This window comes from Hippoglossus stenolepis, chromosome 8, assembly GCF_022539355.2.
Source record: "Hippoglossus stenolepis isolate QCI-W04-F060 chromosome 8, HSTE1.2, whole genome shotgun sequence".
NCBI classification, from domain to species: domain Eukaryota; kingdom Metazoa; phylum Chordata; class Actinopteri; order Pleuronectiformes; family Pleuronectidae; genus Hippoglossus; species Hippoglossus stenolepis.
Window position 1 is genome coordinate 7765655 of NC_061490.1, and position 263944 is coordinate 8029598.

At 41.0% G+C, this 263944-nt stretch overlaps 6 protein-coding genes across 11 annotated transcripts; 3 read left to right on the forward strand and 3 right to left on the reverse strand.

The window, feature by feature from the left end:
* Positions 1-9394: 9394 nt before the first annotated feature.
* cndp1 (carnosine dipeptidase 1) lies at positions 9395-19368 on the forward strand. Of its 2 annotated transcripts, XM_047341042.1 has the most exons (13): positions 9410-9504; positions 9713-9760; positions 10267-10377; positions 12132-12275; positions 12725-12887; positions 13213-13301; positions 13950-14147; positions 14264-14348; positions 16238-16398; positions 16732-16896; positions 17019-17160; positions 18479-18626; positions 18996-19368. In XM_047341042.1, the coding sequence occupies exons 3-13, from the start codon at positions 10267-10269 to the stop codon at positions 19072-19074; spliced, it is 1485 nt and encodes a 494-aa protein (XP_047196998.1). In that variant the 5' UTR covers positions 9410-9504; positions 9713-9760; the 3' UTR covers positions 19075-19368. The 2 variants fall into 2 exon arrangements, with proteins under 2 accessions (XP_035020538.2, XP_047196998.1); XM_035164647.2 differs by lacking the exon at positions 9713-9760 and having other exon boundaries at positions 9395-9504.
* Positions 19369-93231: 73863 nt separating this feature from the next.
* On the reverse strand, positions 93232-104266 carry abhd5a (abhydrolase domain containing 5a). The gene is made up of 8 exons (XM_035162911.2): positions 104099-104266; positions 103441-103482; positions 101827-101912; positions 101309-101684; positions 97872-98026; positions 97415-97526; positions 97052-97238; positions 93232-96006 (listed from the first exon to the last, which is right to left on the reverse strand). The coding sequence occupies exons 1-8, from the start codon at positions 104128-104130 to the stop codon at positions 95917-95919; spliced, it is 1080 nt and encodes a 359-aa protein (XP_035018802.1). The 5' UTR covers positions 104131-104266; the 3' UTR covers positions 93232-95916.
* A 1-nt stretch (position 104267) lies between these two features.
* ano10a (anoctamin 10a) lies at positions 104268-129476 on the forward strand. 3 transcript variants are annotated; one of them, XM_047340738.1, is made up of 14 exons: positions 104268-104399; positions 106990-107145; positions 107217-107414; positions 108263-108397; positions 109757-109876; positions 110715-110899; positions 111095-111479; positions 112516-112571; positions 112676-112750; positions 112880-113068; positions 113203-113394; positions 113767-113895; positions 124501-124617; positions 128167-129476. In XM_047340738.1, the coding sequence occupies exons 2-14, from the start codon at positions 107007-107009 to the stop codon at positions 128206-128208; spliced, it is 1962 nt and encodes a 653-aa protein (XP_047196694.1). In that variant the 5' UTR covers positions 104268-104399; positions 106990-107006; the 3' UTR covers positions 128209-129476. The 3 variants fall into 3 exon arrangements, with proteins under 3 accessions (XP_047196694.1, XP_047196696.1, XP_047196695.1); XM_047340740.1 differs by lacking the exon at positions 128167-129476 and adding an exon at positions 125915-125950; XM_047340739.1 differs by lacking the exon at positions 104268-104399 and adding an exon at positions 104842-104865.
* A 1004-nt stretch (positions 129477-130480) lies between these two features.
* On the reverse strand, positions 130481-172248 carry snrka (SNF related kinase a). The gene is made up of 8 exons (XM_035163692.2): positions 171990-172248; positions 170457-171170; positions 148920-149061; positions 139600-139812; positions 136583-136717; positions 134838-135036; positions 134572-134675; positions 130481-134279 (listed from the first exon to the last, which is right to left on the reverse strand). The coding sequence occupies exons 2-8, from the start codon at positions 171043-171045 to the stop codon at positions 133115-133117; spliced, it is 2547 nt and encodes an 848-aa protein (XP_035019583.2). The 5' UTR covers positions 171046-171170; positions 171990-172248; the 3' UTR covers positions 130481-133114.
* A 3129-nt stretch (positions 172249-175377) lies between these two features.
* pomgnt2 (protein O-linked mannose N-acetylglucosaminyltransferase 2 (beta 1,4-)) lies at positions 175378-189882 on the forward strand. 2 transcript variants are annotated; one of them, XM_035164312.2, is made up of 2 exons: positions 175378-175691; positions 186311-189882. In XM_035164312.2, the coding sequence occupies exon 2, from the start codon at positions 186385-186387 to the stop codon at positions 188191-188193; it is 1809 nt and encodes a 602-aa protein (XP_035020203.1). In that variant the 5' UTR covers positions 175378-175691; positions 186311-186384; the 3' UTR covers positions 188194-189882. The 2 variants fall into 2 exon arrangements, with proteins under 2 accessions (XP_035020203.1, XP_035020202.1); XM_035164311.2 differs by having other exon boundaries at positions 186314-189882.
* Positions 189883-204319: 14437 nt separating this feature from the next.
* gask1a (golgi associated kinase 1A) lies at positions 204320-235814 on the reverse strand. Of its 2 annotated transcripts, none has more exons than XM_035164444.2 (6): positions 235536-235814; positions 216616-217722; positions 215167-215604; positions 208333-208455; positions 206419-206522; positions 204320-204983 (listed from the first exon to the last, which is right to left on the reverse strand). In XM_035164444.2, exons 1-6 carry the CDS (start codon positions 235536-235538, stop codon positions 204779-204781), a joined length of 1980 nt encoding a protein of 659 aa, XP_035020335.2. In that variant the 5' UTR covers positions 235539-235814; the 3' UTR covers positions 204320-204778. The 2 variants fall into 2 exon arrangements, with proteins under 2 accessions (XP_035020335.2, XP_035020334.2); XM_035164443.2 differs by having other exon boundaries at positions 216616-217737.
* Between the last annotated feature and the right edge of the window lie 28130 nt (positions 235815-263944).

Genomic DNA, 263944 nt, shown 5'->3' on the forward strand with positions numbered 1-263944 from the left:
CGTCGGGGTTCATCGCCAAGTAGATAAACACACAGAAGGAATTTGCTGTGGTGTATTAGTACAAGCATAAATATATAAAATCAATAAAAATAAAGATATTATACACACTACACACGTGATTGAACATATTTACAGTGTGCAGGTTATTGTCCATTTGAAGTTTGTCGTGTTCTTTTTTCCTTAGGTAGAGATGGTAGAGTCGGTCTGGTTCAAAAAAGTATTTATTTAGAAGCAATGAACAGCTACTACATAGCTATGGGCACTCAACGTACAACCCGCAAGCCGCCTAATACCGCCAGGGAAGTCAAGAGTCGCCCCGAGCGGACGGTGGGTGCAATATTTATAATAATAGGTAGAACTTCAGCAGGAGGGGGAGTCACGTGGCTAGTGCACAGGCTGGTCCCAGCCTCAAGGCACTGGAATTTGTCAATGATGAGGAGCCGCTCCAGTTTCGTCCCTCCTTTGACAGTAGCTGGGACAAATCTTCACATTCTGACAGTGTTTGGTTTGGTGTTTTAAAACAAGCCTTGAATCGGCTGACAGCTTGTGAGCTTTCAGTATGGCATGCGCATTTTCTAGACAAAACAACGCCTTTCCTATCTGTCCTTCAGACCCTAGTGGCAGCTGCTTGAATTCTTTCTAAGGGTATGTCACAGTTTTTTAAGAAAACAGTGCATTCATCTATGTGTGATTTTTGAAATAAAGCTAATGGAGTTTATGCTGTAATATAGTAAGTTAGGTATGAGAACAAGTTAAAGTACAGTTTATTGTCTGCCACAGATGTACAGTCTTCTCAAACAGGCATTATCAGACAGGTGCAAGACTGAACTGCGATGTGACGACACCACACCCCACACACAACAATCAACTTCAAGATTAAAACCAGCCAGCAACGGCTACTATGAGTCACTATCTGAAGGCCGCACATTTTCCCACATATTCAGCCCAAACTGCCCCTGCCCCCACCCCTGTCTAACATACTGCACTTGTTTAGAGTTCAGTTTCATTGCCATCTTCACAGACACATATTCAGAAAAACATAGATTTTAGTCTTAACAAATATTCAAAGGAATACATAGATTTTAGTCTTAACAAATATTCAAAGGAAAACATAGATTTTAGTCTTAACAAATAGTAAAAGGAAAACATAGATTTTAGTCTTAACAAATCCCTCCTTTCACACCATTTCATGGTGTGAACAACTTACTGGGGATTATCCACGAACTCCCCAACCTCCATCTCATCCAATGCAAACCCCTCATCATCATCATCACCACTCAACAAAAGCAACTGATAGGGTGGGGGAGGGGGCATGGTTTCCTTGGTCAGAGCCGTGGTGATGAGTCGGTTGAGCAAGGTCCTAAAGCAAGGGATGCAGCAGCAGCCACAGGTGACTAGGATAGCTGAAAAGATAGCTAGGGAGAGGAGGCAGGATGCAATCAGCCCTTTCCATTTGCCGAATGCAGTGTTCATCCAATTATGTAGGGGGTTGTTAATTCCAGAGTCTGCGGCCATGTCCTGTGCCATGGTGCGTAAGGCGGAGAGGGCCCTGGTCACCGAGCCATCAGGGGCGGTATTGTTGGGATAAATGTACAACAAGAACTCCCTATCATAGTGCACACCCCACCCTTTTCTGCCAGTAGGAGGTCTAGGGCCATTCGGTTCTGTGTGACCATAAGGGACGTAGGGGCGAGCTGTTCGGATAGGCCTGTTATGGCGTCTCGAGTAAGGTTGGTGAGGCGTTGGAAATTGAAATGGACGTAGTTAATGCGATCCACGTTTTTGTTGGGAGTTACCCATATCCAGATAGACACAAATCCCGCTGCAATTTGATCCACTAATTTATATTGGTCTGGAACACCCGAGGAAACCCTATGGTGTCTGTGGGTGAGTCCCTCTTTAAGTCAAAATGCGTTGTTCTTCGTCGACGGGTGCTAGTGGGTGTTTCTGGGCGGGGAGAGAGGGTAGTCAGGGGCATGGCCAATTGAACAAGTGTGCAGGAAACCTTCCAGTTTGAAGGAAGGCGGTTCCTCAAGCGTTTTCCTCCACAGTACCAGAAGAGGTCACTGCGGGCCCACTCCAGCTGTGTGGCGTTGTGCCAGTTGGTAACATTGATGTTTCTAGAACACCAGGAGGACGGTATCGAACCCATCTCTCTGTGAGATGAGTTACCTTTTTTAGTCAGACACGTGTAATTTCCCTTTACTGGAGTAAATATAGGGGGCAGCGTGTTGTTTGGCGCCGGGGGAAAGAGATGACTGAGAGTAGAACAGTTGGCGGGACTGGCTTCCATGTGTAAGCCATACATGCAATCAAAACCGGGTCGATCCGAGTCTATCAGTAGGGGGGCCGGGGCTGACTGCAGACTATACAATTAGTGAGGTTTTGGGAACGGGCGGTAAAGTGGACCCATTTTAGCCATATGTTTTCATCAGTGTATCCAGTCTCTATTTCTACCACATCTTCAATGGTACTGGCGTCGTAATATTGTACCGCAGGGGAGCTGGGTGGGGATGGTAGTGGTGAGGTGGATTCAGGGGGAGAGCTCGTAGAGTCATCAGACAGGGAAGGGGAAGGCTGAGTTCTAGGGGAGGAGGAACGGACGTTTATCCTAACGATGCCCATTGGGTCAGCTCCTGTCATGTCTACTCCTAAAACAAAATAATAAGGACTTGTTGGTGCGGCTTTTTTAGTCAATTTGTTATAGTGGAGATGTTTAAGAGTCTTTAAGAGACTATTGTCGGGGGAGCCGGCAGACGTGATCCTCCGGGTGATGGTGATGTTTCTTTGGAGCTGTCCTAAGGGGGTTTGTGCATTGTATCTGTGGGTGTAACTTTTGGGGCCTGTGTTCCACAAAACGTGTTATCAAAGGTTTATCATTTTGCATTCATCTCTAAACCATTGTTTTTTATATATGATATCAGGAACCATATGAACATGTGATGTACAATGCAGAAAAGTAATTTTTCATTTCTAAGCATGTGATTGCTTCTAATATCAATGTGTGTGTGGTGTGGGTGCGATACCATGTATCTCAGGCGTCGAATGAATCAGAGTTTCCACCGCTCTCTCCTGGCCCCCCCCTCATCAAATCTGCCTGAGCAGCTGCACCTCGTTCCTCCGGACACTCCCTCACCCAACGTCCCCTCTTTCCACACCTGTAGCAGGTGTCTGCTGTTCTGTTCGTGGAGGAATACAGGGCGGAGGTGAACGGCTGGGGCTGAAGCCACTTCAGGTCTCTGAAGAGGGGCACAGTCGAGATCGTGGTCCACTCTGACACACTGAGGCACTGTAGGATACAAAGAAAACTTTTTCTGTGCAGATTTATCTGTTCGTTCACATTCATTGGCCATTTTATCACATTCATTCCCTTGGGTAGCACACTGCATTTGTAATGACAAAGCAACAGTTGCAGGCGTATGCTTTTTATGTAGATGCAATGAAGAGATGTGTGTGTGTGTGAAGAGTTGAACTGTGTGAGTGTGTGTGTGTGTGTGTGAACTATGTGTTGTGAGAACTACGTGTGTGGACTGAGTGAATATTAAAATCCCAGGAGATAAGACACAGACACATGCTGAAGGCCTCTTCGAGGTCTTGTTGGGGGAGATGAGCACAGTCTCAGATTTGTGGCTCTGATGTCAATTTGGCAGTTTACACAAGCAGAAATAGTATGCATAAGCAGAGATAATATTTAGTGTGGTATAATGGTAAAATGTTTCCCTTACATTCCTCCCTTGTGATCATAAAATTATCACAACATCAGATACAAAATTTACTTGCAAAATGTCAGCACATATTATATCTAAGGGTGAAAATCTCAAGTAAAATTCTTAAGTAGTCTTTATCTTCCAATTCTAAAAACAAAGAAAATTAAATAAATAAAGAATTTCTGTGTGGAAATTGCTTCTTCACTCCAAATTCGATCTCTATTCAGTTAAGGATATATCATTTCACAGTACCAATTTTGCTTGGATCTGTGTAACAGTGCAAGGAACCCTCTAATTTTGTGCACTATAAAAATATTATGGTTGGCGGTCTCGATAGCAAATTTAGTTGGATTATATATTGTCATAACTCTAAAACCTTTTTAGGAAAAATTATATTATAACATAATCATGCAAGTTCACCTTTTCAAAGAGCAATGAACATTATTCAGTCTGACATTTGAATTTGAATTTTGAAATATTAAAATATCCTTGTTTGAATAAAACATAAAGAAAACAAATAAAACAAACATCTAATAAAACAATAAAAAACATAAAGAAAATAAACAACTCCAACTAAAATACCAGATAAGATGGACTCTCTAGTCCCATTAACGAAAATTGCTCTTGAATACATAAAAATATTTGACACAGGATATATGTTACCAGCTCAGTAACCTGCTTCTCTAATTGAATTGTTAAAATACAAAACATTCATATTGTACAATTAGAAATTGTTGAGACAATTACTAACTGAACTTTTTACCTTCACAACCTTGGGATAAGAACAGTTTAATAATCTTATCAAATAGGAGCACTAAAATTGATTAAACAAAAGATGTGCTCAAACATAAAGTTAAACTGGGAATTAAATATCTGAATTCATTACAAAGTATTATATAGAATTTGTCACAAAAAAGTCAACAGTCCTGTCTTAATTATCTATGGAGTTAGAGCAACAGAAACACATTTATTAGAATTATAAGAATTCACTGCCTGATTACTAGAAATCACACTTGTAACCGAAATCATGGAAAGCAGTAGGGATTTGTCTCAGGTAGGAAAAAAACAAAACATTGATGGCCTCACCCACAGGGGTGAAGTCCTGCTATCTCCATCGTCATTTACATTATCTGCGTGTTTCTCTTTGCTCATATGGAACTCAGAGGTGCGTAGCTGAGTTTAAAGTAGAGTATACAAGCTTATATTTGGAAATAATCAAGACAAGACATACAGATAGACCCTCCTTTTGTGGTCAACATATTACTTTAAGATTTTGAGGAGGAGTCGGCCAAATCAGTGGCTACTTCTCGTAAAGACCGAGAAGGTGGGTCAGTGGGTGCACAATGTGTGAGGTGGTGCCAAATTGCTCCTGTTTTCCTTTTACTCGGATCGCATGTGAGGTACACTCTGTTACCTCCCAAGGTCCTGTCCACCTAGGGTCGGGCACTTTCTCTTGTGAACTTTGACCCTCACCCAATCACCCGGTCTTACTGGAACAGGAGTCTCCGTGGGGGTCTTGTCAGAACATCCAGCAGCCGCCTGGACCTTTGCAGACAAAACTTCAGTAAGATTAGTTAAAGCTTTCATGTAGTCAGTCAATTTCTCCTGACATACATCCAACCCGGGTCCATAACCAGGGTCTCGAGGAGGCCCTGGCATGGGCCGTCCTGTGAGAAGCTCATGTGGGGATAGATGGGTGACACCATTGGATGAACTTCTTATTGACATGAGCGCCAAGGGCAGTGCTTCAACCCACGACGAGTGAGGTGTTGTGACATGCTAGTGCTGTGACATGTTGCTGTAATGTGTGTGTATCTGTGTGGGTCAGGGTTGGTCGTGTTGGTATGTCAGGGGTGTGTATCTCTAACTGTAAAAAGTTCCCGTCGTCATTTGTCTCTTAGTGGAAAAAATAAAAAATAAAAATAAAAATAAATAAAAAATAAAAACACAAGCCACTCCAATGATGTCAAACCAGTTGTAACCCGAGCTGTAATGTCCCTTGGTCTCCCACAGGTGGCGTCCTTGTTTTAACCCTAGCTGTAATACCCTTTATCAGCCCCCAGATGGCAGGCGTACACCGCTAGTTGTACGTTCTTTTATCCACCACCAGATGGCGTCCTCGCTCTATTTTTCTTATTTCGTTATTTATTCTGTCTCTGTCAGCCGGGTGACCTTCCTCTTGTTATCTCCTCCTAATTTGGTTCTCACTCGTTTTCCACACACACACTTTCATTCACATTTGTATCAAACTTAGTGCTGTGTCACCATAGTTCCTTTACATGAAGTTCATATTAGGACTACTCGGATCAGTTCCATTACCCACACATATTAGTTACCTTAAGTTCTTTAATCAATCTCCAAATCGCTATTGTTTAGTATTTAATAAATACCCACACATTCAGACCTCTTAAATCTTATATTTTTTATGTTGTCAGTTTTTTGGTCTCTGTCAGTCTTTTTATTCTAGTCAGTTACTTCATCTGTCAGTCCTCGTAACACGTTATGGTCCCAGCATCTTTTAATTTGTGCCCGATTCAAGCAACGGTGTGTCTGGCTAGTTAAGCTCCTCACTCGTCAGTGCCGGTAGCCCCTTCCTCCAGTTCACACCCTAATCCCAGATTAGGTTGCACGGATGCAATCTATTGCATGAATCGTCTGTCTTTTCTCCAATCTGAATTAGTTTTAAGGGTTCGTGCGTCACAGGGTGTGGCGCCCGTCCCGCGCAGGTCCTAGACCTCGCTTTTGATCTTGTTTCTTCTGAGCCAAGACAGGGTCCCGGACCCCACACAAGGTCCCTGACCTTTCACAGGGTCCCAGACCTCTGTTTATTTTACATAGCCCCTCATTGCTTCCATAAAACACAGAACGGTATAGTTTACCTCCTTTTCTCCTCTCCGCACACTCACAATCTATATCAATGCCTATATAACTAATGCAGAATTTGTTTTAACAGGTTTCTGCTTACCTTTTAGGTTGGCGCCTTGTGAGTATGTAGAGAATCGATCGGAGCGGCCTCGACTTTGGGTTCCGGCCTTTCTGGTCAAAAGTTCCCTACAGGATCACGTCGGGATCACCAAAAGTTGTCGTGTTCTTTTTTCCTTAGGTAGAGATGGTAGAGTCGGTCTGGTTCAAAAAAGTATTTATTTAGAAGCAATGAACAGCTACTACATAGCTATGGGCACTCAACGTACAACCGCGTGGCTAGTGCACAGGCTGGTCCCAGCCTCAAGGCACTGGAATTTGTCAATGATGAGGAGCCGCTCCAGTTTCGTCCCTCCTTTGACAGTAGCTGGGACAAATCTTCACATTCTGACAGTGTTTGGTTTGGTGTTTTAAAACAAGCCTTGAATCGGCTGACAGCTTGTGAGCTTTCAGTATGGCATGCGCATTTTCTAGACAAAACAACGCCTTTCCTATCTGTCCTTCAGACCCTAGTGGCAGCTGCTTGAATTCTTTCTAAGGGTATGTCACAGTTTTTTAAGAAAACAGTGCATTCATCTATGTGTGATTTTTGAAATAAAGCTAATGGAGTTTATGCTGTAATATAGTAAGTTAGGTATGAGAACAAGTTAAAGTACAGTTTATTGTCTGCCACAGATGTACAGTCTTCTCAAACAGGCATTATCAGACAGGTGCAAGACTGAACTGCGATGTGACGCACACACCCACACACAACAATCAACTTCAAGATTAAAACCAGCCAGCAACGGCTACTATGAGTCACTATCTGAAGGCCGCACATTTTCCCACATATTCAGCCCAAACTGCCCCTGCCCCCACCCCTGTCTAACATACTGCACTTGTTTAGAGTTCAGTTTCATTACCATCTTCACAGACACATATTCAGAAAAACATAGATTTTAGTCTTAACCAATATTCAAAGGAATACATAGCTTTTAGTCTTAACAAATATTCAAAGGAAAACATAGATTTTAGTCTTAACAAATATTCAAAGGAATACATAGATTTTAGTCTTAACAAATAGTAAAAGGAAAACATAGATTTTAGTCTTAACAAGTTCAAGTATGACAGTCACAGGTGAGATGAGCTTTATGTAGTGAAATGATTATCATACATGGTTTAACATGCACCTTTTATGATTCTTTGGATTGAGAGAGTGAATTAAAACGTTTCCTCTAGTAAAACATTCACGTTGTCCACAGGATATGAAACGTGTAGTAGAGTTACAGGGGGGCACCACTGGGACGGAATTCATCATTTCATATTTTATTGGCCAATAAGAAGAGGTTCGATATAATTTATTGGCTGAATGAATGGAATTCATTACTATTTCCATAAGGATTTAGTTGAGCTGCTTTAAGCAACCAGTACTCATAACCTGTCTATATTTATTACATCACAAAAAAAATTATATAGAATATTTACATACTTTTTATCGATTTTTTGGCAAACTAAAACCTACATAAAGAGCACTTGAGAAGGGACACATGTTTACTTCCCAAATTTAATTATCCAATCAACCAATCACGTGGCAATAGCACAGAGCATGTAACCATGCCACAGACCAGAAGCTCACATCAAACATCAGACTGTGGCATGAGATGTTGGTGTCAAGCAGGCTGGTTTGAGTTTTTCCACAAACACGTCTTTATAGTTTTTACTCAGTGTGGAGCCAAAAACAAAAAAGCAGCAGTTCTGTTGAAGAATGATTGGAACTGTCAGAAAGGCTTTGTTCACTCAGATAACCACTTTTGTCTATATTACAGATAATACTTACATAATTATGAAACAACCCAAAGCAGTTTTCATATTCAATTAAATAATTCTGTTCAAATGGCTCTATGTTCTCTTTAGCAAAAACACTTTATTTTATAAGTTTTCATTTTGCACCTTTAGTTCTTTATGTGCTCAGAATTTTTTCAACATGGGACATGTGCACCTAGAAGAAAGTAAGCAAGCAGAACTTCTGTGGGTTTGCCATTACTGCCCTGTCACATTCCACTTGGCTTATAATTTGGTTCACTCTTAATTTAAATATAAAAATATATTATTGATTAAAGCAAGGGAATGCAACAAACTAGATTCAATGTGACGTTTTTTAACTGCACCGAGTTACTTTTAGTCTCGACTTATCAACAAGCCATTGTTCCAACTGTTTTTTCTTAACTTTCAGATAAGGGAATATTTCAACCAGGTATTCTTTTTTTCTGTCCAATCACAGTATTCTGATTGATGATTAATTCAAATCTTTATGGAAAATGAAAATGTGAGTGTGACAAATCCTCAGGTTCTTGTCCTGTCTCCCACTGTGGAGGAAGGAAGTTTTACCGAGGACAATTTATCCAATGAGCATGAAGAGTTGATGGGATTAAATAGTTTCAGGGAAACTCAAGGTGATTATCTAATATTAGGAATGCTGACAAGTAGCTCAATGTTAAGTACAGCATGACGGGACACTTTCCTAATGTGGAACAAGAAAAGCCGCTCTGTTTTTTTATCAGGGTTCGCAAGGAGATTTTAAAACAGGAGGAATTTAGTTATTTCACCTTGCTGCTTTTGTTCCCTCTGAACTCCTGTGTGCTTTCCCGGAGAATTCAATCAATAGATTGAGTGTAACTCTTGTTCCTGTCAGCAAGAAAAATTTAATTTGTCAGCTGTCTTGGCAGAGAGTCAGGAAATGTTTGACTGTGTGACCCCTGGAGGCCCAGTGGGAATGAGATATGAGGGGAGGGTATATAAACGTCCAGGAAACAACAGAGGGCCACAGTCTGCCTGTCTGAGGGGACTGACACACACACACACACACACACACACACACACCTCAAGCAGAGAAAAGGTAAGACAAAAGGTCATCCAGTGAATGTAGTTTGTTGATGTTGTTTCTTTGAATTTGTGTGATTTGATGTGACTTTTTTAGGCAAATTATATTTTTCACTTCGAGGGGATTTACTGTAAACTGTATAATTTGTGAAGTTGGACGATTGATCAATAAAGAAATTGATGATTAATTAATCAAGTTAATTTTCTGTATATCTAATTTACAGAAAATATTTGAACACTGAATATTGGACAGGCAAAGGAGACTAAAAAAGGTAAAATATTAAGAGGATTTTACAGCTTCTTATATTGCTTAAATGGCTCCTAAATGGTGGAATGAGCTCCCCATTGACATCCGGACATCAGAAAGTTTACACATCTTCCGCCGCAAACTAAAAACACACCTCTTCCGACTATACCTTGAATAACATTTTTAAAACTAACAATTTAGTAGCACTTAAATGGCACTTACTTATAGCACTTTGTAGTTTTGCTTTTTTGAAGAAATTGTACTTTCTCTATTCTTGTTGTTCTGGGTTTGTACCCTCATGGTTGAATGCACTTATTGTAAGTCACTTTGGATAAAAGCGTCAGCTAAATGAAATGTAATGTAATGTAATGTAATGCTTACAAATCATTTATTTGGTGGCTGGTGGAATCTGAACTAATTTCCTTAATATTTCTATAGCTAGATCTGCAGCCCTGCATGTGCTTACTGTACTCAGGGAAGTTTCTTACATGCTCTGATGAATTCATGACTCTTTTCTGTCTCCGGCCACAGATGAATATTCCAGTTGTCTTCTCCGTCCTGCTCGTCATTTCTACCGTCCAGGCTTTCCAGTATACGGAGCTGGCACAGTACGTCGACAGCCATGAAGAAGATTACGTAGAGGTACAAAATATTTTTCCTCTTGTTGTGGTCACACTTTGAACAGTTCGAGCACTGAACTCAGTCTCTTAAGCACGTATAGGAAGTATTTCAATATTAATGTTCTTTAAAACTCTTTCACTATAAATCTCATCACTACGTTTCACTAGAGCTAAAAATAATCAAATATCTTCGTAGTGAAAATGTATTTAAATTTTACTTTTTTCATAATACAGGCCTTTTACATGGCAGTGTCTTATTCAGACTATTGCACACACCAGAGGCGACTTCAAGAGACATGTGCACACTCGAATGTGATTTTTTGAGCTGTTAACTCTTACAACACTTTAAATCCATGAGAGGTGCTGAATGTGATTTATTGTTTGATATATCGACACCACAGAGATAAGAAATAAGAAAGAGATAAGAAACTCTATGTTTTGATGGTATTACTCAGCAATACTTAGCATGTGAATGGATGAGTGATCGAGAAGTAATTAACTGATCAGGTAAACTCTAAAATGACTTCTAATTTCAGTGATTTAAAAGTAAATGTCACAAAATCCCAACACAGCCATTGTCTTTAAGCCATTGTGCTGATAATGTTGGAGAATGTCAAAGTTATAAAATCAAGGTTTTAGCAGAGCACAGCAGCTGCTTGGAAATGGCTTGAAAATGACTGGTATATATATATATATATATAAAAAACCCTGTGTGAGTGAGTCCATTTACACTGGGCTGTCACAAATAAGCATGCTGTAGCTATCATTTGAATACTGTCTTTATTGAGCACTCACACTTAAACACAGCCGTTTATTGTTTTACTCACACACTCACAACGGAATAAACATTTTCACTGTATCACATCTATAATAATACTAGCAAAAACAAATATTGTACAAATAAGAGAAACAATGTTAATAGAGTATCCAATGTAGCTGAGTGAAGATCTATAACTTTTCTGAAACAATAAGGAAATATGGTAATATATAAATGTATATATTTAGTATCAGAGTATATTTCACAGCTTAATTAAACAACATGAGCAAAGTTAACTCAATAAATCTGATTAAACCTCTGTGTAACGGTTGAATATATGTAATATGATAACCTTTCTGTCATGTGTGCATTGTAGGAAAATCGACATTTGTTATTCCCCTTACAAAGTTAAAAATATAAAAATATAACAAAAAGAGAGACAAAGCTGGATGATGTTATTGTGCTTCAAACAGAAACAGATCATCTTTATAATATTGCAGGTTTCATACACATCTGAAACTTGTATCCACCCTACGCACAACAGAAATGAATCCGCGCTGGTCACTAGGTGGCGCTGTTGCTTTACTGGCTTGAATTCTTCCTCAAAGTTGACAACCTCCACACCCTCTTTTTTCTGCTGGTCTCTTTTATGACTGGTATCATTTTGAAAATCTGAAGACACATTTAAATGCTGATTAGATTAAAGGGCATCGCACTAGAATTATGATAATTTTCTAACAAATTGTTGAGCAGAATCATTTGTCAAAGAGGGAGACACATGATTCCAAAATACTTCATGTTGGTTGCATATCTCCACTGCTCAGAGGAATAAAGGCAGCTTTAGCCGAAGGTGGCAGTGTGGCAGTATATTTCATGAAGAGTAAATCGAGGCATCTTTTGGTCACTGGACACCAGCAGCTTACAGTAGTCGTGCTATATCACATTACAAGATACTAGGAGGATTAGAAACAGATGATTGCATGTTCATGTTTTGTGTGTACTGTGTGTGTGTCTTTTAGGCTCTGCGGGATTGGGTTGCGATTGAAAGTGACTCCAGTAATGTCCTGAGGAGACCAGACCTGCACCGCATGATGGAGGTGACTGCTCAGAAGCTGAGGCTGATGGGAGGGGCCGTGGAGCTGGTGGACATCGGAGAACAAGAGGTCAGTGACAGAGCTGCCTCTCATATGCACTGTCTGAGATATCAGAGCTCTGGGTATAATCAATGATGAGGTTGGCTCGGCAGGGAGGATGACAGTGGAGTCGGGAATAAGTCGACCTCCTCATAAGCTGCTTCATGAAACATGAGGTGTTTCCAGTAATAGAGACCAAAACATGAAGTGTAGCAGATGATCTTTTGACACAAAGCACCTCTGCCCTCCTTAAAATCTGTCGTATACTCTTACTAACTGCCAAAGACTGAAATTCCTCAATATTTGAGAAATATGCACAAATTGAGATTGTATTGAGCTTTCCTGTGGAAACTAATACAATCAGAGCTACATGCTGCAGCACAGGTTTCCAAAATCAAAATGATTGAGGGATGGAAAGTTATTTATATGTATCAGTGCAGCAGTTCACGCTGATGTTAAGTCTCCTTTAATGTCTGCAGCTTCCCAATGGCCAGACATTGGCATTGCCGAAAGTGGTGACAGCTCAGTTTGGCAATGACTCCAACAAATACACAGTGTGTGTCTATGGCCACGTGGACGTCCAACCAGCGAAGCTAGAGGACGGCTGGGCAACGGATCCCTACAACCTGACTGACATCCGTGGTAAGTTCCTTAAAACTCCTCTGTCGTCTCTACCAGTTCAAACCGTGTAGCCAAACCCAGTTCATTTAATTCTAGTGGTTTCCCAGGATTATTAACTGATCAGGTTAACTTTAAAATGACTTCTGATTTCAGTGATTTAAAAGAAAACATCACAAAATCCCAACACAGCCATTGTCTTTAACTTATGAGTGTACTGATAATGTCGGAGAATGTCAAAGTTATAAAATCAAGATTCTAGCAGAGCACAGCAGCTGCTTGGAAATGGCTTGAAAATGACTGGTATGATTAATTTTTGCATCGGTCTTTTGTGTGATTGTGTCTTTAGGTAACCTGTATGGGAGAGGAGCATCAGACAACAAGGCCCCAGTTTTAGCCTGGATCCATGCTGTGGAGGCTTACCAGGCCCTCAACATGGTGAGTCAAAGCTCAAGTTCAACACCGCTCTTATATTGGTCTGTTCTTTAACACCACAGATTAACAGAATGAAAGGTGCGAGGGAGCCTTGGCGGCACTGTGACCTTAAGTGTGAGCAAAGGACAGATTAGAGCACATATTTGCAAATAATCTTTTTCTTGAAAACACTTGGACTATAAGGGATAAGGGAAACAGAGCGAGAGAGAGAGAGACGCCATAGGCAAGATAGACCCAGGAGATAACTCCCATATATTCAAGCAGAATGTTTTAGTCAAGTAAACTCCCCCAGAGATTTAGTGGGAACAAACAGAGCAGCCTCGGGCTAATAAGAGAGGACAGTCGAGCGTCAGCCAAACTAATTGCAAAGTCACTGCTGTTTCTGCAAAGTCACTGCAGCAGTCTGTTCCCACCATCCTCGTCTAGACATTGTCTTAGAAAACAACACGACTGAATATGCACATCAAAAGGCACCGGCCAGATGCTGGAAGCCTTTGTAGGTGTTGATAAAATGAATCTTCCAAAAATGTTGTTTCCAGATGAGTCTCTCCTCCAATATGTCACCCTCCAACCAAACTATACTGGCTGTCACAGTCAGTCAGAGCCAAACACATCTAATGGAATAGCACTGCTTTCATTCTCATCCACCAGGAGCTGCCGGTGAATGTGAAGTTTGTCATCGAGGGCATGGAGGAGACGGGCTCTAACGGCCTGGACGCAATGATCCTGGCCCAGAGAGACACCTTCTTGTCTGATGTGGATTACATTATCATCTCAGACTGTGGCTGGCTCAGCAGACGACCCGCCCTCACCTACGGCACCAGAGGCAACTGCTACTTCTTTGCTGAGGTTGGTTATTGTGAATATCTGACTTGAACAAACAGTTTCTAACTCTCAGCTCATAGACTCAGTCTGAACCTGTGTGCTGCGGCTTCATGGTGAAAGTTCCTCTGGTGTGTTTGCAGGTTGGAGGACCCAAACAGGATTTACATTCTGGAGTGTATGGAGGAGCTGTGATTGAACCAATGACTGACCTTATTGGCATTCTTGGTGAGTGTATTTTTAGTGTAGCATCTACAATAGATCACTGTATATTCTACTTTTATTTAGTGTTTATTTAACTAGCAAGTATATTGAGATACACTGTCCCAGTACCCACACAATATATGCAATAAGTTCTTATTTGTGTGACATATCTCTGCAAACACAGCACACAATGAAAACCACCCATTCATGCAGGTTGAGGTGTTTAGCGCTAACGTTGAAGTTGCACATATAAACATCCTAAATAATAATTTTGTGTTATGGATTCTTAGCAATTGAACCTAGATACAAATGAAAAGAATCACAGATACCCCAATAAGGCAAGCTAACTTTTTTATATTGTAATATTGACACTATAAATGTCACCATGACATCAATCCTACCATGTGATCATTAATTAAAAAAAAAAAAAGTAAGCTTTAGTTCATGTCTATAGTTCTAAAGGATGCAGAGAAGCTTGGAAAAAAATATTTTTGAACCATGCGCGACTTCTTAATGTCACTTATCATAAGGGTAATAATTTTCTGATCAATATAAGCATTATTTTATTTTTCTAGACATATTTCTGTCGACCTTGAACTTTGACGAATCAGCTCCAGAGTGAATCGTCTGGAGAAAAACTCTTAAGTAGCTAATATTCTGTCCATGCACACGCAGACACACAGACAGGGGTGGACACATCACCCTGCCTGTACAGCTATGCTGCAGGATAATAAACATTGTTAGACTCCTAGAAAATTAGCTGACTCTATTGTATCTGCTAAAATTGGATTTCATTTTAATTAGCAACTATTCTGTCAACAGTTTTTTGACATGTCTTTAGTTCTTTTCAGCAAGTGATGTTGTCATTTTAAGACATTCACAATATTTCTCACTCGGAATTAAAAGTGAGAGACAGAAATGTTTCTTGGCAGCTCATAATTACAGTTTAAACAACACAATGTGACTACAGCCATGTGGGGGTTTATCACAGCTCAGTGGGACACACTTGAATAATGAGGCCATCCTGTCACTATGTCTTGTTTATTTTCTTTTATTTATTATTTTTCTTTTTCCACATAATGAACAATTACATGGGATCAATCATACAGCATTATAGTTGCAATCACGATGACAGTCCCTGAATATGCAAACCCTCTATTCAGAGACAGAGTAATAATAAGTTAGTGATTTAATCAAGTCATCTAACAGCGTGCAAACCTAACGTTCATAATAGAGACAGAACATGGTATTGTTCTTGAAAAGGTTTCTGTGTGATAAAAGTTTAAAGTAAGAAACATGTTTCTCAAAATCACAGATAAAAGAACGTGATATTAATAATGTAATGAATGTGGATAATATCAGATACGCTCAAACAATTCTTATGAGTTTCCTTGGGAAGAAAAGAGGTTTCATGCTGTTGTGAACGTGTCTGTGCAGAAAACCCCCTGCTGCACTGTGCATGTGTGAAAGGCAAACTGCAGGTAAACTCTACGGATTTTACCCGGAGGTCGTGTCTGAAAACGAGCTTTAGTTCTGACACAGTAACAAAGTGTTTGGATATGAATGATAACATGTCATAAACTTACTGCTCTCAAATGTGTGCAAGACCACAATTAAAACAGAACTGGCCAGACAGCTGTTGAGGACATACAACCAAACCAAACATTTTTTATTTAATTTTACATTTTGGCTCCGGGTACCCAAACTTAGTCATATGTCATCTACTAATTTTGATGCAACCATGACGTTTTACATTTTTAAGCTTGAAAGCATCTTCCCTACTGATGTGTCTCTGAGCTGTGTACTGAAATCCTCCAGGCCCCTGCAAGTCAACCTGTTATATCACTGACCAAACACGCTGATGTTAATCATGTGTGAGGAGAGGTCCGTCATGTTGTTATTCTGCTCCACAGATACACTGATCAGCCCCAGTGGTAACATCCTGATTCCTGGGATCAGGGAGGCTGTGGCTCCCCTCTCTGATGAGGAGTGGAAGATGTACCAGGACATCCAGTTCGACATGGACAGCTACAAGAACAAGATCGGGGTCGACCAGCTCATGTACAGCAACAAGGTGAGACATCCGTTAAGAAAATGGACATCATTTATGATTGTGGCAACGTCCCTGGCCACCATGGGTTTCACAGCATCGGCCAGACGACAGCTGCTCACCGATGTCATTGTTTGTTATCAATATAAATCAAAACAACAAGCATAAATTCCATTAATCATCATAAATCAGCCTGACACACAACATCTTTCTGGGGGCAGCTCTGTCTCAGTCTTTCTCTGTGCGTGTCTCTCAGTCTCTCTTCTCTCTCCATGTGGTCGGATGAGCCACCTCCACAGAGATAAAACGAGATCAATGCAATAAGACAGCTGAATTTCTCTCCTGTGTTTCCTGCAGGTGGACTTACTGGCCCACATGTGGCGTTACCCCACCGTCACCATCCATGGCATTGAGGGGGCCTTCTCCGACCCCGGCACAAAGACAGTCATCCCAGCTAAGGTTACGGCCAAGTTCTCCATCAGACAGGTTCCCAACATGGAGCCCGCAATGGTCAAGAAACAGGTAAAACGGGACGTGAATGCTCTGCTGTCATAATGCCCACATTGATTTTTCTTTTTTGAAAACTAAGCAATTTAGTTTCTTCTCGTCCCTCTGCTCTTTATCTCCTTGTTTTGATGCTTTAGGTAACTGACTACCTTCACTCTGTGTTCGCCAAGAGGAAAAGTCCTAACAAGCTGAAAGTCACCATGGTGATTGGAGCAAAGCCTTGGCTGGTGGACACTCAGCACCCTCTCTACGAGGCTGGGAGGGCTGCTGTCAAGAGAGGTACAGCTCTTCACCAACATTCGGCCGCCGTCACTTTATCCAAGTCCTTCACACAGATAGTAGAGCTGAAGCAAACTGAAACGGAACTAAATAAAACTATAAAAAGATATAAAATGATACAAGCAGCAATAATATAAATACAGTATGTCGTTCTGTCTCCTCTTGTGAGCCAGACTCTGAGTTTTATTCTGTGGGTATATTCAAGTTGTATTTGTAGCTGTTACCAAATTCTGTGCTAATATTTTTTTCATGGATACTGAGAAAACTGATGTTTTAAAGACACACTATTTTTTACCAGCTTCTGCTGAGCCTATAATACTCTTTATATTTAGTGTAACTTCTTAATCTAATCTAATCAAATCGTTTTTTCAGCATAATATTGTCCTCTGTAATGTAGCATAGCAAGTAGCAATTTACCAGCACCCCTTACTTGAGTGAATGTACTTTACTGATCCCAACCAACAGGGTAGGATCTAATGGTAATACAAATATAATAATACAATATTATCCTCTTTATCAGCAGTGACACATGTTCCATGGCTCAGCTTTTGTCCCATTCTTGTTCTAGATTCACGTGACTGTCAACATATATTAACAAATCATATTGGTTTGTTCTCTTCTGACATTAAAGTATATTCTTCAATAAAACTTATGGACACGTCAAATTCTGCTTCACCACTGAATACACCCAAATTAGAAAGAGTTCTGCCCCCCATCATTGTATGACTCACCATTATGTGGGCCTCTAACTGCCATTGTAATGTACAGCCAGAGAAACAAATCACTTTAGCTTTTGCTTGTATAATTTCTTGTTAAGACATATTTGGCAGAATACAGAAAATACAGCTGACATTATTCCCCTAGTTTCCGAAATGACTTTATACATCTCAGGTTCCTCAAGTCGCATTATTGACCTTTTAACCTTGAGTTAACATTGTAGCCTGAGATGTTTGGCCTCGTTCATGCTGCTTTTTTAAGATGGTTGGATTAAATCTTTGACGCAGGGCTCTGAGGTTTGGAAGAACATGCCTGAGGAGGTTTGCTGGCTTCACACTAAACTTTTATGGAGGTGGTTTCATGGTGTTACTTTATATTACAGCTTTGGCCTCTTTTATGACTCTCACATTGCTCTTAAGGTTCTTTTTTCTTTATTTTTATCTTTTATTAAGTGTTTGGTATTAGTCTTTGAAATGGGATAAAGTGCTCAAGTAATATTTACTTAAATGACACATAATTCAAACAAATGTCTGTCTGTTTTATTCTGTGGTACCTGAGAATGCATGTCCTTTACTGATATAATATGTCCTCCCTTCTGCAGTGTTTGACATGGATCCTGATCTGATCCGTGAGGGCGGGACCATCCCCATTGCCAAGACCTTCCAGGAGGTGACGGGGAAAAGCATCATCATGATGCCCATCGGAGGCTTTGATGACGGGCTGCACTCGCAGAATGAGAAAATGAGCAGGTTTGACTCCATAGCTCATTTCTTCATGGTTCATTTAGGTTTTACAAGAAGCCTTTATTGGTGTGGAATCTGCACCTCCAGCAGTATTTTCCTCTCTTCATCTTCCACTATCCTTTAACCTTGTATGTGTGTGTGTGTTGTGTGTGTACACGTGTAGCCAGGAGACCTGGAGAATAAACAGAATAAATGGCTAAAAAGCTACAAGATCATACAAACTTTAATATCAGAATTAAAGATATATATATCAAATATACTGTAAAATAAAATATGTCAGTCAGCTTCCGTAGAGCTTTGTAAGTCTTAATTTATGCCACAGGGAAATTTAACAGAAATCTAGTTCAGTGTCTCATTCTTTTCTTCCTCTCCCAGGTACAACTACATCGAGGGAACCAAGTTATTCATCGCCTACCTGAATGAAGTATCCCAGATTAAGAGGACTAGTGTGTGATGTTGTGCAGCATTGTTAAGTGACGTCCTTAAAGGTACAATGAGTTCTCTCTGACGCCTTTCTATTTCCACTGCCTTTATCTCTGTGTTTTATTTATCTCCATCTCTGTCTCTCTACCTATCGTTTTCATTTGGCATCGTGAGTCAATGTAATGCTACATTCTGACTGTTTGTTAGTGTCCATGGATCATCACTCACTTTGCAAATGTGGAATGTGTTCATGTTCCTCCTAATGTCAGACAGCACTGTAAGTGTGTGTGCATGTGTGTCAAGTAGTAAAAGCTTTACAATGCAATGATGTGTGTATTTTTTATTATAGGTAGAAATATTTCCATTGAGTGTTGAGCTTTAATAATGAAACAAACACACACACGTATTGTTGCTTCAGTCATGAGACATTTATTTACAGGTAAAACATTCACTGAAATCACAGTCTCTTATTTCAGAGCCAAGACTAAAATCTATACAGACGCTGCACATACAAATACGTCCAGCCATTGTCTGAGCACTACACGCAAGACTAAGCCCCCTTCAGGCAAATTCATATGCTTTACAATGCATCTGAGAGTCAACAGTGTTCAATAAGAATATTGCAATACGTTTAAACAAGTGATTTACTCTCACATTTGGCATTTATGTGTTTTTTACATTTGAACACAAGAAAAAATAATATTTTAGGCTTCAAGAATTCTTTTAAAATCAGTATCTTATTGTAAAACAAAGCAGATAAACAAAGATAAAATATTTATTCATGTATTTCTTAATAGTTATTACTCTTCTTATGAAACATCTTTAATTGTTTTATTTATTGTGTCTAACATAGATGTTGTCATATATACATTTTTTATAATTATACACACAAACAGTTAGAAAGCATTTATATACGCATTTATAAATCATTCACAGTTTGGATTCTAGACGTGTTGAATACTCATGAAGACAAAATATAATTAGTAACCAATAGTTACAAATTGTGGTATTGGCTTGCAACAATAATGTCAATTGTTAATATGCCGCTGAATGGGGAGGCTTAAAACAGAGTTAGAATAGAAGTTATTGATGTAAAATAAGTGAAAATTCAAGAAGCCTGTGCAGTGGACTGAGATTTCTTACCTGCCACCAATACAAAACCATTTGTAGGCTCAGACCTGCTGAGCTGCTTAAGATATTTTGAAGTGACAATATAATTAACATCTGTGGCACATAATTCAAACGTGTTTTAAGAACAAAAAATAAGCTTGTTATAGTTTAAAGATACAGATGTTGGCAAGGAAATCAAACACAAAGCGTTTTACATTAAAATGGCAAATTGAAAATCTGTATTTAAGCAGCTCTGGACACATAAGAACTACTTATACAATTTACAGTTATTTCAGTTATGGATGAGGTGTCAGGTGTCGTCACAGCCTCCGTTTCTCCTGCAGCATTTATGGAACACACACACGGCGGCCATAAGCTAATCGACAGTCTTTGAGGAGAGATGGTATCCCAGCAGGAAGTGGTGAGGAGGAACCCTGGTGTTGGGAAGAAGCCGTGTCTGACATTTCAGCGGCCTGATTCACAACACCAGCTGACCCTCCGCACCTCACCACACACACACACTCTCTCACAGTACTGTTGTGCAGTGCAGAGGCGGTGTGAAGGCCGCAGTTTAGGAGTTTGTCTTCAGTGAGTCAGTGACAGGGACGAGCCACTGACGGGACAGCAGCCTGACTGTTCTGAGAGGGCAGCAGACACAGTGGAGCCTCAGAGGTAAATGGACTCTACCCACCTTTTATTCGAACCACTCAGACAGAGACCATCAGTCGCCCTCATTAGCATTAAAAGTAGTGGACTGAGAGCACTCACCTGTCCTCTGCAGTAAACCTATCTCCTCAGATGCTCCCATCACTGTACAGCTGTGGTAATGAAAGTAAGTGAAATCAGAAACACTGGAGGATGAAACTAAACTGGGAGGAAGGAGAATGACTAAAGTATGTGCTGTATCCATTGGAGGGCAGTTTGCATAAAGCAGCTTTCTGTGCTTTCGTCTTTTAACCTGCAACAAAGAAGACAGAGAAAGAAAAATGTGTCACAAAATGAAACATAGCATTTAAAAACAGCAGGATGGAGAACCTGAAAAATCACTAAAAGTGCAAATGTTGACCACAGTGATTATCCTCAACAAACCTACACAATCTCAGTGTGAATGCACAGTGAAACACGGAGCTGCCCTCAGATGTAACAGTGCTCCATTTGGTCGCCTATTTATAAAGTGCGGTGGTATTGAGGACAGGGCCGTGATGGAGCTGAGAATAACTTTGGTTTCACTGCAGCGAGCCTTAATCCACCTTGAAGCAGCCCGCTGTGGATGGAAGCTGAAATCATGTCACAGTAAAGTGGGTTTATAGTAGAAATGATCTGCAGATCTTCAGCCGGCGTTTCAGTATAACGTGAAGGTTAGAAAATAAAATCCCTATCAGGTCTGTTCTTGAAAGAATCAATAGAATTATCCAGGAACGGTTTGCATTCATTGGATGTAAGCGGGGGAGACATATAATGATATCAGCCACATGTCAAATAAAATCTTCTTCAAATAACATTTACATCACACAATTGAATTAAAGATCCTCTTTTCCCTAAGAGACAGACTTCAAACCAGTGTGCAGCAGAGGTGTAGGAGCTTGTGAGGTATTTTAAGTACCAATTATAAAACTGTAAGTATTGAATTAAAAACATTACTTTAATTTGACAGTTAGGGAATGTGTTCATATTTGACACCTTTTACATTATGCTAAGTCGCGGGATCTGTTTTGAAAATATTACAACTCAAATAAGTATACAGCTTAATTCCTCCACTAATATTAAATATTAAGTTAATCGTGAAGCTGGAAGCTCTGTGGGCTAAGCTCTGCTCCCACACAATGAGCAGCTTCATACAGTTGAGCTCCAGCCAGCTGTTGAGTGCTGTGTTGGACTGGGGGTGACTGAGGTAGTTTACTGTGCCACTTGTGCCGCCGAGTCACCTCTTCTTGTGAAATTGGGTTTTAAGTGTAGCCTTTGACCACTCCATTAATCATTGGGTTGTCCCTAAACCTGACCAACCCAGGCCCGGTCAGGCCTTTCCTGATTCCTCCACAAGCTGCCGTGTCACACTCAACATAATATCCCAGCAATACATTTCTTCTAATCCCTTTTTATCAGGTTCCCTGGCCTTTCTGGTCAATCTAATTGCAACAAAGCCCACATAAGGGCTTTTGTGCCAAAAGAAAGTTCTTTTATGGTTTCAATTAAATGGTTGGGATGGACCAGTGAAGCTCTTGGCTGAACGCCCGTGTCCTTCAGACAAAGAGTGTCACTGTGCATAATGGCCAGACACACTTCACTGAGGAAGAGGGAAAGGAGGTACACAATGTGAGAAAGGAAGAAAAACCCACCCAGGCACTAGCCTCACAGTTTAGCTCATGTCAGAGCCAACGGATTGGGATTTTTTTTTTCTGGGGAGAAGGAGCACCAGGATTTCAGTAACATTGAAAACCAGCCTGACAAATGATGAGCTAGAGAAGACGATGTGTGTGTGTTCCTGTATGTGTGTGTGTGTGTTTGCTTGTACCTTGTACAGATTGAGGGCATTTTGGCTGACTTTGGGTTATAGGTAAAGGTCTGGGGTAAGGTAGGTGAAGGGTAAGGTATTTAATTGTGAAGTTAATTTTATTTATCTTCCAGCAAAACACAACAGAAGTTATCTCAGAGCACTTTCAACCTAGTTCTTGAGTGTGTTACATTCCCCCATGAGCCAGTACTTGGTGACAGTGTCAAGGAAACACTGAGAGTGTCAAAGAAAGAAGAGACCTCGAGCAGAACGAGGCTCGGGGCGGGTGGCCATCTGCCTCAACCGGTTGGGTTGAGACAGAAAAGAGGAGAGGGGGGAAGAGAAAGAGTGGGAGAGAATTATAATAATTGTAGCAGCAGGTGATGAGTAGGAACTCTGGGACAGTAGGAGGCCAGCAATCACGGATCCAGCTCTGGAGGCAGAAATACCTGCAGGGAGCAACAGGAGGGGAGAAACGAGAAGGCATAAAACCACGGGAGAGAGGGAGAGGCGGCCTAGATGCTCATGTGCTCGAGGAAGCAAACTGAGTGAGAGTCTCGTCAGCAGCACAACACGGGTAACATATGCTGGTTATAACTGATTCATTGAGACTAAGACCGAAGGTAACCATGTTAGAGGAATTTTACAATTTGAAGGCCTTGGAGGAGTCCGACAGTCTGAGGTTGGCGAGAGATTCTGATTTTGAATTACACCCTTATACTCCAAGTTCCTGCTGGCCTGCTGCAGACATGTGTCTCCTCAGTTAACCAGGGTGTAGACGCCTTTGGCTTAGTGAGATGAGCAATAGGGGGTCTGTCACTGCGGCAAGAGGAACTAAGAGCAGCATGAAGCCCAAAAGTAAACTTTTAGACTTGTGAAAACTCAAAATAGTCAGACCTGGGAGTTGCATTTATGCTGCACGTCAGCATTTACAGCAAAGCCAGCACCAACACTCAGTGGAGGTTAGTGTGACCTTTAGGAAACCAAGCAGAAAATAAGCATGTGGAGGTCGGGGTGTTAGACTGGAGTCTGCATCCGGTCACCGACTTGCAATCAAAGTTTACCAAAATACATTTCTTTACTGCAAATGTCAGGTTATCTTTGATCAAACTGGTTCATATTGTCTCTTGTCAGGAGAGACGTACGAACCAAAGAGCACAGCACTTTTTGTACACATAAAACATTCTGTGAGTAGTTTGGTGGAGAATAAAGAGATAACTTCCTACTTTCTCACAGTCCAATCACTGGCTGTGAAGTGTCTGTGCTCGAGTGTCAGAAAGTTACAATCTAAAGTCAGAGCCTCCCATGTGCAGCGTTGGAAATGTGTGGGTGTTCTGCAGAATCCCGTTTGAACCTGCTATTTAAATGAGATCTGCATTCAAACACCTTAACTACATAATGAAAAGTACACGTTATCCGAGCACTCACACATACTCGTTGCTTAACATTTGACAGTGGGAGTACGTGACACTGTTGTCATAACAACAACCAATCACAGTTTCCTGCTCGGGACACACAACATAGCTTGTCTTAGTGGTAACCTCAGATACCAGACGTCCATGCAAAGCTAAAGAAAAGTATAGTTGTACACGCACCAGGCTCACAGCCTCTGCCTCCTCTCTCCAGGCGACAGTATGTTTCCTTATAAACACCTTCATAGTTGTAAATTAGGCTGTATAAATATAATAGGGTTATAGATAGTGAGTTGTTAGCTAGTGTTAAAATGTAAACCTTAGCTTTAACCAATCTGAGTTCAGATCATGTGCTTAGATTTTAGAATAAATTTGGATGAATTATTGTATTTTGTTCATTATTGACTTTGTTCTGGAAACTGAATTTGTGCAGCCTTTGGGAAACACAACAAATTGTAGCCAGAGAAGCTAAATTGTGCCTCGAATCATTTATTTCAATTCCATGATTTCATCTCTTTCAAATTAATTCATCATTTTATTATAAAAAATATTTAAAGGTATAAGAACTTGTTACAGTTAATCTTATTTTTTTTATAACTTTGGGACTATCTTCTGGCAAACCCCTTCTTATTCCTTAAATCCGTATTATCCAGACCAAAGATCCCTGTGCTGTGTCACACCCTGCTTTCTGTCTGTCTGTCTGCGACGGCCCCTGATTGAATCCACTTCGAGGGGGACAACCCACTCAGCCTCTGGCGGTCCTCATGCATGTTTCCTGTGACATGCCCAACAGCTCTCCTGCCGGTTTTGTCTGAATTCCATTTACCGCAATATTTTGCTTAGCAGACACCTTTGCTACGACGCCTCCCAAACACGAGACAACACAGCCACGTACACTCGGTGAATTCATTTAATGGAGGAAGTGAAGACCAATGAATTCTCAAGGTGAGGATGAGGCTTATCTTTATACTTTCAATAGGGTCATACAGAATACATAATTCATGTGTGTCTATTATATTTAAAAGTATATATTTAACAATGTTTCTACAGTTTTATATGTGGAGGTCCCATGTCTCATATATGCATCTTTTATGTTCTGACGTTGTGTGGAGACGGCCAGTGTCATTTCAGCACATTTAACCTGCTGCACTAAACAGTCTCATGAGGGCAGGTTGTCTGCTAGTATTTTCTTTTTCTGTACAGGGAATGACTGATATGACAATGAAAATTAGTTTAGGTAGTTTTTGTCATTCATCAGTGTCAGAGAGACACTGTTGAAATAAAATAATTTAGGTAATCTGGTTAAACTGTTGGCTTCACGTCCTCTCTGATCACTGCACTGCTTGTGTTTCTTGTTAAGTAATCACTAAAAGGTCAATTGGCTATTAAGCTTTTTGTTGTGTTTTCAGGAATTTAACCACTGCGTAATATTAAATATAAAAAATAAATCCTACCAAATCTTCATATTCAAATAATTAAGAAAAAGAGTTTAAAAAAACCCTGCCTGACTTTGATATTTCTAGTATCTTGGTCTCACATTTGAACTTCTCTTTTGTGGATCATGACTCACAGAATATGATCTGAGAGGGCAGATGTTGGGTTGATTTCACTCAGGAACAATTAAGTTCAATATTAGGTTTAATATTTAAAAATGTCATCCCGAATTTCTGACAAATTAAAATTACCTACTGGGAATTTCAAAGAGGGGCCATAAAACCATATTAATTCAGACAGACTGTTATCAAAAAGTCAAACAGTCAAGTACTGTACTTAATATAATTTTGGGATACTCATACTTTATTATTTTCATTATTTCTTCCTTTATACTCCTACTGTGGTGCTTAAATTGAAAAGCGAGACTGTACATACAAACTAAGTTCTAAATTTACTCAACAAATGATAGATTTAAATACCTAGTAGCAGTAACACACTGACAGGGGTCATTCTAATACTTTTAGATTTTATATATTAAGTACATTTATCTGCTAATATCTCTGAAGTTTCATTTTGACAAATATTTAGAATTCAGGATTTTTTCCTTACACTTTCACCTAAGATCTAATTACCTCTTCCCCGCCTGCCAAGTCATAATAAATGATCTTTTAAAATGTTCTTTATTTGCATAGAGCTTTTCTAGTCCACTCAAAGCTTTTTGCAGCACAGTTTCGCCGTTCACCCATTCACATTGAGGATCAGTATCTTGCCCGGGACACTTTGTATTTGTATGATAATTTTGTCCTCTTTACGATGCACAATCAAAAATGCATGTACAATGATTCATATTCATTTTGTGAAACTTAGTATTATCGGTTGTAATCTGGATAGTAAAATATGGAACACGTCTGTGTTTGCGCATCTCCTCTCATGTGACGTCTTTTCAGCAAATCATGCACGTTGTTATGTTGAACGTGAACAAGGACACCTACGTGTATATTTACACATCTTGATGATGCCATAACTCGCGACTCGTGAGCTTAACCCAAGTCCTTCCTGTCTCATGTTTCAGAATAAGAGCTTTGTGCCTTGAAACGGATCATTTCTTCACACTTAACCGCTTCTGAATCTTGCCACAGCTTCGAAAACCTTGGTATTGAGCATCCCATCCCTACTCGGGTCAAAATACAATGATTTTAAGCTTCTGGTATGATAATTCAACATTTCCCATCTGGCAACGCTGTTCGGCACACGGAATGGGGAGACTGGGATCAAACGGCCAACACTGTGGTTAGTGGACAACCCGCTATTCCTTCTGTGCCACAGCTGCCTGATGTGAAGTTTCAAACACCAACTGCTACTGTGTGTCCCGTAAGGCTCATCAGCCATTAACATTCCTTGACTAAGTAAAGGTACAAGGATGAAAAATCTGTGTAGCTGGCTTTGTTGCATTCGACAGTGTTTTGACTTTCTGCCAGATGCTCAGTGGCCAGATGCATCTTGGCCACAGATTCTGTCTGTGCAGCCAAAACAACCCCAACCACGCCACACCCAGTTAACACTGCTCTCCCCCAGGTCCACGTCTCCCTGCCTCTCCCCGCTCCTGCTGGAGCCGTCCATCCTTCACGCTGCTTTCAGACAGCTGTGCTTACTCTGCACTACGCGGACAGGGAGCGAGAGAAAGAGACGGAGAGAGAAACAGCGTCTGTCTGCTGCTGGATAAAAGCAAGCTTTTTGTTTCCTAACTGAGAGTTGGCCATTTTATTTAGATCAGTCATTCAGACGGCGCCTGACATTGGCATCATTGATTTAACATTATTCATTTTGTAAGGAGAAGGAGGAAAACAAGGAGATAAGGGTGGCTGACACTTCTGAGAAATGAGGGATGGTGCATGCATTCAGTCAATCATGAAGCATAAATATGTGAAATGAAAGTATGATCTATATAATCAGTGTGTTTTGATTTAAGCTCTTTTCAGTTCCTGTTTTAAGGATTTCTTCTAAATCAATTCCGACTCAGATTCCCATCATGCACAGCTTACTGTGTGACCCTGGTGACTGGGACAAGGCTGTAGAATTGAATATAAAGTTATTAAAAAGCCACAGAGTTAAAAATAATACTACAAATGCACTCAAAAAGAGAATTACAAACAAGCTTCGGCCCCAAACTGACTGACGGGGAGGAATATAGGCAGCAGATTGTGAAGAGACAGACAGAAAAGGCTGAGTGATGGGCTGACAGCCAGACTGAGTCCAGTGTTTTCAGCCCAGAATAAACTCTTAGCGTTATCACAGGAGGAGCAGCTGGCTGCAGAGCAGGACGGCTGACAGAGACGATGCTGACACACGCCCTACCTGCCAATCCAGCCTCTCTCTGGTGCGTGGGTGTGTGTGTGTGTGTGTTCCACTGGTAGACATTTGAAAGTAGCTGTAGAGTTAAGTGGTATAAAGTCACCATCAATTCACAGCTACTGTATATCAGCAGGAAATCCAGCTGTGTCAGAAATGGGTTGAGATTGTTATTTTTTAACTAGTACATTTACCCGAGGACTGTGGGGGATTGCATTTAATCTTCTATACGATATTATATTGAATATAACCTATTAGTTATGTTTTTAAGCAAAAAGTGGTTTCACCGTGATCACTGTGAAACGCTGCTGCCTCCCTTCACTTTGCTGCCTCCCTTCACTGCCTCCCTTCACACCAATGACATTTGATTTAATTGTGAAAAGAGGACTAAAATCCTAACATGAACGGAAATGGTGGTTGATGTAACTGTAATGCATCGCCTGAGGAGCATGTTGGAAACCGTGCAGGAGCAGCAGTGGAGTTTGCATCAGGATAACAAACTCTAACTCAAACATATATTTGACAAAGCTACAATTATTTTTATTTTTATCAAAAAGCCGGAATCTGGAGATAAATTTAGAGGATATGAATGAAGCAACATCAGTGGTTTCTTACATCACTGTAAACTGAATTTAAGGCGGGTTTTGGACAGTTGATGTAAACAAGACATTTGAAGATGACACCAGATGATTATAAATAAAAAAATGAGACATCTTTAAATTGGACATATCAAAGTATAACAATGAATTGAATTAGTTGATCAAATAATCTAAAAGTCCTCATCGGGGTTTGAGCAAAGAGCTGCCACTGACTTGTCAGTATCCAGGCTGTGTCTCCAGGCTCATTTTATCTCTACATCAGCATGGGATTGATCCACGTTTACTTTCCAAAGTGAAGATGACAGTATCTTCAGGTCCATCAGGACAGTGGCAGAGCAGTAGGAAGAATAATGAATGCCTATAAATAGAGACTTTTTCTTTCTGGTTTGGAAAACAGTCCAAACTTGAACACGTCTGAGCGCTATAGTCCAAATGCAAATAAAAGATAGGGATGAAATATTGCACACTATGTTTTTCTCGCCCCGTAGTTGTCTTTGAGCTCCATATAAATCTTGACTTTCTCGCTGAAGGAAGCAACTTTTAGTGCTTAATTAGTTCTTAAAATCATGTAGGGTGTGCCAGCCCTGAAGCTGGGTCCCCACGGCCGACCATCAACAGTCTGCTCATTAGAAGAAGCCACTGGTCTGTGTCTGGCGCTCTGCATGGGCTGTTATCAAAGTCTCTGTGGCTTAGAGGAAGCTCCGGCACACACATGCAACAAATATAGGTACATGTTGCCCAACACACACGCACACACACACACACACACACACACACACACACACACACACACACACACACACACACACACACACACACACACACACACACACACACACATAAACCATTTCATCCAAAGAAGAGGCTGTATCAAACAAAGATGTGATCTACTATGAAAAATGTGTGTCTTATTTGTCTGAGCCACAGAAGTCCATTGTGTCATAAAATTGTAATAAAGTAACATTGTTATAGTAATAATCTAAAAAAACGATACATCAAGGACCCATGTTTTAAGATTTAAATCTTACCTCAAATTACATAATTTTACATTCACACACCATACAGGCAAAACTAATTATAAATAAGGACAAACGATTTGACAGTGCTGTAGGAAGTAAAGCATAAGTAAATATATAATTGGAAATAATGGATATTGAATATTGGAGAAATCTCGGGAAATGTGGAGCAAAATATGATCAAATAAATGATAAGAAAAAAATATCATGTCTAGTATCTCTGGGAATTATGCCATATAAAGTGTAGTCATATTTTAAAGCAGAATAAAACAAAATGGAGTGCGACCTAATAGCAAGACGAGGATGCAGAGTCACAGATAATGTGGTGAAGGGGGAGCTATCGTATTGCAGCTGCAGAGACGGGAGAAGAGAAAGTGAAGCAGTGATCCTAGACTGGTTCGCCTTTTGACTGAATGTTTGGCAGGCGTGGCACACTGCAGCAGCACTGAACCAGCTGGCATCCACCGATAGACAGACAGGAAGAGAGAGAGCGAGGAGGAGGAGAGGAAGACGGGGAGCAGAGAGATGGCAGAGAAACAGATGAAGAGGTGGAGAAAGACTGAGGCAAGGTTAAGATGGAGCTATGTGGAAGAAAAGAGGGGAAGACAACGACACCCGCACACACACAAACTGTAAAATGGTTGAGAAATGTAATGTCTTGCTCTGACTGACAGGAGCAAACCTCACTCTGCATCTTCATCTGTCCTCCATTGCAGGTGATGCCATTTCTCAGTGTGTGTTCGAGAACCGACTGAGTCGTCCTCTGCAGATCCAGCGTTACCAAATTACCAGCAACTATGAAATTGTTGCTTTTCCTAATTAGCTTCACCGTGAACTTGGGGGCTCCACATCCCAAAAATGTGCATGTCACTTTTCTAATCCTTTCCTGTGGAATAATTCTTATCGGAGGTACCTGTGGGCATTGCTCTGGCTGGAGTCGTTTCCAGGCCACATTAAATGATAGCATCTGTAATAAGAGTGAAATATAGCTTAGCTGATTGAGCCAGGTGAAGGAGAGACCTCTTGTTATATTAATCCTAATGTGGAAATGATGGAAGAAAAATCAAGTCAAATAGCGATTGAAAGATTTGTCCTACGCGGAGATGGATGTGCAAATTGTGTGACTAAAATTATATTGATGCATTTATGCAATTATGTAATCTGCTAAATACTTTAAAAGGTGCAGAGGCAAATTGAATACAGTGAGTCATGGTTACTAAGCAGGTGCACAAAAGTGGAGGCAGGATTATCAGATTGGATCCAACCCAGAACTCAGAACTAATTAAAACAATGTTCAACACAAGAGGTTTGTGTCTTCGTCTTTATGAGCAAGTTTGTTGTGCGTTTAGAGAAGTTTCACTGATACAGTGAGAACTTTAAGGGATAAGAGTGAAAGGGCGGAATAATGCAGGGTGACAGAGGTTGCTATGGCTGTGCTGTGATGATGTGCCTGGAGAGATGGACAGTGTGGGCGACCACCTGCTTTATGCCTTTAGTTAACTGAGCAGGATGTCTGCCAGACTCCTGCGGGAGCGACTGTGTGACGGAGGAAGGAGGAGAGAAGCAGAGCAGTTCTAGAAGGGCAGGATCTGCTGAATGGACGGAGGGCAGCTGGAGACTTTCTCTGGACGGACTGTCACAGTGGACGCACCAGAGGACGCCCTGACATGCTCGGGCTTTACACCTCAGCTTGCTTTCAATTTTCATGTACAGCATATGAGGACTACAGAGAGACACCACTCTGCTATGTAGGTCGAAATTCTGGGTAAAAGTAGATCCTCGGAACATGTTCAGCACATTTGTTTGAAAATTATGTTTCGTAAGAGGTCACATATATCTGCATATATCAGGTCAAACAAACAGACATTTTAGTTTTAGGTTAATGGAATTTAAAAGACCTGGAGAGAAAATATACTTTTTTTTCGATTTGCTTAATCTGGTGCTCATGTTAACTGATATGCGTCATTTCTTTTTACTAAAACAAATATAAACATGTAAACCCCAAAACAGCTATTAGGTTAGTCGAAAAAATAGGAATTACAATATATTTTTGTAATTCTGTTACTGGCCATAAATAGTAACCAACTATTAATAAGTATAAATAAAATATAAAATATAAATCTGCTGTGAAGGTTAAATTTCAATTTCCAATTTGCCTTAGCAATAAAAGGTCATTGTTATTGCCGACCGTGCTTTTTTCAAGAAAAAAAAGGATTGGTTCTGGCACCTTTTAGGCACTGGAACCGTTATATAGAATCGATTTAGCCCCAGTATTGGAAAAAAAACCAAACGATACCCAACCCTAAAATTATTTTTAGTATTTTTTAAACTTTATTCTAAGATTTCCTTGTTTCCACAGAAATAACTATATTTGTTACCACTTCTGTCCTATACTAGAAGCCAATGTATCGATGCATGATGTATAAAACCATGGATGTACAATATATGTTCCAAATATGGTGAAAATATTTTACTGAAAGAATAAAAAAGGATCTGAATGAATTCTTTACAGGGCTTTTTTCAACAACAACAAAAATAATAATAATCATAATAATCATAATAATAATAATAATAATGAGGTTATTTCACGTTACTCAAGTCAATATAATTTTGTATCAATCCATTTGTCAGTCTGCTCAGTTTTTCATATTTCATGTATTAGTTATTATTGTTAATACCCTATAATGAGAGAGTGTACATTTACCTACAGTACCAAGAGCATACTCTCTCATTCTCCCTTTTAACTACATATCCAAAACACAGTACATAGCCCTTTATCTGTAATTGACTAAGAACAACCATTATTTTTAGGAAGAAAAATAATATAGACTCACTTATTTTTCTGTGAGTTTATATCCTAATCCTTGCTCTGTCTGAGTTCAGCCTAATCAGCTCCAACAGGATCGCTGAGTGTCCCTTGGGCTCCTTGTTAGTGTTACGTATTGACAATTCCAGACATCTGAGTAACCCTCGAATATTGTCCACACTTTGTTTCAGCTGAGTCGTATGAGTCTCCAGGGGGAGAAGTTTCCCCACTTTTTCCTCATCAGGCACAGACTGAACCAACAGGCAGATGATGTATATTTTTGTATATACTCTGTATGTATGTATATACTGGATTGAATTAGATTAAAATCAACATGCTCAAAGATAAATAAAGCTGACCTTTAACTGTCCAAGTAGAATGGCTTTAAAGAGTTCGCAGCACCTCGGGACCTCTCAGCTGACTCCAGGGCTGATGTGATGGCCGACCTGCAGGAAAAAGGCAAATGTCATGGTAATAAATTTGTTTTTCTTTGAGAATTAATAAATTAATAAAGGACTATTGGTGCGTGTTTCACAGGTTGGACCTGACCCCTCATAAAAACACACTCACACACATTGTAGCTTATTTAATTCAGTGTAATAAATCACCTGAGAGTGGTCCATCGTGTGTGTGTGTGTGTGTGTGTGTGTGTGTGTGTGTGTGTGTGTCGTCCCTATAGCCTCTCTGTGTGTGCTGCCTCCCTATTGACTGTGTCTCTTCCAGGCGTGTGGCTGTGATGAGGTCCGCTCTGCGTTGATAATAAGCTCATTAATCATGCAGCCTTACAGCCCGCAGCCCCTCGTCTATATCCCTGCTATGATTATCAGCATTGATTGGCCTGGGAGGAAGCGGCGGCTGCCTCTGCACCAATGGCGGCAGAGGTTGTTGGCGTATAACAGAGCAGATGACTATTGATTCGAGCATGAAAGGACACTAAATGTTTTGCCTTTGGGATGGGACAGTTATCAGAGGTGCTAGAGGGGGCATTAATCCTGACTGTGGTTTTGGTTCAGTTCACTGTTCAAAAATGTATAAGAATAATATTGTGGGTCGACATAATAATTGCAGATAAATGCAAATAATTCAAAAATTTCCCTCTGGACCAATAAAGTATCTATTAATCTATCTAAAACAAAAACAAAATATATGCAAACTGCCATTGGAGAGACTTGACAAGGACTTTACACGTCAAAAATTGCGAGGATCTATAAACACATATTACACACACACACACAAACTATTGTATTTATGAAAATAAATAAAAGATATACAGAGTTTACCTCATTTTATTCTGAAAATACTCAAACTAAATATACAGTTTCCTTCATCCAAACTACCCAAAAAAGAAAGAAAAAAAAGATTTGCTTTATTTTAGCCTCCTCCACAATCTAAGAGATTAACATTGTTAACATTGATGATCCACAGTTTTCAACTGAGCTCATTCCTACTGAAGAAATAGACAGATGTCTCAATATCCTGAGGCAAACAGAGGAACAAAAGTGAGTTAATCATTTGGGCTCCTTCAAATCTATAGGGAAAATCACTATAAGGTCGCTATATATAATGAGATTCAACATAAGGCACAATAAGGTGCCTTGCGTTCAGATGACAGATAGTTGTTGAAGTCATGCTGAGTGCTGTACTTTGTGTTACAGCAATTCCTCACCTCCACAAGAAATGAGGATATGGAATCAGGGCGGCCTAAAAAAAGCTCGTAATAGAAGGATGAGCACTGAGACTCCAGGGTCGGGTCAAAATTACCTCTCTGCTCCGCAAATGAAAGCAAATGTGTCCTCACAGCTCCACTAAAAGCAGCAGACAGAGGTTGCACACTAACACACGCATGCGTGCGCACACACACACACACCCCCACACACCCACCCCCACACACACACACACACACAGGCAACGCCTCGAATAGCACACTGTATTAGCTTTCAACTGCATCACTTTGAAGTGACAGGAACATGCGAGGATTGATTAACAAACTCGTCACTAGTCACATTCTACTACGAAGAATAGCTGAGAAGATTGATTTTTGTCCTATTTTCGGAGATGATTTGAAAAAGTGTGAGAATCTGAGGAATTCAACAGAAATCATTCGGGTCTTTGAAGAGTCACAAACAAGGGCTTTTACATCTTCTAAAGCCCCCGGGTGGCTTTTCAAAGCCCTCTGATTTCAAGTTCAGGATCATGAGGCTTTTCAGACAGCCAGGGCTGATGTTCTCCGTGTAGTCGTGCACCTGGTTCACCTCGCCTCACCCTCCAGCCCCCGGTGTCCCGATGTGACACACGGCCTGCGCCAACACGGCCGAAACCAGCGGAGACAGGCGGAATTAAAAAGACGGAAAGAGGAAGAGGAGGACTCGCTGAGGCCACATCCATAAATCCTTTCTTTCTCACAAATATGCCCGCACACACACACACACACACACACACACACACACACACAGGCTCTGATAAAGCCTCCTAAACTCTGTCACTCAACTGTCACTCAATTAATGTCTGGTTTTATCTGGTTTTAACATACCTGCCATCCTCAGCAGGAATTAGAGCCTCACCTCTTTCTCTCTCCCTCTCATCTACACACGTTTTCTCTCTCTAAGTAGCTCAGCACAGTGTGTGGGATTAAGCGCTGTGGTAATAACTTCCCTATGCTCACAAAGACCTCAGCTCTTATAAACAGAATTGCCTTATACTTCATATATAACTGCAGATTTAAACCATGTCTGTCTCTTTTTTGGGCGTTATTTTCACTTTCATCATGTTAAAATTCCAGCATGCTGGCTTTAATTTCTCTGCGGCAGAATTTTTTTGCGATTTGATGATGCCAAGAGGGGCTAATGCCCTGAACTGTCTTGTACAGTGTTTTCCACAGTGTTTTGCAGTTCAAATGGCAGATTGGAAACTGCTGACATTCCGGTGGCGGATATTGCTCTCTTGCCTGCCAGCGCCCTAAATCCCCTGTTGCAAGGAGTGTGGTGTGAAATCCATTTACCACAGATTCTTGCAGAGAGCTTGTCATCTCATTGAAAAGATCCCACTGAAATGTGGAAGAAGCTTTACTTTAGGTGTAAAAAAAAAAATATATATATAAAAAAAGAAATCAGGATATTCTTCTCTTGCCAAATGTTTCTTTGTCTGTGTCCAATTCACCTGTGTGAAAGAATTGTCTGCTCGCAGCGAACGAAGATGGCTGCTCTGTCACAGCGGGGTTAATGCTTCATAAAAGGTGTCGGGAGACTTTTACAGTTCTGGTTCCTGAGCTGCGGGAACACTAACATGTTATTCAAGCGTGAGTCGCTGCAGGTGCACTCATACCCTGGCAGTACACCCAACATAACCATATTAGTGATTTGATCTCCAATGCACACTGGTGCTTCAGTCACATTGCTTTGTTCCTGCATTTACTCTGAATACAAACATAGCAAACCTTTATCCTCCCACAGTGAATGGTCTGGCTCTGCTTTCTTGACACAAAACTAGAAACAAGAATTAAAACCGTGCATTCAACCTGACGACTTCTGGCGACGGTGGAGCCACGTGGCCTCAAGAGGAGCTGATGTGCTCTTTGGAATCATTATCATCTTTTTAGTCTGAGATTACAATACGCAACCTTTAGTTTAATGCTTAGTCTAAATTCCTCTGAACATGAAAAATGGCGACAAAGTTTAAACAAGAGCACATATTGATCGTTGCCGCATCAACACGAAGCACAGTTTGAGCCAATCAGAAGTGGTCCTGATGAGAGTGTGCCTTTGTGTGTGAGTGTGTGCGCACCATGCCTCCACTCTCCAGCCATAGTTCAGGTCTGGATGCCTTTGTGTGCAGCTGTGTGTCAAACAAAGGGCCGCTACGCCTGCCTGTCTGCCAGCCATCCATATGCCCATGCAGGCTTGGGGGGAGGGAGGACAGGGATGTGTTCTGGTCTGTGTGTGTGTGTGTGTGTGTGTGTGTGTGTGTGTGTGTGTGTGTGCCTGTGTTTTTTAGTTTGGAGTGGGGGGGTGGGGGTGCTGTCTGCAGGAAGCAACCAGCAGTGTGAAAGACTCCACACTGACTCTCCTTTCTCCTTCTCCCGCACTCCTTTGTGCTCTTTTCCTTCAAATGCACCGTCATTCTTCGCCGTTTTCACGTGTTCACCTCATCTCCGCGACCCTTTACCTTTCACCCCCTTCGCCTCTTTCCATCTTCTCCATCTAACCCTCCCTCCCCCCTCCTCTCCTCCCTCGGATGTCATCCAGCACACAGCCAGGAGCTAATATTAACCAGCAACAAATTCTAATGGAAAGTTTACCGCCCATTACAGCTCCTTTGGTGGGAGACAATCTTTGATATGGAAATGCTGCCGCCGCTGCGTGGGTTGCATACATGTGCACTACATCTGATTCTGCATGTGTGCACCATTCTCTGTGTGTGTGTGTGTGTAAACGGAGCGTGGGAAGACAATGAAAAATGGATGGTGCATCCTCAGGGAACCCTGTCGTAAACCGTTTTGACAAATTGGGACTGAGGCTGCGTTATCTCTAGGGTTTTCTGAGGGTTTGTTGCAACCCACAGCCAATTTACACACACATCAGACTGACACATGATAAATGGTAGGTGTGGATGATGGAGTTACTATGAGCCGATAAGCTCTTTAATGTTTTCAAACCCGCTTATCCACATTAAGTACCTAAGTGCTCAAAGTAGAGAAAGGTTAGCATGCACTACCAGTAACTCAGCCAATGGGAACAAAGAAACGTGAGCGTACAGTTAACATCCGCTGCCTTTATAGATAGAACAGAAATATTTCCAAGCATAAAAAGACAGTAAAGAAAATTTTAAAATAATAAATCCATGTCATGATCCAGCAACACAAAGACAAAGAAAAAAGACAAGGGCTTACCTTTCAGTTGTACAGCCACATGTGAGAGTCCTGCTCATCACGCACACACACGTACACACGTACACACGCACGCACGCACGCACGCTCCCACGCTCCCACGCGCTCAAAAACACTGTGTGCGAGGAGGCTGAGACGAGAACCCATCATTGTTCTCATAACCCCTCCCACACTGATGCGTAGCTCTGTCTGGATGGAAACATGTAGGAGTAGCACTCTCTCTATCACACACACACACACACACACACACACACACACTTTCTCACAGTGTCTGGCTAAAAAACATGCAGCATCAACAGTCTGCCTTGTTGCAGCTTCTGCTACTCCAAAGATTCCAATACACACACACACACACACACACACACACACATCCTCCACTCCTATATGCTTCCAGCAACCGGCACACAAAGACTCCTACTCACAGATCGTGTGATCATGTGATGTGGCGACGCACGCATGCATGTGGAAGCATGTGGTGTCTCTCCGCTGCCTCTTCCTTATCAGCTGTTTTGTGCGCTTTGTGTGCATTTGTGCGCCATGCATCTCACGATGTCTGGTGCATATTTTTTCATGCATGCACACTACAACAATGCAGCTCCGTGCTCATGCGTGTATATTCACACATAGGTTGTTTTTAGCCAGAAGGGTTTCGATGTTAGGTTAAACAAACAGGCACAACCCCTCGTTCTACTCAGCAAGTGAGTAGGAGACAGCTCTCACATCCGTTGTATTAGTCTCGAGGGGCAGTGTGGCTACATGTACTTACCCCCTCTGCATTATTGATGGGTGGTAATGGTGCCATTACCACAGGATAGGAAGCTGGTGGATGTTTTAACACGGTGCTGATGAGGACACGTGAGGAGTCAAAGGCCACTGGACCGGCCTTGGCCAGATTCTGCTCTTTAAAAGAGACTAAGAGCAAACTATAGTGGACTGGGCTGCTAACTACTGATCGTGCCATTACACAAGAATGAAAGCTAATAAATGTTTTAGTGCATTGCAATTTGGAAATATCACACTGTTGGATAAATGGTGCTGTTTCGAGCTATGCTGGTCTGAACCAAGGTTACTTTTTGCTGACTGCAGATTCTGCAGAGTCCAGCCAACTCGCCACTTTTCTAACTGAGGAGACTTTGCATAAATCTCACAGTGGCACAAACGTAAATCTTAAAAAACAGACACACTGCTACCTTTTAGAAAGAGTGTGTGATGGTTTGTGTGTGACAAAAATCGGGCTTCTCAGCTAGTGCAGAGGAGGAAAAGAGGAGCAGGAAAGGTTGCTCTTATATTGTTTTCAGTGTTTTGCTTATATCACAATTATAATATTTGTTAATCTAACATACATTTAACATTTGTTCCATATTTTGAAAATGCACCGACAGCAGCCTCTAACCCACATTATATCATTATAACAGTTGCACTGTTTTAATTCTATTTTTAATTGTAAGACTTAATTAATTATGTTTTAATCTGATATGTTTTCAAATTATATGTAATTAAATTAAACTAAAAAGTGCAAAGTAATCAGTTCACATTTGAAATCATTAACTACAATGATACTGAAATTTAAACCACTCTGCACCACACCTTTTTATTCAGAAGCACTTTGCTGAACAGAAGTCAGAGAACAGATGTCCTGAGGCCCTGTTACTGAGAAATAATTTCATTTGTTGGTAACTGTCTTTGTTATCAACTCTATGATGAAGAACAAAGGATTTCAACATTGAGTGACAGACACACAAACGCATGCGGCCCATTATATTTATTGCGCTCAACTGTAATTTCAGTACCAGGCATTAAATGTAGCAGGTTGTTAAAATAGTATTAACGACTGAATTCATCCTCACACTGCTGTTACCTTTACACTCCACCCTCATGTGTGGCTGTTTGTGTGTATCACAAAGAGCACGAAACATTTGTATTATTCCACAGTTACTTCAAACAAATTGGTGGGAAATAGATCAGCACGATTGTTTCAATTTAAACAATTTATACGTGAGTTTGTATATCATAATTTATAGTTTTTTGATACAATAAAGACATGAAATAATACGGATACATATATGTTTTTATCAAGTTGTATATATGGTGAAATAAATGTTTTTATTTATTTAGAAAATTGCCTGTTAGGGGTCGTGCTCATTTCCACCACTCATGAAGTCAATTCAGTTCCTTCAGTGTCTGTGTTCGTGGTTTCCACAGAAATGGTGATGTAACAGAGGTTAAATGAAGTACATGGCTAAATATGAGTGAGCTGTGACGACTAACATCCGAATGATTGAAAATTAACAGTATAAATTTGTGGACTCGATAAATGTTGAATGCTAACCCCATAAAGATGCTAACACGCTAACACATCACGTTTCCTTTCAGGGAAATGTGAGAAAAGGTCCTTTAAAACGAGAATCATTCGCACTTTTTTACTGATGTGAAACAGATAGGATGGAAATGACAATGCCAGTAATAATATATTTTTTAAAGTAATACAGATGACTGACATTGTTGATGTTTATTGTGTAATTCATGTTGAAATTATGAGATTAAATAAAATACCTTGAAACACATTGTTTAAAATAAATGATGTTTCCCTTTGTTGGAATAAAATGGCGGAAATCACGCTGAAGTATTTCAGTGCAGCAATGACAAGGATATGGTTTTAAACTAAATAAATTGTATTCATATAAAAGTTAGTTTGACTTAAGTTGTTTACAGATTGAAAAGAACCCAAGTAAAATGACTGATTCCTAAAGTGTTTCCCACAAACATATAACAGAAGTGACAGTAACACCTTCTAGTATTTATTATAAGGGATGTGGATATGAAATCCACAAAAAAAAGAAGAAGTTCATAAAAGTGTGTGAACCCATTTCATATTTTTCTCTCTGTGAGCAACCAAATATGTGCAACTACACCAAATATGATAAGAAAAAAATCAAGTGGCAAGGGGAGGATGCAGTAAAATCTTACAAAATTCTTACTTGGTGTCAAGGATGAAATACTGAATGTTACCATTTCACCGCATTCACACAGCTGCTGTTGTATAAGGATTTCTGGGTGAATGCCACACCCAGGGGCCCTGACTCAAACACGCACTCCGCTCTCACACAGCCACAGGGTCAGCGCCCAGTGCTGCCGTATGAAACACAAGAAGCAGCTTGGTGTGTGGCGACGATGCTGTAGCCTCACATTATACTCTGCAGAGACAAACCACAGCCCGCCTAACACTGCCGGCGCCTCACAGGCCCGGAGAAGGATGACCAAGCATTCAGCAAGAAAAACCAGATTGAATTACTTCTGCTCGATTTAAACACAGCAAATTGAACTGGGGCGTCTCTTTGTGGAGCAACTGCTGTGATGTGATATTATCTTGTGAAATAACAATTTGTGAGGGATTTTTTCCTTAATCTTTGCTTTCAAACACATGACTTTCAATGACTAAGCAGCGGAATACGATTATTTAATGACATCTATTTTCATATTTTCAGTTTGTGTGTTTGTTGTTGCATTACATGGTTGTAAACCGTAATTGCTTTGTGCATTTAGATATTCAAATGATTGCTTGGTTGCTGACATGTGAGAGCGCAGAGGCCTCAGGGCAGAAACAATGTCCAAACACATAAACCCGAATGATATCGCTGTCAATGCTCTGGGCTTAGCACACAAAGGAAGTTGTTAGATGAAGGAAGGGGAGAATTTCTACGATCAAGACGGGAAAAAAAAAAACACAAGAGAAGAGAGAAAATATGTCAGAATCTAAAAGACTCAGCCCACACAGAGGGGACCTGGTGGGTGAAGGTGATCTACGCTCTCTCCTGGCCTAATAGTGAGCCGCCCAACTGTGTGAAAAGGCAACTCACTCACAGACGTACACACACATACACGCTCACTCTGTGCTGTCGGTGCAAATAACGACATTCTGAGCACCAAATATATGAGATTTGTTGAAAATAGATTTCACTGTTTTTTCATTTTCCCTGATGCAAGTTAGCACAGCAAAACTATTCACAATCTGCTCACCCTCCTTGAAAGGGTTAAAACTGTCTTTCTGCTTCGGTCTGAATGCAGCTGTTACAGTGGTGCATGCATAAATGTCAGCATTATTTAGTTTAGTTATATGGACTAATTAATGAAAAGAAGAAACAGAGTCGTGTTAATATTTTGTTATGACCATCAACATCAGCAGAGTTAAAATCACAGTGACCCCACCTTTTTGAGCAGAATGGCTTTGTCTTGTTGAAGGTTGAATTCCTTTTTCCTTCTGTGCATCAGTCACATGAAAATGTGATGAACAAACTTAAGAACATAATTCCACAGAGGATGAAAAAAGGAAAAGGTGCTGCAGGGAGAAAATGAGCTTAATGATCTCTTCAGACCAGGTGAGCCCCGTCCACAGGGGTCCACATCAGCTCAGCATCATCACCACCACATCCACAATCTCCATGACAACCACTTAACATGATGACCCCCCTCACCATGACGACCTCTGTCCTCCTGGGGCCTGTAAGAGAGCTAATATGGCTGCTGTGGAGCAACCTGTGAGAGCCAGCTCCTCCGCCCGCTCCTGTCTTTCCCATAATTCCTCCACCTCAGGGGGGTTTAAGCAACTAAATCTGGGGAAGTGTCTCTCATTCACGCAATAAAACCCACTCTATCCAAATGGCTCCACCAAGTTATATAACCCTTCGCCTCCCGGCACAGGAATCAATTGGATCTACAGTGCTGCTAACCAACAATCTAACCTAACAGCTCCCTGGGACTGAGGCTTCTCTCTCTTGTAGCCTGGAGAAAACATCTCTCCTCTGGCTTCTTGCTGGAAACTTCCGTGAATCGCTGGTGAAACCCAGTTTAGGGGCAAATTGCTTGGTGATTTGGAAATTGAGCTGTTTCCGCCCACAAATGAGAGGACGATTGTGTGCTACAGGAATGTGTGCTGAAGTGCAAACAGACACACACACACACACACCAGCTTCTTAAAGCATTTTTTGTCTCCGGGGATTGCATAATGATTCCACAACAGCCTGTCAGACATCATATGAAATTGATTCCACGGAGCCAATGCACCTCTGCCTACGCCATTATCTGTATCTGCTGACGACTTCGGTCTTGATCAGTCGCTCTTATCTTTTGTTATGTTATAAAATGGCCCACCCTGCACTAGCCTGAGGAACAAAGAGAAAGCAAACAGACTCAAATAACAGATGATATAAAAGTGAAGAAAAAACACCATAAATGCATAGAAGTGTATAGTTATGAAGGTGATGCCTTCAAGGTCTTCCTCCTTTTAAAGTGCTATGGATCTTACAACTTCCACTGAACTGGAATGACAGTAATTACCATAAATACATATTTTCTTTAGATTATCCAAAGGTTGTAAATTCAAGTCAAGTCGTGAAAAGATTAGTTTCATTTAACTGTGCACGATGTGTGAAATTTTGCCCCTGGGCCTAGCAGAAAAGGCTGTATTAGACATACTGTACATTAAGATGCTGCTGTGTGTGTGTGTGTGTGTGTGTGTGTGTGTGTGTGTGTAGCACAGTAGTGTGTAACTTACCCCCGGCTGCCCCTCAGGGTTGAACATGCTCTGACAGCACTGATGCTTCTCATCGTCCTGCTCCCCTCAAAGCTTTCATCTAAAATATGTTCACTATCACTCAAAACTCCCCCCCCCCACTCCTTCCTAAACACACTCTCTTTTCTTTCCACCAATTCTGTCTTTCCAAATCGTCTTTCCTGTCTCTTTCTCTCTGCCTCTCTGTTTTGTCACCTCTCTGCCTCTTTGTTTCTTCTTTTCTCAATCTCTTACTTTTCTTTCACTTTCCTCATCCTTCTTTCTCCTCTATCGGTCTCTCTCTCTCTCTCTCTATCGGTCTCTCTCTCTCTCTCTCTCTCCCTCCCACCCTCTCTCATCCTTTTCTTCTCCTCCTCTCTGTAACCCTTGCCAGAGCTCCAGGAGCTTGGTAACGCTGTCTCTCAGCTGGCAAAGAGAATGGGCAGACACATGGGAGGGCTGTTTTGTAATCCAGCAGGTCATACCACCCTGGCACAGGAAAGGGGGGGTGCTGATGGGATGCAGGGAGGGGAGGCGGAGGGAGGCTTGAGCAGGCCTATACTGCTACCTTCCAACCTATACCTTTCTTGCATCCCTCCGTCTGTGGGCTGATGGTCTCTCCCTTTTTTCCCACCGACGACTGGAGGTCTAGCCTTGCATCCTACATCCTCCCTTTGCATTTAGGTTTTAGGAAGAAGCAGAGAAAAGGAGGGGGTGAGGAAACAAGGGAGGGAGGAAAGGAGAATGGGAGGAAGTGTGCGAAAAAAAAAGGATGGACGATCGAGAAAGCCGAGGAAAGGAAACGGTTGGGAATGAAAGGATAGATGAATAGAGGATGGGTATGGGAGGAGGGGTGATGCCCAGAAGGGTTGTAGACAGAATCAATGAAGCCTCTCAGCTCAGGAAGTATTTTTAAAGATAGAAATCAAATGTATGATAAAAAATGAACAAAGAGCCTGGTCATGAATTTGTGATGCTGTATTCTTTAGGTTGTAACCCGGCTGCACGGTTGGCGCCGCTGATTGTGCGTGAGAGTGTGATCGAGGGAAACTAGTGCGAGACAGTGACGGAGGAGGTGAGGTCGCAGGGTGACTGACTGGTTGTCTGCCTCAACGGGAGCTGTCATCTCACAGTTGATCAGACTCGTGTCCATTCACTCACTTTCACCTCAGGATGATGCTGTTCCCTCAACAGTCAGATTGGTGGATTTGCAAACTAGAGCTGTTTAGGCTCATGAGTTCGTGTTCATGATTCAGTCTTGTTTGTTCTACATTAATCGGATTATTTCGGACGGGTTGAATCGATTTGTGTCGTTCTTATGGTAATATTGTGTCAGATTCAGCAAATGCTTCTATCGTCAGAAAGGTGTGCAAATGACGTTGGTAAAAATGGAGAATGCCTCCTGTTTGTATTTGAGCAAAGGTGCACGAGGATAGTAAATTTGCCCAATTAGCGCACCAATGATACCATATAAGGCTACGTCCTGCCCCATATGTCAGAAATGTTGATTCATGAAAGTGACATCAAAGAGTAAAAAGAAGTTTGGAGATGAAGTCCTGCTTTCAGAGATCGAGACAGGGATTCGTTACGAAAATGATTGTGAACATTTTCCCTGTAACATTGTCACTAATGTTTTTTTTGCCAAAAAATTGGCTTTTTATGAATTTGGGCCCCCGCCCCTCTAACATCCACTGCACGTCCCTGTTGGCAGTTGGCTGCTTCTAAATGCTGCAGAAGGATATGCTAATGTGGTTATGTCAATGTGTGCATCTGTGTGTGTTTGGGAGGGTAAAGGTGGTGTGACTGAATGAATAACTACTGAACCATGAAGGAAGGTGAGTCAGAGGGGTACGTGTGTGTGTGTGTGTGTGTGTGTGTCTGCATTTTAGAGAGAGAGAGAGAGAGAGAGAGAGAGAGAGAGAGAGAGTCTTGAGCACTAGTCCAGCTTCTCTTCCGGTAGTTTGAACTGTTTGCCTGGTTCGATGTACATCTCTTCTAAATGATAAGCAGAAAAATGGCTGTATTGGTATGAGCATATTTATTAGGATATTTAAAAAGAAAGATATTTCTGTGACATAAGAACTTCAATTTGCCCCAAATATGAATTAAGAAAATTCTGTAGCAGATATGCTTTTTATGCATTTTGCTTTAAAATCAATTTTCAAATGTACTCGTTGCTAATCTCTTAATTACTAACAGTGGCCTACATGTGTGTTCATCATAGTTCAAATATTGTCTTTCGGACAGTTAAAGTTAAATCATAAGAGGTAACCGTGGATGACGTTGGGTACAGTATATTGCACGCACATAATGAAACTGTCTATAATGTTAGATGATGATGTAAGACTTGAATAGTGTCCACAGCTTCGTCCTCCATTTACATCTTAAACAAAAACAGAAGACTTTAGTTTGTCTTCAGTGATGTTTAGAACTGATGAGTGAAAATCTTTTCACTGCTTCTGCTGTTGAATCGAACCCCATTATAACAATGAGCAGAGCTATTATTATTGTCATTAAAACAACCAGACAGTGCTTAAACACAACAGGAACAAACCACTGCACCTTCAACCTGCAACTTATTCCCTCCTCTCTTTCTCTCTTTCCCCTCACTTCTCCCTTCTCCAGTTCTTTCACTTCAACCCTGCCAGTCAAGGCAGGGGCCTTTTTCTTAGGACAATTTGTCACTTTATAAATAAAGTTAAATTCAATTGTTATGTTACATTGGAGTTTATATCACTCGTCAAACCGTGTGCCATGTGAAGTGATGCAAATGCACAGCTGCCTTGGAGATGAGATATCGATTACCAATCCACCATGAGCCGTCACAGTGGAGTGTGAAATTAGTTCTGCCTATATCACCATGTTCAACGGACAGCCACTAGCTCTACATACTTAATTTCTCCTTTTTAATGGTAGAGAGAGATTCAGAACCTCTAAGTGCAACACATTGCAAGTGTTTAGTACTTTTTAATAAACAAAGTCTTCATTAATTCAATTTAATTGCTCGGGTGAGCACTGAAGCATCCTGGCTGCTACAGACTGAGGCTTCTGGGAGAATTCCCATGACATACTTTGCACTTCTTCCTTCTTCTCTCTTCGAAATAATTTTGTCTGTGGTTTGTGCTCTTTCTCTCTGTCCTTACTGAAAGTATCTCTGACTCCAGAGCTGCAGGGTCCAGAGTTATTATTATTATCATATTCAAATTAAACTATAACTTAATTTTCACTCATTGGACTAACTGATAAAATGTTTCAGCTTCATATTTTCATGTTACAATTTTAAACTGCTCAGAAATAGAAGATAAACAGAAAGTTTTCATTTTAAAATCTAAGTATTCATACCAAGTGGACGGATTAGATGCACTTCAGGACTTGACTCAACATACAAATGAGAACGCGTACGGCAGATTCCTTCAAGCCTCTAGCACCATACGGTGCAGCTAATGGGTACAAGGGCTCATATCGACAGGCTGTGTGATTGACAGATGCACGAAGAAGCCCCTGCAGTCTCGGTGCCACTTACACGACGCCATGTTTAGTAAGAGGCAGCTCGGAAACCAACTTTTATCTTTCCTCTTGTGTAACTAGTTGTATCATTAACCTGTTTTACCTTCATCAACAGCATATTAGTTATTAGCTCTGCTTGAAGAAAACAACACTGTTGGATGCTTTATTCTGTCAAGTGTTTTCCTAAAGACTCAGATTCCCTCACACAATATTCCTGTGGTTTCCTGCTGCAGCACCACAGCACAGACACAGTGTTCCTACGTGTCAGACTGTGCGTATTTTTTATCACACTTCTGAGGTGTGGGATTGTGCACATGAAGTCATTATTCATCTGCATCTGTGTCAAAAGTATATCAAGAGTGCGGTGGTGTCTCTTCTGCTGTTTTTCACGTTTTGTCATGTGATGTCATTTATCAACTCATATCAACTCCTGGACAGCTGACTCAATGTTCTATATGTTTCCAAGATGATTATCATGTGCACACAAGATGAAAGAATATCACCTTTCAACGGTATGGGCAGTGGGAGAGCAATGTTCATTGTTCTACTGTAATGAATTTGTGTACTTGTAGTTATGAAGTTATTGCAGCACATATTTACATTTTATTAATGCTAAATTCGTGATAAAACATACGGTGCCTGTCACACTAGAAATGCCTGTAGTTAAAGCTAGGGTTGGTAATCCTGGAAAAGTTAGTAACAGCAGGCTACACTTTGAAACAACGCAACCGATACACCCCACCCCCTCCCATCGGCCGTCTCATCAAAGCTACGCCCACATGAACATGTACCGCCTGACACCTGCTGCAAGCCGACTTTCCCTTTCCAACTTCTGTGATGTCTGTTTTAAAGCATGTGTTTGAGATCTAACCTCCTCTGATTTACTACCTTCCTTTTCAAAGGGGAGACAGTGTCAAGGGTTGCTTGCAATGAGGCTGCTGTACAGTTGACAAAGCCATCAACTAATGTAGGAGTGAAGTTTTGATAACTTTACTGTACCTTGCTGACATTTCACTGACAATTATTTCCTTAAATTTGTTTACACTATTATCTGAAAAGGTCAGATTATAATTGATGTTTTGATTATTGTAAAATAATATTATCCAAAAAGGTCAGACAAAAGAGGGTTTTGGGGAAATATTATTAAATATTCAACATCGATGCCATATGCCAGATAATTACTAAGTTTGAGATTAAAACAGTGAGTGGGGTTATTTGCATGAATAAAACCACTTAAGTCTACAAGTGAATTAAGGGCAAAACTAAGGCTGCCATTAGCAACATCTACATGAATGTTGAAATCACCTATTATAATGACCTTGTGCTAAGAACTAGCTCAGATAAAACGTCTGAGAATTCATATATAATACGATATATAATAACTACTTGAGCTGGTTTTTGTGATTTCCAGCTTGGATGTACGAGGCTGAGGATTACACTTGTGTGTAATGTTAGGAGACTCTTTTCACATTCACACTGGATTGCTGTAAGAGAACCTGGACAATCCGAAATAACAACTTTAAATCAATACTGATCATGGTGTTTTGTAGCTTGTGGAGTGGTGATTGTGTTTTGAGACCTCTGGAGAGAGAGCAGCTGAAGAGGCTGTGAGGATGGAGGGGGAGGAGAAGAAAGGTGTTATTTTTACACAAACCTATGATACATCTGCAGTATAGACACCACTCAACAGAGCATCTCTAGTGTTTTACCATCTCTGTCTGTCCATGTATGCGCACAGTGTGCAACCATTAACTGTAAAGGGCTTCTATAAATTCAACGAGATGATCTACAACTTATTATACGATTAATTATTTTGTGTAATGCCACATTGCTATTTCAGTACAGCTACAAAGCAATGGGCCTGTGTAAACAAATACATACATTTAACCGTGATATTTGAACAAAAAGCAAAATAAAACCCTTGACACAAAAACTGTGATTTTGGTTCAAGACATAGATTTTAATATTTTTCAACAGTTTTTGATTTGTGTCCTCTCAGAGCAGCATCAACTCAACAAAATACACGTAGCCACGTTAGCAAACCATCAAGTTGTTTGCATGAATATTCTTTCCTGTAGGTGCAGCACTAGTTTGTGCATGTACACACATTTCATCTCATTATTATTCTGGAAAATTACATTGATGAGGCCATTAGGAGACTGTGAACCCACTCCTCTGCCTGTGTTATGATTACACCAGCTAGCTGCTGTGAACTTACCCATTAGGAACATTGCTAACAGGGCAGAGAAAAGAGCAGCGCGAGTCGGAAAGATTCTGCTAACGCTGTAATGATGGACTGACTGATGTTGGACTGTTTGTGTCCCTTTCCCATATTTACCAAATGTGGCTTTTAAGTCAAAATAAGTGTGTTGTTAAATTGTTTACCTGGACTTTGCTGTTATGCAGTCTAAAAGCCTGTCTTTTATTGAAATGAGCTGTTTCTTGCATTAAAGTCCGTCAGGAGGTTGAATGTAGCTGTAGTGCAAACACAAAATATCTGCCTTTTAGAAGCCTGAAGGCTAAATTAGATAGTATCCGTTTTTTATTTATTCTGGGGCATTAACATTGTATTGTTTTACGGTTTCTGCCTGTACAGAAAAAATAGGCCCATGAGCTGCCTCAAATTTAACTGTTCTTTATATTTATCAAAACTAATTCAACCATTAATTCGACTACAATAATAAGAAAATTGTTCAATATTAAAATTGTTGTCTTCCCTTGACATTTAGTATGAACACAGTATCATAAACTGCAGTCTCTCCTGGTTGACCTAATTCTAATGCTACCTGGTTCAGTTAGTTGTACTGTTGTACAAGCAGGAATAATCGTCCACCTGGGCACGCTCGCATAATTAGCTAACATTCAAATTTTGGCATCACAGCCATGCTACTTCTGCCTAATTTAAAGTTTGGCTGTAGCCAGGGTCCAGTGGGTTCATTCAACATATGCTCGCTTATCTTTTCCTCTGCTCTAGTTTTTGTCAGTGTGATCACGATTAGGATAAATGGTGTCATTCTTTCTTTCTAAACAAATGCCTTTGTCAATGGACAGACTGTGATTGACAAGTCGAAGCATGCTGTGGTCAGCGATGTACAAAAATGTGTGATTAGTCGTTCCTGTTGGACTGTGTTGTAGGGATTTATTGATCACAGGTTTATCTTTATGAAGACAAAAGGTAGGGTATAGCCAAACCCCAATTTTTTTCACCCTAATTGAATGAGGGGGATTCATTTCACCTCGCATGCGCCATTTCTCAGGTGACTGTTGGGGGTACCTCATTTTAACATGCATATATATAGCAAGAAATGGGTCTGCTAGAAACACAAGAGCTGGTTAATAAACAAAAAGTCCTGTAAAATGTTTTAATATAAATTGTACAGCAAATCTGCTTCTATATTCACATGGATGTAAAGAGGTTGAGAAGAGTACGGGCAGGAATAAAACCTCATTACTGCTCTTCATCGAGGCTGGAGTATGAACCCATAAGAGGTTTTTCACAGACTGGCTGAGTCATACAGGACACACAGGAGGAAGACTTGTACAAGTTACAGTAGGGGGGGCTGAGGCCACTGGCATATCAATTAAAGAAGAGGGGAGATAATGTGGAGCAGCATGAAGAGGATGTCTTCATCTGTGTACTAAGTGATATCATCTCCTTATCCTTACAGCTACAGGCAGAGGGAAAACAAAAAGCCTCAATTACTTTGTGAGTTACATGAGGCGCTGGTGTATTTTGATGTATTTCCATTCACACCTATTTTTGAGTGAGGACACCAACAACAATGTCATCTGGGAATGATGTGAGCATGTATTCCACTGGTGTTTGGCCACATATGATATCCTCATTAACTTAGCTTAAAACAGTTAGTTTGTAATGGGTATTTGAAATGATTCATCTACATCACAAGCATGCAGTCTTAACTTTTGTTTGTATTTGTTGGTACATTGCTATTATGTTAGAATATTAAGGTCAGTCCGTGAAATTGTGTAAAATCATGGGTTGAACCATTTATTACATCACTTGTATTCTCATGAGCTTGATCTGACAATTAGTAAAATTCAAATGCAACAGCTTGATAGAGGTTCTGGAGATTAAAACCCCCACAGGATCACATTAATATTGGAATTCCTTTTTTTTTTTACCAAGTTCAAAGAATCTTCAAGAATCTTCTGATAACTCTAATGTGGAATGAAAATTGGGAAGAAGACAGAAATGGTTTTACCACAGAACTGCTTATGAATACAATCTGAACAGTATAAGACACTGGGGATCGTGGTTGCCTCAGGCCCAGTTAATGGTGGTGGGCAGGCATCATGAGACAGGATCTCTAAACAGGAGAATCCCCATTTTTCTTCAGTTGAAAGTAATCAAGTCACAAACACTATTCACTTATGTTGAAACTAAAACGTTGCCTCAGGGTCATTGCATTATTGCCAAATACATTTCAGATATCTGTTTGAACATGGACTTAATGGAAATACTATGATTTTCCATCTAGTTTGCATGAAACATTTTCATTAGAAACTGAAAATGTCCTTTAAATGTGTTTTATATTAATAACAGTTCAACAAATGGATTATAACTGCTGTTGAAGCCCTGTGTTGTATCTGCCCGAGTACAGTGTGAACACAGCAGTGTTATAATGTTGACAGTGAAACCCACAGTTGCATCACCGCAAGCGAAGCCACCACTTTTATTTTGCAAACATCCAAGAAGACCACAGGTGGTACTTTCTGTTGTGTCTCAGTCTCCTCTGCCTTTAATATGAGACACCAGCTGTCCACTTGTAAACTCCTTTACCTTCTCACCTAGTGGTGAGTCAGCCTCCCCCATTACCCTGAAGCACTTCCCCTCCCTCTTTCTCTCTTTCTCCCGGCACACCGACCTCTGTCTGTGCCTTATCAGTCACAGTGTGATCAGAAGTGAAGTGGTGATTAGTGCAACTGTCATAAGAAATATCAGCATTGTCACTATCATCAGCATCATTGCCAGTAAGAGAAACAGCATCATCTATGAGTCAGATCACTATGTCATCAGGCTGAAGAACACTGTATGATTCACTTTGGGTGATTCAATCTCAAACAACAGCAGATGCAAACCTTGTGCTTGTGAGCTCATTTCCACTCGTGTTTTATTTTAACATCTGTGTGTCTCCAGAGGTCAGTAAAGTACACTGTAACAAATTGCTGTAGTTTCTACATTAAAATTTTACAGTAACTTCTTGTTCTGTCGTTTTACGATGTTTACCTGTATATCGCAATGCATCATGGGACAAATATAATGACAGTAGCTAACAGCATTTTTCCACAATAACACATTGTAAAATTACAGGCAAGTTGTATTCTGACTGTAGATGGTGCATGTTACAGTTAAATACTGTTGATATCGATTGCGTTGCACGAGGCGGTTTGAAAGACGACCTTGACATGAGAGCATGGGAGCAGAGGAGCAACAGTTGAATGTTAATTGCCTACAAAATTAATATGGGCTTCAACTTTGTTGGGATGTCATTGTAAGAACATTGTTGAGATCTTAATTAAACCAATGCTATTGTTTTCAGTTACTAAAGTGACAACTTACTAAAGTGAATGACTTAAAGTGAATCAATGGCATTTGAAATTGAAAAGCTAGTATGCAACCCTACCAGGATGCTTTGTTATGAGAGGAGCAGTTAAGCTCAGTAACATCGCGCTAAAACTAGCATGCTAAAGCTAGCGCGCTAATGCTAGCATGCTAACGCTAGCGCGCTAGCTGGGTGAAATGGGATTGGGCCTAAATTGAACAGTCAGTGACTGCAGTTTCCCATTATTGTAGCTAAATCGTGTTTTGAACATAGGGACATTTGGCATTCATCTTGTCTACTTTATTGTGGGGAGGCAGTTGGCTGTGGAACTTGCTGATTTGGGTATTCACAGTCTAACAGAGGTAGTCCAGGGCTCAAACTACATGTGTGTTAAGCAAGAAGATCTCCTTGATTATTGTCCATTAATGGTGTACAAGCTGAATGGCACATCAGTGATTATATTTCACCACTCCCTCCCAGACATATACTGACATGTCAGTACTGGGGGAGGACATCAGACAAGCTGTGTTGGTGGTATTACCCAGCCTACCAGAGGACAAACTACAGTCCCAAGCATTGGAGTGGCATCCAGATCTGACCTGCAGTTCATCAAAGAGGAGGATCTCCCTGCCAACATCACACCTATCCAGTGTCGAGGCTTCTCAACGCTTGGCAAACCGAAGGTATGTCTTAGATTAATGTTTATAAAGCACTTAAAACAGAAAAGCTCATTTCATAAAATTAAAAGCTGTATATTGTGATCCACTATGCATGTTAATTTGCTAATTTATGTAGGCTAATGAATGCACAACAAATTATTTTACTGAAGGTTTTGGTTTTAATTTTTTGTAGTAGGGATGACCTGCTGTTTTTCCCCGCAGATCACTGATCATCTGTGAGCCAAATCGGCTGATACACTGCAATACCGTTTTTTTGTTTTGTTCTAGCAGGTATAACTTTTCAGGAAATCAGGAAATCTCCAACCAGAGGACCTGCTGCCTGAGGTTATGTTGATGCAACTATATCACTGCTGGTCAGCTCATGCAATCTTGTGAAGTTTTGCTTTTCATATTAAATGGGCAAATGATTATCTTGTCTTGAACAACCTGATGGATTCTGCTCCCTCTTTTAAAAAAAAGGAGCTGCCGGCGCAGATTTTTCATGAAGTTTCTTTTCGTGTGATTTGGTGATTTCAGATGTTTCATTGGAATCAATCCAACCAAAGGTACCAAGACGGCAAAGCTGGTCTGCCAAAGAAGTGGGAAGGTGCGTGAAAACAAGAACAACTCTGTCAGTCCTCACGTCTCTTCTCTCCTCAAGAGATTAATGGACTTTGAATGGTTTGGAGTGTAAGTCAAACGTAAAACATGAGGACTGTTCTCCTCCTCACTATGTGACTGGACATTGTTCTTCTCTTAACATTTTATTAGTATTTACATCTTTTGCTGATATATTAAGATTTCCAAACACACTGAAAAAAGGTCATCTTTTTTAGCTAGTTAGCTAAAAGTTAAATTATACATTTCTACCTCAGGTCCTGGTTTCAGATTGGGCCTTTAAGCCGAGTATGTTGTCAGTTTTAATAATGTTTGACTATGTTGAAACTCTGGTCAATGTAAATTCCACTGGGTGGCCGGTGTCCTGAGATGTATAATTTACGTTTAAGAGCTTTTCTGAAAAAAAGGACACCATGTTCTTAAAACGTTGTGAAACTGTATTGAGTGTCAATAAAAGTTTTATTTTGTTGCAGCTCTGGCTCCGTTTTTATTTAACAGGTGAAAAGACTTTAGTGCAATGTAGATGAATTTTGGATAAACAGTATGCCTGGTCTCATTCAAAATACCTCACAATATGCATAATTTAAACTGCTAATGTAAAAAAAATTTAAATAACTAAAACAATTGTACAACATCATATTGTATTGTGAAGTATTAACAGCTATTTATTGGCAACTGTAGTTGCCAGGTAACTTCTGTAATCTGAATAGAATACAAGGTAATGTTGTAAACTAGATTACAAGTAATTGCGGTTTTCTGTAAAAAAAAACAAACAAGAAACTGCTGTAATTTATATACAACAAAAAACTGTAAAACGTATCCTGTAATATACTGTAATTCTTCCATGACTGTCTCTTTCAGTAACAGTGAGAATACTCCCTATTCCAATAAATAAATGCTATTTCCAGATAGAAGTACAGCAGTAGATGGCGGTAATGCACCTTGATGTTCTTCTTCAGTTTATTGGCAGATAGAAACCAAAGTCAAGGTGCATTAACGCCATCAACTGTGTTGGTGCAACGTTCCTGGAGGTAATGCAATACCACGTTGATGCCATGACACAACATCAAAGTATTACCAACACTTTGATGTTGGTTACCACCAATAAACAGAACAAAGGACAAAGATAAAGGACATCATGACCACCAAGTAGTTTAATGAAGCTGGTTACCGACCTTAAAGGCATTCTGAACGCTCCGAACAGAATGCCTTTAAGGTTGGTTACCACCAATACAGAACAAAGGTCAAAGGACAAAGGCATCAAGGACCAAGTAGTTTAATGAAGCTGGTTACTGACCTTAAAGGCATTCTGAACTACAGAATGCCTTTAAGGTTGGTTACCACCAATAAACAGAACAAAGGTCAAAGGACAAAGGCATCAAGGACCACCAAGTAGTTTAAAGAAGCTGGTTACCAACCTTAAAGGCTTTCTGAACGCTCCAAACAGAGAAGAAGATCAGTAGCTAACAGATTTGAGAGACAAAAAGCATTGGACAATTGTTGACAAGAATCAACAGGTTACTATGGACAAACTCCAGGCTAAGAGTGTTGGTGAGATTAATACCGAGTTGGAGACTAAAGAGAACCAGACAATGTCAGACCAGGTTGGGAGTCTTGCAGACAAGCTGCAGAAGAAGCAGACATGGAGTGAAGAGCAGGGAGATCGCTTCATTGACCAGGTGATAGAAAAAAACAGTGGTGATATGCTGAAGGGTGACGTCTCACTGCAGGAACTGCAAGGCCTTCCCTCTAAGGCTGAGAGTCTCAGTGAGATCATCACAGAGCAGAGTCATCAGCTGGAAGATGCTTTCTTGGATGAGCTGATGGACGAGTATCAGGCGGGGGGGATGAAGGCTGACATCTTACTGCAGCAATTACAAGATCGTCTCTGTCAGGCTGACAGACTCATTGACCACACTACCGAGCTGGAGATGGAGCCTAAAGAGTATCAGTTTCTTTCAGACCTGGTTGCGTCTCTTATGGAAGAATCTGAGGCAGTAGCTTTGAAGACTGACATCTTACTGCAGGAAATGCAAGATCTTCCATCTAAGGCTGAGAGTCCCAGTGAGATCAATACCGAGCTGGAGATGGAGTCTGAAGAGAACCAGATCCCTTTAGATCAGGTTGGGAGTCTTGTAGACGAGCCGCCGAAGGAGCAGACCTTGAGTCAGGACCAGGAAGATCAGTTCATTGACCAGGTGATAGACGGAATCGAGGGGGATGTGTTGAAGGATGACGCCTCACTGCAGGAACTGCAAGATCTTCCCTCTCAGGCTGAGGGTCTCAGTGAGATCAATACCGATCAGAGTCATCAGCTGGACGATGCTTTCTTGGATGAGCTGATGGACGAGTATCAGGCGGGGGGGATGAAGGCTGACACCTTACTGCAGCAATTGCAAGATCGTCTCTGTCAGGCTGACAGACTCATTGACCACACTACCGAGCTGGAGATGGAGCCTAAAGAGTACCAGTTTCTTTCAGACCAGGTTGCGTCTCTTATGGAAGAATCTGAGGCAGTGGCTTTGAAGACTGACATCTTACTGCAGGAAATGCAAGATCTTCCATCCAAGGCTGAGAGTCCCAGTGAGATCAATACCGAGCTGGAGCTCGAGTCTGAAGAGAACCAGACCCCTTCAGATCAGGTTGGGAGTCTTGCAGACGAGCTGCAGAATGAGCCAACCTTGAGTCATGAGCAGGAAGATCAGTTCATTGACCAGGTGATAGACGGAATCGAGGGGGATGTGTTGAAGGATGACGCCTCACTGCAGGAACTGCAAGATCTTCCTTCTCAGACCGAGAGTCTCAGTGAGATCAATACCGAGCTGGAGACGGAGACTGAAGTGAACAATATTCAGTCAGGACTGATACAGGGTTTTAATAATGACCTGCAGAGAGAAAAGGAATTCCACGATGCAGTCAAACAATCCGACAATGAGAGAGAGGCTCTCCAATTGGACACTACAAAGCTCCCTCTCAGCCTTGAGGCTGTAACTGAAAAGAACTGGTCTCTGATTACACAGGGAGAGTCTCTAACCATTGTGATGCAGAGGGTGAAGATCTTGAGGTATGAGCTGAAACTCAGTTTGGATACAGAAAGTGACACCTATCATCATCACCTTGTGGCTCTCCAAAAGGAACTGGAGGACCAGAAAGCAACCAAAGATGAGACCCTCATCAAGATCCGTGCAAAGGCCGAGGCTATGGAGGTTCTCCGCAGAGAAACTGCAGAGCTCAGGGAAAAGCTGGAGCAGCATAAGAAGTCCAGAAGAAACCTAAAAAGCAGCTGTATCTGAGCGTCATCTCTGACTGGTAGACGAGTCAGAACTAAACATGGATAAGCAGCGTTCAGTTTTTATTTTCTACTCTGTATTGAAGTCCTTTTTTAACTTTTAATTTCTTTTTAAATGCTTGTTTTTCATATTGTCTTATGTTTCATTTACAATTAGTCATGATGCCTTTTATCACTTTGAATTATCTTGTTGTTGAAACGTGCTTTATAAATGAACTTGCCTTGCCTTGGTGGCATTACAAGATTATTTATAAATGTGGTCAGGAATTTGACATTATATAAACAAGAATACAAATAAAAAATAAAAACAAAACCAGGTGTGCAGTATCTCTTTAATAGCAGCAACGCAAAGTAGAAGATTACTAAATATGCGAAATTTCATTTGTACAGCCCATATTCACTAAGCTCTATTCTCCTAATGGTGTGAGGATGGTCAAAAATTCCTCAACACTACTAAAAAAAACATTTTGGTGTGGGAGGGATTGGATGGAAGTGGATTAGACTCTGAGCACGTCAGCAAAATAAGAATATTTACATTTGTGAGACAAGACGTTAGTGTCTAAAGTCTGACAGAGATAAAAGCATCTGCAATGACAAGCGTAACGATAGCAGTACAGCCAATGATGGTATCGTATATGTGAGCAGGCACATTGTATATCTAAGTAATCTCGTTGTAATCACAATCCACAAACAGCTTCCAATGTGGCCGCCGCCGCCGCCGCAGTCCTGGATCTGGGGAAGAAGTCAAGTCAGTAACATGTATTGATGAGACGTGGAGCTTTCACCAGCTCACCTTTAACTGGTTTCACCATCAGATGATGAAGCAGCCTGTCTCAGAGGGCAGCTGCTGGAAGGTGATGTGTGAGCTGGGCGGGAGAAGAACTGGAGAGATCAGCAACAGTTGCTACTGACACCGGTGCTCCTGGCTCCGGTCCTCCCTGTTATCCAGGGCCACTGTACAACAAGCCCAACATGTGCGAAGGATTAGAGCATCAGCGGATGATCAAAAAAGTTCCCGACACATTTGATGTGATGGATGCCTCTGCTGCCCTCTGCGCTCACGTCATCATTAGTAGTGGGTGCTCGGCGTCGTTGTAGCCAGTGCCGCAGCTGACTTTACCCCTTCACACCATTTCCCTTCTCGCTGAACCTTAGTTTATCTCCCGCCGTAAAAGTGTAGGATGTGCAAGTCACCACAAGACTCCTGACTAATGAGGGCAAGAGGAATGGTTTCGGTTTACCAGTATTCAGAGGGAAAAATACTATTTAAACCTATGTTCATATTTCATGCCCTCACAGGGTCCTGGTCAATTTGAACCCGGGCCAAGAATTCCCTCCTAATACGTCTCTACACTGAACTCCAGATCTATTTAGACTGTATAAGTAGCCTCTCTAATATCTGACATTAATAAATGGATGATTCATCCTAAATTAATGTTTCAGAGAACAGGGAGAGTGTATTTTTAGGTTTTTACACCAATCGTTGCTGGAGAAAAACATCAACTATCACACAATATCATGTTGTTTTACCTAAGACATGAAAACACAACGGCCATTTGAATATATTTTATTGAAAGTGAGAATGGCAAGAACATTCTGGAACTGTTTGGATTTATTTTAAAAACACGTATAACCATGATAACCATTAATACCGAGTCACTCCGATGACTTTCTGCGACTTATTGTGGAAGTGAGGACCAACTGATAGTATTGTTTTTTTTATATAAATGTCCCCCGTGCTTCCTGCTCCTCTCCCTCAGAGACATCTTCATCAGTGGGGCTGTAATCAGAGTTTTCCTCCATGTTGTCTTCCTCCTCCTCCAAATCACTATCTGCTTCCTCATCTTGGACGATCAGATCAAGGACCTCTTGCAGTTCGTCGTGCTGCCATAACCTCAGTCACTGAAATGCAGCTCAATCACCTTTATATCTTATGACCCCAGTAACATTTCAACTGTTGCTGTTATAAGCTGCACTGTAACAAATTGCTGTAGTTTCTACAGTAAAATTTTACAGTAAGTTCTTGTTCTGTCGTTTTACGATGTTTACCTGTATATCGCAATGCATCATGGGACAAATATAATGACAGTAGCTAACAGCATTTTTCCACAATAACACATTGTAAAATTACAGGCAAGTTGTATTCTGACTGTAGATGGTGCATGTTACAGTTAAATACTGTTGATATCGATTGCGTTGCACGAGGCGGTTTGAAATACGACCTTGACATGAGAGCATGGGAGCAGAGGAGCAACAGCCATGTCCAGCCACTACGTAATATGTAAGTTGAATGTTAATTCCCTACAAAATTAATATGGGCTTCAACTTTGTTGGGATGTCATTGTAAGAACATTGTTGAGATCTTAATTAAACCAATGCTATTGTTTTCAGTTACTAAAGTGACAACTTACTAAAGTGAATGACTTAAAGTGAATCAATGGCATTTGAAATTGAAAAGCTAGTATGCAACCCTACCAGGATGCTTTGTTATGAGAGGAGCAGTTAAGCTCAGTAACATCGCGCTAAAACTAGCATGCTAAAGCTAGCGCGCTAATGCTAGCATGCTAACGCTAGCGCGCTAGCTGGGTGAAATGGGATTGGGCCTAAATTGAACAGTCAGTGACTGCAGTTTCCCATTATAGTAGCTAAGTCGTGTTTTGAACATAGGGACATTTGGCATTCATCTTGTCTACTTTATTGTGGGGAGGCAGTTGGCTGTGGAACTTGCTGATATGGGTATTCACAGTCTAACAGAGGTAGTCCAGGGCTCAAACTACATGTGTGTTAAGCAAGAAGATCTCCTTGATTATTGTCCATTAATGGTGTACAAGCTGAATGGCACATCAGTGATTATATTTCACCACTCCCTCCCAGACATATACTGACATGTCAGTACTGGGGGAGGACATCAGACAAGCTGTGTTGGTGGTATTACCCAGCCTACCAGAGGACAAACTACAGTCCCAAGCATTGGAGTGGAATCCAGATCTGACCTGCAGTTCATCAAAGAGGAGGATCTCCCTGCCAACATCACACCTATCCAGTGTCGAGGCTTCTCAGCGCTTGGCAAACCGAAGGTATGTCTTAGATTAATGTTTATAAAGCACTTAAAACAGAAAAGCTCATTTCATAAAATTAAAAGCTGTATATTGTGATCCACTATGCATGTTAATTTGCTAATTTATGTAGGCTAATGAATGCACAGCTAATTATTTTACTGAAGGTTTTGGTTTTCATTTTTTGTAGTAGGGATGACCTGCTGTTTTTTCCCGCAGATCACTGATCATCTGTGAGCCAAATCGGCTGATACACTGCAATACCGTTTTTTTTGTTTTGTTCTAGCAGGTATAACTTTTCAGGAAATCAGGAAATCTCCAACCAGAGGACCTGCTGCCTGAGGTTATGTTGATGCAACTATATCACTGCTGGTCAGCTCATGCAATCTTGTGAAGTTTTGCTTTTCATATTAAATGGGCAAATGATTATCTTGTCAACTGTCAGTCCTCACGTCTCTTCTCTCAAGAGATTAATGGACTTTGAATGGTCTTGAGTGTAAGTCAAACGTAAAACATGAGGACTGTTCTCCTCCTCACTATGTGACTGGACATTGTTCTTCTCTTAACATTTTATTAGTATTTACATCTTTTGCTGATATATTAAGAACACACTGAAAAAAGGTCATCTTTTTTAGCTAGTTAGCTAAAAGTTAAATTATACCAAAAATTATGTGACCTTCTTCTTAATACATTTCTACCTCAGGTCCTGGTTTCAGATTGGGCCTTTAAGCCGAGTATGTTGTCAGTTTTAATAATGTTTGACTATGTTGAAACTCTGGTCAATGTGAATTCCACTGGGTGGCCGGTGTCCAAAGATGTATAATTTACGTTTAAGAGCTTTTCTGAAAAAAAGGACACTATGTTCTTAAAACGTTGTGAAACTGTATTGTTGTTTTTATTTAACAGGTGAAAAGACTTTAGTGCAATGTAGATGAATTTTGGATAAACAGTATGCCTGGTCTCATTCAAAATACCTCACAATATGCATAATTTAAACTGCTAATGTAAAAAAATAAAAATAACTAAAACAATTGTACAACATCATATTGTATTGTGAAGTATTAACAGCTATTTATTGGCAACTGTAGTTGCCAGGTAACTTCTGTAATCTGAATAGAATACAAGGTAATGTTGTAAACTAGATTACAAGTAATTGCGGTTTTCTGTAAAAGAAAAACAAACAAGAAATTGCTGTAATTTATATACAACAAAAAACTGTAAAACGTATCCTGTAATATACTGTAATTCTTTTTACAGTAATTAACAGTAATTTTACAGTACTTTATTGGCAACTTTTTTGCCAGGTATTTACTGTTAATTCTAGTCAATTCTTTACAGTGTAGACATGACACAAAACACGATGCAGCTGCAATCTTCAAACACAAAATAGGCTTCTTTCACAGCAGGCATGCACACTGGGAAAAGAACAGACGTAAATATGAATTAACACTTATAAAACACAAATATAATGAATGATGACTAAATTTCGTACCTCTTGCCACTCTGTTGGCTCATCAACCACCGCTAAGGTAGGGCGGCAGAATCTACGCTTACTTCTGGCTTTGCAGACTGGTTCTAGGTGCATGGAATGTCCCCTCTCTCATGGAGAAGGAGCCTGAGAAGGTGCAAGAAGTAAAGCGGTATAACCACATATAGTTGGGTTCACCTCTATGCTTAGCATGGGTTCTGGCAACAAACCAAACCCCTGGAGAGGGGCTGGACCCTCTAATTTTCTGGAGTTACCTATAGGGTGACAACCACTTGTGAGTGAGACTGGAGATACCAACCTCTATCAATTTAAGGAAGGCACGAGTAATGAGGATAAATTAACTTAACTGTTTGTGAGGTGATGTCATGGCTTTATGTTGGTGACCTCGTTCTACTGTCTCCCTCTGAAAGCGGACTGAAGCAAGAGCTAGACATGTCACAATTAGGCCTTTTAAAATACGTAAAATAAATAAAAGTTCACACAAGTTTAACCGAGTATGAGATTCACCTACCTTTGTAAAACAGCCACAGTAAGTTTCAAGTTGGCAATAAATGCACTAAAAGAAACCAACCAGTCACCTACTGACTGACGGAATGGCCGACCAACCAACCAACCAACCAACAAACCAATTAACTAACTATCCTGTCCATTGTGCTATGTGGTGGTGAAGTATAGGCTCCATAACATTTTATATGACAGAAAAAAATGAACAAATACCCTTTGAGCTAAATTAGGCAGGTACCCACAGATAATTAACATTCAAAGGAGAGCACTCAAGCTCCTGTTGTCAGTTGGTGCAGAGACTAATTGCCCTCTCTCAAACACACTGACCTGTCTCACTACAACACTACTTTCCAAACAGCAGTCAGAGTAAAGCGGATTATAACACAATGTAAAGAAACCAATTACAAACACTGGATAAAAGGCCAAAGTAGACTTATCATGTCTCTATGATTATTTCTTAACTGTCAGAGATGCAAAGCAGAGAAAGATCCCGGCCAGGTACAGGCTCAGCAACCACAAACTGGCAATAAAAGAAAGACACAAAATCTATTGGCAGCTATTGCTAGTCGACTGGTGAGATCGAGATAGAGATGCACTCCCTCTTAAAATGTAAATCAGTTAATTCAATTGGGAACATTTACTTTGATCAATTTAATGAGCTAAATTACATCTCAAAATAAAAATACTCCTAGGAGGAGACAGGGCATTTCTTACTGTCGAATATGTTTCATCCAATGAAACATGACAACTTGCAAAAAAGAGGTCAACGTACACGGCTCATCATTTTTTTTTCCAAAGATGGTTTCTGTCATTGTAAGTAGTTGTTATCACACTGATGTATTTTGAATGTATTTTTGGGAGAATCTGCAGAACCTCGAAACACACGCCTCTGATTCCATGTGATGTCATCGACTCAAGAAGGCAGCAGGATATTTTGGCTCTATTTTTGTACAGTGGGAGGAGACACATCTTTCCTCTTTATATACAGACATTATTATATACTTTCAGCCACGCTCCTATAATACATGTGTGCATAAACAAAAAATCTAATTTTCCAAAATGTATGGGAACTATATGATTACATTTTTTTTTTTTTTTAACAGCAACCAATGTGATTCAGCTACTTGAAATATTCTGCATTCCATGCCATAACTTGCAAGAAGAAACACCATGGAATCAATCAATCGAGTCCGGCAACACACAGGGCAGCAAATGATCCCACTGTGAAGCACACTGGGTTTGACTGCGTCTGTATTTTTCACCATCTAAACTGTCAGTTCATCTGAGAGAGACAACCTTGAGCTCATTTCTCTGCAGCATTTGTACTGAATTAAGCGTACAAAACATTAAGAATAAATCTGTTACATATCAGTTCATATTCTGAATATTATTCTACTCACAAATGGTCTTTGGGAGTCCAGAAACTTAATGGGCAGGGTCATTGCAGGCTGTGCGAATATAAAGCTCTATTGTTCTGTGGCATAAAATCATACATCATATTAAAGGTATACCTCCTTTGGTTCTGTGTTTTATCTGTTTGTAACTGCAAGGCTTCAGAGTGTAGGATCAGTGCGAGTCTGACTGGCACAGAGAAATGGCTGAATCACTGGAGCATATCTGTGGGCCAAACACGTGTTTGAACAACACACACACGCACACATACTCACACACTAACATTTTGCATATTATAATTTTTTTTTATCTCTTTTATCTATTGGTGTCAGGAGAAACTATCTAATTTGGGGATTTGGTTTCAAAGCTAAATATTACAATAATATACAGGATAGTCATCTCTAAATAAATTGCTTTAATTTTATGTTGGTATATTGTTGCCACCCCACCATGATAACAAAAAGTCAGTGTTTTTTACTAAGCTAGGTGAATGAGCTATTGGCTATAGTACGACATTTAACAAGTCCTTTCAGCGTATTTATATTCTATTTAGGTTTCTCCACGAAATCTGTCTGTGTTTTGGTCCCTTCCTGTGATGCTATGACGTAGCCTACGCGTAAATGTACACCTCCCTAAAAATGTAACTACACGTCGAGGCGACACAGACTGCAAGAGCTGTGATTGGTCCGCTTGGTAGCATCCGATGGAATTGAGTTGAAGGAACGAACACGGACGATGTCTTTTTTTTTCTTCGTTACAGTTCATTAAGTAAAAAGAATTGGTCTTCAACATCTATCAGCTCCAACTCCAACACGATCCGCTTAGTAAAACTCACCATCGTTCTGAAGTAATCAGAGACACCAGAGAATTTGTAAATAAGCAGAACAGAAAATAGAAGACACTCAACACCAGCATAGAAACTCTACCGCCACTAGCGTTTCGATAGAGTAATTATAGCGGGACTTACACATACCTACGCACAACTTTGAAGGCTCGGCTCCGTGCGTAGGCTGCATGCGCACCTATGGCGTAGCTTCAACGCAGAAGCATGAGTTGGGCTTTACACCATAAACCAACCGGCCATGGGCCCAGACAAATTTGAGGATGAACTGCATTGACATTTAGACAAAGAGAGGAATGAAATAGAAGCAAGTAAGAAGCACAACAAGGCTCCCATGAGTATGGTATCAAAGCATCCTTAAAGCCATGGATGAAATAAGCCTTACTTAGGACAGTCTCCCACTCTGCTAGCCACCATCCAGTCTCCCCGTGAGCTAACTTGCCTCTTCCTGTCCACGAGATTACCAGCTTCCATTTTGATCCTGAAGACATTGCGCAGTACTTCCTTCGCAGTAACCTTTCCTCACAGGCAGTGGTTGCCTACGATGCACAGTGCCATAGAGACCTAGCTGCCCAGTGACCCAGAGCCTTTGCTGCCCAGCCCCAACATCCTTCAAACCTCACGTGAATTTAACACCTGGTCCCCGCTCGGCGGCCAAGCCAACACCTGATAATGTTCTCCAATCAGTCGCCCCCGCTAATGGCTTGTCTGAACCTAAGTCGTTTGTTTTCACCCTGCTCACCCTGATACACAGCTCGACCTACGTTGACCTAGGTCAGTAACAACCATGTTATCAGAGTGTTACCCAATTATCACCCAATTGTTATTATTTCCAATCTATTGCAGGGTCCTAGGCATGTGGTGCCTTTCCCAGGTCACATTTATAGTAATGTAATATGAGGTAGACTTGGATAGGTCACTTAACGATCACAGTACCAGCACATACAGTATGATATGGACAGACAACCATTAACACTCACATTTACACGTGTGGGAGTTTTTAAGTCTGTGTTCAGTCACTTATCAATAAGAGATACATTTCAATAAAAGGCAGTCGTTTGTGATTGTAAACTGATGAGGGAGCTGCAATATTTCCTCAAAAAAACCTCAATCCTCAGTCAGCCACAAACATAAACATGACAAATTATATTGAAGTGGCGACACCCGAAAAAAAACAACCCTTGCCATTGTCATGACGCAGGAAATCAGAACTGCAATCACCACTGGTAAGAGCCAGAGAGAATAGAGGATAAGAGAAACAATTATGTGGAGACACGGAGTAAGAACAGAGACGAGGGTAGATTTAGAATTAAGGAAAGTAAAGATGCAGACAAGGGAGATGTGGAAGACGCAGAGAAAACGAAAGAAGGAGACACAAAGAAAGAGAGGGGGAGGTGCAGCAGACTATAGGCTAAAACCGACTGCTGTGTTTAATTGCTGTAAAATAGGCAGTAAGCTTCTCTTCCCACCTACTCTTAGCTTTGTTAATATGCTGTTAGCCTCTTCTCCTCCTCCTCCTCACCACTGGTCTCCTGACAACACACACACACACACACACACACACACACACACAGCCTATACTTACATGCATGCATTCACAAATGCGCATATTCTGAAGTAGTGACACACTCAAATACAGGCTCGCATGTGCATCTGGAGAAAGTCAAAAGGGTCACATTGACTTGCTCAGGCTTTTGGCTTTCCATGCTCACACACACACACAAACATGATACCTGTGTGTGTGGGTTTGAGAAGCTCTTACAAGTTTGAGTTTGGGCTCTCCAGTGAGTGAGCTGCCTGAGAGCAGCCTTTATGCAATAAAGGTGGCTACTGCCGCTCCTCTCGTGCATCCACGTCAATTCTCCTTTAGGTGCCCGCCTCGTTCTCATGTCTCTCTGCAGACACACACATACACATTCACATAGGTGGATGCACATTCACGCACATGCATTCAGTTTATTTTCTCCCTGTCTCTTGTCTCCCTCTACCATCCACCCACCCTCCCTTCCTCTCCTCTCCTCTCCTCCCTCCCGCGCTCCCACTCCCCTGCATGTTAACCGAGCCACAGGATGCTGAAGGCTTTAATCAACGCAGCACAATGCACATAGGCCTCTGTGGTGGAGATCGCTTTCCATTCCATTCCTGCTGGTTGCTGTTCCAGCCATCGGAATTTCTCCTTGAATTTTGGATTCTTCTTGCATCATCTCCTGCATCTTTCTCCCTGCATGCGACCAAAAGGACATCTCCAAATAAATGGCACATCAACATTGATAACTTGCAACCAGCCAACAAGACATTTGGCACTGTTGTGTATGTTTTGGCCTTGGTGTGCTACATAGTGTGTTATATTTAGAGTCAATTCAAGACTACCTGGTGAAAATAAAAAAAATGTATGATTTGTTTCATTTGCCGTTACAGTACATTTGGTACAGTTTTTTTTAAACCTTTGTTTGTAATATGGGTCATGCTTTTAAAATAGCACACTCAACTATTTATAGAGATCCTCACAATACTTCTTCACTTTTAAGAAGAGCCTAGAACAGAGTCCACTGTCATTCTTTTTTTAAATGATTTTTTTTTTTACGACTGTGCCCCTGAAACTCTAAACCTCCTAAAAATATGCTTATGTAATACTAACTAACTAAATAAAGCTAACACAGAACATGTTGAAAAAAAGAGAAAATACAGTATCACCAGACAGGACATTAGGCCATTGTCCTGTGTGTAGTACAGGCACATATACTGTAAGTGGACTGGAAAAAAGTTTGCCAGTGTACATAATCCATTCAATTATTGTGATTCCTCCAGGTATTTGAAAAACACGTTTCCTGTCATCGTAGTTTCTGGTTTTCAATCACCTGATTAATTCCTGTCTCTGTCGCTTGCCTTTTAGTTTTCCCGCCTGCTCCTTGCCTGTTCTGGACTGAACTCCCAGTGAATAATCTTTTTGACCATGAGTAAAGACATTGGCTTTTTTATCGAAGCCCTCGTCTCCTGAGTTTTTTCTGTGCATGAGTCTCATCACTCTGCCATTGTCACATACTTACAGTAGTGTAGCTGAGCCTTCACCTCTTAACCTTAAACACATGAGAGAAAAGGAACGCTATTTGTAACATTTCACTCTTATTCGTTCTGCTGTCTATTTTTCAAGTTTTAATGTGGGCTATACACTGGATTATGGAGCGTAGTAAAGACAAAATAAAAAAAAGTGTGAAACTCAAAGAAGTTGTAGCTCACCTTCCAATGCATCATTTACACGTTATTTGTACCATATGTCTCTGTCATCTGATACCAAATGTACCCGTTACACAATACACTGATAACAGTTTTGTCCATTCCCTCCCTCCATCCATTGCTTGTCCTTTAGAGGTTGGAGATGGGTGGAGACTGTCCCATGCAGCTGACATTGGGTGGAGGGCAGAGTATACCTTGTACAGGCCATCATCCTTTCACAGGGCTATACATATACAGTATACTGTTCACACACATATTTACACCTACAAGCTATTTAGAGTTGCCATTTAACCAAACATACAGACAGGAGGAAAGATCAGAACCCAGAAAAGCCAAGGTTCCAGAACCGTCTTCTACCGTTTACTATCTCCTGCTCCTAAACCTAAACCAACAACATAGAACTGTTCTAACATTAAAGCCAGTACATTATCACAGTGCTTCATCTTTAATAGAGAAGATGTGTCTGGATAGTTAAATTATTCTTAACCATTGAAATTTGAAAGCAATAGAAATCATGGTGTATATGGTTTTATAATACACTCTATTACATTTGTGTCTCACTTAAATGTACTGTCTATCCACAACAACAATGACAACAATAATAACAATGTTATAATAATAATAATCTTACCCGGGGAGTGTTGTTTTATATGAATTAGGTATATATGTTCTTTTCCCTCTCCCTGCACATTATTTTTCTTTTGTCATCTGTTTGATTTCAACTTGTACACTTCTTGTAAATAATAACTTAACCCCCTTTGAGTCTTGCAGTATATTAAATTTCTCGCTTTATTTCAAATTTCCCAATACCAAGAACTCTCCAGGTAGTGACAGCTGGGCATTAATGGCACATATGCTGCAGACGAACCACACACAGTATATGTATTATACTGTGTTCCCTCTTTAGCACCGAGAAAAGCAATGTAATTCATCAGCTCTCAAAAATAATATAAAATACCCTTGCAGAACGATGCTGGAAGAATCATGAGTCTAATAATAATATAATGTAGGGTTTTCACTATATTTTCGGAACTTTCAGCCAATAAAACTTCATCGGAGCATACATACACCTAAATATCTATAGTTTATTTTATTTTTATATTCACTGTGTTCCACCTCCTCTTTGTAATTTACAACAAATAAGAGTTCCATCTGTATGTCTCACAATTAGGTGGGGGCTTTACCACCACGGTGGGTAGTGCACACTGCCAGTGATTTCACTGTGACTGTTTATCTTTGCTTGTCTGTTCATTCTTGAGTTAGACTGATGCCTTAAAAATGTAATTTGCTGACGCCGCACCGTGCATCCTGGAAGGAGTAAATGATTATCTCATTGTGCACTTGTGACTCTGCATCATAACCTTAACCACAGAGCCTTTGTTGTACTCATCATCCCCCACCCTCCTTCTTCCCTCTCTCCACCCCATCTCTCTGCGGCCTTCTATCACTTCCACTCCCTCATTTGCAGCTTTGACAAAAACAAGTCCTGCTCCTTCACAGTGAGCCACTTCCAGTCTGTGGTATAGACCTGGGAGACGCCTCTTATTGTGTAACAAGCTGTCTGCCCATCACAGTGCTGTGTGTAGGTGTAAAACACTGTGGCACTTATAGGAATAGTTCACTGCATGAAAACAGCCCTGCACACATTTCCTTTAGAAATCCATACCGCAGAGGAGGCACCTTCCCAAAAAACACAGACATGTTTTTTTCTTTTCTATAGAGTCATATAATAAGGGTCATAAATATCAGCCTGCTGTTGTATATCACCTTTAGTATGCATTCACGTATGGGTGATTTTGTTAACAAAAAAAAATTTAAGTTTGTGCGTTTGTGATAACATTTTATAGCCATATAATTTTTGTTCCACTTTTACTGCTGTCCTATATGTAATCTGTTTTTTCAATCATTTATCTCGGTTGTCAGTATTTTTGTGTAAATGTTAAATTGTGCTGAACATGTTCAAAGACTGCTGATACACACACTGAAATCATTTTATTATTATTTTTGTTTTAGAGTAGGCTATTATTATTTGATTGTCTCACTCGATCACAAAGTCTATCGCCTGTGGTGCTTCAATGCCCCCATGCACATCTTACATGGAAGAGTAAGAAGACAATGACAGTGACTGTAATGAGCTCGACAGATTAAATGTACACAGGAGTCTGTTATATGAGTCTGTGTGTTTCTACAGTGTTTCCCCAGCTGGAGCAATTTAATTCAACAACTGTCAGATTGTAAATGAGTAAAACATAAATTATATAAGGTGTTATTGTGTGCGGTGGGGAAACACAGGCTGCAGACACACAGCACTAATCTGTTAAGAGTAACACTGAAAGCTTCAGTTTACATTACTGACAAGCTATTAGTAAGTTTCGACAGACAAACCGTCCAAGGCCCTTCATTCACTGAGCTAAAACTGAACATGCACAGTTTATCTGTGATTTCCTTTGTGCATGTTCTGCAGACAAGGTGGAAATCTTCACTCAGATTTCCTCAGCACTCTTATTTAACCAAAGCATGAGCACACTTCACTGACAAAACCATGATGCCGCGCCTGAGAGACTATTTGGAACTGTGTTTGATACTGGACAGTATTAACTGTGATTTTTTCCTAAGCGTTCTAATCCAAACTGCTTTCAGTGATAATTAAAACTTGAAAAATGTAATAGCAACCGTCATTAGTAATCATTTCAGCGACCTCGAGACCAGCAGCTCCACTCCACCTGCACTATTGCTGACATACTGGACTTTCTGGCTGCTGCATGCCATTGTCACTGTAACCTCATGCTAAATGTGATCGAGATTTATTACGATGGAATAATTATTCCCCGGGTATAGACAGAACTTTGACATTTCAATACATAAGGGGGGAAAATGACCTCATACAGATTGTTTGGTGCCATTAAAGCTCAAAACTAACCGATCAAGACCAACATCTCTGTGTAGAAGAAGAGAAATCCACTTCGGAGTATTGTTGTGAAAGAGGTGCTCTGCTTGACTGAAGTGCTGTGAAAAAAATGTGTGACTCAAAATGGAAGAGGTTTTTTTTTTCCAAAAAGCACAAAATAGGCTACGAGCATACGACAATGCCTTTCCCCGCCGAAGAGTGGAGCCTGGACCTCAAACAAAGCCCTAACAATGCAATCAAAACACCACGGCTTGCCTCAAATCCAGCTGGTATAAAATGCCTCATTGCCTCTGTAAGTCCTGTCTGAATACAGTATGCATTCATTCCCCCTCTGCATCTCATGGATCTCCTCTCTGTCTCACAAATCTCATTCCCAGTTTGTATTCAGTGATCTGAGGGAAGATAAATAGAATATTTGGCTCCTCATCGAAGCTGTGGGGCCGAGCGGGCTGTGGCGGTGTGTGAGGCCACCGCCGCCGCTGCGCCTGTGATGTGTCGCCATTTCACAGCAGCGAGGGCAGCTACTTGGGTGAAATTATGGGGCTATTGATTTCCGAAAGAGAGCAGTTTTACTGAGAGCAGCAGAGCAGGACCAGAGGCAGGATGGAAGAGCAGAGTGCTCCCACTTTATTAGCTTATAGTGTGGTAGCCACAGCGCCTCCTCTAGCCTGCTCTCTCTTTCTATTGCCATCCATCTTTTCCTTTCTTTAACCTATCCACCACCTCTTATTTTTTTCCTGGCCTCTCATAAAGTTTCAGTGGAACCATCCTTGCCTTCATTAGCTAAAACACTTCCTTTTACTTTCTTGTTTTGCTTGAAAAGCCGTTATAATTCATCTGAGCCTGGGGACATCAGCTGCATCTGTCTCATTTCTCTCTCTGTTGCTCACACAGCTCCCTCCTTTCCTTCCCTATCTTCTTTATCTCTCTTCTGTTACTTGAACCTTTAAAGTTGTAATTTGCGCATCATTCCCAAAAAAGATTGTCTTGTAAGATCGAGCCCATTTTCAATTGCTCTTTTCTTTTGCCCAGTAACACAATTTTTATGCCACACCTCGAGGTAGGCTAAATCACCGAGACGCACACTCATGAGAACCCTAACATAAAGACAAACAACACAGTTTATAGCTCCCATATTTATTTTTTTTAAACGCTCCGTCCCAATCACAGAATGTGGTGTTTTCTGGGATGGACTGGAAACATACTGCTTAGGGCAGCAGGGACGCAGTCAGACAGACTTTCTCCGTCAGTGTCAGATGCTGAAACCCAATTGTCTGTATCCTCCCAGATATTGCATAACATGCAGCGAGAGAGAGCGGGAGCAGCCACAGTAATTAGCCCATTAACCCTAATGTGTCTAAATCATCTGGACAGGGAAACGGCTTAATGTGGAGCAGCAGCAGACATTCCACTTTACAGAGCCTGCTTCAACCTGAAAACACACATTATGACCGACATGAACCCATCTTGGGTTTATGTGACCTCCACTTAGGATTATACCGCTGCGTTGACCGAATCATTTGTCGATTAGTTTGTTTAGTTTTAAAGTAATTCTGATAATTGATGAATGAACATGAATTAAAGTATCAGGCTGAAGGGTTAATATATTTTATTATAATAATATATATCCACACAGATAGGCCAAACCACACTTGGTTCCCGAGCCAAGAATTAGACTCACAGAATCAGTTACCTGTTTTATCTCACTTCTTAAGACACATCTTTATATTAAGCTTTTATCACGCAATGTCTATTGCTTATATTATCTGTTTTATTAAAATATATTATTATTTCTATTCAGATTGTTTTTGAGTTGTTTGTTGTAAAGCACTTTCTGACTTGTATTGAAAAGTGCACTTTGGCATTGAATTTGCGTAGGTTTCTACATTATACGTACATTAAATCCTTCAGAATAAAATCGTTCCAAACATGAAAACATTTTCTACTGCTGGATGTTTACTCTTAATGGACTATTTTCTACATCATGTGAATATTAGAAAACCTAAAAATGACGACAGTCTTGAGATCCTATTTTTGACAAATAACATGACTTTACTTATTTTACATGAATCAATGAATAAAGTAATGCTTTACAACATTACAAATATGTATGGTATTATTTTAAATTTTTTAAATCTGGTCTCAGCGAGAGAGACAGAACAGGATCAACACATCAACAATTATCAAGGTGTAGCAGGAAAAGGATGAACATCAAACCTACTGTCCTTTAATTATATTTACATTACAAGACCGCCTCACCCCCAACCCATTCCCCACCCACGGCTAATATTACACAAACACATAGGCAGACACGCACACACTCCCCCCCCTAGTGATACATCCATTTCCTCTCCTCCCCTTTGCTACACTCTTAGTTGGGGTGTGTCCATCCATCCATCTCAGTGTCTGGCTGGGCTCTTGGTGGGTAACGGGGGCTTCCCATTGCACTCAGCAGCAGAGCTGTCCAGCCAGCACTCTCCCTCATTACCCCCATGCCTCTTCTTCCTGAAAATGCACTTTTAAAACACCTTAATTGCATTGGGGAGATAACCCCGTGGGCGCAAGACAGGAAGCCTTGACCATATAGAGCTTGAGGGGCTGGATGAGTGTGTGTGTGTGTGTGTGTGCGTGTGCGTGTGCGTGCGTGTGTGTGTGTGTGTGTTGGGATGGGTAGGGTGGAGGGCTGAGTTCTTTTCGTCAAATCAATGGCCCATCCAGCGGCTAATGCAGCTCTGGGCAACTCCTCAGGAAGCATTAAGACTATTAGTGCAGGCCTGGCAGTAACACACACTCTCTCTCGCACACACACACACACACACACACACACACAGATGCAGTGGACACACACTTAACCTATCTAGGATGGCTACACACTGATGCATTCACATTATCTGAAGATGCAGAAGAGCTGAAACAATTTAGATGTTGGTCATAAATGCACTTGCAATATGTGCTCATGCTTGTTCTTGTGTCATACTAGTGTGTGTGTGTGCCTGTGTGTGTACTTGTGTGTCGTAAGACAATAAAGCCAAAGCTCAGCCCAAACCAAACCTACATATATGGTTAGCAATTAAAGCTGGGACTTACATATCTTTTGGGTTTGTGTGTGTACATTTGAGTGTACACGTGTGTCAACAAAATAAATTAATAGTTAAATTACATTTTATAATAATAAACACTATACATTGTTTCAGTCTTTGTGATTTGTAGAGAGTATTTTTCTGCTCTAGTTGTTTATGTGTTTTGCAAATACAGCTAAAGAAAAAAATCCCAAATCCCTTGATCAGTTCCAACCCTTTCACTTGTAACCCGTAAAAGCTAAAAAATAAGTCAACCAACAAACACTTGTCAATACATTGTGTTTCTCTGAACTGTGAGATACTTAAATCAATGAGATGTTAACCTGTCTTACTTCATCTGTTCAGGCTCCTTATGAGAATAAAGCATTTCAAGGAATAGTTCACTGAAAAATGTTAATTCACTCATTATCCACTCACCACTATGCTGATGGAGGGGTGGGTGAAATGTTTGAGTTTACAGTCTCAAGGGTAAACAGTGACTCTAGGTAGTATGGAACAATGTTGCAAAAACATCATGAATATGTTAATTAGCCACTAACATAATTTAGTGGTATTTAGTTCAGGCTTTAGCATCATTTCAACTACATCTTCAATTTCCCACATTGACCAAACATGGTCCACACACACACACTAGATTTTAACTTTGTCCTGTTTAGTAGAAATATGCCCCCAAACATATCTGAATGTGGAGCAGTGCGGTCGGAGCCGGACTCACTGAACAGCCTGGCAGAGGTGAAGAGATATTCCCTTCACAAGACTGAGCCTCGCCCCTCGAACCAATTAGAGAAGGCCAGAGTCAGGGCTGGGAGCTCACAGCTGTCATTCAGTGTGCGAACACACTTATGGTCTGCTCCTCTCTCATCAAGGCTTCCAAGTCCGGTTGTGGCAGTAAAGGGCAAACGTGAAGGAAGTTGCGCTTCCAAATATGGTGAGGGTGATAAGGGTGGGATCTGGATGCTCTGCTGCTCCTAACAAATGGACACAATGATAATGATTGTGTTAGAAAGAGGTTTGTTGGGTCTACAAAGCTGCAGCTGGACTCCTGAGTGAGCTCCTGATTCCTGGAAGAGGGAAGATGTAGGTGGAAAGAAATCATTTCCTCTAATGACTCATTTGTTCAACATATGTCATTTGTCAAGTTATTTCAATGATACAAATTAACAGTATTATCTAATTAATTTCTTTTTTTCCCCTCCATAATTTGATTGATGATTATTCACATATCACATAGGATGGAATTCATATCTTAATGTGTTGCCTGGGTTGTTTCATTTATTGTGCATCCCTTTGCAGCCATGAAGTGCAGATACTTGAAACTGCACTGAGCAATACTTTGATATTTGTTGATGGCCGTGGCTCAGGAGGCGGAGCGGATCGTCCACCAGCCAGGAGGTTGGTTGTTCAATTCCTGGCTCCTCCAGTCTGCATGCCCAAGTGACTTGCTTTTATTGTTAAGATAAAGAAAAAACACAGTCCAAAGTATAAGAAAAGAAATTACCTCCAGTGACAAATTTACACCAAATTATCACCCAACCCGACGGCCAACATTGTTTGTTGGTATTGTGGAACTCACTGCAACATCTTATTGGCTTTTTGATGAAGAGTTAATCAGTTGCTAGCTTTAATCAGTCTGACTTAATGAACTCTATATTACCACTTGCCATCATGTAGCTTACTGCAGCTACTAAAACATATAGAGGTTTGTATGTCTGATGAGCAGAGTTGAAGCTGCAGTCTAGCGGCTCAGGGCTAATTTGCATTATCATAAAACTCTGAATACTAAAAAGGCAAAGGCGAATAGCTTAATAGTGCATGCACACTTTTTCCAACAAAGCCTTGCTGCACATTTGAACAGAATATGTATTCACACCTGCCTATAGTACAGCCAGCAGATTGGAATTTCAGTCAGACATTTCTCAGGCAGAGCTGCTCTGGATGATGAAATTATAGATTCATGGAAAAGGTGAAGGTCCCACGAAGGTGACGGTGGCATCTTGACATCCATGACATATTTACATATTCTTTAATAATCAAATAAAGAGTCCAAAAGGATGAGAGTTTATATATTATTGCTGCATTGGCCACTTATAGGAATAACTTTAAAAGAGCCGAAAAATAATGTTTTCAGTTGTGGTTTTAAGACGCACACAAAAATAAGTTTCCCCGAGATATATCAGCAAATAATAGAGAGACCATCTACAACATATTGATCAGAAAATTATTCCCCTTCATATGAAATCATGTCTCTGAGGATGTATGCCTCCACCGACCAGTGCAGTTTCAGTCTGCATAGTTCTTTTTCTCATGTAATGTGATTGTATATTTAATAGGAATTAAAAGTTCAGTGTGTAGAATTTAGTGACATCTAATGGTAAAGTTGCATGTTGCAGCTGAATACCAATACTGAATACTCAACCCTCCCCTTCCAACCATGAAGGAGAACCTGTGGTAGCCTTCAGTTGTCATAAAAACTCAAAAATGTTCACGAGAACATGAGCTCACCATGAGCTTGACCTTTGACCTTAAACCACCAAAATCTAATGAGTTTATATTTGAGTACAAGTTAACCTTTGTACCAAATTTAAGGATATTCCCTCAAGGTAATTCGGAGATGTTAAGTTCACAAGACCAAAAACATGTTTTGTAAATTCACAGCTTACCTTTCCTTGGCATAAAAAGTTAAGATTGCTTAATTGGGATATGCATTATATATAGTGCATGTGATGGCTATGCATTGCAGCATCGCTCCTCCAATGCCTTTCATTAAGAGTTCTCCTTCTGTCCTCTGATGAAATTAAGTTCAATATTCACTCTCCTGTTAGCTCTGTTTTAGTCTCCACCAACTCTTGGCAAAAGTGTTGAAGGTGCCATATGCTCCATCATCATAGGCATTCTAAATAGCTGCTGTAGGCAGCTTTTGCTTAGTCTAGATAAAACATTTTTCTATAGAAAAATGCTAAATCCCTGGATTTAGCATTTTTGTTCTTTGTGCCAATCCAACAGTGCACCAATACTTTAGTAATAAGAGTTTTGCTGGTCTCATTATCTGTACCACTTTGTTAGCCAGTAAGAAATTCTCTGTTATCCTGAAAGTCATGCCAGCAAGGAAGCATTATGTCTGATTATTTCAAGGATACTGCATCCATATAGGAGAGGCCTTTTCTTTCAGCTGATTAACTCTTTGGGTAACAAAAAAGGAAGATATGTATTCCATATGCATTCTCTAATAAGTGACGCAAAATGCTATATTAGACAAGCCAGATCCACTGGTGACCTTCATAAAATCTTATGCTACAATATACTAGACTATTGAAAAATAACCTAACAAACTTTTTGCTTACATACACATTGTCTGTACCTTAATACACATGACTAAATACCCACATAAACTAAACATTGTGTAAATGCAGTGTATCACAGCTAAATGTCAAGACATTACTAAATCTATTTGCAACATTACATTAAAATCATCTGTGTACGTTCTTGTGTGTGGTCCACTTCACAAAAAAAATACAGTATTTCCTGTTGACTTCCATTCAACACAATGGCCTCACTGCTGTACACAGCTGAAGCAACTGTGTCCCGACTGTTTAGAATGACAGATATGTCTTTAAAAACAGCCTAAGGGTCATACTAGACCCCATCGACCTCAGTGTGTATGGATACCATCAAATTTCACGAGCGGAGACGTGCATTCAGTTCACAATAAATTGTATTTAACTATGGTGGGGACTAGAATGGAGATAACTATAAAAATAACTACATTTATGGGTAAAAAACTTTATTTCCTAATTTTATAAAAGCTAAAATAACAACGACTGAGACCATAGAGATACAACACACTTTAACCTTAATAGCGTGGACCATTATGTAGGCAGCGTACTTACCACGGGGAGATTCTATCTCAAACCCCAATAGACACCACCACGTGAGCACACTGATCACTACCACTGCAACTCACACTGCAAGGACAAAACCACAACACACTGTTCAAGTGACCACCGCCCTTCAGGCCCACCACACTACATGCAAAGTGGTGTGAATCCCACAACTACTCCCCATTGGTCGTCCAGCTGCCTAAAACAAGGAAAAGAGTGAGAGTCAGTTGGTTCAGGGTCACAATAAAAGATTTAAAAAAAACAATCAATACAAATTAAAGGTTGAACAGTCCATCAGGAATGTGATGCATGGAGATGTCGGACCAACATATAAATCCAACCCAGAAACCAGTGGTCAGACAACACTGGTGTAGGCAAAGCAACAGTCTGGTACTTAATCTGCAAATAGGGGGAGACAAGGTCAGTCGTCAAATTGCAACCAAATATTACATTTACATTACATTTCATTTAGCTGACGCTTTTATCCAAAGCGACTTACAGTAAGTGCATTCAACCATGAGGGTACAAACCCAGAACAACAAGAATCAAGAAAGTACAATTTTCAAACTACAAAGTGCTATGTGTAAGTGCCATATAAGTGCTACTAAGCGCCACTTTTTTTTTTTATTCAAGGTATAGTCGGAAGAGATGTGTTTTTAGTTTGCGGCGGAAGATGTGTAGACTTTCTGCTGTCCTGATGTCAATGGGGAGCTCATTCCACCATTTAGGAGCCAGGACAGCAAACAGACGTGATTTTGTTTAGTCTTTAGCTCGCAGTGAGGGAGCAACAAGCCGATTGGCAGAAGCAGAGCGGAGTGAACGGGCTGGGGTGTAAGGTTTGACCATGTCCTGGATGTAGACCGGACCCGATCCGTTCGCAGCAGGGTACGCAAGTACTAATGTTTTGAAACGGATGGGGGCAGCCACTGGTAACCAGTGAAGGGAGCGGAGGAGCAGAGTAGTGTGAGTGAATTTAAGTTGGTTAGAGACCAGTCGAGCTGCTGCATTCTGGATGAGCTGCAGAGGTCGCATGGCACTAGCAGGTAGACCAGCCAGGAGGGAGTTGCAATAGTCTAGGAGTGAGATGACCAGAGCCTCTAAATACATTAGAGGGGATCACTCTTTACGTTATTAAATATTACCTCGCTCAATACGGGGCCGAACTTTACAGCGACAATGGATGGCTGACTCTGTACTGTGGCTCAAACAGGGGAGAGGCGAAACCTGAATCTTCCCTCAAACATGGGGCCACAGAAATCTGGATCGAGACCATGCACGTGCAGAGGGGGGGTGCTGGAGCACCTGCCCCTTTGCCCTAGATGCCCAAATGTGCCCTTTTGTCAGAAGCATATTTTCCATATTTTTATTTTTTTTTGTGAAATCATGCCCATGGCCCTTCATGAAGAACATTTAACAATTATTAATAATTTAGCTACAAATCAAATGACCTGGCTGCCGTCAGTCACATGATGAGTTTTCACCTGAGCTCATCCTGACTTGCCCTCTTCTTGTCTTCCACAGCTGCGACCAGGCGCTGACACTGCAGACACACAGCGCCGTCTGAGACAGCGGGACGAAGAACTTCAACCCTGGTAATGGGGATTTGCAGCAGAGTGCACATTATTTGGTGTTTTTCTACATGAACGCAGTGGACAATGAACATGCATGGTTGTGGTTTATATCGCTGTGTTCACTGCGCAGCCTGTACAAGTAACGTTAGGCGACATCTGCAAACCACTGCTGCTGCCTGAGGAAAACACGTATGATGTTTTCTTTCTGTATGTCTTTCTTTTGTACTTCTGTCCACCGGTTTAAAGAAAGTTACGGGGATTTCCCCAGGTTTGCGGAGGGCTTAGGTGCTGCACTGTGTGTGTGTGTGTGTGTGTGCCATAAAAAATTATAAGTCTTATAGTGAATGGATTTGAACCGTGATTTTCTCATCCTCCCAATTATCAATACTTGTTTGTTATTTATTTAATTATCATCAAAAATAGAATAAAATTATGAATTCAGAACAGGATTAGATTTGTTATGTGACAAAATATTATTTCAACAGCAGCAACAGTAATATTTACAAGGTTTGCATCTTGTCGTGGTCACATAACTTGTTAATCAGCTAATATCTCTCCTCTGTTTTTAATGTCTAGAGTCTCAGATCAATACAGCCCTCTGACAGCAGCAACCTCTCCAGCAACCCCCTCAAAAGCTAATTGTAGCTTTAAGTTATGTCGGCATATGAGCCTTTTTCCATGTGCCCCTTTTGAAATTTGAGCACCTGCCCCTCTAAAGGTCTCTGCACGGCCCTGGTCGAGATACCGCCACCCAACTGAATGTATAAGACACCTCATTCGATTTCAAGCAGAAGAATTAAACATCTCTTTCTCTCAGTCTCCCTTACCTGCACAAACACAGCAGTCACCATCTACCAGGCCGCAGACAAGATGCAGTAATGACTTTTCCATCATCTGTTAAAGAGCCAGTTGTGTAAGTCAAGAACAAAATGTAGATCCTGCATTATTGCAGAGTTCAGCACAGTTATGATTTTAAACCTGCTACATTATTTCATATTCTAAAATAAAAGCGAAAGAGAAAACTTGTTTTTTCCTTGTTAAAATAGTCACGGCTCACCTGCTGTGGAGTCAGCGGGTGCTGTAGAGGGGTGGAAGGTCTGCTCTGTAGTCCGGGGTTGCAGTGGATGTCATCAGCACAGACCCCTCTGCCTCCATCAGAAGAATCAGGATGAAGGGTTATCCTGACATCAAAGAACACGCTGACCCCTTGCAATGGTCAGGCTTTGTACTTTGTACAAATTCTTTTTCATTTTGTCATATTTTTTGTGCATCTATAGTAAAAGAGCCTCCATGCATGCAAGTGTACAGTGTTGATCCAAAAATATGCATTAGTCTAAAATTTTGGAAATGCACATTTTGATCTAAGAGTAATTCACAAAGCATCTCTGTGAACAGAAATCCCTGTAGTAAATGTATGAAGCGTTTGAGGTAGTTGAGACAATTCCCATGTCACCTGAAGCAAAGACATGGAATTGATTGTGATTTGGTGGAACAGTAACATCCTGCAGGCCTGGTCAGCCATCTCATGATCTGGAATAAACAATGGAAGGCTGACCATTGTTTTCCATCATTGAGAATGTAGTTATCAGTAAGTTTTGACAGGATAGCTTTACTCTGTTCATATTCTGAAGCACTTTGTCTATATATACTACTGTTATAAATATGGCAACTGCTGTGGCATTTATGGTCTTAGCTGCTGGAATGCTCTGCCAGATTTCACCAGATGAGCTTAAACATTGAACAGAATTTAGAAGCAGATTAAAAACTTTTCATCTGCACATTTAATTTGCTTTGATTCATTATGGTTGTGTCTTTAACTTAATACGATTAGTTCCACTGCCATAAGTACTCTATGTAGACTTTTTGAGCTTTGTTCATTCACACACTTTGCATTTCCTTTGATATTGAAGGTTTTTAGATCAGTTTCTATGAAAACAGCTTCCGGCTGTGGCTGAAAACAGCATCACGAGAGGAGTGAGAGTGAGGCAGGGCCGTAGAGTTGTGGTCGGGACAGACAATCAATGAGCTGGAAGTCTCTATAAAGCTCTGCAAAGCTGAGGTGAGCTGCAGATTCAGCTGATAATGCTTTGTAAGTTCATCAGTACCAAAGACACCTTTCACTTTTTTATAACATTGCATCCATATTGTCACCTGATAACCTGATATCAACTGAAGAAACTGAGTGAATATCTGAATCAGCCTTTAAAAAAAGAGCATAGATTGAGATATTCAGTTTGTGTGTAATTGGGAGCGTATACTTAAACATCACCTATTGTCCTCTATTATGTTAGCAACAACACCTTTGTTTAAAACTCGACCATTGCATGCTGTCTTGTAAATTAAACTATTTGGCTATTGTACCTTTTCCTATCAATGTTGGTTTTAGTTTGTATCCCTTTAAGTGCTTGTGAAGGAGGCTCATCAGACACAGGGAGGAGAGCCAGCCACCTGAAAGAGGTTAAGTGCCAGGCTTTATGTTTCATGTATGATTGAGGTACTGAGTTCATGTTTGTTATTTTGATTTCGATTAATTAAAAATTATGAAACCAGTGAGCGTCTGTCGTCTGGCTGTTGTTGGTAGACCCACAGTGGCAAGGGACTTTGCCACGGGGCTTTACTAAACTAGTGATCACATGTATTTTTCTAATTTCTTGCAGGGTCTTTAAGTCTTTTCTTTTCAATATCTTTGGCCAGATCAGAAATCTGCTCTGTGATGATTCTTCATTAAAAACGGACACTTTTACTGTTTGGTTCATGCAGCTCTGCAGCAGCAACAAGGCTCCATGCTCACAAATACTCCCTCTGGATGAGATTTCAGCTTCTCAGCTCGCTCACCAGAAAACCAGCCTAAGTAACATTGTCTATATGTTAGAATGTGGTCTTGCCAAAAGTGCTTGGTGGTTACAAGAAATCCACAATGTTTTCGACTGTAATGACACAGATTGGCCGTTTCCATCACAACAATCGTGTTGTGGCAAACCAGTAACAGGTTTTTCTTTCACGTCAACAAAAATATGATAATTTCTCTGGAAAAGCCTGGTATTCCACATGTACAGTCACCATGATGCATGTCAGCGATGATATTTAACTGTGTGTTGTGGTCAGCCTGATTGTGGCCTGACAGTCATACTGTAAGTCGATTATTATTCTGTTTCTTTAATATTTCTGACATGCTTTTGTTATATGGCTCAATTAAAGTTGTTCTAAAACAAGATGTCTGATGGACGTCTGTCACCAACTGAACTTCCTATCTGATGCATTTCTCCCTGGCTGCAACTTGTCTACCTTTTCTTTTACCTGCATATCGGTCTCCACACCTACAGTACCTGTCTTCCTGTCACCAGCCAACATCCCTGCTCTCAGCTGGGACTCCCTTGGTTGCTATGGCAACCCCACTCAAGGGGCTCTTAGAGCGCCTCACCTGAGCAGTTCCAGACTCAGACTTACAGGCATGCTGTGGGCAGGTGTGTACATCATCAGTATTTTCGCCGCTATGGCGATATCACCATGGAGACCTGCGTGTGCGTCGCTGTGGGTGCTGCCTCGCCTGGCAGATGCTGGGGTGGGTGACTACACACCTCCCTACCTATACAATATCATCGGCATCATGTATTATGGATTTTTCTCCTCCTTTGTTTGCAGATCCCCTGCTGTCGATTGTAGCTGCAGAGTATTTTTAGGAGTGTATTTCTGTTTTCGCTCTGCTTGCACATAACTTAACACAGCTAGCTTCACATTGATTTTGGCATGCAGGATCTCGCCTGCTTTCTGTCTGTCTTCTACACACCTCCCTCTGCCTCTTTACAGCGTTCCCTTCCCATTTATTCTCCTCGGATTTCCCTCCATCTGTTTCCCTCAGCCACCATCCCCATCCTTCCGACTCCTTCTCTCCGCTCCTGGCACTTTGCAGTCTTTCCAGCACTCCTTTTCTTCTATTCATCTCTCTTCTTCCTCCGCTTTCATATTCCCTATGCCATGTCACAGCAGCTGAGGCCTGTGTGTGTGTGTGTGTGTGTGTGTGTGTGTGTGTGTGTGTGTGTGTGTGTGTGTGTGTGTGTGTGTGTGTGTGTGTGTGTGTGTGTGTGTGTGTGTGTGTGTGTGTGTGTGAGTGAGTGTGTACAATAGGACCAGCAGTCCTGTGGGGCGGGAGGCACAAACAACGTCCACTGGGCAACATATAGTGTTTTTCCAATGTTGCTGAAACATTGCCATTCAGAGAAGAAGTGGCTGTGAAGGTATGAGAGGAAGAAAAGATATATGAAAATGAAAGGGGGAGAAAGAGATGAAAAGATGGCCAGGAGAGATGCTGCATCTTAGTTTATCTCTGAAAAACCAAGAAAAGAACAAAAAGTATAGTAATTGTTTAGTAATATTGTAGTAACGCTGCTTCAATGGATTGTTTATTGCTTTGTGTGTGTGTGTGTGTGTGTGTGTGTGTGTGTGTGTAGATGAGTGATAGAGCGAGTGGGTGTGTGTCATGAGGCTTGTGACTGGAACAGAGATTAAGAAGCATATTGACTGTTCCTCAAAAGTGAAGCCAAATCATATTGATCGCCTCTTGCTGGCTGACTGCAGTATGGGTCATAAATGCCATCCACTCCATGCTTGTGGATGGGACAGGGACCAAACTAAATAGTCGAATTACGCAAAACAAATAAGTGGCTTTCTTGGTTGTTGATTTTCCTTCCAGTGTTAACTTTTGAAGTAAGTTTGATTTGAATTACTTTTTGATGCTGTAAAAACTGGGCATGGTCTCAGCAGGACCTTGCAACTGCACAGACTACGGCTTCAAGTGACGTCTTCAACGCAAGATGGCAGCATTCGAATCTGGGATATTTGGGCTTCATTTCTGGATAGTGATAGAGAATCCATCTTTATATACAGCCTTTGGTTTGAAGTTAGCAGTATAGCTGAGAACTAGCGGTGAGGTCTATGTGCAGTTTGTCAGTTGATAAATGCTACAACTCCTCAAGACCCAAACTAAGTTCCTGTACTCTCCCTTCTGTCAGATGCCCTGGTCTGTCTCATTACTCTCATATGCCATGACTATTGATGTTTTCAGACATGACCTCAGAAGGATCTCCACAGTCTTGTGTCCGGAGTTTGCCTTCTACACATGCACAACACAGCAGAGGATTCACAGCTCAGACGTGTTCACAGTACCGAGGTTTACTCAACATTGAAGCCCCTCAGAAGCTCAACTTTCTTTCCTCCGGCAACACGTCAATCAGAACATTTTAAAACAAGATGGCAAATATTGCAGTGAATTGCAGAGTTGCTGATAAAGGTTGAATACAGTACGAGGAACAACACTGTGTCACTGTTTGCCACTGACATGTGAGCCCATCTGCATGAAATACCTGAAACCTGATCCGAAGTGACTCTGCAGCTCAAACATCCTGCTCTTTCCCTCTGCGGGTCGATGAGAAGGCCAGACAGAAACTCCTAGCTGTGAATTTAAATGCTTTTAGACAGAACTGAGAGAAGCATAACACATAGCTGCAGAGACAGGTTTGTGTTTTCATGTACGTGTGTTTGTGTGGGGCCGGTGAACTAATTCGTTCATCTTAAAGTTTAATTAATCCGACAGTTCTCCGTGAAGTCGTCAGTACTGTTGGCGGTGAGGAATTACAATGAGACAAACTAGGTGCTGTTTGACAGAGCGGTGATGCTCCTCTGACATCCCAGACACCGTTAGAGGCTTTCAGAAAGGGCAAGACTCTGTTTTGGAGGAAACAAGGAACGACAGAAAAAAATAAACTGAAAGAACAGTTACAAATGAAGCAGAGACAAAACAGACTGGACAAATGTTTAGAAAGTCCATCGATACTGCTTCTCCTTTAAACATGACAGGGAGACTGGAGTCAGCCCCAGCAGTTTGGCTGTACCACCATGCTGTCCAAATAAAATAAAACAATTAATACATTAAAACATTAATATTAACTTTTCTACTTCCTGAAACACAATTTTAGTTTTATCTAAAAGCTATACATAGGTGATGAAACCAAAAGAGATATGTTAGTGATAAAACCAAAATTAAATAATTTCTCCATTAAACCTTTTTGTGTCTTTGCTTCATTGTTTTGATTTTACAGTCCGCATCACTCTCATCAGACCTGTTTCAAGCCACAGCAGTTTCTGTCTTCAGTAAAGAGACCTGATAAAACCGACCCACAAACCAGCAGATATAAGTTAGCAGACAGTAACTAACTTATTTTAGAATATAGGACTAGATGGTGAATAGCTCTTATATGTTTGAAGGTCTTCTGCACAAATTAAGTTACCAACTACCAGTAGATGTCTGCGGCCACCAGCAGATGTTAGGGACAGAACCTCAGTTGTGCGCCTTAGCATCATCAAGTGTTTTGGACTTGTAGTCAATGATACAGGACGAACTTGAGGGTACGCTGAGGCTAAAGGTAACTTTGGCTACTGGCTTGTATGGCAGTACTATTAAAGCCATGTGGCTGCTCAGTAGATCAGACATCATTACCTCTATGCCTTTTTACACTAAACGTTTTCCCATTTTAGAACATAGGACAAGATGGAGAATATCCCTTTTATGTTCTACCGCACTGATTAACGGCCACCACCAGTTGGTGTTATGGGATGTTATTGACCAACAGTCTTCAGTTGTGTACCTTAGCGCCATCAGGTGTTTCGGCCTTTTAATCACAAGACACCCTCTTCAAAGGCAGGCCCACCACAGGTTGATCAGACCTGGGTGCATGTCCCTAGCATCTTGGGGCCCAGTTGGGATCTTTCCTCCTGATCCAGAGCCATTGACTGCAGCATTCTGCAGTGTGTGATGTTTCTTTTATGGTCTGGAACAGGGCTAGTCCATAGCCTGATGGTGGATGTTGCAATGAAAATCCTGCAGCCAACCTCCACAGGGCAAATTATTGCTTTTGGACCACGTTGCTCTGCCTCAAATGCCATGTCTGCATACCGCAGCCTTTCCCTCTCATTCGCTTCATCAACAGCTTCCTCCCAGGGTACTGTCAATTCTACGAAGTAGACGAGGCGCAGGGTGTTGGACCAAAACTACATATCTGCTTTCTTATTAAAAATAAACACTCAAAACCAACTTCTTCACACTTAATGCAAAATGAATGAATTTTAGGTAAATGGCAACACAACATAGATTTGTTAGAGTGGGTCTGCAGACAACAGCTGGTCCTCCCTTTTCAGCGCCATTGGGCAATGTCAGCTGTCAATCACTGCCATAGACGACAATTTCAATTTTAGCTCAAACATCCTGCCATCTGAGTGCCAACCAGCAGAGAAGATTTAGTGTTTGTCCTCCTTCGAACCAGCCATTGTTTGTAGATTGCTATTGCATCTTTGATTCACATTGTGAGTAAGCAGACCCCATTTTACTATTTAGGGTCAAAGAGGCTTAAAAATAAGAGGAGACAAGTAGGGAATTGTGTTTAAAACTCTGAAGTGATAAAGCTCAATTTAGTCAGTGGCAGGTTACTCTATGGCTTTCACATCTCCAATCACAAACACATGAAGAAATCAGAAGCAAGAACACACACGCACAAGCTACCACATCTTCGTATTCAAATTGTGTTAAGCCCCCTGCTCCCTTGGGGCATTACAACAGTGGGTGGGTATTATTTCTCTTTTTCTTCACCCTCTCATTCCGTCATACATACTGGAAACCCAGAGGGTGGTGAGGATTCATAGACCTAAGACATGGTGACATCAAATGGGTGAGGGAACAGCTGAAAATTCTGCTTTAGCAAGCATTTTAATGGCCTTTGATTTTTATTCCTGGGCGTGTGATTCTTGGAGGCTTCACATCGCATCTGAGGCGCCTCTGAGTAACGTGCCACCTCCCGGTTTGCTGTGTCACTGTGCCCGACAAAAATGATGACTGGAGCTTACAGTCATCGCATGGGGCGGTGCCACTGATCTCATTCTGCTGAGGTCACAATCGACTATATAGTGGTGATGACGATGATGATGATGATGATGATGATGATTTGTTCATTTATAATGTACATTCCAGCCTCTGTGTGAAGAAACAGGGGTGTAATTGAGACAGAGACAAAGATTTTTCCACTGTTAGTAAAGGTCTAAACACACACACGAACAAAATACAACACAAGAACAAGCATGAACATACAGAGGCATTCCTGTCTACTGTTACTATTTGAAGACATAAATTGTACAGTCCTAAGACAGTTATTGTGGGTTTTGGGACAGCAGGGGAGCGTTAATGGCCTCGCTCATCCCAAAAAACAACCAGTAGTGTTGAAATTAAAAAGTGACTGATGGTATGTTAGTAGTAGTAGAAGCATCTATGTCCCTGGATCAGCAGAGATATGTCGGTATGGAACAGAATACGCCACAGGATCAGGGTAAATATGGAATAATAAGTGCCCTTGAAGAAGCAAAAGCGCAGTAATTACACAGAGAAACGTTGTTTTTTTTTCTCATGAAAGAAAATCTGACTGTAAGGAAGGATGATGGCTCTGTGTTTAGTGCCTGTTAAATACTATCAATTAGAACATGCTAATACATGTATAGGGCCACTTTCTGGCAGATTTAGGATCCTACCTCTGTAGATTCACACTAATTTTCAAATTTATAATAAAACAAAATCTCCTCGAAGGAGAGAAAACAAGGTAAAACGCAGAAAGAACAACACAGGCCACTAAAGGGGCAGTCACATCCAAACAGTGAAACCAAACACTACATGGTGATGACAAACTAGCTGCAGCACAGATATCACTCACGGATACCACTTTAAACAATACCTGATGAAGTTGTCATACCCCTGGTCGAATGTGCTCTCACACCTTGATGCATCAGCAGGCCTCTGCTCTGGGAAGCCAGAGAGATAGCCTGAACAATGCGGTGAGAGAGCTGCTGCTAAGACAGGGTTTTGCCCCTGGCTGTGTTTGCAAAACAGGTTTTGGCAAGGGACAACATCCTGAGAAAGTCCAGAGGATCTCCGGGGTTCAGTACATGTCTGAAAGCAGCTTATGTTGGTAAAACACTGTGGCTCAGCCCTCGTTGTTTTTAATGTGCTATATAAATTAATCTGGCTTCACTGACTCTGCTTGACCATGGATTATAGACTTCTGATAATTAAGTCTGAAAACTTTTGACCACAAATATGAGATATTATAATTTATCTTATCTGGTCAAGTTACTTCTTACCAAAACTGGAGAACTGTAGCTACAAGAAAGCCACACTTTCTACACTTTTAATCTGTGGCTATGAACACATGCAAATTAAAAAGGAAATATGAATTTACAAAGATTAAGAGTAAAATACAAAATGTGTCCCTCTGTCTGCTCCAGTTTTATTCACATCAGACTGAAACACATGGTTCCTCCTGCAGAACCTGGCATACATACATTTCTGATGAACTCAATATTTTTATATCTGGGGAGAAAATACCATGCATAGACCTCCTGTTTTATTGATTATCTAAAACATGAATGGTCATTGATCGGGTTCAAAATAGAAATGGTTATTGTTGAATAATTCAGGCAATAAGCAGAGCAATGTGCTTTGTAGAGAAAGGCTGATGCATCGACATTTATGGTTCTAGACTGTATAGCAAAGCGAGACAAAGTCACAGTCTAAATGGTAATGCATTTGTGTGTGTGTGTGTGTGTGTGTGTGTGTGTGTTTACATGTGTGTGTTTTGTGTGCTTGGTAAGTCACAGAAGGTCTAGTCTGCCTGAGGGTGGTACTCACTGATCGGTGTGAAAGATATGGGGGTGGCACTGCTGAACCGCCTGAGAGGATACTCTGTCTGAGTTCTGAAATGGAGGGATGATAGAAAAGACAGAGAGAGAAAGATATATCCACACATACAGGCAGCAGGGGAGTACCTGATAGAGTGAGGGGGTAAAGAGAAGAAGTGAAGAAAGGAGAGGAAGGGAGGGAGATAAACGCCTCAGAGGGGGGGAAAGATAACGGCAGATAAGGAAAGCAGCAACGAGGCCGAAAGTGAGCGAGTGAGACAGACGCAGAAAGAGGGAGATATAGAGGAGGCGAGAGGCTGAATTTAATAAATTAGATCAGGCGCCTTGTCGGTTTCCTAGCAACCCAGACAAGATGAGCCTGGTCTGGCCTGGTCTGTGCTCCAGAATAAAGGTCTTTCTCCTGCGCCTCCTCTTCCATCTCCCTCCGCTTTTTCTTCTTCCTCTTCCTCACTTCCTGCTCACTCATATCAGACACAATAACTGCTCCGGTCATTGTTACAAACAAGTATATTTAGAAGCAGATTCATGTCCTGAGGGCAAATGACACCATTGATTTACAACTGAGACACTGAGGCACCTTACAACATCCCTCTGTATACTTTTTATAAAATGAAATATGAATTTGTCCTTGTGAGCCCTCTAGATACATACTTTTTATTTGTACATTTGTGCATACCAGAATTCCAGCTTTCTTTTACATCTATAAAATACTATACTATTTCCAAGAGCCTCTCTGAGAATTGCCATGCCACATTAACGTTGTCAAGGGGTTGGTGTGTTGTGGGAAAGAGCTAAGCTTCTGTAGGCAAATTGATCCATTGGGAGGGGTCTGACTCTAAAGGCGGGGGGGTGATCTGAACCTGAATTTTTTGTTTATTTTTGTTGTCTTTTTACATATGAACAAGTGGTCACCATTTACTTCAATTGTATTGGATTTGGATTGGATTGGATTGGAACGCTGTTTACCCCGAAAACTCATAAAGTGTTTTGGGGACTCAAACACTTCACCCCTCTATCGGCATAGTGGTTAGTATATGAGTACATTTTCATTTTTGGGTGAACTATCCCTTTAGGTCTTCCCTGCCTTGAGACTCTGTGTGATGAGTCTCATTCCTCCTTCCTGCAGTCCACTTTGTCCCCTGCGAAGACCATTCTCAACATGTATTTACCCAAACTTCCTGATATAACTTCCATTTCCTCTGAATATCATGACTTGTGGAGGTTTTTAGTGGTCGTGATTCAAAGAGCATGCCCTCTTCCTGCCACCACACATACCATGTAATTGTGTGATCGAGCTGCTCCCTGGAGCCCCTCTCCCTTCTAGTTGGCTCTATAACCTCTCACATGCTGAAAGAGAAGCTATTGAAAAATGCATTAAAGACTCACTAGCAGCCGTAATGGTCTTTCTCTTCTCTTCTCTGTGCTGGGTTTTACCCGAAAGGCAAAACTTTCCATTCTTCAATTGAAGTCTGTGGTTTAAATAATGTCACGATTAAGCACAAATACCCACTACCATCGAGCAGTTAAACTCTTGAATCTCTCCAGGGTGCCACTATCTTTTCGGAGCTAGGCCTACACAATGCCTATCCTTTGGTGAGAATCAGAGAGGGGCACGAGCGCAAAATTGTGTTAAACACACCACTGGGTCACTTTGAGAATTTAGTCATGCCAATCAGACTCACCAACGCCCTCATAATTTTCAAAGACCTCTACAATGATGTAGTGTCTGGCTGACATATTGATCATCACTATCCCAATGAACATGTTCCCCCATGTCCGACATGCCCTACATTGAATCCTGTGATTCATCAGTACAGGGCTCCCATGACTCAGGAGATAAAGCGCGTGGTCCACAAACCAGAGGGTCGTCTGTTTGATCCGCGTCTCCCCCATTCTGCATGCCGAAGTTTGCTAATGCAAGACACTGAACCCCAAATTGCCCCTGATGGCTGTGCCGACAGTGTATGAAAGATGTGCGATAGAGAAAGTGCTGCACATAGATGCACTGTATGAATGTGGGTGTGAATGGGGGGATGTAAAAACTGTGCTGTAAAGTGTGGTCATCGAGTCTAGAAAAGATCTATATACATACAGGCCATTACCATTTACAGTGTTTACCGGAAAAAAAAGCTTTAAGTAAAAGCAGACAGAAGATGAGTTCCATGGCAGCACTGGTAGCTTTTTGGGATACATCATCTAGAGCAGGCAGGTAAAGGCAGATACAAGAAAAAACACATGCAGTCACAAAATGGCTTCGGCCTGCAACCAGAAAAGTACTGTAGAGGTTTTTGGGGTTTGTTAATTTGTGCAGCATTTTTGGTGGCACCTAAATCATCTTACTTCCTCAGTCATCCCGTTTGTCTGGACTCAAGAAGCCTCTTCTGCCTTCCAGATATTAATGGACCCAGTCACTTCCTCTCCTGTTCTGATCCAGTCAGACTCCACCCAACGGTTTGTGGATTAGATAAATGCTTCCAACACTGAGCTGTTCTCTGTCAGTACTCTGATTTGAGATCCTTATCTGTCCAATTCTATCTTCATTCCAGACAGAAGTTTCTCCTACACAGTGGCCCTGAGAGTCAACACAATGATAAAACAAATTTTCAAAAGATACTACAACACTTGTGGTAATTGCTGTCTATATTTTCCCTTTATCCATGCATATCATATATTAAATCAAAATAATCCATTATTTCAAGCATAGTTTCATTTGTGTGTCAAAATGCAGCATGATTGCATCACAGTGATCTGACTTTTGCTGGTGTCCCTCTGCTACTACCTCAACAACAATCCCAACTATAGTTGACTGATTTTCTGTTAATTCTATGGCATTATCCAAGGTCCCCCCAGCTCAAGTGACTGTGGACTTCTTGATGGATAATGTGTGTTTTTCTTAATGGCATCTGCCTGGACATTGTCTCAGATAGAGGATCCCAATTACTTTCCCAGGTATGGAAATCTTTGTGTCAAGAGCTAGGGAGCAGTCAGTTTATCTTCTGGTTGTCATCTTCTGGTTGTCATTGGACCAATGGCTAGGCTGTGCAAACAAACATCTCTAGGAAACTCTACGTTGTGTCGTAATGGGGTTGGGTAGAATACTAAGACAACTCCGTCATCAGTTCAACCAGTTGCTGCTTAATTGCATTGAAAGGAGTTAGTTGTCGTCCATTGGAGGTTCTCCTGACACATCAAACTTTAAGGAGACTTAGAAGAAATATGCTATACAGGTAAACTGGCCAAAGAACACTTTGGGAGGAGCTGGAAAATGTTGTCAAGGAATGAAACCGTCAGCCTAATCTACTGTCATAGCAATCCAACTTTGGAAAGGCAACAGAAAATGGATGGATGGATGGATGGTGATAAGTTGGCATTAAGGGTCTTGCCTAGGGTCGTGTACAATAACTCTGTTAATACAGCGGGGTGTCATCTGCATAGAAATGGAGATTTGTGTGGTGCTGGCTGATGATATTGCCTAAAGGGGCATATATCAGTTGAAAAGTATCAGTCCCAGCACAGAGCCTTGTGGGATCCCATCACTCAGTTTTGTGTGAAAGGAAGAGTAATTGTTAACATGAACAAAGTAGAATCTGTAACTCTGATTAAAACCAGCCGTGTGCAGTGGTATAAATTCTACTAACATGTTCCAGTCTCTGTAATAAAATCCTGTGATTGATGGTATTTGCAACACTAAGATCAGCAGTTCAAAAAGATGACTGTGGCTGAGTTTTGCATAGTGGGCAACAAGCTGAGACAGAAAGATATCAGGCAGCATGCATGTAGCTGACAGTGCCGTCTTCTGTGGAGGTTTTGAGCAGTGGACCTGCATTTGCTCCGAGTCAGAGCACAGCAGAGTAGCTCAGATCTGCATTTTACTAAAGCTGTGTGATAGCTTTCTGCTGGAGAATCTACAAGCCATGACGCAGCAGAGAGGACAATTTCTAAATGACTGAAACTACATTGCTCTGCTCTCTTCAATTGAATCAGTATTTCCTCTGCACGCTGCTATACCGCCGTGCTTGTATCCTTATCACGTCAGAGAATTGATGGCCCACATTTGGACCTGCTTTTCTGATGATGTTGCACCTTCCCTCTGATTTGACTCTGACTGGATATGTGAAATCTCCAGCTCCACTAATCAATCCTGTGATTCATCAGTGCGATATTCTCAGACAGAGTCAGGTCTGTAGAGGCCCCACCCTTCCATGTTCTGTTTAATGGTCTCATGTCAGAGGGAGGATGGGATTATTGTTGCTTAATAGCGCATACTCGGAGGTGTGGTCAAAGTTAATTGCTTGATAACCAACTAATGCTATCAATAAACCACCATGAGAGGCTGAGGTTTCACAGTCTGGTTGAGTGGGGATGTATTTCGATATTTACACAGTCAAGCGAACAGACAAATAATTTCTCAGTATGAGGCAGACACCTTGTATGATGTAATATTCTTATACGAAAGCATAGCTCTGATGAAGCTCCTGAAAGAAAGAAATAAGATTCCTTCCAAGGCTAATCAACAGTGTAAGGGAACTTCATTATACCCACATCAATCATTCCCTAAATGTCTGAGTGGGACAAAAAGTGCCTTCACTGGTTCCATATGACTTGGAAATAATTTCACTTGAGCTTGCATATTTCCCATTTATCAACTAAAGAGGGAGAATAAAAACAGATAGGGTATCTTTTACGATCAATATATATATCAATTTTAAATCCGGATCTGGATGGAAACAGAAGAGACCATGTACATCTGCTTGAGATTCTCAACTAATATTCTCTTTGTTCTCGTAATCTACAGACATCTTTAAGTAAGAGCCAATATGTAAACATATCTAACTGTTGGTTGTTTCCAGTTTACTGTCATTTAAAATGAAATGAAAAAGGTGGACATGGAAAGTGCCAAAAAGGTGATACAGTGGACACAAGGTTTCCTCATCTACACATGAGTGTCCTCTAGCGGCTGTGTTGGGAAACTACAGAGGCCTTTGCACAGGACTCATTTCTCTCACTGGCAGAGGGTTGACAGCTCTGAAGTGATAAGGGGAGCTGGAGGAGAAATGTTGATTCATCAGTCACTTTCTCCCCATTGAAATGAAAAGCAAAAGAGGGGGAGTAGCAGAATGAATGTGTTGCATCAAAGATTAAACATGTGATGCAGACACAAGTTAGAGCTACATTCTTCATGTGTGACACAAGACAAAAGCAAGTGGACCATAACTATACTATGGCAAACATTTATTTGGATTTACATTTAAAATAAGTAGAAATTTGTGAACTGTCACAAGAGGGAACATTTTTGGAAGCAAGACAAAAGATGCAATACAAATTTATTTTTAGTTAACAATAACAGCTAAGCGACTGGCTCAAGACACTCAGTAAAAATACAAAGTCCTATTTCCCTGTGACAAATTACTTCTAATATCAATTCACAGTAAGAGCATTGTTGACTTTCTCCCTTCAGCTTCTTTGAATGCTGAGTTTGTGTATTTAATATTATGGAATAATAACATAAGAACATTTAATTTATAAAATCACCTGCCTTAAAAACTAGAGAGAGGTAGAGAGGCATGTGAGTCCATTAAATATGCATAGAGGCTTAGTAGACATTCCATTGTTTTCTTTAAAATGATAATTATTTCAATTTACATTGAAACACTGCAGTTATTCCCTTTAAGGGGCACATCAGTGATTATGTACTCAGACTATTAGCCCTAGTATGGGTCCATCTCAATCGCTAGATCCTACAATTCCCACAATGCAACCTTTTCATGCTTGGTAAATTCGATACCACCAGAATGCAATCTGTAATAAATTTGTAGAGTGCAAACTCTCGCATCCTCAGAGCGTATGTTTTCAGACTTTTGGCTACGCAACCACAGATGACGATAAAAAAGCAAAACTGGAATTTAAAACCACATCAACATTTGTAGTTGCACAAATTACAATTATTAAGCCTTGGAACCTAACCTTGCTCACCAGGATGTAGTGTGGTTTACTCCAGACATATATGTCTGTTTTTACAGGACTTTGACAAGAAGCATTTACCAAAAGCCTAAAACCTTTAACGGTTAAATGTCACCTGCTCAACAGGTGAGAGCTGAGACACGAGGCTGTTTACCACGTGACCATGTTTAACAAATACCATCATGAATTGTAATGTTCACTGCAGGATTGGTAAGGCTGATGCTAATTTAAACTGACATGTCATACTCTAATGATAAACACTGAATTTGCATCTTTACTACAGAGACATGTCCCGTCTGATCTTTCAATAATGTTCAATTCGAGTATCTTTATTGAGGGGGGGGGTACCGAATGCAGGACAAGAAGGGCTGAATGTTGAAGCTATGAACAGACTCCAGCTAAAAAAGAGAATGATGGTGGAAATCATGTATCTGTGCTCCTTTAAACGTCAATGCTCCAGAAAACAGTTAAGTGTGATATGTGAAGTGTGTGTGCATACACTGCCACGTTGCACTGCCACTAAAAATGGACAGACCCTTGTTATAAAGACAAAATTCAGACACCTATGTCTGCACATCAACCATGAGAAGAAATAAAGAGGCATAATACTGACTGTCAGTTGTGCTTCCAGTTTACAAATAAGAAATTTCAATTGACAGTTTTCTCTAAAATGCTTTCAAATGATTGTGTTTTTGCTGGAACTCTCAGAGATGAAGATTGTGTGTCGAGGGCTTGGGGGGAAAAAAGCATCAAATTGTGGGAATTGTTGGGTGTATATAATTTTCAAGGTCAGGAACTTACTATGTAAAGAGTCTTGAGATAATGTATGTTATGATTTGGTGCTATACAAATAAAATTGAAATCATATTATCATTGGCCCTAACTTCATTAATACTGTATGGATCACTTCTGTACAGTGGAAAATCTTTGGCACTTCTCTACTAACACACCGTCACACAGGCAAACTGTAAACTCTATGCAGGCTACAGGAAAACAAACGTTATATGTCTTGTAGTTTTCAGCTCATTGCTGGGCTAGACTAATGCTTATCTGGATTCATTCACAATTAATGCAGTGGAAATTAAATTTGAGTAAAACAACAGAGCATGAAAAAATTCCAGAGAAGAGACGCTACAGAAAAGAACATTACTGGCAGCAGATTCATTTATAGCCGCTTCCTGGTGCTGATGCAGTGGAACTATATACTGATGAGTATATTTCCTGTCTGTATCAGAATATATGGAAAAACCACAATGCACAGATCAAGCTCTGTACAGGAAGTGTAACTGAGCTCTTTGAATGCAGTGACATTGATTCTGTTTCAGTCTGATGTACTTTAGGGTGTACTAATTATGATATTTTCCATATCATTTATTTATATATATATATAACATTATGAAATGAAACTCATAAATTGTTAAATGTATATTTATCAGTTATATACAAATTATTGCACATGTTTGTATCAGGAAAACAGTAGGAAATATTAAAGGCCACATATGGACGAAGATGTGCTCAACGCTGAATGAAGGTTGTTTCTTCACTGCATTAGGAGGCAGTTCTGAGAAAATACTGTATGAATAAAGCCGAAACAGATTAACCAAGACGTTACAGCTGTGGTTTGTGCTTTAGAATGTAGCATGTGACGTCAGCCCATATCTTCGAGTAGGAAGGCTGTTAAATAGCATTTAAGAGTGGACTTGATCCATCATATCATATTTACCAAATTTCTAAGAACATGACTGAATCCCCTGGTCAGTAGATACAACTTGTGAGCATCAGTGTGATCCTCCTTTTAGAATATTCTTATGTACAAACACTCCTTATTCCTGCCGTGAGGAAGTGGATTCCTGTGGTTCTACACCAGCTGCCTAGGTGATGTGCGTGGTGTTACTGGTGCTCCCCTTTTTCTCCAGAGTTCAATGGCACGGCTCGTCTCTTCTTCAGGCCACTTTTTCACACGCTTGCGACACTCTGTGGTTGAAGTCCTCTGACTGGTCGGCATACACGTAGTGTCCGGCTCCACGGATCGTCTGCACAGAGAATTTAGTGAGGAAGAGAAGCAGGTGACTGGAAACAGGAAGCTATGAACAGAGGCCAAATGAACTACAGTTTGAACTTAAAAGCCAGGGTGTCTTTGGTTTAATACCCATCTTATATTTCAGTTCTTCTATGGGAGCATACTGTATCTTTATTGGATTTTTTCACTGCAGAAAAAGGACATATGTTAGCAAAACCATTAAAGACCACCTTGTTCATCTTGGGTGCATTACACATGTACTTCGAGCTGTCCACGTGTGATCAGATCACTCAGGACGGATGTTAAATCCAAGTCTGAACAGGGACTAAATGAAGGTGTAAATTAACATACCAAATAATTTAAAGATGATTTTAAGACATGAGTTTTTAAGAAAAGGAAGTAGATAAATGGAATTCCATTATTCACTTTCTGTGAAAAAGGTCTATAGCTGACTTGAAATAAATGAGTGTATCAAGTGGGAGAGAAGGATTATCCACTGCGTACAGCAATGCCAGCAAGTCGTTCTTGTGACTTTACGAACCGACAACTGAACTGTACTTACATTTTCCTTTATGAGGTCTGTAGAAGACTGATTTGTTTCAGCACAAACTGTACAAATATGATATTCTTCAGTATCCACAGAAACAGGCCTATTTCCCAAGAAACTGCAAAAACTTTAGTTGAACACCCAATTCTTTGTATGAGCACAAGTAGAAAGTGATGACGTTTTACATTTACCCAATAGTTACAACAGCCTTACCAGTAAAGCCTTTTCTGACTTTTGATCAATAAAATACAATAAATACATAAACTATTATATGCTATTTCATCTATTTACCATAAAAAAAACAAGTCATCAGAGATGATGTGTAAAAGGCTATAATCTTTTGCTACAATCACAGTGGCATGAAGTTTATATATTTCTGTCATTAAACCCAAAATATCAAAGGACACTTGTCGACTACCTAATTAACATAATTGTGAACCTCATAACAAGATTCTGAATTATGTGCATGACTTCATTTCCTTTTCTGTCCACCAGGACACTTTAAACTCACAATGATCTCCACATGAGAGTGTGGTCTCATCTTTTTGATGGTGCAGCCTGAGTTGCTGTCGACACTGGACCGGGAGCCGTAGATAATGGTGATGGGGATTTGTGGCTGCAGCTGGTCCATCCTCTGCAGCATTGGTCTCTTAGCCCAGCCATAGGGAATGGTCATATTCTTAAAAGCTGTTTCTCCACTGTGAACAAACAAGCAGTTGAACATGATGATGTCAAGACATACAAGTGAGCAGTAAAACTGAAATGAAAGTCAACTGCAGCAAATGCAATGAAGTGCTTTCATTCCAGTTATTTACATGAGCAGCGAGAATGAGGCTTGGCAGGGAAACAGTAACAGAGGCAGCGAGAGACAGACCTGGGGGTCTGCACATTCAGGTGGTAGATGTACTCTGACACAGTGTTGTCACTGAACATGGAGGAGAACTTCCTCTTGAAGTCAGGTCTCAGAGTTTGGACAAGGGTGGGACCTGCAGGGGCCACACAAGAGATGCTGGGACAATGGGAAGGGTCACAGTGCACACAGGTACCAGGGTTTCACCTTAAATCTCTTCTGGACCAAATCATAATAAATCAGCTTTACAAGAATACATGTGCATTCATGTGCTCATCATATCTCAAGTATTGATAAGTTGTCAATCATATTTATTTCAGTAAATTTTATACAGCTTATAATATATTTGGTATTTTTCAAACATTGTCAGTCTATGCCTCAAATGTTCTGTTTTACCCTGTAAAATTATGTACTCATACATTTGTATATTCATACCCTCTTCTTTCATCTATATTTTACCAAGTCATTGCTCCAGTCTTACCCAGTGGTCCGACCAGTCGCAGGCCAGCCAGGGGGTTGAACGGGCTGAACATGGCCCCAAGGGCTTTGATCCACACCGGGATGGGACGGTCAGACTCTTCTGTGTCTGGGCGCTCAGGAAAGCCCCAGGGCTCCACCAGAACTATCTGCTTGATTCTGCAGGCCAGAGACAAAAAACAATGTGTGCTTTTTGGACTGTTTAATGTTCCGTTATGTGAAATAGATTAAACAGACCTGTGAATATATCTTAATATAAAATAAAATGAAAAGTTAAACATTTTGAGAAATAAGCTTTGTGTAGCTTGTGTGTCGCAGAAAGACTGGAAACAGGTGGAAACTACAAACCAAGCTCTGTCTAATGGTAAAATCTGCCTACAATTAGCACTAAGCTAAATACAAAATGGACAAGTTATGTCTTGTTTGATCACTGTGGACATAAAAACTAAGTGTAAAAATTCTTCTTCATCTTATTGGCTACCAGACGTTGCCAGGCAACCATCTGACATCTCGAGGAAATCAAGGGCAAGCGAAGGTAATGGTGTCCTGCCACCAGCTTAATTAATAACAGAAATAAGTGTGTGAGGATCAATCTTCTCATCTTCTGTAACTTTAAGCCCTAATGCTGCTATGGCCTCGTGAACCACTTTGTACCCCAGCTTCTTAACCTTCTCATACTCTTACTGTCAGCTGGAATTGCCAACTGATAACAACTGTTTCTGGAGCCTAAAACCCCACAGGGTCTTGGCTTTGTTGTCCTTAATCCAAACTCAGAACAGTTGTTCCTCAGTGTACGCTGTCCCAGCATGCATCTTACACTACTGGGTCCTGTCTGCTGTGGTATATGCCAGCCTGTGGATCAGGTGCTTAAGGCCTGTTCTCATGCTGTCATGATCAGAGTCTCTGTGTCATCCTTCATGTCGGCCTTACAACATACGGAGGACCTTGGCCTTCCATGATATCTCTTCCTCATCAACCTCTCGTCATATGTAGCCTAATGCAGACTCTTAGCAGTTCATCCTAGGGACCCATCTTCATAATATATTCATGGATGCTCTGTGTTTCATTTTGGGGTGGTGGACTTATAGTGGAACCCTCCATGCAATGTTTTTTGCAGGAGTTTCAAGGAGTCTTTGTAATTTGACATCGAGCTGGATCTGTCTCCTGCTGTGGCCAGCTTCATGGTGACTGTTAAGGCGACACGCTGATGGCTTAAGTCTCCCTACCAATGAGCTGGCTTCTCAGCACCTGCCCTGTGGAGCTATTTAGGATACCCAGGTACTTGTAGCTGTCCTGTATGTCTGTTATCCCCTCCCCTCTCTTTGCCACTATGCACCCACACTTATCCAGTCCAAATGACATCCTGATGTGCTCACTGTAAATCCTGATGAGGTGGACAAGTGAGTCTCATTCATTTCTGATGTACAACTCGTTGACATTATCCAAGAGGTGGCTGATGGTCACTCCACTTCTGAATCTGTATCCATATCCATTCTTTGCCCTGATCTGGCTCACGGGGTTCAGCCATATGTTGAACAGGCTTGAGATGACCTGTGTAATGGCCTTAAGGTTGACTTCCAGGTTTTTTTTCCATAGCCACATTGAGTTCTCGATGGCGGTTTTCATTGCGCTGTTAGCCTTGTATTGTACCAAGCAATCTAGTATCCATGTGTAAGGCACAGAGGTTTTCTTGTCGTCAATCAAGGCTGTGCAGATTTGATCTGTCTAGTCTTAGAGATTCAGGTGATGATGACCGAGGCCTTTCTGAGTTTTGCTCACACAAATCACCAAATGACAGGGAGGGAAAATTGTGAATTATTATCCAAACTGTGGTTCAATTTGACCTCCTGTACTTTTTGTAGTTGCATGAGAACAGTTTTCCTCTTCCCTCAATTCTTTACTTCCACATAAATTGGTTTTGATGATTTGGTTAAAATTGCTGTTGTGTCCACAGCCTGTCCCACCATCAGACTGCTGTTTCTTGCCTTGTCTGTTGTAGCGATGTTGTTGTGCTTTGTGAGTACAGTCTTAAACCGGGAAGAATAATATCCAGAGCTCTAAAAACAAGTTGTTTTGTACTTATATTAAACAGTGAATGAGTACCAGTAAACTCATGTTCTACTGTCATCACATACACTGGGTGATAGACAAAGAAAACTTCAGTTAATACTAAAACCCATCCATTACAAAACTGCAGCTCATCGTTCAACATTACACAGTAAAAATCACTTTAGACCTCAATTTCTAATCTGACGTTTCTTTCTGTCGGTAAACAGCATCTTTGTGTTTAGGCCATGGCATGAACAATGAGCAGTTAGCTAATATGACGACATTATGTCCCTGAATATCAGCATCTCCTGTTTTAACCTAACGGCCATTTACAGTAATGGGTGAAAAGTAGGAGTTTTTAGAGTGATGAAGCAGGGAGATAAAGGATTGAGAAGTTTTTATCAACTGCTTCTTGGGTAGGACCGGGTGCCTGCTGAAGCTTAGCGCTGGAGACCCGGCAAGAGGGAGTGATTTAGGAGAGATAAGAGTTAAGTGGGGGTAGAGATGCATGGAAGAAACTGCTGATATCCCTGGCTACCAGCACCTACAACCACACTGCTACAACTATATCCTGTACAGATGCTGGCATGTTTTTCTACGGTCATGTTAACAAACCATGTTCAATGCAGAGGGTTTTTTCGGCTTCCCGGCAGGTTCTGCTTCTTTAGTTCTTTTTCAATCAACAGTAGTGCTTAAAGGATCATTCTGGTTTATAACCAATGTGGTGTGCATTTGAGGTCCATTTAAAGGCTAGTTACAGGAGCTTTCATCCATATTATGTGGCCATCTTCAGCCGAGTTAACCTGCAATAACTGACTTTTTGGCCTTATCAAGTTGTAAATACAACACAGCATTGTCATATCTTCACCTTTTATAGTTGATGCTTCAATCTACAGAGGACAGAGGAAGGTTTGTCACTTATTTCCTAAGTTCTAATTTCATTCCTTACGCCCATAAATAACTGTGTGGAGAAAAATGACAGCGGAAAATTGTCAAGTAGTTGCCATCAGTGTTTTCTGAAGTAGCCCGTCTAATGAGGATGTGCGGTGTTGAAAGCAAAGCAATTCTTAATGTGTTGTGTCATCAATTATTTTGCTAATATTTGTCAAAAACTGTAGACGACTCTGCTCTGTGCATGGCAGGATACACATATAAAATACTTGTCTGTAAGATTAATCTAATAAACCTGCCAGCTACCTCTTAAAGTTGGCCAGGAAGTCTAATTAGCTGAATGTTCCAGAGTGAATCACATCATCTTAGCGTATAACTCGTTTAACTTTTATCACACTTAAAATTGCTCATATCAACAAGATCAGCCCCAATGATGAAATAGTTTTAAATAAAAAAATATTGCTTCAGTAATATAACAGAAATCACGTAATCTGCACCCACCTGCCTGGATACTTAATGGAGTATGACACAGCCAGGTATCCTCCCAGGTTGTGTCCCAGCAGTATCATGGACTCCAGACCTTCTTTAGCTCTCCATTGCTCAATAGACTCCACAAACTGGTCCTCTACCTCTTGTGCGTCTGAAGAGAACAAAGGTCTGCTGCTCTGACCAAAACCCAGCAGGTCCAGAGCAAAGACTGGCCGACACTGAGAGAGAGCATCCAGGTTCTGGGCCCAAAGGCCCACACCAGCGCCGAACCCATGGAGTAGAACCAAAGGGGTTTTGTCTTTCACACCGACACTGCTAAAGCTCAAGGTCCACAGCAGGTTGTCACTGGATATGGGGACATACTGTTTGGAGAAAGAACTGTCTACACCTGTCAACACAGCAAAGAGAGGAATGACAAGGTAAATTTGGAAAAGATGATTAAAGATGATTCTTTCCTTTTATCACCTGAACTCCTACACACAATGTGGTACAAACATGCACAACATTAGAGGCGTAGGACTGATCCTTACATCGGAGCATCATGTCCTCTGCAGCCTGTAGCTGGCTCTGAGAAGTGGGGCACCATGATGGGAGCCAACTGGGGATCCAGCACCACCTACACAGATAGAAGGTTTATGAGCACCATCCTCATGAACCAGAGGGTATACAGGGACACTATGTCACACAGAGATGGAGAAAAACAGAGAAATAAACCAGCTGATTTTATGGTATGAATTCAGGAATTTTTATTAAAAACAACACATGACAGCATCAGGACTGAATGTTAGTGTTTATTATGATTATGAGCCTAAAATCCAATATCCTCTATATCAGCTGCTCAGTGTTACTCTGAACTAGACAGAGGGTACTTCCCAAATATCATAGACTCTGGACACAGTGTGGTTTTAAAGTTGTAAAAAACATTGATGATGAAAGATATCTTTTGTTATTTGGTTCAATCTTGGACTTAAATACGATAAATCATTTTAACAGCTCAGTGTAGCCTGATGAACTAACAACGTGAAACAAAGTTTCTGCAGGAGAAACGAAAGGCAAACTTGACCTCATTCCCACACTGACTTCATGTGGTCCATTCCACACATGTTTACACCACATGGAATTACCCATTTACTATGTGCATATTATTACTATTACTTCTACCTGTAAGTGACTCTAAATGAAATTCTCAATTTCATACACACATGCTACATCCTCCTTACCTTGTAATGTTACTGTGTCTGCACCTCCTACACAGACTCACCTGCACCACCTCTATAAATTCCCCTGCTCCACCAATAAATTCATGTGTTTAGGACAAATTACCCTTTAATGTGATCTGATAAATGTACTACTAGATATTTCACAACAAGTGATGGATAGGTGTTTCTAATATTTTGACTACCCTCAGTGATATAACTGGACTAGACAAAATATGATAAAATAATACGTTTCCCAGCCTCACAAAGTATGACCTCTAAAATAACCACAGTTTTGTAAAAAAAAAAACATAACTTCAAGGTAGGACTTGTTGCAGTGCTGTTGTTTTTGACTGGATTCATTTTAGCCACAGTGGGTTCACCTAATAAACAGCTAACTGTTGATATTGATATAATGTTTGCCAACAGCTGGAAAGTGCATTGTCCAAAGTGTTTGATAAACCAGGAAGTTAATCAAAACAATATATTGCAGGTTCCTATTCTCTAACACCGGAGATGGACAACTGGAAAGTACAGGACCATGCGTGTGTGTCTAATATTGTTTATTGACAAAAACCTAATTGGAAATTCATAAAATTACACATTTATTACCTTATGTTTAAAAGGTTATCTATGGTTATGCATAAATAAAAAGTTTAACTGCAGTTCACTAAATGTCTCTCACTTTTCTGAGAGGTCCATTACACATGCAATAGAGGTTTCAAGTTTCTTCATCGCACTTGTGTAAGTTGCACCCTGGAACATTCTTGGAGAAACTTTATCCTTCAGCCTTCCAGTGTCAAACTCTGTACCTACATCATTCTGCAGAGAGAAGCTCAAACCTCCAGTAAGTCAAAAGTAAGAAAACCTCCTTCCTAAGTGGACAGGGACTTGATCATTAACAACGAGAGCACAAGAGATGTGTGGACGCTCAGAGGTCCGACTTACTTCATTGTGGTGTCCACGTAGCTCCACACACTGCTGACCACACTGTGAACACAAGCATCAGACAGCATTCTCTGAACAACGCTGCAGCCATAGTGAAACAAGAAGTGAAAGAAGTGGACGAGGACAAACAGCAGCGGCTGAGTAGTGACAGGGTATAGTTACAGTGGTCTGCCATGAATATCTCTATCTGTGCAACTCACATGTGCCTGTGCAATGCATTGGCTCATATGCACTCCCTTTCACTGTATATAGACTGTATGTATTAGTTCAATTTCATAAATGTGTTTCATATTTCCTTGTACTGCATGTTCACCTATTATTACTTTACTGATGTCTATTTTTTGCTTGTCGTCATCTCCTCTGAACTATAATCTACGACAGATCAAATGTGTAAACATGTGAGCTCTGTGTGTTTCTCCCTCCAGTGTCATGCCAGTGTTCATGTGTGTTTACTCGAACTTCAGCTGGAGCCGGACTTTTGTCAACTAGTTCAGCTTTGCCAGTGTGTGACATCATGCAGGTACATTTTTCCTGGATTACTCAGAACTACTCAGAACTACTCAGAACTACACAGAACTACACAGAACTACTCAGTACCGCTGTAACAACGATTAGACGTGTTGACTGTCGCTCATGAGTGTTTGGAGAAAGTACTCACCCTCTGCTCACTGTCACCACTTGCTCGGCCATACTGCAACAACACTTCTGTGAGGCTCCTCGCGGTCACGTGTGCGGGCAGCCTCTTACATTAGGTCACTATGAATGAAGACGCTTGATTTACTGTCTGGGGAGGAAGGGGGGGGGGAGGCCCCGCTCCGCACACACGCCCGGGAAGCGGCAGTCCCCGCCCGTGTCGGCGTTTCTTTTCTCGTCCGTGCTGAGAAACGAGCGCACTCAGCGTCAGAAGCGTAATGCGGAAGTAGCTGCGCTGTCAAACCCAAACAGAGAAGAGGGCTGCGGTGAGTAGAGAAATAACTGTTGTTCTTCATTTGGACACGTGAACCGCTTATACACGCGCTGACACCACGGCACGTGTGTGTGTATGTGTGTGTGTGCACATGAACATGAACAAATGTTGTGTTATGTCCACACGAGCAGCGACATGAACAGTACAAGTTACAGTAAGAGGACGTTTGCGGATGTGACAGCTCCTCTGGGTGCAGGAGCCTCCACACACACACACACACACACACTTTAGAGATATGTAGTTTATACACCAATCTGACTGTTCACACATCAGCAGCTCACCCGCCCCGAGGCAGGAACACACACACACATAAACACATTGATCAGGGTGGGAGCCAAGCTACACGCACGCACACACACACTCACACACACACAGATCAGGGTGAGAGCCAAACTACAGACAAACACACACAGAAAGAGAGTACAGATCTAAACAGAGCGCGAGCAAGAGAGATCAGGGTAAGTATCGAGCTACATATTCTCTCACACACACATGCTCATTACATGTTGATTCCTTATAGGGAATGAATCCTGCTCACTCCCCTTTAATGCTCTCGTCACTGACACGCGTCGCTGCCACATAACCCCTGTCCCCCTCCCTGTATGAGTCGATCAGCTGTTTCTGTCAGTAGACTGCCTGTCATCTGTTCTCCAGGCCTCAAGCCTCACAGTTTATGGATCTGCGATAAATCAATTGACCGTGCACATGTGATATTATCATTGATTCGACTAGTGATGATGAGGTCATGCTGTTAGTCAGAGTTCAGTGTACATACCAGGGTGGAAACACCCTGACACTCCTTCTGTAAACCTCAGTGAGATTCAGATGAACAGTCTATGGTGCAGAGTGACGTTAGAAAGCTTCATCCTACCTGGTTTATCTGCAATGAAGATTTTATAGTCATTGTTTTTCAATGAAACTGATTTTGCTTCATCACTTCACATTGCATGTCGGCTATTTCAAAGGTTTGTTCAAAATAACGTTTCAAAATAAAAGCTCTGTAATTCAGATCAATATTAAGCAAAGTAATCTGGTGGTGATTGACCATGTTGCCAACTGCTGCTGTAGTTCATCCGAGGATGTAGAAGAAGACATGATCAACTCGGTCCGCAGACTGACAGCACACTGTCATTTACTGCTACAGAGCACTGGTCGCCTGTTAATTAAATTTGTATTCATATTGAAGGAATTGTCTGTACAAATCAAACAAAACTGGGCACTGCACTTCCCTGCGCCTTTAACAATACTTGTACCAAGTGTGAAGCAGATAAGTTGAACAGTTTACAAGATATGTGTTCTACACACAGATAGAAAGTCTGTGGAATGAATAGGTTGATTATTCCCTTTATTTTACACTTTATTAGGAACATGATGGGTAGTCTCAAACGGCTTCAGTTCTTCATGTCATTGATTTCACAAGCTGTTGGAAACTTTTCCTCTGAGATTCTGCCCATGTTGACGTGACTGCATCACATCGTTTGTGCAGATCTGTTAGATTCACATTCATTCTGCCAATCTCCTGCTCTACCACATCACTAAGGTCTTACTGAAGTTAATTGAATTGACTGTCGTGACAACAGTTTAGGTTTACTTTGTGACATGGAGTATTATCCTGCTGGAGGTAGCCAATAAAAGATGGTAAACTGTGGCTATAAAGGGATAAACAGTACTCAGATAGGCAGTGACTTTCATATGATTAATTGGTATTAAGGGTCCAAAGTTTGTCAAGAAAACATTCCCAAAACCATTACATCATCATCACCAGTAGCCTGGACTGTTGACTCAAGACAGTTTGGTTCCATTGATTCAAACTGCTGACTCCAGATTTCTGAGTCCACTATCTATAGCCTCAGCAGAAATCCAGATTCGCTTCCCAGTCGTAAACTGTCCAGCATTAGTGAATCCGTGTCCACTGCAGCCTCAGGTTTCTGTTCTTGCAGGAGTGGAACCTGACGTGGTCTCTGCTGCTGTTGTAGATCATCCACCTTAATGCTGGACGTGTTGTTTATTCTGAGTCCTGCTCACCAAAATTGTAAAGAGAGGTTATGTGAGTTACCGTAGCCTTTCTGTTGGCTCCAGCCAGTCTGACCATTCTCCTCTGATCTCTTTCATCAACACAGAACTGCTGCTCACTGGATAGTTTAGTATTTTTGGCTGGAGATTGTTGTGGCTGATAGGATAATCGCCTTGTGAAAAGGTTGTGTCATTCCTGTTAGACTAGGCCCTTTGTTCCACATTATCACTGCTCTGTTATATTATTGGTACTTCAATTTCTTTTGATTGAACTTGGTGCACACTTGGATACTTTGTGTGTTTGGTAGTGAATGTCAGCGATATCAGAGAAATTCAGTGGTTATCATTGAGTTCTGAACTTTATGTGTGAAAAGCCTTTGTTTTTGTGTACGTCAGCCCCAAAGTGTCCAGTGGTCAAATACCACCAACAACCTAATTAAGTTTTCAGAGAAATAAAAAGTGTTTTATATCATTTTACATTCATAAAATTACTTTAATCAGATTTATGGCTGGGAAACAAATAGAAAAACGCTTCTTCACTTGTCATTTCACACTCCTTTCTTGTGCAGGCACTCAGGGAGAAGGGATGTCGCTGCAGAGGCCATCAGTAGACAGCAGTGGCTCCACGTTCACTCCTCTAGTGGTGGTGGAGCTGGCCTCAGATGCAAAGGAGGAGGCAATTGGATGGCTGCTGGGCAGGATAAGAGACAAACAGCAAAATGGAGGTAGAGTTCTCTTTCTCTCTCCTAACATTTTATTTTTTCATCCAGTGTTTTTAATCCTGCCATTTTCCCAGGTGCTGAGATGCTGGTGGAGCAGCTGGGCCCTGGGGTCGGGGCTCAGGAGAAGGAAAACCCCAACATGTTCCTAGTGGGGGCCCCTTGGCAGAGGCTGCTCTCTGGTGCTGAGGAGGTGGGCCTCTTCAAGGAGTTCAGTGATGGATCCATGAGGGCGTTCACCTCCACCAACAAGCACAACTTCAAAGACTTTAAAGGTGAAGTTTAGGGGAGCTCTGCATGAAGGCCATTGTTTGGTTTGTGAATATTTCTGCTTTAGAATAAAGTTTAAAACTGTAGCTTAAGTTGCACCAGGATATGTTTGTTAAGATAAACCTTAATTTATTTGTTATTGATTGTTTTTTCTAAAGATTATTATTTCAGTATATTTTCGTATGACATGCAGAGATGATCTTCTGCCTGAATTGAACTGTGGACACTGCTGTGATGTTACGTGACCTGTAACTGTTTCACCACCAGGGTTCTTCTATTAATGGTATTTGAAAGCACACTGATTAAAAAACCCTGGTTTGACACTTATTTGTTAATTTGACCAAACAATGATAACTGATCAAAAATTTACTTAGTTTATTTCTTGATTAGCTTGTCGACAGAATGATTAATCAATCTTTTTGCAAAAAATGTGAAAATTTACAATTTTCTCTGTTATACATCAATGTTAATCTAATCTCTTTGGTTTTTGGACTTTTGATCAGACAAAATATTCAAACATGAATGTCACTCTGGGCTCCGAGAAACTATAATGCGTATAATTCACTTTTTATTTTATTTTGAAGAAATAATAATGAAATCATTATTGTATAATTAAATGCTGCTGGATATTGCCTGTTTGGAGCATTGCTGAATTATACCCACTTTTCTAAACTAGTTTATGTCTAATCATGACAATTGAAGACTCACACAATGCTTCAAAAGTCAATTGAATTGTAGTTTCAGAACAAACAGTGGTCTCTGTAATTGTCACACTCACCCTGCACTGTTGGTTACACTGTTACATGCCTGTCTTTTGAGTGTCATGGTGACTGTTTATCTCTGACCCGCTCAGGTGATGGAGACAGTTTCCTCAGCATGGCCGAGTGCCAGTACATCATTAAACATGAGCTGGACACCTTAAGAGCCAAAGATGAAACTCATGTTCCAGGATACACACAGGTCAAGCTCTACCCTGGGAAGTCTATCGGTAAGTGTCTGTCTACGCCTAAAGCTAATTTAGGCCACTTTTGGCACCTTTGGTTGACATGTGGTATCGCTATGGCTTACTTGTGGCCAAGATCTGGCAAACAGCAGTAGGTTGCCCAAGTGCCATCCTTCCTTGCGGTCTGTGGGCTGAATGTGGGATGTGGTCCAAATCTGGGCCAAAACTGTTTTGCTATGTGGGGATCTCTCCTAATGTGTCTGGTACAAAAGCAGATGTGGTTATTTTATCCATGAACAAGTTCTTTGATTTTCCTATAAATTAACTACATCTCATCATCATCATCACCAGACCTATTAGCACTCAGCTAATCAGTTAGTCCACTCAACTTTCTGATAAATATTTAATCAGAAACATTATCTGGCTGAAGCTGCTCTTCAGTGAAGATTAATTACTCCTTTCTTCTTTTTTTTATATCTTCATAAATATAAAAAATTATGGTTTATGATGTTTGTTAGACAAAATAAGTAATTTAGAGATGTCACCTTGGACCAATGAATCACTTAATGGGCCTTTTTCATTAATGGTGCTACAGACTAAACCCTGATTGACTATATTCAGTGAATTAATGCAGAACATAAATAACAGTTAAATGCTGTTCTAAATGGATGATGAATGCTTTTCAATTATCTGACACCAAACATATTGTGGCATATTTACATTATTTCATCCATATATGCATTACATATATTTTGTTAGTAATTGTAATGATTATAAGTTGTAATTAAATAAGGCAGTAAAACTCTGCCTTCACCAGACTAAACCCAGTATGTCTGCCTGTGGCTGCAGTATGGAAACAATAAATATGCAAATGCCGTGAAATATTCCCAACATGAGATAAGAAAGCAATGAACTTTCAGTGGAGATAGGCTGCCTCTATTCAGTGCCTGTCTTTGAAAAATGGTGTTAAAGCAGAATGTAATCATTTTCGACAAATGATGCACTCAAAGAATGGCAGATAAAATGATAGAGCTTTCATGTACTTCTACTTAGTCACTCTGTGTCAGACAATAGGAATTATTGCTATATAGACAGTGCACTGTGGAGAATGGGCTGGCTCCTATAGTCATTATGTGCCTGTACGTAAAACTTATTTTTGAAAGAAATTTAAGCTGCATTTTTAATTGTTGAGGGAGTTCAGACAAACAATAGTGAGGGATAAAAATGCAGCAACATCTGTCTTTATAGTCTTTAAAGTCTTTATCAAAATATCTAATTGTAACTTTTCAGCTAATCATCATTTAGATTATAAAATAAGATCAGTATGGTTTGATAGTGATGGTGAAGTACATTGATTACAGAAAAATCACAACACAGGAAGTAATTATTTTCTTTCCATGTTAGTTCGCAGGATGCAGTCCAAAGGGATCTTGATCCAACTGTTTCCTCTCCACGAGAGGGAGGAGCTGAAGAGACTGTCTTTCTCCTGGTACAAGAAGGTGAAGTTGTCCCTGCAGCCTCTTGGTAAGTGGAAGAAATAGCCAGAGTGTGATCTGGGAACAAAATTGAGGAGTGGGGGCAGTTGTTTTGGAAATGTTGATTATTCATGAAAATAAATCATGGACCACAGTGGGTCTATATAAACTCTATTATTTGATAATGTCCTATAATCTTTTTTTAAATGACGTAACTTTAACTTTACTGCCTTTGCAGGAATATTTCAATTCATACTTATTCTTATTTATATATTTAATAGAAAATAATCTGAAAATGCAATATCACAACGTCCTGTCAACATTAAAATGAATAATATACTATATTATTATAGGTATTTGTTATGGTCTATTGGTAAAGTAGCATTAATCCCTTATTCCATTGTTGGCTGTTTTTCATGGTGATCACTGAAGTCTGTTTGGATTAGAGGCTGTACTCTAGACTCTAACCCACCACCACCCATTTTCTTTCAACTGAACTTGCTGTCATGTCAGTTACTCTGATGTTGGGCTGAAAAGGATGCCAAATTGTTAGTTGAGCTGTTGTTTGCAACCTGCTGTCATCCCTTTTAACAAGCAGCCTAACTGACAACTCAGAGTAAACGTACATAAATGTTTAATAAGTTTAGATCGGGCAGTCTTTCCCAGGTTGGGTGAGGTAAAGTTGTGAAAATGGAGTTGTTCCCCCCCACCCCTATAGTAGTGGATTAATCCTAAAGCTGTTCCCCCTTTTCTACTCATTAATTGTCCAGGCAATGAAGATATATGCCCCAACCATTGACTGGGGGGTCTAGAGTTCCAGCCCAGGGCTGTTCCTTACCTTGATGGATGTTTTTATTCCTCTTCTCTTATTTCTCCTCTGTCCCCAGATGACATCAGGCACTACTATGGTGAAGGCCTGGCCTTCTACTTTGGCTTCCTGGAGTACTTCACCTTTGCCCTGCTGCCTATGGCCCTCATCGGAGTACCTTACTATCTGTTTGACTGGGAGGACTACGACAAATATGTGGGCTTTGCTGCGTTTAACTTGGTCTGGTGTACTGTTATCCTGGAGGTACGGACAGTGATTTTTCAGATTTTTAAATAAATCTAATTCATACTGTCATTTTTACTACCAGTCAGTGAACTTGACTTTTAATAATTTCTAAAAAATTAAGTGATAATGGGAGCAGATGGATGGTATAAGCATATTCTGTCGTAGCTTTATTGATTAACAACAAAGTGATCAGCTGAACCTCTCCTCCACTAGTTATGGAAGCGGGGCAGTGCCTCACTAGCTTACAGCTGGGGCACACTGAGCAGGAAGAGAGCCTTTGAAGAACCTCGGGCTGGTTTCCATGGTGTCCTTGGGTTCAACCCTGTGACGGGCCGTGAGGAGCCTCTCTACCCCAACGCCAAGAGGCAGCTGCGTGTCTACCTTGTGTCCCTGCCCTTTGTCCTGCTCTGCATCTACCTGTCCCTCTACGTAATGATGATCTACTTCCAAATGGAAGGATGGGCACTGACAGTGCACGACGAGGATCCCACATTCTGGACCGGCATACTGTTGTTCATCCCCAGTGTTATCTACGCTGTGGTCATAGAGATTATGAACCTCATCTACAGATATGCTGCGGAGTTCCTCACAGAGTGGGGTGAGTTGTTACTTGACACTAGAGTGTCGATATAGAAACAACATACATCAAATCAGACACTGACATCAACTGATACCACCATCTTTTGTTACAATAGTCCAAACTGGACAAACTAAACACCTTTTGAGTTTTTATGACAACTGAAGGCTACCACAGGTTCTCTTTCATGTTTGGAAGGGGAGGGTGAGTTGAGGGGTATTCAGCTGCAACGTTCAACTTAACCACTAGATGTCACTAAATTCTACACACTGAACCTTTAAAACCTAAATAAGGTTTTGTTGCAACTCTAGATAAAATCACTGATTACAGCTTCCATGTTGGTCCAAAATCTGGTCTTCCCAGTCAAAAACCTGTGTACGTGCACAGAGGTTTTAAAGAGAAAACCATCATCCTCTTCAAGGAACCACACACCTGCACATGTTTCACTTATTTTTACTTATTCAGAATGATCACCTCAGGTTCAAAGTTGGCTGGAGCTATGCTGTTAGTTAAGTAAGGTCACTAAACTATAGTTACCAGTAAGAATAAAGGAGGAAGTCATTTCATCTGGTAAGTGCAACAAGCTAAGAGGGTGAGGGAGAAATGTAAATCCAGCCCAGTCTGTACAAGTTTTGCTACACCAGCTGCCACGAACTGGGCCACTGCCACAAGTGCAACATATTGCATTGTATCAGCCCAGTCAGTGCAACACAGTTTACAAGCTGTGTCTCATGTGTCTGCATCCTTCGGAGACCGATTGCGTCATAGCAGCGCGACTAGGCTGTCCCATTTCAACGGCTCCTTCAAATGTGGCTGACAAATGCATCCTTCCATCCCAGAGACACAAAGGCTCATCCACTCACTCACACACACACACACGCACACACACTCAAGGGTAAATACAAATCATGTGACTGGTAATAATGACAACAGCAGAAATTCTGCCCCCACAACTGACTAATGTGCATGTTGCATTATGTGAGGTTTTGAGAAATGTGCTGGGTTTTTGGGGCCATCCTTTGTTTTCAAAGTCCCTGTTTTTCCCCTTTGTGTTTAGAAAATCACAGACTAGAGTCTTCATATCAGAATCACTTGGTCCTCAAAGTACTAGTTGTGAGTATGAACAACTTACTTATCTTTTCCAAAATATTGCCAATTTCATACTTCAGTAATCGGAGTTCAAATTATCATCACTGGCTTCATCATTTTCTCTTTAGTTCAACTTCTTCAACTGCTTCGCCTCACTCTTCTACATCGCCTTCGTCATGCACGACATGGTGCTGCTCAGACAGGTAGGTCCTCCCTCCTTCCACCCTGCTCTCATCCTTTCTTATTTTACTTCTGTTTCTGTCTTTCTATCCTTACTCTTTTCTTTCTTCACTCACCCCACCTCTCTCGTCTTGGTCTGTGTGTATGTCCAGAGTCTGGCCACCTTGTTGATCACCAGTCAGATCTTGAATCAGTTCATGGAGGCCTTCCTGCCTTACTGGCTCCAGAGGAGACGCAACAAGAAGATGATCCACAAAGTCCAGAAGAGAAGAACTCTCGAGGACGTAGAGCTTCCTTTAGTCGACCAGGTTCGCCTGGAGGCAGAAATGAGCACGTACTTGGTATGTTTGCACCCTCCCTTCTCTAATTCATTGTCATGATTTTGCAGCCTTACCCTTGACCCTAACCCTAATCAGGTCTGTATTTCTGTTTATATACGTCCATGTTGTCTTCTGCTCTTCTCTCCCTCTCTTAGGGTACATTTGATGACTACCTGGAGCAGTTCCTGCTGTTTGGTTATGTCAGTCTGTTCTCCTGCGTCTACCCTCTGGCTGCCGTCCTGGTGGTATTGAACAACATCACTGAGGTTTACTCTGATGCCTTCAAGATGTGCCGCGTGTTTAAACGACCCTTCTCCGAGCCAGCAGCGAGCATAGGAGTCTGGCAGGTGCGAGCATAGACAGCTGGATATTTCAACACTTAACATTTATAGATTCACATATAACAATATGGAGTTTTTTGACATAAAGGAGTCACAGTTATACTTCATCGTGTTAAACCAAATGTTCAGCTTTTATTCAAGACAATAAATTATACAGACATCCTCTCTAATTACCAATATTCACTTCCATCTGAAATGTTATCTGAGTAAGCTGTCAATGAGAATATTATACTTCCCCAGAGACAAAGTTTAGTTTAGTTTGATACACTAACTGTGCAGGTTGATGAAGAATAAGGTATCACTTACTCCATGCTGTGGAGAAATGCTTTCCATTTTTTGAGAACCAACGGTTGACTGTTTTTCTGTTTCTGTGCTCAGCTCGCCTTCGAGGCCATGAGTGTGATCGCTGTTGTGACCAACTTTGCACTGATCGGGATGTCTCCGCAAGTCAAGGCTTATTTCCCCGAGTCAGAGACACAGCTCATTCTGTGGACAGTGGCTATTGAGGTAATTTATATTTACATACAGTATATACACAAAGGCACTCCTATGTACATGTACACATAAAGTTTAGAAAACATTAATGTTGTGGTCACACATCATCTGAGCTGTATTTGCAGGGCATCAGAAGTATACTGATTGTTCTGGTTTGACATATTATAAAATTAAAATCATCACAGTGGTTATGCATACCCTGTGCACTGTACATACACCAATCAAGCAATGCTAAACTTCTTAATGTAACTAGAACTAAGAGAGCTCATACCTCTCCCAAGGCCCAACGTCCCCTTATAAAACCACATTTAAATTAACTGGTTCCAGATTTTGATTAGGCACATCCCTGACCCGGATCCGCACCAAAACGTAATTAGGTCTTTACTGACCCATGCCACATCCTTCCAAGCTTTGTGGTAATTCGTCCAATAGTTTTTTCGTAATTCTACTAACTAACAGACAGAAGAACAAAACAAAATACAACCTACTTGGCAGAGGTAATGCCTTTTCATCATAATGACATCATTTATACCCTATGATAAAAAATTATTGGTTAATCTAAAAAAGCTGTAGATGCTGTTTCTTGTCTGTTTGGGTACAAAAGTGAATGCATTACTACAATAAGTTACATCATTTTTTTTACTTCATAGTGACATCATTCCTACCATAGGATCATAAATTATTTTTTTGATTGACAGAAGCTTTATTTTGTGTCTATAGTCTTGAAGGAGACATGGAAACCTGAAAAATGTCTCTTTGAACTACGCATGGTGTAATTTTCTGACTTCATAGTGACTTCTTTATGATTGTGGATCATTTTCTGATCAATAATGTCCTGCTTCTGGCTGCATTGGTACACAGAGTAACAAGGCTTCACTTGTCTCATAGCAGCACAACTAAAGCCCAGCCAGCCTCTAAGTCACAGGGACAGTCCATTTGAGTTTATAATGGAGAGAACCTGGAGAACTGTCCAGTTCGGTAAAAACAATAATACATTGGGGGGGTTGAGCGGCCTTTAAATGAATTGACTGAAACATGGAGACACAGCGCTGCTTTGTGCATGTGTGTATCTTCATGCACAATACTGTAGCGTAGGGCTGTTGAAGATTATTGCTCACTAGATGGAGCCAGAGTCCAGATTCTATCCACACAGATCTGTGAGCGATTAAGAGAGACAAAGAGAATGAGTGAGAGGGACAGATTTTATGTGCATGTGTGTCTGCATAAATGCCTGTGAGACTGTCATTGTTTAGGTGTGTGTGTGTGTGTGCGAGCGAGGGTGTATTTGTTTAAATCGAGCACTATCACATCAGATTCTTCCTCGAGTCCACCTCTACTAATTTTGGCATCAGCCTGCTCCCCTTCGCTGTTCCATTCAGACCACATGATCACACACACACACACACACACACACACACACACACACACACACACACACACGCACACACACACACAGCTCGTGTCTCCAGAGAGAAAGCTCAAAATAACAGCCCTAACAGAGAAATAAGGGGCTATATTGAATGGGGTGGATGTTCCAGGGTGGGGATGTCTTTTCAGGAAATTCATACAGACACCCTTTGTTTGTTTATGCTCTAGGGGGGATAATTATTTTAACTAGTTGTTGTCTCAGAATGTAAAATGCTCCATAAAGTCCACTGTACCTCATTGTGTGGCAGTTCTCTGCTGGGGAAGAAACTGGGTCATATTGATCCACTGCATGTTCGATTGAACGTGTGGTCCGCACTCACAGAGGTGCATGATAAACTCCTCTGTTCATGGAAAAGTTGTTCACTATGTGTGATTTTTCTTCTTCAGCACCTGTCAGGATGACCCTGTGTTCAATTAAACCTTCCTCTCTTTGGGTTAGATATTGACTGAGCCTCGCTCTATCCCTGAGGCCGCTGCAGGTTGAGAGCAATGACTCCCTGAGTTGTGTTTTGTCCCAGGAACCCCCATTGATGGTCTTCCGCCATTAATATTGTGGCTGTACTGATTTCTTGCACTGTAAGGGAGGTGAATCATTAATATAAAACCTATGTATTCACCATACTTTTACCAAATGTCATAACAATCCATCGAATATCTGTTGAGATAATTTAGTCAACTGACCAACAGATCCACAGCATCCTTACAAATATTATTTAATCTCTGACGGACTCATGGTGGTCTGACTCATAAGGACATTTTCAGGTGTCCACATCAACAATTTGCAGTCTTACAAACCATTAGTCCCAAATCCAGATGAGAGACTGAAAATAAAAGTTATTCAGTTGTGACTATAGTGGTAAAGTGACTGTAGTTTCTGCAACGTAATTTAAATGCTCTTGTTCAAGCTTCTTTGTCTGCTTGTTATCCAGGCAGGCCTCACTAGCAGCAGCCTCAAAGCATTTCCCACCACCGTGATGGACAAGTCATTTTAATGAGTAACTTCTTCAAAATAATGACTTAAAATAATGAGAAATCTTCCCTTTATATTGATTTGGGCTTAAAAGTCTCTCTAACTTTCCGCACAGACGTAGAGAAAGCATCTTGTAGATATTGTTGTTAAATGTGAGCTTCATTTACAAATGACAAAGTGTATTAAAAACATCTGAGGTGTATTGGTACACATGATATTATCCAGATGAATGTATAATGTGTGACATCTGGTATGACAGAACCGTTTTACAGCTAGAATGAGTTCATACATTTTATTTAGCACATGTGAACCTTACTGGATTTTACTGTCTGAATTCACTTTGTTAAAATACTTTATAAAGTTTACAACTCTTATAACCACAGGGAGGAAGGGTCCTGGAAGTACTGCATCCCTGCCTCTCGCAATAATTTATTATTTTCTGTTGTGAGCTGGAAAAAATAGACCCTAGTGATAGTGGAGTGGGGAAAAGAACCAAGTGTGAGACACGCGGCTCATGGACTCAGATGACAAATGGCGGGACATTACAGTCCCCCTTCATCCGTCCCTCTAGACTGTATTGTGAATTAAATAGATCATATAAGATAGTCTCTATCTTGGAGATGGTACTTGAACCAGTTCAGGACACTTGATATGAGAAACAATGTCTTCAAGAGTTGTGAGGTTTTTGGTTAAAGGAGTAGTGTTATGCTTTGTCGGAGTGGGAGCCTCCGGAATTTCTGCCGAGGTTCTCCAGCCAGTCCCCCTAGTAAAAACTCAGAAGAATGTCTAGAGGAGGCGATGTGAGAACACAACAGGATTCACTGCGAGCAAGTGGGTGTTGATTGCGCTGCTAACACGCGACAGACGCACAACTCAAAAACAAAGACAAAGACAAATATCTCAGGATGAAAAAGGGAATCCAGAAAGTCTGGACCCACCTCTCTTAACATCCTCTAGAGGTCATGTCTGAAACAGCTGTAGACAAGAAATGCAATTTAGTGAATACAGAAGTGTATATTTTTCTCAGGCAATTTCATCTCACCAAAAGATCTTTATCTTCTGTGTGACACCACTTTTTTATCCTTGGATATTTCTTTCCTTTCTTATTTTTCATTTTAGCGTCTGCAGTGTGTTAACAGTGTCATAAACAGACCCACTTGCTCACAACTAATCCTGCGGAGGATCTCCTGCTGTGTGCAGACTTTGTGTGGAATTTTTACAGAGGGGGCTGGCCGGAGGGACTCCAGAGGCTCTCTCTTGGACATTTGCATTTTCACACAGCCCCTCCAGTGAATGTCCAGAGTTTCTCCGGAGTTCAGTGCATGTCTGAAAGCAGCTTAACTGAGACCTGGTGCAAGTGTCCACTTTGGCACACTGATAATAGAGGAGGCATGTTTCCGACCATTTCTGTAACTTTTCTAAATGGACGATCCACAGTTCACAGCTACTTCACACCGTCAATGTCCTGCTGTTCACATCTAAAAGAAGAGCCAATCCTAGCACTTCTCTCTTTAGCAGTTTTCTATTTCATTACAAAAACATTTGTGGCACTTTTGATGTGAACAGCTGAATGCCTTCTAGGGGAGACTGATTGAAAAAGTCGTTATCCCCATTTTTAAACGATATTATTGTCACTTTCTATCGCAGCTTATCTTTTCGCTCCTCCTTTGTGATGCTGCTATGAACAACTATAAACACATTTTTCACACAGTCTCTCTAGGGAGACATTCATAGTGTTGCACACAGTTATTCACATAAAAAGCTACACAAATAGCTGTGTAACAAACGATAGAGACAGCACAAGAGGAAAGCTACTTTCTCAAGACTGCACAGTGTGAATGGGTGTGAATGTTGGATTGTCCGTTTCAGGCAGTAAACAATAAACAACACAGATACCTTCTGTCTGACATCTGAAGAAGGGGAATGGGTCTAAACATCTGATATGTAGTTTTAAATCAAGTTTTACTCAGCTGATTTATATTCCAAATCCAGCAACTTACTTTTGTATCACTTTAATGATACCGTGACCTTTAGTGCCATCTTCAGAGCAAACTTAATATTTCAACCTGACTACCGAGTATGTTGAAAGAATTACAAAATCCTGAGTTTGTTGATTGCTCCATTTATTAGTTTTGTATTGTTTAGTCTGAGTTTGATGTCCGGACTCAAGGAGCTGCTAGCAGAGCTGCAGGCTTTTAATCCTGCTGATTACTCTGCCAAGGAGATGGCAGGACAGGAAAGTCTCAAACTCTTGTGCTAACAGGGAGCGTGTCACTGCTCATCAATCCTGTTCCCTCCATACTCTCCTGGGCCGAATAGAAGTGAACATGACTTTTTATAGCAGTAGACTGCATATTGGCCTTAGGGGTGATGTTCACTATTTGACTTATGCTCTGCCCTCTCACCTGAATAAGTAGAGAAGGTGAGGTGCTGCTCTGGTGAACACAGAAAAAAAAGGAGGCCAGCACCCTGTGTTAGATTATTACTCTCTCCCTCACCGTGTGTGTGTGTGTGTGTGTGTGTGTGTGTGTGTGTGTGTGTGTGTGTGTGTGTGTGTGTGTGTGTGTGTGTGTGTGTGTGTGTGTGTGTGTGCGTGTGCGCGTGTGTGTGTGTCAGCAATCCATCCCGTATGTGATAACACATCAGATCAGTTAGACCTGTCTGTGCGTACGTGTGCACTCTTTGCCTTAGAGTGTACCACATGCCTGAGAGTGAAGGCTCAGATCGGTGTAGAGATAGAAGTGAAAAAGAGTGAGCAACTGAAAAGAAGATGCAAACATAGGAGAGAGTAGATGGAAAAACGGTCAGGAGGGAAAGTGTTGACCGAGAAGCAGAGAGGTTGGAGGAGAGCGAGCGATGATGAACCTGAGTCACCACATGATTGTACAATCCAAGCACGTTCCTTCCTGTTACCATTCAGAAAGCTGGCTGCTATATACACACTTCTGGGAAATGCTCTTGTTTCAGTAGCAGACAGTCAGAATGAGGTAGACAAGACAATAAAAATGCAATAGAATTAAAATTGAAATTAAATACATTTGCAGAATATGTACTTAATACACCCTTCACTAAGTTGTTGCTATTGTTTGTAGAGCAATGTACTTGAGTAAAGTGCAGTGGCACAGGATGATTGCACGTGGATGTTACTGTATTTCTGCATTAGTATAAGAAGATTTTAATATAAATAAATAATACATATATGCATATTAGACTGTTACTTAGGCAGTTACTTAAATAGATATAATATATATATAGAGTACTAAGAGGGGCGCATATGTTGCTATTAGCACAACATCATTATCATCATAAGCCCAGCACTCTAATTTTATTAGTGCTGAGCTTCAGTCACAAATGTGTTTTTCATCCAACAGTTTCCAACGTCATTATATTTACAATTGTTTTAATCTCCATTGTTTAAATAGAGAGAGAAGATTGAAGGAGCGGAAGTCACTGAGCCCCGGTTATCTTGGTTATGGGGTTGTGGCGGGGGCAGGTGGGACGGCAGCGTCTCCTCGCTTTCCAGCAGCAGTGCTATGATACCTGGGTAATTACTTTGTAGGGCTTACACACATCACTGAGCAGTAACCAGGCAACCGGTCAGCCTGCTTCAGAAACAGAGACGTTCTTACAGAGTCACAGGTCTGTCAGTTATAATCTACTCATTTCGTTGCAGCCGAGCCAACAGAACTGAATAAATTGAGTCTGCTCACAAAGCTCCTCAACAGAGAGGAGGTGCGATCATGACCTAATGGCACAGTAGAGTGAAAGATTAACATTTGATATGTGATTGAAGTTGATGTGTATAACAAGCAAGCATTTTTTTACTTGACAGAAAGCTTTCGAAGAAAAATTGCCTGTGTCCTGTATTTGCATGTTGCTGAGGACTTGTTGACAGGATTTTTCTCATTTTTATGTTAAGCAAACATGGATCAATCAGCTCATCAACTGCTTTTATCAGTGTTGGACTATTCTCAGACAGTTGATCACAGCAAAACAATAACATCAGGTTCATGGGTCTGTTCTGCTGGAAACATGCATCAGGAGGAAGAGGTGGTCAAAGGAATGGCTTCATGTCACACAGAAAGATGACAACAGTGCTGGTTGTAATGCTGCATTTCCCATACATTTCTGTTTGTGTGGCCCAACCCACTAGTGAGTCAGGCTAACTAATTTTTTGCCACACACCTGAGTTGCAGGCACTGCTGTAACTGAGTGGGGACCAGATTTGGGACACTTAAGGGTTCATAAAGGGGCTTGTTTGGGTGCCACCAGGAAGTTAATAAGTGCTGCCATGGGACATCTGCCGCCGCCAGGCTCTTATTAAATGTCAGCAGGTATCTGTTGAAATTATAGCTCCTCTCGCTCAATGGATCCTCAGGTAGTACACTTTGGTGTTCTATGCTTCTTCCATTTAAGCAGCTTGTCTATTACTGAGGGTAAACATCACATGTCATTATCACGTTTACACCACACAGTCAGGTGTCATTTCTTTGTTGCTAGAGCCTGAATCAGAGATAATTAAAAAGGTTTTCCCACATATTTAAGTGATGAGGGGTCATTTCTGCTGTTTGCACCTGACCAGGTAGTGGGCAGTAGGTTTAACAGTGGGATGAATGGAGTTATTTTTTATATATGTATATAAGTAAAAGTTACCAAAATTTGAGTATTATGTTGTAATAAATCGGGTTTAATTTTTTTTTTTCATTGAATTCAGTGTGAAATATTAAATGATGGTTCTTTTAAATCTTAAATTTAATCTAGATAAATAAATAAAATAAAAATGTAATATCAGTAAAGACAAACTGCTTGTTGTTATCATGGCACTTCACAGTAACAAAGGTCCATATGTTCCACTTCTCATGTGTATATGTCAAATTGTCTGTATGTCCAAGGTTATTTTTAGCAGCCCACCACAGTAATTTCATTACAGACTTTGTTTTAGATAATCAGATTAGTTTTCACCCACTGACATTTGTGAAAGTATCAGACCTGGAATCACCTATGAACTAGTCTAGGGTCTTACTGTGAATGGGCTTAGGGAACTTAATCTTCCAACCTTACATTATATAACAGGACAGCCTCACTGTACAGGTTTGTTGGAAAACAATGCTTGTGTTTTTCCGTGTAGCAATGTTAGATTATTATGGGCTAATGTTTAGTAACACTGGGATGAACCTAGTGTTATCACTTATATAATTTATTTTTATGCATGGTGGCATTTTATTTGATTGTTTCCAAAATATTTGTGCATCTGAAGTTTTTGTTCTTCATGCTGTGAGAGTCAGTTAATTCACTTTAATGCAAAGTCCCAAGTCTCAGTTTTAATTTGAGTGTGTTTACATCATATATATACATCAATTCAATGAATGTGAGCACAGAATGCTTCTTTCCACCTCTAAACTCATCCAGTTGTTTCTGTCAGCATGGAAATCGTCAGTAAATGTCAGTATATTAGATTCACTGGAGCCATAAATGTCCAAGTCATAACAGAATCAGCACCATGTTTGACAGACGGGGTGGTGCCTTTGAGCCGCTCTTTTCTCCCCACTGTCCTTTTTCCATCAGTTTGATAAAGGATTCCCCATTCACCCCTTCACACACACATTCATAAATTGAATCTATGTGCATCACTTTCTCTATCATACATCACTCACACACTTCAGGCACAGCTGTCAGTTTGGGGTTCAGTATCTTGCACTTTGGCATACGGAACTGGCGAGACAGAGATCGAACCGCCGACCTTCTGGTTAGTGGACAACCCGTTCTATTTCCCGATCCACATCCGCCTCAACATATACAAAAAGCATATACGCAGCTTCTTTAAAACTTTAAATAGCCAAGTGTACTTACATTTAAGCCCTTACAGGACTGTTTTTGGACACGGTGTATTCAAATGACCTTATTTCATGCTCTCTATACTTTATTAAAGACTTGATAAGACACTTTAACGCTATATTTTATTTCAAATTGAACAACATATTATCAGTAAATGTAGCTCAGTGTATTTAATGCAGCCACTGTGAAATACACGGAGAACGATAGTTTAACCTGTGAGTTAAAATTGCATGTTCCGTTCCTGTCACACATGAAATGGCAGATTTTGTTGTTCTTCATCAGTTGGATTGATGGCGGATTGAAATGCTAATTTTCCAATTAACAGTGACGGGGCGCCATGGTAACAGTATTAAGTGCTGAATACTGAGTAGTGGAAATGTCTGCCAGTCTTGTCAGCAGTTTAGTTGCCTGCGCCCATGTCTCAGTGTTATACTCCTCAGGTCAGGACGCTGGCTCGTCTGAGGATGACTATTATTCTCTTCACCAAAATGGACGAGGTAACATTTCAGGTTTAGGGAGTCACTTTTGCCTTAATTAGATACTTTGTCTTTTGTCTAGAGGACTCCTCAGTCATTGTGAAAGCACATGATGAATTATGTACATGAGAGAGATCAGCTAGGTCAAGTTCCTTTGAAAGCTTCACTGCACTCAGTGAAGCAATGACAAAGAAAATACCTCTCAAATCTAGCATCTGTAGTTTTATCACATGCATGATGTCGGACAAAACAGAATTTATTGTCAAACCTTGAGGCAAACGGCATTTCACATTCTCCTCCCAGTCTTCACTCAGCATCCTCTCGCTCTCTGCATAACCTTGTGCTGCAGAACGCTCCGAAATATAAATTAGCCTTGAATCGCATTAGCAATCAGCTAAGAGCTGGAGTGTTTATTGCGCACTTTCAATCAATATGACAAGTCACTAAGTTCAGGGATTTCTTGGCTTCTTCTGTTTTAATTAGCTACTGTGCTGACTGGAATGACAAAATGTCTTCGTCTGTGAAATGTTGCTCCTGAGTATAAACTGTGAAACGTCTTCTGCAGGGCTCAAAACTGTCATTACTTTTCTCAGTGGATGTTACGTGCACATAACTAATATGTAACCAGTATGGAACATCCATCATTGGACTGTTGGTGTAGGTCAGTTAAGTCAAATTAAAAGTTAAATAATGTCTGTCTTTGGAGATTGATTTCAAATTGTATGTGAGAATTTATCCAAACTAATCATATAACTAGAAGCCTAAAATCTTTCATCTTACTCAAATCCATTTGTTTGATCAGCATGAAACAAATTGTCATCTGTTCTCAAACCTTTTGTTCCATGTACATGAGTCCATTACTGGGATAAGAAAAAGGTTTTGAATCACAGGAGCTGACGGCAGTTGGCTGTCCTCCAGTGAGTGTGTTCTTCATCTTTCTGTTCAGGAGGAAACACACACCCTGCTGACTGAGTGGTGTGCAGGTCAGCTGTCAGTCTAAAAGATCTGAGAGGAACAAGTGTGCAGAGCAAATACATTTCCAAACACATAGCTGCATATGTAACAGCTCATACAACTTTATTAGCAACACAACACACTACTGGCTAGTTCCTCCATTTGCTCCAGATTCAAGAGGATGTTGGAAACTTTCCTCTGAGATTCTGCTCCATGTGGACATGACTGCATCACATCATTTCAGGACAAACACCCGTGTTCTTTAGCTGAGTCAGTTTGCATTTGCAGGGTAAAAACTCAAAACCTGCAGAATGTTTGTATTTGCTTTTAATTATGTAAAATGAATGAATTCATCTTATAATGGCTGCAATGAATGTTTCTATAGAACAGAGATGAGTTGTACCTTCCCCTGGATTTAAAGTTGAAAAGTCTCCACACGTCGTTGTGATCAAATCAAATCTTCATTGATTCAACTGGAAGACGTTGCCACTGAAATCTGACTGAATTTACCCTTTCAAGCTTTTACATCTAAAACCAAACCAAGCGACAAGTGAAGATGGTTCTAGTTTAGATTCAGAGAATCATCTAACCCAAACCCAGAACATGTCATCAGACATTCTCTGACCTCATGGTCATAGTTTCTTTTCAGAACAATGACTGTTCTATTTGACCAAACTGCCAAAATGCTTTATTTCTTGTCCTCGTTTAACCTCAAGGACATTTGTTGTGAGACTTGTCTGTCTCGTCCTGACGTCCCACTCACTCACTGCCCTTGTCTTCTGTTCTCTGTCATTTCTCACCATGCTGTCCCAAGAAATACACTTCCTTTTCTTCCTACATTTTCGCACTAAAAGCTGAATATAAAATGACACAATAGTTTTATTTAATATATGACACTATAGTTTTAGTACATTATATTTAATCTATGCAATGTGTCTGGTTGTGTGATTTCAGCACGGACTGCTGGCCTTCAAGTTCCTCCTGACCTTCCTCATCCCAGATGTTCCCAAACACATCCAGATCAAACTGGCACGTCTGGAGTTTGAATCACTGGAGGCCTTCAAGAAAAAGGTAGAGTGATGTGCTAAAAGCATTGCCTAATAATTATACCAATATAATATATAGATATGTGTATATTTTTTATACATGATTTTGTATATAAATAAGGAAAAAGATCAGTATGGTGGTATTACTGCCACATGCAACAGTGTTACAAAATATAAGAGAATAGAAAATTCAGGCAATCTTATTGCACTGCAACAATTCCATTTCATGATGACATAGACCATATGATGACAAATGATTGGTTAATCTAAGTAACTGCAAAAGTGAATACATTACTATACTATATGATGTCATCTTCTGACTTCATAGTGATGTCATAAGGACATTATTCCTACCATACGATTTATATTTTTTGATGTGTATAAACTTTAGGTCGGGTCTATAGTCCTATTGGATGGAGAGATACATGGAAAATTCTTTTTTGAATTATGCATGAGGCCATTTTCAAAAAGATTACTTAACTTTCCTTAATACAAAAGACGATTTCCAACAAGTATTTACAGATTTACATTTTTGAACTTCACGATCTGTGTGTCAGGTTTTGGACATTATAAAATGAGATATATATAAATTCCGTGCACAGGAGTTCACACATAGTATCAGAGTTAACTAAGATTTGAGAGTTGCCTTAAGAGAGATGATACCATTTAATCAGGTATTTATTAGAAAGTGATTTACTCAAACATGCAACCACACACACACACACTCTCACTCCTTGTGGAGGCTCTCGTGAGTCCGTACACACACACTGGAGACAGTGAGGAGATCTAATGCATGGGTCCATTACATCATGCTGGTCCACTGCTTCACATTGAGCATTAAGAATGAGCTCTTGATGCCTGTCCCAGACCACTTTGCTGAAGACAAATGGCGTGCCCTATGTTAATAGCATTGATGTGGCTCCACTGTAAAGCATTAGCTCGCTGGGCCCCGCAGACATTTGTTTGATGTGGCCCGACGGGGCTGAGTGCTTCTGTGATGAGCTCCGTGTTCACCATTCCTCTCACGTGGTTTCTGTCAGTGCTCCGTGTGTCGCCATTTCACAGGTTCAACCCTTCACTGAGATCTTTCACTGTGTTTGTCCACAGGAATGTTTCCTGTTTCCTTAACGCAGCTTTACCATTAAATCACATTCATCAATAAACTCAGTCACTGAAGGTCACAGTATTTTGTAGATGGTTGGTCTATCCGACTAGTGCAGCTGCAGTCATGGACTGATGTGCTGTATCTCACCTGCCTCTTGTCACTGTACATGTGTCAGTGAAGTTTGGTTTGATCAGTGCTGTTGTTGTGGTCTCTGCAGAGGCAGCTCCATGGAGGGTGAGTAGCTCAGTCTGTGTGTAAGTTTGGTTGACGCCGGGGTGATATCATGAAGCAATATTAATAATATTAATAATTATAATCTCGATTTCTTATCTAATCTAACTCAGATGTGTTTGTTGTGAATCTGAGATCTAACACGCTGGGTTGTGGTTGCGAGTTTGATATAATATTAATATCATCTGAATTAATTGTTAGAAAAATAATATAATGAAATGCAGTGGAGTTTGTTTGTCCTCAGCCTTTAAAACCAGGCAGACAGAAAAGCATTGAGAGGGAGTCAGAGCTACATGAAGGTTCATGATTAGATTCTTGTTGTTGGCAGAACTTTGGACTGTTTTGATTGTGTCATTAACGTCTGCTGTGTTTGTGGTGCACACAATGCTGGACAAATATATGCAAGTGGAATATTAGGGATTTAAACCATCAGAACAGTGCAAGTAGAGAAACTGCTCCTTTACCTTCATCAACACAAAATGTGTTCTGGTGATTAATTCTCTAAATGGAAACCATGAGAATCCTTTAAATGCTTTAGGTGAAGCAAATTTTCGATTTTGGTCTTTTTAGTTGGATCAGTTGCGAATGAGGAGGCGGCACTGATCAGGAGCCGTCCGACTCTTCATGGATAAAGTCTAAAGAGCAGTTTAACCACGAGGAGGGTTTCAGGCTTTAATGGTGCTGTGAGTCATGATTATCTCGTAATTACATTCTAAAATAAGACAGGAGCATTTTAATTTGTTTAAGAACGATAATCTGCCCTTTCACCCAGGTTGTTCCATACGTAGATAAGATACAGATGTGGGCCACTTCTGGCAATCATGAGTCACTTCTCACCTTCTTGTGGCCCGATCAAAATGGATGTGAGCCTAAAGTGGACACTTAGTAAAATGTAGCCAAAATATCCCAAAACAAATGTGGGATTTTTTTGGTCAAACATGCAGTTCTCTAAACAAGGTCTAATCTGAATTGAACCTTAAGTGGCCCATGTGGTAAATGGTGAATATGGCCCAAAGAGCACTAAACACATTTGGGCCACCACCTTTAGTTGACAAGTCGTATTGCTATGGTTAATTGTGACCACCCAAGTGCCATCATTCCACGCCGATGCATAAATATATATATTTATGAATCGATAGAGTTATTGCTGTGATAATCCAGGTTGTAGGCTCCCTTCTCAATGGACACTGAAATCCATTCATTTTTCCCTCGGTGGAAGTTTCCAGTCCTTCTGCTTGTTTACTGCAGCTTTATGTTCCTGATGAAGTCATTAGTGATGAAGCCCTGAGGACGGCTGCCTCAGGGCCACCCCCGCACTGTGGACTCGGCTGTGGGACAGATTCTTTAATAACATCCAGCTCTCCTGAACCTTAGTTGTCACTCGCCTGCTTTGCATCCTGCTCGAGGCCCAGAGGAATTAATTGATTTAAAAAATAGCTCTGCCAAGATCAGCATCAAGGGAAAAGGACTCTCTTCAACAATGTGGACTGTAATTTATCAAAGAGCAACCAGGAGCTGTTAGAGAAGCTTCGAGGTCAGCTGGAACCAAACACTGTCTTTACACACACCTGCTCTGCACTCGCCTGTCCAACCTAGACAGACTTCTGGTGTTTGGACAGATCTTTGCACCAGGATCAGGATGTTTATTAACAGTCTAATTCCAGTCATAAATGTGCTGTCAGCAGAGTGATTCAAACAATAGATTCCTGCTAGAAAGCTCAGTGTCCCTGTGGTGAGACTCAACAGACCATGGACCACATCCTCCGCGAGCGCCCACTAAGTCTCATTTGCTTCCACACTGACCTGAAGGAGACAGACAACACTGACCTGAGTGGATACGGCACTGACGCGATAAGTCTGGTTGTATTTGTAGAGCTCAGTGCTAAGGGTGGTCTGTAAACTGGGTTGTTGTCATGTTCAGTGACACAGAAACGATCGTCTGCTCCTGGTTTCGTTGTGTTGGACTCTTTTTAGTGACGTCGCCCTGTTCCCAGATCTCAGTTTTTATTCAGGATACAAATGATTGACCAGAAAGTACAAAATGCAGACTGTGATAAATAATAAGAATAATCTGGTTAAGTGAGCAGACAGTAAATAAAACAAGGACATGATCACTGCCAACTCCTCTCACATCCCTTTAAAGTGCACCCACACTCTAACACACACACACACTGTCCCTTTGTGTAGTGAAGCAAATGACTAACACAAACATGTTTCGGTTTGTCGTGTGCGTTTCAGAAAATGCTCGAGGCCTCGGAGCTCCGGAAGGTGGAGCAGTGAGGAGGAGAGGAGAGCGTTCAGATACTGACGGACCTCCGGCCGCACCCCACAGCTTTAACACAGCATACTGTTGTTTACACTGATGTGCTGCTCACACACGTTCATGGTTCTTTATTATAGCAAAACAAAAGCTTTATTATGTTGGATTTTCTGCACAGGTGAGCTGTTTATCTGCAGGAGCAGAACAGCATCACTGTGGTTAATGGTGAGAATGGGGCAAACGGTGGTTTAGTATTTAAAAGAGCAGACGACACAGCTGTTGCACTACACGTGTTACGTTGCTATCAAAATGAAATGTACTGTAATGAGGTGCCGTGTTAACATGGGACGAATGGAGAAGGGTTGGGTGAAGCCAGGTGTTCAAATCACAGAGGAATGCTGTTCTATGACAAAATCTACTGTAGCAAATATAGAGTTTATATCAAGACCTGAATGACGAGTTGTGTGTTATGTGTGTTTCCTTCCTTCAGTCCATCTACACTAATGGTTACTAATGACTGTGTGCACCCAGTAAACAGAGTCAATAACCTGCTGCTCACACTTCACTGTAATAAGTGATGCTGATGTCGCTCAGTAGCACATTCGCTGCTTCCACTCATCAAGTATGGAAGCTGAGAATGTTCATAATGATTTGAATGTTCTAAGCAACCCGATGCATATTATAGTATTTCACCATATGCAGTCGCTCCTGTCTGCTTTGATATCCTCTGCTATTTTCATGCTTCACATATTCAGGCAGAAATTGAAACCATTGCACCTGAATGGATCAGAGCTTTGTCTTGAAGTGGTTCTGTTCTCTCCATCATGTGATCAAAGAGAAACCTGCACATTAAACTTTCTCCCTGAATTTCTAAACCTGAAAAAAAAAAAAATGTAACAGAGCAGACGAATTCAAGCTTTGACACATACAAAGTATTTGAAGTAAAAATGATAATTGCTATGAATGAAGTGGTACTTAGTCAAGTGTTCAGTTGCGATTAATACTGTGTTACTTGTAAGATGCAAATAATCCTTGCGTCTGTGTTGGAGAAATCATGGGAACAAACCGTCGACTTGATGCGTCTTATCTCAGCATGTGATGTGAACAGGGTCTTCTCTTCTAGTCAGTGTCGGTTTGTTCCTTCCAGTCATATATTCATGTAATGCCCCTGGTGCCTTGAAATGCAATGCCTATCTGAATATTAGGTTTTATATGCACTGGACACAGTCCTCTGGTATTTACATCAACATGTGAAAATGTAGAGAATAAAAAGTAGATTGAAAGCTGAGCTGCTCTCTGTCGTCCTTTGTGTCGGTTTAATAAACAGGGAAATGAAACATGCTCAACTGCACCTCCTGTATGTTTGCATGTGTTACTGCAGTGGTCCTGAAGCTCTACGCTGCCCGTGGATCACAGACATATCAGCTCTGAGTAAACTTCGAGTGTGAAGCTTCTGGGAAACTTGAGTGGAGCTGAATGTGCCAAGCAGCAGAGAGTGAAGCTCCTCAGTGTCGTGTAGCGTGGAAATCACCACTGACTGCGTTTCAACACCTTCACTGACCTGGATCACATCCTCCGGTCCGTGTCCTGCACCTCGCTCACTGCTCTCTGATAAATGGAGGGGTTTAACACCACACTATTTTTACATCTCAGCACCTGCGACAGCCAGGGGCCGGAGGCATTATGTTGTCCGTCTTTCCGTCGCATTCTTGGGAACCTGATATCTCAAGGAACGCCTTGAAGGAGTTTCTTCAAATTTGGCACAAACCTTCACTTGGACTCAAAGATGAACTGATTAGATTTTGGTGGTAAAAGGTCACGGTCACGTGAGCTTACGATGTTATCAATGTGATATATGAGGAATGTCCAAAAGGGAATTTCCTTCCATCTGGCACAAACATTCACTGGGACTCAAGGATGACCTGATTAGAATTTGGTTGTTAAAGGTCAACGTCACTGCACCTCTCAAACACTCAGGAACACCTCAAGAGAAATCTTTTAAATTTGGCCCACACGTTAACTTGGACTCACAGATCAATTGATCAGAGTTTGTTGGTTGAAGGTAAAGATCCCAGTGTACTTACATGAAGCTGGGGAAAAATAATGTATGTAGATGGAAGGTGCACTGATTGGCACACAACCACAGTGCTGTATATTAGGTTTTGTGATTTAAAAGGGTCACTTGTGGTAACGAGCTCACACCTTGTTACCACTACAGCTCTTAAGACTGGAAGGTCATTCTCAGCCAGGTTGATTCAAACCTAAGAAGAAGGAGCCAGACGAACACACGTATGAGACAGTACTCCACATTTTATTTTTGGATATTACCATAGCTATATGTAACATCTGACAAGTGACAACAGGTCAACTACAGAATTATACACTGAATATTCCTGTCAGTTCCAACTCAGACGTTTTTTTCTTTTTCTGCTTTTTGGTCCAGTTACATTCCTGTGACTGACTCCCTCTGTTCTCAGTGTCACTGAATGTCAAACATTGAAACACATGCACGTCATTCACCTGGATACAGCTGAGTAAGACGACAGTCAGAGACCCGACAGTATGAATAGAATCATGGTTTTTCTCACACGGCTTTATTTTTAGCTGAGACACCCATACAGTAGTACTAATTATCATAAGGCTAGATGACTGTACAGCTATGCACCAAAAGGCTCACTCTGCTGTTCTAGATATAGAGAAAGAGCACCATATTTACAACTCTATGTACATTTGGTTTTCAAAAACAAAGAAGGAAAAAAAAAAGAGAAAAACAAATACTTAAAACCTTTTAAAACGTCCTTTTTCCTTTTCCCGCCCAATGGAGCCGTTGTGAGGCTGCACAGGTCTGGAATAAAACAAAAAGAAACTAATAAAAATGTTTCTGTACAGATAGCTGCAACACACAGTATAGCTTATTGCCAATGCCCTTAAAGAATCTCCCCGTTTCCCCGTTCTGTCATTTGTTCATGTCTTGGTCAGCTCCTGTAAAGCTGCGAGTCATGAGCTTCTTCTTCTTCTGCTGCTGATTTACTTCTCACAAGCTCCCGTCAACATCGAAAATCAGCAGATCACTCAAAAAAAAAAAAAAGGTACACGTTTTAAAAATAAACTTTACTGTATCTACATACTCACACACACACACGAGTCAATACGCTGCGTCCACACGTGCACTGAGCTCTGGGAGACAGGTGAGTGCAGCTGGGACTAAAAGATGGCAGCGTACATGAAATCAAACTAATACAGAGTCAGACACGACCAATGGTCTGTATCAGCAACTACAGCAACACAACGTCCTGAATAAAAAAATAATACCTCATATTAAATATACGGACAGCAGTAACATTTCCAAACGTGGTGAGCGTGAGCCTTGTTGCTACGGTCTCAACCGCTGTCGTCTCTGCTGCCACAGAGGAGTGCACACACTTTTAAAAACCACCAGTTTAACGGCTGAGCTGTTTCCTCGATTCAGACACCGTCCAAATTTAAAGGGTTGTGACCAACACTCTGTTGGAGGTAAAAGTGAAAGAATGGAGCTAAAAATAATCAAGAGTAAAATATAAATTTTAAGAAACATAAAAACAGATTGTCTGGGTGCAATGTGGAGTCCAGACTGGGGTCAGAGGCCACTCACATTCAAACCTTCCCTCTTCCCTTCATCGCTCAAAGGAATCTAAAGCTGCTGAAAACACTCGGAGAGCAAAGGTGGAGGGGGGGGGGGTGTTGATAAGCACTGAGCGCTGCGACACCTACTGCTGACTACAGCACATTAGAGACACTATCAGGGAGGAAGGAAACTGCATCAAGAGGCAGCAGTCGTAACAAGATGGGAACTAAGTCAAGAATGATAAACGGGATTCTGAAAGAAAAAGCCAAACTAATTTAACTAACTGATGTTACAAGAATAAGGAAAGTCACAGTTTTACTAATTTGTCTCAGGATATTTCAAGAAGATGGTGACAATTTCAAGAGGGATTTTATCAAAGCTACAGTATGTAAAAGGGTTTTATTGAAATATGCAACAAACCATATGTTAATGTGCAGAGATGCTGAGCAGCCTGGCAGCAGTTATTACTGTATCAATAAGTAGAATAATAACCAATCAGAGGAGGTCTGAGTCAGGGGTGGGACCTCGCAGCTGTCAATCATTACGTGAACACAGCTCTGGTGGACTACCTGTCTCTCACACGAGGCTGCAGCATTACAGCTGAGTGACAGTGGTGGTGGTGGGGGGGGGGGACTAGATTCATCTGGTAATTAGTCAGCACTCTTAAATATATTTTCTCCATGTCAAACATCATCTTAAAATAGCAAAACCTTTTTTTTTAAATATTGATATTTTATTCTACAATATGACTTCATCTTGAAATATTACAAATGTTTTTTTACATTATGACTTCATTCTGATATAGACTTTTCCTGCAAAGATAATTTTGTTATATTCGATTTTAGGGGATAAAACTACACGTTAATTCTAATCTGGAATTTGTTTTCTTTTTAATTTGGTTCAATACAGAACTTTAGCCAATGCCCCCCCAACTCAATCAAACCCTCCAAATTGCAAAATGTTCTAAAAGCAGCATATTGTCATAAACTATTAAAAGAATATTAGTGCCACTAGTCTGAAGAGCACCTGGAGACATAAAACAAAGATAAAATGAAAACGATACAAGTTAAAAGCGACATGAACCTCAGACACAACATGAAACCGATCAAAGTGACAGAGGAGAGGTGGAGCGGTGCAGAGCTCAGGGACAACAGCAGAAGGCAGGCGATGTGAGCTCAGCTATCTGCTACAGCCAAACACAGGACGACACGGTTAGAATGTGGAGCAGTTACTGATCTGAACAAGAGGAGGAGGTCAGAAAAGAGGAGGGGCTGAGCGGCATGTCATACAGGAGGGAGAAGGTCGGTGCTGAGCTCCGAGCCTCAGATGACCTGGCAGCAGCTGGCTGGAGCTGAGGTACAGAGCAGACCGTCCCTGGAGCCGCCGCCGCGCTGGATGTTCACAGAGATGGTCTTCTCGCACAGAGGTAGTTGAAGCACGCCATTTTTCAAAGCATTCAGATTGCTGTGAGCGTTCCTATCATGGGGCCGGGACTGCGGGCTGGGGGAGTGGTGTGGCCCTGATTTGCGGTGGTGGTGCTGGGCGGAGTGGGTGCGAGGCAGGGCGGCGGTGGTGGGCAGAGTGATAGTGTCCAGGCTCCCGTTGGAGCCGATGCACATCCTCCAGGCTGATTTCTCCTGGATTTTCACGCTCCCCCCAGAGAGACTGCAAGGGTCTATGATTAACTTCCCACCTCGACCCCCCCGGCCTGCACGGTGGTGCTGCAGCTGCGAGCTGAGGCACAGACTCATCAGCTTCAGACTCTCCACCAGCTCGGCGCTGCGGCTCGCTGTGCGGGCGGAGCGGGACAGAGAGCTCAGGGAGGGGTTAGTGGTGCTACTGTTATTACAACAACTGGAGGGGCTGTCTTGTCCTTTATTACCCCCTCCTCCTCCCCCATTCCCCCCGCCCCCACCGCCATCTCCCCCACCTCCGTTCCCACCCCCTCCAGGAGGACTCCCCCGGTCCGGACCAGAGGTGCCCCCTCCCTCTCCAGGAGGCTTCCCCTGCCCTGAACTGCTTCCTCCCCCATTTCCCCCCGAGCTGCCAGGCGGCCCCTCACTGCTGTCCCTTCTGTTCCAGCCATAACTGAAGCCAGAGTCTTTATCCAGACGTCTGCGGTGGCTCTCTGAGTCATCGTCGCTCGTCTCAGAGCTGGAACATGACGACCCCCTCCCCTGGCTCTTACGCCGCTGGTATCGCTTCTGCGTGGAACCCGGGGACGAGGAGGAGCTGGCCCCTGAGCTCAGGCTGGTGGCGTTCCCTGCCATGTTCATCTTGAGGCGGCTGAGTTTGGGCGGCAGACCCTCGTCCATGTCGAAGTCGTCGTCGGACTCCCCTTCCTCCTCAAAGATCTGGTTGAGCACCGGGGCACTCTTCCTGGAGGTGAGGCGGTTGGTGATGGAGGGAGGCTTACGGCGCAGGATCACCTGGGTCGGGAGGGGAGACGAGTCGCGGTCCTCCTCATCCTCCTCATCCTCCTCCACCCTGAATAAATCAGACATAATATGCAGCAAAATATGAACACAGAGCCCACACAATCTATGTTAGCAGCACAGACCCTCACGTTTTAAGAATTATGTACCTGTCGAAACCTAATGTGGTTCCCTATCTAGTAATTTTTACAAACTACACTTAATCAACAATTCATATTTTAACAGGGAAAATAATTTACATGAATCATTATTGAAAATAATCAATACTTTTACAACCAACCAGGTTTTGTGATCATGAACTTACAAAAAATGCTTTTTCACACAAATAAATAACGAGATCAGACCTGAAGAGGCATGTTCTCTGCTTGGCTGCTGCTGAGGTGGAGGCACTCTGGGCCCGGACGGTCCCAGAGCCAAGAGAAGGGCCCGAGGCGGCAGCACAGGCTCCCTGAAGAGAGATATTGTAAAGAACAGCCAAAAACATTAAAACTGGTTACAAGAAGCTGCTAAGTGTGGGAACATCTGGCAGCAGAAACAGCTGTAACCATATACAGATGTTCGTGACAAGTATTTTCCCTTCTGGAGTCTAGTGTGATGAAGATGTCGGTACCTGTGCCGACGGTCCTGGTGAGTCCGTCACCGTCTCCTCCCGTCGGCCCAGCTCCATCAAGCCTTTGGTGCGATGTCCGTTGAGCAGGCTCTCTGTGCTGCGAGCAGGGGACTGGGGGCCTCCAGCGTGGGAGATGGAGGACGCTGCCAAGCTGTCCTCAATGTCCTGGTGCATGTCTACTCTGGTGGGCCAGGACTGCCTGCACATACAGGCAAGACAAACTCTCAGTTTCAATTGTCATAAATTTTCAGTTTAGAATTGTTAATCATCTCAAACCCTTTACTGTATTTGTCATAAAACTCTACCGCTCTAACCACAAGATTTGTAATTATCAGTTTTCAGCTATAATAGTCATATAGCAGAGAGGGGAGGGAGACAACACACACAACTGCAGAATTTGTGAAGCCAGTCAGTCAGCGGCACAAGGGAGAGACAGGTGAGAATGTCGGGTGTAAAAGCTGAATATCCTCATACTTGAGCTAATGTTGGAGATAATGTCATCCTGTGTGTTTGTGCCACAGCTGAAACCCAGCAGCTGATAGACTTGACAGTGACAGTGTCAGCTCATAGAAGCTGCTCAATGTCACCGCAGTCATTAGTAATTATGTAACTATATGTACATCATATTCCAGACTGTGACTGTGCAGTGTAATCAAAGCTTTGTATGAACTGTGTGTATGACCACTGATATGACAGTAAATGCAAAGTCCAGGGTAATGATTGTCAGCTCAGATTATAGTTCACCTGTACTGAAACAACAAGGACTTCAACTAGTCTCCAGCACTAGGCTCTTTATAGGAGATTTGAGAGGTGTCTGCTCTGCTGCATGTTCAGTCACTGTATGAACCACAGACTGTAAATGGTATGAACACACAAACACTCACATGGGTAAGAACCTGGACAGGCACAAGCATGTTGTTCACAACAGGTAAAACCTCTGCTCTGTCACCTCACACCTTCCACCATCACTTATTTTCAGTGTCAAAGCCTGTTCGCTGTCATGACTCATGACCCAATGATAAAGATTGTTTGATTGCTTGTATTAAAATATAGTAAAATGAAGGAAAGTTTACTTAAAAAGTAAATAAACACTTAATGTCAAAAGAGAGAGCAGACCAGGGCTACAACACATTACCATGATAAAATCTACCGTTAATCTTTTTGTTAAATTGACTCAGATCTCAGAATGTGTGAAAATAAATTGCATCACAATTTCTAACAGCATGAGTCTCATTTTGTCTGAGCCACAGTTTAAAACCCCAAAGCATTCAGATATAAACCAGCAAAGTAATAACCAGTAAATCTTTAATATTGCTCGGAAGATGAGAAACGATTCATCTATCAAAGTAGTTGCAGATTAATTTTCTGTCAGTGGACTAATCCATTAACAGACGATGTGTTTTCAGGTTTCAGGACATAAAACACTAACTGGTCTATCTGACCTGCAGAAGCAAAGATAAGGTTCTACTGTCACAGTTGAGACACAGTTGGTGAAACAAGACACTAATTCTAACTATGCAGTATAAACTTCTCATTGAGGTTTAGATTTTGAGAATGTGTGCAGGTCAATTGATCGATGGATATAAGTGTAAAATTGGAGCACCCCTAGGCACTGTTCTTGGCCCCCTCTGCTTTCCTCTTTTGACATTTCACATCTTGGCCAAATCATACTAAGTCATGGAATTCAATTCTGCTGCAATGCATTTTGTTGTTGATCCGACTGAGTTTTTCCAACTTGCGTTTACCTGAATTGAGCCTTGATGTTGCTAGGGCTGGATGAGCGGGTCTGGACCTCCTTCTCCTGCTTCTCCCTTAGGATCCTCTCTGCTAGCAGGTAGTACGTGGCTGTGATGTGATTGTATTTGTTGGTCTCCAGGGCTCTGAAACAATCATAATCTTATCACAAACATGTACAAATGGAGAGCACATTATACAAAACCAAGAAAACAAGACTGTCTGTGGTTTATGATGCCAATAGGTGAATGTCACAATAATTCATATCTATGTGGAAGTGTGAGGTTGAATTTGTTCTACATTTTTCAACATGTCTAAGGATGCGACTAACAATTAAAAATACACCTACTGGAATTTCACACAGACCAAGGCGATGATTGTCCACTCATGATTGAATGATCCACGTTAGGTATGAATAGGGCCAAAGTACAAGAGCCTGACTCATTTTTACGGCAGACGTTAATGCCAGTGTATCATGTTTAATGATGTGATTAACTTATACAGTGAATGAGAACTGAGAAAATGCCATTACATTATTTAGGCCAGATCACATGGAATCTGATATTTTTCAAATCAGATTTTGGCCACTTTCATATGTGTTTCAGATAAAGATCAGAATTTTTTTAAATGGGACCTCAGTCTGAACGGCCATGTGACCTGTGTCCGATTTTAAATGCGATTTTTGCGTCAATCTAGATCGACATTCCTGATAATTTTTCGCAGGGGCGGGGGCGGGAGTCACCCGACGGAAACATGGAAGACAGCGGGAAGTACCTCATAAGAACTTAGGGTGACACGTCTGTACAAGCAAAATTTAAGGGGTTGTATCGTAACCGATCTGTGTTTGAAAGCATATCAAAACAAAAATGAAACCGAAAACTGAAAAATCTGTGGCCTCAGGCTCCACGCTTATTACCGACTTCTTCTCTATGTTTACCGTACTTCCGTTTACTTCCTTGCAAGTATAATGAGATACAATACACCAATGTATCAATAGTTTGTACTGCATGTGTGTGTTTCTCTCGTTGAACCAAAGGTAGCTCTGTAGTGAAAGATAAAAGTGAACAAGTGTGAACCTGAAATCATGACTCTGAAATCAACAGATGTTCTCTCTTTGATTCTTTTGAAGTTTTCCAATGCAGCTCTCTCGCTTTCTCAGCGTGTAGAAGCACAACAGGCTTATCTTATAGCTGCAGGGGGATACAGTCAAAGTATCGAACTGAAAATGCTGTCGGCATGCTGCAGGCGTTCTGCTGGTGTTGTTCTGCATTACATGGCTCCTCAAACATAAGCACAGCAAAGTGAGATAGAAAACGGTTGACAGTTTTGAGCCTAGTTTTCACAGATTAATCTGTATTGGTGGTACTTACAGCTGAATTACAAGATAATCCATGGATTTGTTTTGATACTTTACTCTGTTCTCTTATATGACATATTTGTGTTCAGCAGCAACGCCAATGCTGTTGATTAATTGGATACTGATGACACTTTTTCAATAAATACAGATATTAAAGGAAAGAAGAAGTGTTCCTCAAATCAGATTCCTCAACACCTCCAAGGTACCTCTGCATTGTTTTTAAAAGTACTGGAACTATATTGGAGTGATGAAATTATGGGTGGATGATCCGGATCAATCTTGCAGATGTCAATCAACATAAGAGATTAAAACACACAGATTTTAAGATGTTTACACTTCGTCTAAACTTATAATGTGGATCCACAAACCAACAATTGTGTACCGGATGGCGATTGTGTGATTGGGCAAATTATATCATGCGTCTCCATCATAGAGCTCTAATGCGGCCATTTTTGTGGCAGTGGTTTGTTTCTTCACAGTCAGATAGTTATTTAAACAAAAGTATCTGTAAACTTTGTTGGGCGACCATTGGAATTCCAGAGGTTATACAACACATTTATGTAACCATATAAAAGAGAGCCCATGCTGATAGTGTTTCATCATGTCAGAACAACTCTACTCATCTGCATCTCATTAGGTTCTGAAAAACGCGATGTATTAGAACAGTCAAAAAATGTGATTAATGAGCAAATAAAGAAAAGAGGGGGCTGGGACAGTCACATTCTATCTAGCTAAAAATATGGTGTTGTTCAAAGCTATGAACATCATGGTATTTAAGACACAGATGCAGACTTAAGATGCACGGTAATATCTGCCAGTGACTTTTCATCAAGAGACAGATTACATAGGGTGGCTGTGAATTAAAAGGGATCATAAATTCTATATTTACACAGATGGGGGGATTTTGGTTGTGAAAGAGACCAGTCCCAGCCAGAAGAGAAATGTCTCATCATAGGAAGTGATGACTAGTGGACCCAAGTCATGCCTGAAAAATTCTGCCACAAGGATGTATGACTCATTTATTTTCGATCATTTTTTAACTATACCAGTACTTATGGAAAAAAAAAGGTGCACAGCAACCACCTTGTGTTAAAAAATGATATAGAAGCCATGTGAGATATCTACAATGTGATTTTTAATAAGCTGGAAATAGTATATACTGCTGCAAAATTTGGGGAAGAATTAACTGTGTCAAAAACTGGATATCACCCAACCCCAGTCAGTACTGAGTCAGGTTAGGGTATCGCCAACTTAATTCTTCTACTGGCTCAGACTCCATAGATGACGCTTACTTTTAATCCACAGTTGGCAGCAATGACACGGACGAGGGTAAAGCTAGCGTGTCTCTTTTCCATTGACCCAACACCACAGTGGCTCTGAGACACACTAAAAGATGTCCCAAAGGTATGTTGAACATTGACAACTTAAAAGCTCTACACCCAAACATAGACAGCCCACTCATCTTGTTTGTTCCTTCTGAAAGTAGTTAGCAGTTCTTTAGGCCGTGCATATGTAATTTTCAGGAAAAGCTGGGTAACAGCATCCTACATGTTAGCAATGTCACCAACAATGTCACCAACCAAGGGATGCTCATGTGATATCTGAGGCATAGGTGAGTAAACATTTCACAACAATGTCACTGTATAGTGAGAGGAAGTGAGGCCAACTTACTCGACTATGGCTTCTCGATCAGCGATGTCTCCCAGCACCATGCGCTGGATGATGCTGTTGTGTTCCTCCTCAGACAGGCTCTTGTGGGAGACCAGGGGAGTGTTGTATTTGGTCGCTGGCGATGGGTCAACCCCCTGCAGCCAGGTGTGGGTCTCAATTTCATCCAGGGATGCTCGCCCTTTGGGGTCCCTCTGAAGCATACGGTCTATAAGACTGGAGCCATGAGGAGAAGAGAGGGTGGAGGGACAGGGAGGGGCAGGAAGGAAGGAGCAGAGAGAAAGAGACAGAGCACATATTTTAACTGACCCGAATTTTAAAGTCACAGAAATCCTGTAAAAAAAAAAAAATCAGCCAATATCAGATTTATTGACAAGTGATCAAGGCATGTTATCTCCATCTTACCAACCGGACATTTTGTTCTGGTTGTAGCTGGTTTAACTGATATTTGTCCTGCTTTCAAATGTAAGTTAGCCAAATCCAGATGTTGAGTTCAACGTGAGGACAGAATAGATGAGTTACTTCAGAACAAACAGGTGCTGCTGGGTGTTGAAGGCCACATCTGCATGCTGGTAAAGTGCTGGTTAACTGCCCCCTTTAGGGCTAAAGATCTTCACGCGCTCCACAACCTGCTCCATCAGCCTCAGCTAAGAGACCCATCAGGACCATATAGTTTCTACTTAACTCTTTCATTTAAATCATCATCTAAATGAAGTTGCTGTTACATTTTGTATTGATGCCTTTTTATGTGAAGTATTTTGAGAACTGCCTTGTTGAAAGTTGCTGTATCAGTTAACACCCATCAGATCTGATTTGTTTAGCTTTGTTTTCATTCATATCTGGAAGAGAAACAAATGATTAGCAGCTCGGTAGATGGCATAAATCCAGAGTATATTTTTGGATTGTTAATGCACCACATGCTGCTCCGAAAATTATGATTTAACTCTGAAGGATTCAGACCACAAGCTTTGTTCCTGCTGCTGGTAGAACACATGCACAAAGAGGATTAATCAGCCAGTTCAAAACCACAAGAATTTCAATCAATTATATATTTCTGTGGGGGCGATTGTTCAAGTATTTGGATTTCACATATTTTATTATGCTGTGCAATTGTAAAATTACAAGAAGCTTTAGAATTGATCATCTTTAGCTCTCTTTTCTTTAGTCATTAGCAATCTAAAGAGAATTTGCGCAATTAGCTTTTGCAATGCAGAAGGGAGAGAATATATAGTGCCTTTACCTACAGAGACATCACTTCCATACCACTTTCCTCCCTTTTAGATTTCCTTCATGCTGGTTGAAGTGTGCCTAACCAGCGTTTCAGAATATCATAGTTTCTGCAAGTCCAGCATCAGATGATATTCAATGACAGAGCATTTAAGTATACTCCTCTGCACCTGTGCCAAAGTACATCATCAATCTTAGTAAATATCCTACTTGAAATGTAGAGTGAAAAGTGATTTGCAAAAGGCTTTTAAATGTGCCCTGAGTCCAACTTGAGCTGTTTTCAGACATTACCTCCTGGTAAAATCCCAAGAATTGGCTAAAGACTTCACCCGCAGTTTGCCTTTGACATATGCCCAACACAGCAGGAGGTTCTCTGCACAGAAGCGTTCACAACAGCAACAAATCCTCCGCATTATTCAGACTAGATGTGGAGCAGCCAGGTGCAGCAGACAGAGGCAGGAAGTGACGTATGAACTCTGCTGCGGAGATCACGTGATTTTCTTTACAACACAGACACCGGTGTCGGTCCTTATCATCACAAACTCTCTTGACATTTTTGTCTGTGTCTTCTACGTGTATGATGCAGTTTTTTCACCAAGAGATATTTGTATATTATTTTTGTTTTTGAAAGCAGCTTTGGTGTAGCCAATGTTTCAGATATCTGGAGATCCAGTGCATGTTGTGAAACTATAGCTGGTCAGGTGGCAGCTTAAATTCCACACGAATGACACTGTTAAAAGCTGACATTACAGTTTAATAGGATTGGGAGGGATATGGAATCAGTATACTGAAACTAATACAGGGGAAAAAAACGTAATCTGTACAATAAACAAATATGAGGTTATAGAGCTGCAGATAATAGACTGACCAAAAAACAATGTGTCAAAAAAACATTGATGACGCAACTACACAACTATCAGACTAATAGTACTAATATGAATCTGGCCTAGCAATGCTTTGTTAAACCCTTGTTCTGTAAGTTCTGTTTCCATGGAGGCAAATGACCCACAACCCTGCAGGCTGACTTGGACCACAAATAGAGTAGTGTGAGTTTAGGGTGACTGGGTTATGAAACAAAGCTAGCAGAGCATCTTTACTTTAGGCACGGGGCTTATTATGACATCTTCACACATAGACCCACCCACATATTCACACATAGAAACAAAAGCTGAGAAAACTGTGCAACCAGCATCTAATTTTGGCTCCACTGAATTAAATCGTTCCGACTCTATCAAATCCCCAATGTATTTGTGGTAAAGTGTGACCAGACTGTGGGATGGAGGCTCCAGGCTAACAGGCCGGGCAGAGCACTGCTCCGCTATCTGTCAGTCACACTGGGGATTAGTGCGAGCCAGCCACGCTCCCTGAGGCCAACAACCAGCAGCAGCAGGAGCAGCAGGAGCAGAAGGAGCAGCAGGAGAAGGCCTGATGATCTGCACACTGACACCAAACACTACAGTTGCTTCAATAACTAATTACATTTAACAAACCCTTAATCCTAGGACATAAAACTTAATGTGTATAAATAAGAGTAATGCACACGGCATTACAATAGATAATACATTCAGCTTGATCATTTTAAAATAAAAATGAACAAAAAAAGAATTTTAATTTATACTGATGAATTCATTGTTATTTCACTTACAACCCTGTATTCATCAACAAGACCTTATCAATGACAGTATATAGACAGGAGAAGAGGAGACCTCGTGCCCACTGTGTTGCCATGAATCCAGGAAGATGCTCTTCAAGATAAAGAATGTATTGCTGTCGACAGCCTTGTTTTATACTTCTGTGTAGGACCAGGGCAAAGGCTATTTATACTTGTGTTGGTTCATCAGTGTCATTCTGCAATTACACTGCCAAAATGTCATTGGAGGAGATTGTAGGACAGAGGGAGGGTGAGTTCCATCTGCTTGTCCAACATTTACATATGCAGAAGTGACTCGTTACCAAATGGAACAATCACAGTTGTTGTTTGCGTCAGTGTAACATGCAGTTACATTTCTTGAGGGGGGTGCATGTCAGGCTACAATGTAAGCTATGGTGCAGGGTTTAGCCTAAGCTATGTGGCTGTGCTGTACCTGCGGCACTAATTCAATGCATTGTATGTACAAATGCACAAGTTTAGAAATATCACTATCTTATCAAAGAAGCAAACTGTTGCCGTGACGGCATCTTTGCTCGTGGTGGAGTGTTAACACTGCTCAGAGGGATAACCTTCACTGCAGTGAAGAGTTATGTCATACAAGATTTGGAAGAAAATGGGAGTTTATGGCATAGAGCAATCAATCAAACCATGATTGATTGCTGTATATGTAACATGTTAATAGACAAACTACTAAACTGTACAAACAATGGGTTCCACCTCCCGTGCACCTTAGTTGTTAGTGAGACTGACAATATGTGCTCGGTAGACTACAGTCTGAATCTGAAGTGCCGATAACAGAGTGCAGTTTATATTTACTGTGAGACGTAAAAGTAAAGTTATCATGTCTCTGTTGTTATGTTCTCATGTGGCTCTGCACTTGTATTTGGTAATAAAATAATAAATAAGTAATAAATGTGAAATGACTGCAGAGCAAGATGTGTGTGAATTATTACATCCAGTGTTGATTCTGTATTGATTTCTCCTATAAAGGGCAATGAGCGATAAGCATGTCTGTAAACTGCAAAACAAACTCACTACAGCACCAAGTATAACGCCAGTCTAATGACCACTCAAAGCACTTCACACTATGAGTCACATTTACATTCATACATTCTTCTATATTACACATCCCAGTCACACTCTGTTAGCACTGATATTCAGAGTCTTGTCCACAGACACGTCTGGACTGGAGGAGCCGAGATCAAATCACTGACCTACTGATTAGTGGACGACCCGCTCTACCTCCTGTTCAAACACAAATTCTGGGATGTACAACATGTGAGCTCCATGATGGCAGTTACACATTCATTCACAACAATCACTCACTTGTTTTTTTCCCCGACATTTACCTTCTAAGAACTGTATGACTGACACTGACAGTCCCGAACCTAAAAGGAGTACACTTGGAGAATGTGCAGACGTAAGCTGCTTTCAGACATGTACTGAACTCAGGAGGATCTCGAGACTGTCTCCAGAGGGGCTGCATGTGAGAACGCAAACACTGTGTGTGGGTGTGTTGATGACGTTTGTAACACGCAACAGACCCCCCCCAAAGAAAGGAAAAAGAAAACAAATATTTAATAAAAAAAGTGGTGCCATAAAGACATTAGACACCAACAAAGATGTCAGGAGAGCTTTTGGTGATAAGAGCCGACGCCGGTGTCGATGTGCTGTCAACAAAAACAAGTGATCTCCACAGCAGAGTTATACACTGCTGCCTCTGCCTGCTGACCCACCCCTCACCTGAACGCTCTGGAGTGTGAGGACATCCTCCAGAGTTCATGTCTGAAAACGGCTATAACAACACACTAAATCTTACAAGCAACAGATATCCCACCAGTGATGCAGAGCAAGCAAAACGCATGCCCTCTTGAACTCTTGAGGTATTCTAAACAAAGCTTGACTTCCCAACAAATGGTTGTCATGTCTTATTCCTCTCTTTCCCTTAGGACCTACACAAAGAGACTGTGCATAAGAAGAAATCACACAAGGCTGTCTGCTCTTATTTTCTCCCTCTCCAGGTTACACACACTCACACTGATGGATTATAGTACAGAAGAGAATTAGGGTCAGGCATGAGATAGAAATTGAGAGGAGAAAGATTAGTTTCTAGAATAAAGTGGAATTGTTGAGAATAAAGCCAAACTAAAAATGAGGAAGAATTTTATTTTTGCATTTCAAGAATAAAGTTCAAATGTCGAGCAACTGACAGCTATGCAAGCTGCTGCTTTTGCCTTTTTCCAGGCTTTTTTGTGGTTTCTCCTTCGGAAGAGAGTTTGTGGGACAATCACTTCAAAGACGGTTGGTGGGGGTTAGTGAGGGTGTAAAACAAACATATTAGTCCAAGTAATCCTTGATTTTCATTTCCACAATGACAAAAACAAACAAAACTTAGTGGGAGGGTGTAGGATTTCCGAAAGGAGCTGGTGAATAATGTATTAATTGAGATGTGCAAATGCATTTTGGTGAATCAACAGGGAATAGAGAGCAGAACGACACACGCACACACTCACACAGGCAAGTTAATTAATGAAAACACGGAGAGAAAACTGTGGAAGACTGTGTTGATCCAGTGGCATGACACACAAAGCAGACTACAAATAGCATCAAAAACAAACCCAGGTGGAAACTCAAAGCAAACCCAGTTTTAAACTGAGCTCATAGAACAAAAAACAGAATTCATAACTGCTGGAAAATATCAAAGGAAAAGAGACACCAGAAACCTGCCCTTCTCCCCTCATCACTTACAAGACTCTTAATGTCTCCCTCTGTCCACAGGTTCTTCAAAAAATACATACTTAGCTAATTAGCACAATAGCTCACATCAGCCTGACGCAGCAGTTCACTGGCTTTGAGAATACTTTGGAGGAGACATTTGTTTGAAGCTGATGAAAAAGATGTTAACTCTCAATAATGCAGGTTGCAGTCTCCATCTTCTCTATTGTAAATCAAGAGTAAATCATAAGTGATGCAAGGAAAGTAGTTTGTACACATCTAACTGAGGCGAGACAAATGATAAGAGCTGCTTCATACTACAATGATGTGAACATTTTGCATCGACAGCTAGAAAGCTGGTGGTTTTTCCTGCTTTCTCCAATAACTGATGAGACAGAGAAGAGAAACGGCATCTGAAAACCATTACAGGTTTGATCTTGTTCAACATCAAAATAAGTTTCACTTTTGTCTTTCCATTCTCTGACTCATGCTTGTGGTTTCCCTCAGAGGAACACACCATAGCTCTGAGTTTATGACTATTCTCCACGTTGTCTGTCCACTTCACAGTCACCAAACATCAGGCAGCGTTCAAGCGCTGTTTTCCCAGTAAACTCCAAGTCATACTGAGAGTAAATGCTGCGGAAACAATATGTTCCTAGAGCAGCCACAATGTTTACACTATTCTCTTTTATTAATCGTGATATGAGCATTAAAACAAAGCCATTTATTTTCCGTTGTGTCAGTGGCTCTACACAGAGCTACATTTCTTGATGGAATTGCAATAATGACGGGCAAAGGCCAATACATCCTAGTTTTCACAATGACATTTGACAAATGGTGGACCACCGATGTGAATGAGCATTCAGTGAATGATTGACCCATCAGTTTGTGGGTTTATTAAAGCTTTGATGGAGCACATCATCAAAGTCTAAAATGAACTGCTAAGTTTATCTGCCAATAACTAGTAAAATACAATAACTTAAATTTCATTAACCTCACATACAAGGTCTCTCTCAGACCAGCGCTCCGACTTCTGAGTTCACAGTTTGACTGCAGGACTGGGGTCATGGTCTGGGATGCCTGCGGATGAGATGTCCCAGTCCGATAATGTGTCCTCACTCAGCTTTGACCTCCAGCCTGAATCAAGTCAATTACAGAATTTCCAGACAGGTGCTGCCATGCATACGACCAACAGCGTCTGGAAATCTAAAATCATGACATGGCTGGATAATTCGCCAGGGACTGACACTGAAAATATAAGCCTGCGACGCAGCATGCAACAAATAGCTCCACTGCTCAGAAGTCGGAGCACATCAGATTGCTCCCAGCTGCTTCAGCTTAGCACTTCAATCTAGTCAGATCTCTCCTTCCACTCAGAGAAGATGAGTGTTTATTTCCTGTGTCTGAAAATACCATGATGCCATTGCTCATGCCCATGAAACCCACTCATTCCCATTCTGTCAATTCAAGAACATAAGGGCATTAGAATGAAAAAACATTGAAAAGTTTTTACCTCTTACAGTTTGTCTATGTAAACAACAAGGTGTGTCTGTAACAATCAATTCTGCAATAAGTCGTCTGATGGTGCTATTAAAAACCACAAAATAAGTGTTGTTATTAGCAGAAAGTATGAAGTAAACAAGGACATGTACCCAGAGTAATCAGCAGTGCCTCATTAACCTGTAATAAAATGTGAACCAAAAATTGGGTCAAGTTTAAAGTATTATAAATATTCTCTTGGTCACAGCGAAGCATCTTTTCTCTCTTCAAAAGTTCACCCAGTGTATCTGGAGATAAATAATTTACACAAACTTAAGATTGTGATCTACTAATACAAATTGTTTATTATGCAAGTGGTAATTTTGCCGTCCTGCCAAACTCATCTTGAATGTGGAGCATGTGCAGTTGGATTGTGCTGTTCAGCAGCTGGGCTGCTCAGACTGTGTGAAGGGCTTTACTCTGTTCCAGCTATTGGAGCAAATTGGTCTGCAGGGGCTGGAATAAATCAGAGGGTCTACTGCTGTGTTCCAGTGCTCTCCACTTTACCATGCAGACCACTAATCCAGAAGCTCGTGGAGAAAGAATTTTTGAGTGGTTCATATTAAACTGTAAATATTAGGTAGAATTCTGTCTTTAACATTGCCATACATCCATGCAAGATATCACACAGCAAAGGCCCATGCACTCTGCTATAAGTCATTTGTTTCTTTATCGCATGTATTGACACTACTAATTATTCAGTTATGACAATTGATAGGGGGGGGGGCGCTGTGGCTCAGGCGGTAGAGTGGGTCGTCCACTAACCAGAAGGTCAGTGTTTGGATCCCATGCTCCACTGGTCTGCAGGCCAAAGTGACACTGAATCTTAAATTACCCTGACGATGTACCATCTGTGTTTAGGTGCGTGTGTTAGATAAGCACTTACAGATGTTTGGAAACTTTGTAACACGATTATAGTGACCAAATTTATCTGTATTATCACTGTTGTTAAAATGTGTTGAAAATGTTCCAGAAACTGAGGTAATTTCACAAAGTTAACATTTAAATAATATAATCATTATCAACAAAAATTATGGTGATATTTCAATTATGAGTGGAGGAGAGAAGGTTGACAATTCACGCAAGTAATTTGGCGATAGTGGATAATAGCAGATGTTAGCTTCGGCCCAAGCAATAGCAGCTCTCCTACTGCAACAGCTCCCTCCTCTCTGTCACTCCCCATATTTTTACAAAACAAAACAATGCACGTTGCTTGCTGCCGCTGTGTCTTGGAAACTTTGGTTGATGCTTGACAGTACCAATCAAAAATGTCTCAGTAATTAAAGATAAAATAAATAAAAAAACTATCCCTCTAAATTTGACCATGGTATACCATGAAATCAGTTACTGTTTCAATCCTCGAAGCACAATGCATTAACCCTTACTGCTAGGTGAAAAATAACTATCATAATGATTGTATTAAAGACATCTGTACTACGATCTGGTATCTAGAGCAAGCTAACTGCAGTATAGTTTACAGGTCGATGCCCTGATGACAGACTGCAGGACACCTTAGATTAATGCGATTGGTTGTTCTCCACACCACATCCACCATGTCGACTGTAAGCCAGACACAGACAAAGAAAACTGGGATTTATCCAATACACACAGGGATATGGTGGTAAGTAGGGCAGAATAGGAATAAATACAGCCCAGGCAGCCAACAAATAAAAAAGAGAAAGGTTTGGTGCAAGGCTTACTGTTACCCATTAAGACTATGAAAATAACAGTGTAGATAAGACCCGATCGATATTCCTGATAACCCTCAAGGCTCAGTCAAAAGCTGTTTTCAGACATGATTGCTTTTCACACATGAACAACACAGCAGGAGGTTCTCAACAGCAACAAATTCATGCGAGAGGTGGAGCAGCCGGGTGCAGCAGGCAGAGGCAGGAAGTGACGTATGAACTCTGCTGCGGATATCACGTGATTTTCTTTACAACACACAGCCCACGGTGTCAGCTCCTATCACCACAAACTCTCTGGAAATCTTCGTAGGTGTCTTCTACGTGTGTGACTCCACTTTTTCACCAGCAGATATTTCTTTTCTTTTCTATTTTTAAATTTTTCGCTCGCAGTAAATCCAGCAGGGGATCCGGCTGACCCTCTACGGATTTAGGTTTTAATGGATTAAACAATGACCACAAATTGAACTTTATCAGATTTATTTCTCATAAGTTCGATTACTCACTCTTTGCAGGCGTTGGAGACGTGAGCTGGTACAGTGTATTTACAGTCCATGATCATGGTGAGGGTCTCACTGTCGTTAGCTTCCTGGAAGGGCGGCTGGCCACATACCAACATGAACAGGATCACACCCAGACTCCAGATATCTGAGGAAACAGGGACACTCAATCTTAATTCATGTGTATTGTGTTTCAATCACAGCAGCAATCATGGTCGAATCATATACAATTATTACAAAAACAGTATTCAGTCAGAGCAATCACACACTGTCCTTGGTCCATAGACGGGCTGTTTTGAGGATGTAATTTTATTCCTTTTTTCGAAAATAGATTCCTCAGTTAATTCTACACAATATGAAATCCTGTCATCTTGAACCCCATTATCACATAAATGAAAAAATATCTATAAATGAAGACACAATTACTTGCGGCTGATAAATTGGGTCAGACTCTTCTCAAAATATTTATATTTTGTGTGATTACTGTATTGGCATATAATTATTTTGCTCTTTATGATTACATGTGCAGTGAACGTTAAACTGGATGTTATCAGTGAGACCAGGCTGTTGAGGTATATAGAGCTGTAGGAGTAGGGCTGTGCTCCGCCTTGAGGAGTGGTTACACTATGACTGGGCATTACAGTGGCAATGCTGTGGATGCTTGTGATTCATCTTCCAAATGTGATTTTGCAGGTGTTGTGGTTGTTCAAGGTGATATAAGAAGCATTCAGTTGCAAAGTGAGATGATAAGACTGTTAAATTGTTTGCATAATATGGGAAATAAAGCAACAACGGCAGATGTAGCAATCACATTCATTGTGACATTATACAGAAATGAAATCTCACTCTGACCCCACCGTCTGACTTCTTCAAACAAAAGCCATCAGCATTTTGATGTGCTCAAACTTCAATAAGACAGCCATTGTGAAATATTGAACCTGCATGTAAAACACACATCTATAACTATAAATACAGATTCAGAAAACAACCTTTGGTTACAAATTATATAATCTTGTTGAATATGAACTCTAAAGCCCATTGGCAGTTCATCCATCTGTACAGCCATCATCACTAATTGGCGTCACTTCAGACAGTGCTGGGGTAGGAAGGACGTCTCATTTTGTGTTTTTTCAAAAATCTCTTTAGAAGAAAGTGTGGGACTGTAATGGTGGCAAAGACGCCACAGTATTGAAACGAGGAGACAATTAAAAGGAAGGGGATGTAGTCAGAGGGCCTGGTAAACAACGTAGAGGGAGGGAAGTTTGGGGGGAATGTTCTGTAGCAAATCAAGGTCACTTCTTTCCTCCCCCATCTTCTTTATCTCATCTGATTATAACCAGCAGGTGGACAGTACAGGAGTGATTGTCTGTATATATATATATATATAATGTGCCTATTTCATTAAAACCCAAAACAAGTTCTCATACACAGTGCTATCATACAAATGTGTGTGTGTTAACATTACAATGAATGTCAAGTCAATTCATCTGTGTGTATCTGCTGTTGCTGGGAGCACAGAGAGAAAATAAACCATCAGTGTGCAGAAGCACTGGCCCATACAACCAAAAACATGCACACGCACACACCTCGCTCCAGCAGCGAGAACAGTGGAAACACAACTAACAGCAGGGGGGGGATGAACAGCCACCAGCGTGCAGAGAGGACAGTAAACACCTTCCTGTCCTTCTTATAGTATGCAGTGTCCGTAACTCCCTCTCTTACAGACACGAGTATTACATCTGAACAGTACAATTATATCTCCTCATAAACATTTGTTAATTCATTTGTGCATCATCATCCTGTCTCCTGTCTGCAGAGAAGCAGAGCCAACTCACTTAGACTGGAGGGGGAAAAAACGACATTACAGCAGCTCCTATTGGCAGCGCTGAAGTAATTACCATGATGAGGATTTTTAAGTAACTTTCTAATTAAGCTAAAATGCTCAGATGCCCTCAATACTCAATGGGTTTGCAGAATTGAGTCCTAATGAAGTACAAGAAAAAATGCCAGATACTAAAAAAAAAAAATCCAACTCTGTAAAACTACATTTCTTTCTTTCAGAGACAGGATATAAAACATTTCATATTGATTCTTAAATGCTTTCAGCTCGAGGCTCAGCTTTGAGTTAGCCATCTCTCAGCAGGGAAGCATTCTACATTAGACAAGCCCCGTCTTTAGACCCAACTTCGCTGGGTTTGTGTAGGTATTGCAGGACTTAGCCAAAGGCTAAACACTACATAATTAAACTAACTGAGTGTTTAGAAAGGGAACAAGATAAGCTGGACTTTAGCTTGTTATGGTTATAAAAATAAGAGCACTTATTTAGGGAGAGAGCGTAGCGGTTTGAAGTGAATAGAATTTTTTGGATTGGATTTTAATACTCTGTCAAGTAACACCTATCTGTTAACATATCCTTGACTCCTCTCCAGCTCTGATACACATATTCCCACAAATGAGCTCTGGTTCAAAGCAGTTCATTCAGGATTCTTCGAACAAGTCTTTGTTTCCAACAGTTTAGAGCTGAACCAATGTAATCAAGGGTGTGTCATTAACAGAAGATATTGCATAATGCACATCAAAAGTCAACAGTAGTAGCAAGAGAGTTGGTTGTATTAATGGCCTGTGTTTGTAGTCTATTTATCAGCAGACCAATACACACTTTTTTTCAAACAATTGCCTTCTTCATCGTCTCTCTCCTACTAATAGAATATGAAGCACTCAATGATGAAAAAAACGTATTGGGTTCAAAAACCAATTTATTTTTTGTCGAAGAGCTTGAAATGATTCAGAATCATGTGCACCAACTGCAGTGTGGTGAGTGCCTCTCTCCTCCGGTCTGTCACAGCCAGCAGGGTCATCAGCCCACAGGGTACAGGAGATGAGTGTCCCTGAGGCATATTTTAAACCAATTCCATTTAACCATGAGGTAGTAAAAAAAAAAAAGACCATGTAAACACTGGCACCAGCATATGGGGGTATTTGCACCTGCCAGTGCTCCACAGCTGAAGTCTGCTTCATACGAGCACAGTAACCACAAGCAAAACCTCGGCTGGATCAGTTTATCCTCTGAGCAGCAACACCTCACATTTATTCTCAGTGTAGGCAAAAGAACTAGTTTCTAGTTTCCAGTTTCTTCTGTTGTTAAGCTGGAGCTTAACAACAGAAGAAACTGATTTGTCTAAATGAAAAATGCATCAGTACAGTCATTGTGTATCTAACCCCATTCACAAAGCACCTACAATGGTTTGACATTGCCTTGGTTTGTGAAGGCCTGAAGTGAACAAGACCAGTGATCTTATTCTGAGCATCATGAAAGAGCAAAACCGTTGTATGAGCAAGATGATACGACAACATCCCAAAACAGGAAAAAAACAGTTGCTCTCTGTGATTAACACTGCCACATGTATATTGTAGACAACATACACAGCTCTCCTCCAGCCTGTGCTGATGTCTCCTCTCCTGCTGAAATAATAACAGACATGGATGCAGACAAAGGCTCACCATGACATCAGTGTAGCAGCTCACTGCTCAGTGTATCACAACGTGATAACAAACCCAGAATCAGGTAATGGTGACAATGAACCAGACGATAACTCGAGGTAACAACTATGCTTGTTAGTGAAGTAAAATTAAAACGTAAATAAAGCACTTTATCAAACCACCTGTTCCACACACAAAAAGAAAAACAATATTTTTAACTGTTTTGTCCAGTCTCCTGGCAACATATTTAACACAACTACAGCACACTGGTCCAGCTCAAAACAATTAGTTATAAGCTAAATCAAAAGCTGTTTGGCTCAGTTTATTCTTGTAAACTTATCTATGTGTCTCATTTCTGTGTGAGACAAACCAGCCCCATCACCCCCTACTCTACCAGTGATACCTGCAGGTAGTGATTCACAGCAGCAGAGGACAGAGGACAGGAGGACAGACTGATACCGACTCATGTCTGTGTTCTTCTTGACTTGGCTGTTGTGAACATTACTGTTGGTGCACTAGAAATGGTATTGATTTTTAATGGCAGATGCTCCAAATAGCCAAAGTGCAATGAGGCAGATCAGAGTGACAGGTTGATATGTTCAAATAAACTGTCCTTCACAAGCGGTAAAGATGAGATAATAGTTTACCAGGGGAAAATCTGAAAACCAAACATTAGTTTTGGAAGTCTGTCTTATAAAAATAAAAAAAGATACTTTTACCCAACTTTTGCCTGCATATTTCATTAAATATGAATATAAATGCTACAATTTGTTAAAATGTATTTTTTCTAAGTTTCCCAGCTGCCTACTTTATCATTTTATGTTGACACAAGAACCTTAAAGTTTAGTGATGCTGAAATCCAGCAAGTGCAACAAAAAGGATCTCGGTCATAGCAGAGCAATTTAGCCTGTTCCTGTATACTTTGGACTTTATTACAATCCTTCGCTGTGGGTGGTCTAAATGTCTCCTTTCAGTGCTGAGGCATCCAACTGTCACAATTGCTGATAGCCAGCACTACACACAGGTTGGCTTGTAACTTTGGCAAAGGCCAAAACACAATGCTGGCTAACACCATGTGTCATGAAATAGCTGCCCCATTACTTTCTATGAACAACCCACACAACAGCCACTAAAGAATTTTTTACCTTTTTTCATTTTCCTGCTCCATACATGTTCCTAGTGCTGTTGGTGAGAACACTTCCTAGTGGTGCTTGGGGCTACACTCTGCCGAGGGCCAGTTTAAGTTTGTTATCTATTTGCTACTCTCCTTCTCTCTGTGCTCACAACTTTTTAAATGTGACAAATTTCCAATATAGCTGTTCACATATGCATGATTTTTGGAGTTTAAATGGAGTTTATAATAAGTTGGGAACATAGTGTGGCCCAATAAATAAAATTATATATGAAGTTGTTATTGTGTATGGACACACCTTAAAACAGTGAATTCCCACGCTGATGTAACCAGCAGCAGCAAAAATAGAAACTGTAAACAGGAAGAAGCAGCAGAGAATGTCACATAACATTAGTGGAGGAAAACTTGGTTTATAGTGATAACATTCAAGGGACTACTTTATATAAAGTGGATGAATTTAACTTATTGTAATGGACAGACTAGTGATGTATGAGAGCACTAATTTCCTTTCTGATCCAATGCTAAGTAAAAACCGGGTTGATACAATACGATACTTTGTAGGAAGCATCTACAAATGCCTGCTCTATGCAATAGAATCACGTGTGTATGTTGTCAATTTTTGTTAGCATGTGTGCGTCAGCACAAGTGGGAGGGGCTTAGTGGATCAATGTGCAGCTCTGCTTTAAAGACAGATTTTGCCCATTTAAAAAAAAGGGTCAATGATTATGCAGTGGTCAGTTTTGATATTGTGGCAGTGGCCACAAAAATCTATGTATAAGAAACTGTGACACAATCCCACTGTAGGTGAGTGACACCACAAATCACACTCTCTCTCTGTACCTGGTTAAAGTCAGTGATGTCTGTCTGACCCTTTCTTCTTCAGACTGCTACTCAATGACTTCAGCATATTCTGTAATATGTACTGTGATTAAATCAAAGATGCACAACAAAGTTTGTGGTGTTGCCCCAGTACCTCACAGTCCTCCCACACACATCATACAGTGTTGTTGCTGTTCTGAGAACAAAAAGAGATTCATACATGACTGTGCAGTCATCCATCATCAATATCAGCAGTACTAAGTCCCTTGTGCATTTATATGCATTAGTTTGCATATGTCTACAGACTGTACTTTATAATGCCTTTTAAATCTGCCAATCACTCGAAGCACTTTTTATTCCCCCATTCACACATTTACACACTGATGAGCAGATAGAGGTTCTGCGGAACTGAAGGACACTTTGACTCATGAACCCTGACACATTCTGGAGGGGATGGGTGGTACTTAGGAGATCAGCCGGACTCTCTTTGATTGATAATTAATCCTACAACAGAAACATAAGTGTCTACATTTTAGTATTTATTTGCACATCTGATGAAGCACAGCTAAAACTGTGAAGATAGCTAAATCTATTAGGTGCAGCCAAGTAAGCAGAAGGAGCCCACTGGCTTTAGTTTGCCTAATTTTCAGTTTGACATCAACCCCTCTCAAGCAATCTTTGCAAGAAATATATACGGCTGTAAGATTGCAAAGCACGCAAAAGGAAAAACACAAACACCGCAGCCATGTTAATCAGCAGCAATTCTACAGTCTGTCACCAACATTTACAGAACTGTCAACCAGAAGTGCACTCAAACGTTCTCTTCAGGCCTTCAGACTCTTACACTCACACGCTCTCATCACATTAACATGAATGGTGCTGTCACTGGCAGGCAGATAGAGTGGAGAGGGCTCTTCAGGTGACAGATGTAGATCTGCTTAAGACCTTTATCTGTCAAATACAAACGTGGTGCTGTTCCATCACCTGCTAGAGACTGCTGTCCTGCTTTCCCTCTCATGTGTCACAGGTCTTGCCTTTAGTGTATGGAATTATATAAACAATGCACACAATACCAGTCACAAGTTTAAGAACACCTCTATTTTCGAGCTGTTTTATAAATTTACATAATTTTATGTATCACTGTATATGTTAACATGGACAGCAATCTTATGAATACTGACCTTATTCTAGATCAGCATTATTCTGATTTTGATATTTACAAGAGTTGCAAATAGAATATTCCATTCATCTTTCCATTTACATGTTACAGAGCATTGTCTGATGATGACTCACATCCACACTATGTGCGGTCAGTTGGCATCTTCCAGGTCTGCACTAACAATCAAAACCTTATTAAAACAAAAGAATGGATTCAGTCAACAGAAAGACTATTGTACTTTTACTTTGAAATGAATACAGGAAGTGTTGAAAATATTTCTGCTGTGACATATGCGACAGATAGAGATCGAAACCGTGGTGAAAGATCTTTCTCTGTCTATCTTACTGTGAACCATGCGCAGCACGCGGAGATAATAGGCAAGACCTTGAATCTCTAGAAGAGCAGTGCGGCTCACACGCCTGAGATGGGCGGCTCACGCAGGCAGATAACATGGGCACCAAAATGAAAAGAAAGACATTCTGCGACATACACAATGCTGATCACGCAGCCAGTGAGGCCCACGCCTCATCTCCAGTGCATACTCTGTCAAAGCAAAAATCTTCATAGATGCAGTTAGGCTTTTGGAGTATGTGCAAAAGCACTTAACTTTCTTTTCAACTCTTAATTAACGTATTAACAACTTTAAACTGTGTTTTCCAGGATAAAAGAGACTTTCTTTCAGTGTGTGATCTATGACACACACACACACACACACACACACACACACACACACACACACACACACACACACACACACACACACACACACACACACACACACACACACACACACACACACACACACACACACACACACGACAACTCTTAATGTGCTAATGATTCTGCTCCAACCTACAGCAAACCGTAGAAAGTAATTAGAGCTTAAAAAAATGCCTGGGATTGTCAGTTTGACACTGCCCTTGAAACCTGGAGGCATCGCTCGCATAAGAGACTGTACAACTGACTTTCAGTCAAAAACATGGTAATTCTTTAGTTCCTGTTTAGAGCATCCATCTTACATCTTCTATTCATCAATTTATTACCAAAGTGATTGGTATTAAATGGATCAAATAATAATTTTACCATATAAAGAATGCTACAGACAACGGAGAACAATACGCCAATGAGGTCTCAGAAAGAATGAGGGTTGAGACAGAGACATGCCACAGTTCTAAATCTCTATATTAATAAGTACAAACCTTCCTCAGCTGACTGAGGCACAACAGGCTTTAAGCACATGAAAAATAACAGTGCCTGTACTTATTGTGTAGGGATATGAGGGATTTTAATTTTAATGTTAATTGTATCACTGGGGCATATTTATCCTCCTCACCCTGCCAGTGAGAGTAAGAGCAACAGATGTTAAAAGAAACATGGCACACAGAATACATTGATGCAGACAGCACATCATTGGATCACGGATTTGAAAAAGAGGATGTTTTTTGGCGTAAATGAAAGAATATAAAATATGCATGTGTGTGATGGATATCTGTTCACATGTGGGGTTAGTGTGTGTGAATGACAGATGCAATGAGGAAATGTGTGAGTAAGACAGAGAGAGGAAGGAAATATGCTGGCTCTCAGTGCTGTTGCTGCTGAATATGGATGAGAGCCAGAGAACCAGAATAAAGTGCAACTCTCTCCCTGGCATCTCCTGCCTCATGTTGTCTTCTATTACCATGATGGCTGGGGGCTTCTTACCTCATTTGAATATCAAAGACAGACAAATCCCTGATTCCTAAACTACTCACATAGCATAAATATCACTTTTATTTAGAATTATGGACAGAAAAAAGTATTGTCACTATTGAGTAATACTAATACACATTTCCATTAGTAACTCTCTGGTTTCTGCAATGTCACAATTGTTAATCTGTCAACAGATTAATTTGCCTGTTTTGTTTTACCAATAAAACACCACAAAATATTCTGTTTACTCTCACATAAGAAAACTTGAATAACAGCCATACATTTCTATGACTCCACCAACTCGTCAACTTGCAAGAAATGAAGTGACTATCTCCCCGTCTGTCCCTGAGATAAGGTGTTAAATAGTGGCCAGAAATTTTTGCAAAACCGCCAAATTCTAATCAGTTGATCTTCCAAGTCCAAGAGAAAGTTTGTGCCAATTTGAAGAAACAGCCTTGAGGCTTCTCCTGAGATATCGTGTTGACAAGGCCCAAAGTATGAGGTCCCAGTGACCTTGATGGCTGACCACAAAACTCAAATCTTTGAGTCCAAGTTAACGGTTGTGCCTAATTTGAAGACATTCTCTCAAGGCGTTCCTGAGATAATTCTGCTCATAAGAATGGGATGAAAGTCCATATGGACAAACCAAAAGTATAATGCTTTCTGTCACCAGTGTGCAGGCTTAACAAGATAAAGAGTCCCAGCCATGCTAGTGGCTTTAAGGGGCTGGACTACTACACCCATATTTACAGGGGTCAATGACAAAGCTTCCAAAAAGGTGGCCTACGGGTCTTTTAAATTAGACATAACACATAATTACTAAGAACTTGGAACAGTGTGTCCTTTTTTTGACTTTATTTTTACCACCCAAAAAATGCCAGGTGGTCCAACCTAATAATTGTGAAAATATATTTTACGCTAAATCTTTGTCATGTAAAATAAGTACTACAACTAATACTAATATACAACTGGATGCATTCAAACCCACAGAAGGTCAAATCATTGTTAGTTATCAACCGTTTATTCACTATAACCTACTTTTTTTAACACTAAAAGGTGTTGTAGTAATCAGTCTCTATTTAAGTAAATGTAGTAATTAATCAAAAAACAAGAAAAATCACTTAATCACAAAAATCATGTTTGGTAAACTACAGTGCAGTAATATGATTTCTTATGCTGAAATGGACTGTGATTGAGTTATGTTTGCATTTAATACACTTAAAACTAATGAATATCATTGGTCAGAGCATACTGTGTGTCACACTGTGTAAAATAAATCACAGTAATCAAGACGTTTTATTACTTTACTTTGTGCAAAAATTCACATGATGTGTTTTGTGTCTATCAAAAATAACAATGGGTCCTGTGGACAAGTTATACCGTGTAACAGTGAACATGTTTAACACGTTTAACATGTACTGTTGTGTTAACCCTAGCACTACTTACTATCATTACTGATAATAAACCCTGCAACAAGAATGTAAATCTTTGAGCCGTTTGCTACAGAAGAAATATGTGTGCTCTAGTTGCAGTTCAAACCATAAACTAGCAGTGCTTTTGATCTGGTAATATAAACATGTTAAGTTGTGCTTGTGAGAGAATAGTGTGTTGTGGGACTAAAACAGTGTTACACTCTCCTGGGACCTGCTGCACTGTGAAAGAAAACTATTTGGCTGCTACAACCAGGATTGGCCTGCAGCATATACAACCCTCCATACATACACAACCAAATACTTTTTGTCTTTAAGCTAAGAGGCTTCAGAATTACAACTAGGCCTGTCACCATTATTACTATATCGACTTATCTTCCAATAAATAAACATGAGGTTGAATGTTTTGCTGACCTCAATGCATTGCCTGTTGTGTTTACATGAATGTTTGTTACATAAAAATGTCACTGTTATTTAGTGTTTTCACTCACACAGAGCAAAACAGACAGTGAATCAGAAATGAGATGGAGTGAAAACATTTTGTATTCAAGCTGGATGAGATGAGAGCCCTTCAACTTGATTACGTTCTTCAAATTACTTTGTTTAAGAAGAGTGGCAACAAAAAGGTGGGAATACTGGGTTTCCACTACGTTCATTATTACTGCCGCTGGTTCAGGATTAGGGCTGACAGGGTGTCCGCATAACCATCCAATCCAGTTTAATAAGATGGTAACAAATATCCTGTGTCAAATATGTATTCAAGAGCAATTTTTGTTATCAGAGCCAGAGAGTCCATTTTAGTTATTGTTTTGGTTGTGTGTGTGGTCCAAATGTCAGAATTAATACATGTATTTGTAAGAGGTGCTCTTTAAAAGGGTGTACTTGCATTATTATAATATTATCAGATCAGTGGTATAAAATGCCACAGATGGAAAGGAAAGTAGAGGCAGAGACCCCAGGGACCACAGGAGTACTACCTCACACCTGGCCTACTCACATTCAGAGCATGTCACCATAGCAACACTGTGTTGCTAAATGTGCCTCTGTCAGGCCTGGCGAACGTAAAAACACATACACACTGGCACAAAATTACATGGCATCCCTACACACCAACATCTGACAGTCTCAGTCTCACACAACCTGGGAAGCCATGTAAAGCTACAATTACATTTCACATCTACATTTGAACAGCTATGATCCCAAGTGATTTACAAACAGCAGCAGCTTAAAATGCATGTCTTCACCAGCAACACAATCAGCGTGTATAAAACTATAATATTATAAAATTACATTTCTACATTCTCATCTTGGCCTCAACAAGCACCCCAACATAACAACAAGCACAGAGTAGGCCTGTCGCGATAATTAATATATCAATTTATCGCACAATATATAAACATTAACTCGATAATTTTGCTCACCCATTTTTTCATGAAATTGTTCAGAATAATATAAAATCAGACTGTAGCTGAAGTGGAGAGGGGCTTCTCCAAGCTGAAGCTCATCAGGTCCTACCTGAGGTCCAGCATGTCACAGGAACGCCTTAGTGGCCTTTCTGTGATGAGTAATAGCCATGCACGGGCAGAATGATGTGATTGATGACTTTGCATCGAAGAAGGCAAGGAAGTTCATATAGTGTACAATAGTGTGTTGTTCTATTTGTGTGATACACAAGGAGGATTTGTGCAATTTTGTTTCATTTGTGTGTTCTTTGCTAGCAATATGTTGTAATGTATAGGTAATAAATTGATTCTCTATATATTATCTATATACAGGGGGGGTTTACCTCCGCTGCTACAACCCGATCCTTGGGGAAACACTGCCATCTTGTCTCTGTCCTCCTTTTCTTCCCTCCCTGTTCCTCTACTCAGGCCAACTTATATTCTCCTTTTATCCCTATGCTTTTATGTAGTCTATCTCTAAAATGACTAACCTCAATCCCTTGTTTTAAATCAGGTCTTCACCAGCTATTGTCCTGCATCATCTATCTCTCTCCAAAGGTAATGCCAGAGTGGCCTCAATGGTGGTACTGGTCTCAACTACCCACCACCACTCCTTACTACACCATGCTCATCTCATCTTGCCCTTCTCTTCCCAATCTCATTTCTGTAACCCTGTATACACACATCTGCCATTTACTGAACATTCCCTCCTACTGCTCTGCATTACAGCAGAACCATGGTACTTTAATTAGCGACTGTGGGATTTGTATCTTGGCATCTTGTCCTCTCCTACTCTGCTCTGATAAACCACCAAGCAGCTTGAAATGACAGCAGCCACAGCACCAATAACAGGGGACCATGTTGAAGGAACTGGAGCACAGCCCTGAGAAATACTGTAATTAGTAGTTTTAAGCATTTTATTGAAACATTTCTTAGCACTTAGGGATCAATGCAAAACAAATCCTCTGGCTGAAGGTCCTGGTCTCACTGGGACCCTAAACAAACCAATTTGTAAGCTAATAGCATTCGTGGTTCAGGGGTCAGGTAGGAACCTCTGAACCACGTATGTTATTAGCTTCCAGACAGCCCAGTGCTCCCAGTGAACTCCTTTTAAAGCAAAGCTTGACATTTACTTTTTATAAATAAGCACACATGTTCCTGCATTGAAAATTATCCAGGCACATCATGGACTTAAGGCAAACAATGAAATTATCTAATTATGTGTTTTACTTTATGGAGGGAAACAGGGAGACATTTACAAGAATGTTTTCTTTCTGAATGACTAGTTTTTTTTTTAGATCAATTGTGTATCAGAGAGCACCTCCACCTAGACCAGAGGATTACTCAGCTCAGCTGAGGGCTGTTAACTGATTGATCCTCTGGTTCAAAAGTCAGCAGCAAAGCTTCCAGAGAGAGAAACACGTGGGAGAGACACACGGAGTGAGACACAAATGGCAGAGAACGGACATAAGCGACACGAGACATGAGAGCCGAGTTGAGCTAAAAAGTCGAGAGGACAGCGTAAACTGCCGAACACTTTGAGTTAGGTTTTGTTGAGTTTATGTTTACCGTTCTGAAATAAACATGCTGAAAACAACTGGTTCGTATATGGCTGTTGTGGGGAGACCCTGGTGGCATCGTCAATCGCCACAAACCTTTAGGCTTGACAGAAATAGTGATTTAAATCATGATATATATATTGATATCGACTGATGTGAAAAATATTATCGTGATACGATTTTTTTCCCATATCGCCCAGCTCTACTTATAGGTATTCAAAGTTTCAATGATACTGTGCACCTCCGAGTCTGTGTCAAGCTTTTTCACTCAGACTGTTCATTATAAAACAAAACCTTAATTAAAATTACCAGCAAAAAAGTAGCGTATATGCCATCAAAAACTGCCAGGATCTTAATGGTACTTCATAGTGCACACACTTCAAACACGCAAGTAAAATAGCAGACAGCATATGGGCCATTCTACAGAACTGGTGAAAAGTTAGCATTGCAAATATCTTGACATGAATTTGTCTTTAACCCAAAATTAGTAGGTAAGTAGTTCAAGTTCAAGGTGCAAAGCTTTACTGACTGTGCTGTTGATTCTCATATTGTATTTATAATATTTTCCTGTCCCAAAGTTTGTCACAACTAAATCACAATAAACAGTATAAGAAAGGTTATATTAACCTATTCAGATTGTGTTAACACCTACCTTGTAAATATAGCTTTTACTGTTTCATTTAAGGTTTTGATTTTAATAGTGTGATTTCTACGATTGTTTCGAATTTTTTGGAAAGGGCAAATTTGAAATACTGACATTGATAAAGTTAAGGATTTATTTGTTTTGATATGCTTTTAACCAAACACTATAATAACCTCTTAGTTGATAACTTTGTAAGAAATTTACTTTTTACTAAACAACCTGTGTTTCAGTCCAAACCTGACTGCCTAATTTTGTGTCGTGAGAAAGAACACAAACATTAGAAAACATTGCTGTAAAGAGATGTGACACAATAGACATTTTTTCTAATGTTTCATGATATGTTATGTCATATCGCAGAGCCATAAGTGCCACAAATTTGTACGTATCAAACCAAACAATATTATCAGTATCAATCGTGATTTCTCCATCTACCTCCTCCTATAGAGAAGCTATTCCAGAAGGTTTGATTAGTTGATGTGTCATTGTTAGGTGTAAGAATGTGAAGTTGATCAAGAACAGTCACCAACATTTACAGATTTTCATCTTTAGAGCAACAAACAGCTTCCAGTTGAAGGAGACATACTTAAAGTTATCCCACAAACATGTTGTTTTGCATATCAACCAGCCATTCAATTATCACGCTAGGCAGCCAACTAGGCCTATCCAGTGGCCTGTGGTGATGGGCCTCATTGCACACAGCAACACCACCTATAATTTGTCATGGATCACTGAAAGGAATAATTACATTTAATCACCTCCGTGCCCTTGCCTGCTCGCTGTCTTTTCTTTTCAGTGGGATTACGAGTAATGTTTCCCATAGAATTAGATTTTATAGGCGATGGTAGCTGCTCCCAATGCTATAGATAATCAAGCAGCTCTGTCTTGGTAAGAACTAAGACGATAACATTTCCTGTCATTGTGTCTTCTAATTCATAGCTATTATCTTAAAAGGGGGCATGTCTAGTTAAGTCCTTATTTAGATTTTAGTGATCAAGAGAAGAACTCAATAGGGTGTGGCTGTGACAAAATACATCATGTTCACTTCAACTGGCAGTTGAAAGAGACACAGAGAGCAAATGAGCTGACAGCTGGCTGATTCACTGTTCGGCTGGCTCACCAAATGCTGGCCAGATGCAGTACAGTGCTGGCTGCGTTATCTGGGCTGTGAACTAGTGGATAAGTCAACCAGAGAGTGCCTCTCCCACTCATCAGATCCCTGTGTGTATTAATAGCAGATGTGTCAGATCCAGAGCAGTCTAGACATCTGCCAGCGCAACCTGGACTGCTGTTCAGGAAGTGGAAAAGATGACAGGAATACAGGACAAGCCAAAGTAAGATGGCCAAGTCACAGTGACGCTGAAAACAGATACTGATGTAGAGTCTGGCTGCACACTCTGTCACATATCACACACCTCTTCTGCCTCCAGCTGATAACACAGAGCCCATGCTGTAAACTTTGGCTACACATCCTGGCAACAGTGGATGATACAGCTGCAATATGTATGATACAGTGTATCACAGCATTTCCAGTGTTAACAGTGGTAAACCATGACACTATAATATCTGTGGATGGCAAAGAGCAGCACTGACTACATGTCTAAAATGCTGCATTTGTCCACTTACAGAGGTTTGTTGTTGTGCATTCTAATACTTTGTCTTGTAGGGATAGAAAAAGTAACAGTTTTACCAACAGTGTCTCTGTCAGTATATAGTAGACTTCAGTAAGTTGGCTGACTTCAAGACAAACGGTAGCTATTGGTAGCAAATGGTAACCACTCCTATTTGACCAGCCAACTACCTAATACATTGAAACATGAAATCAGCAAATTTGCAGATTAGGTCAGTTCTCAAACAAGATTGTTCAACGTTTGATGGTTCCAGCTCCATAAGTGTGAGAATTAGTTGATTTTTTTCTATAAAATATTTGTGTTTAGTTGTAAGACAGAAAAAGCAATTTGATGGCATCACCTAGGCCTATAGAAATATGTGACCAACAATTCAAACAATCAAATGGTAATTGCCATTATTGGATAAAATAATATTAACTTGAAGCATTGAAAATTGCTAAGACCAAGGCTGAATGAGGAGTTAGGGGAGTCAAAGTATGTTGTCAAGGCATCGGCAGCAGAGAAAGCTACAGAAAGCAGCAAGTCTCTCATACAATGCTCTGAAAATCAGACAGAAAATCTAAAACTGCACAGTACTTACAGGTCAGAAATCCAAACTGTATCAATCACACCTCCACAGTCAAGTCACAACTTACGTCAAGTTCAAACACTAATTGGCACCCGTCTGCCCACAAAGTGATGAGTCCTACACTTGGGAACCACACAGCCTAGAAGAAAGTGAGCTAATGACTGGTGCTATTACCCAAACTGTCAGCTTCCTTTTGCTGAACAAATACAGTCTGTTCCTGAGGGCCACTCTAGTAACCACATCACAGCGTGTGTCAACCTATCCCTCTGTTGGACACATACACATGGATGATGAGTGGACAAGATTGACAATGATACATAAATCAACATTGCCACTTGGTTTTAAAAAGGTGTGTGACTTAGTCAATTGCAACACACATTGTAAAATGTAAACATATCAACACAACGCTTAGGATTAATATTAAATGATACACTAGTCTCAAAACCATTTTTCAATTTGTTGCAACAGGTCACAACATTTCTTTTCCCAAGACTGAGCATACACACACTTATATATTGGTGATTTCTTAACTGATGCTGGGTATCACCACTGATTTCCCAAAATGATTTGATTCCGATTCCCAAGATCTAGATTGGATTTCCGATTCGATATCGATTCAGTTTAAACAAACACAAAGTGAATTTCAGTACTGTTCTGGTCCTAATAACTTGTGATTAGTGTTGGTGTTTATTGTTAAAGTGTAACGTAAACTCAGGTCAAGTCAACAGCAATGCTCCCAAATACCTCTCAGATTTGCTGACCTGTTACTTGCCCTCTGGGCTACTGAGATTTGTGGATTGAGCCCTGCTGGACTGACCAGGATCCACTCTGTGGAACTCTGCATGCCAACTGAATTGACAATGGCTTTTATTTATACTTATTTTTTATTTTAGCTTGTGTATCTTTGTAAAGCATTTTATAACATTGTTAAGAAGTGTTTTATTTTTCATTATTAATAGATTTAAATTATTGATGTAAAATCGTTAAAATCAGAATAAGACAAAAAGATTAATTTACTGAAAAAACAGTAGGTCTACCAGTGGAAAAGAGTATGTCCTCATGACTTGCAGTTTGCACGATTTGTCACCTTTCATCCCATCCATTGATGTGTGTCAGTTTGTCTGTCTGCCAGTCTCTCTCTCACTCTTGGGAGTGCAGCTAGCTTTGACTAATCCCCAACATTACTGACTAACAGCTGACCGTTTGCTCTCTCAGCCAGTGTGCTAAAGTCTGCCTTTATCCTTCTTCCACTTTGGAAATCGCTCACACTCACACTCACACACACACACACACACAGTTGTACAGGAACATATCTGATTACCCACTGTCTTTAACTACATTTCTATGCTTTTAAATAAATGAGAGCGAAGCGAGAGAAAGACTAAGGTGGCTTTTATGGATACCTAACTGTTATGGGTATACAGGAACACAAAGATGCACATTCACCGTAGAAGTAGAAATTCTCACGTTGTGTTCTTCTGGTGCTCTTAGGAATTACATGCTCTGCCTAATATGAAGAACTAGAACCGACCAACTACTGGGGTCATTTATAACACTGGTATTAATGGAAATAGAACAAGATGCATTTGTTCCAGCATTTCCATCCTCATTCACATGCAACTTTCTCTTGAATTTCAGCTTCCCTAAAAGGTGTCCTCCCTTGAGTGTCACTTCACAAAGTTAAAGAGGGACACAAACACAGATGTACACATTTCCATTAACACCAACAAGCTATAAACATCCACAATTTCTGAGCAACTTAAATTAGACTGGACAATCTATTCAATGACAACCCTAGACATGTTCTCATACTCCTTCCATTTAGTTCAAATAAGGCAGTGACAGCAAACCACCACAACACAATCTTGTGAACTGAGATTTCTAACAACTAACCCTAAGAACAACAGCATAAGTCAAACTGCAGATGTGATCAGGTGTCATGACTTCATTCGTATGTTGCACGTAAACGTCTCTCCAAAGAATCAACTTTTAAGTGATACAGCTGTTATTGTTAGAGTACAGCAAGCACAATCACATTACTTAGATGTAGACCTGCTTAGTGTCTGTAAAGGTAAAAACTAATTGATGACTAATAAGGGTAACTGTATAGCAAATTTTGTAAAAAGCTTAAACATTGTTTAAAAAAGGCTAGATGAAGTTAAAGTTACAATCTATGAAACAAAATCAAAGAGTGGAAATAAGACAGATTCACTGAGAAACCATCATTGAGAGAAAAAGTGTAAATATTGATAAAATAAACCCTAAAAAATAGTTTGAGGACATGAAGCAGAAAATTATATCGTCTAAAATATAAGTCAAATGTCCGAGCTCTTTATATTCATCAGAAAGTGATGGGAAGGAAAAGCGATCAGGGACAATGAAGGCTGCCTGCCTGTTACCGACAGTTTATCTCACCAGTAGGGTTGCTCCCTGAAAGTCAAAGATTTAAATCATCAGTTAAAGATCCCTCAGTTGATTAAAACTCGTCAAGTCGAGCACAGTCAGTGTGCTTGAGATACCCACAGACTCTGTATTCCTGATTAGGGCTGTTTTCTGACTGTTAAACTAGTCGACACTTCTAAATTTAAATTTCCATTTCTTCCCTCGGAACATCCCCACATGCAACACATTTACCTGACTCATCTCACCCCTCCCTAATAGAGAGATTCACAAATATTATGTTTGGGTTGTACAAAGGTACAGATAATTAGGAAGCTGGTCTTTGGCCCAGGGGTGTGAAGCAGATGGATGAGTTCTAATCAACGACAGCCAGTCTGAGTCAACACAGGACTGCAGCATCCTTCCTCCCTCTCATCCTCTCCTAGTACAAATAAAAGCATGGATTAACTGTTCTTCCCATCTCCAGGCAGCAGGAAACAGTAACCAGGACTGGAATTAAGAGCCTCTAGCTGCTGTCTAAAGACAGCGGTGAAGATGCCAAGACCTGCTTAACAGCTCTGCAGTAGACAGGCACAGGGTAGTAAATATGTTGACGGTTGCTTTCCATCCGCTCAAGTGTCTAACACATCACCTTCTGAGGGTTTTTTTCTGCTTTCATATGTCATGATCAGCTGGTTTATATGAAGAATAAATGCACAGACAAGGAATGTAGTTTTCAAAATACAGAGAAAGTTATAATCACCCTGTGACCACTCACATGAAGTCTACTCACATAGTAGTAATGTATAGTTCAGTTAATTATGATCAGTAGTTTGATTACATAGCGTGATGTCTTGCTTCCATGTACCAACTGAACTCAAACATCATAACCTGTTATGAAAGAGGAAGTCTCTACTGCCTGTTACCCTGACGATTAAACACATCAGTAACACTGACTCAAAAGGACTAGTGTTTTATGCAACAGGAAAACCAGAACAGATAAAGATAGAAGGGAGGGTGATATATATATATATATATATATATATATATATATTTTTTTTTTTAATGACTAACTTTATCTCCAACATACCTATAAATGTTTCTGTATAAGTGAACCAAATAAAAGGACAGATAAGGATGGCCAAAGGAAGACCAAAGTTAAACCTTTCAAAGGCCTGGGCTGAATATGTGCTTTCATTTTATCAAGAAAAGACTGGAGCACACTGAGAGGACAAAGGCATCAGGTCCTGGACATAATGCCTGCATTGCGTGTGCATGGCATGTGTACTACGTCTTGGTTTTCACTTCAACACCCATGTTAGCAGGTTAGAGAGGCTAGGCAGCCTAAAGAAGACTCAATCAACTGTTTTTCACACATCACTCAGCAAAAAAAAAAAGAGAAAATATCTCTATATATATATATATGACAACATAACATAAAACTGACACCTTTGTGAGTGAGTGACGGCAGTACTTTTCCAGTATGCTCACTCTGCACCAGTTCAGCAAAATAGCCGCCGTGCACATAAAACAACAGCAGTATGTCTCGGGAGTAAGACAAACCCATAAAGGGTGTTGGTGCTGGTGCCAGGTGCTCCAGAGTTTCTAAAGTTTGCTGCCCCTACCAGAGGCACCTGATTTAGTTGCACAGAAAACACATATTAAGCACTTTCAGCCCATTACATTGATGTTGGAGCAAAAACAACAGTCTAATTGCTCTGAACACAGCAGCACATGCTCCACACCGCAACTCTTGTCTAAAAGGCACTGCACACCAGCAGAAAACACAGTATCAGAGATCAATGCCTTTAAGTACACTCAACAGTACGGCTGCAGGGGGCTGTGGCTACATAACACAGACAGAAGTAGTACCTCTGCAATTACTGTCAGAGCATCAAAGTACATCACACACAACAGCCACCTGGCACAAAGCACAGGTCCACTAAACAGCTCTGCTCAGCACAATCAAGTGTAGTGAGATGCAGATGGACAGTCACTAACAATATGAGTGGCAAACAGACGCTGAACAAAAATGCAAATGGTTGTACAATATTACATAATAGCTCAACATACCACTCATAGGCATGACACATGACGTTCCGGAGACTCAAACCTCGGTATTTAATCTGATGTTGCACTGGAACAGTTTAAACCCGTAAGACCAGATGTGTATCTTCCTTTAGGTATGCGCATTTTGAAAGTGTTTATAACCACACAAAGCCAAAGGTGCTTTACATGCTGAAAAATACACATATCAAGTTTTTCAGCATACCCTCATATTTTTGGAGGTTATTTGCAAACAATGCTTTTATAGAGGGCACTTTAAAACCTCTTGTTCACCGACCATCAGATCCCTGTTCCCCATAAGCATAAGTTTAATGATGTTAACCCAGTCAATCAGCTCCAAGATGAGGTAAAGCTACCAATGTCTACGTAGGGGTGCTGCACCAACTTCACATTCTTGACTCCCTTCATTGTGACCACTTGCTATAAAAGCACAGGGCAGCACTGTGCAGCAATATACTACTTCCTTCACTGTCCAGGGTCAAGCATAACATATCAAAGTTCTTAGCAGGAGTCAGTATATGTGGGTTTGTGTGTAAAGTTCAGTGAAAAAGTAAGCACAGTTTCATCATTGCTTTTTCAGTTTATGAGAGCTGTAATGAAAAAAGCTAATTTTAGCAAATTATACTTGGCAAACTGCTGCGTTTGAATGCATTCCCTATGTTCACAAACAATCATGAGACCAATTTCTCAAAGACTCCCTAAGGATTAGCACCAAATGAACCACCACACCGCCTGAGAAACAAGCTCAACTGTGCACATCTTTGCCATCACTGACACTACCTGATGTGAGAGATATTATATCATGTCATGGAAAGACACACAATTCATCTGTCTGCACTCTGTCAGCCCTCATAGAAAATCAATGAGCCAGTTAATTTAGTGCAATGGGACACCCATGGACATCAGTGCTAGTAGAGCTGACCTTGTAGCACATGGTCTGTGGCAGCCTGCAAATGATCAGTGTCAAATACTATTGCAAGCATACTGCTTGTGCACCCAGCTTAAAATTTAAAACAATTCAAACTCTGAATATGTATTGTTAAATAGGGCCCTGGCACATGATTGACGGCTGTTCTGAATTGAAGCATTGAAAACCAAAGACAAGCCATGGTGAGCATGTGTCTGTGAGAAAACAAAAGTGTGAAACAGGTGCTAACCAGGAGCCACACTGCCGACCACATTTCATCACTGTTTTGAAGCTGAGTTTTAATTAGACTTTGATAAAGATGCCCTGTGTAGCTTGATTCCAAAAGCTGTTCTGAAAAAGACAGGGTTTTTCGGAGGGAGGGGTGTGAACTGAGGTGTGACACCGCATTGAGGCGGCATGCAACAAGCTTGGTTCTTCCAACTGAAAACAACCAATGAATTATAAAAGATAAAATGACTACAGATCTCGTGTAAAAGCAATATATTTTCCTAAATGGTCTCGATCAAAGATCATGCTTACTTCTGTTAGTAAAGTAATATAACTCTCTGTCACATTCTAATGAATAGTATGTCTCCTTTCATTTCTTTAGTGTCATTCATCAGCCTGTGTGATTTCCATACCTACAGCTGGAGCATCATACTCATCGCCCAACAGTATTTCTGGTGCAGAGTATGCCAGAGATCCACAACTGGTTGTCAGCTTCTTCCCCGGCTGAAATTTATTACTGAATCCAAAGTCAGTGAGCTTTACTAGCCCTTGTTTCTCGAAGAACACCACATTCTCCGGCTTGAGGTCCCTGTGCACCACATGCAGCCGATGGCAGTAAGAGATAGCGTGGACAATCTGGGCAAAATATTTCTTGGCCAGCTCTTCATTCAGACCCTCCTCATGCTTCATGATGTAGTCAAACATATCTCCTCCATCACCTAGCTCCAAGATGAGGTAAAGTTTGGTCTGAGTGTCTATCACTTCATACAGGCGCACGATGTTGGGATGTTGGACAAGCTTCATGCAGCGGACTTCCTGAAAGAGGTGACCTGTGGCCACAGTGTCCAGCTTCGTCTTGTCTATCACCTTCACAGCAACTTTCTCTCCAGTGAAGACATGGCGTGCCAGCTTCACCACGGCGAAGTGGCCACGGCCCAGCGTCTTGTCAAGGTCATATAGGCCAGCAATTTTGCCATCATATCCCCGCTTGAATCCTGCCATAGCTGGAGCGTGCGCTGGGGAGAGGGAGGCCCCCACTGCAGGCAGAGACTGGTTGGCTGAGTTGTGTGGGTCCAACTTAGCTCAGTTCATCGAAGGCTGAAGGAGAAGCCCATGGCTCTGGCTTCCTAAACAAAAGAAGATACACAAAATTAATAGTTACACTTGACACAGATTTCAGTGAATGGGCAAAGTTGAACATAAACTAAGTAGCACATAAATATAAACATGTAATAACTATGTAATATAAACTCTAAATATTTCCCCTTGTTCATCTTATTGCAATATCTATCCTATAATACTGATGCACCTGCTCATTCCCATCGTGAGACGTGCAGAATGATACTTGGACATATTGTGAAATATGCTGCATTGTACTAATACTTTCCAGAAGTAATATACAAGTTAGTGCATAGATAAACTGCATTGCCTAATCCCCAGTTAGCTGGATATATTCAGAGGACTTGAATTGGCTACAGCACTGACGTTAGCTCATGTATCTTGATGTGCTGCTACGGCGAAGCACATTGAACTTTTTGGGATCCACACAACGAAGCTTCATACGGCCGCACGTATGGTCTGATGTTGTGCTACCACAGCAGAGTTTGACAAACTAGTCCAGAAGTCTGCTGCATATCGGGGCCCAGCGTGTGGCACAGCAACTGACGTTAGCCTAATGTTACCAGGGGGCTAGCTCGTCGTTCATTGATTGATCAGCGTTAGCTTCCTGACAGACTGACGCTAGCCGCTCTCCGTCAGTAACGTTGAACCGCTGGCGGCTAATTCACAAACCCACCCGACAATAATCCCCACACGAACACATTTCAGCCCCGGGACGGAGCGCTGGCCGCACAGGTGAACAGGTGCTGGGTCACATATCTCCCTGCTAGCCGCCGCTAGCATGTAGCATGTAGCAAGCTAAAGTTACTACGACTCGCTCGGCTCACCTCTCGCAGCTTCTGCTCGGTAAACATAAAGCCCTGAGTCCGGTCTCCGCCGGGTGCCTGGGGTCTGTCGGCTCCTGAAGTGGATTGAGGGCGAATTATCAGAGCAGACGGGGGTGGTGCAGCCTCTGTGGGGTGACCGCGGCACGCAGGAGGTGCCCGTGCCCGGGGTTCATCCGTAAAACCAGGACTTGCATCGTTGGCAGCGGCAGCACTGATCGCAATGGTTGCATCCTCCCAGCCGTGGCTGCGATGCTGCCTTCACGTGCTCGAAAGAACGTGCCGACGTTTCCAACACTGTCACACTTGTTCCTGGATTCCACGGCGAATCACGCACGCAATCCAAAAGTGCTTCAGGAGACACACTATGCATGACACAAAAACACTGAAGCCTATATTTACATTTAAAACAATCACAGTGTGTTCTATTTCTGTATCAAAAATACAGATTGAACGCTATTAATAATAATCGGACTTATCTTATTAATTTTGCAATTGCTGCTTGGCTAAAATGGGTTTACGTGTGTGGCAAATTGTTTTATTCACAGTCACGGAGTTTGGAGTGTGATCCTTACGAAGAACACCTGAAGGCAACACGAGCGCATCACTAACCGCAGCTGTGACGTCAAACTGTCTTTGAATGGGGAAAGGCTGAAGAAGCATTTAGAGAACAATAAAAACACAGTGTGTTCCTGGGGAGGGGATGACAGGCTGAACAAGGAGAGTGTTAAAATGGCATTCTGAGAAATGAATACCAGGAGGTGCAACATGTTACCCCAATAGTCTCCAATCGAATAAAAATACACAGACAACACAACATGTGATGATGAGTCACATGTTAATTTTTGTATCCATTATTTTCCTTTCATACATGCATGCATTTCCAAAGCATTTCCATAGCATTTCTGTTTTCGTTCACTGGATCCATTGGCTGTTAGTGTTGCGTGGTCTTCCCAATAAATGGCGCACAGTGACATCTAGTGACACAGACAGAAACAGACTTGTGTTATGACCTTTATTTGACTTATTTTAGAACGATCTGGTTTTCTGTGACTTAATAAAAAGACAAATGTGGCGTTTGTTTGCAGGCATCACTGGCTGTTTACAATAATACCTGACTGAGAAGATATTATGTAAACAACCAGTGCAGTGCTTGTTCTAAACCTGACCGTGTGGAACAGACTCTTCTCTTGATCTGTGTTAATGCTCCGGAATTACTCCTTGTCATAAGTGAGTCCTACTCAAACAGTTCTTCAATATATTGTAACATTTTATTGTTTGTGTGCTAAACGTTGTGTGCAGAGCTTTTTATTAATGGTCTATGTTGAAGAATGAAGTTAGAAAACTTTCTGTTCATCCTACCTGGTTTATCTGCAGCGAAGATTTTATGGTTAAAATGAAAACTGAATTGGCTCTATTATTGTTAATGTGTGTGGTTTATATACAATTTTGAATGATTTACTGAACTGCAGGTTTTTTCCCGTAAATTGCATGTTGGCTATTTCAGGCAATCTTCAGATTCAAGTTCACAACTTTTCAAAATTAGAGCTATGTAATTAAACTCATGAAAAGCATTGCAACAACAAAACAAATGTTGTGCTTTTACTTTTGCGAAACAGGAAGATATTTAAGGAATGTTGTTGCTATGACAGAGGTTAGTACCCACAACACCTGGTGAATGTCAGTTTCAGTCCAATATGGTGAAATAAAAATAATCAAATCGTCAAAACAATCTGGTGGCAATTTAAACCATGTGCCTGGTCCGACCTCCACGGAGCTCTAATCACAAACATCATGGATGATGGAACAGACAAACAAAGTTGAGACAAACATGGTCGCAAGAAATATTTATTTCACTTCTGGGTTTTTTCTGTAAATTGCAATTTGTATTAGTTAATCTGATAAATTAAATAACATTAATGATGGCCAAGTTCCATTTAAATGTCCCCTTACCCGTGCCAGCATCCGCTAGCTTCCACACATAATTGGAATACAGCCATAATTAAGGATTTGCTGCCTCTCTGAGGGATGTAGGTCCTTCAATGCACATGTATGATACAGTTAAGCAGTTTCACATGTTACTGCTGAACAGGACTAGTTGAACTGGATTCAGGATCAAGATGTGAGGACTATGGTTTTGGAAAGGGATTCATTATCCAGTTGTAGGAGCTTCAGTAGCACTATGTTTGATCAGGGTTGAAAATGATCCCCAACGCTGGGGTCGTCACAGTCACCAGATCTAAACCCACAGAAACACCTTTGGGAGGTTTAAGTGAGACATGATTGATAGAGCTCTCTACCACCATCATCAACACTCGGAATGACAGATTTTGGAAGATCTCTGCTCATCTCTCCAGCACACCTTCAGAATCTATGGTGTGGAGCATTGAAGCTGTTCTGGATGCTTGTGGTGGAACCTTACCAATTAAGTCAATTCATGATGTTTTTCTTTTCATTTACCATCTATCTTGAAGTACATTTTTAAGAAATGTCCGGGCCATGTCTTTAATTTGTGTGCTTACTGACATAGCTCCAGTGCTTTTAATATAATGCCATTGCCCAAGCAATAAAAACAATACTGGCAAACTTACTTGCTTTTCTTTTTTCAAACTCAAGATGGGAGTGTTGCTTGCCCCCGCACAGTGTGATTATACTATAGTCTCAAACTTGCAATTTGACCTCAGGATATTTACAGGATTTGGTTTGATGGACAAAATCTACGGTGGATGTTCTGATGGGATCAGCTCATATTTCCTCTCCATCACATCTGCTGAATGTGCCTATCCAATTGAAAGATAATAAAAATAGTTAGGAACTTCTACCCCCACTGAGAAATTCTGAATAAAAACAACAGAGTTAAAGCCATCATAATGAGTTGTACATGTGAAAAAAGGCAACTGGACTTGCTTGTGTTTCATATAAATAAGTTTCACCTCTCACCCAAGAGGCTTAATTCATTATTAGTTATTATTTAAAGTTTTTTATTTCAGTTTTTTTGATTATATCTACTCAACCATTGATGCTAGTTGTCAGTAGCAGATTAAAAAAATCTGTGAGCATATACAACATGATACATGTACAGTTAAACAATCGCTTAATCAATCAATCAATCAATCAATCAATCAATCAATCAATCAGTCTATCTATCTATCTATCTATCTATCTATCTATCTATCTATCTATCTATCTATCTATCTAATACAATACGTTAATGACTGCTGGATTATTATTGGTACGCCAATGCTAACATACGTTTACATTTACAGTACATATTTATTAGAGTGACTTCACACTGTGATGTTTTCTTATGAAAACGATCAGACGCTTCTTCTCTGACTCTGTCTCGCGTCAGCTGCACACGTGACCACGGGTGTCATCGCGAGAGGAGAGCGCGGGATTTCCCCTCGGCGGTAGGTGGAGACAGGACACAACGGACCGGAGCACAGCGCCTCTCTCTGCCGCTGACAGAGCCCGGCTAGCGCGTCAACAACACCGAGCAGCTCCGGCTGAAGTGCGGAGGCTCCAATGACTGAACACGCCGGTGGTTTTTATCCATCAGCCCCATCGGTTCGCCGGTGTTCGTCTTTTCCTTTCCTCTCCTCGTCTGTGCCCCTGCTCAGACCCTGACTGCTCCACACTGAGCCGCCGATGCTGCCCGAACCAGCTAACACTCACTGACGAAACAACCTTCCACCGACACCTCAGGTAATTGCAGATCACATTGTATCTGTGTTGATCTGGATCTCAGGATCGATCCTGGATCCACATCTCAGCCTGACGGGGCTTTGCAGATGTTGGCACATCACAGGAAGCAGCGTGTCCAGCCGCTTCAATACCATTTTACATGTGTCTAAAAATATAGCAAATAACTTCATGCATGTTGGTTTTGATGAATGTTGTTTTCCTGCTGCTGTTTCAATGAATGAGTCAATTCTTGTCACCAGTGCATGTTCAGGAAGAATTGGTATGTCCAGATTTATCTTCTCAATTTGATTTATAAAGAATATTTTCATACATCTCATACATAGCTCAACTCGTTTTCAATCAACGACATTTCAATGTGTGTTCTATTCCAGCTGTAGACAGGGATGAGGAGGACAGCAGGGAGGGTAGAAGATGACCTCCAGTTAATGATCATCTATGGAAGCCAGCATTGAAATGAAAAACAGTTTTTATTTGAAAAGAGGAAGAATACAACATTTATTCCACAACATAGCTGTTTGTAATATTCTTTCCACCAGTTTGATCATAGTAACTAATGTGTGTTTGTGGATCCTTGTCTTTACCAATACAGCAGAACTGTAATGCACAAATGAAGTCGCAGTAAAATAAGTTTGAGAAGACACTCCAGTATCCAGCTCCCCAGTGTTAATGTAAATACAGGTTTCAGGTCACAAATCCAAGAATAGTCGCTTTTTATTTGATTCATTTACTTCTCCTGTGCTAACTGAACAGTTTAAGCAATTTAAACAGGCTCACAGGTTGACCTGCTCTAACTAGCCTCCTTGTGTCTGTTCCACAATGACACACCAATGCTTTGAAAATGAAAACACCATAACTGCTGCCTGTATGGTATTTATAGTCAGTCGGCTCCCAGGTGAGACGGTATTTTATCTCCCTGGAATTTGTTATACTCTTCAGTGACTTCTTTGACTCAGCCAAAATAAATAGGAATGTCAACCTCACAGAAATCTGCTGAAATCCGAGGATGTTTTTTTTAAAATATATATATATATATATATATATATATATATATATATATATATATATATATATATATATACGCAGTATACATACTCCTGCTTGTCTGTTTCCTTTGTTTTTCCTTCTCTGCTTCATGTCCGAAATCAGTATAGATGTTGAACAGGGTCTTGTGTTACAGGCCTGCAGCTCTTCACATTATATTGGAACTGTAGTCTGCATTTCTGCTCTAGACTTTAGGAATAATTCAAATCCATTCTGCGGGAATTTTTTCTTACTAAAGTGGAATGCTGACAAGTGCAGGAGAAAATGAGTTTGGACCACCCTCTGTGAATAACTGATATTCATGTATTTCCAACTCCTCTGGAGCAGAATTGACTTGCATGGCTTTTCTAAGTGTCACAGCGGATGCACTCACACAGTATGTGGTTCAGTGGTTGTTAGAAAACAGAATGTGCTGTATCTAAAACGCGCACTCTTTTAGGACATGTTATGCTTTTTTTCAGTGATCAAAGCTCAAGAGGCTTGTGGATGAGCTGAAGTGATGTGCATCAAATCTTCAGGCCTGTTCAGACCAGAGCAGGCTGTTGTCATTTTAGGTTGTGTCCGCTTGTTTGTTAAAATATGTTCCAACAAAATACTTTTTGATTTGTTTTCCAATTAGAAACTGACACCCAGCTCCACTTTTCTTGGGTTTTGTCTGTGTGGTTGGTAAATGTAACACTTTATGTAAGTGGTTTATGCTATTAGAGGACTATTGCTTGCTCTGGGACTGTCTCATTTACGAAGTGGGGGACATATCTGGTTGCGAAGTCAACTGTGCAGTGATTCATACAATTGGAGGTAGGGAAGTTAACTAGATGTATATTTGCTAAATAAACCAATTAGTTTTCATCTTTTGTCTTCAAAGCTGAAAGATCCTACATGAAAGCACTTCCCTCAGTTTGGGTCACCTGTTATTTTTGAGTGTGGGCTTATTGTTGCACTGAGTGGCCCTTGTTGGTATAGAAATAAACAACCACAAACAGCATTGTTTGTTTTCTGTCCTAGGATGAAGGAATGAGCCCATTATGACTTGACTCAAACGAAAGAACAGCCCACAGCTCATTGGCAACCATTTGTTCCTTCTGGGTCCGAGTTAGTAAGGATTTGTCATCTTGGTCCGGGAGGTTGTGGCACCATATGTGTCCTCTGACATGCAATGTCACTTAAAGTTGACAGACACTGGATGTTATAAAACAGAATTGTGCAGCATGTGGTCACTGGCCATTGCTGCCTTTTTAAATTGGCTCATATTTACAATTTTCTCCACGCACATTTTCAGAAAGCTCCAAGTTCAAGCGTTGCTTTGTGTTTGCAGAGATGGGTCAAGGTCCTGGAAGTTCATTTTACATTGGATGGACAATTAATATGTTGTAACTGTAGTCATATTGAGTTTTTCTGTCTGTGTCAGAGTGATATTGATTTTAATTTCTTGCATTACCGGCCTGCTAGCTTGCTTAATTGATAGTCTTTGTGGCTTCTAGACACCTTCATACCTTAATATTAGCGCCCATGTTGTGCTTTTCCTCGCAGTGGCGTTCTTATGACTTGTATACCATGTGTACAACTAACACCAAGCTCATGAGTCAATATCTAAATTGGAATATATATGCCCTCAGGGTCGTTAAAAGCCAGCAGACCTCACAGGAGGTTCTGTCTCCCACAGAGAGAGTTGAACAGGATGAAAATCCTTCCCAATTCTCAGGTTACCCAAGTTTCTGAAATGGATGGTGTCAGCATCTTTAGAGCTCATGCAGATATCTTCATGTGTACACCCAGCCATCCTATTCTATTTCTGTCCCTCTCTGGAATATTGCCTGTTGTCCTGAGGCGATGCTGAAGTGCTGTGCGGTGGTGTTTTTAGGGGACGTCCTTCTCAATTTGTTCCTATTTGACTGTCTGTCACTTCCACACCAACATGCACATTCTGCAGGTCGTCCACATTAGCCTCAGTTTCCCCTGTACCTCTTCTGAGAAGAGACAAGATGCAGTGTACAGTCTTGGTCTATGGTCGATTTCAGACTGCAAAGAGGGTCATTCGTAGAGAACAATGTAGCAAAAGATTAAAAAAATATTACAGAGTAGCAGGCTATCAATCAGAAGAGTAATCAGTCTGTTTGGAAGAGGCGAGTAGTCAGACATGTGATGTGTCTTAACGTGAGACCAAGGGCATTTTATGACACTCAGTGTCATTGTGAAGCAGCTAGCCCATTTTTCACCACCAGACTGAATGTCATTACCTTTATGTAACAAAACTCTCTCTGTGTGTGTGTGTGTGTGTGTGCAAGCATGTTTGAGAAAGAGATGCAAAGGGAGAGAAGGGGTGTGAGACTTTGTAGTTGGGCCATTATTTCTCCATAGTGTCACAGAGTTCCGAGCGACTTGATCAAACCTGACGGGCCACATTTGGTCCAGGAATAAAGACGACAATGGAGAAGGAGGCATCATCACAGCCAGAAGAGATCAGAAATCAAGTGGCCAAAGGGAGACACAAGCAGGTAGCGGGAGGGAGAACAAGGACTAAATTGATATCCTATCTTCTCTCTTTAATTCCTCTTTTGAAGAGGCCTGCCAGGGCTCTCTGATTTGATTTGAAAGGGGAGGAAATGGAGGAAGAACTGCAGAGAAAGAGAGAAGGTTACCTCCAATATGGGGGGATGGTTAAACCAGGGAACAAATGAGCAGCTTCAACGCAAGACTACTGCTGCCATTGCCCTCCCACAGCCCCCTTAGCTTCGGCTTTCCAGGATTCTCATTAAAATTCAGAAGGCTCTCCAGTCTGCCCTGTGCCGCCTTCCACCGCATCATTGGGGTGCTTATTATCTCCAGAGCACACAGAAATGCTAACCAGTAACACTGGGGAAGCCTGAGCTTCAGTAGCAGCCTTGAAGGCAGCACTGAGAAAGCGTTGAGTGACAGACACTTCACTACGCATGGCGGTCTTTCAGAATATATTTTATGTAGAATGATGAGGATTTTATGTGAACATGGTCAAGGAGACATGACGGTCAAGTTTGGGCTGATGGACGATGCCGTCGCCCATTGTTGGTGACTGACATTCGTCACAGTGTTGAGATAAAGGGCATTCAAAAGAGGAATTGGCTAAAGGAGCAATTCAAATGTACATGTCAGTATAAACACACAGCTCACTAATAATTCACACCAGACAACTACACACTACAACTCTGTGTAGATGTGTGTCCTGTGGAAGACGTCTGAAGTGTCTTGGCCGTGAAGAAGGTAAATAAAATGATAGAAAAATCCCAAAACCACAATAGTAGAGTTGACATTTTTGCCATAATTTCCCAAATATTCTCTCTGAATTGATTGAAACCGAGACATTGTAGACTGCTTCCCTTTTTTTATTTGGGGCACCAGGTTCACGTACTGGGGTCAAACTTAGGTTTGGTAGACTTGTGTAATACAAGATGAGGGAGCACAGGTGTTGGTAGTGTCTGACTGGTGGAGGCAAAGCACGACCTCAGGGTAGTTTGCTGTATCCGGATGGAGGAAGTGTCAGATTTAGATACCTGGATACATAATCAGTGGGCTATTTAACAGTGTACATACCCATTCATAGAATATAGATATATAACTCTTGTGCTGGAATAGTTCTGTTCACATTTGATTTATAATAGGAACTGCTGCCACCTTTTTCCTTATTTTAATATTTGTATTCCAGGGCACTGCTGATCAGATAAAACGCCTCAAAATAGAGCTTGCATGAGCAAATTGGACAGTCACAAGCACAGAAGCAGGCTTTGATGTAGAAAAGTGCAAATAATGTCCTGGGGTCTCATTTATAGCTGCTGTGTATAAATGGGGTCTGAGAGATCTGAAAACGTGTACACCAACTCTGACCCGTGCATACAAACATTTTGAAGATGGGAAAGTGGTGATGCAGATGTGAGGTGGTGAATTGAAGCCAAATGATTGATCCACTTTATCATGAACATTAAACCAGCAGTGTTATTTGTGCTTGTGAGGCACAACTGTTCCATAAGCAAACATAAGTGGTAAAAGATATAAGACGTCTTAAAGCAAATGACACTCCGATACCATTTAAGTTACAGAAGTGAGCGATTAATAGTTATAGCATCTTCCAACACCGTGCTAGTAGGATGTTTTTTATGACCATATGAAGTTTACGATTGTTTTGTAAAATAGCTGCAGTGAACATTACCGGGCCATCAGCTGCACAGAGCTCACTGGAGACCACTTACAAAAAATGAATAAACTGTGTACACCTTCAAACTTCCATTTCCAAATGATATCCCTGGGGTGGAGGTCAGGATCTCACCGATTGTCGTGATCAATTTGTTAAGGTTTGAAGTCATCAATCCGATAAATACCATAACATAAATATGTGCGTAATGCTGCGTGATGCACTGGCACTGTTTGAGAAGTACGTGAATAGAAGGAGGAGAATAGAACGAGTGTTCAGCGACCACGAAGATTTCCTAGCAATGACAATGACTGGCTCCTCAGCCAATTCAGATTCTCTGGAGCTGTTGTCTAAGATCTATGTGCTGAACTGAGTCCAGTATTAGACAGACATAACCGCACCATCCCAGTACAAACACAAGTACTCACTACAATGGGTTGATAAGCCGACAGGTATGTGTTTTGATATGATAATGTGTACATGTATGTTTATCTCTCTGCCTAAAGTCTCTATTGGGAATAATATAATTCTCTTAAATATTATAGATGGTGGATATTGCAGCCTTTCATAAATTGAATGATGCTTGCAGTTTTGGATTATTAAAATGTGTAGTTGATACAACAGGTTCCGTCACGTTTTGACGGTGTGAAGCGATTCTCTTTTTGCCTCCATCATTAAATTGGACTACTTTTTTTTTTCTCTGCCCTCTGTCCTTCCTGTCTTACTGCATTAACCGCATCAGCAACACGTTACCACTCAGTGCTTTTTCTTTTATTAGTGATACCACTGCTGTGGCCTCTAAACAATACGTCCCTCACAAGCACCTCTATTTCGGTGTCAGAAAAGAACTTCTTGTGGCTGATTCACCATAACTAGTGATCAGCGTGGCCATTTAACATTCATGAGGTGCTTTGCAGTGACCAATTATGGTTTGAGCGGGATATGAGGCAGATCCCCATATGCACGATTGACTTTGACTAATGAAGGGAAAGTTGCCCTCAGTTGGGCATTGGCACGCACGTGTGCACTTTGAGCATGAATCCAATACACGTTTTTAGAAATGAGGCCCTGGTTCTCTTTTTGGGTCCTGCATGAGAACGATTTGTGCGTGCTATGGTGGCTTGCAGTGGCTTTGACATTTCCAAGCTTTCTATGTCTTGGCTCAGACAAACTGCAGCGGGCATTCACAGGCGTCCCTGTGGGAACCAGTGTGCACTGAGAAGGATTAGACAGCACTGCTGGCATTGTGCGCCTTGTGGTGGCCTTGTCCGTGCAGACTGAAGGAGCATGCATCCTAATGTTAGCCTAACAGCTTCCTCTTCACACTTCACTTCACTTCATTTTGACTGCTGTGTCAGCACCGAGGGGATGCTATAGTATCTGATGTCTCTGGTGCTTTAATTCACATCCACTGTGCTCTCCATGGCATTTTGTCCTGGGAAATACTATAGCATTAATCTTTCTTCCCTGGCTTATTACACAGTAAGTGATGTTTGAAGGATGTGAGATGAAATATTGGTCTTCAAGACAGACCTGCATTTCTTCTTTATGCTTTAGCCCAGTTTTCTCCCTGTTGATAACATTTGCTGCTTATCCAGGGTCACTCTCTTCTTACATCCTACCTGATGCAAGGCCGACGGAAATTTTTGACTCTTGCCGTGTTGTTATTCAGTGAAGAATGGCATCATTCTAATGGTTAAAAATATATATAAATATGTAAAAGGAAGCCAGGGCTCTGAACAATAGTCTGTATCTGTAGTGTTACAGTCATGTAGATGCAGCTCATCCCCTGGTCTCTCTAAACCCATCATACAAATAAGGTTGGTCCAAAACACATGGCAGACAAAGAGTGGAGGTTTCCTACAATTGTTTTCAGATCTTGAAACATGACCAGGTCTAAAATAGAGCTGCAATGATTATTCAGTACGCAGAAAGCTATTTTGTAAATGTTTTCTTTCTGTTTTTAAAGCAAACATGACAGACATTCTCTGTTCCCATCTTCTCCAACTAAAGGATTTGCTGCTCTCTCTGCTACTTTTTTTGTTGATGCTCCAAATCACATCAAACATTACCTCAAGACATTTTGCATAGTAAAGTCAAGACTTTTCACTAAAGAAAAACCCAACCGTGTACTATGAGATTATCAAAGTAAATGAAATATCAGAAAATACCTTATTTTCGACTGGAAAGAATACACCATCTTCTGACATTTTGTGTAAAAGGTGAATAATTGATTGAGAAATAATCTACAAATTAATCATTGTTGATCATAATCCTTACTTGTTAACAGTCTTTAGGGTTATGTGGGCTCCATTCACAGATCTCAGTGGTCAAGATTCCAAATACTAGGTCAATAAATGTGAGAGGTATTTAGGAGTGAGGTCTTTTAAGGCCTTAAAAGTGAGCAATAAAATTTAAATGTAATATGAAATCTTAACAGGGAGCCAGTGTAGGAAGGCAAGCACAGGGTTGATGGGGCCTTGTCTCTGGAGGGAGCCCTGCCTGTTCCCCGAGTAAAGTGTGTTATATCAATCAAGCCAAGAATGTGTGCATTTACAATGATCCCTCAATGTGCTTTCCCCCATTACTCGCATCCGCCCATTCATACAGTTCTTACATCTCATTCATGCACTGCTGGAAATTGAGGATTTTGGGATCATATGGACTGTTACCAGGCATCATAACACCAACCTTCTGAATAGTGGATGACCTGCTCTCTTCTGAGCCATAGTCACCAAGAGGAGTGGATCATGTACAACTGTTTTCTAAACCAGCAGGTGATGAAAAGAGATATACTTAAGCTGGAATCTACAAGACCCAACAATATTTTTGACTTTGTGGTTGATCCAGAGATAAGTGTCAAATATTACATTGCAGCCAGTGTTGAAGGAATTAGGAGGACCAAACAGAAACCTTCAGACTCATTAAAATTGTGGGATACACTTGGATTTAATATCAGAGAAGCCAAGAGTAAGATTTGCTAGGTCGTGTTGAGTTGTACAAGGAGTAGGGAGCTGTAGTGGATGCTATATGGTCAGTTATGGCCAATTAAACCAGTATCCACCAGATTAAGACACTCAAGGAAGAAACAAGGTATGACCTTAAAATGATTGGTCCAGTTAACTGATTTTAATCAGGTTATAAGAGTCTGTAAGGTAAAAAATGGACAGTTTGAGAGCAAGAGAGGGCCTCACTACATTATCTGGAAAGTGGAAACCTTTGTGAAGTCGTGTCCCTTGTAGCAGCTGCTGCATCCTCTAAAACTACAGTTTGTATTTTAATCACAAATCAGAAAATAGTATGGCTTGTTTATCAGCAGTAAAAAAAAAATTGTTATTCTAAGCGTGTGTATTCAGTTTGCATTGTCTCCTCTCTCTGCAACAGCTGTAGCCCATGTGTCTCACTGAGCTTGATCACAAAGACTGACTCAATTGGCAGCGACATATTGTACTTGCTGGGATATCAAAAATAGCACAGGGACTATACTCAGCTCCGGCAGAACAGAGATTGGCATGCAAGAAAACAGAGGAGGAACGGAAAGAGAGAGAGTACCACAACCATGGAGAAAAAAACAAAAATGCAAATTATGTAAGAGGATAACTGGATAATAACAGAATAATATAGTCTATAAAATAAAGAGGAGTTTACCATATTCTAGTATGTGCTCTGTGCAAAAACTACTGAAGGGATTAACACAAAACATGGTGGGAGAACCATCTGCCTCCTGATCCAGATCAGAGCCAGGATTTTCTTTCATTCTTTAACATAGCAAGACATGGTATTTTTCAGCATTTTTCTTTTTTCTCAGCAATTTGGTGCAGATGTAAATTAAAATATACAGTATATAAAGCTCATTATCTCTCTCTATATATATATTATATTAATGGGCTGCTCGATTATGGTAAAAATTATTATCACGATTATTTTGGTCAATATTGTCATCACAATTATATAACACAATTTTTTTTGTATTATTATTTTTGGAAACATCACACATTTAAAGAAAAATAAATCATTTCGGGCACCCATGTTTAAAGATAAGACTGTCTACACTGCCTGAGTGAGCAGGGAAGAACTTCTCTCCGGTCTGACGATCACATCACTTATTAATCAATGATGTCGGATCATGAATCGGGATCGTTCCGGTCATTTTAACTCTGATGTCCTGGCTGCGTGCGTCACGTTTTGTCTCGTGTTGTGTGTGGCAGGTGAAGGCGAGCGTGCAAAATGCTGGATTATTTTTTTCAAATGTGTTTAAATACATGTCTCAAACTCTTAAACGAATCAAATAAACTCAAAATAAACCTCAGTACTGTTCATGTCCTACAAACATGTGACTAGTGTTGGTGTTCATTGTTAACATGTAAAGTGAGCACAGGTCAGCAGGGGAGTGAAGAGGGAGGACATGCGGCAGTGTAATATGGCATGGTACAAGGACAACGTGCATATAATGTGCGTCTGCCACAGTCCTAAAGCAACAGTGGCATTCATTTTGCAGTTGACGGCTGCTGTCGTGTCCTGGCATTTAGTTGATCCTATGTGATCAAATTATCATTCCCATGTCATTATTTTTGACAGTGCAGCCCAAAAGTGTGGTGACTTGACACAGGATGACTCGATAGCAGCTTGGGTTGGTGTGAATCTCATCCCATGTTTCCTATCGCCTCTGCCGTTAATGTGTTGTAAGAACAGGACACCAGACTGAAATTGACACAAATGGCATCAACAGGGGAGCAAGATCTGATTTACTAATTTGGACAGACTATGATATGAAGAGAGCGGATGGTCTTTTCTCCAAAGTTGAGGGTCGGTAGAAACACAAGGAGGCAGGGACACATTTAGGTTGAAAAGACATGAAAAATTGCATTTTGCATATGTCCACTTTAAACCCTCAGATAGTACTTAGCATGCTAGTTGCCTTGTGTGTGCAGGCAGCTGTTGGCTGTGTGCTGTTGGTTTGATTTAGATCCTTCAATGACTCACTTGTTCTCTCAGTATGCAGATGAGTAGAGTTGAGGGCAATACTGTTGTTCCTGTCTCTGTAGCTCCTCACAGTGTAATTTGTCTTGATATATCCAGGGAGGGTGACAGGTTCGGAAAATATCTCATTTGCTCACCGAGGTAAACGACCACAAATCCCAAAGGTGAAAGCTGAAACCTGCAGTCATGAATCATTGGATTGTATTGCTTAGATACATAGCACTGCTGTTCAAATCCTCCAAATGGTAATCCACTAATGACTTTTAGTAATTAGGACTGTTTGATATGTTCTTAGGTTGGCTTTATGACAAGTCTGTTTTTTAACTTGTGCTTTCTTCTTTTCTCTTCATTACCCTGTCCTTTCCTACCCCTTTTCCCCCTCTGCTCCACCCTCTTTTGTCTTTTCCTCCCTTTTTCCTATGTCTTTGTCTGGCAGCAGATGTCTCGTTGCTCCCCTCAAATGTCAGAGACCAGTTGGAGCCCGGAGGTGGGTCCTCAGCAGCAGCAGTGATGCGGGCTTCGGTGACAGGCTGCAGGATGAGCGTGGGTGCGCTACTTAACGGGCTGCTGGTCTCAGTGGTCGCAGCTCTGCTTTGGAAGTATTCCAAGCTGAGTGAACATGCTGCCCTCCTGGAGGAAGAATTGCACATGACGCGACAGTCCCAGGAGCTATCGCAAGCCCACATCGATTACCATGTTGCCCTGCAGGCTCTTCAGGAGCATGGCACACACATGGTCTGCACTGGCAAGATGCACACTGACCGCATTTGCCGCTTTGACTACCTCTGCTACTGCTCCGAGGCAGAGGAGTTTGTATTCTTCCACTCCAATTCCTCTGTCATGTTGCCTAACCTAGGATCTAGACGGTTCCAGCCTGCCCTGCTGGACCTGTCATCAGTAGAGGATCACAACACCCAATACTTCAACTTTTTAGAGCTCCCTGCTGCAGCTTTAAAGTTCATGCCCAAACCGGTGTTTGTACCAGATGTGACATTGATCCTAAACAGGTTTAATCCTGATAACCTTATGCATGTATTCCACGATGACCTGCTCCCTGCTTTCTATACCATGAAACAGTATTCAGACTTAGACGATGAGGCTCGTCTGGTGTTCATGGAGGGCTGGGGTGAAGGTCCACACTTTGACCTCTACCGACTTCTTAGCGGCAAGCAGCCACTACTCAAAGAACAGCTCAGAAACTTTGGCAAGCTAATGTGTTTTACCAAATCTTATGTGGGCTTGTCCAAGATGACCACTTGGTACCAATATGGGTTTGTGCAGCCGCAGGGTCCTAAAGCCAACATTTTGGTGTCAGGAAACGAGGTTCGGCAGTTTGCTAGGGCCCTGATGGAGAAAATGAACATCACCAGAGTGGAGGAGGTAGAAAAAGATGGAGGTAGTACAGAAGAAGAAAAGGAAAAAGAGAAGAAGGATGACTACATTGTTGTGTTCAGCCGATCAACAACAAGGCTGATACTTAATGAAGCAGAGCTAATTATGGCACTGGCCCAGGAGTTCCAAATGAGAGTAGTCACAGTATCCCTGGAGGAACAGTCATTTCCTAGTATAATCCAGGTGATTAGTGGTGCTTCCATGTTAGTCAGCATGCATGGAGCTCAGCTTATTACCTCACTGTTCCTCCCCAGAGGAGCTGCTGTGGTGGAACTGTTCCCCTTTGCTGTGAACCCAGAGCAGTACACACCTTATAAAACCCTTGCCTCCCTTCCAGGCATGGACCTTCATTATATCTCCTGGAGGAACACCAAGGAGGAAAACACCATCACCCACCCTGACAGACCCTGGGAGCAAGGAGGTATTGCTCACTTAGAAAAAGAGGAGAAGGAGCGAATATTGGCCAGTAAGGATGTTCCCAGGCACCTGTGCTGTCGCAACCCAGAGTGGCTTTTCCGGATCTACCAGGACACTTTGGTGGACATCCCTTCCTTTCTGGAAGTCCTCAATGAAGGCAGGAAGACCAAGCCCAGCTTGAAGAAGTCAAAGCCGGCCAGCACAGTCCACCCAGGCCGAGTCAGAGAACCCCATTGTCAGACCACAGTACAAACCACTAATGAGGCTAAACTCACAGTATCCTGGCAGATCCCATGGAATCTAAAATACCTGAAGGTAAGAGAGGTTAAGTACGAGGTGTGGATCCAGGAGCAAGGAGAGAACACCTACATGCCTTACATCCTTCCCCAGCACAACTACACTTTTTCAGAGAACATTAAGCCTTTCACTACCTACCTGGTGTGGGTCAGATGCATCTTCAACAAGAACCTCCTGGGCCCATTTGCAGATGTTCTTATGTGTAGGACCTAACAGAAAAAAACGTGTCTGTTTGTTGCTGTGCAGTTTCACTCAAAAGTTGAGTCATGGTTGTTCCAGACAATCAATTTAGAGTAGTGAACTGCTTGAATACGTTTTGTCCAGAGGAACATGTCTTGGCTTGTTCTTACAAATGAAGATATTGTTGAACTTTTAAAAGAGATGTTTTGCTTGCCCAGCAGAGAGAACACAGGGACTTCTGAATGAGTTACAAACTATTTGAAGCACAGAGTCAGAACACAATGGCAACCGTCATTAATGAACGGAAAGTGTATTTCATGTTCCTACGAAAGTGCTAAATAATTTCTCTACTGACAATACCAGAATTCAGATTTATTTATGTGCAGAATAATATATAACATGTTTTTAGTAATAGTCAAAACACTGGGTCTTTACCTTTCACAGTATGCAATGTAGCTTTTTTGTGGAGAGCAAGAGAGAAGATCCTTTTTTTCATTGCTCAATGTCTACTGTATGTGTGATACCCGTGTGGCTTAGTTTTCCTATATATTATTTAATTACATACAGTATTGTTTGCCGAACTTAGCCAATACCAAAGCAAAGTTTCCCCTGTCGGTACAGCCAATCATATTTGCCATATTACTCTCATGTTATTGATGTTATTGATCTCTCATATACATAGAAATGCAGTTGGAAACCCTCTCTCTAAAATGTGAAGGATTTTTTGTCAAGTACATTTTTTTAATCTCTCTCTAATCAATGTTTATGGCCCTGACTACAAAGAGCGGTGCAATATCAGAATACTTAATGGTGTATTTTGTTATGAGAGAATTATCTTAAAATTATTTTCTTATATGTTACAACTGCAAAGATACATGTTTTTCTCTAACTGGAACTATTTACAAGTGCAACAGTTATACATTTATCTGGAAAGTGAATCTATAATGTTACGCTATAATTCTTATGAGGCAGACCCCTTCCTGTTAGCAGCTGTATGCTGCTGGGCCACTGGCTTTTACTGCCGTGTGTGAAGGGCATTTTCATCAAGATAACAAGGTATGTTAAGATTCCACTGCCTTTAACTCTGTTAAGTAAGATATAATTACCAGCGGTGTGTTTACTTTCCTCAATTATTTTCTAGTCTACTTTTGGAGATCAGACATCCAAAGCTGGCTGTTTAATTTGTTGTTGTGTCATTTGCAAACAACTTGCTACTGGTTCTCTGCTGTAAAGCATATTCAACTTTTGGGCATGTTAATTGGAGGTGTTAGTATGTTGTTGTAGAAATGTAGCAAGACATAATTTAATGGAATGGCACAAGTAAACAATACACTGCCACAATGATATTGTGTTATATTGTGCCATTATTAATAAAGTGTCATTTTTATTTGGTCCTTTAAACATAACAATATCTCATTGTAATATTTTGTAATTTGCCATATGTCCCTTTCCCAGGTTTTTCACTGAACTGATATTTTTTTCCGCTCAGATGCATCTGGTTGTCAGTGCAAGTATAAGAGATTATTTTGAGCCACTGTTTGTGATTGCAGAATGTGATGGTCTAGATATGTATGTGTTTGTATCGTTAGCTAGATTTGTGTTCACTTTTCCGAGCTCAGTGGAGACATCAGTGAAAGAAAAGTATAGAAGTGTCTGTTTTCTACATAACAAATAGTTGGAGTTTCTTTTTCAAATTGAATAAAGAAAACTTTTTCTTATGTATCTGTTTTGTTCAAGCATTTTCTGTTTTAAATTATAAAATTATAATGATGTTTAACTTAGTTATATGTGAATAAGCTAAAAATAATATTTTTGGGGGGAAAAGGGTTTCATGCAACAGAGCTAATGGCAGCCTGGTGAAAAGATATTCCAGCACAACACATGCCTAATGTTTTTGTGCCACAGTGTCATGAACTGGCTCACGGTTCAGACAAACAAAAATAGGAATGAGAACACACCAATGGTTGTCAGTCAAAAAAAGTGAGTGTTTATTTAATCAAACAATTTACGAAAACAAGATGCTACTAAGTCAGTAAAAATCGGTAATGTAGTGCATGAGTAGAAGATATAACCTGTGGAAAACTGAACAAAAATAACAAACAAAACCCAGGAGCACATGTGGGAGCTGCAGAGAGAGAAAGAGACTGAGCCAGCCGGCTAAATAGGCTTCAGACCAGCCAGGTGAACCTCATCTTCCTGATGACCTCCACTCTGCTGCCACTTCCTGATGCTGGCTGTTCACAGAAGCAGCTTTCAGACGTGCACTGAAATCTGCAGATCTATTGTATTTTCTCTGGAGGAGATGTTTGTGTGAACGCAAAAATCCGAGTGAGAGGCTGTGGATTATCTGCAGACTTCCTCCGCCCGGCCTCCTAATATAATGTCCGTACAAATTCAGGAGAATCCATTGAGTGAAGCAAGCGAGTGGGGCGGTTGATGACGCTTCTAACGTGACAGATGCAAAAATGATAAAACAAAAACAAAACAAATATCTCCCAGTGAATAAGCGGTATCATACACGTAGAGGAAAGACAAAGATGTCAAGAGAGTTTTTAGCGATAACAACTGACACCAGTGTCTGTTGTCAAGAAAATCGTGTGATCAACACAGTGGAATTAATACGTCACTTCCTGCCTCTGCCTGCTGCACCCTGCTGCTCCACCTCTCGCCTGAATAATGCAGAGGATTTGATGCTGTTGTCAACGTGTCTGTGCAGAGAACCTCCCGCTGCGTTGTGCATGTGTGAAAGCTAGCTTCATGCTCTGAAAACAATTCCAAAGGCAAAGCAAGGTTGGCACAATTATTCATTACACTTCATACAAAAAGAATCTGCTGCAGTGAGCTACACCAGAGACCCTGGAAGCTCCAGGTCCATTGATGACAGCTGCTTTTAGCTAATTTCATTGTGAATTTGACAATGTCCACTCACATGAAAAGGGCCTTAAGGTGGCCTCTCCTTTATTATCTGAACACGTCATAATGAGGAAGGTCCTGCTATTTTAGATTCATGCTTCCTTTATGCTGCAAGGTTTCATGTGTTTTATTAGATTACCACAGTCTGGGGCCTTGTAGCACTGCGGCATAGAAACAGGTGGAAAGGGCAACTTATTTTGCCCCAGGGCCCCCAACAGTTTAATTCAGCCACGATCCCATATTGCATTTCATGCAGGGCAGGAGAGCTCGTAAGAGGATTTTATTTATATCAATAAATTCTATAGCTCAGTACAGTTGGCTCGGGAAAATATTTAAAAGAAATACTGATTATCCTGGAAATGAGATGAAACTTATCACACAATCACTGGCAGGATTCAGATGTGTGAGTTTGGACAAATCAAAGCATGTTTGAGATCTCAGCAGTGCTGTCCTGAGTGTGATGTTGAGAATATCAGAAGTGTTCTGCAGTAATGTCCTATGAAGCCAAAGTTTACCATCTAAAATCCAGCTTTTGTAAGCAAATGGAAGAAAATGACCATCAGCCACAGGTCCCAGCATAACACTGATTCTAAACTACAATCACTCCATCACACTGAATGAGAATGAGCTGATCTATTGTGTTGTGAGTAAAGCAAACATGTCAACCTCTTTTGTTCTTGGAAACAGTTTCTGATAAGAGGATAGGGGAGTGACAGTCTTCAGCAGAGTGAGGAAAATGATTTCAAGTAACCATCAATCAGCCAATCAACCTTTGATCAAATTAATTTATTATTTTAGCTTAACCACTTCTTCTTGTTGGCTGGGGCCAATCCCAGCATCTATTTGACAGAATGTTTGACCAACAGTCTACGGTCCAACTGACTTTCACAGTGAGAGCGCAGGCAGGCAGGTGACAAGACGGGAACGCTAGCCAATCATTTCATTCAACCATGTCAGGGCCACAGAAATACTTTTTATATTTTGGCGCTCTGAAGAGGATTTCAACAAATAGGACAGAAAAGTATTTCAGAAAAAAATTACCAACTCTACCATTAACACATTTAATCGTCAAGCTACACTTCAAGGACCACCATGGAAAATCATGTTTGAACTTGCGTTATCCTTGACATGTTACGAAATCTTATCCCCGAATGCATGCACAGCGAAATCTATATAATGGAACCAGCATTGTGTCAAAGGGCGCAATACCCCGAAAAACAAGCGAAACAGTGAGTAGATTAAAAATCCCCCAGCGGCGCAGTAAACTGTCCCCATGATGATGGACGATTTGTCCAGTCACAGTTCAAGCTCAGCCCAGTTCTGTTCTTCATTTCCCACAGTGCCTTGTTTCTTTCTGCCAGCTTAACCACAGAGACAAGATGCCACCTGACAGGTGCAGATGTGCAGCAGTGGGCTCAGTGACAGTGACCTGTTCCCAGGAGCAGGAGAGAGGGCAGCCCACCGCAGTGCTGACAGATGGACTGTTGCAGGCATCAAGGAGCATGGTTGCATGTGTTTGGTAAGGAGTTAGTTGTATTGATTAGAACCCACCTCTTCAGAACACCGACAACAGTCTATCATGCAGCTTCCTCTATTTTTCAATCTCAATGTAAAGTGCCTTTGAGCAATGTTAAAATTGCTTTATAAATTAAATGTATTATTATAATAATTATTATTATGTAATCTAAACAGAAGTATAAGAGTTATGAGAATGAGCATGATCCAGCTTTTACACCTCTCAAGAAAAGTAGACAGTGTGGAGTGTATATAATGTATAAGGGAGGGAAAGAAGAATTTCCTCTTTTCCTTTGCCAGAATGAATATTTGAATAACCCTCTAGAGCCGATTTATCATCATTAGGGATGAGATTACATGAAATTAACCTTCTCTGCCCTCCACCAGTGTTTAATTAACACAGAGAAGTAGGAGCAGCTGTGACATGCAGTTAATAATTGGGCTTGTTGGTATTTTAAGTTTTTATATATGTTACTACACGAAACACAAGCACAGAAAACGTGGCTCTAACTCAAGGGCTGCCAGGCTCTTCTTCCCATCACCCTAACGATATGAGCACATGTGAACATGCTGCCATTTCTCCTGTGGAGCTGACCTGCTGCAACTGATGCTGCTGTGGCATAATAATCCCAGCGGTCATGTGGGGTCAAATCAGATATTTTTTAAATTTCTATTTGAAATTTTATTTGATTTCTGTAAATCGTTTGGCAAATTATTCAACTTAAGACTGCTTGTTGGAGCAATTAAGGCTGTAGGCCTGATTTAATAGGGGTGGTGGGGGCCATATTTCTTGACCTGCGTAAGACTTTTGACAGTTTTGATGGTCGTCCATGTAACTATCTCCAAGCTCTATATTCAAACTTTCTGTTTATACATTACATTGGCTTCAGTCTTACTATGCTCTTATCACATTAGGATGAAGGATAGAACCTTATCTTTAAGAACTTGTGTGGAGTGTATTTTTCCCCCAGCCCAATCCTTCCAGACAGCAAACACGTCATCTATGTGGGATCCCAACAATAATCAGTGCATCCAGGACTCTTGGGTTGTGTGTTTCCGTACAGGCCTGATGCAGAAGGAGATCCTGCAGCTCCCTGCATCATGCCTAAGCTCAAACCTGCATTTCCCAAAACTCTCCTACACTTCTCCTCTCTGCCTTGAGTTTAAATTATATGTCAGAGGTCAAATTTTAATGTCCTATTGTTTTTATTCATCTAAGGGGTGAAAACATACTGTTAATTCTTTTAAGGTTGGATATTTTATTGCAATTTCAAAGATCAACCAGCTAACTCAGTTGACCTCAACAACCAAGCAGCTCTATTTACATCTTGACGATTCCGGTTATCTTGCCTCTTTCTTTTTTCTTACCGTGTTCATATCATGTATGCACATCATAATAAATTAGGCCTGAACCCTTGGAGCTGGAAGAAGTAACTTACTGTATATGAGTGAAGTTTGCAGGAGGATTTTATTTCTGTATATGCTTTGTATTCAGACAACAATGCTGTTTCCCCCAATCACGATCTTCCAAAAGGGAGCCTGGGCTCACTGATGGGTTTCTGGCTTTTCACAGAAACCCTGTGCTGCTGTGAGGAAGGGTATAAGGTTAATCTGTATGTGTTTGAAGTCAGGGTTGTGCCTCATTGACTCCCTCCCTTTCTTCTTTCATCGCTCTCTTTATCGCTCTCTGTCTTTTGAGCACACACATATAAATATATATAAGTCAGTGCTTTGAACTGTGTCTCTGTGTTTTTTCTTTGCTTCTCTATGATCTGCGTAATACGCTTGAGGTGACTTTAGGGCTGTGTGGAGGGCAGAGTGTGTAAGGTTTAGCTACTGGCTGCATAAAAGAAAACAGTTTTCACTTTTTTGGCATAGAAAATGAACAATGTCATTCTATCTTTAAACGTGTCACCCAGATACAACCCTTATAATGAAACCACTTCACATCTAGGTGATGCTGAGGAAGGCTAACACCACTGATTCCCAAATTACAGGCGTCCCCTGATGGTCAGAGCTCATTTTAACATGGAGGCTGCTGCTCTCATGTCAGAGGAACCATGATGAATGCTCTCCACTCTGATTGGCTCGCCGTGCAGCCGTTTTAGTGATTGCAGCCTTGGCGCTGACAGGTGGCGACAGTCTGTCATTTCCCAACAGTCATTTTGACACAAATTCCGCTGTGCTTCCTGGGACTTAGAGATACAGATCCCCTTGCTCATTATTATCTGTGGCAGTGTTTCTCTGTGTGTGTGTGTGTGTGTGTGTGTGTGTGAGAGAGAGTAAGAAAGTGAAAGGGTGATAACAGTGCTCTTCATTGTTATAGACATGCACCTGAGGGACGTGTTGTGTTTCAAGTCTGTTTAACGAGACAGCTTCCATTGAGCTCTGGCATCACCTCTTCATGAGGATGGATGACTGGAGGAAGCTGCTCTGCTGCAGCTGCTCTCCTCCTTTTCTTTCTATATATTCCATATTTTACCTATTTGTCTGCTGGATTCTTCCGGCTTCTCCTGACGTAATGTAGTCACCATGTTTCTGTCATGTCATGTTTTTTTCTTTTTTCTAGGTGCAGGGTGAGAGAAAATGTTTTTCTTTGAGAAGAGAGACACAAAAAATCCCCCAGAAAACACATTGATATCATTAATATCTCTTTTCTTACAGAAATTAGTCCCAATAATGGGCACTAAAAATGTATATTTTCAACCTAGGTCAACTGCCAGGCTCCCATGCATATTTTAAATTATTAAAAGCACCTCTGTATGTATGACCTGCTCTGCTTGAATATGTTACTATAAGGAATACTACCTTGATAGAGATTGATACCTTGTCTGACATCACGATGTGCTTTTTAAATGCAGTAAATAATTCACTTTTCTCAGTAGACTGCCGAAAGGAAATACAATTGGGAGAAATGACTCTGTTAATTACACCCCTGAGTGGCTGGAGTTATTACCTCAGCTTATTCGATGCATAGAATCACATGGTTAGGTGGAAAATAAATGCCAGGAATCATGTGAGAAGAAGGATGCTTTTAGCTATAAGAGGAATTTGGTCAATGAAAGATGTACAGAATTTCTCAATGAGTATTCCTGCCTTCAGGATTATTTTAGCGCTGACATCTACAGGAAAAGTCGTGGGGTTATTGAATCAAAATGGTTTATGCTATTGAAAACATAAATGCAATCTGCCCACTGAAAGGGCAAGCTGACATATAAAGACAAAAAGAGAGAAACTCACTGGCAGGATACACAGAAACTGAGTGCGTGTTGGCTCAACTAAGGTTTAAACCCAGAACGGTGCTAACCACTGCACCACCTGTCCACTAGATCACTGTGTGTAGAGTTAATTCTCTGGCTTGAGGGTGTCGCAGGTCAAAATGTCACACAGAGAACTCAAATAGAAGGGGTTTATTCTCTGGGGTGTATGAGTGTCAGTAAATTGAATTGAAATCCATCAGTTTTTAACGATGCTACCTGTGTCTGTAGCTGCTAGGTCTCCCCATAGTTCACCAATCACAGCCTCGCTCTGGCACAGACCTGTTTGCATGCATCACTCAACAATGGGCCAACTTGCAGCATGCAAGAAAAACACCAAAAGAAAACACATCTATCACAGACAAACAACCGCAGTCAATGACAACCAGTAAGGGAAGATCCAATCCCAGGGACTGACAGCAGGTCAGGAAGCACTTTCAGCTCATGTATATATTCATGGCCCTTCATGTAACAAAGAGCTCAATGAAACAACTGACTGTGGACATTAGTGTTATTAGACACATTGATTGGATGTTATTAATGTTGACAAATAGGTAGAGACAGAACAGAAAATTGGTGTCTTGTACAGCAGGAGTCAATATGTCATACACTTTGAAATGTACTTAATTTACTGCCATACAAACTCAACACTCTGCAGCTTTAATTGTCTGAACAATCTGTAATTGTGCTGACACACATGTGTGTTTCCAGGGTTACCAAAGTTTTACATAACTGTGCAGTATTTTGCACAGAATCTTTATAGAGTTGACTCCTGAAAAGTGCATGATCTGCAGATGGATGCAAGATTATAAAGAATGCTAAAATCATATCTACATTCACAAAATCCTGTGGGTGGCCAGAGTCTGCTTGGAAGCACATTGTAGATATGTGTGTCGTTAACATTAAATGTCTTTTTTCTTGATTCAGTGTCAATAAAACCAGAGCAACACTTTTTAAGTGTCTGTATCTTCTGCGTCTACCTCAAACAAGACAGAATTAATTATCTTTTAGTAGATTTAAAGTGTCTGAAAGCTTCAATTGTGCTGCTCACAGTGATATGAAATTATAGTCTTAATCAAAAGAGTAAGATAACTAGAAAATTGTTCTAGTGCCACAGTCTCAGTTATTGTGTTTGTTAGTGTAAAAATAAGTTCTTAATGGAAATTACAGATTTGTTCTCTGCTTACACATGCATACACATCAGTGCATGTTGTGAGGTCTGTGTTGGCAGTTTTTAGCAGCTTAAAGGAAACAGTGAAGTCAGTGGTTGACAGGCTGCCATGCCAGGGACACAGGATCAGTCAGGAGCATCAGCTGTGCCAGCCTAGTTGGCAGCTCCTCAAGCAACACTAGCCAGGACTCTGAAACCAAACCAGACAAACCAGGGTGACTTCATGTCACCCAGCAGCCCATGTTCCACAGGAAGAGAAGCTTATTTTCATTATTCATAGGCCTGTTTTAACAAGAAACCAAAGAGATGTGATGCTTTCAATATGTTTTGCTAACCATGGACTTAGGTCAAGTGATGAATATTGTCAGATAAGAAGAATGTATCTTCAACCAAATTGACTTAAAGACCACAGGTATAATTTTTATCAAGGGATCAATAGGAAAACGCAGTGTAGAAATGAAGACATTATTATTCTTGTGGTGTCGTCAACAAGTTTTGCACATCACACCATGAGACTATTCAGCATTATTCTCATGCAGCCAGTTATTGATTAATCCATATTCATTTCTAACACTGTTCTATCCTATTGCACTTCATTAGCTGGAAGGTTAATGTGACCATCATGAAGGCAGTACTTCATTTCTCTTTAAAGCTGTACTGATCAATATTTGTCCTGTTAAGAACAGATCAAATGACTGAGTAATGTCAAAGGGGTCACATGTTGTCAGTGTGTCTACACACGAGGGCTGTGCTGTGGACATAACTGAAGGGATATCATATACATATTAACACAAACACATCCTGTTTTCCTATACGCAGCAACAAATTGCAAAATGGAAAGACGCTATTCTTTCCTGAGTCCTGCACTTATCCTTTTTTTCCAGAACATATTTCTTAGACTGAGAAACACATGATCAGGCCTACAGTGCAATGGAAACCACCATAAGCAGTCACTGTAGCACTGGTATCCAGGCTGTCGGTCAGTCCTGCAGGCTGGCGTGTGGTTAATATGTGGCAGGCAGGGGGGTAATGCTCACCTGTGAAGAACTGACAGGGCGCCGCAGTGAGAGCACTCTCCTCCACGTGAATCTTGACAGCAGCAGCATCGTATCAAAGGATCACACTGTGTGCTCACATGAATGTTGGAGCACATAATCCTCACTGCACTGAATATATAATAAAATACCTAAAACATTTTAATCCCAAATGAATACCAACATCTTTGAAACCTCTTTTCTTTTTATATCTTTGGCTGGAGGCTGACTAATTTTGGGGCAGGAAACAGTTGAAGTCTCCAACTGGTTCCTATCAACTCAATTTATTAGTGTGGCTCACAGCCTGCAACTCCACCAACATTAGTTAATACTTTCCACAGGGAAAGGGCTAATGAGCAAGTAGAGAGAGGAGAGAGTGGACGGAGAAAAAGTTCAGTGACTGGAAAGAAAGTTTCCTTCCTGCTGTGTATCCTTCCGCATCAGTGGCTCCCAAGCACTGAGTTGTTTTTAGCAAAATGCTATTATCACTAGAATGAACACTGAATGAAGAAGCTTCTGTGAGTGGGTTTGTACAAAGTAACGATAAGTGCAAGCCCAGACGTTGCAGAGAGTGTGTCGGAGATCCTGAAGATGAAGCACGACTCCTTCTCTTTCCCCACATGGTTCTGTTCTGACCCAGAGCTGTATGTCTACTTGTAGTTGATGGCAACTGATCAATTGATCTGTTTTGAGACATGAGTCAGGCCTCCACGGTTCATGGTTAATAATGCGTTGGCAATCAAGGGTGTAATTTCCATTAAAAAGACACATTCCAAAGTGCTGAACGTCGTACTGACCATGCCACAGCCTGTGTAAATGAAACAGTAGAGATAATAGGCTACATAAAAAATACAACAATATTGACAGTAATAACTTTTGTTTCGCTGCATTATAATTATAGTAGTCGTTTTACTACGCTTCATGTTCTCAGGCTACATATCCTGCAGAGTGTCTTGTCTTGACTCGTTGTTTCGAGAAGAACCGAACTGGCTAGCTATTATTCGCAAGCTCCTTCAGGTTCACTTTGTAACATTTCTTTGCTGTATCACACATTACTTGAATCATATGCCTCACTTACCTATGTGCAGAGAGACTCTATGACTCGGGAGGTTGTGGATTACTCACGCTATTCAGCCGAACTTCAGCCAAAATATTTACATTGAAGTACGTTAGATAAAGAATTTAATGAAATCATTTAATAGAAAGAATACAGTTTATAACACCAAACCAAATGAAGATCTAATGTTCAAATGTTCTTCAGTTAAAATGCTGCCCAGGGTTGAGGCCTCACCTCGTCTAAGTGAGTAAGAGGGTAAGGAGACACGTTTGGTCAAAGTCAGAGCTACATAATCGGGATCAAGATGAGGAAGAACAGTGAAGCTGTTGTAAAGGCAACAAGCATATTGTTTCATCTGTACAGATGTGAACAGCTGTGAATGTGCACAAAGAAAGCTGATGTGCTTCCATAGCTACTACAAATGTTTCACTCACTCACACACATGATGATACACTCACAGCACAGGGCCAATAGCTAGTGGCATGTTAGTATAGGAGTCCACACACACACTATTGATAACAAAATGTATGTAATGGTGACCCATGCATCTACAGCCATGCTGGATGTTCTGTGTGGCTCAACACAACTATGCATTGAGCCAAAAGGTAATCTCGTCATGCTAACATGCTAACAATGTCAACACATCAGACTGAATGTGATCAGTTTTAATGTAGATCATCGGCATTAGAGGCCTTTACACTGACACAACAGCAGGATATAAGAATATGTTCTGTAAAAATCTGTTCATCAAAGCTTGTTAGCACATATCCTATCATATTCTAAATCTGCCATATTCAAAATCAGGATTTAGTGCTAAAAATGTAGAGCTTAGACCGGCTGAGGGGAGAAGAGATAAGTAAACAAAAGCAGTAGATCAGCAGAGACTTGAGGCGTTGACCTGTCCCTGATCTACTTCTTCTGCTCCACGGTTAGAGCGCGCTGCTACAGCCTTTATTTATGGCTCGCTGTTAAACATCATCATTATTTGCTGATGGGCACGAACATTAATTGTGTAAACATACTTGTAATTGCAGGCGGCCTGCAGCAGTCATCACCACAGTGTAAAGTGGGATGTATGGTTGGGGCAGTAATCAGGGACAGAGGGACTGGGGTTGATATCTTGATCAGTAAAGTCAAGAGACTTTGACATAGATTCACTTCCTTCCTTTCCATCACTCTAATTATGTTCTCCAATGCACAAGAGCCAACATCATTTCAGCTTCTATCACATCATCAAATTTTCCCCATGAAGTCTGATGGGACCCAGACATCTGGTTATTGGGTCATTTATATGATTCACTGTGGGAAGAAGCCTGAAGCTTCACCAGGTAATTATTGTAATAGTGATTTTTTGTTCTCTCCATTTAGATGTGGATTAAAATATTAGAAACGCAGCTATATAGTAGTCCAGTAGTAGTAACAGACTAGAGCACTAACTATAAACTCAATGCTCAGATATATAATCTCATTAACACTTCTTTGACAGTGTAAAAAAAAGGTGAACATGATAGAAATGATAAAAGTAAGTAACCTAACCCAGCACTAAGCACACTCCTGTAGAGAAGTGCTCCAATCACCATTATTACATGGCAGCCATTTGCCTCTGATGAAAATACTTTTTTGACCCCAAAGGAAATTCTTGTGCCAGATTGTTCCAAAATTTTTGTACCAACAATATGCAATAGAATAGAATACAGCGAATAAAACAATAAAGAACTGAGTATTAAAACACAAGTAACAATTGAATTAAAATATAAGTCTATTGTAAATAAAATGAAAATACAGTCTATACTTAGTAATGCAGAGCAGTGCCTAATAGTAAATATCAATAGAGATGAGAATAAAATAAGCGTAAAATAAGCAAGTTAAATGAAACAGAGAGAAAGTAATACTGTACTTAACAAAAGTGGCAGTAAGTAGAAATGATAAAGGAGTAAGTAATATGGGATGTTGCAAATATTAATAATTTCACTGATTCCTGATTGATTATAGCGTTGGGCCGTATTTCAAGGTCAAACAGCATATATGAAAACCCATTACCTACTGTTAGCAGCTAATAGCATTCAGCCACTTCACACATATGTACTTTGCTAATGCTGACAAAGATGATATTGCTCTAATTCTCTATATTTAGTTTTCTATGTGTCCAAAGAAACAGTGATATATATGTACAAACTACATTGTGTCATCAAATTGAAAATGTTTGTGTCCCTATGAATTAACCTATAATCTAAAATCTCTCTACATATTTTAGTGCAACTTAGATAATGTGTAAATTCACATCATGCAGCAGTGCACCTGTCAATAATGGCATGAAAAATAATATGATTTATTTATCTTATTAAATTGCAATTTATTGATTACTAGAGTGAGCCAATAAGAGTTAATACTCTCATGTTGGTGAGTAACTGAAATGTCCTGGTTCCAGCAGCTTCTGTATTAAATACTCAAATAGACAATGATTAGGACTAGCTTTCAAATTTTGTTGTGTATATTAAATGTGACTTTATCTGAGGTCAGATGATAAAAGATGACGAAGATGAAATTAAAATTCTGTTCTGTTTTTAACAAATTTTAAACTTGGATATACCCATAGCATTGAAAATGAAGCTAATGTAAATGATTCACAAAAAATATCCTCATTAGCTTCATGTCCTCGTTTTCCCAGAGAGCAGGTCTGTGACTCACATCCGCCGACCTGCGGCTCGGCTCTGCCTCTCATTACCATCTATTGTTTTACTCTGCACCGCATGATGACCTTCACATACTGCTCCATGATGATAGCTGTTATGGATGAGTCATGGGTGACATGCCTTTTATGTTTGCGATCTAATGTCCGTGTCTGTCTGCTCCACATTCTCTTTACCTGTCTGACACGTGCACACGTGCACACACACACACACACACACACACACACACACACCAAAGGCCTTTGGTCATTTTAAAGCATGCACGGGACACATTAATTTGATGGAAATGACTGCAAACAGGGACATGGCTAATGTGAACTAGCAGTATACACACGTACTTCAGGCATCATTAACCTCTGGGATGATTTATGATCATGACAGTAGCTTAGCTGCACAATGATCATACAATCCACCCTAAGAAAAAACTGAGTATGTACGGGAGCCAGATTTAATACTGATACCGCAGCACTGTGTTGAATAATAAAGGATATAAAAGAAGAGGATTACTATACATTCTCTTGTCATGATAACCAGGACTGTAAATACATTTGTGAGGGTGTTATTGACTGAGCTCAGAGTCACACAGTGCTTTTTTAATCACTCCTATTTCAGTCACCACCGCTGCAGTCAGGAGTTTACAGATATCGCTGCTGTAATGATGGTTGAACGTTTTCCAACATGCCACTCTAGATTGCTGCGGGAACATGGCAACCACACCAAACCACGCTAGGTAAAAGACGCAGGAGTGAGTGATACTCTACTTTCATCAGAAACAACATCTAAATGTTTCGTTTGTAGAGTTCACTCATCCACATTAGAAACATTGCTATCATTTTGGTTTCCGTTCTGAACCTGCCTCAGCAATACAGCATGCAGGCTTCATAATGTATGTATGAGTTCTTCATAGACATTTACGCAAATGAAACCCGGTTTGACGAGCAAAGTATTTAATGTGAGTGAGATCAAGTGGGGATAAAGAGAGGATCACACATTTGAACTGTTTCTCATTAGAGCCATTTATTCAGTGATGAAAGAGGGAGCCATGGAAAATGTCATTAATGCATGAACCACCAATACGAGTGGAATAATAATTCGGCGGGTAACGGAGAACGCGGCTTCAAGCGATATCATCTTTGCTTTTCACAAGACCCCAAAAATCAAAAGAATGTTTAGTGACAGTCGAGCGTCAGAAATGTGTCGCTCAGACGAAAAAAGCCTCAGCTCTTGTCTTTCCCTAAAGAAATTTGATTTTCACCCAGTTTTAATTCTTTTTTTTCTTTCATCTTTCGCTTCTATGCACTGCTGTTGCAACACTGTGCAAGGGCCACTTTGGAAAAAAATATTTATATAAAAAATATATATGTGTAGGCCCAGTTTTATCAAAAGGCTTCCAGGATCCGGTCCAGAAGCTATTCGTCGAGAGCCATTTTTTAATCCCTCGATTAAAAGCAGAGAAGCTTATCTCACAAAACAGACATCCAAATCAATCCACATCAATCTGCTGCTAGCTCTCTGGGAAATATCAAAACAGGAAAAAGATGTTTCTTTGCCCTGAATTGCTTTAAAAAAAAGTCAGCACACGGAGCAGTGGGGGAATAATTCGTCGCACATTTCCCTGCTGTGAGGGGACATTTGGTGAGATGCTACTGAGAGTAGATGGAAGGCTGAAAGGAAACAAGGGGTGACAAGCATCTCTTAGCAACAGACAGAGCTGCAGGGGCATTTCATTTGGTACAGATGATTGAAAAGATTAGCGTGAATGAGAGCCTGTGTATATTTAGCTTAATGCCGAATAAACAGGACAAACACACACAGACACACCTTTAGTTTGATTGTGTTTCCACGGTAGAATCATATTGTTCTTTGTGTGCAGCATGAACGACAACTGTTTTTCCTCTTAAGGCACAATTTTGATGGTAAAATACTGTTAATGTTTTGTGACTTCACTGTGATTTGTAGTCACGTCTTTTCTGCCACACAATCCAGATCTGCTTAGCTGAAATGATAGTACCACTTTCTCATAATGCATTCTTTTTAAAGGGCTCATAATCTGTAACTAACAGCTCTATTGATGGTTAATAAATGATCTATCAATTATTTACAAATCAATTCTGCCATTACCTAATGGACGGTGTTTGTTCTCTTCCAGGAGTCCATTATTAGTCCATTATTCTCCTCTAATAAAACATCTGATCTCTAACAACTTGTGCAGCAGAGGATTGGTTTATTAAATACGTATTATCGTTTTACGACTGCAGACTGATTCATATGAAAAACTGTAATAATGAATGTAGATGACTTATTTAAGACAATAAAAGACCAGTGATCCTTTTATTTAGGCTTTCGACTGCAGACTTGATGGTTTACTTGAAAGTGAAAAACTCATCATTTGTTAATGTTAACTGCCTCACTGGCCACCTCTGGGTAGAGTTTGACAAAAATCATTTTATATTTGATGTTTTTCTTCTGTCTACTAAGAAACTGTTGCAAATGGCCAATCAAATTATTGAGAAGTCAAGCAGTAGATGTCACTGTTCTTTTATAGATGCACAGAGAGAGGTCTGGCAGCAGCCTGCTGGCAGAAATAACAGGGGATAATGAACGTTAGCAAACAAAATAGCACCAGAGGAAAACAGTGAAAATCAGTGGGTTGAGATGATAAATGGTGACGTCCTTCAGTACCACTGATATCAAAATACACTCATCTTTGGCTTGTACACAACAGCTAAAACCTGCACCTTTACACTTGTATTGTGTATCATCGTGCCCCCGCTGGCACAATATCACCACTCCTGTGTTTTAAATGTGAATTTCAGGGTGAATATTTTTTGTAACCCCCCATATTTCTTTTAACAGCCCAGCTTGTCCAATGTGCTGAGTCATGTTTGCTTCTTTCGCTGCAGAAGGATCTTTTTTGATCCACTTGAGCTCATCAAACCGAAGACTGTGTGAAGTCCCTGCTGCAGTCCGGTCGGCTCAGCTCACAGGTCCCTCTTTAGCTGGAGCTTTCTGTCCCTGATGTGCTGGAGGAGGATCTTCCCTCTCTGCTGCACCATGTGGACGAGGGGCCTGAGACCGCTGACCCCACCTTGGCTGTCCCAGAATTCCCTGTCCGTGTAAAGGGAGCGTAGAAGCAGACTCTCCAGGCAGCCGGACTGTAGCACCGACACTGCTTTTTGTGGAAACCTGACGAGACAAACAGCAAACAGCATTAGGCTTGGTCTGTTTTAGAGTCGGTAACTGCTGAGGAGGTTAGAAAAGACCACTAAAACCTATAGGCTGCCACATTAAGAGACAAGAAGAGAGTTTTTTAATTTAGTTTTACTTTCCGCCTGACCAGAAGTGATGCTATAGTAATAGTATTAATGCAGTTTATGTGCACAGCACATTAAAAGAAGATCTTTACTATTTAAGATGCAACATTTGTCTCAGTGAGTAATTCAAATCTAGATGATGAGATATGTGTGAATGTGGGGCTCAAGGAAGGCTGAGGTAAAAATAATGGTTCTTCCTCTGGGAGCTTTTTAATGCAGTCAGTATATTTAATCAGACAGAATAGGTGGAGTGAAGATTTTCCCAGGAAACATTACAAACTCATCCTCTGGCGACCATGAACATCCACAGCGCACCATCGTTTAAGCTACTGTTGAGGTCATTAAGATACGTTGTGCTGGCTCAAAGTGTGAGGCAGACAGACAAATGTCAGGGGGTCACCAAAAGTAATTAGGAATCATCTTCTACTCAGCACATTTATCCATAAAACTTTTCATGACACACAAAATGTATCAATGTGCATTTACTTTCACAGATTAATTTTTTTGTACTGTATCCAGGCGACTGCATGTTCATCCAGTCCTTGCAATGCACATGGGAGTTCTTGACATTGTCTGTGCAGAAGATGAACTTTTAGACGCAGGACATTGTCACATGCCTAGATTCAATCTGTTCAAACCTCCCTTTCAGAGTTGTTGTGATGACTCAGCCATGCTGCTGGTACAGAGTACAGTGCCCAGTAACTGTGAATGGCTCATCTTCAGGTCATGCAAACATATGAAATCTAAGTTTAAACCTGAACCATATTCATAAACACAGATTCCGACATGCAAGTAAAACTACTTATTCTGTGGAAAATACTTCAATATGCAATTTCAATTGTGTAGTGCCAAATCAACAACATACATTATTTCAAGGTTGAGACCTTACAAAGTTCTCGACAGTTCCCACAATAAACAAGCAGTTTTATTTACAGGCTTGAGATGTGTAAGAGCATTTTATGAAGCAGCTTCATAATCCTAAGTGACAGACAAAGGGGGATTTCTATCAGACCTGATTCATTCAGCACATTGAATAGCAGGCTAATTGAATTCACACTAATCTAATCAGACGGACATTGTAACAAACCCCTAACAAGCTGGACGTTTCTGTGCTGCTGATTTGAAAGCTGGTCACCAGGGAAATGTGTTGTTAGATGTGTTTTATTATCTTGTGAAACATGTCCCTACATCAGAGTTTTTGCCAGCTGTGAGCCTACTGTCATTCACTGAGCCTACTGTGACAGCATGAGGTGTTTTTTAATAAAATCACAAATTTGCATTCTCCTGCTCTGAGACAAAGTACTCACTCATCAATGCCCTCAACTAGCCTGAAGTTGAGGTTGTTGGTGGACTGCTGTGGTCTGCCGGCGTTGTCTATGAACACCAGTCTGGAGGGATCTGCCTTCCTCACCTAAACACACACACACAAAGAGAGACACTGTTGAAACGCATTCTCCTCTTTTTTTCTTCTTCTTCTTCTTTTATATACATGCACTGTTGTATTCATTTTTATTTTTTTATTTATATTTAAAAAGGGGTGGCTGTGTTCAACCAGACCAGAAAAGCGAAGTGCAATTCAGACTATTTACAATATTTTCTTTTTCCTGGCATGTATGAAATAAAGCAAACTCAATAAATTATGTATACAAGTATTATAGATATAAGCATTATTAAAAGGAACAAATGCAAATTATTTGATACAATTTAATATCATTCCCGTTTTTTTACTGAATGACACAAAATATGAATCAAGAAATCATCCTTTCAAAATAACATGTGCACAAATTAGTCATTTGTGCTCTTAAATTCACAATGTGTTCATTTTGTTAAACAGATCACATTTTAACAAAGAGTTTGTTAAAGAAATATTATTTTCAGATTCCTAACATCCTGATCTGATTAAATACTTATGTTGCTGCGTGTCTATGTGTAAATAAGCAACTGAATTATTTTGTCACTGTGGTGTTTACAAAAATCAACAAAATTAAACTCAACAAATTATATTTTTGACATTCTTAAACATGTTAAAATGTCAACAATTGGGCAGCTGTGGGGGTAGAGTGGTCGTCCTTCAACCAGAAGGTCAGCGGTTCAATCATCAGTCTTCCCCATCTGCCTGCCGAAGTGTCCATGGGCAATATACTGAACCCCTAAATGGCCCCTCATAGATGTTGAATGCACTAATTGTAAGTCGCTTTGGATAATGTAATGTAACAAATGGTTTAATGCAATGCTATGCAATGCTTTAATTCATATACGAGATTAATTTGAAAGCAGAAATTGGTTATTTGTGTGTAATTATTTGGGAAAGTACATTTTGAATTTGTGAACAATAAGAGAACGATTTCTTCATTTATATTAACAAATGTAATTAATTTTGGATGCAGTAAAAGCCACAGTCCTTAATCACAAGAATGAAGTTGGCAAAAATAATGTCGGATAAATATGTTACGCATCCGAGACGAGTAACAGTAGAATCACAGGCGTCACTTATAACGTGTTTTCTATTTAACCATGCCATGCTAATGTTGAGCTAAGAAGTTTGAAATAGCTAAATGCAATATATCTATCATTCATTTTGTTATTACAGTGACGCATTACATGCAAGTGAACATCAACACAAAACAATGAATAATACGAATATTAACAACAGCTACCATGAACAATATTTATGGCTTCAGCAGCTCTAGAAGCTAATATTACAAATCATATGTACAGTAACACAATCAGCCTCTCCTCAGAAACATCTGCCAGTCCGAAGCTCATTTGCTGGCTTTGAAAAATACACTGTAGGGAGTATAATGTGTGCCTGTCATTGTATCACTGAAATCAATGTGTTTCCATGGAAGAATGGCAGCAACAAAATGTTTTGCAACAAAAACAAAAAAAGTCAGCTGAGGTCAACATCTTTTTCTGCACCCCCACTGACATAGTGAATAATGATTTGATAGAAACAGAAAACAATGACATTTAAAGCTTTGAAATTAAACAACAATTTTACCTCGCAGGAAAAAGATGCATTTCATTTTTATCCAACACATCAATCACAGCACAGATCAGTAAACATGTCCTTGGATTTTTTTATTATTCTTTGAGCCGTTACTGCAAAGCAAAAGAAAACACAGCAAAGGCCTCGTAGCATTTTGACAATGGCACAAAGATGAGAAATGTCAATGGAGTTAAAATGACATTAGTGTATTATTACTGTTTATGATACATACCAGGATGTGAACCAGCTGCAGCTCCTTGGTGTTGGCACACTTAGTGTGCAGCAGGTTCTCCACGCAGACTTCTGTCGAATCAGGTGTGAAACCACAGCAGTACCTGTCCAGACGGTCGTTTACCTGAACCAACACACAGAGTCATATTTAGCTGATGAAGGTATTGATATAAGTGCATCATTTTCAGCAGGGGACTGATACAAAGACCTTCTTGCCACAGGTTTTGCATCTCAGTCTCGTCTAGGTGCAGGTTAAGGGTTGTATCCTGCCAGGGAGATTAAATCTATATTTGTCTTCACATTTCCCAAGAAAGACACTGGAATTTAACATTGATCAACAATAAAGCAGGAACAGAAATAGGCTTTCTTGGTTAATTTTATACATTTTCTATTTTAAAAAAAGAAGGTTTTAGACAGAGCCCATCGCATACAGATGAGCCCACATTATAAAATTAAGGGGGACCAAATATCCCAATGTGGGTCTTTTTTGGCAAACAGTGCAGTGCTCTCAGCAAGGTGCAGTCTGGATGTGACCCTAAAGTGGCCCATGTGCTGAATGGTGAATACAGCTATGGCTTACTTGTGGCCCAGATCTGGCAAACAGGGTTGGACTGCTCCAGTGCCATCATTGCATGTGGGCCGCATGTGTGGAATGTGGACCAAATCTGGGCCATAACAATTTCGCTATGTTAAAGAGGACTAATAAAAAGCATATTTCAAAGAAGGTCAAATATTAAAAGCATGACAGCCAATTTTATCGAAATGTATTATTTGTTGGACTGGATTTAAATGTGTGCAGTCACGCTCAGGGACGTTGGAACTGTTTTCTGGGAGGATGAACAGAGCTTTCGAACACAACAGGCTGTTAAGAATAATCGATTAATGAGCCCAACACATTTCAGCTATTGATAAAACTAGAGAGATTGAGCTGATTTAAATTATCTTTAGTGTTATTACAATATTATACAGGCATATGTCACAAAAGCTTATATCTATCATCAAATATTATTTATATCCTGGAATAAAAAAAAAAATAATAATTTGGAAAATCACTGGCATTTGACTGTACACATATTTGAACAAGAGAGCACTTCTGACTGAAGGCTGGCTGGTTATATAATCATACATCTGCCTGAATATGAACATGAGGCCAATTGAAAGCAGGTGAAAGCAGAAAAAAAGGGGCCCTCTCTTTCAAGAAGAGACTCTCTGTTTCTGATAGCAGCTGACCTGCACACACTGCACACACTGCTGTCCCTGTCTGCAGTGTATTCTTACCAGTGCCACTCTTTAAACCAGGTGGCCTTGCAGGAGCGAGTGATGCTAACCAGTGGATTTTAAAGGTTCAGTGTATAGAATTTAGTGACATCTAGCGGTGAAGTTGCGTGTTGCAGCTAAATACCCCTCACCCTCCCCTTCCAAACATGACAGAGAACCTGTGGTAGCCTTCAGTTGTCATAACAATTCAAAAGGTGTTTAGTTTGTCCAGTCTGGGCTACTGAAAAAAACATGGCGGCGTCCGTAGACAGGACCAGCCTCCGATGTAAATATAAAGTATTTATATATAAACAGTCCATTCTAGAGTAAAGAAAACAACAATTCATACAATTCAGAGGAAACACACTAGTGAAAACATCACTAGGTTTATTTTATATTCAATTTCTGCCAATAGATCTCTTTCACCTAAATCTTACACACTGGATCATTAAGAAAGGGAATGTATAATTTTCTAAAGGTCTGAAGGACACTGCACCTGCCTCTTGAGAAGCCTCAGAAGGCAGAAGAGGAGGAGTGGTACTGCTGAATGGGTTTGACTGGGTTTACTGCAGCTGCCCCTGTTACTGTCGACCAACTGGCACAGATCTGGAAGGTGCCGATGTCAACTTGTCAGCTTTTGTTTCTGTTTCTCTCTCAGGGGCTTATCAGTCTCGGAGGGAGCTTTTGAAAAGGAATTGAATATACACAGCATACAGATGTGGGCCACTTTAGGCAATGATGTGGCACTTCTGGCCTTCTTGTGGCCCGAACAACATGGATGTGAGCATTAAGTTGCCCACTTGTAAAGTAGCAAATGTGACTCAAATATATACCAACACCGATGGGGGCCTTTCTTGGCAAACATGCATTTCTCTAGGAAGGTGTAAACCTAAAGTGGCCCATGTGGTAAAAGGTGAATACGGCCCAAATAGCATAAAACAAATTTGGGCCACCTTTAGTGTACATGTGGTATTCCTATGGCTGACATGTGGCCCAGATCTGGGAAACAGGAGCAGACACACAGTATGAGGGCCGGATGTGTGCGACGTGGGCCAAATCCGAGCCAAAACTATTTTGCCAAGTGGGATTGCTTTGAAATGTCTCTAAACCTAATTTGACCCAAAATGCAAGACATGACCTCCGGAGGATGTCCGAAGAATTGGGTCCAGACTTTCTCCAGAGTTCGTCTTTCACACGTGAACAACGCAGCAGCAGATTCTCTGCTCAGACACGTTCACAACAACATAGAAATCTCAGGAGCGTTCGGGTGAGGGGGTTTTGTTTACAGCACATCGACACATGGCTCTTATCACCAAAAGCGTGTGTGTGTGTGTGTGTGTGTGTGTGTGTGTGTGTGTGTGTGTGTGTGTGTGTGTGAGAGAGAGAGAGATAGACAGAGGTGTTTCTGTGTTTTGTTGTGCAGTTAAACTCCTCCTCCATTATTTCCTCTCACTTGCGTGTTGCTTTTCGGAGACTTCTCACCATGCTGCCACATTTCACTCCCATACTGGAAAACACAGCAGTCCAGCAGTTTCAGGGAGACTGAGCCAATATTGACTTACACTGCCACTGAACACCAGCAGGCCTCAGGGAAACACAAGATGTGGTGCTGTGCTGCTTAGCACACACTGTGCGATCTGATGTTCAGGAGGTCAACATGGTTCTTCCATTCAGACCTTATTTCCTTTGTACTCTCTCCATCAGCATCATACTTCCCTTGTTCCAGACTCTGGTGCTAAGTGCTCATTGCTATTTCTCCACTGCACTGCCCATGTTTTCTTATCGCCATGGTTGCTATTAAAATGACAAATTCAAACAAGTAATTCCAGTGCTGTTACAAAAATTATGCAATTGCGTTTATTGACCCATCCATCCACCCCGCTTGATTTATTCACACTAACTCAACATGATACAAAACATTAAATTAACAGTGACCCATTATATTGTAATTTAATATGTAATTGAAATACATAAAATCAACACATTGGGCCGAGAAAGATTTAGTGTGTGACCTCATCCCTGTGCTGCCTTTGTTTCATTACTGTTTTTTACGACTTCACTTCAAAACTTCAGCCAACTCTGGTGAAGAAACCTTCTTGATCCAGTTAAAAGCACCCGCACAGCATTTTGTATGAAGTGTTATTCCTCTGTGCTAACCAAGATGCACCAAGCCAAACACACACAACACACACTTTCTCTCTCCAGTTCAGTGAGATAATTTGATTTGGCACTATATAAAAACAAAACCGACTTGACTTCAACAAGACTCTTAAGTTTAACAGTTTTGTGTTTCAGCAAAGAGTAAGAGCCTGAAACAACTGTCCCCTTTTCTATTTATTAAATTGGGAATTGGTTCTGGACTGAGAATAGATTCTGAATCTAATCGTGATGCCAATGGTTTTTTTTTAGATTCTATAAGACGCATCTCTGATTCCATCACATCCAGGAGGCTGTAAAACTTATTTGAGATCGATGACTGCACATCATTTTGCCTCTCTAGCCTCTAGCAACGCTGTCAGGAATGATTTTGGATAGATGGATGGATAGATGGATAGATAGATAGATAGATAGATAGATAGATAGATAGCATGTTTGACCATTATCACACGTTTAACTTGGAGTGTTAATCTGCATAAGAACTGCTGGTAGCTGACTGGAGCCTTGCATGTTTCAAACCTGCACTCAATGTCACATTATCCTCGGCCCCTCTATCTTCCCCGGGGTGTCCTCCACTGCCACTGTGTAATTGTGTGAAGCAGTGAGTGTGTGTCCCTCCCACTGCTCTTCTTGCGCCTCTGGTGTGTGGATCTCTGCTATCAGAGCCCAGGGAGGTGGTAGAGGAGCAGGTAGGAACAAGTGTTTAGAGGCACGCTCATCGGCTCTCAGCAGATCAATAGGAGGCTATTAGAGCTTGGCCCTGTTACAGGGATTGACTTCTGCCCGGTGAGGGGCAGAGAGCTGCCTCATGGGTTATTCATATTCTACCCCACACACACACTGTAGATGTGTTGGATACACATTCCATCTCAGTGTGCGAACGGATAAAAAGCAGAACAAAATGACTACGAGAGGGTGTGAAAATCAGGCTGCAGTATAAGTGGAGTGTGTCGGAGCAACCACAACAATGAGACTGTAAAATGTGAAAACAGCAGTGAAATGTTCTGCCTGAAGAACTGAGCCTGAAATACATTTACAGCAAGTGCTCACATATGAGAGTAAATGCATGGAGTGTTGCTATGGAGAGGCACAGAAACATGCAGCACGCTCAGTTTCCTAACGAACGGTGACAACGGCGGCTTAACACAAATAAGATGTTTGTGCAGTCACAGCAGAAAACACTTGCTGATGGTGACAAAAACATATAAGCTAGTAATCTGGTTACTGTGGCCTCTGTGATTCTATTCTTTGAAGAATAGAAAATAGAAATCTAAGCAGAATGGAACTATGGAAAGAAACTGATAAAAAAATTATATAGATAATAGACTTGCTTAAAAGAATACCATTCCAATCACAAAGTGAGTTTGGCTTTATGATGTGCAATATGTTAATCCTAAATCAACATACATGTGTCTTCCATAAGCACATAATACGAATACAAATTGAATTCTTAAATAATGTAAAAAAAATCACAATGTGTGTAAACATACATAGTTTTTACATAAAAAAGCAACATTTCCTCAGTGCTTATTATGCTGAAGGTTATAAGTATTATCATTATAAAACAAGAAATTAACTTTAACATTTTATTTAATAATTAGTATTCTTTTCTGCAGCATACATCATAAAAAAATCTGAAAACCCAAAGGGATGAATTTATATTTTGTTCATTTCATTATGTTTTTTCCTATTTATTGATTTAACACCGTTCCAATATCTGTACAGAGCTTTTCTTGATTGTCAATTACTCTAGCAGGGGTAATTACTTTAAAAAAGCAAATTTATGACACATATTCTGAATCTTAAGCATGATATTTTCCCCTGCAAATTAATGTGATCATGATTTGTTATTTTGCAGGCCAGTAGCATCATGGGTCGAAGTACAACTATTTGAACCTTTGACACACCTGCAGAGGAGGAGGAGGCATGCGTTGGAATTTTCCTTTAAGCATTTTCTATTCTTGTCAGTGCTCAAGCTGTGAAAAACTTTCTTTTTACACATTTCACGCTCTCTCACCTAATCACCATGGCAACCACACCCTCATCCATCCATCCATCCATGGGAAGTCTCTGCTTAACACTCCGCAGGTTCCCCATAGTAATTTAGCATAGAAACAACAGCTCCACAGGGGATCATTATCAGCTGACACTTTATAAACGAGCTCAACTCAAAATGTAAATCCCAAGACGCACACACACACACAGACAAAGGCATACACATTAATATCCAGACCGAGAGCTGCATGGATTTCATTGAGCTGACACCACTGATACACCAATACGCGCCAACACACACACACACACACACACAACGACTTACAGTTTGTAGGTGTTGCTCATTAAATTGAAGCATTATGTAGAAATAAGCCTGACAGTTTCTGCCTGCTTGAGGCACGATACTGTTTTATCTGTCAAAAATTAAGCATCTGATATCTAATTAAATTCAGGAAGGAGGAAAGTCACACTTTCATCATTATACTCTTTAAGAGCGCTGCAGTTAGTTAGCCCCGTATGGAGGGAATGGGCTGGAGTTAAGGCAGTGAGCTGTCCTTATTCCCTAAGTACAAATCCCTTCACAACTCCATGTGGATGCAGCAGGGAGCTTGTTAATTGTCTCATTTCATACAGAGACTGTGCTGGATAAATAATCATAACCTGTTATGTATTATATAAATATATTTAGTCAAAAATCTATTAAACATGGTTTAAAAAGTGTCAGAGTAATATTAAACACAATGTAGGTACAGTTAACACACACACATATATATAGCAGAGCTGCTTCATAACTCAGATGATGGACCAGTTATAAAATATAGATTTCATCAGAAATCAGCTTTCGATAACTTCTGGTTAACAAGAAGTACACTGAGACCAAATCTGTTTGTGTGTTGCTCCATTGTCTGACACCAGAAAAAGTAAAAAAAACATGTGAAATCATCTCTTCTATAGTGTGAAGTTAGCTGTCTCAATGTCTGTCAGTGTGACCAGAGAGAACAGACACTCATTAGGAATCCGGGCTGTCGCTTTTACCTTCTTCAGAGGCAGTGAGTCTTTTAATTTCTTCTCATCCTGGATTTATATGAAGCTCAGTGTAAATTCAATCACTCACAATTCTTTCTAAAAAAATTTTTTTCATATTTAGATTTCATCAAGCCTTAGCACATTAATGTAAATTGACATGCTGATGATCAGGGGAGTAGTTATGAACTATTTGAAATGTCTGACACACATTTTACTCTAAATTACTTTAACAATAGCCTTTACAGTCTTTTCTATTTCATGAAGGAATCCTCCTTCTTGCCAAATCCTGACATTAATATACTCTTACACTTCAAAGGTCTATTTCCACCTCGACAATAATTAAATTGTAGTGGTTTCTCTCCTGGAACAAGGCACAGCATGAGAAAGACGCTTTTCTTACCTGTAATAAAAAGTCAAAAAGAGCCAGTCTTCCCCACTCTGAGTGGTGGACTCCCACACAGGGCGCAGACCTCAGGTCAGTGTCACTCCCACAGTGCAGCAGCAGCAGTTTCTGGTACTGAACCCAGCTGAGTGGTACTGAGTTCTGGTCATTGTCTGTATCGGTGAGGTGCTGAATATCTGGGTCCCACCACAGTACCGGCCTGGGGTTGCCCCTGATGTAGCGATATGGTAGAATGTCACTGTGGAGAGTCCTCAGCACTGCAGGGAGACTCCTGTTGAGTCCCAGCACTCTGTCCAGGTGGAAGGCAAAGACCTCAAACCAGTCATCGGTGCGTTTGATTAGGGAACAGCGCCCCTGCTGGCAGCGGTCACTATGGCTTTCTGGATGTCTCTGCTCGTGTCTACGCTGAGGAGAGTCTCTCGCCTGTGATGGCTCCTGCGATGGAGAAATTAAGTTATATAAAAATTATATGTTTCAGTTACGTTTCCTTTATAAAACAATTAATTGTATTGAACATATGTTAGATAGACAAACAGATTCACTGGCTTTATTCTATATGTTGAATCCCACCTAGACACTAGATATGTGGTGGGTATCTTCCCCTAACAGTGAGTCCACACATACAGAGCCATTATAGCTTGTTTTCACTACAAATGCAAATCTAATCCACTGATAGATGTTAATTGATGTGAAACTATACAATCGAAGAACTCATTCACCACCTGAGTCTGTTATAGATTCAGTTACTCAGAGCCACTAGGAGGAGAGCTGCTGTTGTGACTGTCTTTTTGGATTTTAGGTCAGATAGTAAGGTTTTATTTTCATTGTTGGTTTCTTTTAGCCAGTTTTTGAGCCTTTGTCATTTATGTTATGATTCAGCTTGCTATGCAATGTTGAAATAATCAAAAAATATCCTTTGACACCACATATACAATTAATTGATACAGGACATCTCAAATCTAAAGCACAACCCAAATATTAATCTTAAAAATTGTGATTATATATTTTCCTCAAATAGTGCAGTCCTATATATAATGTATTCCATCTATAGAAAAAAATCATTAATACTTAATATCAACTACATATCTGTCAATATCATTTACATTTTATTCTTGTTTTTTTATGGCATGTAAATTATACATTTTTCATATCATGTTACTAATATTTTATTGTCATTTGACAAAACATAAATAAACTAGAAAACAACATTAATTTTGCCATAACATTGCAGTTAGAAAATCTAAAAATATCGCCATTTTTTACAGTGTACTTAATGTTCTGCTTTTGCCTATTTCAAGTTCTATTGCTACTTCTCTGCGAGGGAGACATCTGCTGTTGTCGCCCTCAAGAACCATAAGTCTACACAGAGCACTACATAATGATACATTTACATTATATTCATTTCAACTCACCCTCTCAACATTATTGAATTAAAACTGTCTCTACCTTCTGGTGTACAAGCGGTTCCAGAGCCACTTGGAGAACCTGTCCATGCCCAGGCACCCTGGCCTTACTGACCACTTCCCCCCCGGCAAGGAGCTCCATCTTCTGGATGTCGTCGTGGCTGAGCCAGGGAAGAGGCTGTGGACTAATCCTGACCCTCCTGTGGTCACTGTCTGGGAAGTCCTGCTCTGAAAAACTCTGACACCAGCTGCTGTCATCTGCCTTTAAGGCTGCCTCAGCTTTGGACGAAGCTTTTCTATGGTCCAATGACCTTGGATTCTTCCTCGCGGGGGGATCCTCTGACAGATTGTGGTGTTTTTTGAGATCCCTTGAGGGCTTTTTCACAGCCTGCTGCTCCTCATAGATTTTATCAGATTTCCCCACGTGCGTTGTTGCTTGTCTGTGTTTACCCAAGGCCTGGTGATGTTCAGCTAACTTTGCAAGTGTATGGCTGCCATGCATTCGCGTGTCTGTATTCCTGTCTGTGTGTTTACCCTCCCATCTGCCCGCCTGTCTGCCTGCAGCCCGTCTCTCTGCCTGAGCAGGGATATATGCTGCGGTGGATTTGCCCCATTCAAGATGAATGTTTGTCTGAGCGCTGTGCTTTACCACAGCATTGTGGTTGCTGGGCTTAATTCTATGCTTTGGCCCTGCGTTGTTGACTGTAAACTGTGGGAGATGGTGGTGACTGGCTGGGTGCTGCATGGCGCCTGCCATCTCTTTGTTTTTGTGTTTACTTCTGTCTAAGTCTGTGTGACTTTCCTCTAGCGCTCTGTTGATGCTGTTTTTGTCATTGCCCCGTGGTATATGGGGCACTGACAGTTTAGATGTCTCTTTTCCTCTGCTGCTTCTCCGGGCCTCATTATGGATGTGAGTGGATGGCTGCTGAAAGATGGGGGCAGGAGGGGGCTCCACAACCCTGGGCCTGGATCTGAACTCCCCAGCAGAGCTCAGGACACGGGATGACCGGCGGTCAATGTCTACCGGCAGTGTGGGGAGAGGTAGAGTGATCGTCATTACAGAGATTGTGAGGAGGAGGAGGAGGAAGAGGGGGCACAGGAGGAGCAGCCATTTCTGACCACAGCAGAGCTTTGACCACACTCGCCAGGCCTGCAGAGAAAAAAACAGCCAAAATGAAAAAAGAGGCAAAATTACACGTTAGAGGGAGAACGACAGAGCCATGGCAATAATAAAGTGGAACCATTTATTTCAAAGATAGCATTTGCTCTAAACAGAGAGGATTCCTACGGGGTTAGCCACAGGCTGCACTGAGATCTCTTGGCTCCGAGCACGTGGAAAGCAAATGTTCATGACTTATTCTCTGTAAAAAAAAAGGGAGCAGAAAAAACAAATAGCGCTTTGCCACATTATTCCTCTCTGCTCTCTGATATCACAACAGTAATGTGTGACCTTTGAGTGTTTATTCCCCAAAATGGAAATGAGGGAGAAAAGCAGGAATTTGGCTACAAAGAGAGAGAGAGAGCAGAACTCAAACATCCTGTTCATGCTGCACAAATCTGAATTCACAAGTGGCAGAATATAAAGCTGGTGACAGCCGGCAGTGTGTTTCCACTAGCTCACAGCAGAATTAGATTTACCCAACTGAGACCAATACGATTGTGGCATGCCCATAATTCAGTGCTGCCTTCTGCATGCAATGCACAGCAAGGGGAAAAGCCGTATCTCACTAAACACCCTGTCACTGCTCCAATATGGCTTACAGTGTACTCTATTATAAAAGTAATTTTGCTGTAGGAAGTCAAAGTCCTTTCCCGTGATTCAGTGTGTATTCAGTGTGGAGTTGAGGAAAACCATAACTTATTTCCATTAGATGCATTTAAACAGTGAATTGCAGAAATCCAAAACAAAGACTTAAAAATACCTACTTTTAATAGCAAGTATTCAGCTCTTACTGTTTGTATTAGAAATCATGTGAACATAAAATACAATTAAAATTGTAGTAGTGAAGGCTGGTAATTCCTCTGCACACACGGTGGCCTTGCAGTGGAAAGATAAACAGTAAAAGAGGAAGCATATCCCAGAAATGAGTCTTCCTTTCATTCCCAAAAACTGGAATCATGCCAACACTGAAACATGAACCATGCCCCATTTTTTTTATCCTCATCTACTTTAGAAGTAAAGCCATAGGTGAAAGGCTGCAGTTTTCTCTATAGAATGACCTAGATAGCTGAAGCCTCTCCGCTTTTCCCCCCAACTTCTCGCTCTCTCTCGCTCTCCTTCCCTTCATTTAGGTGAGGCAGAATGAAGGAATGTTTCAGACCCTTGAGACGTCTTTCCCATCTCGGAGCCGTTAACAACATTCCCAGATCCCTCCACCTGTGAAAGGATCCCATTATTCTTCCACTGGACTGGAATGCCTGAACCAGGCTCCCTGCGCTGGCAGCTGAGGTCCTGAGAGAGGTGGACATATAATAGAGTCCTAATGTATCAGCCAGATACATATACATATTTAACCATTGCTGAAATGCATTTTTATGTTGTTGCAGTGCTGAGTATGGGCTCCTACTATTGAATCTACAGCACCACAGCTACAATGAGCACTTTTCAGTCCACAATGGAATGAAAATGGGACAGAGAGCAGTTTAATGCCACTGAGTTACTGCATTTAATGTGGGACTTTTGTGGATCACTGTATAAATGTCATCATTGTTGAGAGACTTCTTATAGCTCAGTCCACTGGGTCTGATTTTGCAGCAGATGCTACCACTGCCTCATTCCAGTCAAATGAGGTAGTGTTTAACTTAAATGTAATGTATGCGAGCTCCTTCACTTGTGACTCTGAGGTTTCTGCATTCTTTGTCCCTGTTAAAAAGTAGTTTGGGTTGTTTTTCCTCACTCTATTGAGGGTTAAGGGCAGAGGATTTTTTGGATAGTACTGTTTTAATTATTTAAATGCCATTAAAACCATGGTTTGGGTTGACACTGTCCAGCATCAACCAAAGTCAGCAAGTCTCCAATGCACAGACGCGCAGGCGCAGCAAGCAACATTCATTTGATTTGTGTAGTAAAACATGGTGGAAGGACAGGCGGTGCGAGCACTACAGCTATGTTTACAAACGCAGAGTAAGTCAACGGAACTCAGTGGAATGAGGGAAATAAAGTTCTTAGTGTTACCTACTTCGATTTTGACCCAGTTGCCGACCCCTGCTGTAGTTTATCAGAGGATGTAAAATAAGTCATATAAGACAGATGTTTGTGGGAAGGTAGATATCTGCTGCTCTCTATTATTCGTCACTTCATTATAACCTCTTTGGTCTGTGTCATGGTCCTGTAAAATGATGACTCAGATTTTCCTGTGTTCTGATTGGTCAGTTGCACCGTTGATAGGTTTTGATTTGTTATCATGAACTAAGCCGTGCTCCAGTTCGGGTGAGTGATTCAGAATAAGTTGCCATGGGGATTTACCCTGTCAGAAATGAACCAGCTTTGTAGGCCTGAAAAATCAGAGTTGGACATGAAGTTACCTCGATAACCACAAGCTCCGAAACCAGGACTCTTTGGATTCCCGCCTCATTAATTAACTGTGTCAAGCTCTGCATTGATGATTGCATTTTCATACTACTGGTAAAAAGTTAATATACATGTTATAATAACCATACATTTCTACACCATGGTGAGACTGCTCCAACACAACTGTAATGACTGTTATTTAGGATATTTTATGTGTGCTTTGTTCAAAAACAGTATCTACGATAAACCTTTTGCCTTATTTATAACTTGTTTAATCATCTAATTGATAGTAGAACCACGGCCATTAACACAAAAGCAAGTCACTAAATAATAATGAGTAAAACGCTTCAGTCTTGTGTTCGTTGCCGTGTGCCATCTCTTCCTTAATCCTACACCCTCCTCTGTGTTTTGGCTGAGCATCTCTAATTAGCTCCCAGGCATGTAGAGCTGTACAGTGTGAATGTGTCAATATGAGTGTGTGTTGTTGATCCTCTTAAAGGCCTCTCTGCAGCAAACACACACAACCAGGCCACCAAAAGGTCAACAGAGACCCATGAGAACATATGTACATGTATGTTGCATGATATGGTTGGATGAACTGTGATGTTTGTGTGTTTTGACTAAGTTGTGACACACTTTGACCTGCAGAGTGAAGACTTTGACAGAAAACACTGTGAGACAACTTCCTATGGGAGTGGATTAATGGGTGTGGGTTAATGCAGACACAAAGACACACACACAGACACACACACACATACTTTTTGCTGAGATAAGAATCACATTTCCTTTAACAACACGTGGTTACAGAATCTAAGTTATTCTAACATTTTTCATTTTCTTTCAGAAAGAAAAATTACTGGCAGGCTAAAGATATTTTCTACTTGTTATCTCTCCAAGTTCTCTCTCTTTCTGACAGGTTATTTGTGTCTGTGTTCCTCCCTCCCTCTTTGTCTGGATCGTCTTGTCTCTGACAAGAGCCAGAGGCCAGCAGCCCCCCACCCTAAACATGCACACACACACACACACACACACACACACACACACACACACACACACACACACACACACACACACACACACACACACACACACACACACACACACACACACACACACACACACACACACGTATATACGTACACACGTCTTCCCTTAATAACCTCTCGCCTGCCCTGACAGGCTGGTGTCTGACTATTTGACAGCTCCCTGTCTCTTCTTCTTCTTTACCTTCTCTTCCTGTTCTTTTTAATATCCTTCTTTGTCTACTCTGCCAGCTGAGGGCTGCAGGCGAGGTATGCAGCATGAGGCGGAAACATGCAACAGGTGCTGCAGCCCGCCAGGAGGGCTGAGGATGTCTCTAAGCAGAAAACTCTCATCTGTGAAACTTAAAATCAAGAGGCAAGAAAGAAACAATGGTACAGGAAATATATAGCAGCATGTTACATGTGAATGTGCTCTATCCAAAACTATTACAACAGTCCTATAGCAAAGAACAACCAGAGAAGGCACGAAACAGAGCAGATGGAGTTCATCACGTCAACAAATAACTGGAAACTGGCCATCACCTGGGAGTGCTTTACCTAACCATCTGTACTGAAGTTGGTGTTACACAGTTAGAACACGGATACACACTGGTTTACTAATATTATAGGGGGCTCAATATATTCAGATGATTAGCAAGAAAGGGAAGGAACTGGCTAGTCATGTGTTGGACGTAAACGATTCTCTCTAAGCCTGCACCTGTATGTGAACGATGGGAGTATTATGTTTCCAAAACGGCACCGAATTCGTCAGTGCACTTCCACGGGCCATTTAAAATAGACACGTGTCAAATGTGAAACCAATTAGATGAACGATTTGTGAGAAATGAGTTCCACAGACAGACGTTTGTAGATTTAGTGGTAGATAAAATAATAGAGGGCTAGTGATTTGCCGAGCCAGCTACTCCCTCTCAAGCTCAAATCTCAAATCAGAGGCCAACCAATTTATCCATTTGCCATTAAAAATCAACCAATGTGATCGATATCGTTATGAGTGTTTATATCTGCCGATGTGTGCTGATATGAAAACTTTAGTTGCCCATATGAGAGAGGGACAGAGAGAGAGAGAGAGAGAGAGAGAGAGAGAGAGAGAGAGAGATCACTCAAGTTTGAAAGTATAGCATCCTTTCACTAATAGGCATGCTCCAACATGAAAGATACAGAGTCAGTGTGTGTGGGTGTGTGACCAGCTCTTAACTGTCCTGAAAGTGCAGACCTGTGAGGAAACAATAATCTAAAATCTGCTGCACCATCCCATTTTATACCAACATGTTTTTTTTTTCTCTGCATCCATCTTGACCAGAACCAGAGCAGCCACGTGTTACAATGTCACTGCGCACGACCTGCAAGTGCTCACTTCAACATCAGGGCTCCAGCAGCACCTATTTCTCATGGACGTATGATAAATTCCACAATGACCTTCCAGGAACAGTTATATGTGCAGCTCTTTGAGGCTGTGCTCATATTGATTGATCATGTTATTAGATTTCTACGAACCATAGGACGTCACCATGTTGGCACTAGCTGAGAGGTTGAGCTGGGCATACACTGCGTTTTGAACCTGATTTTGACGCCTTTTCTGAATTTTGCAAACTCATTTTAGAGTCAGGACCATTTTCAGCTTTCGTAGTTTGCTTTCTTCAATCTTAAATAATAAATCACGAGGTTTGGCTTCACATCTCTGACGATTTAGTCATACAGTGTGAGGGGGAATTAAATAACATTATTTCTAAAGTTCATGCCCAGTGTTAGAGAGCACTTACATCAAAAATATAAAATACTTTGCAGAGCTGGATAAAAACTCAAAAGATCACCAACGACATTAGTCTTGAGTCTGTAGAACCTTATTATCTTGAGATATCTCATTATGGTCCAAAGCGGTGGACTAAAAATGAGGGGAAATTAATAATAAAACAAATATGGCTGCAGAATAAATGCGGGAAATTGGGAAGTGACAAGAAGAAAGAGGGCAAATGCAAATCTAAAGATCTAAGCAGATTCAATGGGAGACATCGAGTGTGTTTGTGTGTGTGTGTGTGTGTGTGTGTGTGTTTCAGCTGTCATCAGTGGCCTCGTTCGTTGGGATCGGACGTTAATAAAACCAGTCAGATCCTCTTTCTCTGTCTCACATTCACAAACAAAGGCGAGCACAGCAGAAAAAATGCAAGGAAGATGCAAAAGCAAGGCAACATGAGCAAACTGATGCAGTACGACGTAGAATGCATTCAGCTGTGGCTCAGTTTATTGTGTCAAGGATGATGACAACTCAGGAAAGATGAAGAGTAAATTTGCTCTCCAGAAAGATCACAGGCTGGTGCCATTCAGTGCGACTACAAAGACAATAACAAGAGAGAAGCAAAAGGAAGTGGAGCGGAGGAAGGAAGATTGTGCTTTACTTTCTTTTAAAATGTCTGTATTTTAAATTTAGGTTTTGCAACACAGAGAAACAATGCATTATTAATGCTGTGACCATAAGGTTCAAATCAACTAATGCTTTACACCACTGACTATATGTACAGATGGACAATGCATATTCACTTCTTCCCACTTTGCAGAAATGAGGCCAAAATACCCCCGAAATTCCCCCGAACGAAGCCATCTTGCACTGACGACGTCATTTGGATCCAGAGTTTGCGTAGAAGCGGTCTGAGGGTGGAGCTGTGGTAACGAGGTCCCGCCGATACATGCATTTTTTATAACCTCAAATAACTATTTAAAACAAAACGTATCGGGAAAAATCTTCTCTTTCATCATACATCAGTGTGATGAGGACTACCTAAAATGACAGAAACCATATTGAAGAAAGGTTTAGCTGACATGTATTTTGACATTTTAGTTTTGCCCATGTTCAAACCACTAACATGGGAAGTAGCAACCTCCAGAAGCTCATCTGATTAAATGCTAAATGAATTGTCACTGTTAAACTATTTTTATTTAAACACCCATGAACCTACACCCATGACACTGTAGGTTTAAACCCACCCTGACTCCATCTCTTAACACATGCAACACAATCTCCTCATCTCAGTAAATGTTGAACTAGACCTTTACCTGTTTCAGCATCGGCTCGGCTGAACCAGAGCATTCATATTAAGTCTGTATTTTATTTTAGTGGATGTGAAGTGGAAGATTTCATGTTCATTTACATGAACCAATATTGTTCTACAGTTGCCGTGAATTTCCATGAAGCACCATATTTAGTTTCAGTTTACAAATGGAATTGGAGAATTAGGCAGTAAAGTTGTACACAAACAAATCCACAGAGACTTTTACATCTATTCATGAACACAAGAACCAAACCACAAGTTATACCTTCACCTCTCCTTGTGCTTGCTCATTTGCTTTGTTGCACCTTTCCACTCAGAGCTTTGCACCACAAACACAGCTCTGGTCTTAAAAGGCATAATGCATTCCATTGAGAGATTCCAGTTAAACAGCTCCGAACTGTTCTTTTACCGCCATATAATACAGGAAGTATTTATCGGACTAATATATGGTTGCGTGGGGACAGGAAGGAAGGATGCAGTGATGTTACTGTATGTGCTGTACTAGCCCAAAGGCAAACATGCCTGAAGAAGTTGAGTTATGGAATAACTAATAATATGAACCAATATGTGTTTATATATATACACACCCACAAACACACTCAGACGTTTGTACATCTATCTTAGTGACGACACTCATTGACATAATGAATTCCCTAGCCCCTTACCCTCACCATCAAAACTGAATGCCTAACCCTTACCCAAATACTAATACTAATACTATCTAATTCTAAACCTAAAACCAAGTCTTTACACCTTAAACAGTCCATGAAAAGTGGGTCAAAATGTCCTCACTCTGTAGGTTGTAGGCTCAAAATGGTTCTCACCAAGATACTGTATCTGTACAAGTACACACACACACACAAACTGAAATGAAGACAGTTCCCTATGTGAATGGAATGAGCTCTGTATGAAGTTTCCATGCATCGTGCACATTGATTTATGTATCTCAGTACTGTCCTACGAATAGGAGTTCACCTAATGATTTCCACAGAGGAAACTTAACACTGCTATTCCTGTCAGTGTCCCTCTGTCCTGCAGTTACTTACTCTTCTGTGTGGATTCATCGAATCGAATAACAGAGTTGAAATTTGAGAGAGAATACATCAGTCGGCCTTCCTGAGGAAAGTGAAATATTTCTAATGAAGAGGGGAGACAAGGGCTCTATGTTCTAAAAGATTTTACAACTCACAGCAAAATGTACTCTTAAGTTTCAAATCTTAAATCCACTGAACTGAAAAGCGTGGACTTAATTCCCAGCAGACACATCCACAAAGCCAATCAATTCATTCCCCATTTCAGCGCCGTTCATTACAAACGACTTCACCTGAGCTAACTCAGCCTTTGAGCCCACCATTTTCCTATTGTGCTCCCAGACGTTATTAAAACTTCATACCATTCTTTAAGTCATGTATGGTCCACTGCGAGTGTTTCATCATGACCATATAACCAGCACAGTCCCCACACAATTTCATAGAGGTACTCAATTAAGTATTGCACTTAGTTGACAGAAGTGTGCAGGTTTAAAAGTTTGCTAGTTAGGGCTGGGCGATATGAGTTTAAATCAATATCATGATTATTTTGTAACTTTTTTCCTTGAATAATGAACGATTACACACACGTGCACATCGAGGCGCATTACTCAGCGCCGGTCAACAAGAGACTCTGCTCCTCTGCTCTTTTCTAATCACTCAAACGTAAAATGAATGACTAAACTCAAAGCAGCAGAGCTCTTAAAAAAGCTCTCTCCTACAACTCTCATAATGCAACTCAATATTGTCTCGTGTGTGGCCATACAAGTACAAACCCATGACGTTCAAACTCAAAGCCCCAAGGTTTTAAGCTGTCTAAAAAAATTATAATCTGCGAACGTGAACCTGAACAACATCATCAGGAATTATTTTCTCATAGAAATCAGTATAATATTCTCCAGAGAGAAAAATCAGGCTCATTAGCAAAACCAGACTTCCTTCTTGAACTCCTCTAGCATGTGGTTAGCTTTCACGAGAAAAACCACGAACATCTGCTGGGAGCTGAGATCCAGTGAGGATGCATCTTCACCTTTCCCCTTTCCTCCAACTTTTATTAGATTAGCTTTCATGCAAACAAACAGGGCCTGCTCAAATTCCAGTACAGGGCTGGGATAGGGATGAGTTTATCCTGGGAGAGGCACAAGTTTTAATCATGTTCATATTTTTGTCAATTGAAGAAATCTTTCTTGTGAACATTCATGAGCAGCAGCTAGTCCTCTAAACTCCCTAGCTGCTGCTCCATAGCACAAAATGATCATAACAGAGATTCATATAAATTCCTCAGATGCTACTTAATTCCTGTTTATAAAAACATTTTCCAGTCTGGACCAGTGTGAACTGGAAAATTAGTTTTTGGAACAGAAAGCCATGCCCTGTTTCCTGCATGATGTGTTTAATGCCAGTGCTTCACAACACTCACAGTCCTCCTTCCTATTGGCCTCCATCAAATACAAATTAAGGCAACGGAAAAATGATTCTAAACGAGGCTCAACACCAAGTTGAAACACAAGCAGACACTGAAGACCAAACTGGAATCACAGTTTAAACAGTGTAATATGGTAATGTATGGTCCAAACCACAAACTAATACCAACCAATCTGAGCAAATGTAGAGCTGTTTTACAAATAAACACACACATCCCAACCTGAATAAATGTTATACCAAATGTTTCTGACAATACCAGGCACCACCTTGTATTAAAGACAATGAGATAATGGAAAAGAATCTGTCTTATAATCGGGGATTTCTGTCTCTGCTTTGAAGGAATACACAATAAATGGGGATTTATTTAAAGTTAAACGTCTATAAGCAACTAAATAAATGAGGTACTAATAATGAACACTTAACAAGGAAGGAGGTCAGAAAGGAACGGCTGAATTAAGTTGATGTGTGAATGACAAAATGAGCTGTTCACGAAGTTTTTTAAACAGTGGGGGAAGTGTGGAACTAAAACACGAGAACCATCCAACACTAACTCTTCGTAGACAGCAAAATAAAGTTTTGCCTGTTTTTGCAGAGGAAGCCTCTTTCAGTTCCATGTTGACTTTACTTTACTCAGAGCTCCACAGTGAGGCGGCGCTTCCTAGGACGCAGTGGTTGCTAAGCAACAAGGGTCTGATAGCAGGGCTGCTCGGCAGAAGGTCTAACTTCAGTGGATGGGGCAGATTTCTTAAGGCTGATGAGAATCTTTGTAAGCAGACAGAAGTTGTGGAGTGACGTACACTCTATGGGTTTGTTGGTCTGTTGTAGCTGTCATTGAACTGGCTCCGCAACATGCACTTAACACCTTGAATAGTCAAGGGAAAGTAAACTTGTCCAAATGTCCAAAATACTACTGAAGCGAGACTCACTGGAGTACAACACTATAAGATCTTATGATCATTGAGTTTGGTTTGTTTCAGCTGCAGATCAAATGCACACAAAACTAGAAAACCAACACTGCAGTTGTATGCCTCTGCCAACCAGTGCAGTTTCTGTCTCCAGAATGCATATAATGTCATTGTGACCTTTACCTTTGACCTTGAAAATCTTATCAGTTCATCCTTAAGTCCAAGTGAATATCTGTACAAATTTAAGGAAATTCCCTCAAGGTGTCTTGAAATATTGCGTTCACAAGAAAGGGACAGATGGACCTATGTCCATACATACCTACGAACGGACGGACAGACGGACAATCTGGAAATAATTTGCAGTAATATCAGTTAAGATGAGGTAAAATGACACAGAAGAAGTAATATAAAATGATGGCAGAACTCTAAAGAAGATTTAAAATTCCAAAATATGCAAATAGAGGCAAGAGGAAATAAGAGGATAACAGAGAGAACAAAAGAACCAAGGAGAAAATATCATTTTATATCACTTCAGTAATGTAGCAGCAATTTATGACAGGAGCCTGATCAGCCTCTCATGCTACGTCCTTCGTTTTATGTTTTTATTTTTATTGCGCATCACTTCTTGTATGTTGGACTTCTGGGGTTTCATACTGCTGGACTTCTTGGATTTAGGCTAAGTATATTCTTTAAATAAGCTTCTCTGCTAGAATACTATTGTATCTGCTGTCTTACATATAGCACTTTGTAGTTTGGCTTTCTTGAAGAAAATTGTACTTGCTTGATTCTTGTTCCTCTGGGTTTGTACCCTCATGGTTGAATGCACTGACTGTAAGTCGCTTTGGATAAAAGCGACAGCTAAATGAAATGTAATGTAATGTACACCTGGCATCCACAGTGCTGCAGAGGTACTTTATCCAGTGTGATCGAGTGCCTACAACAGAGACTTCTGTAAATGCTGCTGCTCTTATCTTCATTTTAAAATGCTGGAGTTGTGTTTTAGTCTGGATGGACAGACACAGAGACTTGTGGAAACAATGAGGCCCAGGTTCTCCTCCTGATTAGGTCGTATCAGTCCCAACAGTGATGAATGCTAGCATCATAGCATGCTGCAAACACATACAGTATACTGTCAGTAAGAGTTCCACCTCATCGCTGGTCCAAGAAAAGAAATCCCTGCTCTTACTTTTCATCATTGCTGTTCCTCATTCAAAGTATTTTTAACAACTAAGCAACCAACATCTGTTTTCTGTTTACAACGGCACGCAAATGACCAGAGAGCGTGGATGGTTATGTGATATGTTTTTTCAGGTGTGTTAGTGTGAACAGAGGTTATTTCTGACACAGCTAAAATGTCCGTCTGGATGGGGATTATTAGTGTGGAGTTAACCACAGGCAAGAAACTAACTGGACTTCCCCTGCCCTCTCTGGAAGAGACTTTCAGATCTCACTGCCTCGGCAGAGCCAGCAGCAGCAACGTTGAGAAGGATCTCAGCCCTGTCATCATCTCTTCTCTCCACCACCTTCTTTAAGGACCACTACAGGGCCTTAAAGAGCCACACTTTGAGGCTCAAAAACTACTTTTAGCCATGAGCCATCACTGACCTGAACTCCACATAACCTTGTCCTCCCACCACCAGCCCCACAACAAAATCATCACACTCCACACCAGAAAACTAAAATCGGGAATAGTATTTCTGTACAATGAGGAAATGTGAAAGTGAAGTATTTTTTATAACAATATTTTTTAAAGTGCAAGAGAATTTGTTGTAGTGTATAATAGTAGCTTTTGATAAGTATTCATTTTTTTAAATAAAAATGTAAGGCAAACACTAGGAAACTGTTAAAAAGCAAACAATTTAAAACAATTTATATGCAAGTTAAACAAGATGAAATAAAACATTAATAAATTATTAAGTAAGATCAGAATTAGGTCTTTAGTAGAGATTTAAAAGAGATAAAGAGTTTATCAGGCGGATCTCCTCAGGGAGATTGTTCCACAGAGTGGGAGCCCTGACAGGCCCGGTCTCCTCTGGTCCTCAGCCTGGTCTGTGGGATGGTGAGCAGGGTCTTCACTGAGGACCTCAGGTTACGACCGGGCACGTATGATGTCAAAAGATCCAAAAAGTACTTAGGTACAAGTCCAAAATTGGCCTAAAAGTCAGAAAAAAATCTTAAAATCAATTCAAAAATTTACTGGAAGCCAATGAAGAGAAGCTTAACTCAGAGCAACATGCTCTCTTCTAGCAGATTTGGTGAGAAGTCTGGCTTTTGGACGATCTGTAATTTAAGTAGACCCTGTTGGCTCAGGCAGGTGTGTGGGTTTTCTGAGGTGCACTACAAATTCTGTTGTGCGACAGTGTGCGATCCCAATCACAAACATTGACAGAACATTCTATTCTGCTCTATTGAGACAGGCCTGCCCCACTGACCTTTTGACTTTTATAAAACACAAACACACCCAACCAACCCTGTCACATGGATTTATGTGTTGACTAATTTAAGGCAAGTCCTGTTCCATTTTGTCTTTGGGAGAATATTTCTTAGTTAGTTAAAAACAAAAAGAGCTGAAGAAAAATATTCCCTCCTGCTCACAGTGTCGAATAAATCTAACTTTGAAGTGCAAAAGCTTTGTTAATAAGCTTTGCTCTGAATGAGCAGACAAGATATTTTATTTCCCTTTGGCAAAGGAATAAAGGACGCAGTGCGTTATGCTCTGTGTGCGTGGAATGACGCCCAGACATCAGATCACTTTCTGAAAGTAATTACTTTCCCTGCTCCATATGTCTGCAGTGGGCGTGCACCCATGGTCAAATCTGTTCTCCTATGCACATTCCAGAGAGGAAGGCCCTGCATGACAGGGAACATTTCTTCAAAGGAGCGGCAGGCTACCAAGGTTAACTTTTCAGAATCATTCGCTAATGCAAAGAAAACTGTTTCCTTAAATCCAAATGAAACTGTGCTCTTGTTTACTGCTGGTTGAAAATATTGATCCTCCTACTTCATATCCTCTGTGTTCCACGTGGTGCTCCAGGACACGACCATAGCTGCCAGAACCAACCTCTACATTTAGAGGGTCAGCGGCAGTGCAGGTGACCTCTCCTGCTTTATTGGGTGTGGAATCACCAACAGACAGAAGCTGTGTCTCAATTCAGGGGCTCCATCCTTCGGAGGCTGCATTGGAAGACAGATTGTGTGACAAGGCTGTCCCATTTCGAAGCCTCCTTCAAATGCAGCCGACAAATGTGTCCTTCCATCCCAGAGAAACAAAGGCTCCAACGGGTGGACCCTTCTCGGAAAACAAGGATTCACTGCACTTAAAAGAGGTATTGGCACCAGTAAGCGACAAGTAGTCTAACGCTTGAGTATCACGCTTCAACTAACAACCAATATTACAAGTGCTCAAAAAATCAAAGGTTATTCAAACTTTTTTGACGTGTCCAACTGCAGCTCTGTTGCTAGGCAACCGCAACAAGGGTGGGAGGAGCCACTAAAATTCTCTGTAGACCACACAGCCTAATTACAGTTCAGCCTTCGCAGTCTACGGAGCCCACGAAGGAGGGAGTCTTTGTGGGCTGGGTACACCATGTCCTTTGCAAGATGCAGCCCCTGAATTGAGACACAGCAAAAGACATGAGCCAACCGAGAAAGAGAGGCCAATGCATCATGTCTACCACAAAAACATGCTTCAGAACTTGCCTAAGAGGTTTTATTTTTATAATTTTAATGCAGTGAGCGGATACACTGCACACAAAATGATGTGTTACCTCAGCCAAGGAGGTCACCTCTGTTTGTTGGTTGATTGGTTTGTAAGCAAGATTATTCAAAAACTACTGGACGGATTACCACGAAACTTAAGCCGCTTTCAAACATGCAAGGAACTTCGCAGTTCCACCGAATTTTCTCCGGAGGAGGTGCATGTGTGAACGTAAATGTCCAAGTGAAGCGCTCGGAAGTTTCTGCAGACTTTCCCCGCCTTGCCTTCCTCCTTAATATTATGTTAAGTCAATAACTATAAGGTATTTATATAGATTCACAAGTCAGGAAAGGAAAAAAAAGTTCATAATGGTCAGTTGTAGTAAATGTGGTCAGTTTCTTGTGTACAGGTATAAAATGTGATGGGATGGTGACACCACAGACAGGGCACCTCTTACCACCTCCACCTGAGGGAAACTCTGTTTTGGAGATGGACTGACATATGGATAGACAGACGGGGGGATGAATGGACAGACTTTACTTTACTTTTTCATTTGACATAATATTATTTGAATCTACTAAATGAACATCAGACCCCTGTCCCCTGCCTTTTGTTTGACTTTATCTCATCTTCTCACTCACCTTCCCTGGCTCTGCTTCCTGTTCCCCTGTCCTCCTTTGACTTTGCACTTATTTCTCACACAAGACCAGCTGCAGATACAACCCTCACAGATGTCATTTTTATGGTGTGGTGACGAACCTGGTTGTTTCACTTTGCAAACACACCGCTATTATGGTTTCTCTGTGCCTGAGACAAGAAAGAAAGAAAGAAAGAAAGAAAGAAAGAAAGAAAGAAAGAAAGAAAAAGTGAAATTGTGTCTGAGCACTGTGTTTTTACTAGTCTGTCCTTGTCTGTTATATAATGGGATGGTGGTACACAGTGGGTGTAAACCCATCAGGCATCATTAAGCAAATGGCTTTTAAGACTGTGCTTAACACAGTCCACTATTAAGACACCGCTGATTACTTACTGCTGTGTTCTGACACTCACTTCAGCCTTTATCTGTCAGTCTGTTTATTCTGTGAACACGTCCCTCTCTATCTTGTCCCCACCCCCGCCTGTCTTTCTCTCTCACACTTGAAAGGTACTCACCTCCTCACAGAGACGAGCAGCAGATATGAGCGGGGTCCCTCTCTGAGCTGTAATTGGTTGAGCGGGACGCAAAGTGCTCCTGAAGTCACATTCGGCTAATTTGATTCTATTATTATTCTCTGTCCAGTTGGTTTTCACTTCACAAAGCCACATTCAAAAAGCCTCAGACAGTCTTCTGCTGCAGGCGTCTCTTCTGTAGCCTTGAAAGTAAAAATTAAATGACACATGACTGATACAGTAAGAAGGTGTTCTGAGCCAGTGGAGAAGCTCGCTAGCACTAGTGTGAGCTCAGCTGCCCATCAGCTATGTGACCCTTGACCTTCACCTAACACCAGTCCTTTAGGAGTCTTGTGAGGAAGTGCTGCTGTTGGAGCTCGACTTATCTTTCTCTGTGGCAGAGGCTCCTACTTGTAGCTTTAGAAAGAGGCGAAACATGTTGACTAGTTCTGTATTGACGACACGGTGAAATGAAAATACATTTTCCAAGGTCCAACCTTGAATTTAGATTTTCATTTATTAATATTCTACATATATCTTTGCAAAAAGACATTTATATCAAAACCATAATCTTTGTTTCTTCCTGTAAATGTTTGAATATGTTCGATGACTAAGGGTCATAGAGATACATTAACCATCATTAACCGTTAGCTAGTGTAAGTAGCAGAACAAGATTTTGTTGTGGGAGTTGAGTGTTTGACTTACAGCAGAGGAAAGTCTTTGTTCACAGTTTCAAATGACTGTGACTGAAGTCTGATTGAGATGCTTGAGAAGGGCTGTGTTCCATTCATGTCAGCCAGCATCACAGTATTGTGAAACACTTAATGGAACTGAGCATCATTAGGGTTATCAATTAAGGCTGACCTGGATCTTTTGACCGTTGCCATGGAAATTAGCGTGTAAATCAGTGTTTGAATACTTATTATTTTGTATACATTACCACAAAATGAGTTATTAAGAAGGTGAGAAACACTGATCCAACATTATTCATTATTAGTCATAATAAATTATTATTGGTTATTCTGAGACATTTAATCTTAGACACTGGGACATTGACAGATTTAGAAATCACAACAATAACAAATTCTAAATAGTGAAAAGTAAAGTAACAGTTGAGCCATTACTGATATACAGTGCCACCAACACTCTAAGAAACAAAGTTAGCATGGCAGAACTATTAAAAAAGATAGTTCTATTGAATAGTGGTATGAGTGGATCTCTGGGTCCTTGAGTCACCTAGTCAGACATATTTGTGGTGTTTTTAAGAGAGCGGGAAAGACACAAGAGACACAGAGAAAGACAAAAGTGGAAGCTGGTTGACTCACCCTGGAGCCCCAAACCACACTGCTCTTGTTTTCAAAATGTGAGGGAGTGTGTGTGGATAAGCTCAGCTGATATAAACTCAGTCAGTTAAAGCACGTCTGCCCTCTATTTCTCTTTTGCTCCCACACACACAGACACAGACGTGGAACAAAGGATCAAGAGAGCACAGCTGAGAACACACTGAGCGGCAGAAGGGCAGCGGTCCCTGGTGCTTAACATACAAAGACTGACTATTGGCTTCGGAGGGTTTTACGTGTCCAGTAGTGAATTCCAATGTGGCCACCAAGCTGAAGAACAGCAGCAGTTTGACCTGAGATCTGAGCAAGACTGCACTGTTTGTTTGCAACAGAGGTAACTGAAAGGGAAAGGTAGAAGAGAAGAGAAGAGAAGAGAAGAGAAGAGAAGAGAAGAGAAGAGAAGAGAAGAGAAGAGAAGAGTGGCCGGAGAGTTTCCCTCCATGTGACAGATCAAACCAGGAGCCTGTCTGCTCTGCATATGGAACCAATTTGAAATGTGAGACTGTGGGGACTGCATGAAAGACGGACGATCACCCAGCAGCAGATTGGAGAACAGTGTTTGGACTTGCCAACCAAGATATTTTCAAAGCTTACCTCTTCACAAGCAGCTGAATATAGGCTACAGTGATTCATTTATATTGTATCATTGCACTACTACTGTATCATATGGAGCAGTGCAGTGATGGGGGGGATGTATTTCATTCCATTATGCTGCATAGAAAGAATAAATTATAGACTGTAAGTTTGCAACAAAAGATTATTTTCATTACAACTTCATCTGCATTTCCCCCCCCCCCAACTAGATTTGTCAGATTTCTGTAAGTTGTCCAGTTCTCTTTCCCTTCCCCTTCACAGTGTCTATTTTGTCCAACCAACTGTCCAAAACCTAAACATCCTCAATGTCAAGTGATTTCAAACAGAGAAAACCAGCACAATATTGACATCCCAGACAAAAACGCTCCATGAACATCTGCATCGAGTTCAGCTTCAGTAACACACAATACTTCCAGTTACTGTAAACACTTTCACTGTGGTGTATATTTGGCTTTGGGGGTCCTGCCCAAGTTAGGAACCACCCCTAGATAGCATACAGATGTGGGCCACTTCAGGCAATGTTGCAGCACTTCTGGTCGGCTTGTGATGTGAGCCTAAAGTTGCCCACTTGTAAAATAGCAAATGCGGCCTAAAGATACCAAAACATATGTGGGCTTTTTTTGGCAAACATGCGGTGCTCTAGGCAAGGTGTGATCTGGATGTGAACCTAAAGTGGCCCATGTGGTGAATGGTGAATGTGGCCCAAGTAGCACGGAACTAATTCAGGCCACCTTTTGCAGTTTTGGTTAACATGCAGTACTGCTATGGCTGACTTGTGACATATGAATTACGAAAAAGCCATAATGATCACATAAAACTTTTTACCTCAAATTATGACTTTTTACTCCATGCATTCAACTCAAGGCTGAGTTTTCTCTCATGTTTTCTTTCAGTGGCGGAAATGGGCTTCCATATAGTCTCAGGCAGGTTGTACTAATATCATTAAGAAGAAGAAGAACATCAAATGAGCTGACCCGTGATAAATGTCTGGTTCTGGTGCATGAGCAGACAACAGTAAGGCAGAGAGAAGACTGAAGCTGCAGTGTCTTCACAGCTGGTATCTGCTTGCTCAGCATCTATAACTCAAACCAAACTTTCCCTCCGTGTGTGTGTGTGTGTGTGTGTGTGTGTGTGTGTGTGTGTGTGTGTGTGTGTGTGTGTGTGTGTGTGTGTGTGTGTGTGTGTGTGCTCTTCTCTGCAGCCTGCCAACATGCAGCACAGTCTTACCATGGTCCTCTCCTCTGCAGCCTCTGTGACCCGCTCATCTATCGCTGCCACATCTCTGCACACCGCTGGACAGCCGCTGGTCCTGAAGCTGCAGCCGCGGGACACTCACGGCTTTAGTTTGAAAATCCGCCGGCAGCTGACGAGGAGACGCGGCTTTGAGTTTCTCGGAGGGTTAACAAAGTATCACAGGTGAGAGCAGCACAGATCAAAACTCGGTCAGGTTGTCTGCTGCACAGAGCACGTTGATCAGCAGACTGTGGTGAACCCAGCATTCCTCCTCCTCCTCCTTCTCCTCCTCCTTCTCCTCCTCCTACTCCCCCGGGAACGCGCAGCTCCACGCGAGCGTCTGGGAAAAGCTCATTTCAAAATAAAAGTCTCTGCACGTTCAGGGGGAAGGAGGTGATGTGTGCAGTGAAACTCGAGAGGAGTCCTGACCCCGTGGACAAAAACGTTTCTGCAGCACAGGCTCAGATAATCGAATAATCGATAGGAAACGTTAGGAGAGGAAGTTAGTGAACATCTCTGCACAACTGCATGGACAATATTACTATATATTTATTTATTTTAGTTTATATTGGAGAGCAAATCTGATTATGATATGCAAGACAATTCTTTACACTCAAACACTCAAATAAAAGAAACAAAAACAATAAAAACACATATCAGCTATATATATGCATTTTTGATCTTATATTTAGATCTTATTATATATCTATCTATCTATCTATCTATCCATCTATTTACATTACATGTCATTTGGCGGACGCTTTTATCCAAAGCGACTTACAGTTAGGTTATTCAACATCTATGAGGGGCCATTTAGGGGTTCAGTATCTTGCCCAAGGACACTTCGGCATGCAGATGGGGAAGACTGAGGATTGAACCGCAGTTGGAGGACGAACACTCTACCCCCTCAGCCACAACTGATCCTTTACCCACAAGAGGTGAACATATATTGATGTATAAAGCCTTCATGTTTTAAAATACTTTATATCATAGTTCCATATTTCAAGTGCTCATTTTTTGGTACATTTTACAATCCGATGCAAAGCCTTCTTTCTTTTATCAGTAGGTCCAGCTGTTGTTCCTTCACCGCTCTGTACTGCTACAATCCAAACTGGTTCAATTCATACAGACTGCATGGGAGATCAGGAGGAAACCAGAATATGTCCCTGCAGCCTGTTTACAAACCCTGAGGCAAGCCAGCCAACTGAGCACCAGTTACACAGTCTTGTGGTTCAGAGGTGCAGATTCCTTCAGAGCAGATAACATAAATTTAAAAATTAATTTTAATGTCAATAACACGTAAAAAGTGGCAGAAAAGGCCAGGGTGGCCACAGGGTGATCCTTTATGTCAGGGATTTTTAATGGAAAAGGGTTTTCTCTGTTTTTATTGATGTGTTTTTTCGAAGTTTGGTATTTCCTGTCTGTCAAATGTTCTTTTTATGGGACTAATTCCCCACTTAAATGAATTTGATCTTGAACCTCACCCTCACACCCTGATAATGTCTAGACGTGTCTCATGCTTCTCATTAAATCCACCAACGAGCTTGTGTTTTCATTGGTGTTCATCCATCTGTTATGTAGCAGGATTACGCAAAAACTATGAAACCGATCTCCGTGACATTTTGCAAAGGGTGTGGCATGACCCGAGGAAGAACCCATTCAACTTTGGGGTGGACCTGGATAAACGAGTGTATCAAGGATTTTTCTTCACTTTCTGTAAAATGGCGAGATAGGGTGTTCCAGCCTTGGTGGAGGTGTGTGTGAATTGATATTTGTGGATGTTTGGAGAAGGATTGAGGAGCTGATAATCCAGGGAGTATCTGGGTGGAGAGAGCAGCCCCTCCCTCAGCTCGGGGGTTGTGCTTTGGCAAGGCCCAGAACCCCCAACTCCCACAGATCCAACAGATCAGCCTGTGGTTTTACTGGGCAACTTCCAGCTGCCATTGGACATTTTCAGCCGTGCACAACACCCCAAGAGATTCCCTGCATTTGTGTATCATGTGGATCAAGATTTACGTTACATTTCATTTAGCTGATCAAGATTTCACCTTGCTGTATGATGTCTTCAGCTGCATTTCATTAACCGACAGGATAAAATAATGGCTTGATTCTTTATCAGCAGCAGATTATTAAGGTCTCGTAAAAAATGAGCCCACACACTGTTCTGACCTTTGTTGAAGGTTTAGGGTGCCCTCTTGTGTTTATCAAGGCTCTCGGCATGTTTCCCTTTCCTTCTTCCATCCCTTCAGGAACAAACCTTGCAGATATGGGTGGATGTCAGGCTGGCAGGACAAGAAAAGAGCCACCATTTAACACATGCTGATATAAGCAGCAGAACATACATCCACCTCTGTGAAAGATTTATGAGGTGTTATGTTAGTGTGAAGAACAGAGGTTCCCTCACATACTCTCAGGATTTGTCCCAGTTTCGTATAAACAATGAATTCCGAGCAGGCTCTGTATACATTCAGACACGAAAAAGTGAATAGAATGAATAAAGATCTCCGCATAATAAATCCACTTGTTCTTTTAGGGGTGCTTTTACTCTACTCGACTGGCCCACAATGCAATGCACAAAGTAAATAAAGGGGCCGCTATCAACTGCTGGTAAAAACAGCCTAAGCCTTTTCCTGCCATTAGAAACAATAATAGTTATCAAAGCTGCAAGCAGAATAAGCACTGACACATGCTCCAAAAATGCAACACTCAGTTCGGCCTGATAATCATCATTGTGAGAACTGTTGGATTTTGCAGTAGTATTGTCCAGTCTCGACCTTATTAGTGCCGTAAGATAATGTACGTTGTGATTTGGCGCTATACAAATCAAATTCAATTCAATTCAATCATTGTTACGTGATATGTCACATGGTTCCTGCAGATGTTCATCACTGTGACTTTGTCTTCTCTAACTCCCTCAACCCGTGGAGATTTTTGGTCTTTTTATGCTTTGGCGATAAAAGTAGCAACATGGATCTCGCAGCACTGGAAGTGGAGTTAAATATGGGCTGTTCAAATGGAGTGTGGCGATGGCAGGTGATTAGCAGAGGGAAATGAAGGCTTTAAATATATTATAAACATGATTTAGTTAAGCTCTTTTGTTAACGTGAACTAAACACACATGAGCGCAGATGACCAATGACTGAAAACTTTGAACAAGTCACAATTCCCCAAGAACGACCCCAATGTGACAGGAGACAAAACTCACCAAGTAGACATGGAGAATGGATCCATCATCACCAGCTGACCACATTCGTAGTGCTCTGTACTCTCAAGTACAGAATCAGAATCAGAAGTATTTATTGCCAAGTAGGTTTACACCTACCTGGAATTTGCCTTGGTATATAGGTGCATACAAGGAACATAAAACATAAAAACACAATAAGTACTACACACATGAAAAAAACAAATATAAAATAAAAAGATATAAAAGATATATAAAAAAATTAAGTAAAAAGTAAAATGCAAAATGCAAAACAGGAGTGCAATGAGAATGTGCAATGTGCAATGTAATGTGTGTTAATGTAACACAGACTTGAGGCGTGGGGGCGGGATAAGAGTCCAAGTCAGGTGGGGGTCCCGGGCCTTGTTGATAAGGCCAACTGCAGCCGGGAAGAAGCTGGTCTTGTGGCGTGAGGTTTTGGTCCTGATGGACCGCAGCCTCCTGCTGAAGGGAAGTACCTCGAAGAGTTTGTGACCCGGGTGGGAAGGATCGGCCACAATCTTACCTGCACGCCTCAGGGTCCTAGAGGCAAACAGGTCCTGTAGAGATGGCAGATTGCAGCCAATCACCTTCTCAGCAGAACGGATGATACGCTGCAGTCTGCCTTTGTCATTGGCAGTGGCAGCAGCGTACCAGATGGTGATGGAGGAGGTGAGGATGGACTCTATGATGCAGGTGTAGAAGTGCACCATCATTGTCTTTGGCAGGTTGAACTTCTTCAGCTGCCGCAGGATGTACACCCTCTGTCGAGCTCTTTTGGTGAGGGAGCTGATGTTCAGCTCCCACTTGAGGTCCTGGGAGATGATGGTGCCCAGGAAGCGGAAGGACTCCGCAGTGTCGACTGGGGAGTCTCTCAGGGTGATGGGGGTGGGTGGGGCTGGGTTCCTTCTAAAGTCTACAACCATCTCCACTGTTTTCAGAGCATTGAGCTCCAGGTTGTTCTGACCACACCAGGTCACCAGATGGTCAATCTCCCACCTGTAGGCGGACTCGTCCCCACCAGAGATGAGCCCAATGAGGGTGGTGTCGTCCGCGAACTTAAGGAGTTTGACGGACTGGTGACTGGAGGTGCAGCTGTTGGTATACAGGGAGAAGAGTAGAGGGGAAAGAACACAGCCTTGAGGGGAACCGGTGCTTATGGTCCTGGAATCAGAGACATGCTTCCCCAGCCTCAGTACAATGCACTGTTCTCCAGGGTGAACACTGAGCTGGAAAATTATCTCTCAAACTAAAAGAGATGTTTTCATCTTACTCTTAGTCGAGGACAGCCCTGAGAGTTTCTTGTCCAGTGAAGAGCCGTTAAAATAAAGCAGCTGTGTAAACAGTGCTTGAAAACCGATTAAGAAGCTTCTCCCCAGAAACAAACAACACTATTGTAGAGACTCTGACATCAAAGAGGCAGAGAGCGGCCTCAGCTCAGAGACTCATCATCTCAGAAATGTCCAAGAGGAAATGAAAAACATCTTTTCAGGTCTGTCAAATGTGCTACATTTATTTATAATGTATGAAGCTAAGAACTGAATTATTTGTGGAAATTACATTCATTTTCATTAATTTGTGCACGAGTTTGAGGGGAGATTTGCAACACAAGCACAAGTACCTGGGGCCATAAAGGAGCCACAATTTACACAGAGGCACCAATTATATTTGCAACATTCATGCACAGTCCCTGATTCAGTAAGGTGCACACCAAGTCTTTCCTTGTTTACTGTTAGCTCTGTAGCTTTGAGCAAAGCCACGCATCATTATACATACTTTGAAAGTTGTTCCTTGTTCAAGCACATTGTGTTCTTCAAAAAAGCTTAGAAAATAGAAATTCTCAACACGTTGTCATATTCATTGTTAGCATTAATAAGACAGGGGCACTTCAGGGGCCAATCAGATTATTACAAACTATTTTTTGTGACACTTTAAAATATATAAGAAAGGGAAAAATAATGAAGTGGCCATCCTTCAGCTGCAGAATGTAAAATATGGAGCCTTCCACTTTGTGCTTCATTGTAAACAACATCTAGATTTTACCACCATTTGCTGACTGCAGGTACAGGGCAGTTATAAATGACTTCCTGTTTCATTGAAACACTGAAATTAAAACTGCTAAGGACCAACAAGACCAAGACCCAGTGGAATACATTATTAGACCGGACATTTTGTGAGATTTACAGCAATTTTAGGTCCTCAAAAATGGGTTGAAAGATGAATACAATTATAAAGCTTCGGAAATACAAAAAATAAAACTGTTATGTGTTTGTATATGTATGACAATAAACCAAGAGAGAGATAGGAGCTGAGCCTCTGATTAAATGATTAACAGGACTGATTGTTTTTGGTCAGGTCCTGATGGGACAAGTTCCTTAGCAGTTGAAGAATTGAATTTGACTGACCCCTGGTGGCACAGTGTAACACCCTTGCTTCTCCAGTTTTCACACTTCCCATAGAAAGTAATAGACAGAAACTTGGTTTCTTTAACATAAATTGTCTTTCTTTAATTCCTCTATTTATGATTAATACTTTTAAAAATAGAATTGAGCATATACCTTAATTTTAACACTCAATACAAACAATAAAAGTGTTTGGAGCACTTCAGTCGGCACCATTCTATGCTCGGCCCGAACAACAGGAGAGATATGAAGGTAAAGAATGTCAAAAAACAAAAATTGTAAGACTGAACATAAATATGTTTACATAAAAAAATAATGGTAAAAAAAAATTCCACAAACTGGAAGTGCAATGACCTCTTCAATGATAAATGCAGGACACTAAGAAAGGCATATTTACCAATAGACAATGTGTGTACAGGAAAAACTCAGGCAGCAGTGAGATGTGTTAAAGAACTGTGGCCAGTAGGGGGCATTGTTGATATGTATAAATAACATGAACTCATTCACCAAGATCATGTTTTAACATAAAATTATATTGATCAAATCCAGGCTCACGTATAGAGCGCATCGCTATACATGTGCTACTAGAAACCAGACCGCAGCTCCATGCAGCTGTGCACACCTCAGGTTCAAATTAAAGGGCCAGAAAGAAAGATTTCTTCTCATTATAGCTTAGTGTAAGATATTCTATTGCTTTGATAGGTCTGGGGGAACCCCAGCCAGGACACCCCTGACCATTGGTTCCACTCTGTTTTTGTCCAGCTGTCACTTACTCTCCTTATTCATCACTTTGCTGTCCCAATCTTTAAGTAATGTTCAACGTTCTACAGTCCTACTGCGCTTAGAGCTATATGTGGCCTGTATATATTTGGTAAGTCCAGTCTGAGCCTCATCCAAAGGCCCGCAACAATAACTGTGATTCAGTGACTTCAGCATCATTCATTACTGTCCATTCAGCAGTCAGAGGAGCCCAAATATGCTTCTATAATCTGTTCAAAAGACATCCTCGTCTTTAATTTTGTAAAACATAAACTTAACTCACTCCATGATTGATTCTCTCTCATGTTTGTCCAGGCCCTCACTTGTTCCTTCGGCCCAAAGTTTTCCATACAGCTGCATGTGCAACCTCTGCCACTGGCCATCTTCGGTATATTGGCAGCTTCACCTTGGCTGAAAACACACGCTGCCTTGCTTTGCACTCTGTTGCCTTTTTGCACTACAATCCTGGGCTCCACTGAGAGAAGGTTCACACTCCTGAGATATACATCATATACAGTACGTATGAATCATTAAAGAAAAGTCTTTACATGCTGTTTAAGTGTGAAAACCAATTATAAATCAAAGCCTAAATCATATAAAATCTTTGAACACAAATAATCAACCTGAACATCACAGTCAACATCTTAAGTCAAATGGACACTTATGTCCTTGCTGGGCTCATAGTTAGCTGTTTATAACAGTAATAACCAGTTAGCTAAAACCTAATCCTACCATTACACTGGCTCATGGTAGCCACAGCAGCTGTATCTACCTTTAATACCACAAATATCCCACCCATGTGTAACATACTGTAATTTGCATGATTTAGAAATGTACTGAAAGCTAATACTGACAATGCACAAAGGGAAGATCAATGCATTTAGACTTTTTCATTGTTTTGGATAAAGATAACGTATATTACGTAAACCCGAGCAAAAACAACCTAGACAAAGTTATGTCTTACAGGAAAGAAGAAAAGAAAAAACTGTTTGTTATTTCCTGCCCTGACAGTGGAGGTGACCTGAGAGGCACTGGAGCTAACTCCACAGAGGAGGCCTGCAGGCACACCCCTCTGATCGGTCTGCATGAAATGTGCACCATAGAGCGCACCACTGCAAGAGAAAAGCGGTGAACTCAGACCTGTCACGAAATGATCCTAATCCATGAAAGTGTGTGTGTAAAGAAACATGGCCGTGTGGAAAAAAGAGGACGTGGGAGGAGAAAGAGAAAATGTGTGTCAGAAACAATGTGAAAGCACAAAGCTTGGTTGATCAAGCTCATCTGGTCTTTGACCTTTCGGCCTCTCCGCTGCCTCGCCGCCTACTCACTCATTCCTGATGTTCGGCACCACTGTCCCTCGGTACAATCAGCCGCTTCATCTCACTCTGCTGACCTCTGAACCCTCACCCTGACCCCTTGCCACGCGACCCCTACAGCTCATACTCTTTGACATTTCAGCTGAATATAAGATCTGTTAAACAGCAGAGTGCATGTCCAGATAAGTGGCGTAGTGTGCGTGCACAGTGCACACATGCATGCTCATTTGTTCTGCATTAGTCCATTCTGCTCGACTGGCTTCATGGAAGACAGACACAGAATACTTCCAAACCACAGAGAGGCAAATAAAGAGGATATTTCCCTGCCACACAGTGAGAGCCTTGTTCTCTGGCAGAATTCCTCTGACTTTACACTACTGTACATTATCAGCTCTTTGGAACCGCCCAAACAAGTTGCACCATGATTCAGAACATATTCATTTGTCTTCTGCCATACTTGCGGCATCATTTGTTCAAGTGCAAGAAGGAGTGGACATTGAAATAGCTGTATTTCAGACATTTCCAGTTAAATCAATCGCTTAGGGAGAAACTGTGGTGAAATCCATGTTCTATCAGCATTGTGCAATGTCTTCTTCTTCTTCTTCTCCCCCTAACTGCTCTTTGTTAGTGTGTGATACCAGAAATCTTGAACCTGTAAGAAACACACTGCTGTGATTATATGACCGTCTTGTTGCAGAATCCACAGCTGGTCAGGACCAGTTTCATTAGAATCTGCCGAAACTCCCAGAGCACACAGACCATAAACCTGCAAGAGTCACAGTCAGAGATAACAAATGGGGCCTTGTTTTGCAAGGCATTTTTGCGCCATTATCAGATAAGTTCCCTTTTACTTTTAGTCAGTTGGGATAAGATATTTTAATGCTTTGATAGGTCTGGGGAAACCCCGGCCAGGCCCTTTACACCCCTGACCGTTGGTTCCACTCTCCTTTTGTCCAGCTGTCACTTACTCTCCTTTCTCATCACTTTGCTGTTGTTCAACGTTTCTTTTACAGCTCTGAATCCATCTGAACCAAAGGCTTCAAGTTCATTTCCTTAAGTATTGTACCAAAGCACAATCCTTTCCACGACAAGGGCATGAAATGGAAAATAATACTATTAAGTGATAAAAATCAAATATAAGCTTTAATATAAGCTTTGTTGTTCCTCTGGTAAACTACAGTTGAAGATATCCATGGGGATGATGACTAAAGAAGGACGAGGGTCATTAAGGAGATATGTGTTCTCTGCAGAGGGCTTTTAATTTGAAAAGAAACATATAGAAGGTGTAGACACGTGGTGAAAGAAAGAGAAAGAGAAGATAGATTCAACACGCTAACATTAAGATTAAAGATTTTTATCATCTATTCACTCCCACTGCCGTCGTGCTGTGTGTGCACACCCTGATGGTCAGTGGACTGGTGTACCATCATATACCAGCCCTCTCTGTGTGTCTTTCATCTGGCACATGTGCTCACTTGACTCAGCTCCCCCTCCCTACCACCGAAAACTACAGTCATCGATTTGTGGTTCCCTCGTGGCACAATACACCAAGATACAAAACATTCACTGTGAAGATCCCTGTTACGCTGCCAAACAAACCCAATTATCAACATTATCGGCCATCATTTTAATCTTTCTCCTTCCTCCCATGAAATTCCATGGTGAATTATCTCATTGAGTAGAAATGACTTTGGAAAATACTGTAAACTTCTACCATGGACCTACCACAGAGGAGCCCAGCAAGAGCTGTGGAACAACAATGATCTCAGTGTTTGTCTGGTCCAGGGTGGAGGACTCCATCACTCTCTGGCAAACACATGCTGCTCTGCACAGCAGGTTCATTTAAGGCCTCTCTCGTCTTCAACTAACAGAGGATGATACTGAAATCAGATCCTTATTTTTCTTTTACCGTGGATGTCTCTCTCACGCTCTCTTCCCCTCGTACATCTCTGTATATCCTCTCTTCTCCTTTACAGGCTTTGTGTGCTGCTGTTTATCCTGGTTTGTTCACTGTGAGGAGAAGAAGTCATATAAATGTGCAGCAGGAATCTCCCGGCCTCTCTCCCTGTCCCTACAATCTGAACCCCCACGCGTGTCTTAAAAGATAATTAAAGCTGGAGTTGCTTTCACAGACGGACGTATTTTTCACTGCCATGTCTAGAGAGGTATTTGGATCTGCTCCCCTCTCTTTCTCTTTCTCTCACTCACTCCTCTTCATTTCCACTCATTCTCCCAAGTTATGTTTGCGAGCCCAGACGTTGGTCTGAGGGCCCACATTGGTTTCCATGGGGACAGACCCAACAACGGGTCTAAACAGAGATGTGTGCAGGACGAGAACGACAGAGCAGGGTGAGATAGCAGCAGGACAGAGGTGATAGAGCAAGTAGAAAGCATCAAGGGGCAACAGAGGTGTGTGTGTGTGTGTGTGTGTGTGTGTGTGTGTGTGTGTGTGTGTGTGTGTGTGTGTGTGTGTGTGTGTGTGTGTGTGAGAGAGGGGAGGGGAGGGAGGGAGGGGGAGTCCAGGAGTGAAGGGGCCACATGGATTAGAGTCAAGCTTGGTGGGCTACTTATCTGAACAAAGACATCATTAAAGGTAGACCAATGGAAGAGAGGAGTACTGTATGAACATCTGCTGCTTCACTGCACCACTGCAGACTCTGCAGCACTAATGCAGGCTGGCAGACGGACAGGGGATCATTTGACACCGGAAACCTTGACTGGATGTTTGGAAACAAGCGCAAACATCAAGAAGACTGTAAAGTTTCTGATGATTAAAATAAACACTCATGTAGAATCTGACTTTTGGGGGAACAGCTCAATTGTATACTGTTTTGACAACTAGTAACACATAACGACATATACACTACCCACACTGTGACCATTAGGGCTGTGCAGAAATATCAATACACTTTATTATCGCAATCATTTTTTCCATGATTGTGTATCAATAGTTTTGTTTTTTTGTTCGAATGTGAGGATAGAGTTTCAGGTCTGACTCGAATTGGAGACAATTGCTGGACAATTGACAATTAAACATGTTTTTATGTTACCGTACTATTAGATACTATCTTAGCACATCACACTGACCCATTATAGTAGTGGCACGGGTGAAAGTTATCTGGCACAGTCTTGTATTCCCTACAACTAAAAGAAAAGTGCTGCTATACAGTAACAGGAAGAGGGGACAACAGCTGCTTGCCAAAACCCACAAACCACAACCCTATTACGATCGCATTTCTAACAGGGAAACACACGCAGGGTGGGAGAGAGAGAGAGAGAGAGAGAGAGAGAGAGAGCTCTACACTTTTAAACCTATGATCATATCATTCAGCTGATGATCGATACAACTGATGTGTTACTGTAATGTCACAGTCAGTTAATCCTCCAAAGGAAATGTAAGCCAGCGTCAACGGCATCAGCTCTTTTCACCAAAAGCCCTGTTGACATACTTGTTGATGTCTTCTGTGTGAAAACACACGCAGGGAGGGAGAGAGAGAGAAGAGGAGAGGGAGAGGAGAGAGAGAGAGAGAGAGAGAGAGAGAGAGATCAACATAAACAAAAGTTAGCTTTTTAACATAAGTGCTGGAGGGAACTGACCCTGCGACTATAAGTGTTGTGTGACATTTACTTTACTTGTGAAGTAACTCATAGTTACTCAGAGTCGGCGTGGATTGTGTTGGTTTTTTTTTACATTAACCATACCTGACATTGTTTGTTTCATCAACTGCTAAGTCCTTTAAAAGACGGTCTCCTATTAGATATAACTTTTTATTTTCAAACATCCTGCAGCCCAGACAAATGTGGGTTCATCCTTAGGTACAGAGGTAACAGAGAAATGACAGACAGTGACTGGATGTGTCATTTATTTTAACTTGGATGTTGTTTTTGTAATCGTAACGACAAAACTATGGAAAATATTTATGTTTTTCTCTCAAGTGGTAACAAACCAGTTTGGCCCTCTAACGAAACCAAGATGATTTTCTTTCAACATTGGGAGCTGAATAATTACAGTTCTCCGTTTTCATGTAAATACTCCAAACATGATCAAAACCCAGATGAAAGTTGAAACTGTGTGTGGTGGTGCTTGTGTGGTACTTGTAAGTGCACTTGATGTCACTTTGAGTGATGGCATCAGACCCAAACAGATTCAGATGACAGACAGTAAAGTTCCTAAATGTTCTGGTGAAGTATTCAAACAGTGCTTGCAGCTGCTGGCACCGTTCCCACAGACAGCTGAACTTCGCCGCAACTGCAAAGTGAACCACAACGTAGACAAAGTCCCACATTAATAACGTGCTGTGAGCGGAGGCTCTGCGTGTTAGTGTGGTTGTCTTCAGAGGAGAAATGTGAAAAGGATGAGTCTACACAACAGCTGTGTGTTGATTTAATAAATTACAATCACGAGCCCTATGCAGGTGCGTGGGTGTGTGTGGGTGTGTGGGTGTGGGTGTGTTTGCCTCTGGCTTGTGGTTCTCAATTATGAATTAGTTTAAAGTGCTCTGGCCACAGACACAATGGATGTAGACTCTGTCCACATGTATACAAAAAGAACAAATAGTGCTTGTTCTTAAGTGCTGATCCGCAAAGTCCACAAAGAGAAAGAGACAAAGTTCCACAGAACGAGTGTAAGCAGTTACAGTAAATATTTTTTCTTCTATCTCACAGCCACTTGAGGAGACTTATTCTAAATAATATCTTTAAACAGATGAATGTTCCTGAGGAGTTTCTGCTCCCAGGACTGAGTGTGTGCACAGATGTGTGTGTGCATGTATTTGCCTTTGGGTTGTGATCAGTAATCATTAATCAGGGCCACATTTGAAAATAGTTTCCAGTGCCTCCACATTACTACTGTTACATATGCTCTATGAGTGTGTATGAGTATGGAAGAAGTATTCAATTCAACAGTAGTTAAAGCAAAGCAGTAATCCCACAACATGCAAAAGCACTGGTTTTGAACTTGTATTGAAACAGTATACAATCATACTCATGTTGTAAGAACACCATTGTAAGCTCTACTTTAATGTTGAAGTTTATCAAGTAATAATGATCATTTAATTCAGAGTGAAGGGAGGGGCACACAGAGAGAGAGAGAGAGAGAGAGAGAGAGAGAGAGAGAGAGAGAGAGAGAGAGAGAGAGAGAGAGAGAGAGACATTTGACACATTAGATCACGAGTTGTAAAGTCAACTTTGCACTATGTAATGTTGCTTACAATTCAAATAAGTTATTTTGTCAGTGATATATAAAAAATAGATTGCGAAATCTGCTGAATATATTTATTTGTGTAGATCAATGTTCCACCAACTCCTGAGAAAAATATCTGACCCCAGCTGCTAGATGCTGCACTACATTCCCCAGCTGATCTCTGAGGCCCTGTTTAGACCTGGTATTAACATCTTTCTCAGCTCTAAGTACATGCTTGAACACACAGACACACTGGCAACAATATGGTTTGGTGGCTATGAACAAAAAAGCTGTACATGTTTATTTGCATGTAGAGCAGGAAAGTGAGATCTGATCACAAGTGGTCACTGCAGAAACATGTTAGGTCACATCAGTGTGGTTTAAGATGAACAGTTTTTACAATCAGAATAACTCAGGGGTCAGTTGGAGAGAGATGTCAAGACTCAATTTGTCATTTCGATGTTGAAGGTTTCAAAATTAGAAATTGTTATGTTGAGGGTTTTGATGATGCGAGAGTGTAATGGCAGAGAGATTTGAAACAAGAATTTGAACAGAGGAAATGGCTGAACCTAAGAGAAGCAAATAATGTGTAGGAAGCAAAACGGAAATTTACATAATATAAAACATTGCTACTCCATTAAGACTCCACATTATAAAGGTCATGCAAAATATGTTGTGTTGGAATTGCAAAATGGTGCTATTCTTTGGATACGGATGGGCTCAAACCTATGGAAGTCCTGAGTCACGTTGAGGAAGTTATGCAGCCAGCAGCCGAGCTGTGGAGAAGACCAGTCAGTCTGTGTCCTTCTTTATTCCTGCAGGGAAAACAGTTTTTAAGTGCTGTCATCTGGTATTTGCTGTTGCCATATTGATTTGTTTGAAAGTGAACTTATGCTTCATGTTTGTGTTGGATAGTTAAATCAGAAATCAAGTGAGGAAGTGGTGTGAAAGACAGCTGTGTGTAAAACGTTGGGAATAATGAAACCAAGTGATTGAAGTCTAGACGGACCACGTGTAGAGAAGAGTAGAAACAACATTGGTCTAATTCTCAGTTTAATATGGGTTGATTATCTCCAACTCTTAAAAATGACAGATGGTACAACCCACTCCACCCAACATACTCAAATGTGCCTGTCCAGAACCAACACGATTATGTTTCATCCCTTACTCATTCATTAAATTAGAAGGTCCCACCCATCACTGTTCAGTCACATGCCAAACCCCCGAGCTATTGGCCTTCCAGTCCCTCCAGCATCATAGTCATAAAACCATTATCGTGACATGATGACTCCGCTTCTGTTGTGTTGCTCCACTTGACAATGTTTTGCACCACCCTTACCGCTACAGGAACCACTTTTTCATCTAGTTTTGTTTCTAACTCTTTTTTTCAGCATTTTTTCTTTATTGATTATGTGTTGGTGTGGATCTGTTTGTTGCAAACCACAGGATCTGTAACAGAGTGGTGACTAAGAGTTGCTGTGCAAAGAAAATTGGAAGACATTAGCATGCAGGGGAAAAAAGCTGCCCCACGTTAAAGACTCAACAGATTATGTTTATTTCAAGGTTTAACGTGATGGAGAAACGAAGTTCAGATCATGTTCATACAGAATGTCCAACTACAGCGAGACATGTGCACCCTGGATCTCTTCCAGTGCTTTGGCTGGTTAAACCAAACCCTAAAAAAGTTTTGTGCAAGAGGGAGGAAATTTTGTCTACATAGAAAGCATCCAGAGTTTGAGCCAACAGAAATTCAGTGCACCACAACAGCGGTCCTCAGTGGACCTGCTGCCGTATTTAGTTTTGGTTGAAGAGAGAGAGAATATGAGAGGAGAAGCCTATCAGCATACTCCATGTTAGCTCTTTCATTTACAGAAGAACCAACATATAAAAGCCAAACATAAACTAACAGTGACAGTAATTACTATGCAGCACTCGCTTCATGCTCTGAATAAGCATTTGAGTCTGCAGCTGGTCCTTTGGTCTGTTCAGTCGATCGGGAGACTGCAGCCTTCTTGGATTTGTGGTCATCTGAAGACCAAAAGTTGGGAGCAGATAAACAATAAATGATTAAACCCATCTCAATACTTGTTTCCAGTTTGTTTCATTTATTCACTCAAGCAAAATTAACAAATGTATTTGTTTAATTTATGGAGCAGAGTTGTGTAAACTGGTGACCTCATTCATGTTTATAGCCATCAACCCATACATAATCTGGGCAAGTGAGGAGAGGAAGCAACTGATGTCGTGGTAAAGAATTGCCTCCAAATTCATAGAGAGTATCATCCCAAACTCCAGCACTCTGAGACTGTACTCTAACAGGATGGAGGGAGGCCGTTAGAGCCACTATAAGTCAATAGTGCACCAGGAAGATGTCCCCAAGTGATGATGTGAGGATGACTGAGCTAAGATCCCGTGGGACTTCCAGACTCAGACCGAGGAAATGGTGATGGCTAACCATCCTGGTGGTTGACAAACAGCATAAGAGGGCAGTGGTGATACATGTAAGGATCCCAAGCGACAGCAACAACCAAGAGGAAGTAACACAAGAAGCTTGAAAAATACCAAGGGCTGAAAGAGGAGCTAGAGAAGATGTGGAAAGTGAAGGCAACAGTGGTGCTGGTGGTTATTACAGCACTCAGGGTTGTAACATAGGAACAGCTGAGATACTTCACAGAACCCTCAGACTCCCACACCTCTGGTCGAGGACCCGAGCTGGAAGGAGGAGAGGAGAGGAGAAGAGAAGAGAAGAGAAGAGAAGAGAAGAGAAGAGGGTGTTAATCCAATCTGGATCTGTCTTCCTGCTGAGAATCCCTTGTGGGGTGATTGCAGTCAGCTGATGGTTATGTACACAGGGTTAATTGAGCTTTGGTTTGTCTTCTCTGGTTAAAGCAAGTTTTTGATCTCCACTAAGCCCTTGACCATTGTCATGGCTCGCTGCCAGAGGAGAGGGAGGCTCTCAGTGCACAGAGCCAGAGGGACCGACTGTGTATTATTAACATATGAGCAGGGAAAGGCAGGTTTATATGTATAGCACCTGACAGCCCAGAGTATCTGAGCGAGTAAGAACTTCACATACCACTAACCACGTGTCCTCAAACTTTGAGGCTCTCCCCAGTGTGAAAGGGGCTTGTTTGGGTGTTAACAAAAAGCGCCCCAACATTTCTTATGGGCCTTACTAATGCTCTTGTGTCTGAATGGTAGCAAACTCATGAAGCTGGAATGTCTGGGTGTCCAGATTCTTTTAGTATGCGTTTCTGTTGCTTTATTCACTTGACAAACTGTAAAGCTTGTGTTAGATGTGTTCTTCCCCTTTGGCTGAGGGTGTGATTTAGGATTGTGTTTATGTTTATGAAATATGTGTTCATACAGTCTAGACTGCAGCCCAGAGAACTTCAAGTGTGTAGAAAAGCACAAATGACACTGACGCAACTTTCCCGAAAGTCCCCATCTTCATTCTAGTGAATTTTGGCTACATTCTTTTTTTTCTGCTATTCTCTTTGTCTCCCTCATATATGCACACGCACACGCACACACAGGCTGGGGGTAGGTTGATTCACAATGTACAACACATGACAAATCCATAAAACTCTGGACCAAATGTGACTTCAAACCGCCCCAGGACATAGACCCACAAACACACACATTTGCCACACAAAGAATTGCACATACTGTCTGTTTTCAAGCAACTGCAAAGGCTCAACGTGCAGCGACAGGATGAGGGAAGAATAAAAGCACTGACACACAATCAAGCACACACAGTAAAGCACAATGATGGACGAAGACAGGATAACAAGTAAAAACCTCAATAATTATTTCCTGTTTTTATACTAAAACGGTATTTGTCTGCTCATGATGATTCACTACGCTCACAGCAAAAGTGACAGACATCACGGAAGATTACGTGAAGTAGAAGAGGTTGAAGTCGGAACTAAAAGCTTAAGATCAAGTAGAAAAGTGCAACACAAAGTGCCAGTCAGACATGTTATCTGTTGAAGGTGTTAGGAGGCGCTCTCAGGAGACTTGAGTCCTCAAGAGGTTCTTAAAGATATTGTGGGACCTCCCTGCTCTTTTATAGCAATTGGCAGCTTGTTCCACTATTGATGAACCGAAAAAGAGAACAGTCATGACTGCGATTAAAGGTTCAGTGTGCCAGATTTAGGTGAAAGGGATCTATTGGCAGAAATTGTATATAAAATAATCCTTGTGATGTTTTCACTGGTGTGTTTCACCTAAATTGTACGAATTTTTGTTTTCTTTACCCTAAAATTGAACCTTTACATTTAATACAACTGAAGGTTACAACAGGAAGGGGAGGGTGAGGTGAGGGGTAATCAGCTGCAACACACAATTTCACCACTAGATGTCACTAAATTCTGCACACTGAACCTTTAAAGCCGTTTTCAGACATGACCTATAGAGGATGTCTGCAGAGTAGGGTCTGGACTTTCTCTGGAGTTTGCCTTTCACACATGAACAACACATCGACACCAGCGTCTGTATCTTCTACGTTTATGTCTCCGCTTTTTCATCCTGAGATATTTGTTTTCTTCTTTTTTTTGCGTCTGTCGTGTGTTAGAAACTTCATCAACAAAGCCATACACTCACACCAGGATCTCCTGCTGTGTTCTCACATCGGTTCCCTCGGACATTCTGCATTTTGGCATTTCTGGAAGCTGCTTTAGTGTGCGCAGATCAAATGTTTTCCTTTCATTTCCTTTGTTGGTATTTTTAAGAAATCCACCCAAACCGATTGTTTCTGACATCTCCACCTCTCCATGGACTTTACAGCCTGCTGGGTTTTATTAGGAGGAGATGACCCACCCAAAATAAATACTTGCCTGAGCCACTACTACCAGCGCCGGGCAACAAGGGAAATAAATCCTCTCTTCCTGTTGGGAGGACCCTTCCCTAACACGCATCTGGCAGGAATAGAATAGAGAGAATGCGTGAGATAAATGCAGAATGACAGTGATATAACCGATGAATTTATATTCCCCCTCTGCGTTTTTTCGTTTGTTTCTCACATCACATGCAGCCGTTTCTACTCACCGTTTCTGCTTTCTCTCTCTCTGTCCAGTTTCCATCCTTCTTTTTCTTTTCATCAAAAACTTTTGGATTAATGCTTCCACGCACACCTTACAGCTTTCACATTTTGGTTTTAACATTTTTGCACATTTTAAATGAAAAGTCATGTAATTTTGTTGAGGAGCTTGTAATGGTTGTTATCCAGGAGGGCAGCTGTGGCGAAACTTATCAGAGGAAGGTGTTTCATTTTCGGGCTCTGCATGACGCAGTGTCCGTGATAATGAATTCAATTTATGTTAAAAGGCTTTGAGTGGTCATTAAGACAAAAAAAATACAGTCCATTTACCATCATGTATCAAATGATACAGGATTAGTATTAGATTAGTGCTTGTTTTAAACCTGCCTGCGTGGAATGTTTTGCTCTCTTGACCTGTGGAGCTACTTCAGAATTATTCCTTGTCATTAGTGAGTCCTCCTCAAACAGTTCTACAATATATTGTCACGTTTTGTTGTTTGTGTGCTCGACGTTGTGTGCAGAGATGTGTGGTTTACAAATAAGTTTGAATGATTTACTTAACTGCTGTTATTTTTCATACGTTGCATGTCGGCTATTTCAGAGGTCTGTGAAGCAATCTACTCGATCTTCAGACCCAAGTTCACAATTTTTCGAAATAAAAACTCTACAGTCCATCTTCAAATTTAACATTGTGCGATGACTTTAAAGAAAAACTGCTAAAGAGGAAGTAATGCCATGAATGGCAGAGATCAGCACCCACGACTCCCGTGAATGTCTCTGCCAATTCGTTATGATGAAATAAAAATAATCATATCATCAGAATGATCCGGTGGGACAGATAGTATCGGCCACAGGCAGCCAGTTGCCAACCACTGCTGTAGTTTATCTGAGGACGTAGAAGAAGACATATTCAACCTGGTCCGCAGACTGAAGGCACACTGCCACTGAAAGGGTGGTGATGCTAACAGGAATCTGTAATGTATACACTCGAGTTGAGGACTCCATCTGAAATAGAATTCAGAATCAGTTTTTATTTAAACTATGTTCCAAGTGGTTGGATCTTCCCCTTTTTCTAAATGAGATGGTGCGATATTTTTTAGACAGTATACGCCTGAATTCAGCTGTACATGCGGATGTACAGCATGAGTCAAGTTATGGAAGTCCAATCACATGGCTTGTAAAATGCTTCCTCTCATTTCTCAAGATGGCAGGACAGGAGCGCTCTGTGCACAGCTGGCAGAGGCATTAGACACAAACACACTCACCCACACACACACACACACACACGCACACACGCACACACGCACACACACACACATCTGCTCAAACACTCACCCGTCACGGTGGTAAGTGAAAATCAAGAGATGTTTTGATCTGAGAGAAATAGAGGGAAAGAAAAAGGAAAAGAAATCCAGATATAGTGAAGAGCTGAAGGACGAAAATTTTAAAAGAGTAAAAAGCTCTGAAAGGAAGGAACTGGTAAAGAATAATGAAGGAAGGCGCAGCAGAAAGGTAATAGACAAACTGTACAGATGTGCAGGGAGTGTTGCAGTTTTTCACAGTGACTGGTTGAGCTGCAGAGGAGCAAGGTCTCGTCAGTCAGCAGAACATGATCTGTGTGAGGTGCCGCCCTGTGATTTCCCCGCTCTACGACTCACTAACCTCCACAGTTCTGCTTGTGCAGCCAGAACAAAACCCCTGAGAGGGGAGTTGAGGGGTGGGGACAGAGGGCAGGAGATGAGAGAGGAGGGAGGGTAGACTTTTCTCACGCTGCCTTAATTTTGGGAAATTTTATTGTTACAGTTTGGCTGATTCTTTTCATACAAAGTTGCCTTTAATTGTTCGTTCCCTTTGATTCACATGTGATTTTTGGTGCAACAGATGAGAATGTTGGCACTGTAATAGATCATTTGTGCAGTTCACACTCACAGTTCCACGCACAGCTTTGTAGCCTCCTAAACATTCCGTTTGTTCAAAAGAGGAGTTCATATTAAAAGCAAATCATTTTGTGGTATATATAATTTCATCAATGTGTTTTCCTACTCATGATGTTTTCTTAAGTATTAGCATCTAAAGCCCACTTATCTTACTGTAGTGAAACGGTTTGCCCTGGAATTAAAAAACACAAACAAAGTAAACCATGAAGCTGAAGTTACTCTACATTTAATGTCAACAAGAGCATTGGTATTAAACAGTTCATCAATTAATCTACATCCAGTGTTCACATTGTTAACCTTTGCTATATTTTTACAGTTAAATACCACAAAGTACACAGTAAAAATACCATAAACACATTTTTACAGTTAGTTACCACAATTTGCATGGCTTTATGAGTAAAGTGCATGATGCAATTCGTTGTTTACAGTAACTTTCTGTATTTTTTTAGATTGCAGTGACATACTAGTCAAGACATTTGCGGTAGTGCTACCACATGATGTCATTTTTCCATGTTTTATTCTTAAGAAGCACTTTTATTTTGTTGGAACAAGTCATATTTCCATGTTTTATAATGAGAACGGTCTATTTCTTTGTGTTTTGGACCCAAAATTGTGTTTCCTGTGTAAAAATGGTCATTCACCACCAACACCCAGCTGGCCTACATACATACTTTGTAGAGATACCTTAGAGAAACAAGACGGAAATTTCGTCATGCGGGTTCTGTTTTCAATAAATGCTACTCAAACAGGAGGAAATTGTGCATTTGATGGGGACTATTTTCTACCATGGATTGATACACACTTATTGAGTGACTATTTCCAGCTGCATGGTGGTGCACAGTATGTATATGGGATTGGGTCCATAAACTACAGTGTGTGTGTGTGTGTGTGTGTGCGTGCGTGCGTGCGTGCGTGCGTGCGTGCGTGCGTGCGTGTGTGTGCGCGTTCATGGTAATGAATAATAACAACTTTATTTGTAAAGCACTTATCTAAACGAGGTTACAAAGTGCTTCACACAAAAGTCCATGGCAAAAGTGAAAGAATCAATTGTAATAAAATATATTCTGTTTAGTCCAATTTAAGAGTCCAATTTAAGAGCCAAATCATAACATAATAAGGTTGAGACCTTAAGTTTGTAGAGAAAAACCCCAAAAAGCCACTACTACAGTTTACAGTTCCCACAAAGGGAGTCTGACTTTTTTCTTCAGTGAAACCTCAAGGTTTCATTGGAAATCAACAACTGACGAGCACTACCGAGCATCAGCAGCACAGGCACAAATGTTAAAATACAGACAGCCTGTACTAATACACAACATGATGCTCCATCATAATGTTCACAAGGCTTCAAACAGTGCATTTATAAGAAACAGATGAGTAACAAGTCTTTGTTGATGCTGTTGCATGGCACATATGGAGCTCAGCTTCTCCTTGGAGCAGTTGTGTCACAGCTTTCGTCTCTGCTGAGTCCAAACACTTTACGATGAATAACAGTCTGACTTAAAATATCTCATGATTATTTATTTATTTCACATCCACATATTTATTTCTCATTAAGTCTTGTTGTATTGACATATTGAGCTCAAAAGGTCTCCCTACTTTTTGTCATATGTTTGAAATGAAGGTTAACTTTAACTTTAACTTCCAATTGTTATTGCTGCCTATAGTAACTACAAGCTAAATTGGGTTTTGTTCAGTTCACACAGACTATCACACATTTGTCAAAGACACACCATATGCACCACATCCTCAAGATTAAAGTGATGACGCTCAGCGATTCTGGAGAAAGATTGGGTGTGTTTTCCAAACCTGCGGGTGTTCATAGTTGATCAAATCAACATTTTTAAAAAGTCATGTTCTTTGTTGTCTGAATGTTTCTTTTCTTTACATGAATAAAGATATTTCCACCACGACATGATCACATGGTTAATCACATTGAGTACATCTTAAATGAGAAGCCAAGTGAGTCAGTGTAGCAGAAGATCACAAGGTAGGGTAAAAATATGTTAGGTCATATTTTAAGGATGCCTCTTATATCATCTGTTAAGGGACACAAAATAGTTCTATTTTCATCTTCTAGACTATCTCGTGACATTTCTCCTGTTCATCACTGAGCACGTCCCTGACAAATAAACAAAATAAAAAAGTATTATACACAAAAGAACCCGGCTGAGGTAACGGGCTCTTAAAGAGTAAATAACCCTGAACATCTGCAATGACCTTCTCCTCCAGTGACTGAATTTAAACATGCAAAAAAGCAGGTGGCCTTGTAGCTACGGAGGAGATGAGAGGAAACAGTGAACACCGATCATAGCTGCCCAGCCAACTGATTGTGTGTACAGTATATCTATCTCCACTAACCCACTCAGTACTGCAGACTCTGGCTTGAGCAAAATATGGCAACGTCTGTTTGCAAGATATTTTTTGTGCAGTGGAAGAAAGTAGAGACTCATCGTCCATCTTTATTTAACTTTGTAACAACCTTTTGGCGACAACCTATATTCATCCAAGATGTTTCGATGTTGGATTGAAGCACAGGTGTATATACCAGAATGAATGATGGCTGAAGCTCATTTACCTGCACCAGAGTTAGTGCCTGGTAGCTCACTGTGAAACTTGAATGGAGGGAGGGGAGCATCCTAGTATAATGACAAGTCAAAATGGATATCTCTCTATTTGAGAGAGTTAATTATCATTATCTCCTGTTTATGATCTTGTGGTAATGAAATGACATGCTAAAGTCAACTTAGGGTGAAAAAGATATCATCTGATGTTACCTGCTTCCAGAATCAAACAAAAGCATTCACATACTTTACTTTGTAAAGCAACATGAGGTATCTGGGCCACACAAACAGAAGCTGTTTTCAGAAATGACCTCCAGAGTCCAGAGAATTGTGTCAAAAACTTTCTCTGGAGTTTGCCTTTCGTACATCGACAACGCAGAAGCTTCTCTGCTCAGACACGTTCACAACACAGAAATCTGCGGTGTATTCAGGTGAGGGGTGGTGTAGCAGGCAGAGGCAGGATGTTGTGTATAAATTCCACTGCAGAGTTCAGATGTGTTTGTTTACAGCACATCTACAACAGCGTCAGCCTTTATCACCAAAAGATCTTTGTTTGTGTCTTCTATGGTTATGGCTCCACTTTCTGATATAGAGACAGATTGAGATATTTGTTTTTGTTTAGTTTTTTTCCTTTTGGCCTCCAACACCAACACACCAACTTGCTCCTGCAGAGGATCTCCTGCTGTGTTCTCACATTGGCTCCTCCGGACTCTCTGCTGAGTTTATACTGGGGAATAGACGGAGAAACTCCACAGAAAGTCTAAAGGCTCTCACTCAGACATTTGCGTTCACATGTGTACAAGCTGTGTGTGTGTGTGTGTGTGTGTGTGTGTGTGTGTGTGTGTGTGTGTGTGTGTGTGTGTGTGTGTGTGTGTGTGCAGACTTTGTCAGCTCTTTCATGTGCCGGCAAACTATATCGTATGCTCTCTGATCCATGAATCAACCCTGGCAGCAGATCATCGGTCTTGTGCTTCCCTCCCATGAGGACTCAGTGTCCGGGGACTCCAAGCAGCAGAGGTGAAGGGCCAAACCTCTAAAAGCAAAGCTGAGCCATGACATCTGACGTCTGAGGTACACCACATATCACAAATTCACTCAGCCTGCAGCCGGGGGAGGAGGAGGAGATAACAGGGAGTCAGACGGCACACAGCTGTCAAACTGAAGCAGGGAGTCCTGGAGGAGTCCAGGCTCACAGTTAGGATGAGTGTTGCACAAGCACAAACTTGCACAAGCATTACTGTAATCTTACTGTACTTGCACAATACAGCAGTGTCAGTATTCATCAATACTGTATTGATTATATCCCATAAATCAAACTCACATCTGGTCAGAGACACATTCTATCAAGCTGAATAATCCTGGATTTACACAATGAAAGCAACAGTAATAACCGCAATCATAGAGAAACTGTGGTCATCATACGATTTTCACACGTGGAGTCATCAGTGTCTTCAAGCCTGAAACACCACCTGTTTGCTTTAGTAACATTGAACCAAAGTCTTAATCTTTCCCTCACCTATCACTGAAATGATATACTAAACATGTCAAATGGATCCCAGTGTTGTAATACATGAATTTGTACAGACAGTAAGTACTGTGTTATAACTCTCCCCTTATTTTAGTGAGTTTACTGCTATTGTCACAGTTGTTATTGTCGCAGTAATTGCCTCTCTCTCACACTCATGTCTAGTTATGCCTTCAGTGAATATGGTGCATGTAGTGTAGTTCATTTGTTGTGACGGCTCAGTGACATCAGAAAGGCAACTCCACACCATGAAGACCCAAACTGCTGTATATTATGATATCAATGTGGACAACTACAGCCTCAGCACTGTGTTTATCTCAGAGTTATTCTCAACTGTTCAACCTTGATCTAGTTAAGAGCATAGAAATTGAGACTAACACAGAACTCTCTTTTTTTCGGAAAGAAATACTGCACTAGATATCTGTCCTATAGTAATGTAGATACATTAAGGGAATTTATCACCCTACATCAGTATTTAATTCAGCCTCATATCTCAATATTTTTGACATTTACATTTCATTTAGCTGACGCTTTTATCCAAATAAGTGCATTCAACCATGAGGGTACAAACCCAGAACAACAAGAATCGAGAAAGTACAATTTCTTCAACAAAAAAAAGCAAAACTACAAAGTGCTATAGGTAAGTGCCATTTAAGTGCTACTAAATTGTTAGTTTAAAATTTTTTTTTTTGGACTCCTATGCTGACTTTAGTGCTTCCAAAATTCATCTTGATAATGCTGCAGGCTCCTATGGGAAGCCTCTCTACAGGCCAAACATATGAGATCTGATCCCACAGACCCCATTCAGAGCTGGGACTCTTTAGGCTGTGTGACTGTAAATGTGTGCTGGGACACATTGAAGGATCAAGTTCTCAGCTGATGACAAAATTATTTTGTATTTTTATTGTTTATAAATTTAGTGAACCTGGGAGCAGAAAACAGAAATTGGAGAAAAAAATCTATCAGGTAAATTGTATGGTTGGTTATATTATAGTTTTATTAAAATGGCAGTGAGGCAGGTTGAGAGGCTGTTGACACTGAGCCAAATCACAGGGCTTACCTAAAACCAAAGGAGGCCGGAGAAGTGCCCTCCAGGGAATAGGGTTCCAGAACAGTGATGACAGAAGGAGTGTGGCTGTGACTGTGGAGGCATGACAATGGCCAACAAATGTGTTTCAAGAAAGTTACCAGGTATTTGAAGCAGAACAGGATGATAAAGATGGTAGCTGGCAGCTGGTGGTCTCCTGCACCTGACTTCTCTTCTAAAGATAGAGGCTACCAGTGAGGCAGAGGTGAAGGGCCTCACAGGACCCCCCCCTGACAGCTCCTGGTGCACATCTGAGCTGAGTCCGGATGCTGCCAATTGAAGTCCCAGATAAGGGACGGGTCCAAAATCTCACAATGAAGAACCCAACAGTGCTCCAACCCTCCCAGTCCTCAAGGTCCTTCAGACTTCACCTCAACTGACAATGACTGTGTTTACATGTGTTACAAGTGTCCTGGTTCTTATCAGGTTTTAGAAATATTCCACTTGTAAAGTCATATCCCGATTTCAGTGTCCTCAGAAGCCTGTTTTTGATAACTGGATACTGGTGCATGTGTACATCTCATCCAGGTTGACTGACTACTGCTGACGAGCTGAGCAAGTGTAGTCTTCCTCTTCCACCTCTTTCTTGCAATGAGGGAAAACTGTTTTGACAATTGTGCAGCTGCTCTGTTTAGCAATTCTAATCCAGTAAACTAATATATAGTTAACACATTTATAATTTAATAGCCCTTTACTTTGCATCCAAACTCTAGCACCTCTCACCGCCTAGTTTTTATGAGTGATGTCGTGTTTGGCGCTAAATCCTCTAATCTGTCTCTATCCAAAAGGCCCTGCCCCCCCAGCAGTCTGCTCTTTCCTGTGTTCGTGCCAGGAAAACACAGATAAGTGATGAAGTAGAAAAGGAAATACAGGAAAAGCTAAAAAGAGATTATGTTGAGATGCTGTTCTCATCACTTTTTACTTCAGATGTTTCTTTCTTACTGTCAAACATGATTCACTTGTTTTATCATTTCCTTTGTCCAGTTCCTCTGTTGAGTATGTGACAGACACAATGCAAAGTGTATGTTATTGCTTGTTTCTTGTTATTGTTTTTCATTTATGACACCACTTGTAACCTTTGTATTGACATGTTGACAGTTTTTAATGCATTTTATAGCAAGGCGTGTGTGCGTGTGCGTGTGCGTGTGTGTGTGTGTGCTTATGTAGTGCAGTACATTGAAGAACATTCCATTCTTGTAGAGGCCATGTGACTCCTGCAAGAAAAAATTTCCCCCTTCTACAGTGATATACACACACACACAAATACATGTATAACACCACACACACACACACACACAAACACACACACACATACACATGGTCCACATGGTTCTCTGCCCACTCTTATCAGCTGTTTGTTCCCATACTCAGATACATCCTGGCCTCCCAACTTTGTTAGAGAGATAAACACTGCCTGATCCAAGCTGTTGTTAATCATTATCTTATGTTATGTTATTGTGTTAATAATTTTTAAGTTTTGTTGAAAATAATCCTGATCTCTCAGCGTCCCAGGATTAAATCTAGAGTCCACTGCTGCATATATCATTTCATTCTCTTCCCTGTCCTATGAGTCCTGGAAATTGTTCATGACGCACTTAGAGTTACTCTGTTACAGGAATAGGGAGGTTGGTAGTAATGGGAGAGACACAGGATTTGAAGTATAGTATTTCAGGAATCTGGATCACGGAGGTCAGAGGACGGGTCTGATGACATTAGATCTGTGCTAAACACTGTTAAATAGAACTTGGGCATCAGTTTTTCTGTTGATTATAAACTGTGCTCGCCACACAACATACTGAGAACTTGGAATGTGGTGACAGGCAAAAAATGGGAGGTGGTAAGAGGAGGAAGAGAGGTTTTGTTAAGATATTTAAATCTTTACTACTGCAACAGTAGCTGTGAAGAAAATCTATCATCTCTCTTCATATCCCTGCTACAGAGTGGTTCTTGCATCAGGCCGTAGGTTCATGACATGAGCAGTAGACAGAGTAAACAAGCCTATCGTTAGCCTGATTATCTGAACCCCTTGATTCTGAAGTTCAACTGAATGTGAACACACCAAAAATACTGCTAAACACTGCGTGCATAGCGACAGCAAATACAGGAGATCAAATTGGAATCAGGAAGTTAATCTGCTCAGATGAAATTAGTCTTCTGCTTGTCAAGCATTTCATTTTCCAAATAAGGTTGTTCAAGTCCCATTTGAATTATTTTACTCTGTGTTTCTACATCGTAACTTATGAGTAGTTTTGCTCCATTGCTGCATGATATAGCTATTTGCAGCACGCTCACTTGCAAGCTCATGTGAGTGACGTTTGTGCATGTGCATCGCCACTAACACCATAGATTGAATAGAGAAAGTGAAACTATGATTCCTGGATCGGTCCATTTATTTGGATCAGCACCTAAATGTTCTTAACTGTGCCGCATCCTACCACCAAGTTTTGTGGTAACCCGTCCCCTAGTTTTTGTGAAATCCTGTTAACTAACAAACAGACGACAGAGAAAATGAAAATATAACCTCCTTGGTGGAGGTAATTAACCACAGTTATCTTTTAAGAGCAGGATTTCTACTGAGGAGGACTTTGGTTTACTCTCAAAACCCCCCAAAGATCCCATTAAAAACTCCAAAGGATGACACTATGATCCCTGGATTACTTTTTAGGGTTTCTATTCAGAAAGCAGCTGTGTTCCAGTAAGCAGACTGTTGGCACAGGAGAAGGTCTTTCAAACGGAATATCACTTAGCATGTACAAAGTCTGCAGGTTCCACATTTTACTCCTTCAGTAAATATCAACAAATTTCACCAAAAGCGTTTCTCAATCACTGCTTTTTTTGATAAAACTGTCCATGTCGTTAATTTCTTATTCACCTTTCTTCTTCAGAGTTCCTCATGTTTCTTGATTCTAGGGCTTGCCCTTCCTTTCTGTAACATTCCACAAGCTCTACGCATCCTATCCTCCTGTATATGATGGTCAGTGTTAAGAAAAACACCCTCTTCCCTAGACAAACACGGCCAGCATGCAGGGTCAGAGTATAAAGTGGAATCAAACATTGTTTGTCTCTTGGTGAAAAGAAAATGTGAGAGTCAGGGACTGTGTGAATCTGGAATTGTACCAGCCACTGATTTTCATGTGGTAGAATTTGCATAGGTTACTTCGTGGCTAAGACGCTGTGAGAAAGAGTGATATCCTTTGATCTGTGCAGTGTTTCTCATGGTAAAACGGCTACAATCTGTGTTTGTTTGCCCTCCTGGCCTTCAACCACCACTATCTACAAGCAGGACAATGTAGCAGAGACAGTTTGGTCTCTGTGATAGAACTTACCCTGATACACGCCACATTTCCACTTCCTGCTTCCAGACGATGCATCAGTTTTACCGTGTGACAGTAAC

Excerpts from the sequence above, each read along its gene's own strand:
- cndp1 (XM_035164647.2), top strand. The coding sequence starts at position 10,267 with ATGAATATTCCAGTTGTCTTCTCCGTCCTGCTCGTCATTTCTACCGTC. Across the intron at positions 12,888-13,212 it reads CAACCTGACTGACATCCGTG|GTAACCTGTATGGGAGAGGA; the intron begins GTAAGTTCCTTA and ends TTGTGTCTTTAG. Across the intron at positions 14,148-14,263 it reads ACTGCTACTTCTTTGCTGAG|GTTGGAGGACCCAAACAGGA; the intron begins GTTGGTTATTGT and ends GTGTGTTTGCAG.
- abhd5a (XM_035162911.2), bottom strand. The coding sequence starts at position 104,130 with ATGGCCGAGCAAGTGGTGACAGTGAGCAGAGG. Across the intron at positions 101,913-103,440 it reads TACGTGGACACCACAATGAA|GTGGTGCTGGATCCCCAGTT; the intron begins GTAAGTCGGACC and ends CTATCTGTGTAG. Across the intron at positions 101,685-101,826 it reads AGAGGACATGATGCTCCGAT|GTGTAGACAGTTCTTTCTCC; the intron begins GTAAGGATCAGT and ends CTGTGTTGACAG.
- ano10a (XM_047340738.1), top strand. The coding sequence starts at position 107,007 with ATGTCGCTGCAGAGGCCATCAGTAGACAGCAGTGGCTCCACGTTCACT. Across the intron at positions 112,572-112,675 it reads TGGTCCTCAAAGTACTAGTT|TTCAACTTCTTCAACTGCTT; the intron begins GTGAGTATGAAC and ends TTTTCTCTTTAG. Across the intron at positions 113,896-124,500 it reads TGTGGACAGTGGCTATTGAG|CACGGACTGCTGGCCTTCAA; the intron begins GTAATTTATATT and ends GTGTGATTTCAG.
- snrka (XM_035163692.2), bottom strand. The coding sequence starts at position 171,045 with ATGGCAGGATTCAAGCGGGGATATGATGGCAAAATTGCTGGCCTATAT. Across the intron at positions 135,037-136,582 it reads AACATCAAGGCTCAATTCAG|GCAGTCCTGGCCCACCAGAG; the intron begins GTAAACGCAAGT and ends CTGTATGTGCAG. Across the intron at positions 134,676-134,837 it reads CACCAGGACCGTCGGCACAG|GGAGCCTGTGCTGCCGCCTC; the intron begins GTACCGACATCT and ends ATCTCTCTTCAG.
- pomgnt2 (XM_035164312.2), top strand. The coding sequence starts at position 186,385 with ATGCGGGCTTCGGTGACAGGCTGCAGGATGAGCGTGGGTGCGCTACTT.
- gask1a (XM_035164443.2), bottom strand. Across the intron at positions 215,605-216,615 it reads AACCGCTTGTACACCAGAAG|GAGCCATCACAGGCGAGAGA; the intron begins GTAGAGACAGTT and ends TCTCCATCGCAG. Across the intron at positions 206,523-208,332 it reads TGCAGCTGGTTCACATCCTG|GTGAGGAAGGCAGATCCCTC; the intron begins GTATGTATCATA and ends GTGTGTGTTTAG.